General features: G+C 37.7%; 8 protein-coding genes across 12 annotated transcripts in view; 5 read left to right on the plus strand and 3 right to left on the minus strand.

Moving 5' to 3' along the window:
• The first annotated feature begins 5,596 nt into the window (after positions 1-5,596).
• On the plus strand, positions 5,597-51,574 carry LOC117992078 (G-protein coupled receptor dmsr-1). The gene is made up of 7 exons (XM_034979734.2): positions 5,597-5,742; positions 35,480-35,934; positions 37,654-37,812; positions 38,256-38,392; positions 40,553-40,655; positions 45,081-45,459; positions 48,359-51,574. Exons 2-7 carry the CDS (start codon positions 35,659-35,661, stop codon positions 48,580-48,582), a joined length of 1,278 nt encoding a protein of 425 aa, XP_034835625.1. The 5' UTR covers positions 5,597-5,742; positions 35,480-35,658; the 3' UTR covers positions 48,583-51,574.
• Positions 51,575-74,069: 22,495 nt separating this feature from the next.
• Positions 74,070-128,023, plus strand: LOC117991773 (G-protein coupled receptor dmsr-1-like). Of its 2 annotated transcripts, XR_011237909.1 has the most exons (8): positions 74,070-74,174; positions 84,151-84,562; positions 90,344-90,502; positions 91,831-91,967; positions 93,542-93,644; positions 96,137-96,708; positions 98,008-100,233; positions 127,627-128,023. XR_011237909.1 is itself a non-coding variant. In XM_034979379.2 (7 exons), exons 2-7 carry the CDS (start codon positions 84,245-84,247, stop codon positions 98,027-98,029), a joined length of 1,311 nt encoding a protein of 436 aa, XP_034835270.1. In that variant the 5' UTR covers positions 74,070-74,174; positions 84,151-84,244; the 3' UTR covers positions 98,030-100,841. The 2 variants fall into 2 exon arrangements, 1 of the variants encoding a protein (XP_034835270.1); XM_034979379.2 differs by lacking the exon at positions 127,627-128,023 and having other exon boundaries at positions 98,008-100,841.
• A 6,620-nt stretch (positions 128,024-134,643) lies between these two features.
• Positions 134,644-136,107, plus strand: LOC117991807 (ejaculatory bulb-specific protein 3-like). Its single transcript, XM_034979418.1, has 3 exons — positions 134,644-134,658; positions 135,120-135,324; positions 135,791-136,107. The coding sequence occupies exons 2-3, from the start codon at positions 135,135-135,137 to the stop codon at positions 135,985-135,987; spliced, it is 387 nt and encodes a 128-aa protein (XP_034835309.1). The 5' UTR covers positions 134,644-134,658; positions 135,120-135,134; the 3' UTR covers positions 135,988-136,107.
• Positions 136,108-138,761: 2,654 nt separating this feature from the next.
• LOC117991977 (ejaculatory bulb-specific protein 3-like) lies at positions 138,762-140,187 on the plus strand. Its single transcript, XM_034979618.2, has 2 exons — positions 138,762-138,939; positions 139,988-140,187. The coding sequence occupies exons 1-2, from the start codon at positions 138,762-138,764 to the stop codon at positions 140,185-140,187; spliced, it is 378 nt and encodes a 125-aa protein (XP_034835509.1).
• A 19,241-nt stretch (positions 140,188-159,428) lies between these two features.
• On the minus strand, positions 159,429-228,741 carry LOC117991734 (G-protein coupled receptor dmsr-1-like). 2 transcript variants are annotated; one of them, XM_069505320.1, is made up of 8 exons: positions 228,572-228,741; positions 201,280-201,647; positions 173,878-174,036; positions 171,789-171,925; positions 169,607-169,709; positions 168,209-168,783; positions 167,040-167,111; positions 159,429-161,061 (listed from the first exon to the last, which is right to left on the minus strand). In XM_069505320.1, exons 2-7 carry the CDS (start codon positions 201,568-201,570, stop codon positions 167,087-167,089), a joined length of 1,290 nt encoding a protein of 429 aa, XP_069361421.1. In that variant the 5' UTR covers positions 201,571-201,647; positions 228,572-228,741; the 3' UTR covers positions 159,429-161,061; positions 167,040-167,086. The 2 variants fall into 2 exon arrangements, with proteins under 2 accessions (XP_069361421.1, XP_034835222.1); XM_034979331.2 differs by lacking the exon at positions 167,040-167,111.
• Positions 228,742-243,467: 14,726 nt separating this feature from the next.
• Positions 243,468-268,402, minus strand: hop (tyrosine-protein kinase hopscotch). The gene is made up of 22 exons (XM_034979756.2): positions 267,946-268,402; positions 266,303-266,454; positions 265,079-265,237; positions 263,986-264,163; positions 262,526-262,680; positions 261,411-261,503; positions 260,754-260,873; positions 259,947-260,095; positions 259,291-259,425; positions 258,806-258,933; positions 257,845-257,981; positions 257,427-257,624; positions 256,185-256,335; positions 254,943-255,081; positions 254,448-254,522; positions 254,253-254,365; positions 253,665-253,889; positions 252,985-253,137; positions 252,356-252,529; positions 251,613-251,785; positions 250,999-251,148; positions 243,468-250,834 (listed from the first exon to the last, which is right to left on the minus strand). Exons 1-22 carry the CDS (start codon positions 268,180-268,182, stop codon positions 250,696-250,698), a joined length of 3,333 nt encoding a protein of 1,110 aa, XP_034835647.1. The 5' UTR covers positions 268,183-268,402; the 3' UTR covers positions 243,468-250,695.
• Positions 268,403-269,995: 1,593 nt separating this feature from the next.
• Positions 269,996-284,468, plus strand: vas (ATP-dependent RNA helicase vasa). Of its 2 annotated transcripts, XM_069505296.1 has the most exons (12): positions 269,996-270,144; positions 272,193-272,228; positions 273,236-273,350; positions 274,365-274,502; positions 274,848-275,128; positions 275,573-276,157; positions 276,599-276,794; positions 278,041-278,238; positions 278,449-278,579; positions 279,579-279,704; positions 280,497-280,514; positions 281,298-284,468. In XM_069505296.1, the coding sequence occupies exons 2-12, from the start codon at positions 272,196-272,198 to the stop codon at positions 281,355-281,357; spliced, it is 1,881 nt and encodes a 626-aa protein (XP_069361397.1). In that variant the 5' UTR covers positions 269,996-270,144; positions 272,193-272,195; the 3' UTR covers positions 281,358-284,468. The 2 variants fall into 2 exon arrangements, with proteins under 2 accessions (XP_069361397.1, XP_034835650.1); XM_034979759.2 differs by lacking the exon at positions 280,497-280,514 and having other exon boundaries at positions 269,997-270,144.
• Positions 284,469-285,527: 1,059 nt separating this feature from the next.
• LOC117992108 (probable peptidoglycan muropeptide transporter SLC46) overlaps positions 285,528-288,358 on the minus strand; it is a 17,065-nt gene continuing 14,234 nt past the window's right edge. For both annotated transcript variants that reach the window (XM_034979768.2, XM_069505319.1), the window contains 3 exons: positions 287,683-287,923; positions 286,483-286,547; positions 285,528-285,812 (listed from right to left, as the gene is read on the minus strand). In XM_034979768.2, coding sequence (XP_034835659.1) covers positions 285,805-285,812; positions 286,483-286,547; positions 287,683-287,923 — 314 coding nt within the window. In that variant the 3' untranslated portion in view covers positions 285,528-285,804. The remainder of the gene's footprint in view (positions 285,813-286,482; positions 286,548-287,682; positions 287,924-288,358) is intronic.

Below are 288,358 nucleotides of genomic sequence, written 5' to 3' on the forward strand. Positions count from 1 at the left end.
CTAAAGAAACAAAAAAGTAGGTAGGTACCTATAGTCCAAGACAGGTCGAGATGGCAATCGGGGTATGAGGCGGGGAAATGCCCCGCACACCCGCACGTCACCGGCGCTCGTCCGCGCCGGGTTAGCGCGGAGGCTGTGCGGGTGTGCGGCGCGTTCCCTCCCCGATTGCCATCTCAACCTGACGCGTAATAGGTAAGGTAAGTAAGTATTATGAAAATTGACTATTATGTTATATTCTTAGTGTTTGCACAAAATGAAAAGATGAGTGTAGTAAATCGTAGAATTCCATTTTGTTTTAGAGTAGTTTTGTCAGTGTCATAGAAGACTGGTAAAAACAGCAGCGCCGGTACCACTTAGGCTACACGCGTAGCGCGTAGCGTTTCTACAAAATAAAGGTAAGTGTAGACCATGCAGTTTAGGATTTTTTAAGATTTTGTCTCCAATAATTTTGTGTGACTAGTTTTTAGGTGTGTTGAGTGGCTATCTAACTTCATTTACATCTGTACTTTCGTGATGACAGTACGTAGGCTCAAGACACACTGCGGGAGAAACGAATCGAGACTAAGTAGGTAGGTACTTAAATGTTGCAAGTCACGTAATGTGTCTATGTCATATTTTTGAGGAACCAAGTAGTATGGAATAGAGCAATTAGGTAAAAAAACCGCTCAAGTGTGATTCCGAGGGTTACGTACTTGGGTATTTTTTTCGACATTTTGCACGGTAAATCAAAAACTATTATGCGTACAAAAAAATAAACATCTGTTTTAGAAAGTACAGGTAAAACCCTTAGTTATCTTACTTTTAAAAATGAAAATATATACTAATTATTTTTTGATGAAAACATTTTCTTTGTGTGATGTAGCTACAAATTCAGGGTTTTCGGATTTTTTCCTTTACTTGTGCTGTCACCTACCTGCCAAATTTTATGATTCTATGTTAACGGGAAGTACCCTATAGGTTTTCTTGACAGACACGACAGACGGACTGACAGTGGGGGGACCTCTTAAATATTATAAGACCACTGTAAGGGAGGTCATCAAAGCCTAGTTCAGTTTAGTTACACTGTAACATTTAATAAACTACGCGTTGCTTCAGTCAGAGCTATCGATTCGAATAAGAAACGAGGAGGCAAATCGCTTCGTACGTGAAATTTGGACTACCTACGGGTGCAGACTTCGACAATGCCTTGCGGTACAATAGTAGAAAGGTGAAGGAGGAACCAGGTCAAAAAGTTTATCGTAGTTTAGTAGGTTGAAAGCCATTTGAAGTTTATTAGTTCTTAAAGCCTTAGTTGACTTGGTTGTAAGCTGCTATTATCTTGTCTCTTGACGACAGAACTTTAATTAAACACATTTGGCAAACAGGATATGAAGTTTAGATTGTACCTTGTGTGTTGTAAGATTGTAAGACACTTACTAAGTATTTCTACAAAATATGATGTCTGTTGAACGACAATGAGATTCAAAATATGATTAGATCTTAAAGCGATCTATTCTATTTTAGCATTTAAACTACCGTGAGTGATTTCCATTCTAAATAATATCTGATATCTATATCGATCTATTCTAGGCACGTACCACGGAATGTATGTAGGAAACTCATTTGTAAAAACTCTTAACAGTTTAAATAATTTTAGCCCATTATTTCTAAACATCTTAATCACATAAACGATCTGAAAAATGTTAGGAACAAGACAGGTAGATAATAGATACCTGGTATGCTGACTGTGGGCTGAATTTCTTACGTTGTTTAAGTAAGTACCTATAATCCAAAAATACGTAGAGACTATAGAAACCCTTCTCTACTGAAGAATTTCAATATTGTACCTAAACCAAGTTATGCTAAAGAGAAGTAGGTACTTACCTATATTATTTATTTAGAGTAGGTACTAAATATTAAGTGGACACCTACTTGTTTATTTTCGTTAACTTTGAACTAAAGCTAAATATAGCTTAAATTGCGACTATTAATTCAAATGTATTCTGGGTTAGAAATAACCCACAATATTAGATAGGCATATTCAGCTCAATTTCCACTTAGGATTAACAATTATCATAATATTATGACGTTAAATATAACAACGGATCGGACTGCTCTCCCAGTTATGGAGGATTGTGCCAAGAGAGTTCTACCACAGGTTCTACTTACGAATAGTAACAAAATATCAGCTATCTATTGGAATTAGAAATTGTTCCAATTATCAGAGTGCACACGAAATGTAGGTACTCGGTTTTACTGCATTGCAGAAAATTGTTTAATTTTATAGTCTCTACTTTACCTTTGCTTTTACCCAGGTGTTATATAAGTAACCGCTGAAAGGCGTCTTTTTTGTTACCTACCTGATTAGGTACCTATTGGAATTACGTTTATAAGCTTGGTTCTTGATTTCAATGCTATAGACACTAGTTACACATAAAGAAAGGTGATGAAAGAAAGAAAGGTATTACATTAATCACTTGTATAACACACGTTTAATATAAGTATAGTGCATAAAAACTAACAACACGTATGTCCCAAGTACTTATAGGCGTTAAAAATAGATCCATTTCAATACAATCGGATCTATCAATTTGCGGTAGCATGACTTAAATCAACATATGGATACAGTGGCGCATTCTATGTTAATAAAAACGTGATTAACTGTGGCGCCGGCTGTAGTGGTCACACGACGCACAGTGAATATTTATATTAATTACTAGCTTATGCCCGCGACTTAGTCCGCGTGGACTACCAAATTTCAAACCCCTATTTTGTCCCCTAGGTTCTTGAATTTTCACAAATTCTTTCTTAGCGGATAATATAGCTATCTGCATGCCAAATTTCAGTCCGATCCTGAGCTGTGCGTTGATAGATTAGTCAGTAAGTCACCTTTTCGTCAGTCTTTTGATATATTTAGAAGAAAAGGGTGAGGCGTGAGCTTATAGGTATTTACTTGTTTTACAGTGAATATTGTTGGGCACTGAACTTTATCTAAGTAGGATTGACAGCACTAACGTCCTGGGCAGACTCAAACCATAACGCTGTCGACATTTTATGTCTAGGAGCAATAACGCGTTGCCATCGCAAGTCGCGTTGTATAATTAACTAGTCTCTAATAAAATTGTTAATTGAGACATAGGCTTGCGCTTGGCGACAATCATGCTTGATAGCAGTGAGAGGTCTATCTAGATCGGAGCACGCTTGCTTGGAAGACGCCTATTCACTATTGCCTTGAAGTTTAGGTTATAGGTAAGTAGGTAGGCAGGAAACAGGGACGCGACTACGGAAGGGCATTCCACACCTTAGAGCGGTTCTATGTTTAAAGAATGTTTTTTTACTTCACCAGATGACCTAAGGAAAATAGCGTTCTCAAGGATGTCTTATCATTAGGGAAGAGATAAGTAGTTTTAAGATTATAGTCAAGTTGATGAAAAAATTAATATTTTAAGGATTTCTAATGAACTTTAAAGACAACAAGAAAAATGAAATAAAATAATAGCGACGTTAGGTAAGACGTTAATAAGTCACTTTTATTTATTCATTTGAAGAAAATGAAATTGACAGAGACAAGTGACCAAGCACTTTCATTAAAATGAAAAACTGCTCAACTGCGTAGTACAATATAGTGTAGAAACTGATTAGGGGTACCTCCCGTTTTTTCCTAAAAGGATCATCAAAATATGATCTTGACGTTTCAAAAGTAAAGTGACGATGCCAGAGTTTGTCTGTCTAGGTCTGTGTGCTAGCTTTCACGGCTCATTTGTTTACCGATTTTGACAAAAAAAAACCGATAAGTATAGCTTGCATTCCAGAGACAGATATAGGCTACTCTATATGAAAGAGACTGAGATGAGAGATTTTTAAATTACCTAATTCCATCTAGATATCCTAGTGGTTAAAACGTCCGCCTTCTTTTCAGGAGGTCGGGAGTTCAATCCTGGGCACGCGCCTCTAACTTTTCGGAGTTCTGTGCGTTTTTAAAACAATTAAATATCACTTGCTTTAACGGTGAAAGAAAACATTGTGAGGATGCCTCGACCTGCATGCCTGAGAGTTCTCCATGTTCGCAAAGTTGTGTGAAGTCTGCCAATCCGCATCGGGCCAGCGTGACTGTCAGGCATGCACTACAGGTTTCCTCGCGATTTTTTTTTCCTTACACAACGAATGAAATCTATTATGAAAGAATGAAACAAGTATTTATATTATGTGCTCTATTAATTTAAGCCTAAAAAATCTAGGCTTCGACTAAAACAATGTTTTTAATAATTGGTCAAAGCTTTTTTTAGTTCGAAAAGAGAATATTTTTGTGATGAATCTGCCGGAAATGAGTATTATGCGGATCATGGCGAATATCAAACTCGCAACTTCTAGCTATCATAGCAGTTTTATGGTCGATTCAGTCAGTGAAAATCAAGATTTTTAACGAAAATGTCGAGTTATAAGGTCATATAATTTTAATGCACATTTTTAACGAAGTATGATCTGCTATTTGCTGCTGAACCGCCGAGTTTCTTGCTGGTTCTTCTCGGTAGGAAAGGCATTCCGAACCAGTGGTAGATGCATCCGACTATTCGAAAGTACTTGTAAAAGTCTATTTAAATAAAAAAGATTTTTATTTATTTTATTTATTTATTATTAAGTATACATTATTACGATAGCTTAACACTAAAATATGAATGCTATGTACTACGATGAAAATCAGTTGTTAACCGTTTGAGGAGCAGGTACAATTGTTTTTTGTCGGTGTAGAGATATCAGTCGTTCAATAATTGATCTTCCATTTATCTTCTTCGATCCCGCCTACAATACAAAGCAATATAATGGTTAACTAAATATTGTACTAAGTAACTCCTGATAGACCAAGGCCTGAAATACCAGCACAAAAATACTGGAGTTCCCGTTACTTTAATTTTCCTGTTTGCGTTTGTCGCATCACCAAATCTGTCTGTCAGATTTTCAATGAGTTTCATATAAACAGTAATTTAGAACGACTGATAAAAAAGATGGCTGATAAAGACTTTTTTGACGCAGTTTTTCTGGGCCCCGGGTTCGATTCTTGGTTGAGTCAATTTGGGGACTCGTAACTTCTAAATTTTTATCGCAACATGTCAGAATACGCATAAGGTAAGTAGAGTCTTTCACTCTGTTAGAGTTCCATAACTATCCTATTTGCTAATAACTTGTGCGGTCATTATTTCTAGTTACTAACTTACTTATTAATGAATTTAAAATACCTATTTAACGAGGTATCACTCGAGGAGGTAAGACAGTTTTTTTTCGTTTTCGATTTTAACTTTCATGTTCATAAGAGTAATAAAGGTACCTACCATAAAACATATTTTTTAAATTTTAATATTAAGTATGCATATGTGTAGCGAATTGAAAATTAGCTTTTCAAATTTACAGCTCTTTTACTCTTATAGTTGATTTTTTAAATAGCTGTGATACATACAGATGGATAGACGGTTTGGACGAAACTATAAGGGTTCCTATATTTTACTACGGAACTCTAAAAAAGAAAATTAATTTATGTTTCCACTCATATTGAATGAAGCAACAGGCCGCAGACGACTCATGTAGTAAAGTAACACTAGTAACTAGTTGACTGTAGAGACGCCGTTCGGTTCGGACGCCCCGCTCTTCGATAAGACGAAATAAAAATATACTAGGCATTCGAATTTTCCGAACAATAATCGCATGAAGTAAACATTAAGTATTTAAGCTGCTATTAAATAGTGTACTTTTGTTCGAGGGAAACAATCTGTGAGTAAAACCTTTTTATCTCCGCTTGTTTGTTGTGTAAACATTTGAATTTTTGGCGGGTTAGTTTGTTGGTTATGATAATAGGATAAACATACGTGTGTAGTATTAAGTGATAAAATGTAATTGTATATGTTTAGTATCCGTGGAAATACAAGAGCGCTCACGAAGATTGCATTGTTTACATTACAAAAAATAATATTTGATGTTAAATCAAATAGAAAAGTTTATTTTATTTATTATTATTATAAGTCAATGATTTGCAAATATGAGATTTTATGATTAAGTCTAATGCAATTACGTTAAAACTAGTCAGTAGTATATAAGATATTTATTAAAGCATATAAGCAAATGTTAGAAAAACAAAGTTTGTTAGGTATCTAGGTACCTACTTACCTAGGTTAGGCCGATTTTCCAAATAATGTTTAACTGGAAGTGATTGAAAATTCGGTTCTTAATTTAAGTACCTACCTACTAGCTACTAGCTTACTGATGAGCTAAATCATAAAATAATTAAACTACAATATATTTACCTGTTTTTTATCATGAACCTTACTTTGATAACGTAAATTAAACATTATTTTATCGAGGGATTACAGCAAAGCACTGCAAATACTAAAATCGGGTTTGTCTACGTAGTTAATTATATAGTATGTATGTTGGTTCTATGCATAAACCTATCTATTTCTTAAAAGTCTAGGCATTAACTAGTTGAAACAAAGAAGTACAATAGAAGTTTCCGAAGCGCGCACCCCAGTGCCGCGCCGTTTGTATGCAGTTCTTGCATACAAACGTACCTATACTTAGTACGCCACAGGTCGAGATGGCAATCGGAGTGGGAACGCCCCGTGCCAGCCACGTACCTAGCCACGGCCGAAGCCTTCCATCAGACTAGACCAGAAATTTAGAAATTATAAAATTCCAAATCCCTGCCAGGCATCAAACCAGGGACTTCCCACTAATAAGACCACAGTGCTTACCACTGCGCCAGGGAGGTCGTGGTTAATAATAAGTATTATTCAAACGAAACCCCAGCTACGTTTGTTTGAAGCGCGCTACCAGTAAACTACTCTTAAACTTTTTCTGATTTCCTGTTCCTTACGTAAGTAATAATTAACATTTCTCTAACGCGCTGTACGAATTTAAATGTACCCGTGCAGTGTGCAATGGTAGAATAGAATGAGGCATTCCTACCATGCAAAATCAAATCGGCGAGGAATTTAGGGTAAACTGCAAAGGATTTCTCTTGACAATGAGCGAACGTTTGAATGCGTCGCGAGTCGCGACCGTTTTCTCTTGGGTTGAGAAATATAGAGCGCACTTTAACTTTGCTCAGACTTGAGGCACTGTTAAAAGAGACAGATTTATGCCAGCTATTTATAAAGCTGTCTCGTTTTAACAGTGTCCTATGGCTGAGCAAAGTCAAAGTGCGCTCTAGGTTTAGCCTTAGTTAACCCTGAATCGGTCACATGGTGTCAGAAAAAACAGCTAAGTGTACCTATATTTCTCTGTTTTTGACAAAAAAACTTTCTAAAACTAGCGTGAGTCAGACTCTCACACGAAGGGTTCCGTACCATCAGAAATAAAAATAGTAACACTTTTTTTAATGGCGGCTACTTTGTAATTGTAATTATTTGTTGTTATATCGCAAATAGAAATACACATTCTGTGGCAATTTTTGCTCTCTACCTTTTACCATTCACGAGATACAGCCCGCTGATAGACAGACGGACGGACGGGCGGACGGACAGTGCATGGAGGCATAGTAGTAGGGTCCCATTGGCACCCTTTGGGTACTGTAAGGGTGGTAAATTGGGCGGAATAGAAATATACCCGGATACGGAATAATCTACCACCTTACAAAGATTAGAGGAAAAAAATAATTTTACTTACTTGATCTATCTACCTAGTAAAGAATAGAAGCTAGCCGTCGACTCCCTTGTAATGTATATGAGGTGTTATAAATGAAATTTGCTAGATGTTAGGCAAAATTGTTTTTAATGTAACTTTTACCGGGGTCGCTTAATACATAATGATGGCTAATAATGCTTAGTTATTCTAGCTTAATGCCAAGACTTAATTTAGATACATTAGAATGCCTTAGGTAGATAGTACATAAAATCTATGTTTTAAATTTAAGATGCCATTGGCATGGAATAGACAATGACACAGTAAAATTCATAAAATTGTTTCAAAATAAAAGCTCAGTAGTAAAGACAGGGTTCTTACTGTACACATACACTAAGAAGGTTCACTAAACTGTTCCAGGATACAAACATTTGCTTACTTGTAGGTGCGAAGACTGCAAGGTAGCTGGACGGCATCGGCCAAGCTCCCAAAACTCGATTTAACTTGATTCTTCACAACCGAAATGTTTCATTACAAAGATTTTCACCAAGTCTTATCCATAGAATTAAGTTGCCAACGTGAATGTGCAAAAGAAATAAATACGGAAAACGAAAGCGAAAAACGGAAAACCGAAAACTAAAAACGGAAACGCAAACGGAAACTAAAACGGAAACCCTGCAACAAAGAAAAAACAAGATTATAATTTGTGCTGTGTGAAAATTTCGACACGTGGAATTTTCCCGATCAAACACAACTCACCTATTGAACTCCTGGCCACCAATGGTTTTCAGGAGTCCACCCACAACCCATTATCCTCATTTATTTGGGAAGGTAAAATAACTGGAACTGAAAGGGAAATCATGAAATTAGGATTTTCTCTAACCAAACCGCCATTTTGTCGAATCCACATTACTTGATTTTTCACTCACCATAATTGATGAAACATTGAAATACGTTAGGATGACTAAATTTATAACTATTGTATTTTCCCAGGCGAAGCCATGGGCGAAAAAGAATGAGATTTTCCTGGAACGAAAAAAATTCGTCTTCACATGTTGACTCCAGAAAAATTCTAAATCTCACCAATCGGTGTTGCCAGACGCAACCCGAGTGTGGCCGCTCTCAGTTAGTTTGATCATAAAGCCAATTCATTTTTGAATATCTGCGGAACCTAAGGATATATTATAAGAACCGTTTTGTTAATGACTTAACAATAAACAAATGATATTATGGTTTTATTTAATTATTTTTGTTTTATTTTTACGACAATTGACAACGAAGCAAACGCCATCTATTGTGGCTCGAATGAACTCTGAACATCGACCCACGCGTAGTTCTGCACCTTGATGCTAGGTGGCACCAACATACTTTGAACAAAATAGATTTTAATTAAAAGCGAAACGCTAATTAGTAGTTCAAAATTTACAACGTCACAATACTTCCCCTCCTACGAAAAGGTTCAACAGGTTGAACCACGCTGCCCTCAGCGTCATCCAACAACTACTAACAATTTGCCTGAAACAAACAAACAAAAAAAACACAGAAGTTACGCGTGAACGCACATCTACTACTAACAAGGAAAATTGTCTAACAAAATAAATATACTGAAAACAGTGTAAGGTTTTATACATTATACTTAACTACACAACCCTAACTTCTAAAAAGAATATATACAAAAAAACTTCATGGTGTCTAAGACACTTGAGTGGAAACATCTTGGCATCATTTTTCAGCTGACTGATAGAATGCGTCTAGGCCTACGGTGGTTCACTCTTTTAAACTACCATCGTAATATTTGTTACTCAACAAATACGGAAAATCTGGTTGTGAACGGGTCCATCTGATATGGCAACCGTTCTCTATCCCATTCGGAAAAATAAAACCGAATCAAAATCGGAATATGAGAAAAAAAAAACGAAATAACTCTCCTAGAAAATAGATCTCGGAACAGAATCGGAAAAATAACAGAAATGATCCGTTATCTAGAAGGAAAACGAAAACAAAACACAAAACCCCCCCTTTTCGTTATCCCCAAAGTACGATATTTGCATTTTTACTTTCTCAACCGGTTGGTCTACCACAAGCATTCCAATCATCACATATTCATCCCTACATACATCCACTACATTCCTCCTCAACTGAACCATGGTAATGTAACTGTTAACTCAGAACATCACTACACTCATTCAAATTCCTAATTGAATATTGATAACTTAAATATTCAAACAGTTTAGACCAAACTAAGTAATGGCAAATATCTACTTCTTAATATCCTTAATATGCCAAGTGCCTATTGGGTGGTTGTCAGCTACTCTAACTAGTTCGTAAACCAAAGGTGACAAAACCTTGACAACCCTGCACTTTTCATACTTAGGTGCCAGCTTAGCTGCGAAAAAATTTGTAGCGTCGCTTTGTGGATAGGTCTTTTTCCACACTATATCCCCAACAGAATAGCTTGCAGACCTACGCCTTAAGTTGTAATGCGTTGCATACTCTGCATGAGCCTGAAACAAATTTCTCCTAACCTGACCAAATATGTCCTCCAAAGTTCCAAACTTTCCTGCGTATTCCTCCCTTGGAATTCCGGCCTCGTACTCCTTATCCGTGTCCTTATAGAAGGAACCATTTAAAACCGGTTCTCTAGCGTGGACAAGGAAGAACGGGGAGAATCCAGTGGATTCATTAACCGCACTGTTTATGGCGAACTGGACCTTGTACAGGTTTTCGTCCCAGGACCTGTGGTTATCTTTCACAAAAGCGGCTACAGCAGTCATAACAACCTTATTGTACCTCTCAACAAGGTTAACTTGCGGAGTGTACAGTGGTGTGTAGTGTAATTTCGGAATATTATAACGCTTAATGAGATTACGGAATTCAGATCCTGTAAATTGGGACCCATTGTCCACAATCACAGTCTCTGGAACACTATGGTTCAAAAATACAAAATTCTCTAGCGCTTTAACAACAGCGGCACCTGTGGCACGCCGTAACGGAAACAACATTGTATATTTCGAAAAACAACACGTCACCACAAAAAGAAATGTAAATCCTGATTTAGACCTAGGCAAAGGTCCGACTAAATCAGCCGAAATGACCTGAAAAGGTCTCTCGCAGACTTTAGGCTTCCCTAGCAGACCTGGAGTGGCTGATGTCGTGTGTTTATACGCAGAGCAAGTATCACAATTCTTAACGTACTCAACCACGTCCTTATACATACCACGCCAAAAATATCTGAGGGATAATCTGCGATGAGTTTTGAACACACCAAAATGACCTGCAGTTGCATCTGCATGGTTTTGTTGCATAATTCTAAGGATGTCGTTCTTGTGGACTACCTCTTTCCAGTCGAACTCACTGAGAAGCTGGTATTTACATTTACTGTAACGATATAGTTTATCGTTCAAAATACAAAAATTCGGAAAATTTGCTGGATTGATTTTACAGCCATTAAATGTTTTGTCATACCAGTCATCTACCAAAACTTGTTGACTAGAGTTATCATTACGATCACCAACTACATCTACGTGTATGAGTCTCGACAAGGTATCCGGAACTACATTATCACAACCCTTCCTATGTTCGATAACAAAATTATACTGTGATAATCTACAACCCCATCTGGCGAGTCGTCCTGAGGGATTTTCTAAATTTAAGAACCACTTTAGGGATGCATGGTCTGTGATAATTGTGACTGGCTTGGAACCAAAATAAGCCTGAAATTTCTCCACTGCAAAAATCACAGCTAGAGCCTCGCGTTCCGTCGCGCTGTAATTCCTTTCGTTTTTATTTAGGCTCCTACTGACATACGCAATGGGATGATCGCAACCATCGGTTTCTTGCGTTAGCATACCGCCAACACCATATGCAGAAGCATCACAATGTATTTTGAATGGTTTTTCAAAATTCGGTACCGCAAGAACAGGTGCGGTTACCAACGCATTCTTCAATGTATTAAATGCTACCTCTGCCTGTTCGCTCCACTCAAATTTAGGTGCGTTCTTTCCTTTACTCGTTAGTCTATTGAGTGGTGCAGCGATGGTTGAAAAATTCCTAATAAAGCGCCTGTACCAAGAACAAGTGCCTAGGAAAATCTTTACCTCCTGTGCAGTTTTTGGGGTCGGAAAGTTCAAAACTGCGGCAACTTTTCCAGGATCTGTGCGTAAACCAAATTCATCCACTATATACCCTAAATATTTCAAAGAGTTTCTAAAAAAATTACATTTATCAAAATTTATGGATAGTTGAGCCATTTTTAGTTTATCCAGAACTCTGTTTAATAAAATTAAATGGGTTTCAAAATCAGCAGAACAAATAACAATATCATCTATATAACAAAATACTATTCCATTTTCAATATCACTACAAAAATTTTGATTAAATAACTGGTCCATTAACCTCTGCTGTCGTGCTGGTGCACCGCATAGGCCAAACGGCATGACTTTAAATTTGAATAACCCTCTACCAGGAACTGTAAAACTGGTTTTTTCCTGAGAGTCGTTAGCTAACGGAATTTGCCAGAAACTTGAACTTAAATCAATCGATGATAAAAACCTTGCCTCTTTCAAGCTATCTAGAATTTGTGGAATGTACGGTATTGAGTATGAATCCCCCTTTGTCACTGAATTTAATTTCCTGCAATCTAGGCAAAATCTCCAGTCTCCATTTGCCTTTTTCACTAAAATTGCTGGGTTATTCCAAGGGCTTTCACTCGGAGTAACTACGTCCATTTCCAGCATCCTATCTAACTCTTTACTTAAAGCTTCCTTCTTTTCGGGAGAAAGTGGATATTGTTTTATTTTTATTGGCAAGGCATCACCGGTGTCAATAACATGTTCAATTAATTTTGTTCTACCCAATCCAATTTTCTCTGAAGAAATATCTAAAAATTTATTTACTACAGACTGGGCTAATTCTTTCTGTTGAGATGATAAGTTTTCAAAAGAAGTGATGGTATGAATTTGTTTATTATCAATCGCACAAATATTGTAAAATTGAGAAGGTGCCTTAATTAATTCTAAATTATCAAAAATGCCAGGGGCTAACTGAAATGTTTTCCAAAAGTCACAACCAAAAATAACATCCGCTATTATAGAGGGTACTACAAAAAATTTTATTATGTGAGTTACGGAATTATAAGTAATCGGAATAAACATATAACCCATGCAATCAAGTTTGTCTCCATTTGCCACTGAAAATGTGGTATCAATACTGCTATGCAATTTATAACCGAATCTCAAAAAAACCTTGTGCGCCTGGTTACCCAAAATTGACGCGCAAGCACCGGAATCTAGTAAACCTGTAATCTCAAAACCGTCAACAAAAACCTTTAAATGTGGCCTAAAGTCTCGTTTATCCACTGAATACAGAACTGTGTCAGGTAAAAGGGATGTTTTGTTGTTAATGACCAAGTTCTTTACTTGTGTCTCTGCACAGTTCTTACTAATTAGTTTTTTGAATTTTTGTCCGGAGCGGGTTTACTAATCGCCTTTTTACTACAACTTGGACATGTCTTTACTGTAAAGTTCTGACGTCCACACGAAAAACATCTAATAAATTTCGGAACTGTCCTGCAAAATTTAAAGGAATGGTTACCCTTGCCGCACTTGTAACATAGTTGTTTATTTGTTTTCGTAAAATCAGTGCCTTTACTTGTATCAACCTTAGGTGCAGGTGTGACTGAAAGTGTGTTTATCTGTTTTGTCACTTGTTTGTAAGCAAACTCTGAACTTAAAGTTGCCTTACTGTTAGTAGGCTCAGAAAATAAGGCGGAACGCTGCCTCGCAGCCTCTAGTTTGCGACACTTTTCCTTCAACATTGCGACAGACTTAATGTCAACAAGAGCTAATTGTTCTGAGTAAAAAGGGCGAATATTATGTAATAAAATTTGTAACTTTTGTTCTTCGGAAAGTGGTGTTGACAACCTTGAAAACATGCCAAACATTACAGCGAAATAGATAGACACAGGTTCTTCAGAGCCTTGTGTTCTTGCTCGAATTTCACCTAGCAACCTGTAGTCATAATCTACTGCATCAAATTCCTCTAAAAATAAAGTTTTCAATTCTGACCAAGACGAAACTTGACATTTGTTGCCTCTGTACCATAACAATGCTCGGCCTGTAAAAAGATGAAATGCAGAAACAAATAATTTTCCATCTGAAACGCCATAAGATCTTTTATATTCCTCAACGCGTTCGATGAAACTGCGCGGATCACCCTGTCCGTTGAAATTTAACTTCCACTTGGCAACATTTTTATCACCAGTGCAGTCAACGGCGGTACTCTCGGAATCCAGTGATTCGTCGTGAGACGACTCATTGTCAGCATCTAATCTGGAAATCAAACTCTGCAACTTTGTATGTAATTCACTCTTCCTACTTATTAAGCTGAGTTCGGAACACTGTATTCTCAAAATTCTAAAGTACAAATGTGAAGCTAAAGCTTTAGACCTACAGAGGGCATGTCTATCTTTAGTGTCAGAACACTTTTTTAATAAATCTTCTAAGTCTTGAAGTTTTTTAGTAATAACCCCTAACTCACTTTCAGAAGAGAAATCTGTCTCTAAAATTGATTCAGAAGGAATTTCCTGAATTAATTGTTTTAACTGTTTCTTTAAACCTAGCACTGTAGGTGCTGGAGTTTCGGAACGAATGGATACCTCATAACACAATTCGTCCTTCAAAAGTGAATGAAACTGGGCAAAAGTCTGTTCCATTGTGTTAAGTCAAAACACATTTAACAAAATATCGAGCTTGTGTAACTGTCTATGTTTAGCCTTATACAAATTGGTTAAACACAAACACAAAAGAAGTTATTTAAACTATTAAATATACACAAGCAAAATTCTTTCTTTTTAGAAGTTAGGGTTGTGTAGTTAAGTATAATGTATAAAACCTTACACTGTTTTCAGTATATTTATTTTGTTAGACAATTTTCCTTGTTAGTAGTAGATGTGCGTTCACGCGTAACTTCTGTGTTTTTTTTGTTTGTTTGTTTCAGGCAAATTGTTAGTAGTTGTTGGATGACGCTGAGGGCAGCGTGGTTCAACCTGTTGAACCTTTTCGTAGGAGGGGAAGTATTGTGACGTTGTAAATTTTGAACTACTAATTAGCGTTTCGCTTTTAATTAAAATCTATTTTGTTCAAAGTATGTTGGTGCCACCTAGCATCAAGGTGCAGAACTACGCGTGGGTCGATGTTCAGAGTTCATTCGAGCCACAATAGATGGCGTTTGCTTCGTTGTCAATTGTCGTAAAAATAAAACAAAAATAATTAAATAAAACCATAATATCATTTGTTTATTGTTAAGTCATTAACAAAACGGTTCTTATAATATATCCTTAGGTTCCGCAGATATTCAAAAATGAATTGGCTTTATGATCAAACTAACTGAGAGCGGCCACACTCGGGTTGCGTCTGGCAACACCGATTGGTGAGATTTAGAATTTTTCTGGAGTCAACATGTGAAGACGAATTTTTTTCGTTCCAGGAAAATCTCATTCTTTTTCGCCCATGGCTTCGCCTGGGAAAATACAATAGTTATAAATTTAGTCATCCTAACGTATTTCAATGTTTCATCAATTATGGTGAGTGAAAAATCAAGTAATGTGGATTCGACAAAATGGCGGTTTGGTTAGAGAAAATCCTAATTTCATGATTTTCACTCACCATAATTGATGAAACATTGAAATACGTTAGGATGACTAAATTTATAACTATTGTATTTTCCCAGGCGAAGCCATGGGCGAAAAAGAATGAGATTTTCCTGGAACGAAAAAAATTCGTCTTCACATGTTGACTCCAGAAAAATTCTAAATCTCACCAATCGGTGTTGCCAGACGCAACCCGAGTGTGGCCGCTCTCAGTTAGTTTGATCATAAAGCCAATTCATTTTTGAATATCTGCGGAACCTAAGGATATATTATAAGAACCGTTTTGTTAATGACTTAACAATAAACAAATGATATTATGGTTTTATTTAATTATTTTTGTTTTATTTTTACGACAATTGACAACGAAGCAAACGCCATCTATTGTGGCTCGAATGAACTCTGAACATCGACCCACGCGTAGTTCTGCACCTTGATGCTAGGTGGCACCAACATACTTTGAACAAAATAGATTTTAATTAAAAGCGAAACGCTAATTAGTAGTTAGTACGGAATCCTAAAAGACCCTATGCGACCAATGATGTTACAAAAATAAGCGAGGCATTATGGCCAACGAGGGGTAGAATTTTTACAGCCTTTCCTAATTCGTTACGAGACGGACAGAAGGCGTCAAGGACATTAGAAAGTGTATCTATTTTATAACAAATTGTGTTAGTGTCATAAATAGGTTGTATTTTTATGGATAATCCGGCGTTTCCGAGTTCGAGTTACAATAAAACTTAAAGCTAGCATCTAATTACTTACCTACTGTATAAATCATGCCCGCGTGGAATGGTGCCAAGAATACTGGCTGCATTTCCGCGCTGGACAGCCAAGCTGATCCTTTGCGCAAAAAAATGAGCTAGTCCTTCTGTCACCAGATGAGGCCATTAACCGCGTTGAAATGTCTCGTATTTTTTTTAGCACTAAGGGCGTTTGTGCACTTTTCCGAATCGAATTACTTACGTATTTGTATGACGGCCACTTCGATGAATGACGGATACGTGCACGAACGCCCTTAGTCTCCACGGCAAACGGAACACACTTTTCTGGTACTTAATTTATTTTATTTTATTGAAAGTTATCCCTTCATACGATTTCACTTGGTGGTAAGTGACGACGCAGTCTAAGGGAGAGAGCTATAACTCTTCACTCAGACTTTAAAACTAAAACGAGACAAAGTGTCAGAGTCAGTGGTATCTTGGTTTAACTCTAAGTAGGTAGATGTAGAGTCATAGCAAAGTCAAGGAAGTTGAATTTTTTCTTATCTATAGGTTTTCTTAGTGACATTACTAGACCTCCGCTAAGAAAGGATCACAGACCACCACTTATAGACGCCTAATAGCCAGACACCCCCGATCGCCAAGGTTAGGCAGTTGCTGAGCATAACAGTCGGCCCACGCCCGTTCGGTACCCTCATTCCGCACATTGTCTTGATTACGTGACTTTTGAGTCCACCAATCACAACAAAGCATTCTTTCCTGTACCCTGCCAACATTTTACGATTTTGTTTTCATGCAAAACCTTGTATATTCGTATTTCGTAGGTACTCTAGAGGTTGAATTCTGTATGGAAAGGATTTTCATAAACACTCCCGAGCGACGCCAGTGTGGATCAGGTAGTTAATTTATTCAGCTAAAAACGTTATAGGAAATGATCAAGGATTAATAAGGAAATTAAACAAATTTTACCTCTGACTAGCGTTTTAGAAACCGCAAGCACTGAATACACGTACCTGGTACCTACTAACTATTTGCCGCAAGTTAGACTATGATTAAACTTTAAAGCACTTTAGCATTCTAAGTAACTAAGTAGGTAGGTATAGCGTAATGAATAATTTATTGTACACGATCCATTGAATTTTACTCTTCGGTTTCTAGCTTAGAATCGTGCACACAGTAGGTACATGATTTGAAAGGATATGCAAATGTAAAAAAACTATTTTTGTGTCGGTAGAGAAAATAAACTAGTCAAGTTTATATTTTGGAAAAATCTAGTCAAATAATAAAAAAATATAAATAAGTAGGTAAGTACAAACCATATTTTATCCATAGATACTCCATATAAAAGTGTGTCTGTCTGCTTGTCTAGCTTTTCACGGTCCAACAGTTGAAACGATTTTGATGAAATTTGGTACAGTGTTAGCTTACATGACATAGGCTACTTTTTTGTCACGGGAAATCAAAGAGTTCCGAAGTTTGATTTTCTCACCCTTCACGCACGCGGACGCAGTCTAGGCGGCGATCATCTAGTAGGTATATTATTTACGTAGTGATAGCAGAGACGATATAATATATATATATAGTGAAGTGATGATATTGAGCTAAGTTATCCAAATAAAGCGATCCGTCTCTGGTAACACCACTAATGATTTCCTATTTATGATCACTATTTTAAAAAAGAAAGCCGGTTACAAAAACATCGAAATACAATATCTATTCATTTATTTTTACACATAAACAAAAAAACAATAATTTTCTCTATTACCTATTTTATTGCAAATGCCAAGGTGTTGCAGCGCGTCGAATATATCTCGGATTTAATTTATTATCTGAGTTTAAGTTTGTATTAATAAAAAGACTTGGCTCTACTTCTCAAGCAGCATGTGGCCATCTATTTTGTTGCCGAGACAACATCGTCGAATTGTAATATTACGGTACGAAATTCTGCCGACGCTTCTTACTACATTTTAATATAATGTGCCTGAGGCCTTTTGATCGTCGCGCTTTTAATGTTAGTCTGGTGTAAATAAAGTTTTAAGAAGGTAAATATAAATCGTAAATGCGGTTAGTGTGACATTTTACGATGCATTTCCGATGCGTTGCGGCGCGCCGCATTGCTGTGGTTTTGAGTATTGAATGCCACACAGGTATTGCGTAGCCGCCCCGGCAGAAAGTATAGCGTTGCACCGCACTTCCGCTCGCCGCCTGTCTCAAGTCCGTTGCGAATGCGGTGCTGCGCCGCACGACGGCGTCGTAACGCATCTTGTGGCATGGTATAGCGATTTCTATGTAGGATGACGCAGCTCAATTGACCAGTGGTCACACCCCGCGACCTGCCTGTAGTTGCTGGCGGCATTGCTACCACTGAAGAGGGCCAACGCCCTGAGCAGTTCGCGTGGACGACCAGACGTGCAGACTGCAGAGGCATCGCTGAGGCGCCGCACCGCCAACGCAACGCATCGTGTGGCTTCACCCTTACGGGTCGTTTCCGCCTCGCTTTTAATCTAATCAGGACTTTAGTGTCACAATTCCTGATACAAGCTCTGCAACTAAAGTAGATTCCTTTCCTGTTTTTATATTCAATTTATTTTATTATTATTTTTATCGTATTATTTTAATCCTCTACTTGTCGGTGAAATTCCCACCTAAGTCGATTCAGCTGTTTCGAAGTTTATCCCGAACATACGGACATAGAAAGAAAAACCAATCAAGTGCTAGTTCGACTCGCATAAGAAGAATCACATGAATGTGGTTACATATCCATGTACTTAACCACAAAATCACAGTTTTCGTATTTTCCCCTTTACTTGTGACTACAGTGACAAATTTTATGATTTAGCTCAACGAAAAGTATTCATAAGTAAATAAGTAATTCGGCAAAGCTGATGTTGTTCAATTAATAACTGTTACCCACAGTTTCCTTTGTTTCATGTTTTGATTTTGCCATTTAAGATTGAGGCCTCAACAGTTAACAGCTCAACGAAAACTTTACCCTTCCGTTGTATTTCAATTATTGCGCTCATTTAGTAAATTTTCTTGAATAGCTTTTGTCCTTTGCTTCTTTCGCGTAGATATTATGTTTTTTATTTTGTTTTATCGAAATCACACATTTTTAGCAAGCGGTCATCATAGCCATAATAAATCTATAGGTAGGTACCCGCTATAGGATCTTTCTATAGCCATTTTAGATGACACAAGCTAAGAAAGAAATACTTTTAAATTCCTTCCTGCGTCGCTCCCTCAATTTTGAGGATCGTGGCTCCCTTTTGATATAATCATTGCTACGATGTTTTTCCATTTTCCTCTGTTTCGCGCCGCGTGGATTGCATTGCAGATAGGTGTGTCGACCGCCTCTTTTATTTGGTCTACCCAACGTCTCGGGCTACGTCCGCGGGGTCTCTTTCCTTCGATCTTCCCAGTGACCATGATTTTTTCAATATTGCTGGGGTCCTTTCTGGCGATGTGATCGAAGTACTCGAGGGTCCTCCGCAGACAGATGTTAGATAGCCTCATTTTTATTTTTAGCTTGTTGAGTATTGAGATGTTGGTTCTACGTTCAGTCCACGACATGTTGAGCATGTTTTTTTTTTTTTTTTAGATTTAAGTTTATTTAATAGAAGAATTGTTATAAAGAAAAATTAAAATTTACAATTTACAGTAAACGCTATTTAGAATCGGCTATGGAAACACTCCAGGAGTGATTGCAATTAGGCCATAACACAGTCTTCCACGTCAGACGATATTCTAGTTCAACGGGAAGTACCTTATAATTTGGGTACCTACCTTCAAGTCAAGAGTGAATAGGCATCTTCTAGGCAAGCGCGCTCCATCTTAGGCTGCATCATCACTTGCCACAAGGTCTGATTCCAGCCAAGCGCTAGTCTATAAATTAAAAAAAAAAAGTAATGGTCAGTAAGTGGGGCTTTTTGTATGAAAATACTTTAAGTTAACTTTAAGTATAATAATAAATAATAATTATATAGCTCGGAATAAACGCCCGGGCAGAGGAAAAAGCACAATTTCGAAGCAATTCAAAGAAATAATCTCTACTAAATATTATTAGATAATATAATTTTGCACCTCTTATATTTTATAAGATTTGAATATCACGCCCCGATTCTGAACAAAATTTATTACAATTGATTTAATCAAGAATTAAGTTCTTAATCTCCGACATCAATGCCGATAAGAAAATTGCAATTTAACTTTTCTGAAACGCTGGGCCAAAAATATTGGAAATCGCAATTTAACTTTTCTAAAGGGCTCAGCCAAAATATTTCATTGAATAATGGACGTTGTCAAAAACCAATAAGCCAAAAAGCCAAAAAGTCCTTTTGATACAAAAACATTTATATCAAAGGCTCGTGCTGATAGGTTTTTAGCTTTAAGTGACCATAGAGGGTGTATCTACGACTGGCAAAATGCCGGGACCCTGGACTCAAGAATACTCGTTCTGTGATAGTTTTCAACGTCAGATATTATTTAGAATGAAAATCACTCACGGTAGTTTAAACGCTAAAATAGTTTTCAACGTGTTTAAAACAAAAATTATTCACTTTATTTGTTTATAAAAGGCTGCTCTGCCAAACCACAACTTTGTGGTCCGACAATTTCATAGTCAAATTCGTGCCTATATTTTTATATGGCCTCAGGCCAACAAATTATTGTAGGTCTCGGAGCGAAATATGAAAATTTTTAGTCGGCGATTTCGTTTTCGATTTTTCATTTCCACTTTCTAGTACCGGCATACTCAGCAAGCTGTTTTTACACGCACACGTAAACGCGCTCCAGCCTCCACCTTAGGCTGCATCATCACCTACTGTTTGTTGTGATTGTAATCAAGCGCATGCCTATATAATTTCTGTGGTTAGGGCTATGTTACTGTACTGCTATAGCTTTTAAGGTTACGTAAGTTTATCTGTTTAAATAATCTCTTTCATCAATCCCAGAGCTCCTAGGGATTTACTGTGTTGTAGCAGTCAGCCGTAATTCATTAATCAGAGGTAGATAATAGAGTGGAAGCTAAAAACAGGTGAGAAAAACCAATCAATTTGTTACAATACTCACAACAAGAAATAATCCTACCTACTTACCTAATTTGAAGTTGGATTAATGAAAATTATTTCAATTCTATTTTATTTTATTTTATTTTTACATTTATTTTACAATTTTAAAAAATTACAATTTGAAGCTCCTTAGAAAATAAACATGTTACATGAACAAATGCTTTGAATGTCGTCACCGTCCTCCGAATAATTTTACAAACATATTATTATGAATCAATTACAATAACAATTTTCCAAGATTAATTCATAACTTAAACATAAAAATATTGTACGTAATATTTGTTTTCGAAATTCCCTACACTTAATAGTGTGTTTGTCATTTTGTGGTTTACGCTCACCTAAAATCGTATTTGTCCTTATTTTGCGTATTGGGGAAAACTAGTCATTGTCCATACTTCCATACTAATATTATAAATGCTAAAGTGTGTCTGTCTGTCTGCTAGCTTTTCACGGCCCATCTGTTGAACCGATTTTGACAAAATTTGGTACACAGATAGCTTGCATCCCGGGGAAAGTCATACTTTTTATCCCGGAAATCGAACAGTTCCCTTGGGATTTTAAAAACCTAAATCCACGCGGACCAAGTCCTATAGTATGTTCCTACCTGCAAGATCAATTTTTCAAATCACTGCTGTACAAAATGTATCTATTTATTCTATGGTTTTACTGGACATGTTTTCTAAAATAAAAAGTTCTGACTGACTGACTCATCAACGCCTACTTAGTCCAAACCCTTGGATCTAAAAAGCTGAAGTTTTGCACAGTCGAGTTTCTCTTTATAATCTAGATGATTAATGACCGGATTTATCGAAATTTCCACGAGATCAAAGCTGCGGGTGGTCGCTAGTTTACCTATAGGTACCTAAGTTAAAATTTGTGCAGAAATGAACATTTTTCTTTCTTTTTTACCTACCTGATGCTTAATTAATGCATAATATTATCTACTCCTGTTCATTACATCAATAATAACGCTAAAACCTAATTTACGGATACCTTGTTCTTAACTTCCTCATAAAAATATTACGTAGGTACGTATTCAAAGCAAGGGTTCAAAGGAAACATACCTACTTAATTTACGTAAACAACCTTAAAAGAAACATTTAATATTACTTTTGGATATATTATTATATCCCTAACATAATTACTTTTTTCGGGGAACATTTTGATTTTACCAATAATAAAGGCACTCCTCGAAACTCATATTTCTTTCGTTTATTATTATTTAGGAAAGCTTTCATATAAATAGGCTTTTTCAATCTCCTTTGAATTGTCGTATATTGAATATAATATCGATAATAGTTAATGAACGTAATATCGATTGGGAACGTAGATTTATCTCTCAAATATACGTAGAAGCCAGTGACTCTGTTAGTGTTTTTAATTATTTAAATACTGAAAACGTTACAATTTTTTTAAAAAAACCCTGACGAATTGTAATAGAGAAAAAGCCAACGCATGCCAGACCTTCGTTACTCCAAACTTCATAGTCGCGGATCGTTCCTCCCTGTGGGGACAATACGCAGAGAAACTTTCGGCTTGTATAAAACTAGCTATGCCCGCGACTTCGTCCGCGTGGACTATATAATTTTCGAACCCCTACTTTACCCTCTTAGGTATTGAATTTTCAAAAATCCTTTCTTAACGGATGTCTACGTCATAATAGCTATCTGCATGCCAAATTTCAGCCCGATCCGTCCAGTAGTTTGAGCTGTGCGTTGATAGATCAGTCAGTCAGTCAGTTGGTCAGTCAGTCAGTCACCTTTTCGTTTTATATATTTAGATAACCAAGGTCTGGACGCGCTGGCTCTTAGTTGCGATTTCGTCGTGCGTTGTGTTTTAACTTAACTTTCATCGTATTCGTTCCGTTACGTTAATTTCGGCCGTAAATAAATTTGTCTCGATTCAACTGTGTCTGTCTTTCTGAGAAAAGTCAAAGTACGGTCTTTAATTTCAGTCTAAGATACGTCTTCAGGTTAAAAAGTTAATAAACGAAATTGTTGGAGTAGGTGCCATATTGCTAAACATAGGTTTTTTTTAAATGTGTGAGCTTAGTTGTTATGAAGAAAGACATGCGTGAATCAATGCATGACAATAGAGTACCTACAACAAGTGTTTACTTTGCTGTTGACCGCATTAATCATAAGGTCAATCGTTATACGTTTTACATGAAAATGTAATTTAATGTGCTTTAACACGCACGTGTTACACTCGTATCAGACCAGTTTAAAAATTTAAATTGCACTTTGTAAATAATCCATACCAATCGTGACTGACTGACTGATCGATGCACAACCTGAACCGCTGGGGTTAGAACTTAGAAACTTGAAATTTTAATAGGTTATTTTTACAACTTGAGCATTTAGTAAGAAAAGATTTTTTGATAATTGTTCCCCACATGGAAATGAGATAAAATCATACAAAGAAAAAACACAGGAATTCACAGGATAAGTTAAAATGTACTTGTTTTTTGTTTGGATAAATTACCTTGATCTAAAAGCTAGTGTTAATAACAATGACATTGTTAAAACAGAATAAGTTAAAATTGACTTGGAACAATACACCTTGCTAGTTGAATATAAGCTAGAAATAATAACATTGTTAAAACAGAATAAATAAATTAAAATATCTTTGTTATTATGAATTATTCTTTACAATTTAGTTTGCATAAAGTCTGTGGCGAACGAATCAGAAAGTTGTGTATACCTACCAGCTATAAGCTACCTAACTTACAAGTATTAGATAGCAAAAAACGTGTCTCCCAGTAGAGATATAAATAAATGTAATATATTTTCGCTATAAGATAAAGGTTGACAGTTTACGTGATGCCTGAATGCAATATTACCTAATCCACAGATCCACATACTTTATTGACAGTAATTCCGACAGTAAACATAGCTTACATATTATCCAAGTGGTTAACTAGGTACCAGTATCTATCAGGCATTTTTCTTACGAGTCCTAGATATTCTCCCAAGTTAGTCTTTCATAATGACCGTGATCATCTTGTAGGTGCAATTTTTAATTATCTTTATAGCTATTAGGAATACCCATTACCAAATACCCTGCCTACCGAAATGATAATATTTTCTGCGATGGCTATTGGCATATTAAATTAACATCATTGGAAAGCACCTATATCATTACGTATTTAATTTAGTAATGTATCATAGTTACTACAGTAGGATTACAGATTTAACACAAATAATTAATTTTATCTAACTTAATAAATATTCAGTGGCCGTACTTGTCAGACAAACCCTAAATAGGTAGACCGTATCACATGAAATATCAAGTGACTCCTATATTATAGACTTAATTTGAAATTTTGACCTACATCCAAAGTTACCTAATTGGCTCTTATGACTGCACTCATAACGTCAAGCCAAGGCTTTCTTGGGCGGCTGTGAGATCTTCTTACGAGTACGAAATAACATACGGTTTAATCCATACTATAAATTTGATATTATAAATAAATACGAGTGTGTCTGTCTGTCTGTCTGCTACGGCCCATCTGTTTTACCGATTTTGACGATCCATTAAACCGATTTGTAACGGAGATAGCTTGTATCCTGAGGACGGATATAGGCTTCCTTTTTCCCGGAAAATCAAAGAGGTCTTACGGGATTTAAAAAAAACGTAAATTCACGCGTGAAGCCGCGGGCGGGCATCATTAAAAAAGTGTTTTCAAAGACTTTGCTTATTTTGATTTAAATATAAAATAACCCTTTTACAGAAAAGTAGTTTGTATCGAGACAGTTAGTTTTATTACGTCAGGCATCGTAGGATGGCCGGTGGAGCCAATAGACCTAGCGTGGAGACCGTCTAGTTCTAGTACTAAGTACAGTGATCGCAAAGCAGGTAGTCCAGTCTGAACACGAGGCAAATGACTGCGCAATGTACATCCCAACGAGGCTTCTGTCCTTGGTTGTACCTACCGGCGTAGATCGCCATGTTGCAACTTTAGATTGGACTCATTCACTGTAACTAAGTAAGTGTAGGGCGTCCTCCAGGACTGAGTATAAAATGAGGGTGGCGGGAAGGGACTGGATGTGAAAGATTGAGGACCGGGCTCATTAGGGAAGACCTATATTCCACATATTATAATGATGATGAAGAATGAGAGGAGAGAGATAATAATTTTCACCGCGATTAATAGCCTCATCTGGTGACAGAAGGGCTGGCTCATTTTTTGCGCAACGGATAAGCCTGGCTGTCCAGCGCGGAAATGCAGCCAGTATTCTTGGCACCATTCCACGCGGTCATGATGTATATAGTAATTAGATAAGGCTAGCTTTAAGTTTTATTGTAATAATTAAAAAAATAATTGACATAAAACCAATTAACGGACGGATATTAGATAACTTCTTGAATAAATCTATTCTAAATAGAAAATATTATTTCGACGAGGTATCTCTTATAAGATATCGATACCTACTGATATTAAGTATTCGTAATTAATTGGACTGAGAATTCATTTCAAATTTTTCACTTCAATTTGCTTTTGAAGACAGAGAAATTCGTTTAGAATATCGTATTATTTTTGTATGGAGGATCAAACCTAGCTTTGATATCGGAAAAGTTAATTTGCTAAAATTCGCTGGTTTTCGCATAGCGTTAATTAAATTCAAAACGCTAATCTGCGCCACTGTGAACTGTCAAGTGACAATTAGTTAATTAAAGTTTATTCAAACGTCTTGTTGGTGAGGTTTTTAACCGACTTCCAAAAAGGAGGTGGTTCTCAATTCGGCCCGTTTCTTTTTAACAGGTACCTAAAGTCTGGTAGAGTATAATTATGGGCTAATTCTTAAGCTAATTAGGTAGGTAGACTAAGTATCATCATCACCATGATCAACCCATCGCCAGCTAACTACTGAGCACCATGACCACGTGGACAAAGTCGCGAGCATCAGCTAGTCCTTTATAGATTTTGCAGCTTTTACTTCAGATATTTGCGATATGAAGACGCATTAGGCGCCAACTGGGCGCACCACACTCATAATAACAAAGTTCATTTGCATGATTTGCATACGTACAATTCATAGATCTCTAAAGTGACAAGGTTAGAATATTTTACGAAAACACTATAGATGTGTTTTAAAAGTAGTTTCGCTAATTTTTAGGGTCCCGTACACGTTTCACAGAGGAAAAAATGTAACCTCTATAGGATACGATCACTTTGTCATCAGTCTGTCTATGACGTCTGTTCATATAACGGCCTTGAGGTAGGTAACTAAAAATGCCTCACGCTGCCGTGAGATATCTAGTTTAACAAAATAAAAGAAAAGGCATATCATTCAAACCTATGGGGTACTTTTTGGTGATCAATAATCTTGACATTTGGAACAAAGATAGGTCTTGTAGCATAAGCAAAGGAAATAAATCATCAATTTCAAATTCTTGTTTACAATTGACGTACGATTTTCAAGCCCAAAACAGAGATAATGGTACGGAACCCTCTCAGGACGAGAGTCCTCCTCGCACTTAACCGTATTGTTTAGTTAAAGACGTCGGCCTCATTTGGTAAACAAGGCATTGTATTCGCGTCAAAGAATCGAATTCGGATTTCACACTTAATACCTAACTAATCCACCAAGAACATTGTCCAATTTAGTTGATTTCATGGCATGGCATACCTGAAGTCTCGATCTCAATGTATACTACGCACCCATTCCATACAAGATTTTTTGATGCGAGTTGTAACCTTTGCTATAAATAAGCTTTGCTTGGAGACAAGCAGTGCCATTAGCGCCAGCGCCATTATCGTTTCTCTGCAGTTTGACATGCTTTATAGATAGGTACATTAATTTCTAATACGAAATGTGCAAGCGCATTCGCGCGCGCGCGCGTTCGTTGTCACTGTGACGTCCGGGCATTTAATACTGTAGCTGTTCAAGCCTTAATCCTCCTCAAAACCTTTTGAGGCATACAGTAAAAACAGTCCTACCTATATCCACTAAACACTCAAAATTATCCACGGAAAATTGCTGCATTGAATCACTTAATAGTTTATTATTAGGTAGGTACTTTATTTTATCAAGAAAATAGATATATCTCAATCACATCTATAATCTACATATCATCATCATTATCTCGAGTCATCTCCTTCCTCCGCTGAGCACGGGTCTTCTCTCAGAATGAGAAGGGCAGATGGGTTAACGGCCATCGATGCATAGGGCATAGGTCACCACGCTGCCCAAAAGCGGATTTGCAGACTTCACACACCTTCGAGAACATTATGGAGAAGTCTCAAACATGTAGTTTTGTTTTCGATCGAGTTTTCTGATTGATTGGATGATTTATGCTAAACCGTGCCTCGTTCGAGGCGTGTCCGACCGTCGGACGTGCCTCAAACGTGTCACGGCACGGACTCCGACGCGCAGACGATCCACGGATTGCAATTTTGTATAAAGAAACGTAACACGGACGTGGCACGGCTCAGGCCCGGCGCGGTCTAGCATAATCATGCTTAAAGTTAAAACGCACACAACTCTGAAAATCGAATCTCGATCCTCGGATCTGTTTACCTTTACCCGATACACCGTTGACGTTAGCCGATACATTAAAGGTTTGTTAATGTATCGGTTAACGTCATGCATTTAACCGATACATCAATACTTATAATATTAACAATATTAATACTTTGAAAAATTGCCTTTGCATCGATTCGAATCGATTTGTCATCTTATTGAAGAGTTTGACGGACTTACTTGATTGGACGTAGGTAAATGAAACTGACCTACTTACCCGACTGAATTTGTACGATTTACCTACTTTGTGTTTACCTACTTCTTTTAGACTGGACGATATAATATCTATGAAGCAGCGACGCAAATGCTCGCATTGCAATTAAAAAGTCCCGATTCGCAAGTCTTTGTGAGTCTACACTCTACGATAAATATTACTATCAGCTGATCTTCTTACCATGAAACCCAGAAAGTTACCAAGCTACCAGTAAGTTTCATGCATTTTCAGGATTTTATACGTTATCGTTCTTTGTTTCGAATTTCGAATATTGTCAGAGTGTCAACGATATTAGTTCAACGCACAACGGGTGATTTGACACCAACCACAATTCAGTCACTGAAGTTTCAATATAGAGAGCTATTCTGAACATAAAGGTAAGAAGATCAAGTTCAGCGATAAGGAGCTATCTAATATCTCCCGAAGTTTTAGAGTTTGTAACTAATAAGTTACATTCTCCTTATCAATTGACCATGTTTAACACGTAATATTAACTATTAATTCTAATTATATCAACAATTCTAGTCTACGTAGGTACCTAATAATAAATTGGCGACCTTAGAGGTTAGACCTTATAAATCGTAGGTCCCGGGATCGATTCAGGGCTTGATCAATTATGAACTTATAATTTCTGAATTGGCTCAGTAGGTCCCTATGCTCATATAATTTCATCGCATGTTTCCCACATTTAGATTTGTTCCCGGATATTGCGGCTTACCTTACTATGCAAATTGTCATCAGGAGGTTAATCAGGTAAAGCACTCGCAATTACAATGGCTAAATGTAGGAATACTTTACGACCTTCTGTTGCGCTAATTGAAGTCATCAAGGGTTCACTGTAAATTGTGTCACGGACAGAAAACGTCATTTATTTAACTCCACAAATAGGTACAGCCATTCGGGTTACAGAAAAAACAATTCATCGAAATGTTTTCTCTGCCAAGTTTGTTACGAAAAAACAATATTGGTTGTATACCTAGGTACTCGTATCTCTAAAGTTTCTTATCCATTTGAAATGGTAAAAGCTAAGCAGCTTGATCTCATTTCTGTTGTCGTTTATTCATAAAGTAACTCGTGGGAGATACCTACTTAGTCGTATTTTAAAAGTTAATTAAACTAATTGAGAAGGTTTCGAATTAAATCTTGTTTTACTTAATCAAATCATTAACGTGAATTCTTTACCTTGTAGATAACAAGAAAGTCAATATCAAGCTCAGAAACGGATCTTACTAATTCTTAATCAAAGTTTTCTTTTAGAGAAAAATCTAAATCTTTCACAATGTATTTAATATTTTGGATGTGTGGAATTTTCAGTCAATAATTGCCATTTTTGATAACTGTTGAGAAGCTCTGGAATATCAAAGGTATACGTGCCAGCCTTGTGCGATACCCTGTGGGCTCCAATAAGGAAATAATCCTTACTTCATGTAACTTAGCCTGGAGGCAAAACAAATATTTGTTCGAGGCGGAAAACGGGCAGATCATAGGTTAAGTACACCATATTGAAAGCAATAACTACGCATCTTTTTACCATTTTCTTCGTTGATGCCTTGAAAAGGTCCACGTCTCTTGAAGGATATAAATATACTATGCTTGGTGATATTATGTCGCTGTTCTGTAGCGAATATGGTTCTGTTGTCCAGCAACGGCTCTATTCGATTCGTTTGATTTTGTCCGTCCACCTATTAGAGTGTCTACCTGTCTACTAAGTTTCAGCATTTTTCGAACAATACTTTAATCGCAACTGTTTGCCACTCTAACATAATCATTGTATACCACCCCGTAAAAGTTTTCAATCTTGTAAATAATTCAATACAACTTCTATATTCTTTATTAGAACTTGAATGCTACACTACAGACTTCCTATAGGACAAAAAGTCTATTGAATTTTAACATACAGGATGTAACCAGAAGTGACTGGACTGATTACTGATAATAAGGATACCTCAAAAAAAAAAAACGCGAAAAAAGTACAAAAAATCCTATAATTTTGTAAAAGTTTACGGTAGTTTAATGGTGGTTAAAAAGTTTACGCAAATTAAACATCTTACTGACACTAGAGGTCAACGAACGTTGCGTATGTAGGCCACTCGGAGTAATGCCGCGTCGTAGGCGGGGCATTGACTCGAGTTTTGCACGCTATACATTGCGGGTTTGAAAAATAACAAAATCAAAACAAAAACTACAAAATGAGGTAAATGGTTATTGGTATTGGATTGTGTTTTAGTTATAGGATTACAATAACGCTAAATTTTTGCTAGCGTTCTGGTTACAACCTGTATATTAGAACTTGAATCAGCTATACTACGAAGTACGGACTATCTATTGCTATAGGACAAAAAGTCTATTGGATTTGTAGGTGCAATCGTAGGTACAAAAGATAGTAATCGATTTAATCCCTTCATCATTTCGAACCGAGGTGGGCGTTGAGACCTATTCTAGACTCTCAATTCCGTTTATGCAAGCACAAAGATTCAAAGTAAACAACAGTCGATAGTGCTCTAAGTCGGCACCGATTTGCCCTCTATTCCGTCCTGTTTCCAATAACGGGCCGGTGTTAATTGCTATCCTTATCACGTTTATCTGTGGCATACAGCTAATAAGTATACTGATTTAAATGAAGCTTTCTCTTTATCTAGAGAAGGAAACTGTACGCTTATTGCATGCGTTTATTGTTAGTTCTAGGTTATACTGGTTTATTTTACTTGTTTCTGTCTGAACATGTTCTAAAATGTCCGTTTCCAAAGATTTGAAAAGTTTGGAAAAATGCGATTTTTTTTTTGTTTTCCATCGCAGAAAAATTTACTATCTAATATTTGAAATGCGAAAGAGTATTTGTTTGTCCTTCAATCATGCGGCAAGGATTCTGACCTGGCGGACCTGCCCCCCAATTGTGTAAGAATAACCATTTCATGGCTATCGCAATCGTCAAGAAATTCTGCCCTTTGATTGGTTGATTCGCTGTTTACATTTTTTCACAGCCAATCAAAGGGCAGAATTCTTGACGATTGCGATAGCCATGAAATGGTTATTCTTACACAATTGGGGGGCTGGAGACCAAAAAGTTCCCACCATAGAGTAAAGTAATATGACGTGGTTCCCACGGAATGCTCGTTATCGATCTCATTGACGTTCATCGAGACGGCACGTCTAGCAATTAAAAAATTTCGTAGAGCCATATTTTTCGTTCGTTTAAGGAAGACAGACGAGACGACTAATATCACATAATATCCATTTGAGCAGCCTTAGCTTGCCTCAAGTCGAGGCTGCTTGCCCTTGTACGGGAGCGGTGTGCAGGCTCGACCGTACCAAAGGGGAGATCTCCCACCGAGCGGTTGGTTGTGCTCGGTAGCGCCAGCTGGGCCGACGGTTATGTCTTGAAACTTCTATATATAGTCCAGATTGCAGAAAACTCCGTTAGTGCGATTGCTATCGGTGGTACATTTGTTCGGGACTACGTCATCGATTGAACAGCGCCATCTAGTTTCTATTGTGGTAACCGCCACATCACTCCCCTCCGAGACGAACGCGTAGTGTGAAGCAGTGAAGAGAGGTGGCGTTGTAGCGTGAAGGCGTGTGAAGGAAGGGCAATGGCTGCTAACCAACCAGAGAAGCGGTAGACCAGGACGCTTGTAGCTGGTGATGGAGTGCAGGGCCATTGTGCCCCGAAGCTGTGGCTACATCCGTCTTACAGGCCTCGATGTGCTTGCTGTTGCTGCTTGTAGACTTGGAGTTTGGAGGAGACGTCGGGCTTGCGGTGTGTGATCCAAAGGTGTTGCTGTGTATGCGATCACCCTTGATCACGTATGCGCCAGTGCGGAGTGCGGCGGTGTGCGGTTTATCTTCGATGACGTCGGCTGTTGTAGTGTGCGACCATTCTTGATTTCGTCGGTTGTTGAGGTGTGCGACCATTCTTGATCACGTCGGGGTCACCAATGTACGGGAGCGGTGTGCAGGCTCGACCGTACCAAAGGGGAGATCTCCCACCGAGCGGTTGGTTGTGCTCGGTAGCGCCAGCTGGGCCGACGGTTATGTCTTGAAACTTCTATATATAGTCCAGATTGCAGAAAACTCCGTTAGTGCGATTGCTATCGGTGGTACATTTGTTCGGGACTACGTCATCGATTGAACAGCGCCATCTAGTTTCTATTGTGGTAACCGCCACATCCTTAAACTGCTCAAAAGCAACCGATACTACATAATCTGGACATAGTATGGACTTCTGGACATAGGTCTATTGTAGTGAATTCTGTCTTCCATATGCCATGATTTTGCGCCGCCATCCAGCGGCTCCCTGCGACTCCTTTGATTTCGTCGGTCTACCTATCTTGCAACGCTGCGCTTTCCTGACGCAATTCCAGCACCTTGGGACCCCAACGGACACCTGTAGCAAACATAAAAGAAAAAATAGAGATAATATTAGGCTATGTTACATAAACATCATTATTTTTTGTTTTCGACATTTTTGGGGCTTTGACGAGTTAAAACGTGACATTCCGAAATAGGTTATTACGTTTCCTCACAAAAAGTCAAACACGTCCACACATATCGCCGGTGAAGTTAATAAATCAAAGCACTGACTTTTCCCCACACTCATAATTCTCTGACACTGTAAAAGAAATGGGAATTCTATTTATTGTTGGAAAAATAACCCTTGTTAGTGGGCGTTTATATTTCGTACTTCGTAGATATACCTAGCACGGCGAAAAAAATAACAAGCATTTTTCTAATATTTTGTTTTTATTTAATACTAGCTTATGCTCGCGACTTCGTCCGCGTGGACTACACAAATTTCAAACCCCTATTTCACCCCCTTAGGGGTTGAATTTTCAAAAATCCTTTCTTAGCGGATGCCTACGTCATAATAGCTATCTGCATGCCAAATTTCAGCCCGATCCGTCCAGTAGTTTAAGCTGTGCGTTGATAGATCAGTCAGTCAGTCAGTCAGTCAGCATTCAGTCAGTCAGTCAGTCAGTCACCTTTTCCTTTTATATATTTAGAAGTAAGGAATAATGCTCCCTACCAGGCCTTTCCACGAAATGTTTGCGCTCGCGAAACAAAATAACTAGCGTTTTTCTAATATTTTCATTTATAAAAGGAAGTGTCCATACGCGGCCACAAGCGGTAGTCTGATAATAATAAACATTCTGCCACAAGAGTTAACTTAATTTAAAAAAAAATTCTTTTGAAAGTTTTTAGTTTTTAGGGTTCTGTACCTCTTAAGAAAAAAGGAACCCTTATAGGATTACTTCGTTGTCTGTCTATCTGTCGAGTCGGGTTTCCAATGTGATAAGATTTTTTTTAAATTAAAAAACAAAATTACTGGCAAAGAGCGATTGCACCCAAATCCAACCTGGCCCGAAGGTTGGCCTGCGTGAGAAAGTTGTGCATGTTCTTTGTAGAGGGCATGACCTGTACCTACTGTCATCCGCATAGCAGTGGATGTTGTTGTCATGCAACATGTCATTGATATGCAGAATGAACAGTGTGGGTGATAACACCGAGCCCTGTGGGACGCCAGCATTGATAGGCTTGAGTTCCGAGCAAAAATCGTAGACAGCGACTTTGATGCTGCGACCATCAGGGAAGCTGGCGACCCAATTACACAGCTTCACTGGTAGTCCATAGGATGGTGATGGAGTATCTCTGCTTTAGGGCACACTTTACGGTGCCCAAAAATGCTCTCTAACGCTTTCTTATGAAACCTAAGAAAAAGGATTAGGTAGTAAGTAGGTAATCGTCCACAGTGTGCCCTGAGCCTTAGAAAACAACTAGTATGCTATAACATCTGTCCCGTCGTTTTTAAAACAAGGTAATTGTTATGTAAACTTGTCTTCTACTGCACATTGGATCGGATTCTCATATCAAAACACTTCGGCGTACATATTGAGAACGAAACGATGCGCTACGTATTTGATAGTACCTCGTAGGTCGTAGTACCTACCTGTCTACTACTCGTAGTTTTGTTTCATAGTAGTATTATTCCTTTGAAGCACGTTAGAAGTTATCACAGCGTTGCATTTTGACTTCATTGACCGAGCGAAGCGAGGTGTCTACACCCACAATTTAGAAGTGGGATCAAAGTAAATTATTTTACTCTCTGTCATAACTAGCTATCCCTTACGAAGTTATTTGCATAGGCATTCTCTGTGTTAGTGGCCTAATGGTGTGCCGTGTCTAAAGCTTTTAGAAGATTTAGGTGGTTAAGGCACCACTCTACGAGTTTCTACCTAAGCTGCTACGGATCAAGGCGCTGTCTCTCACTGCGGCTTTATCTAATGTACCTACTACCTATACAAAGCTCAAAGGTATCAATTTTTCTATTACGAGGCAAAGTTCGAACCTTAAGTAGTTGGTTTAATTTGGGAAGAGATCTTTTGTTAATTTGTTCAGATCTGGTTACGTTTTCTAATTGAAGGTATTCAGTCATCACAGGGGCTAGTCGTAGTCATCAACGCTAAAGCCATTAGGGTCTCAGAAATACAATACTTTTAAGCAATGCTCTCTACTATAAATCGACTAGGCATTTATAGTATCTTTCCTATGTAAGTGTATAGTATAGTGCGTTCAAACTAGACTAAGGCAGTTTCCGCCATGTTGAGATGTTTTACCAATAATAGTATTTACTACAACTTTACGTACCGATTTGCCCTAAACATACATTGAAAATATACATGTTTACCAAGTTTAAAAATGATTCTACATTCAAAATAATATATTGAACTAGCTTATTCTCTCGACTTCGTCCACGTGGACTAAGTACACAAATTTCAAAACCCCATTTAACCCCTTTAGAGTGAGGTTGAATTTTCAAAAATCCATTCTTAGCGGATGTCTACGTCATATTAATAGTTATCTGAATGCCAAATTTCAGCCCGATCCGTTCAGTAAGAGGTGTGCGTTGATAGAACAGTCAATCAGCAGCTTTTCCTTTTATGTAATAATATAGATTAACATGGCGAAAATTTTTCCTTTGTTAGTTCGGACGCATTATACAATCTACTGCAAGAATTGCAACAAATATTCTTTTTTTTTTTTTTTTTTAATAGATATGGCGAGCAAACGAGCAGGCGGGTCACCTGATGTTAAGTGATTACCGCCGCCCATGAACATTTGCAGCACCAAAGGAGCCGCCGATGCGTTGCCGGCCTTTTAGGAATTTGTTGGTCCGCCCCTTGAATAACCCCATGTTATATATAATCTAGTGGGAACACCGCCGATGGGAGTTGGTTCCACAGTTTGCACGTGCGTGGAAAGAAGGATCTGGCGCAGCGGACGGTCGAAGTGCACCAGACACCCAGATGGTGAGGGTGAAATTCCTTACGGTGGCGCGCGGTGCGGTTGTAGAAAAAAGAGGGTGGAATGAGGTCAAAAAGCTCCTCAGAGCACTCCCCATTATACAGGCGATAGAACACGCATAGGGAGCTAACGTCTCTGCGGTGCTCCAGGCTTTCCAACGAGCCGGTTAGTTTGGGATCGTCCACAAGTCGAACAGCCCGCCTTTGGATCCGATCAAATGGAAGGAGTTGGTACTGGGGTGCTCCAGCCCAAAGGTGGGAGCAGTACTCCATGTGAGGGCGGACTTGCGCCTTATAGAGTAGGAGCCTATGCTCGGGCGCGAAGTACCGCTTTGCTCTGTTGAGCACCCCAAGCTTTGTCATGTCATATTCTAAAGTAAAGCTAAATAAAACATTAAAATATTCTTTACTTTTTTGCAGATACAATGTCGGTTACCATGGCAGAAGTGTGCAAGTAATTTTCTATTCAAGAGGACCGATATACACCGACATAATAGATGTCACACAGGTTCACTATTATAGTACTAAGTGGTAATAGATGGGACGTGAGACTTGAGTTACGGTGTAAGTGATGAACAAAGGTGCACTTTCCGTTCACAATGCTCGCGGACGATGAAACACGATCCAGACATAACCTCAGTTACATTGGAACAAACGACACTTACTTCTTAGAAGACACGAGACTTATATCCTTGCTGCACAAAAGAGGTGGGAACCACACCCCTATAGAAGAATGGCTAAAGGCGCTCGAAGATTTAAGGAACAAATACAATATTTCCGTTATAAAGGAATGCGATCGCTTCGATTATTGCTCCGGGGAATCTCGGGACCTCATCCTCGCATACAATAGTATACATGGTTACATCAGTTTATTGGTAAGTGTTACTGGATACTTTTTTGGAATTGATTTTTTTTATTCAAGTTATTTACGTTATTGAATAGTTATATGAACTTGCCACTGGTAGGTACATGACGTCGTTTCTACTGCAAGTAAGTATATTACGCGACAGGTCGAGATCCTAATGGGGATAACAACTAGACGAACGAAATGACTACGCAAAAGGCACAGGCGTTAAAATTTAATAGTCATTCCATTCCATTTGTAGACCCATAGTATTTTAAGCAATTTTGATTAACAAATCGCGATCGTCCGGTGAGAATCTCTAGTATCTTCATTTTGATTTCGATCTCGATTAGTGTTTTACAATTGCACTTGGGTTCCTGGTGAGCCAGTATCCGTCCGATGAGATTTATAGTTAGGTATGTAGTGTGGTTGAGTGCAATGAATATCTAATGAAGTGAAAATACTTGGGTATACGGCAATCGGCTTTACTTTATCTACATCTAGCTATTGCCCGCGACGGCGTTCACGTGGATTTAGGTTAGCCTGATTCAAACATATCTACTTATTTTTAGGAAAACAGAACCCTTCTAGGATCACTTTAATGTCTGTTTGTCTGTCTGTCTGTCAAGAAACCTATAGATAGGGTACTTCCCGTTGACCTAGAATCATGAAATTTGACACAAAGGTAGGTCTAAGGTAGAGTTTACACGAAGCCAGTAATGCTGGCGCCAGTCTGCAGACAAGCCAGCGTTGGCCTGGCCCTTGTTGTTTAGGCGCGGCCAATCATTCACGGATTTTTTCTTCTGGTGTGCACACGTTTGGAAAAAATAATGAATACGTGGCAAAGGCTGTTGAAAAAGAAATGTTTAAGGAATATCTCTGCACTATTAAGAGAAGAGTTGATTGATATATTACAAAAAAAGGGAGCGAAACGACTTTGGATAAGAAAATGGTTAAGCGATAGACCTGTAACTGGAGCTTTTTTTTGATTTTTGATTTAACTTCATCGAGAGTCAGTTCTTCTATATTCATTCCTACACGAAGTTGTTCTAGTGCCGAATCGCGCATTTGTTTATTTTTGTATGCATTGCAACGCTTATCCCACAAGCATTCGTGCTCTCTATAAAGTTGTACGAATTTCAAAGTATCCTCTTCGTTGAATTTTCTCGGCATTTTGTCGCAGAAATTCCAAATAAAACAACAAAGAACACACACCGTACGGACGTTCGCCAGTGACTGGCGAGACTCGTCTACACGTGTCCGCAACGCTGGCGCGGGGGTCGAAGGGTATGCGGGCGGAGGTCACTGGCTAGAAAAATAGACGGTCGCTCTATTCTCGCCAGCGTTGGCAGCCAGCGCTGGCTTGGCTTGAAAAACTGTTTACACAAGGCCAATACCAAGCCAGCACTGGCTGCCAGTCTTATTGGCAGCCAGTGTTGGCTCCGTGTAAACTATGCTTTATAGCAGACATGAGGGGAAAAATCTAAAAACCGTGAATTTGTGGTTACATCACAAGAAAAAAATTACAATGTGTTCATGAACAAATATTGCTATTTTATCAAGTTTCATCTGCGTCATTTCGCTTATATCAAGATCCGGTCGAACTTTCTCAAAATCATCAAGTACCTATACCTAGAATAACAACAAAAGTAGTTACCCACATACTACCAGCCTATTCATGCAGTCTATCTATAGTCTACAGATGTACTTAAACTCTGTCTTTTGCACTAACTGTCTATGACCTCTACAGATCTGCCTCTTCGGTAGCCTAGCCAATGCGCTGAACGTGGCCGTCCTGACGCGGAGGGACCTAGCCACCGCCCCCATCAACCGTCTGCTCAAGTGGCTGGCCGTCGCCGACGTGTTTGTCATGCTGGAGTACGTGCCCTTTGCTATTTACAGATATCTCGTGAGTATGAACTATGAATAATTAGCGATGGTTTTACAGATTACTGACGTCATTTATCGTTGTGCACCACACAAGTCAAAATTACGATTTTTGACGACCTCCCTGGCGCAGTTGTAAGCACTGTGGTCTTATTAGTCGGAGGTCCCGGGCTCAATTCCTGGCAGGGGTTTGGAATTTTATAATTACTAAATTTCTGGTCTGGTCTGATGGGAGGCTTCGGCCGTGGCTAGTTACCACCCTACCAGCAAAGCCATGCCGCCAAGAGATTCAGCGTTCCGGTACGATGCCCTGTAGCCTCCCACCAGACCAGAGCAGAGACAATTTTAGAAATCATGAAATCCCAAATTGCCCATGCCGGGAATCGAACCCGGCACCTCCCACTTATAAGACCACAGCGCTCACCACTGCGCCAGGGAGGTCGTCAAAAGTGTATTTACTCGCAGCTGTTCCCGGGCCAAGTGGAGCGGCCGTACTCGTGGGCGGTGTACATGCTGTTCCACATGCACTTCACGCAGATCCTGCACACCGCGTCCATATTGCTCACTCTGTCACTGGCCATCTGGCGATACATTGCTATCAAGTGAGTAATGCATTCCATGACACCTACCGGCTACCTATACAGGGTGTAACGGGAACGCTAGCAAAAACTAAGCGTTATTGCTATAGTACCTAAACACAATAGAATACCAATAACCATTTGCCTCATTTTGTAGTTTTAGTGATTTAATATTTTTCAATCCCGCAATGTATAGCGTGCAAAACTGGGGTCAATGCCCTACCTACGACGCGGCATTGACTTCGAGTGGCCTACTTACGCAATGTTCGTTGACCTGTAGCTTCAGTCAGATGTTTTATTTGCAATATATATCGTAAACTTTTACAAAATTATAGGATTTTTATATATTTTTTCGCGTTTCTTTTATGTCATATCAGTAATCATCAGTACTATCATCTGTCTTCGTTTTTGTCAGCGTTTTGGTTACACCCTATATAATTGTAGAAAAGAAGTAGAATACGTTGTACTATTCTAAGGTAAAGATTACTACAACACTTAAATTCAAAAATCTCTGACAAAGCGGTGTATTACTCTATGTACACCAATTTCTTAGAAAAAAACAGGTCGATTTGAGAACCTCCCCGTTTTTGGAAGTCTGTTCAAAGGCCTCCTTAGAAAACTTAGATTGCAGTAAAAAGTTACTTGAGCACAAATGTGACTTTTTATATAGGTTAATACCTATATAAAAAGGCAATAATAATGAATTAATTAATAACCCAGGTGATAGCTCAAAATCAGAAGGAATGACTGAATGTCTCAGGTTTGAATGACATATTACTTAGTACCTTAGTATTTTATAATTTTTACAATCTTACATTAGGGCCGTTTGATTCATTTTATAAGTCTTTTTGATCATCCAAACAATTACTTATTGTAATTTCGGTTGTAAGTAGAGCAAGCACGCCAATTTATCGAAATACCTTTGGCATTTCAAGTTAGGTTTGCTTGTGACGGGCTTAATAATTAATTGGATTATTAATTAATATGCATTCTTTGACAGCAGTAGGTAGTATACGGTTTACTTATACATATTTATGTAAGTGTAAAGTTGCAAACACACTATACTATGTTGTGGACAGAGGTGTGGTACAGTCTATAGTACGCGACAGGTGGAAATGGCAATCGGGTGGGGATGTCCCGCACACCCGCATAGCCCCTACGCTAACCCGTGTGAGAATAAGTACTATATAAGGACATAATAAGTAGTCACAATTAAAGAGTTCAATTATGCTCTTTAATCTATGCTCGGCACCTAAAATATTATTTCATACTATCAACAGTTATTGAACCCCTATGGCTTTGGAATTGGATTTTTTTTCAAATTCGTACACAATTTTCGATAAATAACTTATTGCCAAGTTTACTCTGTCCGATCGCTTTTCGTCGCATTACGATTTACGACACATCCGTGTGTTTATACCTTTATGCAAGGGTCTTTGAGTACTTTGAGCTGACACTAAGCAAATGTTCAACTTTATTTAAACATCATGTAGTTAGTTAGCATTGAATAATTAATTTGAGAACTTAGTTTCGCCTTAATTGATCCGTTAATATTTGTACGATGCGCACTCAAGAAAACGAACTGATAAACCAGCTTATATTTTCCATACCTATCTGTTTAAATTGAAGTCTCAACCGTTAAATAGATCCTGACAACATCTGGCACACATCCTTTAGAGATGGATAAAGCATTCTTTTTATGGCAGGAAATCAGACAGTTTCCACGCGGTTAAAAAATCTGAATCCATGGGGATAAAGTCGCGAGTTTCAGCTAGAATTCATAGAAAATCATTTTTATGAACTACAAATCTCAGTAAGCAATTTATGTAAATATGGAGGACAGGTACCGACTACTGGGCAAGGCGCCAAGTGTACCAATCTTTCTCACACATATATCTTATTCGGAGAAAAATATGAGCTTGTATTTTACAAGGCAGAGTCTTCAATCACTCTAGTACGAGCTCGCTGATGTTCTAAATATTTAGATTATTTTCTCATATAAATAAGACAAACTGTTCGCAACATTGTCTTCTCCTTTTTCCAACAGTTGTCTGGGATAAATCGAGGTTAGAGGACCGCCTTTGCATTCTGTGTTTATTCCTAGGTTCCTATCTTTATAGGTAAGGTAAGGTGCTAGTAACTTAGTCATTGAAAATGCGTTATTAATTTTCTCTTCTTCTATAGGTACCCGTCCCACGGGCCTTCCTTATGTACAGAACGACGCTGCACCATCGCCATTATGAGCAGCTTCCTCTTGCCTCCTATACTCTGTATCCCGTCGTACTTCGTAAGTATTTCTTAAAATATAATTTTAGTAGGAGAGATTAGGGGAAACGCACACCTGCAGACAGTGGCGTGCACCGGAGTTCAAGCCAGGGTATTTAGGTATGAATTTATTTTACGGCAGGTTAAAATGAAAAATAAGCATTGATTAATTACAATGAGGGTAAGCAGTGCGTTTATGCATCTATGAGCTTCACGCCACTGCCTGCAGAGTGGTGTAGAGCCGAGATGGTACCTTTTTTGGTAACAACTAAAACTTAGCTTTACACGACTGTCCAAAAAAATAAATGTAATGTTTTCAGTGTTAATAAATTATAATGTATAATGTATGTAAACAAAGTATTATAATGTATGTAGGTTAACAAAGACGATTTTTTTTGTTTGGACACAATAGATTTTCCAGACACAGGGCACATCAAAGTTTTTTAAAAACAGAAATTTATTTTAGTACTTACCAACAGATTTGAGTACCTACATACTCGACGTACTTATCTCTTAATTTGAAATACTTTTATGTACTATTCATGATTTGTATTATATTTAATGTACTATTCAAGTAGACGCTTACTAAGCATGTCAGTGCTAAGTTTTCAAAGATCTCTTAGAAAAGCTTACTACTTTTAAATAAAACTTTTTTAGTTCAAAATAGAATATAGGTTTAATTATATTTCTATGAAATTAGGTGGAATTCTGATCGACGAAAAGGAAAATTCCAGATAACGTGTAGAATTCTGGTACAAGAAAATTTCCTAAGAACTTATCGTTTATCTAAGTTTTGACTTGCAAAACTTCGCACGTATGAAAGTTTTGTGCCCCCTATTAAGTACAGCGAAATATGTTTAACTTTCGCATTGAGGTGTATTTCAAAGGTGCTGTACCTACTAAGACGTATCTACTAGCAATAAAACTTGCAGATGTTAGCTCTGGCAGGTCACTTGCATTGTATCAAATATTTGCGCAAGAAATTGCGTTACATTTCAACGGAAAATGCTTGCACTTATTGATATTGACATAACAATCACAGAAACAGCAAAAACTTGCCAGTGGACATGACTTAATATTAGTCAGAACATTGACTCATATTTAATTTATTAATAATCTATATATTAATACTTTTGCCTTTTATTATGTTACATGGATATTTTCATTTTCAACGATGTCAAAATCCAATCACCTGTTTCTGAAATTCTATTGCCTAAAACTGATTCTGAAATTGCTATTATACTAACCCCTTCCAGATTAGCTTGCTTCCATTTTAAACTGATATATCACTAAACACCTTGTGCTTGTGAGCTTGTGTTTATTCCGGTGAATCTTCGACTCGATTAAACAGTTTTTGACGGCACATTCATAGGCAGGTGGACTTTGCGAGAAGTGATTTGGATTACACTTTAGTCGCACAAGCAAAGACAAATTCAATACAAATGAAATCGCGGAAATGTTCATAAAGCGTTAATTAGGTATTATTGTCCACCCTTTATAAATATTAGCCTAATATGGTAAATATAATTATGTAGTAGCAAGTAGTGCAAACCAGCAAATATTAATATTTTCGGTCAATCCTGAAGGTTAGTTGGTAGGAAACACTCTTGGATATTAGCCCAATAAAGTCAACCTCAGTTATTTCTGTTCTTTTTATTTTATTTTAATTCCTTTCTTGTTTGTAAATTTTCATTAGCGCGCCAATTAAAATTTTCCGTTCGAACCAATGGGACCACTAATTTTACTGTTAAGTTCGCCTTTTGAATTCTCCTTTAATTAGTGAAAAAAAACAAAAGAAACTGATGTAAATTACGACAATCTATGGGTATAAGAATTTTATTAATAAAAACACTACGCTCTCGATAAACACGTTTTCTCAGTAAAACCATTTTCTTTTGTTAGAATGGCCTGAAAAGAACATGCAATATAGAGTTGGGAATCCTTATGGTGGAAACGTTTTTACGTAACGTACAAGCACTTGTGATTTACCCTCGGGAAAGCTTTGCGGCTTTCTGAAACTCAAATAATATAATTGGTGGTCTAGGTAAAAGAAAATATTTTACATTTGGTAAATTGAATGTACCTATCGTTTATTGGTTAACCACGAATCAAAAAACCGGCCAAGTGCGTGGCGGGCCACGCGCAGTGTAGGGTTCTGTAGTCACAAATTAGCTAGTCATGATAGTTTTCTTTTAAAATTGATTATATATACTACTGCTGTGAATTTTTCACGTTCCTATATACTACCATTTGGCTGATAAAGGGGGGAGGGACGGGACACTTGACTCTAATAAAAATTAGCATTTTAAAACATATTTTACAAACGGATTTAGAAATCGAAAAATGATGTTCCCACACCCACAGTATTTTTAAAAGACCTATTCAACGATACCCCACACTATGGGGTAGACGAGAAAAAAAGAATTCATCCCCACTTTACATGTAGGGGAGCTACCCTAAAAAAATATCACAATTTTATTTCACCACTTTGTCGGCGTGATTAATATTTATACCCATGCCAAATTACAGATTTCTAGCACTAATAGTCTCTGAGATTAACCGAGGATGGACGGACGGACGGACAGACGGACGGACATGGCGAAACTATAAGGGTTCCTTGTTTACTACGGAGCCCTAAAAAGAGAAGCGTTAAAGTTTTACGATTTTTGTCGTTTGTAGCGTTTGGACGGATGCGGATGGACCGATTTGAATGACCATTTAGAATCGAAAAAATTATATTTTTAATCAAATAAACTTTTACAAGTGCTTTTGAATCGTCAAAATAATTTAGCAATGGTTTGGGATGTCGTTCCTACCGATAAGAACCAGCAAAAACAATAATCTTGGCGGTTGCTCTTTTCAAATGTTCAATTTACATTAATATTATGACCATTTTTGAATAATAAATAGCAACTATTTAGATATTTTTTTCTAAATTCGAGATTGCTAGCCAGATTTTAAAATCATCATTTTTAAACTATTGGTTTTCTTGCATGATGGTTATTGCGGAGATCAATATCTCTAGGCAAAGTCGAATGTCTCAGTTTATAGGAAGTTTAAATTTAATTGAACCGAAGTTAGTTGTAGCGAAATAATTATTGAATACAAATACATCCAAGTCAGTAGATTGATTGTGCAGGGAATGGTGTGGCATGATACAATTAATGGCGCTTCGTTTCACGGGCAAGGCCGACACTCACACCTTAAATTAATCGTTCCCGATTCTATTACAGTATCACGTTGTTTTGGACTGTATCTACTCGGCTGGAAAATAGTATCTAAATAAAAGGAAAATTTGTAGGTCAGCTCAGCCGGATGAGTTAAACAAAATGTACCTACTGACTAGTAATTGCAAATTACAGTACACAATATTATGCTCTCAGGCTTTTCTGTTTGTTTCTTTTATTCAATTTATCAGTACTTTGAAAAGAACTATAAGAAAAATGATCCTCATTGCGGCTATTATAAAATTTATTTATATCGATACCTAAACTTATAGGATAACGGCTTTTTGATTCAAAAGCTTGAAGAGAGTCTTGTTAAAGTTTTTTTGAATAAAAATTTATTCTATTCTGTTCTACTCTATTGGTTAACTTAGTACATATCTACTTTAAAAAAATTATATTTCTGATGTGGCTGCTCAGGTCTAAGGTAGTTGTATTTTTCCCATTGTTTTTCATAAGTAAATTTTATAATCCATTGTTTTAGAATTCAGGTAGTGTTTATTAAAATGATTCGACACAAAAATAGATCGAAGCCACTTGATTGATTTTGTAAAAGAACGGTGAGACAGGCAAGGAACAAATGGCACTTAGGTTGCCGGTCAAGGTTCTTGTCGGATCCCACCTTAAATTAATCAATTCCGACGGTCGCTATTTTCATTCTATTTTCAGACGATTGTTTGATGTTGGAGGAAAATAATTTGAAAGTAGATTCCACGTTCTCAATTTCCTAGTTCCCTTTGAGCGTGCAACAGTATAGAGATTGCTTTTTCAAAAATGCACCAGATGCTTAAAATATTTTAGAGAATTTTTATTTACTAGACAAGGTTTTTTGTCGACTCGTTTTAAACATGTTTGCTAACGGTTGAAATTAGTAATCAACCTATCCGTACGTTACTAAACGATGTTGTTAATTGTGAACGAACGCCATACAATTTTTCAAAAATGACAATAGATACATTATTCAGATTACTGATAATTTTATTATACGGATTAATAATAATTTTATTACTTTCGGGAGTAAAAGTTTTGTTACTTTTGGATATGAATAAACTTGTTAATAGAAGTAAATAATCATATGAGTGAAGTTAGAATGACTACTTATAGAGATGTCAGCCAGTCTAACAATCAAGCCATGTCGACTACATTTAACCAAGCAGAAATTACTTCGTTCTATTGTAAGTCACCTTGTTTGCCATTAACTTCAACTAATTATTGGTTTCCAGGTCTTCACAATACATCAAGACTACGCAATAGACAACGGCCCAACAAAAGTGTTCTATGTTGATTCCAACTACGATGGCAGACTATACCAGACCAACTTCTGGGTGCATGCGGTTGTTATAAAACTACTTCCCTGCGTGATTTTGACAGTGATCAGTGCTTGGTTGATCCGGGTGCTATACCGGGCGAACAGCAGGAAGAAAGCCTTGAAAGGATACAGTGCTTGTCCAGTCCCTGCAGTGGTAAATGGGAACGGGAATATATTTACAAGGAAGTCCACAAAGCGGTCTAAAGCTGAACGGAGAACGGACCGGACTACAAGAATGCTTGTCGCAGTTCTCTTGTTGTTCCTGCTAACGGAGTTTCCCCAAGGAATTCTAGGTTTGTACTGAGTTCGTCTAACTTGGGTAATTATGTAGTTTGAACTAAGAGCTCATGACAATTTTCGTAGTAACAACGCGAACATTTTAGCGTTCAAAGTTCCTGGTTGCTATTTGAGTAGCTTTGATAAATTAAAGTTTGAAAAAGTTGGAAGACCCCCACTAGGTGGATGGATGACATCATACGAGTCGCAGGGAGCCGCTGGGTTCAGGCAGCGCAAGACCGTGGCGTGTGGAAGTCCCTACAAGAGACCTATGTCCAGCAGTGGACGTCTATCTGTTAATGATAAATTAAAAGGTCTTTTAAAATAGCTTAGATTTAGTTCTACTAGTAAAAAAACTTATCTCCCGGGTCTAGTTAATTTCTTATCTTCATTTACAAGCAGATATTATAGTCTTTAAACAACTGTACATTTCCTAATAAGTTTTCTTTTTATTTGTGTGTACATTTTTGAGTGCAAGCAAATTTAATTATAGTTTGATTTTTAATTCCGTGGAATTCTGACGTTTCTTAATGTTACTTACCAGAGATAAAACAATTCCCACTAAGAAGAAAACTTTAAATATTGTACATAGGTAAATTTAAGTACATAAATCAATTGCCGCATGTATGTAAGATCATCACTTGAGAACAAATCAACCGATTTGGCCGATTTTTTGTTGTTTTCGTAAAGAACAAGGTTTTTGTGAAAGAATGTCTTACAAAATCCTGAATCAATATACTTATAATAAAATTGTAACAGGTCAAATTCTGTACATTGAAGATATTTTGAAAATTTTTTTTCGAGGGCACTCTATAATCGATACTGAACCCAAAACTGTAATTTTTTTCATTTTTGTCTGTCTGTCTGTCTGTCTGTCTGTCTGTCTGTCTGTCTGTCTGTATCACGGCCGCGCATCACGCTGGAACTACTGAATGGATTCCAATGAAACTTGGTACGATTTGAGGTCATACTATGAGGAAGAATATAGGATACTTTTTATCCCGAAATTCAGCATGGTTCCCGTAGGAGAGGGGACGAAAGTTAAAATGTATACTGAGTTGTAATTCATTAACGCGTAGTCCGATTTCATTCATTCTTTTTTTGTTAGAAAGGGGATATTTTAAAGATTGTTCCGTAAATATTTCAAGGTCATCGGTTTTTAACCGACTGTCAAAAAGGAGGTGGTTCTTTTTTCTACATCGATTTTTTCGAGGTTTCTGGACCGATTTGCAAAATTTTTTTTTAAATCAACAAAAAAGTTTACGTCGTGGTCACATAAAAAATTCTGGATTCAACTCCTTAATCCTGATGCTGCAGGGTTACTGCCCGCCTGGGTTATCAAGATTCAGGAAGTGTTCATAGTGAATTCATATTGTAGGTACCAAGCAACGACAACAATCCCGAAAAATCAAAGAGTTCCCGCGGGATTTTAAAAAACGTAAATCCACGCGGACGAAGTCGCAGGAATCAGCTAGTCATAATATAAGCGTGTACTTTTAGGCACATCAAGATGATTAAAATTAAAAGGAAATAAAAATAAACTTAGAAATGTTTAACATGTAAATTGTAAGTCAAGATTACATCCTCAAATCAACCGATCCCATTGCTGCCAGTTTTCACTTTCCACTGTTAAAGATTGCACCCTATTTTAGTGCGAAGTTATGTCTTAGGGCTTTTTATATTGATAGGGATTTAATGTAATTTGGGGTAAAATCGAACTTCAAGTTGTGGTCACACTGTTTTTCATACAAATAACTCCCCTGATGTATAAAAATGACAACGTCAGAATTCCACCGAATTCAAAATCAGAGTATAGGTACCTAGCTGGAGTTATTGCAGTTGCATTTGTAATAATATCAATGACTACGTTTCAGTACCTTTCACCATTTCCTTTGACTGTAGAGTTTTAACGTAGGTAGTCGTAACATAATTTTGTTTATAGGTACAAGAACAATTTTGTTTACAACGCAAATGAGTGACTGAGTGATTTATTATTTATTTATGAACCAAGAAATATTTTCTTATTCTGAACTTTACATGGACTCAACTCAGAATATATACGAGTGTCTAATATCAAAGCTTTGCAAACAATTTACTCGGAACCCAAAACATGATATTGATATAAATTTACACTGAAGTGAGAACAAGCTTTTGCTTCTATTGTGGCAATATCATAACAACTTCTGGGAGTGTTATAGCCGTTGGGAAAAGATTTGTATTATCAATAAAAGCGAGACGCATCTTTCTGAGAGTCTGTCTATTTACCTATCCCTAATTATATTATAGTTTATCTAATAGATGTTTTAAAATACACTCTACATTTATCTGCTCGTTAGAATCAAGGCTTCAACATTTTTCAAAGAAATAAATATTTACACTACTTCCATGTTTACTGTAATACAATAATAATCTAAGTTTACTGTAATCTGCACCTGCTGGGTGCCTGGTGCACTTTGACCTCCCGTTGAGCCAGATCCTTTTTTCCACGCTCATGGAAACTGTGGGACCAACACTCTTCGGCGGTGTTCCCACTAGATAACAATATGGGATAATTCAAGGGGCGGACCAACGAATTCCTGAAAGGTCGGCAACAGATTGGCGGTTGCTCTGGTGCTGTAAATGTTAATGGGCGGCGCTAATCACACAAAATTTTTATTGAAAACTAGCTTATGCTCGCGACTTCGTCCGCGTGGACTACAAAATTTCAAACCCCTATTTAACCCCCTTAGGAGTTGAATTTTCAAAAATCCTTTCTTAGCGGATGCCTACGTCACAATAGCTATCTGCATGCCATATTTCAGCCCGATCCGTCCAGTAGTTTGAGCTGTGCGTTGATAGATCAGTCAGTGAGTCAGTCAGTCAGTCAGTCAGTCACCTTCTCCTTTTATATATATAGATAAACCTTTTTTTATGCAGGTCTGATGAGTGGCATACTAGGCCGGTGTTTCTTCAAACTCTGCTACGATCTCTTCGGCGAGTTGATGGACGCACTCGCTTTGCTGAACGGGGCTATCAACTTCGTTCTATACTGTGCCATGTCCAAGCAGTTCAGGACAACGTTTCGCCAGATCATGTGGAACCGATGTGCGCCCGCCCAGCGCGCTAGCTCACATACCGAACTACAAACTACTTTTGTATGAAACTTACGTAAGCCCGAGGGGGTATTGGTTTAAAATTATGGACAGTAAAAAAAATACACAGTGGTTATGGTTCAGAAGCGGTGATAGCCTAATGGTTAAGACAGCCTTCTGTTTGGGGGGTCCGAGGTTCACTAATTATTTTGATCATCTACGACAAAACCGTAGTAATGTGAACTTCACTAAACAGCAAAAAAGTTCCTTCCAAAAAACTAACATCAAATGTTACTAGGTACAAAGTAGGTATAAAACAATGGTTTTTATTTATGTAAGTATCTACTTTGAAGTCAGGCGATAGTCATAGCTATATTTGAAGTAGTTTTTTTGAAAATAACTTTTTTATAAGCTTATAATGTTATCGTTGTCATCAACGTTTATCAACCGATCTACTGGGCGTATATGTCATCTTTTAAAACTAAATAATTAAAAACATGTATGGAAAACCTAGAATGTTGATGTCTTTTGTTAGAATCAGTCCACTTAATAGATCGATGCATTGACGGCAGTTTAGGTAAGTAGTGCTCAGCTAATTGAGTCATGTTCAATTACTTCTGAACAAGTATTGGACTGTTTCAAGTAATTGGCGGAAAACCTTTTCCAATAAATACAAGAAAATGAGCGTTTTTTTTCACTAGCTTATGCCCGCGCCTACGTTCGCGTGACTTTAATTTTTATAATCCTGAGAGAATTCTTTGTCTTACACTAGTCACTGTCACTTTGGCCTTTAGCTATTATTACCATGCAAAAAATAACCTCGATCCGTTCCGAAGTGATTGAAGGACAAACAAACGCACTTTCGTATTTAGGTATAATATGGGTAGTGATTTTAGTACCTACTGTGCAAATTCGTTAACTACTATATTTTAGCAGAAAAATATGAAAAATTACTTTTTGTTTTTTTTAAAGATTAGTAAGTAAGTACTCACAGTACATAGATGAGAAATTCAACGATACTTCCTCCTTTGACCTTGCTCAAACTAACACAGATTTATGACTCTGATATACACCTGTCCTGTTTTAATTCTAAGTAAAGCCTGAGCAAAGTAAGTTAGAGTTCGCTCAATAGATCAAGTCCTCTTCCACTAAACTTCACAGTATTAGTTACCACCAGTCACCGGGTGAGATCGCAGACAAAAAATTAGCACCAAGAAAATGTAAAACAAACACTAATAAATACTACAGGAGGAGATTGATGCCGCTGTCGAGTAACAATTTATTAGTTAGGAGCGTCCGAAAACTTTTAAGGCCTGGACAAACAAGACGTACGACGGCATCAATACGCGATGGCATAATAACGCCTCACTAAAAGCGTGTAGGTACAATTTGCAGTACAAGGACTTGTGAAAATCCTCAATAGCGACCATTGTGGTCAGCGAACTGAAATTAGAAAGATCCAACGATTCCAATCCGTTGTATTTTCATACCGACTCTTGACACGAGCTGTAGTTAAAGTTGGAGAAGAAAGGGTAAATAATATTACTCATTTTTAACATGGTTAACTTAACTAAAAAAATACGTCACACAGCCTTGCGCTACGCAGGGCTCGGGCACGACATGGTCTAGCATAAATCATCCCTAAATCGCGTGCTCCACAATGTGGATATCTTCATTATTTCATCTTATTTTAGAGGTTGAATTCTCAAATACTTTCTTTGCAGATGTTTACGTCATAATGGCTATCTGCATGCCTCAGGCCGAGCCATCCGGTAGTTGGACCTGTGTGTTGATAGATCAGTCAGTCACGTCTTCCTTTTGTATATTTAGATTCTTTCTTCTTTTCCTTCGCCCCATTATGTGCTATGTGCCCACGCCTTTATTTGTAGCCTCCAAAAACTTTATTTTGCTGTGATGTTAAACGCTAACAAATTACGGTAAAATTTATAAGCGCCGTGAGAGTGAAATTGATTTAAGTTTCATTCGTTTTTAGTATTTTAATTAATGAAAGTAATTTAATACAATAAAGGACTTTAGTTAAATTTTCTGACTGTAAAGTTGTATTCTTATTCTTATGAAGAGGGGAAGGAAGGTATAAATAGTATGCGACAGGTAGAGATGGCGATTAAAGGGTGTACGGGGCATTCCCCGGCCTCATACCCCGATTGCCATCTCGACCTGTCACGTACTATATGTGTCATAAACAAACTATCTTTATGTGCCTACTTAGTAACATACTTCCCTTTGTAAGAAAGTTTTTATAGTGCTCAACTTGTGTACTAAGTGGTACCTATACCGAATTACTGACTAACTAGTAACTGTCACATAATAATAACGTATGAGCAGACCGAATAGAACAGATCTATTTCTTATATTACTAGCTGATGCCCGCGACTACATTCGCGTGGAATTAGGTTTTTTTAAAATCCCGTCGAAACTCTTTGATTTTCTGGGATAAAAAGTAGCCTATGTCACTCTCCAGGTCTTTATCTATACCCAATACCCATGCAAAAAATCACGTCAATCCGTTGCACCGTTGCGACGAGATTGAAGGACAAACCAACAAACCAACAAACGAACACACTTTCGCATTTATAATAAAGGTACTGATATTCTCTCTATCTTATATTATTTATAGGGTATTGAAATAATTTAAAGAAAGGTCAACATGATCTTGATAAAAGCGAAATCTACGCAGACGAAGACGCGTAATACCCGAGAGCATAATATAATTTAATTGGTACTTACTTTTGTTGTTCTTCTTTACTTGATGATTTTGAGAAAGTTCAACAGGATTTCAACATCCTGTTGATCCTGTACATTTTGCTTTTATCAATAAAAGCAAAATCTACGCAGTCGAAGTTACGGGAATAGGTTAGTGGTTAGGACGTCCGCCTTCTATTCGGGAGGTTAGGGGTTCGATCCCGGGCACGCACCTTGAACCTTTCGGAGTTATGTGCGTTTTAAGAAATTAAATATCACTCGCTTAAACGGTGAAGGAAAACATCGTGAGGAGACCTGCATGCCTGAGAGTTCTCCATAATATTCTCAAAGGTGTGTGAAGTCTACCAATCCGTACTTGGCCAGCGTGGTAGACTATGGTCAAACCCTTCTCACTCTGAGAGGAGACCCGTGCTCTGCAGTCAGCCAGCGATGGGTTGATCATGATAATGACTTTTGTTGTTGTTTTATACTTGATGCGATTAAAGTGAAATAAATTAATTCAAAAAGAGCTTTCATTAAGGCCTTTCATGAAAGCCAATAAAACGTTTCATGAAAACTTCTGGAAGTTCGTAAAGCTTTCATTAATTCTTGCTTGTTTGTGAGCATTGTGTGAACCGTTCATGGAACTTTCATTAGGGGAGATGAATTTAAGAGGCGGGATGGTAAAATGGGATATAATATAAATACTTATCGTTGTACTAAACTTGCGAGCAAAGAATCTGGGTCGGTCACAACATTTTTCATTTTAATAACTGATCCGGATGCTATGATCGCAAGTTTATTTTGTATAGGTATAGTAAAAGCATCATTGCTATAAAGATTTTTAATACGTCACAAAAAATATGTAAATAGATAATGGAAGTATCAGTAGGTAAATATAGTGGGGCATATATTATGTTACTGTAAAAGCGTAAATCCTAGGTCGTGCTTTACAATAACATATAGTAGGTACAGCGTTTACGTCCTCTATAATTTATAATACTATTCTACACTATATCTTAGAGCTAATAGGCCTTGAGGGCCTAAACTGTTCTCATTCTGAGGGTGATTAAGTGCAAAAAAATAATTTATTTTTTGTTATAGTCACATACTCGTAAATTTTCAAATACTAATGTTTGTAAAAAAGAATGCTACGTAGGACCAGATGTAAAAACTAACTGAAAGCTGTGTATGTGATGTGAACTGTAATGCACGCTGCACGCTCCGCAGAACGCGCGTCACTCAGGCGGCCTCACCCCAAGAAGTATGTTGTGAAAATTAGCATAATTTTCGCGGACAATACAACGCTTTTTGATACATTTGTATGCATATAGGCCCATTGTCCCGGCATTATGATGTATGCTATTATGTTAATATATCCTAAGCCGTGTAAAAGGGTGGAAACATTGATGTCGGAACTAAGCTAAGCTAAGGGTGGCAACAGAGCAGAGACTAACCCGATGCAACAGAGATATAAGACATAATTTTCATAAGACGGAGGCCACACGATGCGTTTCTGGTGCGTAACGATGCCACACCACTGTAGGTTTGAGTATTAGGTGCCACACGGGCACTGTGTTGCCGCTTCGTCAGAAAGTATGGCGTTACACTGTATCACGCCTCCCCTCCACGTCTCTCTGGTCCCAAGTCAGTTGCGCGTGCGGTGCGGCTTCGGACGACGTTCTAACGCATCGTGTAGCATGGTACAGTTTCTATGGAGGATGACGAAGCGGCACCACTCAGGCACCGCGCCACGCCGCTAACGCAACGCATCGTGTGGCTTCACTCTGTCTCTAAGACCGTATCGAAGCACACCGTGTCACATTTAAAAACGCGCAGGCGAGCTACAATAGAAATCCATCTTACTAATATTATAATCTCGAAAGTGTCTATTTATTTGTATGCGAGCTAATTCATATAGTTTAACCAATTTTGACGAAGGGCCAGACGTTCTTGAGGACGGATGACAACAAAAACAAAATCCACGTGGATGAATCGTATTCATCATAATGTTATCGTGCGGGCATCATATTCTATTTGGTGCAATGATAATTATTTACATCCCGGAAATGGATATGGGCTAATTTTGTCCCAGAAAATCAAAGAGGGCTCGGAGCATCTAAATGCATCGGGTCGGGTCGCTTGTCTGTTTATACCCTAATATTTTAAATGTAACGTAAATTGTACTTTGCATTAATGTGATTCCGTGCATTGAATTTTATGTAAGATTTTGTATCATACCTTTAGGTTTATTTGATGCTTTTTATGCTCTTTATTATAATACTAACAGTTAACTTTTTAAATAAAATGTGTAAATGAAATGTCTAGTTATAAGAAACAACAAAAATAAAATAAGTGCTAAGAAGGGTGCGTCTATTTTCAGTAACACGTGCATCTGCCATGTGAACCCTAATGACGGCCTGATATTTATGTAGTTATGTGCGACAGGTTGTGACATAAATTATGCTGCAGTGTATTACTCGTCATCTTTGTGTTTTTTATGGTTCCGTACCTCAAAAGGAAAAACGGAACCCTTATAGGATCACTTTGTTGTCTGTCTGTCTGTCAAGAAACCTACAGGGTACTTCCCGTTGACCTAGGGACCAAATCATGAAATTTGGCAGGTAGGTAGATCTTATAGCTCAGCTGAGTTTGTTATGGGCTCTTCTCAGACCTGGGCGCGTTTGGAACCCTCTTAGCTTTAGTTTTAAGTTTGCGTAATAATTATCACCACTATATCTTAGAAATCCAACATCTGACCATCAAAAAGAGTTATTAATTACCTATTTGGAATAAATCATTTGACTTTGACTTTGACTTTGACTATAGCTGACATTTGGGGAAAAATCTGAAAACCGTTAATTTGTGGTTACATCACACAAAAAAAATTAAATTGTGGTCATGAATTAGTATTTTCAATTTTCAAAGTAAAGTGGGGTTTCATATGAAAGGTCTTCACCTGTGCATTCTAAAACAGATTTTTATTTATTTTTATGTATCATAGTTTTTAAATTATCCTGCAAAATGTCGGAAAAATACGACTGTACTACGGAATCCTCGTTGCGCGAGCCTGACTCGCGCTTGACCGGTTTTTTTTTAATTTATAGACCAGCGCTTAGCTGCAATCAGACCTGGTGGCAAGTGATGATGCAGACTAAGATGGAGCACGCTTGCCTAGAAGATGCCTATTCACTCTTGACTTAAAGGTATATTATACTTGGAGGGGAAAACTGATGCTGGAAGGGTGTTCGAAATCTCAGCGTTGATGCGTGTTTATTAATAAACACGCATCAACGTGAAGCCATTTGTTGCATTAGAAACATGATAAAAGAAAAACAAGATAAAGTTACAAAAATAAAATCCTCCATACTTTCGCATACTAATTACTATCAGACAAACATTACGTATTTAAATAGTTAAAAAAAAAATTATTTTTTCTAAGCAATGATTTATTTCAACTTTTTTTTCGTTTACTTTTATACTGACTTAGTTACCTACAGCTTAGTTAGTCTATCCCTATACTATCATAGTCCAGTAAAAATAATGTAGGTAAGTAATATTATTTAGGGGCTGTAGAAATTAGTATATGTATTGTTGTTGTACTATAGTCGTCTAGCTCACGGTGTATTTGGCTCATAAATGGAATATCTCGGAATATGTGCTTATAATCAAGATGGTGCTACACAAATACCTTGAATATATGGATTTATTCATGGGCATGTACGAAAGGGAATTATTGCAGACCATCGTTGAATAGCTCTGTCTTGGTGTGTTTGTAGGAGCGATTATCTCGCAGTGGTGAGTGCTATGGTCCTGAGAGGCCACTGGTTCGAATCCCGGTTACGGCATTTAGTAAATTTATAATTTGGTAATGGTCTGGTCTGGTCTAAGGAGAGGTTTATGCCGTGGCTGGCCGCCGCGTGACGAGCCGCCAAGCGATTGATGCCACGTGAAAACTAGAGTACCTAACCGACGTCGACGGGTTGCTAAGCTGAAGTGGCAATGGGCAGGGCATATACGTAGTTCAGAAAACCGATAGACGTCGGGGTTCCAAGATACTGGAATGGCGACCTCGCAGCGGAAGGCGCAGCGTTGGAAGACCCTCCACTAGGTGGACGGACGACTTCAGGCGAGTCGCAGGGAGGCGCTGGATTCAGGCGGCGCGATACCATGGCGTTTGGAAGTGCCTACAAGAGACTATATCCAGCAGTAGACGTCTATCGGTTGATGAGGATGATGATGATGATGATGATGATGATGATGATGATAGTATCCCGGTGCGGGCGAGTGCGGGTGACGGATCATGTGTGTGCAGGGCGTCCGTCCCCGCGTCTCATACTCTGATTTCCATCTCGATCTGTCGCGGAATACCGTCTAGGTTGAGAGAATTACAAAATTAGAAAATCTTTATTAGTGAGACTCAGTAAAATAGGCATTGGAATCCTGACCTCTAACTAGGAAAGCTCGTACCTTAGGGTCGCAGTGGCGTGCATAGGGTTTAAAGCCAGGGTTAGCAGTAGTTAGGTAAGCAAGTCAAAGAATAATGAGTATTGAGTAATTTCAACCGAGTTAACTATTTCTTGGGTAAGTAGCGCTTTTATGCCTCTATGAGTTGCACGCCACTGTAGGGTCGTACACATATCTTTATAAACGAGCCCTTAATCAAACAAATTCTAACCCGTAAAATATCCCTAGTCTATTCGTAAACGTAGCCATATCTATATTATTACCATTTACCACTTGTTTCTGTCAGTAATTATGAGCTTGTCGAGATTCCGACCGCAGTTTTTCTTCGTTAACTCTGAAAAATCCAATAAATTCTCTTCCTAATTGAAACGTAGTTTTTTTTGTTAAACATAAATATTCATTTTGTGTTAATTTTGAAGTTTATTTTTTGCTTGATAAATATTGTAGTGTTCAAACTTTTGATTGAATTTCGTCCACAGCCATCGATATAAATGACAAGATATGCCCAAGCGAACAAAATTTTTCACCGTTTTGGAACCAAATAAATCAGCGCCACCTCTTAGATACTAATGAACGACTCCTTTGAAATCCAGACGTCACTGAGGTTGTGAGAGTCGGTGCCATTTTGTTTGTTCAATGGCCCTGTCCATACTAAGTAAAATATAAGTCAATGTCTACTAAGAAGTAATATATAAGTCAATAACCACCTAAGCCAATGGGACATGGGACAAAGACAAGTATATGCGCAAACACAGGTTCAATCCATATTCACTCACTCTAATAGACCGATAGGATGGCAGTCTGAGAAGACCGGAAGAAATCAGGAACAGGACTAATAGATTTATATACCCTTCGAAACATGAGGGTGTAACTCCGCTTTCTAACTCAAAAGACATAAAGACCATTTTTGACTCAACCCGTGATTTAAATCCGGGAGAACATGAGTCTCAGCCAAAACAGCTGTCCACTACACTAGGAACTCAAAGCCACATAAATAAATAAATAATAACAATTTATTTTTTTTCAATTAAACTTTTACAAGTACCTACTTTTGAATCGTCAAATGCATCTACCACTGGTTCGGAATGCCTTTCCTACCGAGAAGAACCAGCAAGAAACTCGGCGGTTTTATATAGCATGTTACTTAATACCAACATCAATGACTAGTTTACTCCTTTGACTCCTATTTAAAAGTTAAGCTAAGTATATAATATGATTATATAGCAGATAATAATAATAGATGCGAGGGCGGTGTGATATCTCATGAAATGTCAACGTAGCTATTAATAGAGCTGCCAATCACTACCCTCGTCACCTGTGAAATGTAGGCTATTTTAGACCCCGAAGGCGATGCATTTGACGGCAAAAGGATTCAAAGCTCAAGCCGTATAATTTATGCTAAAAGGCGTTCATATTATAGAATAGCTTTTTCACCAGTAGAAAGTTACATTATAGTGACAAAGGCTATAAGTTTGAGATACATACGAAAATTGTAATAAACTACTCTTGCGAAGCTGGGGCGCGGTACCGTCTAAGTCTATCTTCTCTAGGTTTGATCGGTAAAATTTTCACTTCAAACCCTAGAATAAGAGGGGGATTCCAACATCAATGCTTCAATCAGATAAAAACCTATTTTATTTTAGTCATGCAAACAAACAATATTTTAATTTTTTTATTTTATTTATTTATTTATTCGGATCAATAAACAGTAGCACGCAGTGCTTAGATAAAAAACAGTAATAATATAATATAGTATAGTATAATATAGTTGACAATTAGACGGCGTCGGGATTTCCACGCACTCACCTTACTCTTCTCTATCCTCTATGCTCCCCACACCACACTCCTTCGTACCTTAAAGATCGCTTCATTTTTCTTGGTGCTGCCGATCGCGACATGAAGTTGCGCTCATCCACAGATAACAAACTCCAAACCCCACGTAACTGCACAAAATTCTACGGGAAATCTTTTACAGTATATGTTACAAACTGTAAAATGCTCTGCCCAAAAATATTCGGAATTCGAAATCCTTGCCCATATTTAAAAATCGTCTTAAAGAACTATACTTATCGATGCCATAATAGTTAATTTATTCGTTTTTATCATAGGTATAACATGTATGTATGGTCTACCATTAGTGTAATATAGTAATATTATTCCTAAGATAATCCATGACCAGCTTCTTGAAAGAGCCCACACTAGTGGAAAAAAAAGACAATATTTCCGAAGCATGCATTATATTATGACTGCGTCATTCTGCATAGTGGTGATCGCTTACCAGAATTTGTACGGCATTTATGGTAAAAGATACTTCTGGAAACTTATACTAGAGCTATTTTTCCTTTAGAGCTTTAGAAGCCAGTCATGAAAATAAATACCTAGCCATTTCTTCTTTATTTTACTATGCTTTGCATAGAAAGATGTTTATTTTCATCTGTTATACTAACTTCATTCTAGACACGACTTGTTTTGAAGGCTTATTCATTTACTTTATTCAAATTTAATCATCAACTTTAAAGCACTGTTCTAAAGTGTTAGACTTTCAATATTTCATTTCAAAGAACTTTCAATTCTGCAATTTTTTTGCTAAAATTTCAGTATTTCAATTCCCGTCTTTTTGAAATCATTAAAAAACGCCTTCGGCGGTCTGTTGAATAGTAAATCCGGGACTTAAAACTTTGAAGATTTTCTCATTGAATGTCTGAATAATTGCCTACCTATCTACTTATTTGTAGTGTCTATCTTCTATAAAACGGACACATAGGTTTAAATAGACAATTATATTCTGCTTTTAATGGTAAAGGAAATTAGGTATCGATTTTTATGAATTTCTTGACCATGAAATCCATCCATCCTTCCATACTATCTGTATATATAAAATTCAAAGTCCTGACTGACTGACTGACTGACATATATATCAACGCACAGCCTAAACCACTGGTCCTAAAGACATGAAATTTGGAGGGTCTATTCTTTGCAAAGAGTAGGTATCCACTAAGAAAGGATTTTTTGAAATTCCACCCCTAAGTGGGTTAAATGGGGGATGGAAGTTTGTATGAAAGTCATTTTGAGACTCATTTTTCAAGTTATTTGCACGAAAATTGATATTTGTTATATGTGTTATTCGGTGCTGGTGAGGGTGCGTGTTCTGATGTTATAATGTTTGTTTCTGAAAAATGCTATTTGTTTCCTGTAGGCCACGCGGGCGAAGCTGCGAGCAGAAGCTAGTAATATTAGAAATGCGAACGCGTGTCTGTCTATCTGTTTGTTTGCTAGCTTTTCACGGCCCATACACTTAACAGATTTTGGCGAAATTCGATACAAAGGTAAGCTTGCCTCCCGGGGAAGGACATAAGCTATTTTTAATACCCGAAAATCAAGGAGGTCCCACGAGATTTTTGAAAAACCTACATCCACGCATATGAAGTCGCGTCCTTCAGCTTGTTTGTAATATTAGTAGGTACATATACCTATGAAAATATGAAATCTAAGTATTTAATACATCATTGATTCCCCATGGACTCGAAATAACTTCTTACAATGTCATTTCGTAATTAAAAAAGGGAAACCATTTGGCGTCTCAAAAGAAAAGCACTTTGGGATATTAATAGCTTTGTATAAACATCACTCTGTTTTGGCGTCCATTACGAGTTATTAGGTGAAGTCGGTCGGTGGGCTATGTTACAGTCAAGAGCGAAACGCCATCGCACCTTAGTTTTAGTAGGTATATCACCCGCACAGCCCCCGCCCTAACCCGGTCCGGGCGAGTGCTAAGACTAAGGTAGAGCCTGCCTAGACGATGCCAATTCACTCTGTCCATAAGATTGAGTTTGAAAACAAAACTTATCTTTGTTTATGCCAGTGACTCTTGTAAGTACATCTTATTTGCATATAACATGCACCCATAATATAAGTCCAAGATGGAAAAATAAGATTTTACTTTTGCTGTTTCATTACCAAATTGCCATTCTAAAGGTCGATATAAGTACATTATACTTTCTGCCGCGTACTGTAGCCTGGTGAGTGTGACTCTACCACCGATTCAGAATGCAGATTCTACTGAGTCTTGCCGGCTAGAAACTCAGCAGTTGATCTTTCCAAATCACGAAAAGTTAAAATCTTCCTAATATATAAAAGGAAAAGGTGACTGACTGACTGACTGACTGACTGACTGACTGACTGACTGACTGACTGACTGACTGACTGACTGACTTACTGATTGACTGACTGACTGACTAAATGATCTATCAACGTATAGCTGAAACTACTGGACGGATCGGGCTGAAATTTGGCATGCTGTTATCTATTATGACGTTAGCATTAGCTAAGAAAGGATTTTTCAGAATTTAACCCCTGAGAAGGTAAAATAGGGGTTTTAAATTTGTGTCCACGCGGACGGAGTCGCGGGAGTAAGCTAGTATTATATAACAATACACAACACCATCACCAGGGCAACAGCTGAAAGCTCAGCCGGTCGCTTCCACGCAACTTTGTCATTGAGAAATTCATAAATAATATTATAATTGCCTCGACATGATAAGTGTGCAGAGTGGGCACTCCTAAGTTGAAAGAATACCCAAAATTGGGCATAGGTACTGTCATTTCAGCAATTGAGGATCGAAGTTTAAAAACAAGGGAAGTTTCTTTTCGCAGTAACTTATAGCTGACTGCAAAGAGAAAATATTTACGCCAGAACTGTTTACGGCGGGCAGATGAATATAAATTTTGTTCTTTTACGACCGTAAATTCAAGAACTGTTTATGCAGATTTAAAGGTATGCGGTGCTAAGGTTAGAATTTTTTACCATTTACACAGAATAATTGGATGTATGAATATACATCCAATCCAATCCAATACTGGGTACGTACATCGGTAGTCGGTACCCATCGGTACCTACCCATATAATAAATGCGAAAGTGTGTTTGTATGTTGGTTTGTCCTTCAATCACGTCGCAACGGAGCAACGGATTGACATGATTTTTTGCATGGATATCGTTAAAGATACGGAGAGTGACATGGTTTATCCCGGAAAATCAAAGAGTTCTGGGGTTTTTAAGAAGCCTAATTCCACGCGAACGAAGTCGTGGGCATCAGCTAGTAGTTTTATTTTATTGAACCACCAACAGACTCATACAAAAAAATTACATTATTCAAATACTAGGTGCTAAGTTATTATATAATTCAAATTATAGGCGGTTACAGCATGTAAATTTACAAACACAGATGGCTGTGCGTTGATAGATCAGTCAGTCAGTCAGTCAGCTTTTTATTTTATACTAGCTTACGCTCGCGACTTCGTCCGCGTGGACTACACAAATTTCAAACCCCTATTTCCCCTCCTTAGGGGTTTAATTTCCAAAAATCCTTTCTTAGCCTATGCCTATGTGATAATAGCTATTTTCATACCAAATTTCAGCCTGATCCATCAAGTAGTTTGAGCTGTGCGTTGATAGATCAGTCAGTCAGTCAGTCAGTCAGTCAGTCAGTCAGTCACCTTTTCCTTTTATATATTTAGATATTAAGATTTCATTTACCTACACTAAAGAATAATGCCACACTAACGCAAAACTCGAAGAACAACTACAAGATTAACTAGTCTTGAAATATGATAAGTATACTTGCGAGCAATTTAATCATCTTACATTCTAAGCACATACATACGCTTAGAATTTGAGTCTATCAAGTGTAGTGAAGTTCTATTGTTTTCTCGAAAATGTTAGTATTCCTTCATGTTCCTAAGGTAATGGATTGAATTTTCCTCATCTAGTAACACCATTATACTCCCTGTGCTCGTAGAGATATAATTTGTATTTGGTGAAAGTATTTTTCCTTTCTCTGCAGATTTTTCACGGAAAGTGAAATTTTTAAATTTTTGCACTTACAATCATTTTTGCTACATTAATTTAACTAGGAATTATGATCAATATCAATAGCAGGTGGGTTTTTACGGAAAGTAAATTTTCCCTCGTAGGTACAATCGTTTGCTACATTAATTTAACTACTTAGATGTTTTTCTCTTTCTATCACGAAGCGATGCGAGTGTTTTTGCTCTCACGCTCTTTAGGGTACTAGCTCGGGTCTAACTATGTCCGCACGAAAAAAAAAGCTTGATTGGATTGTAATAGTTTTCAAACTGTGAGATTTTGCTTCGTTATTTCCACAGGCCTACCTACTACAAATTATAAGTAAGGTAGCTATGCCTCCTGACCTCTCGAATTTTTTTTTTTTTTTTTTTTATTTGCAACACTTACATCTAGCTTTACAGGCTTATTCCTAATACGCTAGTGTAACATAATATGCACTTCTTAAAAAAATAAATTATATCTAATGTAACATTTTGAAAAATACCTATATACCTACTTATTATTAATTACTACCACAGCCTGAAGAAGACTGACCTAAAATTTAAAATAAATACATATAAACCTAAACTAACATTCAAAAGAATTACTTACGAACCTAATATAATTATTTCTTCGAGCCCTTGGGCTCACCCCCAGGCGAAGCTTCGCACTCGTCATCCTCCTCGGTGACGCTGTAGCCTACGTGGCCCAGTGGGCCTACGCAGCATAGTCAATCCGAAACCACACACACAAAGTTATATAGATTATAGCTGACCTGCCCCCTAATTGTGTAAGAATAACCATTTCATGGCTATCGCTATCGTCAAGAATTCTGCCCTTTGATTGGCTGTGAAAAAATGTAAACAGCGAATCAACCAATCAAAGGGCAGAATTTCTTGATGATTGCGATAGCCATGAAATGGTAATCCTTACACAATTGGGGGGCTGTACACTATAAATTAGTTTACTTAATGAAAAGGCTTGATATTTCGCGTCATACCCGTGAAATGGTCTATCTCTACTTAACTCGCATAAATATTTGCCGGAAAACGCAATTTTAGAACCTTTTTTCAAACCGTCAAGCTAAGATTGATTAGATTGTTAGCGTCTATCACTGACTTCAAAATATTTAAGTCGAGCATTTTTTTTACAACGAAAGCAATTTATAAAGTCAAGCACCCTATAAATTTCAAAAACCTACTCGTTACTTTTGAAATATAGCCTAAGTACTTACTTTATTAACTAGGAGGAAATTTTCATACATAACTGGAGATGCTAGGAAGGACGTCATTAATTTTGATATCATAGTCCTTATTATTTATTTTAAAGAAGTGGTCAACTACAGACCGCATCTAGCACTAGCTCCGTAATCATCAACCAACGATCAAGGGTTGACGTCTTGTCATAGAATAGAAAACGGCTCAAAAATTTTTACGACCCACTTATCGGCTATACGAGTAACTTGGCTGATCTGAATATGACACAATCTTGCTTCATGATCATCAATCAAAGATCGCAGTCAAGGGTTAACTTGTCATAGAATAGAAAAAGGCTAAAAAAACTCACGGCCCACTTATCGGATACCTAGCTGGTCTGAACATGACACATAATGCTAATACCTACATGATGAAATGCAATTAGGAAAATGATGACAGTTTTGTGTAAGTCGGTTACACACATTTTAGTTCGATTTACGGTTGAGCGCATTATCCCATTATCACTTGCAGATTAGGCCACTGACATACTGAATTACGTAAACCTGCATTTGGTTTTGACAATTTAGGCTTCGGCTAATTTAATGGTTTAATTTTAGGCTTGGAGGAACGTGTGGATTAGTACGTGTGACATGTGTACGTCACAGATGCAGATACCTATCCATGCCGTCGCGCTTCCCTTAAAAAATGTAGATAGATAAAATTACCCACTGCTCAGGTAAAAGTCAGAGTCCTTTGTACTTGACCACAAACAACAGCTTTTGCTTGGCGGTTGATTTATTAAGTAACGGATACAGAAAGACGCATTGTGATATTTTTTTAATAAAAGAATAATATTAGCCAGTTTATCATGACTATAATGTTCCCATTTTCCACTCAAACTAAGCGTAAAGTTTTAAGCTAGGCTTAGGTACAACAATAGTGCAACGGGTGGAGTTTGAACCGCTGACCTTTCGGATTTCAGTCCGCCCCCTTAAATTTGAGATTTTGAGGATTTGTGAGGAAGTTTTGAGCTCTGGAGACCTGACCACCGGTAGCTTTTGTCCTTCTTCGAAGCAAGGAGAACTGATTTTTAGAAACTTAACTAAAATTAATTTTTTTTCAATTTTTGAGTTTTCCGAATACAGTAGGTATTGTATGTAAATAAGGACAAAAATAACATGAGAAAATAATAATACGAGTATGTTATGTTTGTAACTCTTCAAAAGGTTGGACGATAGTAGGTTCGAGAAATGATCAAAGTACGTATTTTCTATACATTTAGATATTATAACTTCACGCTTGGTAACTTCAGGGCGTAAACAACCCAAATCACAGATCGCTTCAATGAAATTGATACATGCTTTGAAAATCGGGGAAAATAATGTATAATTCCGAGATTTTCTGCGGATAAAATATTATTGAAGAATCAAATTATACCTGCTCTGTAAAAAAATTCAATATTTCACATAGACATGACAGAATGTAATATTCAACTCTGAAAGGGGAAGGTGGGCGGATTTTAATTTTACCACCTACGCTACGTAAGGACTTAGTATTTCAATTACTTTTTCCGTTTATGATAACGTATACGTATATTTTAGTTATTGTGTAATTGTGCTCGGCCCGTTTATAATACGCATATGCGTAATAATAGAATGTGAAATGCCCTTCCGGCTTCCCTTTTCCCCGCCAGCTACAATATTTTCAAAGAAGAGTGAATTTATCCTAGGCAGGCGCGCTCCACCTAAGGTTGCATCATCTGCTATAATTTTGTGATTGCATTCTAGCTCATGCCTAGGTTTATAGTTAAAAAAATAAAAGGTTATTTTATTTAGGAATTTGGTTAGTGTATTACTGTGTAGCTGTGATAGCTTAGTGGTTAGAATGTCCGCCTTCTAATCGTAGATCAGTGGTTCGATCCCGGGCACGCACCTCTAACTTTTCGGAGTTATGTACGTTTTAATCAATTAAATATCACTTGCTTAACGGTGAAGGAAAACATCGTGAGGAAACCTGCATGTCTTGAAAGTTTTCCATAATGTTCTTAAAGTTGTGTGAAGTCTACCAATCCGCACATGGCCAGCGTGGTAGACTATGGCCAAAACCCTTCTCACTGTGAGAGGAGACCCGTGTTCTGCAGTGAGCCGGCGATGGGTTGATCATGATGATGATGATTACTGTGTAGGGCCCAATTGACCGCTATAGCGTCACCGGAGTTGGACAAGCGCAAAAGCTCTGCCAGATGGTCGGCTCTATAGGCTGAGATCTGTAGAGCGCACTTTGACTTTGCTCAGATTGCGTTAAAACGAGACAGTTATGAGAGAGATTTACGTCTGTCTCGTTTTCACTCTGTCTTAAGTCTAAGCAAAGTCAGAGTGCGCTCTATAGATCTCACCCTAAATATCGGAGGCAATGCCTTCCTAAAGTACCACTCACTACTGACGGTCCTTTGGTTGTTCACTATACCTTTGAAGGTACTGATATTAAAGCTATCAGGAAAAGCGGAAACCGGGAGGGCATTTGGTAATATTTTAACAGTGCGTATTAGAAACGAGGAAGCGAATCGCTTTGTACAAGTCCGTGGAATTTCGACTTTGCAGATAATAACATTAGATAATTTGTATCCTAAAGTAGATACTTAAGCTTCCTTCCGCAGATAAAAGTCAATTTTTAGGGTTCCGTACCTCAAAAGGAAAAACGGAACCCTTATAGGATCACTTTGTTGTCTGTCTGTCTGTCGGTCTGTCAAGAAACCTACAGGGTACTTCCTGTTGACCTAGAATCATGAAATTTGGCAGGTAGGTAGGTCTTATAGCAGACATTAGGGGAAAAAGCTGAAAACCGTGAAATTGTGGTCATGAATTAAAAATTAGTATTTTCAATTTTCGAAGTAAGATAACTATGTCAAGTGGGGTATCATATGAAAGGGCTTTACCTGTACATTCTAAAACAGATTTTTATTTAGTTTTATACATAATAATTTTTGAATTATTGTGCAAAATGTCGAAAAAATACGACTGTACTACGGAATCCTCGTTGCGCGAGCCTGACTAGCACTTGGCCGGTTTTTTTATACGATAAAACTCTTTACGGAAAGCGTCATGAATTGAGAAATAGAAATATATGGGTGAACGTGCTGTTGGGTTTATGGGCCATTAATATCAGTCGGCAATGTTGTACACGATTGTCCCAATGAATGATGGAGGCTTAACGTCTATGAGAAATGGTTGCTGTGAGTAAAAAGTTAGCAAATATTGTCTTCACTTTTCTCAATTCCAATCCAATCCAATCCATCAGCCTGTTTGCGTCCACTGCTAGGCCTTTCCAAGAGCGCGCCACCAAACACGGTCCTCCGCGTTCCTCATCCATCCTCTCCCCACCACCTTCTTCAGGTCAACGGTCCAGCGGGCTGGAGGTCGTCCCACACTCCGCTTACCGGTACGCGGTCTCCACTCCAGAACACATCTGCCCCATCGGCCGTCGGTTCTGCGACAGACATGACCTGCCCATTGCCACTTCAGCTTGCTAATCCTTTGAGCTATGTCGGTCACTTTTTCTCAATTCAATTCATTCAATTGAATTGAATTGAATTAAATAACTTTTCTCGAATGGAATAACTGAATATCCTTTTAATGAGGGTTCTGCTGGATTCAGGCGGCGCAAAACCTTAGCCCTACAAGTCCCTACAAGAGGCCTATGTCCATGGACATCTATCTGCATTATAGAGGGAGACTACACGCAAAATCAGAGGAATCGATTTGAAAGATATAGATTTGAACAGATTGAATACGTGATACGGGGATGTTTTGCAATTACTTACTGGTGCGTTTTTTCACTCGAAAAAAATATTTAAGACGAATATGAAATTGACTAAAAATATTGAAAACTAGATTATGGCCGCGACTTCGTCCGCGTGGATTTAGGTTTTTAAAAATCCCATGGGAGCTCTTTGATTTTCCGGGATAAAAACTAGTCTATGTCCTTCCCCGGGATGCAAGCTATCTCTGTACCGAATTTCGTCAAAATTGGTTGAACGGATTGGCCGTCAAATGCTAGCAGATAGACAGACAGACACACTTTCGCATTTATAATATTAGTATGGACTTAAAACTAAAAAATAATTAGTGGCATTGGTGAATTTCAACCACGATCAAATGGAAATCTTCCATAACACTAGATACATACTAAAATATTTTTATAATTTGAACAACATGACGTCTTGACGTCTACCTACTCAACATCAAACGTGGAAATTTCATCACTGTTGTAAGCCTACGTATTAGATGGAAACCTTGATTGAATTTGTATGAAAAGGTGAAGGAAATAGGAACTTCACAAAGATGAAATGAAAATTATGAACGGACCTATTTTCTTTTTAACATTAAGTATAAATCTTTTCACAATCTTTTGATAAGCAACTAGTTCTATTTTCATCTATTTGCTGACAACACAAATAATGTTCTTCTGTGAAACTATTTTCATTTTAAATATTTTATCTGTTATTACGGCTTAGGTACGGCATTTTGCCGAATACAGATTATTATTAACCTACTAATTTGCTTCTTTACAGTCGTGTCTTCATTGTTGTTTTTCAATTAATCGCAAAATGTTAGGAGATCTCTTGGGATAAAGAGAACAAGATTTCGACTCTTACAGTTTTACAGTTATTATCAACATTTTAATGATAACTAGCTTATGCTCGCGACTTCGTCCGCGTGGACTACACAAATTTCAAACCTCTATTTCACCCCCTTAGAAGTTGAATTTTCAAAAATCCTTTCTTAGCGGATGCCTACGTCATAATAGCTATCTGCATGCCAAATTTCAACCTGATCAGTCCAGTAGTTTGAGCAGTGCGTTGATAGATCAGTCAGTCAGTCAGTCAGTCAGTCAGTCACCTTTTCGTTTTATATATTTAGAAGATAACCTGCAGCGATGGCTTAATGTACTCTCCGAGGCACGGAGGAAATGAAAAGCCCAAATTCGGAATTTCTAAGTCGGTCACCCATGCAGATACAGACTTGAGTCAACGTCGCTTAACAATCATAATCGATTGGTAAGTATATACGCCCCTCAAAAGGCTAAACGTTCCACCAATATCTTACTAATATTATAAATGCGAAAATGTGTTTGTTTGTCCTTCAATCACGTCGCAACGGAGCAACATATATCAGATAAAGACCTAGATAGTGTCATACACGCTACTTTTTATCCCGCAAAATTAAAGGGTTCTCACGTGATTTAAAAAACAAACTAAATCCACGTGATCGCAGTCGTAGGCAACAACTAGTTGTAAATGTCTTGCAGACTACGCGTTCTGTGAAGAAATCCATACTAATATTATAAATGCGAAAGTGTGTCTGTCTATCTGTCTGTCTGTCTGTCTGCTAGCTTTTCACGGCTCAACCGTTCAACCGATTTTGATGAAATTTGGTACAGAGTTAGCTTATATCCCGATGAAATTTGGTACAGAGTTAGCTTATATCCCGGGGAAGGACATAGGCTACTTTTCATCCCTGAAAATTGATGAGTTCCCACGGGTTTTCTAAAAACCTAAATCCATTCGTACGAAGTCGCGGGCATCAGCTAGTTTAAAAAAATAAAAATTATTAACGGAAAAATCCCTACCTCAGTGTGAGTTTCAGTGTGACATAAAGCGGGTATCGATGCTATTGGAAACGTCCGAGTAGGTACCTACCCCACCTACCCACTCTTTGATAGACTTTCCAAAAAGCTGAAATTTCTGTTGAAAAATCATGACTTTTACGTTTGACGACCAGTGATGCATGAGGAACGAGTACATGTATAACTGGAGTTTGGAAAGCATTGAGTTGAAGACCATAGAATAGAGATTTAATTTATTAATATTACCTTTCTACTATTACCGCAAAGTATCGTCAAAGTCTGCACCCGTAGGTACGTAGTCACGTACGAAGCGATTTGCTTCCTAGTTTCTTTCGAGTCGCTGGGATATTGAACGAATTTTCAGCATCAGTTTCCCCTCTACTTTTAGTATAGGTAAGTCATAAATGAATATACAACGTCAAGGCAAGCACGCTACATCTTAGTCTGCATCACTAGCTAGCAGATACAAATCCATACTAATATTATAGGTAAATGCGAAAGTGTGTCTGTCTGTCTGTCTGCTAGCCTTTCACGGCCCATCCGTTCAACCGATTTTGATGAAATTTAGTACAACGATAGCTTGCATCACGGGGAAGAACATAGGCTACTTTTTATTAAAGAGTTCCCACGGGATTTTAAAAACCTAAATCTACGCGGACGAAGTCGCGGGCATCATCTAGTAAAAAATAAATAAAATATTAATAAGTGTTAATAAAGTGGCAAGAATATACGACTAGTTCTCTTTGTCATCTATCAGGAGTCAGGACTCAGGAGGTTAGGTAATGTCCCGAAAAACGGCCACTAGTAATGACACAGCACATGAAAGTTTCACGCCAAGATCGCAACTTCTAAAAGGAAAAAACTGTAGCCTCAATGTTAATATCAATCAACGTGTAGCGAGTCAATAATAGTTTAATAATATATTATTTTATCAATTGTTTCCATAAAAATCTTTTCCGAGATCATAATCAACATTGTTATGGACACTTACTCGAGGAAATGCGATTAAAAGGTGCTTCGTATAAAACATAAAAGCTCTATCTCAAGAAAATAAGTGCAACACTTATAGGTTTTCTTGCAATCATGACTTATGACCTTCACTTGTAAAAATGTTTCTTTATTTTATTTATTGCTTGTAAAGTACAAAATGCACTGAAAGTAAATTAAGTTACAGTTACTTTGGTAATATCAAATAAGGATCGAATCTGGTACTCGGGTTTGCGAGGCTCTAGAAATATTTTGTGTATGTTTGGTGCTACAGAAATATTTTTTACGATGTTTACTTATAATCGTACGCAAAGATAAATTTCGACATGATATATCGCACGTAAACAAAAATCAGCAATATTATGTCGAGCCTAAAAGCAAGCGTGTGTTTTGAGTCAATTTCACTTAGATAAAAATGATGAAACTGTGATACCTAATGGTTTTTGCCAGGATCTCAAATACGTGGTGGAGACTAATACAGCTGCGTAGGTAGCGATAATAGCATTGTCAAAGCTAAACGTGGTGTGGTATTGGTCCCAAATACATTTAAGCTATCAAGGAGTTAGCTTTTAAAGACGATTAAAATGTTTTGTATGTTACTGTACCTATGGCAAATATCAAATTTTCTGGTAAATAAGTTCATCTATTTATTATTTTACAAATACGATCTCTATGATGACGGCGAATTACGAAGGTACCTATGCCATAACTATGCAGCAAGAGCAAAAAGGCCGAGGAAGACTACGTAGTTACATGCTTAACAGTGATGACTTGCTGATTACGCCTGATGGGAAGTGATGATGTGGTCTAAGACGGGACGTTTTTGCCTAAAAGGTGCATTCACTCTTCTTTTAAGGATACCCGGATTATAATATTGATAGAAAACACTGATCTCGGAAAAGTATTCCAAACCGTAGCCATGCGCATAAGGAATGATGACGAAAAACATTTCGTGTGCGTTGAAGGAATATTGACGACTTCGAGCCCGGTGGGACGGGGAGGTTTTGGGAATTCGGAGTTGCAATTAATTAGCTTCTCCCGCCTCTGATTGAGAAGTTGCTTGAACAGGTCAAGGCCCACCCAGAGTTGTGAAACTACATATTTTTATTTAGATACAAGTTATTCCTTGCCTAAAATCTCACATGGTGAGTTCTTTTTCTTCTTTCTTTACCTTATTATCCTGGGTTACTTTTCTGCACTTAGACGTAGATATCCGTTGTACATGAGACCACTGGTACGGCTTCCCGCTGGTTCAGTCCAGCTAGCTGAACTCACTCCAGAAGCCAAGCAGCTCACCGAGGACTTCAGAGAGAGTCGCTGGGTTGTTGAGGAACCAATGTAGACTTTTCGTTGGGCAGATACACCGCTGCATTTAAGCAGAAAGAATACTACGTGTTCCGGAGTCTCATCACCGTTGGTGGTAACATGATACAGTCTAAGATGGAAGCAGGCTACTTTGGAAGGGATCGGCGTTTTATTTAATCCATACCCCTAATTCGTTTCTACGCGCCATGGTTCCGAAACGTTGTTCACTTGGCGGGTACGGCTCTGCTGGTAGAAAATAGTGATGATGATAATTATTAGGAGTATATACGAGTTAGTTAATTAACTTATGTTAAGAACGTAAAAATTACATAGATTATACTTACCTGGTTCAATGGCTCAACAGCTCACTAGCAGACTGATTACTAAAATGTTGCAGATTCCAATCCAATCCGTATAGATATGTCATGTTACCTTCCTCGAACTCGAGCAAAGAGTCCACTCCACTCCACTAAACTCCAATAGTCAACTGTGTAAGATCTGATCATAAGTACCTACGATTTTGATTTCAGTCGGCGGTCGGCCCCTTAATCAAGAAGCTTTGGAGGCTTTATGAACACGAGAGTTAAAAGGCAAGCGCAGATGACGGACGGGCGGACACGGAGGAATGCTAAAAGGATCCAACCCACAGAGTAGAGATAGAGTTTTTAGATATTCAACTTTAAGGTTCTAACTTTAATTTGAATACCTTTATCTAAAACTAACAAGTATGTGGTTTGAATTCCTTTCATCTTAACAATGTCTAATTTTATTATTATAGTTCGTCATCCGATAAGTAGGTACCTACTACTAAACTTAGTCTATCATTGGCCGTTATGTACCTAATGCAGTATTAAGTGTAATCTATTTTGACGGATAAAAAAGTACGCCGAGGACTGTGTTTATCTCTCGTCTGCACCTATCCTTAAAGTTTAAGGGTCTGCCCGTAGTCTGTCTGGATTCTAAGATGGAAACCAACCATTAACCAACTAATAGAACAATCTGTCAATGTAGGGAAGATTATTTCCTTCATCCTAACAGGAAATGTAGTAAGTAGTACTTACTTGTGACATTTTGGCAAGGTTCCACCATCTACGTACCCTGGCTCTAGGTATAATACTGTATGTCTATACTCCATAGATATACAGGGTGTATCAGAACGCTGGCAAAAACAAAGACAGGTGATAGTACTGATGATCAGTGATATGATACCACAAGAAAAACCCGAAAAAACATACAAAAAAATCCTATATTTTGTAAAATTTCACGATATATTGCAAATAAAAAATCTGACTGACGCTAGAGGGCAACGAATGTTCCATAAGTAGGGTACCTACTCGGAGTCAATACCGCGTAGTAGGCGGCATTGACCCGAGTTTTGCACGCTATACATTGCGGGTTTTAAAAATACTAAATCACTAAAACTACAAAATGAGGCAAATGGTTATTGGTATTGGATTGTGTTTAGATAGTATAACAATAACACAAATTTTTGCTAGCGTTCTGGTTACACCCTGTATGTATATTATATCGAAGTTATATAAGAGGACGCATCGAATTATCGGGACAAATGAAGGTAATTACGTAAAGAACTACCAAAATAGACATCGTTAAAATGAAATCCGATGGAGCCATTATACAACCCCATTACTAATGATTTCCAAGGCTGGCCGTCCACTGGCTATTGTGGCTTGACTATCGATACAAGTAAATAGATTATAGAAGATCGTCATTATATCTATAGGTAACCGCGCTCATAATATGAATCTATTTTTTATTGCAAGACAGGCTTGCGCTTAAGCAATGATGAAGTCTAGGTTGGATAAAGCTCATTTCACACTACGGGATATAATATATATTTTAGTCCAGTCACTATACTCAATTCGCATAGAGCTAAAAATTGGTATGAATGTTGGGAAACACCAATATTGACCGGACTATAATATAATTAATAACCCGTAGTGTACCCCTTTAGAGTTATAACAAAATATTATGTTAAGTGCCAAGATTTTGAGGTGTTATGAATTTAGATAAAGTAGTTTATGAAACTACATAATTAGGTAAGTACTATGCAGCCGTCTCATAAAACTATACCTAATGCTGTAAACCAACACAAAAATATGCTCGTAGCTCTATTAAGCATTGTGTAGATTCTGAGATCCTTATCAAAATAAATTAACATAATAATTTTAATAAAGGTTGTTGAATAATAAAAATATCATTACGAAAATGAAACACATGATGATGAATGATGAAAAATAACGCAATAAATATCAACTTTACATATTCTTTTATAAAATTAAATTTGGTAAAAACAGTCTAATATAAAATTAAATAACTTGTAAACTTTATCATCCCCTCCGGTTTTACCTATCGTGTATCAGTAATCTAAATATATATTTGAAAAGGTGACTGACTGACTGACTGACTGATTGACTTACTGACTGACTGACTGAAGTATCAACACACAGCTGAAACTACTGGACGGATCGGGCTGAAATTTGGCACGCAGATAGCTATTATGACGTAGGCATCCGCTAAGAAAGGATGTTTGGAAATTCAACCCCTAAGGGGGTGAAATTTGTGTAGTCCACGCGGACGAAGTCGCGAGCATAAGCTAGTTGAGATTATATATAACTTACGATTAGGCTCAAGTCTGATCTAATAAATTTAAATGTTGCATAAAGTAGGTTCTCTATTTAATTTTTACGAGTAGGTACCTATCTCCAGTGATTTTATATGATAGCTAGGTAGACTTGAATGTAGCCTGCATTTCCGCAGTAAGTCGCTTAGCCGATTTTGTTTACAAGTTCACCTTCCGTCGAACAAGATTTTGCATAATCTAAGCTCAAACTATTAGAATCTTCCTGAATTATTTCAATTAAATTCTGCGCTGATAATTAAAATAAACGTTTTAACTTGTAACCGTCGAGTCATACCTATTCCTGAATAAATGGGGAAGTGGTTAAATAGGGATGTCCGTAGGGCTTAAAAATAGAGAATAGAATTTAGGTACATATATATACGGGGGTTGTGTGGGTGTGCGGGGCGTCCCTACCCCGATCGCTATCTCGACCTGTCGCGTAATATAGGTACATAGTTTCTGAACTTGTAAATTTCATTTAGTTAAAATGTATAGGTAAGTACATAGGTTCCGAACTGTAAAAAGGTAAGTACATAGTTTCCGAATTGTAAATTTCATTTAGTTAACTCCCGAACTGAAAAAAATGTCGCAATGCATTATTTAAACCTTTTAATAAAATTTATGACCAAATTCCGAACTGTAAACGTTCAAACCAAGCTTAAATACAGGGTAGGCAGAGTAAACATCGTTAAAAAGAAATTCGATGTGCGTTTTCACAGGCTCAGTTGTTTCCCGCGATCTCGTACTATGTACACAATGTGAAGTGGCCGGGATGAGGGATCAGTTGATCACAGACACGCGACTCGCACGCTGGCTTCAGGCACTTACTAATTTACGGTGTGAAATATCTTGTTTCGTGACACGTGGAGACTGTGATGTGACGGAGAGAACTATGTGAGTATCTAGCATAAGTCAATTATGAAGAAAAGTTACTCAAATTAGGTAGGTACCTATACTTATTTAAGTTCTTAGAGCGTAGCGGTGGTAGCGGTGTACCTAGTTGTTTTGTTTTGGTTTTGCTTTGTCATACCTAGGTACGACTAACTTGCTTGACTTAAAATAAAAAACCGGCCAAGTGCGAGTCAGCCTCGAGCACCGAGGGTTCCGTACTCGGATTTTTTTTCGACATTTTGCACGATAGATCAAAAACTATTATGGATAAAAATAAATAAAAATATGTTTTAGAATATACAGGTAAAGCTCTTTCCTATGATACCCCACTTGGTATAGTTAAATTACTTTGAAAATTGAAAATAAGTACCTTAAGTAAATTATTTGTTCATTGACTTTTTTTTTGCGTGATATAACCACAAATCCACGGGTTCGGATTTATTCCTTTACTTGTGTTATAAGACCTACCTACCTGCCAAATTTCATGATTTTTAGGTCAACAGGAAGTAACAGGTTAACCGTTATTATTCCTAACAGGTTTTCTTGAGAGACACGACAGACAGACTGACAGACAGACAGACAGAGAACGAAGTGGTTCCTTTTTTCCTTTTGAGGTACAGTAGATACCCTAATTACTGAATTATAATTATATATATTAGCTTGCGGTGTACAGTGGGTTCGCATACCCGTTTTTATATTAGGTATGTTTACTTTGAAAGCCTACAATATTTATTAACTACAGACCGTAAACTTCATGTATTATCTAAGCTTGACTAATTAATCTACTCACATGCCTCAGTATGAGAGTAAATTAATTAGGCATGCCGCTAAACAATAAGGAATGCGGATTATTAAACAACGCAATGCAATATATTGTCAGGAATTTCATGGTTACGTGGTTGCTGGACTTGTTGATTGTATTGAACCAATGTACCTATATTATTTTTAACCGACTTCCAAAAAGGAGGTGGTTTCAATTCGGCCTGTTTTTTTTCGACTTTTTTTTTAATGTAATGTACATCGATTTTTTCCAGGTTTCTGGACCGATTTGCAAATATTTTTTTTAATCAGCAGAGGATGTTAAGGTTGTGGTCCCATTTAAATTTCTGGATCCAACTCCTCAATCCTGATGCTGTAGGGTTACTGCCCGCCTAAGTTATCAAGATTCAGGAAGTGTTCATACTGAATTAATGTTGTAGGTACTAAGCAACGACTTTCTTGAATTCCAAGTTCCAGGTTGACAACGGGACCCTATTGCTAAACCTCCGCTCCATTTCTCCATCCCTCCATCTGTCTGTCAGCAGGCTGTATCTCGTGAACCGTAATATTATGTAGAGGGTTGAAATTTTTACAAAATATTGTGTACTTTCCAAAAGCGCTGAATAATCACTCTCAGCTTTCGTTAGATAGATTCAATTAAAATACATAGAGCCTGAATAAAAAACATAAGCCTCAGGGTCTAAAATGGCACATGCTTAACCACGATCACACAGACAAACAGACAGATAGAGGGTTCCTTTTTTCTTTTTGAACTACGGAACCCTAAAAATCAAAAACCTCTTTAATGACCCATAAAACTTTAAAGAGTAATGAAAAAATCTTGTTACGCGTCACTCGTCCCTCGAGGACCTCTCTTTATTGTTTAATATTTCGCAAGGATTTCTTAAATATCGGATTATTCAATTAACTTGCCATTTTGAAAAGAAATTAATTTATTGATTTATCTGGTAAGGAACCATAGAATTCCAACCTAGAAAAAAACACCAGACATTGGCAGAAACATTCTCTTATTCATAAACTCTGGAGATGTTAACGTTGTTTATGATAAAAATAATATATCAGATAGTAAAATCTGAATCTTGCGATTTTAGTTTTACTATCTGTTAGATAGTAAAACTAAAATCGCAAACATGCAGAGTTAAAAATGAACATCTGCTGAATTATCTTGTATAATCAAAATTCAAAATATATTCAGCTATACTTAAAGGTAATCTACCTGAGCAATTGTAGTCTTTCTGTGTATTCGAAATAAACGCCCTTATTATAAATAGACTCATTAATTATTATATTATGGTTATTTACATATAGGTACATTATAATCAAAACACAATTTTTTTAATTTTCAAAAACGTGGTTAGTGTCTAAAATATAAAATTATTTTATAAATTTTAAATATTTATAAAAAAACTTCATGTTTAGTTGATTTGAACGAGGATTACAATATTTTAGTCATATTATGTAATACCTAATATTCATCATCGTCATCAACCCATCGCCGGTTTACTACTGTGCACGGGTCTTCTCTCAGAATGAGAAAGTTTTGGCCATAGTCATGCCACACCACGCTGGCCAAGTGCGGGTTGGCAGACTTCACACACCTTTGAGAACATTATGGAAAACTCTGTCTTGTAGGTTTCCTCACGATGTTTTCCTTCACCGTTGAAGCAAGTGATATTTTAAAATTGCTTTGAGGAATCGTACCCCTGACCCCCCCAAATAGGAAACCAACGTCTTAACCACTAGGCTATCGCGGTTTAAAAATACCTTATATTATTTTTAATATTAAAAAAATATTAGTGACTGAGTTCTAATATAACAGCTTTATTTGTATTTCGCTTCACTTGGTTAACTAGTTTATCTTTACACCTATAAAGAAGTGAAGCGATGCAAAAATAAAAATATATTCAGTACACTATCATAATAATATCTCTTGTTCGCTTCACTTGTACGATTTCGATAGTGAAACCATAAGGTACAATAGGTGTACAATTTACATACAATAGATAACAGAAACAATATACCTAACACACCAACAATAGGGTTGTACCTAAACTAAACTAACAAGCGCTATTATTCTCAGAATTCCATCCGTATTACCTCAAAATCACTTAATTAATACAAGACGTGTGAGTAGAAATTGAAATTACAGGTGTAATAATGTAATCAAGTATTAGTATAGCTTATCTCATAAAATATAATGACAGTGTAGGTATTCAGAAGCAGTTGTTACCATTGTTAGAATACGAGTACCTATACTTCATTTATGTAGAATGGGTAATCCATTAAGGGTAGATCGATATGACGAGATAATTAATGACATGGTATTAGCTTTAAGTATCAATATGGCGGCTGGAGGCGCCATAGTGAGTTTGGGACACAATTTTTTTTAATTTCTACGATAAGATTTCTTTTTTAGGGTTCCGTACCGTAGGGTAGGATCACTTGGTTGCCTGTCTGTCTGTCAACGGGACCCTATTACTAAGGCTCTGCTTTCCGTCCGTCCATCCGTCTGTCTGTCAGCGGGCTGTATCTTGTGAACCGTAATAGGTAGAGAATTATTTTTACAGAATGTGTATTTTTATTGCCGCTATAACAAGAAATAATAAAAATTTCAAAATATAAAAAAAATACAAAAAAAAAATTAAAGTGTTATTTCTTGTACGATGCAATGGTATGAAATCCCGAGGGCGTTTGTGCACTCATCCGTGAAATCGCGGATTCCGTAAAAATATGAATTGAATGAGTAGGTACGTATTTGTATGACGGCCACTTCGAAGAATCACGAATACGAACCGAATATTCTTTCGATTCGTATTTTTACAGAATCGTGAATTCACGGATGAGTGCACAAACACCCTTAGTGTGCGCGTTAGACTCGCATTTGGCCGCTTTTCTTTGAAGTGGTTGACCGTACTATATACCTATGTATATTTGGAGGTGGTGGATTTAGATTTCCTAGACAAAAAGTAGGTAGTTTATAAAAAATAGTTTATTACATATGTCCGTCACCGGGATGCAAGCTTATTATATTTCTGTACTTACCAAATTCCGTCAAAATCAAGTTTGCAATCAAAATATTTATAATCATTTTTTACTTTCCATTTTTATTAGCAACTAGCTGACACGCACCTGCTTCGCTCGGGTGGAGTTTAGAAAATTGAGGGGGAGTTTGAATTAAATTTTTCTCTCCGCAAGAACCATCCTCGTACTTCAAGGAATATTATAAAAAAAGAATTAGCGAAATCGGTTCAGCGGTTCTCGAGATTTGCGATGAGCAACACATTTAGTGATTCATTTTTATATTATACTAGCTTATGCTCGCGACTTCGTCCGCGTGGACTACACAAATTTCAAACCCCTATTTCACCCCCCGTAGGGGTTGAATTTTTAAAAGTCCCTTCTTAGCGGATGCCTACGTCATAATAGCTATCTGCATGCCAAATTTCAGCCTGATCCGTCCAGTAGTTTGAGCTGTGCGTTGATAGATCAGTCAGTCAGTCAGTCAGTTAGTCACCTTTTCCTTTTATATATTTAGATTAAGATTATATTATAATGTACCTACAAATAGTTGTAATACAGTATACTTTGGTATTATATTATGTGAAGACAATGTACCTACATCGTGGAGTTGTTCTGTATGGAAGATTAACTCATAATGACCAAAATACAAATAAAAAATAAATACAATCAAAAATCTGTGGATACCATACTATGTACGTGCGAACCGAACAAAGCCGTAGTGTGTCGCTTATACTAGACAGAAAGAAAGATTTGGTTAAACACTTAAAGATTGAGGATTCGTTTCTTGCAATAAGTTTGGCTTTAGTTTTACTTTGGCTGAGTGGTCTGGTAAGCATTTTAAGTTTTAATAAACTTTAGATGGTACCTAACATAATTATGTACCTACTTTATTAAGCCATTTTTATCGTAGTTAGAGCGCGGGCAGACTTGCGGACTTTTACAATTAATATTATTGCTATAGAAACACTTAACAGGCGGCACTTACTCCATACAATCTTAGTTTGATTCTCATTTGAATGTTAAGCTACCAAAGTCTATGAAATTTTGCAGATACATTCTAGAAACTAATGTCTGTGGCTGTGGTTTTCTAGATTTCTCAAAAAATATAGTAATATAAATAGTTTTAAAGTAACACGGGCTCAAAATCAATATGCACTTAGGTATGTTCTATTTTAATGGCTGGTACCCTGGCAGTTATAAATTAATGATTAAACAAACTTACCTGTACCTGAAGTTCTATCATAATTATACGAAGTGCTACGTCCGAAGAATTAGTTTATTGTCGTTAGCATACTTTTTTATATATCAGTATAGGTACCTATGAAAACTTTGTTTAACTATATCGTCAGATTACAGATAGATACATAGAATTATCAATTTCGGCTGTGAATGAACGCGAATTTTGTGAAAACACAATGACTACAATATGTTCATAATGATATATTGCCTTGTTTGGACGGGATTTTTTTGCAATCCCCGTAGAAAGTGAAAGCGGTTCTATAAGATCTTGCAGCAAATTAACTTCCATGAATTTTAAAAAGCGACTTGCAAAAGAAAATTTCCACTCAGTGGAAATGAAAACTGATCTAACATTGACTTCTATAATCGAAAGTAATGACTAGTGACAATTTCACTTTGGAAACTTATAATTTGCAGTATTTATAAGTAATTTTCGAAATAGTGATATACATAAAGCTATTACACTTAAAAGCGTTTTATCCTGGTTTTATCCATCATTTAACAGTATGAAGCAATCGTATTATTTCGCTCTCTTTGTATTTTAATATTGAATTAATTAATATAGTAGGTAGGTATAATATAATACGTTATTAAGTACGCTATCATTAAAATGTATTCAGCAAATTTAAAGCTCCAAATGTTTTTTGGGGATTCTATTAATGAAAATCGGTCGTTATTCGGGCTTTTTGCCTTTGTGTAGGTATTCGACATTAAATGAATTTACAGAATACTTTATTTACAGAATTAGAATTTTTAAATAGATTGTTACAGAAAATCTATCAAAAACATTCTCAACTAATGGTTGGGAACCCAAGAGGGGATTTTGGGATATATTCGAGCGCGTCACTAGTCATATTAGAAAAAAAACTTATTTTGAACTAAATGCTAGAATTACTTATACGAAACCGCTACAAAATTCACGGATCAGGCTGAGATGTGGTATACATATAGCTAAATATGACGTAGAAATCCGCTAAGAAAGAATTTTTGAAAATACAACCCCTAAGAGGGTAAAATAGGGGTTTGAAATTTGTGTAGTCCACGCGGACGAAGTTGCGGGAATAAGCTAGTAACCTAAAATACCTATTGTGAATTTTTATTCAACTTTTCACACAGTTCATACAAATAAATCGCAACATTTGTTTCCTCTGCAGCATTTTGTTCAGTTTTGGAGTTCACAGTTCACACATAGTTATTTGTTGACGTCCATTTAAAAGCTGGATCGAAAACACTTCATCATTCAATGTCATTTTTCAATTTTCCAAATTGTTTTTAATTTAAATACAATTTATTCCACACAGACGATTTTTCTAGCGCACTATTGAGCACTGCAGGTCTTAAAAGTCAGGGTTCAATTTCCGGCAGGAGCAAATAAGACATTTGTCAATTCAAAATTGCGTCAAGTCAAATCTGATTTAGCAGCTTCGGTCGTAGGTAGTAACCACCCTACTTACTAGCAAAGTTCATAAACTTTAAAAGATTAAAGAAAATTTAATAAATAACTTTTAAAAAAAAACTTCCAAAGATAATAGAATATGTTTCATAAAACTTTTCTACATTAGCCCGCTTCGATCTTAGACTGCATCATTCAGTCAGGAGCTAAGTTGTTATCGAACAAAAAAAATATAAAAGGTTCAGTTGCTCGTTAAAATAAGTCACGATCTTGATAAAATAGATGCCTAGATATTTGTATTAAATCATATCTCTTCTATAAGAAGTCTGTCTGTGATTCAAAATCACATATATTTCAGTTCAAATGGAAACTATCCGTTTAAATATTTTTCTGCCTGTTTTCAAGGTAGTTTCCCAATCGACTGAAAAGAAAATTTTATAGAAAAGACAACTTTGCATCAAGTTATCCAGATTTTAGTAAAGAATAGTACGTAATAGGAAGACGTGTATACAAAATAGCGAGCAAGCGCAAGTCTACAATATAGGTACACATTAACTCGTATTAACTTTAATTACATGCTTTTACCTTAATTGCATAGTATCTCATCAGAAGGAGAAGCTAAATAGAGGTAATTGGTAATGTCTCTAGCGGGAGTATTCTCCTGCCAGGTTCAAATTACTTACCTAGGTACATAGAATTGATTTGAATAAATATCGGCTCGGTTTAAAAATAATTTATCATCTACGAAGTTCACTTATAATTCATTAGTGTTCTTAATTTTAGGGTTCCCCTAGAAAGGGAACCCTTATAGGATCACTTGGTCTGTCTTTCTGTTTGTCTGTCTGTCTGTCTGTCTGTTTGTCTGCCTATCCTTAATAGTTTCCGTTGATCTAGAATCATGAAATTTGGCAAGTAGGTAGGTCTTATAGCACAAGTAGGTAAAGGAATAAATCCGAATGGCACACTTCATTTAAACCTTCGTGTTTTTTTTTGCTGTGTCTAAAGCGGACTAGTTAAACATTCTCATAAAAAATTCAAAATGTCGAAAAATACGACTGTAGTACGCCCTTGGTGCGCGAGTCTGACTCGCACTTGACCGTTTTTTTTATCGAGCATTTACAATACTTTCGAACTTATCTGATATAATGGACAATTTAAAACATCTAGGTGTAAAAAGTTCAGTTCAGTTTCAATTTTAGTTCAGTGAATAACGTAATTGGATCGATTTTAAATTTAATAAGATTTTTAAAATAGTAATTTAGTAAGTACAATGCTTATAATTATGTCGGGACATATTTTATCTGAATGAAGTTTCTGGGATCACTCAAAAAGTGAAACCAACGAACGCGGCGATGAAACACTCGTCTGGTGTCTGGGTCCTATTTAATAAACGTGACAAAGCGACAGTTTTGTCAATAAATGACAAAATGGTCGCATTGTCATTGTCACTACAGCTGTCCTTAACAAAATTGACAAAATCAAATCATAGGTATATCAAATTGTGACAGGTAAAATATTAACAGTCGCATTGTCGCATCACAATTCACAACCCATGTTTAGTTAAATTCGAAAATTGTACTAGTTGGCTTTCCGTGAGTCCGTGAAAATACGGATATAAAAAACTCGGACCGAACTCGGATATTGCTTACGCACTAATTCGTTCTCTGATTTAAATCTAAGCTAATCAGTGGATATCTTTGCCATACCTACGTCATACGTCCGATTTCAATCCGAGGCGCATCCGAGATAATCTCACGAATGATAGAACTCGGATGACGGAACTCGGATGTCGTGCGTAAGCTGCCATACAATTAATAGTTCTATGACTACTTCGGAACGTATTTTCACGGACTCGGATCGGATGAGTGCGTGATCGCTCTTGGCCGACAAGCCACGACTGATGACAATAAAAGTAAAAAGAAAGAAAAAATAGGAATAACTTATTCGACCGATATCAGGTAGGCAAAGGATTATTTTTGTTTCAAATATCTGTCTTCGTTATTTTGTGACATCAGAGACCGGCAAATATCTTTTTGAATAATGGCGAATACCTACCTTTGAAATATTATATCTACTAGTGAAAAACTACTTTACTGAGACTTTATTTTTTTATCATAAAAGCATAAAAGACGTTTCATATTCCTATTAGTCTGCTAGTTCTAAGTAAAATCTAAAATCTACTTCTGTTAAAAGTGAATATAGTAAAAGTGATTGTATAAGTTGTTACATAAATATAGTACAATATTATATCAAAACAGCTATGTATTGATCTGATCAAAATAGCCAGATTTTTTTTTACAAAAAGTCTATGCCAGAAGGAATGCTTTAGCTCTAATCATAGGAAAAGCTGTATCACAACAAAAAAATATGCCCATTTTCTAGTGAAAAAAATCTAACGAACCGCTAGCAAAGAGGTTCCAAAGTTCGATTTCCGGTTCGCTCAGTTTAAGGAAATGTTATTTTCCAAATGGGGTCGGGAAGTCGATTCCTATCTACTAAGCCCTGCAAGCGTTACGATCCTTTCGGCAAAGCCTTAATGGGAAACAATTTACTCGTAGCGTTATGCTACGATGCTGTATAAAAGCCTATATGCTAAACACGCTAAATCCCATCCAGATGACTTGCCACAGCTTTGCAATAGGTAAGCCCCACCGGCTTACCTATTTGAAAGTCCTAGAGAGGGGCATACACCTACTACTTTTTACTCTGAAAAATCAAAGAGTTCCGAAGTATTAACAACGTAAATTCACGGGGAAAAACTCGCGGGCCTCAGCTCTTGTACGTACCTACTTATATATTTTCCCCATAAAATGTTTTAAATTATAGTGAAAACTGCTTATTCAAGGCTGAATTTTAAATAATTAGCATAACCTAAGTAATAAAATATAACAGAATGTTATTTCTATGAAATTTATTTTCGTGGACTCAGCTCCTAGTTTTCCCACGATAAATTCCACAAATCTAAGTAGATTCTGTACATATTCCTTTGAATTATTCATCTTTCGTAACCGAATTTAATTCAAAGCTGCAAGTAATAAAAATTCAAGAATCTTCGCAGCGGAAGTCGTTAAGTAGGTAAGGTATATTGTATTGATCTTATTTGCCACATTTTTATCTCTAACTTGCCTCTATGCTATTCTTATAAATTCTACTAGGTTAGGTACGTTAAAAGTAAAAAGTTGTAATGCACTTGAAATACCTACTGCATGCGTTAAAGTTTTTAAATATGAATAATACAGATCCAGCTATTCAGATACAGCATATACGGCAAAATAGGGAAGTTAACATTCTGCGTACGGAATTTTGCGTTTTTGGCGTCTAAACGGTCTCCACTGCGCCAAGAAAGTTGTCAATTCCTAGTGATGTAGGTAGGCACCAATTCATATCAAATGTTACACGGGTCACTGACTTTACAAAACAAGGCCTTTTTTGCGCCTGAAATAGCAAAACAAGTATAAAATAAACAAGAAAAGAAAAAAGTATGTTTCAAAGGAAAGTTAGGCTGTTGACGGAAATAATTTATGAATATTTTCTGACTTGTTACAGGCATCCGAAAACTTTGATCACGGCCGCTGCGCGTACGAATAGTGATCATTCAGGTTCAACGATTTGGTAGAAAACTGTTTATCAGACGAAAACAATGGCGTACGAAGAACATAGTACCTCGAACATAACTCAGACTCTGTCGAACTTGTTTGAGGAAATGCTATTAGCTACAGAAGAGTCTAATGAGAACAAAACCGTTGATGTGTCGAAATTCTTAGTGGCTTTAAAAGGCAAATCCACAAAGAGTAACCATGAGTCCATAGATTTTGGGACGTTAGTGAAATTGGTTGATGGATGGCGGTCGAAGTTGAATTTGACTAAACCAACGGAGGCGCCGTGCAACTACTGCGATGGAGGGATCAGAGACGTGGTTCTTGCGTACAACAATGTGCATGGATATTTTAGCCTAATTGTAAGTAATTTAGTTACTTCGTCTATAAATATATAAAAGGAAAAGATGACTGACTGATTGACTGATCTATCAAAAGTAGATCGAGCTGAAATTTGGCATAGAGATAGTCGAACTCGAAGGAGGTAAAATAGAGCTTCGAAATTTTTGTAGTCCATGCGGATGAAGTCGTGGGCATAAGCTAGTATTTCATAAATAAGAGCGGTGTTAGCCTAGAGGCTAAGACGTCGGTCTAATTATTCGGACACCAGTAACTTTTCGCAGTTATGTGCCTTTTAAGCAATTAAATATCACTTGCTTGAACGGTGAAGGAAAATGTCGTGAGGAAACCTGCCTGCCTGAGAGTTCTCCATAATGTTCTCAAAGGTGTGTGAATTCTACCAATCCGCACTTGGCCAGCGTGGTAAACTATGGCCAAAACCCTTCTCACTCCGAGAGGAGACCCGTGCTCTGTAGTGAGCCGGCGATGGGTTGATCATGATGATGAATATAAAGTTGTAAAATACATCAAAACTTCGAAATGAATTTCTGCTCGTCAGTTCATAGAAAACCTCGTTACATGGTCTTGTCGGTACCTGGAGCCTTGTTAACAAGATACTTAGCAACAATGTGAAAGGAACCTAATAAAAATAATCATTATTACTTAAGTAGGTAACTAGAAACCGTATTGCTCAGCAGGGACGGCTATCGGTACCAAAATATTTTGCTATGTTACGTTAAAGAAATAATTATTAAGTAAAATTAATTAAGGTACGTAAAGGTAGTAGCGGTATACCAATTTGTCGTTTTCGAAATTTTGTTGGGCCTATGTAGGTGGATATATTATACAAAATTAAATAGGGTATTTTAAGACAAATCATTCGGTCTATATAATATACCTACCTACACAAAAAATAGAACACAAAAAGCCTTATTACACTAAAATTTTTTTTGTATGTATGATGATGCCTTGTATGTTGCATCCTATATAAACACCCGTCGGAAAAATGAAATTTCACCGAAAATTACTTTCTATTTCCATATAAAAGTCCAATGCCTAAAATTTGCGCTTCGTACAGTATTTTTTGTTGAACAAGGCAAACAGCGCATATCTTTATTGATGTGGATATGGCATAAGCGCCGTTGCATACAGACGATGTAGAATGGAGCTGAGTTTTTTGCTAACAAATTAAACTCAGCTTTATTCACTTTCAAATGTAGTTGCAAATTGGTAATTGGTATACTTACTGAAAATACACCTGGTCACGTCGCACGCTGCCGCTGCTATGCCAAAGTCATTATCATCATCATTATCAACCTAAAGACGTCCACTGCTGGACATAGATCTCTTGTACGGACTTCCACACGCCACGATGTTGCGCCGCTTAAATCCACCGGCTCCCTGCGAGTTGCGAGTCGTTTGAAATTTGAAGTCGTCTCGTCTGTCCGCCTAGTCAGCGCTGTGCTTTCCGGTGCGAGATGAGAGTCGAGAGATCGCCATTCTAGCATCTAAGGAACCCAACGTCTATAGTTTTTTCAAACTACGTGCCCTACCCATTACCACTTCAGCTTCGCAACTTGTTTAGCTATCATTTCTGATTTGATCACGTAGAGAACTCTCAGGGTGCAGGTTTCCTCACGTGTTTATCTTCACTTTTTGTGCATTAATTTTTGTTTATGTCGAGCTCAACTTGTGTTATAATGTGTACAAATTGAGTTCTCACGCGCCATTTTAACTTAATGTGTCAACTACCATGTCGAAAGTATGATTTAAGTCCTTATGGGTGAACCGTACTTTTGATATGCCAGTTGACACTATAGAGTTGAAATAAATGCATGTACCTAGCTATTATGACGTTCCGGTTCAGTAGGCATCCGCTAAGAAAGGGTTTTTCAAAATTCAACCCCTAAAGGGGTAAAACGGGGCTTTGAAATTTGTTTAGACCACGCGGACGAAGTTGCGAGCATAAGCTAGTATAATAATATTGCCATCTACGAGTATATCTCTGTGAAAATCTATCCATCTCACATTTTTGTTAAAAATCAATTTAGATGTAGTCCTTCAAAACAAAAGTTTTGTGAAACCACTTAGGTAACTGAGTTTAACTCCCTTCCGTTTACATTTAATCCCTCAGTCCACTTTAGATAAAGTTTGTTTAGGTGACGTAAGCCTGGCCATTACCAGCTCAGTAGGTAGGTGCAAGTATATAAACATCAAATCATTATTCACCCTAAGTAAGCTTTTCCTTTTACATATAAAGCGAGTACATTAAACTTGCATGTAATAATGATTACTTTTATCTCAACACGAGGCAGTTTGAATCGCTGCCCTCGTATTATGCTGGTCTTATACCTACTAGAGATGTAGCATGAACCGAAAGAGTCGACAAGTGCTGCTCTTGTCACACACATTAATTGTTATATGACGCAGCCGATGTGTTCAACTCATGCTGTTGATTTCATTCTCGTTTTCAATGTTTTCAGTATTAGAATAAGCCCGCCCGCGCCCGCCCGCAGCTTCAGTGCGGGCGGGCGTGCTCGACGTGGATAACAGTATTGTAGGGTTGGTAAAGCTTTCACAACTCATCAATGTTGATAGAATGTCGAACATCAAATATAAAGTCCTGAGTAACATTCCACATATTTCACTCTGACTCATATACCTATTGTTTCGATTCTAAAGATTGAGAGATGTTTAAACTCTAGATAAAAGATGCGTTGCGTTCCGCACATGACTGTTGAGTTATGTTTGTGTTTATGCTGCGCTTATATTGTTTCGATTCTAATGATGGAGAGTTGATTAAACTCTAGGTACTAAAAGATGCGTTGTGTTCCGCACAAGACTTTTGGGCGACTTGTTAATGTGCGAACGACATGATAGACACGTGTAGAGAGCAAATAATTACAGCGAACTTATTCTCATATAGAGTTGGTTGGTCCATAGAATAAGTTGATATCACAAAATTCCAAATAAGTTAATGGAAAAGGTATGTGTAGTCTTTCAGGACAGCTGTTGCAAATTTTAGTGATTTACTTTCACAAATATTTGAAAGCTCTAACTCTAATGTCCAAATCAACGAAAATTAAAATCTAATGCTTTGCTTATACACTGTTTCACAACACGTAATAAATCTACCTAACATTCTTTAAAAAATCAGTCAAGTGCGAGTTCATCCACTATCGTACAAGAAATAACACCTTTTTTAAATTTTCGTGGTGGCCATTTTGAAATTTCTATTATTTGTTGTTATAGCGGCAATAGAAATACAAATTACCTATGTGAAAATTTCAACTCCCTACCTATTGCAGTTGACGAGATACGGCCTGCTGACAGACAGACGGACGGAAAGACGTTCAGCGGAGGCTTAGTAATAGAGTCCCGTTAGCACCATTCGGGTACGGAACCCTAAAAAATAGATCTTATTTAATACGCTGGTTCAGTGACTCTAAGAGGATTTTGACCTCAGAAATGATTGTAGTGGAATATTATTTTAACCTAAACCACAGTCTAACAATACTTCATACAGTCGGTCGACGGAGAAATCTAGGCAGAGCAAATCTACAGGATCACAGGGTCAATGTCTTGCTCCGATCACATTATATCGATTATCGAAAGGTCGCCGGTTCAAATCCCAGCCGTTGCATTATTGTCGTACCTACGCCTAAATGGAGAGGAAAGGGGAATTAGTCAGCAATTAACTTGGCAAAATATTCTTTTATAAAAAAGTAGCGATCTGCAGAAGTCGGCACAACAACAACAACAACAACAGTTGGTGATTCGGCTACTATGTAGGTGCCACGACCGCAAAGCCTGCTCATCTGCAAACATCGCTTCGTGGGTCGTCTTACTGTATGTATTTATGCTATGCCTATATTAAGCATATTAGCTTTTCAAACCTAGCCCCAATATTCACCATGCGTAAATTAGTTAGATACAAACACGAACTAATATAACTTTATGTTATGCTTGTTTCAAACAAATATTATTACGAGTGGTTCGCCCCGAACTAGGATTTCGCATTCCGTAGATCTATGAAACTCTAAAAGCAAGGAAAAGGAGTATTACTTAATTTTACTTTTCTGACAGACAGATAGACAGACAGATGGACCAGTGCAAATTCATTGAATTCGGGTCAGAAACCTTTAAATCTGATCTGAAATCCTTTAAACTCTTACGAATTGTTTAATAATACTTAGGTAGGTATTCATCGATTTAACTGTCTTATTTTTAATTCTTCTTTTATGCCTTAAATTACGCGCAACAAAACGAGACGGAGGCGGCGGTGGTCGCATTTATAATATTAGTATGCAAGTGACACTACATACATAAATATCTACATTGCCACCCATGCGAAGCAGGGGCGGGTCGCTAGTAAAATATAAATAGACAGCAAAATATTAGTACAAAATGTGACATCCAGTACGGCGCTATTCCTTTTGTATTCAGTTTGCAACCTTGATAAAAATTCCAAAGGAGTTTCCAAGGAAAAATATTTCCCAGTTAACAGGTCTATTAGAAAATGTAAACGTTGTGCAAGCTTCATTATGTCACAGTAATGGAACTTAAACAAGGATGAATTAATGTTTATCTTACGTTACTACAAAGCTTTTCTCAGTTGAAAACTAAAAATTGGCGAAATACAGGTCGCAGTCGCCCACAAATGCCCACGCGGATGAAGTCGTGGGCTTCATCTAGCACATAATATTGACAAACAAACAATTTTTTTTTTTAAAAAAACCAAACCTACATATCATTAAAAATTTATAGGATTAAAAAAAAATACATATACCATATAAGTGATCATTAATAACTACCCAAGACTTAACTAACTTGACTGTGTTCAACCCACCTACCCTTTTGAGTGGTCAATGTTTTGGCATCTTTTTTTCATGATATATGAATGGACAACAGTCGCGAAGGGTGAAAATCTGATAAAGGGAAGCCGGAAACGTACTTACCTAAAAGAATATCAGCTGTTCGATTTTTGTTTTCAAAACTTAATTTAGAAAAATTACTATCGTTACGTAACAAGAAATCTGTTAAACAACAATCTATGTGAATTAAGGCCATTTCTGATTTTGGCTTACCAAACTGAATCAAAATTACCGTGAACTTACCACTTATAAGTTATTAATCACATCCCCAATTTATTATATCAAAATAAAACACCACTAACAACTTAAACAAACAAGCATGGCCGCTTCACAAAAACAAATGTATCAATATCAAATCACCCTTCAAAATACAAAATACTCAAAATAGTAGCATGTACCTGTTAAAACAATAGTATTAATATAATTTTTAATTTGGAGGTATTATAGGGTAACTCGGATCCAACCGAGTTATTTACGTCAAATTTGTCTGACCTGTCAGAGTTCCAAATTCGTATTCGCTACTGGGCCAGACTAAATTGGTGTGCTCTTTATTAGTCGACCGTAGAGCGAGACAGACCTAGTTCGTTCCTTTCGCTTTCGCTAGGGAAATGAAAGAGATAAATACTAAGCAAAAATCTAACTAGGGAATCCGATATTTTACGGCTTGTATGGTGTAGGACTGTAGGTGTATGTTACTTACATTAGCTGTTATGTTTTTAACTTAAATTAGTACTTAATAACAACAAAAAAAAAATAGCATTTGTGACGATCGAACCTTTGTATTTACGAATGTATTACGGAATTTATGTGAATAGTACCTACTTACGCTATATTATGCCAATTCTTAAAGGGAAGCCGATAGGAATCGTGTTATATTGACTCTTCGCCGCTGATGGACAATCAATTAAAACAGATGATTTCTTCACACAGGTATGTTTGTTCGGTAGTTTGGCCAATGCGCTAAACGTTGCAGTGCTAACAAGAAGAGACCTGGCAGCGGCGCCAATCAACCGGCTCCTCAAATGGCTGGCAGTCGCAGACGTATTTGTTATGATGGAATACGTACCTTTTGCCATATACAGATATCTAGTAAGTAACTTTTATATTTATTTTTGTTATTGTTGTTGAGTGTTTATTATTCTAATGATAAATTTAACATCATCATCATCATTATCAACCGATAGACGTTCACTGATGGACATAGGTCTCTTGTAGAGACTTCCACACGTCACGATCTTGCATCTTACTACTAGATTTATGGTTAGACACTTGTTAATTTACCTGAAAAGTTACACTGGTGCTCCCCTGAAGTGAAGTGATAAAAATAATTAAAATTTGCCTGAATTCTCCTACCAGACACAATCAAATTAAGAAATATAAATTTTCAATTCATCGGTCTCCGCCGAAAATCAAACCCGGAAGCTCCCACTTCGACAACCATACCAGAGAGCACACCAGAGAAGTTATCAACTTCTCCTTATGCTGCATTAAGTAGGTATTTAATGTTTTGCAGCTTCTAAAATAAATCTAGAGCAGTTAGGCATAAAACGGCTAGGTTTCGGCATTCTGCCAGTTGAGCAGTTCGTAAATTCTCACGACATATTGGAATGTTCTTACAATTACACTGCAGAATATCTGCATCTTTGAGTCACGTACCTAAAGACTTGGTGAGATCAAAGAAGTCGCTGCATCTTCTCTATCAATACTTATAATATATTATATAAAAATGAATCGCTGAATGTGTTGCTGATCGCAAATCTCGAGAACAGCTGAACCGACTTCGATAATTCTTTTTTTATAATATGCCTTGAAGTACGAGGATGGTTCTTACGGAGAGAATTTTTTCAAAAATTGCCTGACAAAGAATCGACTGTTAGGCGGTACAAAGTTCGCCGGAGCAGCTAGTTATAATATAAGTACCTAGTCTATTAAAACAGGAATAGAGATCAATATATACCAAGAATTAAATTTTAAGAACCTACTAAACATTATTATTATAACGTCTGTCTGTCTGTCTGTCCGTATGTCGTATCTGTCAAGAAAACCTATTGGGTATCTATTTTCCGTCGACCTAGAATCATGAAATTTGGTAGGTAGTTAGGTCTTATAGCACAAGTAAAGGAAAATATCCAAAAACCGTGAATTTGTGGTTAGATCACAAAAAAATGAAAATGTGTTCATGAACAAATAATTAGTATTTTCAATTTTCAAAGTAAGATAACTTATACCAATTGGGGTATCATATGAAAGGGTATATTCTAAAACAGACTTTTATTTATTTTTATGTATAATAGTTTTTGAATTATCGTGCAAAACGTCGAAAAAAATAACCGACTATGGAACCCTCGGTGCGCGAGTCTGACTCGCACTTGGCCGGTTTATTTTAATTGTATGTAACCATTCTATTCTCCCTGCAGATTTTGCCAGGTCAGCGTGAGATGCCATACAAATGGGCGGCGTACCTTCTCTTCCACATGCATTTCACTCAAATCTTCCACACTGCATCCATATGCCTCACACTTTCTCTTGCCGTCTGGAGATACGTGGCAATAAAGTAAGTGCATTTATTTGAGAGACAGATCAGTAAGCTTAACGTTAAGATTACCACACGACGTCTGCCTCCTAAGCCGTGATAGCCTAGTGGTTTGGTCGTCCACCTCCTATTCAGGAGGTCGGGGGTTCGATCCCGGATAACTTTTCGGAGCTATGTGCGTTTTAAGAAATTAAATATCACCGTGAGGAAACCTGCGTGCCTGAGAGTTTTCAATAATGTTCTCAAGGGTAGGTATGTAAAGTCTGTTAATCCGCACTTGGCTAGCGTGGTGGACTATGGCCAAACGCTTCTCATACTGAGAGGAGACCCGGGGGGGTGATTACGTATCTCGCGACAGGCTTGCGACAGGCGTAAATCTCGCGATCATTGCTGTCAAACGTCCGGCTAGAGAGAGACAGCAATAGCCACAAAGCAAAATATGAAGAAGAAGAAGAGAGACAGCAAATGAACTATCGGATTGCTACTGCTGTCGCGTTGCTGTCGCTACTGCAACGTGTTACGTAATCACCCCGCCGTGCTTTGCAGTGAACCGCTTTGGGTTGGTCATGATGAAACATTAGAGAAAGGAATTTCAAAAACTCTAATCAAGCGTAGCAAGATCGGCCCAGCTAGTTGAGATATACCTATACAGAAAATGAGGAGAAATATGTGACGTAATTTGTATTGGAGGCATTCCCATGTCACATAATTGCGTTTCCCTGTTGATGTGGTTTGGATTTAAATGATACATTATTGCAATCAATGTAATAATTACTACGTTCCCAAATGAATGCCGTGTATTGGATTAGCGGCTAGTCTCAACAGTCTCATGATTACGACATTCAATAATTATTATTTTCGGTTAAATAATAATAATTATTAGTCTTGCTCATTCCAATAATATAAAAAAAACTATCTCACTGACTGATTGCAAGAAGGTATATTTTGATTCTTTTTTATCTCCAAAACTTAAGAAATGGGTGGCCACTGGCCATCAAAGGACAGTTTGAGGACCTGTTTCACAACTGCCAGATAAACTTTATCTAATGAATGAATTTGACATTTTGATTCCCAGTACGAAAACTGATTATTCGTTTGATAAAGGTTATCTGGAGGTTGTGAAATAGGCCCTTAGACAATTTTTCTTACGAATTATCTCTACATTAACCTAACATATTTGATGTATTTAAATAATAACAAAAACAAAAACCGATTCGTAATGCAGTTACTAAACTATTGCCAAAGCTAAAAAAAAGTGAATTGGTTATCTTTACGGAACCCTAATAGAGCGTCACCCGACTCACCCTTGACCGGTGTTTAAATTATTATTATCACACTTGCTTCTAGTATATTTTAATAACACTTAATTTTGGGAAAGGAGAAATCAGAAAACACATTCTATAATCAACATTAATTTAAAAATGCGCTTTATTTTGTACCCACGCAGTATTTCACAGCAACAGCAATCACAGTTCGTTTTTCAAATTATAATGACAATTCCAGCCACAACAGCGTGTTCATTGGTACAATTAGTTGGCTGCAAATCGAACGTGACCTGTGTCCAGAGTCAGACTAACCAGTGTAATTGTCCACAGATATTCTGACCGCAGCCACGTTTTGTGCACGGAGAAGCGTTGCAGCACGGCCATCCTTTGCAGTTTTCTGATACCGCCTATACTTTGTATTCCCACTTTCATGGTAAGTCTCTTTTGAATTTTGAACAAATAAAGACGGAAGTTTTTTATCGATTGCAAGTTAGCCTATGATTGCCATCTCACCTGATGGTAAGTGATAATGCAGTGTACGATGGATACGGACTAGCTTAGAATGGGTACTATTATGAATGTTTTTTTTATTAAAGCTATACGCGCTCGCCGTTTCTACACGGCATCGTACCGGAACACTAAATCGCTTGGCCGCACACCTATAATTTTAATTTAATTGAATTCGTTATCGTCTTACTGATACGTATACCTACAGTTTGAACCTCAATCTTGATATATATCAACTCAATTCCCCGGGGAAATCCCAATCGAAACATAAAAAATTGAGCAGTAATAGGTATCTATCGCAGATATAGTACCTTTCTCGTATAAACGCGAAAAAATGTCTCCCTTGCCGTTCAGTAAAAAACATCTCTTGTTTATCTTTGAAATAGATACCCCCGTTTATAGGTGCCTTATTTATGTAATGGACACCGGCTGTAACACTGCCATCCCTCTATTAAACGACGAAAAAGGTAAACGTTCGCATAATGGCAACACTCCTACTGATTTCACTCGGTTTATTTTTATAACTCCCTATTGTATTTTATATTACACATAAAGTCCTATGGGATTAAAAACCACAATGGCATTCTATTGCAAGGGTATCCGTTCAATGGCCCATAAAGACGAAAGGAACCTATGTACATCGTGAAAAGGTTTAATTGGGGGCAAAAGGTTACTGTGTAGTAAAAAAATCTTCCTTGAAGATATATAAAGAGAAAGCCAGCGCGTGCCAGACCTTCGTTGTTTTATAAAAAACTGAAATATTCTCTGCGTATTGTCCCCAATACTGGGAGGAACGTTTGTTTGAATGTCTGTTTAGATCATGGTGGCTTTGGGAGATAACAGGTAATAAAGGTGTAAAAAACCTTACGTCAAAGTATAAAGTCAATTTTTTTATATTTTCTTCGAAATAGTATTAGAAATCGTCATACCAGGTGCCCTCAAAGTTTAATAAATTGTTATAGTTTAAGGGTGTTTGGCAGAGGTTTGCCACGATACTGTCTGGCAATTGATGACGTGATTTCTAATATTATTCGAAAGAAAATATTTTACAAAATACTTTATACTTTGACGCAAGATTTTTTAAACCTTTATTACCTGTTATCTTCCAAAGCCACCATGATCCAAATTTCATAGTCGCTAATCGTTCCTCCCTGTGCTGGGGACACTACGCAGAGAAACTTTTATAAAATAACGAAGGTTATTCGCGTGCTGGCTCTTAGTTCAATAACATTGTAAGACGATAACGAGCTTGTAATGTTGTAACCGTTTTATTTGGGCCACTAAAAGCGAACGAGGCGGGGACAAAATTGTAACAAGTTACGGCCTCGTTTCCCAAATTAATACTGCTAGTTAATTAAATTTACCGGGAATTTTGAGTTTAAATAAAGTCGAGGATGTCTAGTTGTCTAGCTCCTCAACAGCGATTGGAACTGGACTAGTTTTCATTTAAATCAAAGACATTTTTTGAATCATAAGTGAAAACGGGCTCGAAAAAGGGTAAAATTTACGCCAAAAATGTGTTTTCATAAAAAAACTGCATTAGTCAATTTGTTAAAATCTTAAAAATGCAATTGCAGGCTTAGTTTTTTCGTCCTTGTGTGAAATTTAATTTCGTGGATGAATCCGGTTCTATTTGCGAGCTCTTCAGTTTTTCTTTTTATAGCTATGTCAGCCTCGCTCCTCAGTTTATTTTTCTCAAATAAAACAAAAGCTCACTTACATGAAAAACAATCTAAATATAATTTTGTAGAGTAATTTAATTTAAGTAGGGACTATGATTTTATACAACTCAATGGTACCTACTTAAGTTACCAAAATTTATGTTTAACAGTGCTTCTTTAATTTTTTTTAAATATCTCTTTCGGCCAGCCATGTTATTGCCTAACAGTTAAATAATAATATGTGATATGTCCCATTTAATATCCCCAAGGGGGCGTCCAGAGATTGGGGGATGGGGGAGGGGGTTGAATAAAATCTCACCAGGGGGGAGGGAGGGACAGAAAATTCAAAAAAACACCTCACGTAATTTATGGACGGCCCCTAAGACACGGGCCCGCCCGCGAAATTCAAATTTAATTTGGTTTTTCACAATTTCTAAACTAATGCGACAAAGTAGACTTATGGCATTTAAATTTCGCCCCTAGCAATATCATCTGCACAGGCTTATATAAAAATATTTACTTGAAAGTGTCCAGTTTAAGAAATTAGTTAAAATAATGACTAATTTGTGAGTAGCTCACGTCAAACTCATTATTTTGATTAATTTCCTAAACTGGACACTTTCAAGAAGTGTGAAGATGATACTGCTAGGGGCTCAATTTTGTCGTATTAGTTTACAAATTGCGAAAAACCAAATTAAAGTTGATTTTCGCGGGCAGACCGTGTCTTCCACCTTGACAGTTTAATTTTAATCGGTAGGTTTTCGACGTGCACACAGCTGTCATTCTGGAGCCTAATGGACCGATGATACTGTATCACGTGGACTCGGACGAAGAAGGCCAACTATATCAGATCAACTTTTGGGTCCACGCAGTAGTGATCAAACTCTTACCCTGTTTCATACTGACAGTAATAAGTTTATGGCTGATAAGAGAAGTTTACAGCGCGAATGAGCACCAAAAGAAGATAAGGGTATACAACGCCTGTCCGATGAACGATAAGATAATAAAACGGCAATGCAAGGGAGACAAGAGGACGAATAGGACAACAAAAATGCTGGTTGCAGTGCTGCTTCTATTTCTGGTGACAGAGTTGCCTCAAGGGATATTGGGTCTTCTCAGTGGGGCGCTAGGTCGATGTTTCTTCAAACGCTGCTACGATTTGTTCGGGGAACTAATGGATGCGCTGGCATTACTGAACGGAGCTATCAATTTTGTGCTGTACTGTGCTATGTCGAGGCAGTTTCGGATGACGTTCAGACAGCTGATGTGGCGAGCGCATTTACACAGATGGCCTCCACCGCAGGCTTCCCATTCAGACGCTGTCAATTCGTAAGTAAATCATAATTTTTAAATTTCTTTTTTAGGTAGGTATAAGCTTACACAAAAACTAAGGCTCTTTTTTATCGAGACTTCCCGAGCCACCTATCTTATGTGATCATAATATTATTATGTATCCTTGTAATCGAAATCCGATACAGTCAATCTTGAAATAGTTGTGATGAATTTGATGATAAAAGGTATGAATGGTATTATTATAAAAGCCGTTTTAGACATGTTTCCATCATCACGCCGCGCAGGCTCGCGTTTTATCTGTTTCAACCTTTAAAGTATAGTCCGTGACAGTTTGAGATGGCAATCGGGGTATGAGGCGGGGGGATGCCCCGGAAACCCACACGTCACCCGGGCACGCCCGCACGGGATTAGCGTGGGGGTTGTGCGTGTGTGCGGGGCGTTCCGTCCCTGATTGCCATTTCAACCTGTCGCGTACTGTATTATAAATTATAATGTACTAAGTAAATGTTTAGTCCATTTTTTCTCGTAGATGGTATAGAAATATAAAAATTGTCTGTGGGTTACTAAGCAAATAGGTTTCCATGCTTTTCCTTTGTGTTTAATTTATATTGTTGCGTTTTTATTCATGGAATTTCAAAAGAACAAAAAATATGAACGAAATTATTTTACCTTTGTTCCATTATACCGCTTTGATTCTGAATTTTGTTTAATAATAAATATCGCCAAAAAATGTTTTGTTTTCATTATATTTGGTTTGTTTATGACTATGATCTTAGTTCTTACTTGATGGTAAAGGGCATTGGTCCATAATTTTAGTGGTCTTTAACGGTTGTTGGATCGAAATCAATATTAGTAATTGATCATAATGTGACTTTAAAAAATCGGCCAAGTGCGAGTCAGGCTGGCGCAACGCGGGTTCCGTACTACAGTCGTATTTTTTCGACTTTATATCGATGTCATTCTTATATCTTGTCATTTATATCGATGGCTAAACCCTTCTCATTCTAAGAGATCATGATTGATCATGATGATTACAGTGTAATTCTAAATTGGGTATTTGACTACATCAAAAATAAATTATTTCTCAGTGATGATTAGATAGAAGGTCTTTCAAAATACGTAAAATCCACGTCCTTTGTTAGTTTTAAGTGTTTAACCATTTTAAATTATCGATTAGGTAAACAAAAAAAGTACGTCATTATGATGTGACGTCACATTCTAGTACTTAATAGAATATCGCATACTAAGTGCGCGTTTTGACGTTTGATAAAAAGTTACTGATTGGACTAGTTGTCAAATACCGTATTCTAATATAACGCTATTTTCTATTTCCAGGGCTAAAACATCGATTCCTTGAAATAGGCTGGCAAGAGAGCGGCAAGAGTTTGTAATGCAACAATTCGTGTAATAAATACGGAAATCCCGATTCATCTACTGTTGTTTTTATAAGCGATGTACTATACGTATAATAACATGAGACCTCAGACCTAAGACTCTAAAAGCGTAAGTTTTCACGTAAAACATTACACCGGGGCCCGGAGGCTATAATGAAAATTATATAATAGTGTGCATATGCATGCATGCACCGGAGTATATATTGTGTTAGATATTATATAAGAACTACATTTATGGAAAATATTGATATTATTAAATCTAGTCATCTCTATATTTATGTACCTAACTGTCCGTACCTATAGTTAATAAAAGTTAATGTTTAAAATTTAGATAAAAAATTGGTAATTATATTTGTTGTTGACTTTATTCATGTTTTGTTTGGAACATAATTAGGTGGGTCAGGAAGGCAAATATATATATATTATATATAGCACAAGTTCGGTTTAAGTTATATTTAAATAAAATAAACCAAATATGTACTAACTATTTAGGTAAGTACCTACATCGATGAACAATCGGTATGAGCTGTTACAATAAAAGCAACAAGACATTCAAAAATTATTAATCAATCAAATAACGAAATGTACCTACGTAGTACACACACACATTACAATCAAAATATACTTATAACGCGTAAAAACCCTTTACGGGCCATTTTAACTTTTTGTGTATAAATTCATGTCAAAAGTACCATTTTCGTCCTTATTTTAAAGGTGAACCGTACTTTTGAGATGACAGTTGACCCATAGAGTTAAAATGGGGCGTTAGGAGTCATTTTGTGCGGACTACACATAAGTACTAACTTTTATAAATAAAATGAAATTGTTTGTAGGTGGTCATAATATTATATACGTTGGTCATATTATTATAGATGATTTTTGTAACTGTACTGCAAAGTACGGCATTATTTAATTCAATGAAAAATATGCCTGAATGATAAAATAAAGAATGCAAAGAATATAATAAGTATTATCAATAATCACGTTCAAGCACAAGCAAGCATGACACTGTTATCTCTTAAAAAGTCATGTAAGAACAGGTTTTATTTTAAATATTTTTATATAATATAGTTAAATATCCATAAAATAATATTCAGAGTACCTAAACTCTTTTATTCAAAGAAACCGATCCGATCAAAATAATTTATGTTGGTTTCATCCAACCGAAATCCAATCGAATCTACTCTAATACATTCGAATCAAGTCGAGATCGCTCGATAAGTATATAGGTAGTAGATATACCGTATATAGAGTACCGATCCAGATATAAAACAACATTTTTAAACTTAGTTACTTTGATTTGTAATAGATTTAGGTATGTATAAATTATAATAAATTGATGTGATTGAATTTAATGAATGATTTAATGTTAAATAAAATTGACAAAGATAGTCTAAGATTAGATATCTAATAAAGTCTGTGAAACGAAAGCTGAATTTTTTAAAGCCGCTTTTTCTCACTGTTAGCTTTCACTTGACAGACTATATTTTATATTCCTTATAAGTACCTAGGTATGTTATTTTTTATATTCCTATGTTAGGTTGACAAAACTTATACGAAGTTTGTTTTAACTAAATCATTACCTACCGCAAGCGTAACAGATAATATAACTGGGTATAGGTCCCTGCGGCATTATGGGAGCGTTGTGATGACGTGATGCGAGAAGGAGAGCTCAGTGTTTCGTCAACTTGTGACAACTGTCAACCCTCCTGCACCGCTTCACTAAATCGCAAATCGCAGGAGCCTACTTGGTTATGCGCTAAATTGTCTACCTATAGAGCAGCGCTGTCCCGCAAAATGTAGTCAACCTGCTGGTCGATTGCGGAAAATGGTTGTGATTGGCTGAATTAATGGTATTCTTCCTGCAACAATGAATTTTAGCCAATAATAATAGAGTATCTGCCAATCAGAGGTGATTGTGATCGTTACACTGTAGCTGCTATTTTACCACAATCGACCTACGGATGTATTTTATATATTTACTGGCTTATTCCCGCGACTTCGTCCGCGTGGACTACATAAATTTCAAACTCCTATTTAACCCCCTTAGGGGATGAGTTTTCAAAAATCCTTTCTTAGCGGACGCCTACGTCATAATAGCTATCTGCCTGCCAAATTTCACCCCGATCCGTCCAGTAGTTTGAACTGTACGTTGATAGATCAGTCAGTTAGTTAGTCAGTCAGTCAGTCAGTCAGTCAGTCACCTTTTAATTTTATAATATTTAGATACCTAACTAAAGAAAAAATGTAGTGAATTGGAATGTCAATGACCTCTACCTGTCCACTGTCGCTTATTATGCACATTATGGAGAACTCTAAGGCATGCAGTTTTCAGCAAGTGATGATTGCTCGAAACGCACATAGCTCTGGAAAGTTAAAGGCGCGTGCCCGGGATCGAGCCCCGGACCTCTAATTAGGAGGTTGACATCTTAACCACTAGGCTACAGAGTAAACAATTATCTCTTTAAACCTAGGGTGACTATAGGCTATCCACGCTTTTCGCACGGCCCATCCGTTTTTAACCGATTTCGACGGGGATTGAAAATTTAGTTTAAGCTTTGTGTACCATACCTACCACATAATTGATACATTCAATTTCTGACGTATGTAGGTATCTAGTTAATTAGTCTAAGATGTCTAGCAAATTGAATTATGTAAATTATGTCTCCAATGTCTCATGGGTAATCTACTCGAGATAAATTTTTATGTTCTTGGTTTAATTACACAATGAGTAAAGAATTATATTGAAATAAATATTAAAGCTACGAATTAAAACTACACAGTAGATTTTAATAAAGTAACGTACCTATTTGGTTTTATTTTCTTCATCCATTTTAACTCTAGCTAGAAATATATGGCATTTAGAATGTGCTGGTCTCAGAGACTAGATGTCTCCACAGGGTCTTCAACCTCTCGCTATAGATCCTCAATCGTACCAACGAAGTGTCTCTATTGAGCAGTAACAAGTTCCTAGATTCCACAACATTGTATAGCGATATTTAGTGACCCTTTGATAATCAAAGCATTTTTTTAAAATTCAGATACAAGTTAGCCCTTGACTGCAATCTCATCTGGTGGTAAGTGATGATGCAGTCTAAGATGGAAGCGGGCTAACCTGGAAGGGGTATGACAGTTTTTTTTTTAATTAAACCCATACCCCTTTGGTTGCTACACGGCATCGGACTGGAACGCTAAATCACTTGGCGACACGGTTTTGCCGGTAGGGTGGTAACTATATAGCCATGGCCAAAGCCCACCAGACCAGACTCTCAAATTTACAAATTATAAAATGCCAAACCCCTGCTAGGAACCGAACCCGGGCCCTCCCACTATTAAGATCACACTGCTTACCACTGCGCCACGGAGGTCGTCGATATTCGTTGTCGTATTGACCGTAGAAATCGTGAATAAGTCGCAACACATACCTACTACCTGCAGCAGAGTCGTGAACTGGCGTCCTAGATGAGGCGTGACGTCATTCTCAATAACAACTCAAACGACCCTTTATTTACTTGGGCATAAAGTTGGTAGCACGCGGCTCGCCTCGGGTGCCCCAGGTGTAGTACGCGACAGGCTGAGATGGCAAGCGTGGAGGAAACACCCCGCACAGCCCCCGCGCTAACCCGGTGCGAGCGTGGGTGACGTGCGGTTGTGCAGGGCGTCCCCCCGCTTCATACCTCAATTGCCTGTCGCGGATTACGTACGGAACCCTAAAAAGGAGAACTTTGCCTTATCCTTCTACTTACCTGTGTGGGAAAAGTGCAAAAACTCCTATCGAAATTGGGAAAGGAAAGTTCTCCCTTTTGAAGGGAAACTCTTATGGAAGGAGACTGAAGAGGACTGGAACCCCGGACCTCCCACTTATAAGACCACAAAGCTACCCATGCACAAACAGGTCGTTAAAACCTATAGGGTACTTCCCGTTGACCTAGAATCATGAGATTTGGCAGGTAGGTAGGTCTTATAGCACACGTAGAGGGAAAAATCCGAAAACCATGAATTTGTGGTTCATCACAAAAAAAAAAGTGCTCATGAAAAATAATTAGTATTTTCAACTTTCAAAGTACGATAACTATACCAAGTGGGGTATCCTTGTGGGGTAGTGGCTTAATCTGCAAATTTTAAAACAGATTTTTGTTTATTTTTAGTTTTTGATGTATCGTGTAAAATGTCGAAAAAAATATCCGAGTACGTAACCCTCGGTGCGCGGGTCTGACTCGCACTTGACTGGTTTTTCTTTTCTTAACTTTTCGCTTGTTTCATAGCCCTAATGTTTTCAACAAACACAGTAATGTATGTCTGAATATATTTATTATTAATGGATGAACGTCTCGTATTGAAACACAAACAAATAGGGAGACATATTAAATGGCATAATGCCGTCAAACTGAATGGCTCTTAGTAATAACCTTGGATCCCTGACAGGATTGATATGTTTATGTTTAATACCTACTCACTAAATAAAGCACTTTTTGTGAATTTGTTTTCTTTCTTTGTTTTGAGGGTTCCGTACCCAAATGGTGCCAGCAGGACCCTATTACTAAGCCTATGCTGTCCGTCCACAGATGAGTGAGTGTCCGTCCGTCCGTCTGTCTGTCAGCGCGCTGTATCTCATGAATCGTAATAGGAAGAGAGTTGAAATTTTCACAGAATGTGTAGGTATTTCTATTGCCGCTAACTACTAACTACTACTAAACTAACTACTAACTAAACTAAACTAAACTAAAACTAAGATGGCGAAATTCAAAAAGCTCTTCAGAGCACTCCCCATTATAAAGGCGATAGAACACGCATAGAGAGCCAACGTCTCTGCGGTGCTCCAGGCTTTCCAACGAGCCGGTTAGTTTGGGATCGTCCACAAGCCGAACAGCCCGCCTTTGAATCCGATCAAATGGAAGGAGTTGGTACTTGTTATGGTTTGTCAAGTTGTGTAATAATGTGGTAAGTAAATACAAAAATCAAAATGTATTCTACAAAAGAATATACCTAATAAGCCTTGGTAGCTCATAGGTTGAAAAATGAACTGAAAACTGAAAATTCCTAGGTTCAAACCCCAATCCAAGGTTGCATGGAAACGGTTGGCTTTGCATTCAGCAGCCCACAAGGTTATGACGTAAGTAATATTTACATTTCCGTAATTGTATATTGTAAGCTGTGATAGCCTAGTGGTTAGGACGTCCGCCTTCTAATCGGAGGTCAGGGGTTCGATCCCGGGCACGCACCTCTAACTTTTCGGAGTTATGTGCGTTTTAATTAATTAAAATATATCACTTGCTTTAACGGTGAAGGAAAACATCGTGAGGAAACCTGCATGCCTGAGAGTTCTGGGGGTGATTGTAGCATAAGCTAGTAAAATATAAAGGACTAGCTTATGCTCGCGACTTCGTCCGCGTGGACTACACAAATTTCAAACCCCTATTTCACCCCCTAAGGGGTTGAATTTTCAAAAATCCTTTCTTAGCGGATGCGTACGTCATAATAGCTATCTGCATGCCAAATTTCAGCCTGATCCGTTTAGTAGTTTAAGCTGTGCGTTGATAGATCAGTCAGTCAGTCAGTCAGTTAGTCAGTCAGTTAGTCAGTCAGTTAGTCAGTCAGTTAGTCAGTCACCTTTTCCTTTTATATATTTAGACTATAAGTCTAGACGATGCCTGCGACTTCGTCCGCGTGATTTAGGTTTTTAAAATTCCCGTGAGAAATCTTTAATTTTTCGGGATAAAGTAACCTATTTCAGTCACATAATATAATACCTATTACTCTCCAGCTCTTTAGCTAAGTAAGTCCATTTTTGCATCCATGCAAAAAACACGTCAATCCGTTCGCGTTGTGGCGTGATATAGATATAAAATAAAATTGTATGTATTTATAGACAATGGTTGTTTTAAGTTTATTGATCTGCGATCTAATCAGACCCGGTCTGGTTTGGTTGGCCTCCCACGGACGTCACAAGTTAGACAAAAAATTACTGTATCTGGGCGTTTTCCCACAGACCACTTCACGACACGACAAACGACTTTGGGCGACATAATAAAGGTACAGGTACAATCTATTTTTCAAAGTCAAATATTTTATTCAAAATAGGTAACATTGTACACTTTTTGATAGTTAGTTGTTGGATTTGTAAATAATAATGTAGTGGTGATTATTACTAAATTACGTAAACTTAAAACTAAAGCTACGAGATTTCCTAAGCTGACATAAAAGGTTATGTCAGAAATAGAGAATCGCGTCTACGCGTTTCGGCGGGAAGTGACTTTCACTTCTCGCAGGAAACGCGTAAGAGACTCGATAGGTATGCAGGCTAACGACGCAATGAAGTTCAATTCAATTCACACAGGACTGCTGTCTAAAAATTAATAGATAAGTGCTTCTCTTTCTATGGGGTAAACTCTTTTAAGGGTAATCTCTTATGTCACTCTCTCTCACATAAAATCCATCAATCCATCATCCACAAGAGCCGTCGAAGTGGACAAGTATATTCATTTGTATTTGACTGTACATAAACGCTTCAGTATTTTACTTTTGATCGAGTTAACCATCCAAAAAATTGCTAAAATTGAAAAGGGGCTACTGGGCAATTCGGAAACGGGTTTCTTTCGGTCAAGATGTCCCCCAAGTCTACGTCCACGGGTCACGTGATCAAGTAAGCAAGTCTGATATCGTAACCGCAAACCGTGTCGTGAGATGGTCCGTGGAAAAGCACCCTTAAAGCCACCGTGATTGCGTCAGTCTACTTAACTCATAACTAGTTACAGAAGTTATAGGTGCCTACTTATAGTACGCGACAGATTGAAATGGCAATCGGGGAGGGAATGCCCCGCACACTCGCACATCCACCGCGCTAATCCAGTGCGGGCAAGCGCGGGTGACGTGCGGGGGTGCGGGGCGTCCCCCCGTTTCATACCCCGATTACCATCTCAACCTGTCGCGGACTATAGTTACTGAAGTTATAGGTACCTAATTGTTACCGCACCTTAGGTAACCAATATCATGAAACGACCAATAAATGCGCCCAAATTGCGTATTTATTCGGCAAAAGTTATGGACCATGATAAAACACGGCAGTTTTATTGCTGAATCAATAACATCGGTAATCCAGGCTTTGAATTGTTTGAGGAATAACTCAATAACGACCACGGGCTTAGTAAGTGCTCATTGCATTTTAGTTTACGAGTTTATTTTTGGCAACGTTTTGAACAATTAATCTTTTGCCATAGCGATGTAATAAAATACATTACTTTTCGATTGGAAACGTTTGGTCATAAATGAAGAATTTTCAGCTGTTGCCTGTTATGCCATTTTTTAAAAATCTTTAATTTAAAGAACAAAAAGAAGTTTCAATTAAATTATAAAAATATTTACAAAAATGTAGGTAGGTTAAAGACGTCGGCTCTATTAGGGGCTCTGGGGTTTAATTTTTAGATAAGTTCGTTTTAAGCAATTAAATATCACTTGCTTTAACGGTGATGGAAAGAATCGTCAGGAAACTTTCATGTCTTAGAGTTCTCCACAATGTCCTCAAAGGTATGTGAAGTCCGCTAATCCGCACTTGGTCAGCGTGGTGAAAACTGTCAGCTTTAAACTGTTCTCATTCTGAGAGGAGACCCATGCTCAGTAAGTAGAGGGCTAATAATGGGTTGAGATGACAATGATGATGATGATGATGTTATAATAATAATATGTACACACATGATTGGAAAAATCTCGGAATAACCTGTTTCTGAATACCTGGTGTTATCTCAGTGTTTCCTAAACACCTCGCCATTATTCCCGATCAAGTGAAGCTATAAGAAATTCCAGCTGGAGTTAACTAAATTGGAGAAAATGTAAATTGGCCCGTGCCCTGGGTGCCGATATGCTCCGTGATAAGAATGTCACTCAGCCCTCTATGGCGTACTATTGGAACACGATTCGAGAAACTTTTGTTATTTTCCCTCGAATATTAGCGAGGTTCCCTCAAAAGCGGGTTCGAGAGCGAGTCGATCTTGCTCGGAGGCGTACACGCCGGGTATCTTTAGCATTTCATGATATGGCCAGCTAGTACTGGCCACATTGTTTAGACCACAATGTTTGTTCAATTGGTCACCACCGTTTGGCCATATCAAAAATATATGGTGCCCCTGAAATGTTTCTTAAGTAATGACAAGACTAGAGAAGTAGGTCAAATGTAGCTCAGAACGAAATTGGAGTAGGTACTCCCAACTCTACGCAACCTTGTCTGTCCTACGCCTAGAGTGTTTTGTAAAGCTCACAAAGGAGATCCTGAATCATGCTAGCCTACGAAGCTGAGTGGAGTGAAGGGGGGAGGTGGCGAGCGATGCGAGCTGCCGGTATCGACATCGAAAAGAATAAAATGAGTCGTAAAATAAAAAATAGAGCTTTTAATATTTACATGTGCTGGCCTCCAAACAGCTGTTCTGTTTAGCGACTATTTTAAATACAGACGGAAGTACCTAACGTTCACGTTAAAAGCTCGAAAAAATATTTGAGTTACTCTCAAGTCGCGCCTAAAGAAGTTTTATTTCACAATATAATATGTTATTAAATATTGGATTTCTTAAAATGTAAGTATTTTTAAGGAATCACTTACTTTACCGGTGAAGGAAAACCCCGTGAGGAAACCTGCATGCCTGAGAGTTCTCCATAATGCTCTTAAAAGTATGTGAAGTCTGCCAATCCGAACTTGGCCAATCTATGGCTAAACCCCTTCTCACTGTGAGAGAAGACCGGTGCTCTTAGTGAGCCGGCGATGGGTTGATCATGATGTTGATTATGATCAGTAAATTCACAAAAACGAGTTCATTTTATAATTAAATTCCTTAGTAGTGGTATTCCTTAACAGGTATGTCTGGGATCTTTATTGTTAGGTAATTGTTATTGCAGCTATTGCGAATCCATTTGTTGGGACGGTGTCCCTAACATAATAATGATTTGGCATTACATGGCTCTGCTACCTATGATATGTAGGGTCGGCCTCAGAATTCGAGTAGCAATTCCGCAAAACCATTGCATCAAAAACCAATCGCACTTTTGACCTTTTTCTATAAACAACCATACAAACACTCAGATGTGCGCACAACTGTGCCGTGCAATGCAAGCGAATTCGACCATTAAGGTGCTAAACGAGTTTTGACCTTTGACTGTACCTACCATCATCGCTTCAGCCGATAGACGTTCCGTGCTGGAGAAAGTCTCTTGCAATGATTGGTAGGTACGTTGATATGCCAGTCAATCAGAAACCGTCTATCGAAATGCTTGAAGATGGCTCGGACATCCGAACGGAAGCATTTTAAGCATTTCATAGCTGCCATAGAAAAGCTTTAGCGTGATCTTTAGATGCTTTGGCTGCTAGAGACGCTAGACGCTAGTCAATATTTAATAGTCGTACGTGGTCAGGGGTTACAAAATAAGAACAGGTTTATTATTTTTCAACAATAACATAACATAATAAGACTTCTCTAGGGTTGAACGCCCGAGGAGAGATGTCACCGGCACGTGCCAACTGCCAGCTTCGTAAGTAGGACTTAAATTAAATATAAAGAACAATTTCAAGTCCACAAGTTTGTGAAAATACTGTCTCGAGTCTCATCGAATTGGTCTGATAGGTACCTACCAAGTACATATCCTATTTACTTATATTATAATTATTATCTTTATGTTCCCTAACAACTTACGTTCACCTTAAACCCAGTTTCACTAGCCCTTAAATCCTCTTCAACCTAGTTGCCTGGTAGAGATCGCTTCACAGCGATAAGGCCGCTGATTGTATGTTCTTCTTTTACATGTTTCTTTTTGTGTCTTTTCTTTTTGGTGTACAATAAAGAATATTAAAATAAAAATAAAAAAATATACTAAGAACATTCTTACCTATTGTGCATGTAGACAAAAAAAGAGAATTTAAAAAAAAGTAGAAAAAAGACAGAACTTTACTTTTACTTTGTGAAGTCTGCCAATCTTCTAATTAAGATTATGGCCTAAAACCCTTCTCAATCTGAGATGATACCCGTTCCTTTGACCATGATCTATGTCCAGCTGTGGACGTCTAACGCTTGAGGTGATGATGATGATGGTCTTTATTTTTACATTAGTTTAGTAGTAGTAGGTATTACTACCTATGTCTACCAAATAAGTGGCGGGCCGCACCCGCCACGTGTAGGTATAAATCATCCCTTATTTTGTTCCAACGTGAAGACGCTTCGTGATAATAGTGGAATAATCTGTTTCGTATTCAAAATTAGTAAACACCGCCCACGCTACTTGAGTGCACGTTATTTTTGGAACAATTAAGTTCTGACTCTGGCATGGAAATATCCTTGTTAACGAAATCCTTGTGAACAAATTGAATACGTCTACAACGTTATCACCAAATTTGCCAAAGCCCACGACCATAGGCTTCACCACCGCGTTAACGTTAAAGCAATCCAGCTGCTTGACGTAACGGGGACAGTGAGAAGACTAAAAAGGACTTTTGAGTTAGTGTATAGTGATAAGTGATAGTGTAAGTGCTGAAAGAACACCTGAACAAAGTGTATCTCAAATCAAGAAAGACTAAGATGCGTCAATGGACAATTTCTTAGTATTCATTAAGATAATTAATTATAAGTTTAGGTTAAATTAAGATAATTTATAACTTTAGGTTAAAATAAATTACTTATTAGTCATAAATTAGGCTAGATCGTAATACTATTGAGTAGCTAATTGGCACTCGACAATTTTTCCTTATGGAAAAAAAGTACCTAATTCAAACCATAGTAAGAGTCGAAGTCCATTAGAATGGTAAACAACAAACAATAAAAAATACCCAAACACGTTTTATAAAAAAAAATCATCGTCATGGTTGTAACTATTAACTGGAATGTACTTTTGTATCTCAGCTACAATCATTTTCGTATTGCTTACGATAAAAACAAAAGCCGTGAGGTGTCGTGGGAAACTCGATAGCAGGAAACTTCTTTCGCATTGTATACAAAATCTTGTAGTATTCACTCATAAGTCATAACATAAATGGGCAACAATACGCGCGTTCTAGCATTTCATCGTCGCGTTCGTTTGTTTTTATCGATGTAGGCAACGTACGTCGATGTTTGTTCCTTTCATTTTATGCGTGTTAGGTCCCATCCTAGCCAGTCAAGCTGCGAGTCAAGGCAAAGGAAGGGCTACTCGCAAAAAAATAGAACACGATTCTATTTACTTCACTACGCTGATTACTAATCACTCGCATTAATCAGCTGCAGTCCACACTTGTTTGTACTAATCATCTGCACTCGCACTAATCAAAGTGTAAACAAGGCTGCCTAGTGCCTGTCCACTTGTGCAGAGCTAGGTGCTACGCTTCCCCGCTCCGCCTCACTGCTATGTTTCTCACCTGCGCGGATGATTTTTTGACGAGTAAAAGGATACGAGCTAGGGACCCACGGTGATGTAGCTATGCGAAGTATGGAGCACTAAGCTTACTTTAACTCGCGTTGTGCTTCTCCCTCGCACAGCTACTCGCGTTACACATAATATTATCACATAATAATATTATACTTAGCAGGAATTAATAAAGGATTTTATTTATATGAAAATTTCGAGATCCACTTTTATTACACAAGAAATCAGCAGCAATAAGACTTCAACCAGAATCTACGATACGAACAGCCATTACCTTAAACTGATCCAGAATATTGCCAAGACCGTTTTACAATCATGGGATGTTAATACTGCCTTAACCAGAGAGATGTCACAAATTTACTTGCTAGAGAAGCAAACCTCGTACATCACGTCTCATACTTAAGCGCTCCCACCTAAATTAATTACATAAATCTTATCATAGCTTTAAAGAAATTATTGATATATTTCATCCAAAACGAACGAACGAATAGTAGGTATATTAAAGGATATTATTATCAGACAGAGTAAAAGTAAACCCAGCGCCAATTTACTGAATTACAAAAAGCGTAATGATATTAAAAGGCTGGTGGGAAGTGGTTGGATGAGGAAGACTGAGGACCGGGTGTGGTGGTGCTCTTTAGGGAAGGCCTGTGTCCAACAGTGGACGTTCACAGGCTGATGATGATAATGATGATTTTGATTGGGGTGGGAGGCTATTATGGTTGCCATTTGAACATGCACTCTCTAGTAATATTATGATAATTATCTCTCTGGCCTACTATGTATGAAATGAAACTCTTACGTGGTAACATAACTTTTGTGCATATTACAATATTAAGTACCAAAAATGTCTTTATATTCTTGGAATTTCATATGCTGAGCTGACTTTAAAGCCAATATGGAGGATAATAATAATACCGAACAAGGTTCTAAAGAGTGCACTTCATTGGTCGCTCTAAACCATAACCGAGCCTGAGCGCATATACTGTTCAGTATTGTAGCGCCACAAGCTACAAGTAATAATGATATTTTAATTTGAAAATATGTAAGTGCGACCTGTAGTTAGGGCTCTGTGACACTGTCGTGACGCTGTTTCCATAGAGTTATAATCCACATCACTGGCTGTTTCATCGTTCTCGGCCTTTACCACGAGATCAAAGACGTCGGAACTCGGACTACTGTGTCTCTCTTTAAATTGTGACATAGGACTGCAGTATAATTTTTCGCGGCCTCCTATCTTTGCCTTCTTTGATATGATTCCACGAAATACCAACTGTTTTCATATCGGCTTCTCTGGAAATAAAGTTCCAGGTAGATATTACTTGAATGACTTCTTTTGGCAGATTGGCATAGAATTATGCAGTATTTCTATCTTCTCTGCGTAGAACTGTGGAGCGAAGTGTCTCAGAGAGCTATTTCCTTATCAGCTGGAAGTTGGTGGTTTTATTCCATTCATATTCGAGATAGGTATGAAATGGAAACTGGATTCATTCCTACTCGTGTCAGCTAAGAAAATTCGGAGAATATAAATATACGAGTATAACAGGGAAAAAGTGATTGACTAACTGACTGACTTATTTATCAACACAGCTCAAACTACCTACTGAACGGATCGAGTCGGTTATTCAGATAGCTATTAATATGACGTAGACATCTACTAAGAAAGGATTTTTGAAACTTCAATCCTGGGAGTCAAATAGGGGTTTGAAACTTGTGTAGTGCATGCGGGTGAAGTCGCGGGCATAAGCTAGCTGTCTGTGTGTATGTATATATTCACAGAGTACAGTGTTGCTAACTTTGAAATTTCATTTCATGAGATTCTAGTCTACCTATACTCGTTTTATTAAGGTCCTACGCATACCTTCGAAGTGGAGTGGAACCAAGTGAACATACATAATCACAAATTTCGTCACTGGCAGCAAGGCGCAGCGCTTTTTTTGATACTCAGCTTTATTTACTTTGACATACGGGGAGGGGGGAAATGGTACCTAATGAAAACAAGACACATGGAAACAAAGAGCACGCGCGCTGGCGCGGTACTATGCAAAATTCTTCAATGGGCAAAATAAATAAAGCTTAAGGGCGAGCTATCGCTTGAACAAGAATAATCTATGATTTCAAGCTCCAAATTTACCATTATAGAAATGACTTTCACATAATTGAATACATGTTTAAAATAAATCAATCTTTCGTACCTACTGACATTTAATGTATCATATTTGCAAAATATATTTTGTTTATTTTGTAGTGACCAATCTCCCGCACCTAATTTTAATGAAATAAATACGAGACTCAACTTTGAAGCCCTAAATCTGTCCTTAAAAATCATCTGATTTACTGGAAAAAAATACTTAAATATCAGAAATATAGTCATTAATAAATACAGTACGTCGTCGTCTACGCTCCAATCTGTAGGTGTGCGCTGCGCATGTAAGTAGAGTCTTATATGTGTTCTATTTGTTATTATGTGTAAGTAGATGTATTACATACTATCAACATAAAACGAATTCGAAGGGTATTTTTATTTTAACGGAAGCTTAACCGCGAGAATCGTGATTGATTACCTGTCATGAGAATATGTTAAATTTTATTTATACCAACAAGGAAAATCGTTTATTCTGAGTTTGTTTGCGTGTTTTCTTTTATTATAACTTTACGATAATACGTCGTATTTTCTTTATAAATAATACCGTACCTATAATCTATTTATGTACATTGAGGGCCGTGTAGCCTACTCGTATTTACGGCAGCGCTAACCAGTGGATTTCCCTGGGTAATTAGCGTTAATCCAAGACGGTAACTGGACTCCGCGACTGGACTGGACATAGTGTATTGTCTATGGACTGGACTGCGGACTGGGCGACTATGAGCCTATTCGTTTTCTCCCCACCACTAAGACTGATCCTGTTATAAGATATCACGAACACCTGATAATAATCTTTAAACCTAATCAAGTCATCCCCGAGCATGAATTTTATTATATGAACGTAACATAGTATATGCTGTTATGTCATTGGATACGACACATGAATTCTACATGATTTTCTGGTTCGCAATTTCCCGCTAGATTTGTCCTGGGTCTTACGTACTTAGCGTGTTTAGATTACCCTAACTTTATTAATTAAAGTTCACAATACACCTATTAATTTGCAATTAAATATCACTTGCTATCATTAATAAAGGAAAACGTCGTGAGGAAACCACGCCAATCAGCACATGGCCAGCGTGGTGGAGACCTGTCTTTAGTAGTGGACCGGCGTGGCGTGGCGATGGGTTAGGTAATCATGATGATAATGACAATGAATCTCAACGAAGTTTTGCACAGAAATCTCAGGAAAACAAACAGTGAACAACAAATTCCTGAAAGGCCGGCAACGCATTGGTGGTTCCTCTGGTAGGTACTACAAATTTTCATGGGTGGGCGGTAATAACTTAACATCAGGTGACCCTCCTGCTCGTTTGCTCGCCATTTTTATTTTTAAAAAAAGTTTCCACGGTATTAAAAATCTGGGTTTTAATCTAAAGTTTTTAATATTTTAACAAGCGTAAAACCACATAAATTATAAAAATGCTACTTTTTTAAAAAAAAATTGGGATTAAACCGAGTAGCAAATGCAAATGTTGCCGCCTTGAAGCGTCAAACTCTCGGCTCTCGCCCAACAAAGAGGTTAAGTAGGATAAGTGTGGAGCCGTGGAACTTTTCGCTGAATCAACTCGACTTATCGTGATGCCCTTCATTAAGGAGTCCAACGAGTATCTGAATGACTCACACTAATTACTTTTTCTAAGGGAGCTTAAGGACACTGAATGTCATTAGGAAAGGTCTGTACCTACTAATCGTAAAATCGCATAGTTCACGCGATCTTGAGTCTGTTCTGTCTACCAAGTTTAGTTAGGAATTACAAGAATAGGGATGTTGCCTATGTCAAAATAAATTATTTCCCTTTATTTCGTTTTCGGCTCTGAAACGTGAGGGTTCTTATTGCTTCACCCCAGACCAGATGTCGCATAGTTATGCAAACAACACGCCATTTTGCCAACATGGCTCTCTATTTAATATTGTTAGTGACTACCTCGTTGGTATAGTGGCTAGCTTATTCAGCTGCGGATCAAAGGTCTCCGGTTTATATCCCGTGGTCGGATTTTGAGGGTTCCGTACCTCAAAAGGAAAAAAGGAACCCTTATAGGATCACTTCGTTGTCTTCTGTCTGTCTGTCGTCTGTCTGTCTGTCCGTCTGTCGTGTCTGTCAAGAAAACCTATTGGGTAAGTCCCTTACTTCCCATTAACTTGGAATCATGAAATTTGGCAGGTAGGTAGGTCTTATAGCACAAGTAAAGGAATAAATCTGAAACTGTAAATTTGTGTATATTTGTGTTGGTATTGTAAAATGCATTGCGTAAAGAAGTCGGTAAAAAATCTGATATTTTAATATTTCTGGAAACGGAACCTCAAACTCAAATAAAAATGAAAATAATGATTAACATTTTATTTAACTAAGTGTACTTAACCACAACTTGAGGAATCTTCATTAGCAGAAAATTTTATGCGTCGGCAAAAGATTAAGTATAGGTACATCCTGAAGAGAAATCAGATAAGATTTCTTGTATTTTGTAATTTTATTAAAGTGTTTTACCTACAGTTTGTTTTTTTTGTTTAAGTTTTTTGAGATGTATCTACTTATTATAAATTTTATTTCTTGTATATTTTGTTTGGTGGGAAGCCGATACAAAAAACTTAGAGTTAACGCAGACGACGAGAATAAATAAGGTAAACGATCCGATCAAAGTAGGCGAAAATAGAATAAAATTTTACTACTACGCATTACTTTCAGAACCATCAGCCAGGTATTTCGTAATTCTTTTAGGTATCAATTTTTTTTACCTCTTGCAACAATTTCGGTCACTCTGCACATGCCTCTCTTTCTATCACGTAAACTCTACGCGAGAGCCGTCAAAGGGGCGCACTGCCATATACCAACCAGATCAAAATAAGCCCGGTCTGATAGAACTAATATTCTATGCATTGAGTCAAACATAAAATCGCACACCCCTTTTCACCATCTAAAGTCAGCCGTTGATTATGTCAATCAGTCTAACAGCCGTACTCAGAGTCCCTAATCGTTACTTAAGATTGAGTTAAAATGAGACAGATTTACGTGAGAGATATAGCTCTGTCTCGTTTTAACTAAACTCAAGTAATGATTAAGCGACTCTGAGTACGGCTGTTAAACAAATTACAAAAAGCGGTCGTTTGCGTTATTTAGTAGTTTAGTATGACGTTTATTGTGTTCTTGAAGTTTCTGCTTAGGTACGTATGAATTGTTATTATCGAGCCACCTCAAACAGGCGACTTTATAGTGGTCTAAGAAGTTAAATATAGAATCTAAAATAGCAAACTTACCAAACTAAGTAAGGGATTTCAGCAGTTTGTGTGGTTATTTGTAAGCACATTCATATACTTAAGTAATATCGTGTTGAGACTCTAACTACCTACTTAGGAATTCTCTCAGTGTTCCACGGTGGTTCCAACTTCCACGTATCGGTATATAACTATAAAATAAAATAAAATAAAATAAAAATCTTTTTTATTCGTATAAACTTTGACAAGTACTTACGAATAGTCGGATGCATCTACCACTGGTAGACTAAACTAGGTATCAAGTAATCATTACGATTTCTTGACAAAATCAGCAAAAATGGGATGAGTTTGATACATTCACGTAAACAAAAATTATTGTGTCCCTTTATACACTAGTAGGTACCTACAATTATTGTAAGTACTAGTGTTTAGAGTCAACTTCAATTATATAATCAAGTAGATACGGTCGGCCTCAGAGTGCAAGTAGCGATTCCGCAAAACTATTGCATCATAAACCAGTCGCACTTATGACCTTTTTCTATTAACACGCCACAACACACAGATGTGCGCACAACCGTGGCGTGAAGTGCAAGCCAATTCGATCATTTAGGTGCTAAACGAGTTTTGGCCTCTGACTGTACATTGCCATAGAAGACAGGGGACGCTATGCTCACCTGTGGCTCACCTTCTCCCGCCTTAGGAAATAGGCGCAAACCACCTATGCCGGTTTAACGTCGGGACGTCTCATTCGCATCCGATACCCGGGACCCTGAGACGCCTCATTCCTGATGCGGACTCTGATCGGACAGATCTCGTTCTAAAGGTCGATGTACAATATTTCTTGCCGGCTACTGTATTCTATAGTACATAAAGAGATACTATTATCTCTTTATGCGTTAGTAAAGTAGACTTACCTACATATTGTCATGAAAGGTGTGCATGTTTGACAAATTTGAAAAGGTTTACAATTCAAATACAAGGTGTCAGTTGTTCGATGGTAGTTCTAGGATAAAATTTAGATTAGCTGATGGCTAAAGGCTTAAGATAAGTCACGGTTAAATTTATTTGGCTTTTGTATTTACATTTTTTTACTACCTCATAGCGACCCCTTAGTCATCAATCTTCCAAAGTTTCTTGGGATTGAACCCTTGTGACATATTTGAATCATTTATCATAATATTAACCGTCATCACACTTTCTTTGCCTTGGTCATCATGTTTAAATATTAAATTACTTTTCTATTATTATAGGGTAGGTACAATATTTACCTATGTAGCATTTTTACTATAATACCAAATTTAAACATAAAATTGCAACAATCGTCAGTGTGCGTTAGATATTATGACTTATGATACCTATGACGACGATTACTATGATATTATGATGATAGTAATCATCCTATTAAATGACTTACTCAGGCAAAATAACTATTGACGTTAGAAAATGCGAAACTTTCATAAATAAAATTTTAGTCCCACGGTTTAGTCATTCAGTCAGTCAGTCACCTTTTCCTTTTATATATATAGATTTATTATTTATTTATTTTATATCTTATTAGAACGGCAGTGCCACTTACACTAACTAGATGATTAATAATAAATTTAAATTTTATTACCTACTTACATAATAACTAGGTACATAATATACTTGATATATTAAAAGAAAAACAACCATATTATATCCATCTCTTACGTACTTCAGTTAATTCAGTGATAACGAATAATTTATGTCCTGGAAAATCAAAGAGTTACCACGGGATTCTTAAAAAACCTAAATCCACATAAATGAAAAAGCGGGCGTGACCTATTTTATACAGAAATAGCTGGCAATCCTGGGGATGAACAGAGGATACTTTTTATACCGAGATTCCCCATGCCATCTAGAAAAACCTAAGTCCAGACAAAGTCGCGGGCATCATCTACTATTGTCACAAAGGCCATAAGTTTTTCCTAAGTTTATGGTTTTTTTTACCAACGTTCTTATTACCTTATACCCTATACTGCATAATATCTACCAACCTAGAATGCTAGATCGTTTTCCCGTAGAATCAAATAAACTGCAAGGGAATGTAGAGACTCGTCGCTATTTCAATTTATGAAATATCCTGTCTGTACACATGTAGCACTAGTTTGCGTAGCAGAAAATATTATATTCATATCCATTTTCATGTTTTATGTTTTTTTATTCATGACAAGTTAGCTCTTGACTTTGTGGTAGGCAAGGGACGATGCAACTTGGCTAAGCTTTTAAAGCGTACATAAGTACTTAAATTTCGGTAAAATAAAGAGAGTTTATATGTGAGCGGCGCTGTACCGATCTAAGCAAAGTACCACTACCCACCTACGTTCTATAGATTGTGCCTTCTAGCCTGTGCTAGAAGATAAGAATTAGCATGCGGTACATACCTATTAATTAGAGACTATACCTATTATCTATACTTCTATACTAATAAATAAAATTTAAGTGTCTATATGTAATTTCGAAATAACTACCTCATATTAAATTAAGCTCATATTATGGTTATGTGAACTGTACCATAACAGCTGAATCACACGTTTTTAAAATTTTTGTCAGTCTGTCTGTGTGTCTGTTTGAACGGGCTAATCTTCGGAACGGCTTAACTTATTTTGACGGGACTTTCACAGAAAAGTAGAGGAGTAACATAGGCTATTTTATTCTAGGCATATTTTATTCTACACTTTTATGACTACCTGCTACCGAATTAAAATGCGTAACGTTTTAATTAGGCACAGACTAACATAGTTATCTACTGGCATTGTTATGACTAATTAACTTAAATATTTTTAAAATATTAGGTATTCTCTTCCAATAGTAAAAAGGTTGATTTTAACAACTATAAAAATTGAAGAGCGGTTTCGACCGTTTTGCCGCGGTTATAAGTCCCGCAAATTGCTATTGCGCTGGAACCATGTCTCACTAACATCGAAATTACGTCATTTTGACGTCAGTCTATTTTTGTGTAAAAATCTTAATGGGGTTCACAGAATAGGTACATCTACTTACCAAGTTTCTACCAGTATGCTCCTATAGTTTTGGAAAAAAGTGGCTGTGACATACAGACAGACAGACAGACAGACATGACGAATCTATAAGGGTTCCGTTTTTTGCCATTCGGCTACAGAACCCTAAAAACTAAGATAGCTACTTTTGAAAAAAATATCTTGTACGAAAACCTTTCGTGCACAAGTCTGACTCGCACTTGACTGGTTTTTTTGTAAATTTTAATAAATACTTCAATATATTTAAACTTTACTTATCGGATAAATTTGACATTTTGACAGATTCCCTATACACAGTGGCGTGCATAGAGTTCCAAGCTAGGGTAGGCATTAGTCAGTTAGGTTACCTATTTAGAAGCTGTCATGATGAAAAATGACCATTGAGCTATTTCAACTTGGGTAAGCAGTGCTTTTATGCCTCTATGACCTGCACGCCACTGCCTATACATATACATAATATTATACAAAACTGTCATAACATAACGTCAAATTTATTCGTTAAATAAAGCGGAGACGTGGTAAAACAATGAACGTCTCGCGAATGGATAGATAACGAACAAACAGACAGATTTTTATTTTTATTTTTTACAGGTAGAATATACCTTAACGCGCCTTAAGGCAGCTCAGTTCGGTGCTTTCTTCATACAAACGTAGGAGGGAAAATACAACAATATTCGATATTGTACGCACAAAACTAAGAATTATATCGATTTATCTCGTCATTATCTAGGTTCAATGATATCTAAAACATTGAAAAAAATATTGATTTAAAAGTTACGAGCCTCAAAAGATTCCTATTTTAACACTAAATTTATGTCAACTTTGGGCGTAAATAAATAAGATTAGGAATAGGAAAATTCTAAAAAAAATTATCATTAGACATAGTTTATTTATTCATTAGTTGAAATAACTTTACTTTGCAAACCTAAATTCAGTAGTTTTTTCTCAAAAATACTTTTCCCAAACTACTGTTCAACCCTTTTCAAGCGCTAGATTTCGGCTAAAATCATCATGCTTCTCACCCCAAAACATTAGACACCGCGCGGGTGGCGGAGGGAAGGGCCAGCCCAGCGGCGCGCGGCTGCGCGTGTAATATTGTGGTTTCTATGACGACAACTGTTGTTATTAATATGTTTTCAAAAACAAAAGTCGTAATGATTTTATAAAATTAATTTTTATTCAGTGGCTATGCAAATGTGTAGAAGATTGAGCAGAGCAGAGTCAATAAGTCCTTCAAATACTTATTGCATTTTGTACATTGACCTCTGGAATTTGAAATTTGGACACCAATTTTATTCATTGGTTTATTGACCTGACTTTGTTGTTGAGGTCCTAGTAGGGATATCTACTCGTGTGGTCCTAGTACAATAGGTAAGTAACTTTGTTTAGTTATTTATTTTATCTAATTTTAAAAAACCGGCCAAGTGCGAGTTGCTCGCGCACCAAGGGTTCCGTACTCAGGTATTTTTTTGACATTTTGCTCCATAAATCAAAAACTATTATGCATAAAAATAAATAAAAATGTGTTTTAGAATACACACAATACAGTAAAGCCATTTCATATAATACCCCACTTGGTATACTTATTATACATTGAAAATTGAAAATACTAATTATTTTTTCATTAACACACTTTAATTTTTTTTTGTAAGTTGTAATCACAAATCTATGGTTTTCGGATTTATTCCTTTACTTGTGCTCTAAGACCTACGTACCTACTAAATTTCATGATTCTGGGTCAACGGGAAGTATCCTATAGGTTTGTGTGACAGATACGACACAGACGGAGAGACGGACAGACAGACAGACAACGAAGTGATCCTAAGGGTCCCTTTTTTCCTTATAAAGTACGGAACCCTAAAAAGGTACCTGTATATGTATAATAATATAGGTAGGTAGGTACCTACCTGGTGGTATTTCTTTGTATTTTTAGGGTTCCGTACCTCAGAAGGAAAAAACGGAACCCTCTGTCTGTCTGTCTGTCAGTCCGTCTGTCCGTCCGTCCGTCTGTCCGTCCGTCCGTCCGTCCGTCCGTCCGTCCGTACGTCCGTCAGTCCGTCCGTCCGTCCATGCGTCTGTCGGTCCGTCCATCGGTCCGTCTGCCCGTCCGTCTGTCCGTCTGTTCGTCTGTCGGTCTGTCCGTCTGTCTGTCTGTCCGTCTATCTGTCTGTCTGTCTGTCTGTCCGTCTTACAAATAAAGTACGCAACGCTTCGTACAAATAGTACTTTTTTATTTATTTACTAGCTGACGCCCGCGACTTCGTCCGCGTGGATGTAGGTTTTCAAAAGCCCGTGGGAACTCTTTTATTTTCTGGGATAAAAGAAGGCAGGTCATGCCTGTCGTAGAGGTGATGGCCGTTGGAGCCGGAAAGTTCTTGAGTGGAGACCGCGTAGGTATAAGTAAGCGTAGTGTGGGACGCCTTCCAGCACGATGGACCGACGATATACCTACAGAGGCTGGCGGGAAGTGGCTAGGTGAGGAAGGCTGAGGACCGGGTGTGGTGGCGCTCTTTAGGGAAAGCTTATGTCCAACAGTGGACGACCGCAGGCTGATGATGATGGAAAAAATCACGTTGATCCGTTGCACCCCTCACACGTCCCTATCCGCCTTCTCCACTCCTGTCACGCTGGCGAATAAGTTTGGAATAGAACAGGATTTCGATGGAGTGCGTGGATTTTTGTGAACGGAGTTCAACCATGTAGTCGTGGTTTGGTACAATAGTAAATGGTACAATATTAATTCACCAACAACAGTTCCTAAAACCCATAGAATAGGAGTGCAGTACCCTGCAGCATCAGTATTGAAGAGTTGGAACTTAAAGTTCAATAATGGTATATATGTTTGGCATCTACAATATTATCTCACAATCAACAGTGGCTTAGGAGTGCAATACCCTGCATCATCAGGGTTGAAGAGTTGGGATATCGAGTTGAATTATGAAGTCGTTGCTTGGTACCTAAACCAGAGATAGTTTATTCTAAGCGTACCTTTAATATCAATTCAACATCAACTATTCCTAAAACAGCTGATTGAAATCCAAAAGTACAAAAGCTACCCGTGATTATTATGATGATGGTTGAGAAGTTGGCACTTGAAGTTTTAACATGTATGGTTTCTAACAAAAAAGAATGAATGAAATCGGACTACGCGTTAATGAATTACAGCTCAGTATACATTTTAACTTTCAACCCCTCTCCTAAGGGAACCATGCTGAATTTCGGGATAAAAAGTATCCTATATCCTATATATCCTCATAGTATGACGTCAAATCGTACCAAGTTTCATTGGAATCCATTCAGTAGTTTCAGCGTGATGCGCGGCCGTGATACAGACAGACAGACAGACAGACAGACAAAAATGAAAAAAATTCCAGTTTTGGGTTCAGTATCGATTATAGAGTGCCCTCGAAAAAAAAATTTCAAAATATCTTCAATGTACAGAATTTCACCTGTTACAGTTTTATTATAAGTAATAAAATAATAATAATAATATTGATTCAGATACAAGTTAGCCCTTGACTGCAATCTCACCTGGTGGTAGGTGACGATACAGTCTTGATTACGACTATTTCGGATCGGAAATTCTTGGATTCAGGTTAAATGCAGTGCAAAAAGAGAGATCATTAGGATTCCGTACCTCAAAAGGAAAAGGGAACCCTTATAGGATCAGTTTGTTGTCTGTCTGTCTGTCTATCTGTCAGTCTGTCAGTGTGTCTGTCAAGAAACCTGTAGGGTACTTCCCACTGACCTAGAATGATAAAATTTGGCAGGTAGGTAATAACAGTTATAACACACGTAAGGGGAAAAATCTGAAACAATGAATTTGTGGTTACATCACGAAAAATAAATAAAAATGTGTTCATTAACGAATAGTTAGTATTTTCAACTTTCAAGTAAGATTAGTAAACCAAGTGTGATATCATATAAAAGGACCTTACTTGTACATCAAAAACCGATTTTATTTATTTTTATCCATACTAATATTATAAATGCGAAAGTGTATCTGTCTATCTGTCCGTCTGTCTGTCTGCTAGCTTTTCACAGCTCATCCATTTAACCAATTTTGATGAAATTTGGTACAAAAATAGCTTGCATCCCGGGGAAGGACATAGGCTACTTTTATGATAAATAAGATTTAGTGGATACCGCTATTTTTCTGGAAATAACGTTAGATGCGAAACTTCAATGGGGCTCTCATATAAATAACTTATCGAACAGACAGTTCTGCTGCATATGCGGTAAAAAAGATTCGCCAGTTGACAGACATAGAAACGGCGAGACTAGTATATTTTAGTTACTTTCACAGCATTATGTCATATGGCATATTATTAGAAAAGAAAAAGAAAGAAAAGAAAAAACGTTTATTTTTTAAAGCTGTACCACACATTACCAGTTACCAACTGGTTAGGTTATCCCAGCGCCTCTTATACTTGAGTAATAAAGTCAAAAAACCTCAAGTAGAAGAAGCGCCGGAATAAAGTATGTCATGTGTGGCACAACCCAAAAAAAAAGGTCCCTACTCAGCATAAATGCATATTGTCTTGCACAAGTACAAAAACATACAGCGCTGGTTTTCAGTAGAAACCCTGATTCAGATGGCACCACGGAATTATTATGGGGTAATGCTGCTGATATAAATTCTATTTTTGTGCTGCAGAAAAGGGCTGTTCGAGCCATATATAGTATGGGACCACGAGAGTCGCTGAGAACTAAATTTAGAGAAGTTAAAATTATGACAGTGCATAATCAATATATTTTTGAAAATTTATTGTACGTATATAAAAACATAAATAAATTAACAAAAAAAGTGACTGTCATAAGTTCAAAGTGACTGTCATAAGTTCAAAGTTTTCATAAAACGTAAACTAATTAAAAAATCCTATTACATTGTAAAGGATTATTTAAATGATAAGCAAGCTTGGGAATGAGTTGCTCGGCTTTGTGATAGTTCTAATAAGTTTAATTTATGATTTTGTAAAGTGGTGATAATAAAAAGAATACCCGGCTGAGTTAGCTGTGGGCTCTTCTCAGTCTTGGGCACGTTTGGAACCCTCGTAGCGTTTGCGAAATAATTATCACCACTATATTTTACAAATCCAACAACTGACAATCGAAAAGACTAATTTATTACCTATTTTGAACAAATCATTTGACTTTGACTTTTGATCCCGGAAAATCAAAGTTCCCACGGGATTTTTAAAAAACCTAAATCCACGCGGACGAAGTTGCGGGCATCATCTAGTGCATAATAAATAGTTTTTGATTTATCATGCAAAATGTCAAAAAATACTATTTACCTATTTATTTATTTTTATTTTTCACTAGCTGCCCCGGCGAACTTCGTACCGCCTAACAGTCGATTCTTTTTCAGGAATTTTTTAAAAAATTTCTCTCCGTAAGAACCATATTCGTACTTCAAGGAATATTATAAAAAAAGAATTAGCGAAATCGGTTCAGCTGTTCTCGAGATTTGCGATCAGCAACACATTTAGCGATTCATTTTTATATGTACCGAAATTCTAGTTACATAGTAGTAATAAATTAAGTTACATTGTAAATGCTTATCTCTAAACGGAGATTTAGAGATAAACATTTTACTATTGTAGTACGGAAACCTCGGGGCGCGAGTCTGACTCGTACTTGGCCGGTCGGTCTGTCGGTCGGTCGGTCGATTTATTTTAGAATGCATCGTATCGACAGCTGGTGGTAGTAGTTTACATATATCCTACTAATATTATAAACTAGGTGAAGCTATGATAGCCTAGTGGTTAGGACGTCCGCCTTCTAAACGGAGGTCGGGGGGTTCGATCCCGGGCACGCACCTCTAACTTTTCGGAGTTATACGCGTTTTAATTAATTAAATATCACTTGCTTTAACGGTAAAGGAAAACATCGTGAGGAAACCTGCATGCCGAGTTCTCCATAATGTTCTCAAAGGTGTGTGAATTCTACCAATCCGCACATGGCCAGCGTGGTAGACTATGGCCAAAACCCTTCTCACTCTGAGAGGAGACCCCTGCTCTGTAGTGAGCCGGCGATGGGTTGATCATGATGATGATGATGAGGTGATGCCCACGACTTCGTACGCGTGGATTTAGATTTTTAAAAATCCTGTGGGAACTCTTTGATTTTCCGGGATAAAAAGTGGCCTATGTCACTCTCCAGGTCAACCATACCCATGCAAAAATCACGTCGATCCGTTGCTCTGTTGCGACGTGATTGAAGGACAAACCAACGAACCAACAAACAAACACACTATCACATTTATAATAGGTGTAGTGATGTGTGTGTGTGGATGTTTGGATGTTTGTTACTCAATCACACAAAAACGGCTGAACAGTTTTGGATGAAATTTGGAATGGAGATAGATAAAAGTGTTAATTTAGGGTATACCCTAAATTAACACATAGGCTACTTTTTATCCCGGAAAATCAAAGAGTTCCCACGGGATTTTTAAAAACCTAATTCCACGCGGACGAAGTTGCGGGCATCAACTAAACTAGCGGCACGCTATGATGGCCGGTTTGACGTTTGTCCGCTCATGAAGTTCCGTATTAATTGATAACGACTTTGAAGGAAATAATTGTATTACTTTATTGACGATAGTGATGTGCAGAGATTCATAAATTTTATCGAATGTAGTTTTAGGTTTAGGACTCAAAATTTATTTATTAAATTGATTTCTTAAATGTATACAAGTGTAGAAAAATCAGTTTGCACCATTTAAGGGGTGAATGTACTTGTGAATATGAACAATTTTCACTATGTGGACAAACCTCTGAAATCGCAAAAAAATATCAATAAATTTTTAAAAATGGAATCTAATACGATCGTCACATAGGATCGCTGGCTAGCACAACTACTACCTCCGGCAAACTCGCGTCAATGCTCAATGCAAAACAAAGCAGTTTCGAATTGACGTTGCTTCGAAAAGTATAAACTGTCAGTGCAATGCGATTGTGATATAGTTTTGACCTGGCTTTGGATTTCAAATATTGATACTGCATTACTGTTGACCCTTGCTCGTTAATTTGGACTCTGTTCAAGCCCTTTGTTGTGGATTTCGTCGATATGACCGAACGTACGCAGAGAACTGTTCTAAATAGTCAGACACGTGAGTTCCTAATACGCCTTCGTAACTATTTCGATCGTGAAGCTCAAAATGGAGGGCCAATTTTACCTATAACGTCAGTGGTTGAACGCGTAGCTGATGCGCTTAATATTGGACAACGAACTGTTAGACGGATAACTAAAAAAAAATATGGCGAGACTGGCACAGAAGAAAATAAACTTCACACACCAAAAAAGAGGAAAACGAGCAAAACCAGTCGTAGGCATCGATAGCTTTGATGCCGATGCTATCCGAAGACATGTTTACGGCTACTATTTACAGAAGGAGTATCCAACAAGAAAAAAGTTGGTGCATTCACTGAAGGAAGCTGGATTATTCTTCGGTGGGGAAAGTTCTTTAACGAAGATTTTGAAGACCATTGGATTTCGATACAAAAAATGTAACAAACGCAAAATATTGATGGAAAGATTTGATATAGCGATGGCAAGGTATACTTTTTTTACGGCAAGTGAAAGAAATCAAAAATTGGCAAAATGTTGTGTTCTTGGATGAAACATGGCTTAATGCTAACCATACTGTAGGCCGTTCTTGGAACGATGACACAGCAGCATCTACTTCCAAAGTTCCTGTAGGAAAAGGATCGCGACTTATAATTTGTCACGCCGGAACCATCAACGGGTTTGTCGAAGGTTCTCTCATGGCTTTTGCGTCAAAAACCACTGGAGACTATCATGAAGACATGAATGGAGAAAAGTTTACTGAATGGTTTACCTCAATGTTGTGTAGCCTCCCTGAACCATCTATTATAATTATGGACAACGCCCCATACCACTCGATGCAAATTGACAAGCCACCTGCCCAATCCCAAAAGAAAGCTGATATCGTCGCATGGCTTCGTAAAAATGGCGTAGATGCAAACATGAATATGTTAAAAGCGGAATTAGTACGTCTTTTAAAAGAAAACAAACCAACCAAGATCCGATACGTCATTGACGAAATAGCATTAGAACATGGGCACAGAGTTATACGGTTACCGCCTTACCATTGTGAGTATAATGCGATTGAGTTGGTGTGGGCTCAAATTAAGGGATATGCTGCAAGACACAATACAGAACCCCCATTTACCACAAAAAAAATGCTAAAATTATTAGAAGAAGCTTGTGAACATGTGACTAAAGGAGACTGGGAAAAGGTTGTGAATAGAACTGTTAAATTAATAAGGGAAGATTATGAAAGAGATGTGAAAATAGATAATATTATAGAAAACGAACATATAATTATTAATGTATGTGATGATAGCAGTGACGACAGTGAAAATAGTAGTATGGACGAATCTGATTAATTATGGCCTTTTGTGGCACCTTTTTCGGTATCTTTTGTATTCATATGTTTCTTGTGTGCATATAAAGTATGTATATTCATTTTCGTTCAAATATTCAGTTCGTTCAAATAAATTAAATAAACATATACATTTTTGTTTTATTAAACCTATTTAATCAGGTACAAAAACAAAACTTAATTGTTTTTTGTTCGAGAATAAATTGACATTCCACATCACTATTGTAATGTGTCAAACCGGCCATCATAGCGTGCCGCTAGTGTAGTAATAAAATATAATTTGGACTTATCCGAATTCCGAAAGTCAGGGTTGTCAAATCACACTTTACATTATAAAGGCGAAATTTTGTATCTGCGTGTGTGTGTGTATAGGTTTGTTACCCTTTCACGCAAAAAGTACAAGACGGATTTGGCTGAAATTTGAAATAGTGATCGCTTTTGAAAGAGTTCTCGCGGGATTAAAAAACCACTATATCCTCGCGGACGAAGTCGCGTATATCATCTAGTTACAAATATAAGTATGTAGGTCATATTGTGTGCTTAGACAATTTAATTATATACTTGAGTTTTCGTGTAACAGAAACAAAAATGGATTGGCGGAAGAGGAAAAAGAAACGGTTTAGACTCGCAAAAGCAAATCCCTTGCAAAGAGGAGATCTATTAAAATTCATCAGAATCTTTCCAAACCATAATATTATCTTGTGATGATAATGCCATTACTTTTTCGGGGTTATTCCTGTGAGTCACACCCGACGTGAGTAACAATGTGACTCGAGGGGAATTTTATTTGACTGAATATGTACTTTTCCGGGATGCTGAATTTGATAATGACATTTATTTTCAAATCCAAAATAGCAGACATGCACTTTTCACAAAAAATAGAAATGGGTGTCGTTTTCAGGGTTTCCAGGATGCTGGTTTTGATAATGACATTAATTTTTTAATCTAAGATGGCGGGCCAGCACTTTTTATAAAAAATAGACGCGAGTGTCGTTTTCAAGGTTCTCCAGGATGGTGAATTTGATGATGACATTTATTTATTTTTAATAAATACTTATATATAATACTTCTATTTTAGTGGATCACGGGATTTTCTTTGGCAAGGAAACGACAAAGCAAAAAATCGAATTGAATTAGATTATGATGCTATCACACCGTACCATTTAGAGCCAGCTTCTGAAAGTTTGACACTGTGTTTGTAAGTTGATATTATTTAGATACTAGCAAATGCCCACGACTTCGTCCGCGTGGGCTACACAAAATTTCGAACCCCTATTTCACCCCCTCCAGAGTTGAATTTTCAAAAATCTCTTCTTAGTGGATGCCTGCGTCATAATAGCTATCTGCATGCCAAATTTCAGCACGATCCGTCCAGTAGTTTGAGCTGTGCGTTGATAGATCAGTCAGTCAGTCAGTCAGTCAGTCAGTCAGTCAGTCAGTCACCTTTTTCTTTTATATATTTAGATTAGGAATTAGGATTAGGATAATATAATTATTATGTTACTAGCTGCCCCGACGAACTTCGCACCGCCTACAGTCGATTCTTTTTCAGGACATTTTTTAAATTTTTCTCTCCATAAGAACCATCCCCGTACTTCAAGGAATATTATCAAAAAGAATTAGCGAAATCGGTGCAGCTGTTCTCGAGATTTGCGATCAGCAACACATTCAACGATTCATTTTTATATAATAATATAGAGATTTACTATTTGTTGTCAGATTTGTCAATGCTGAATTATGTTGTATTTTAGTGACTCAAGACATTCCTTTTAGAAGAAAACAAGGAAAATAAAATGAATGTGCCCAATATACATACCACTGAAATCCAACATGATGCTGCAACATTCAATTCCGTACTAAATATTGAAAGGTCTACCCATACCATACTTGTAAGTTGTTATGCTATGTTTTTTGCATACATTCTATATAGATAATACTCACAATATATTTACGTTGATTGTATGTTTATTAATTCCAGAAATGAAATGGAGAGCTTCAATAGTTCTGCGTCGAATGATACATCTAATGTGACTGTTGAAACAGAAAATGATACATATTGTGTTTATGTGTGTAGTGGGCTTTTAGAGGGAAATTGAATTGTACCTACTTCCTACTTATAAAAATAAAATTTTCATTTTTGAGATCAAAGTGGAATTTATTTAGACTTTTTTATACACAAGTAGATGGTATATATAGTTTTTAGTCGCTACTAATAGATAAGTGTAGGCAACAAAATTTATTTTCACAGACAAACGAATGTGTAATCATGTGTTCCTAATAGGTAATCCGCCAGCACAGAGAATTCAACTCCTAGAGTACGCATATACAAGGATTTACATGAAAACAAAATCGTAAAATGTTGGCGGGGGACAGGGGAGAATGCTTTGTTGTGATTGGTGGACTGACTAATAAAAACAATGTGCGGAATGAGGGTACCGAACGGGCGTGGGCGATGATTCATTTAAAATTCCGTGGGATCACCACGATTTAGCAATGCAATTCCTTAGGTACAGCATCAGGGTCGAGAAGTGGGTCTTCGAGTTCAATGATAAAGTCTTTACTTGGTAGATATAGGTACCTACCTCTCAATATCAATTTATAACCGACAGTTTCAAAATCCCATAAGTTTTGGTGGTCATGTCCCCTGCAGCATCAGGATTGAGGAGTTGAAATCCACATTTTATATAAGACAATGTTGCAAAGTTTCTTTATCAATTAAAAAAATACGCAAATCGGTTCAGAAATCTCGGAGATTTCTGTGTACATAGGTAGAAAAACACAACTCCTTTTTTAAAAGTCGGTTAAAAAAGTATCCTTTGTTAATTCTCTACTTGTCTGTAAAAGTCCCGTCAAAATAGGTTCTGCCGTTCCGAAGATTAGCCCGTTCAAACTTCAAACAGACAGACAGACAGACAGTTTTTAAAAACATTTGATTCAGCTGTTATGGTACAGTTCAAATAACAATATTATGAGCTTGCGGTAGTTATTTCGAAATTACAGACAGACACTTCATAGAAGTATGGATTTCTATAATATAATATAAGTACGAGTTGTTTATTACACGCTGAGGTAGTAGTTACCTAATAGGTATGTATGTAAGTGAGATTTTATAGTATTCATCAAAAGATAAGTAGGTAATCATTATCATTCAAAAAAAATTTAAAAATATCTATTTCAGTAGGTAAAACAATTTCACATAGTGCGTAGTAATTGGGACCATCCCAGTAAGTGTTTTAGTATTGCTACGAGTACTCGTGGCAGGCGACCCCGCTCTTCCATAAAATCTTATACAATAATAATTGAAATAAGTAGTTCCTTCATAAATCATATATTTACAAAAATTCATCGGTGACATCTGTCCAACTATCTGTGTGCCATCATCAATATATCCGGACGCTAGTGTGAGCGCATGCACTCGCTACACTGCTCATCACTGAGTCTATTTCTTTCTATCACAATGTTAGGTGAAATAGCATACAGGTTACCCACGTGGGCCGAGCAGTTCGGACGTGCATCCAGCGTCACCTTAACACCACCATGCCGCGATGTTATCACGCGATGTGTTTGTCCACGTATTGACAACTAAGGAACCAGATCAAGGATCGTTCAACTTACCTATTTAAAAGGGCAATGGACTCTCAAAATTACCTTTTCGTATAAAAACAATTAGCCTAGCAACAACCGGTCTAAGGCAACTTTGTATTTTAATTTTAAACTAGCAGTTTCTAACGACTATATCCGCGCTGGATATTCATTATCCTGAGGGACTAAAATTCCGGGATAAAAAGTAGCGTAGGTAGGTAAGGTCAACAAGTGTTATTGGACAAACAATCCTCGCTGTCTCTTTACGTACGTACGAGTCATGCTCCTCACATACTATTAAGGGATAAATTTAAGGCATAAAACTGGGATAATAAATCCGCAGGCACCTAGAATCTTCGGCATTCGATTGAAAGTCAAGTATTTATACGAACTTCTACTTTTAGATTTATTAACAACTAGCTGATGCCCGAGACTTCCTACCCGTAGATATAGGTTTTTTAAATCCCGTGGAAACTCTTTGATTTTCCGGGATAAAAAGTAGCTTATGTATTCAGAGTTATAATCTATCTCCAGTCTCCAGCCAAATCCGTCCAGTAGTTTTTGCATGAAAAAGTAACAAACATACAAATATACACACAAACTTCCGCCTTTATAATATTAGTGTGATCAGATTAATGTTCGTAATAATAACCGAGATAAATGACTTAACGAAGAGACCAAAGTCAGTCACTCACCCTCACTTATACTAACTTGGGTCAACAATAATTACCTTACACATCGGGTCTCCCTCAAACACATAACCAGATATACAGAAATTTTCAAAGCGTGTGTTTGGTTTTGTAACAAACTTACAAAGAGCTCAGGAAGAGACAGTTATTTCAAAGTTACAGAAACACTTAATTTTGTTTGTATTATAATAATATTACGCAAATGATTCGGCGAAATACGTTCCTAATGAATAATTATGATTTTTTTGTCGTCCTACGAAAATAACAATAGCTGTTTATAAATCCATAAGTACCATCCAATTCAACCAATATTATAAATACGAAAGTGTCTGTCTGTTACCTTTTCACGGCCAATCCGTTTAATCGAATGGGGTCTTGGACAGTAGTAATAGAAATTAGAATGACGTGATTTTTTTTTATAGCGGTAGTTCATGGGGCTAGAATTATTCATTATGAAGGAGAATAATTATTTTAAAAATCATGATTCTTATTCAATTTTAAAATAATTATTTTATTAACGTCACGCGCTGTACGAAAAGCGATTAATGACGTCACAAGGCGTAAACGACAAATATTTTTCAATTTTTTCAACATAAACAATAGGTCAATGATTTTCCCGCATTACTCTATTTTTTATCTTAAAAAATTTAAAAAATGTCGTTTACGGATTGTGACGTCATTCCTTCCGTACAGTGCAGCGTGACGTTCATTTTTAAGATAAATAAAAATCATGATTTTGTAAAATTATTCTAGTCCCATAAACAGTCCAAGACCCCATTTGACTTTTGGTACAAACCAGGGTTGATGCGGATGCCAATATTTTGACATTCGCGGATGCGTATGTGAATTATTAGAAGTTCACATCCGCGGATGCGGATGTCTGAATTAATGTGAATGTTCCGTATTTGCAGATGCGGATGCGAATACCCGTAACACCCCTGTTGGGTACCATTGTACACTTTGAGTCAGTTAGCGAACGAAGATATTAACTAGCAATCACACGCGAAGCACGCGCCACTCTGGCCCCGCCCACTTTCTTTGCAGGTCGTTACTTGTTGCAAATATGAATCCTTAAAAGCTTCGCAAGCAAGTGTACCTACAGTCTACAGCGACAGCTTGCATCCCGGAGACGGACATAATATTGTAGGTTACTTTTTATTCCAGAAAATCACAGAGTTCTCACGGGATTTTTTAGATTTTTAAAGTTTAAACGCACATCTGCTTAACCGATTTTGACGAAATTGGGGTAAGTACAGACATAGTTTACATCCCGGAGACAGATGGCTACTTTTAGGCAGGAAAATTAAAGTATTCCTACAGGATTTTTAAATACCTAAATCCATGCGTAAGAAGTCGCGTACAACATGCTAGTATTATAATAAATCTAAAGCAATTTTTGTTACATCATCATCAAATAAAATCATTAACACTAAAGTAGAGGCGTCCTATTTTGTAACGCAAGGAGTTGCTATGGGGTCGGCCGGACCCAGTTAAAAACTATATGATGCACATTGCATACAAAACGTTAGTCTTTCTATTTACGTCATATTTTTCATTGATGATGGTCGTAACCCGTTCCATTTATCGGGATAAATGATAGGTTTCCTGGAATAAAAATGCAGTGCGGTAAAGAAATGCTATTTTGATTTTTTTACTGGGAAATTAAACTAAGTGTCATGTCTTATAGAATTCTTCTATCATATTATACATTTTGCAGGTCTTCTGTTCTTAGCACTCGTGGGCAACATTCTTACGTATATACGTATATCTCACTTTCACCCGCTGATACGTACACTTCTTCGGAGGTGCGCGGTTCTTTTCACGTTCAAAAAGACCGCTGATCTTGTACCTGCGCAATAGGCAATTTGTCAAATGTGTGTAGGCCGATTTTTTAATGTAGTTACGTCAAGTTAATTATAGTTCGTTCTAAGTACCTACACTTTGAACGCCAATATCAAAACTGACAACTTTAAAAGTTAGGTACCTATATTTATATAAAACTAGCTGCCCTGGCGAACTTCTTTCCCCTAACAGTCGATTCAAATTTTTTAAATTTTTCTCTTCGTAAGAACCATCCTCGTACTTCAAGGAATATTATAAAAAAAGAATTAGCGAAATCGGTTCAGCGGTTCTCGAGATTTGCGATGAGCAACACATTTAGTGATTGATTTTTATATTATAGAAGATACAGAGTATCCTTGAAACCAGAAGCATCTGTTATAGTGTTAACAAAAAACGACCAGGCATCAAACAAGCATCAAACCGATGCGGTGTGTCATGTATGTAAAAAATATTGACAAACAACCATTGAAGAGAAAAAAGTTAGGTATTGTAAGAAGTTGAATAAAAAAACTATTATTAGGAAGGTACGTTAATAAGATCTTGTTTTGTTCTATGAATTTGTTCTTATAACACTATGGAAAATTTTAATTACAACTAAGTACCTAGGCACGGTCTATAAATTAAAAATATTTAATTTATTTTAAGAACATATAGTTCGCATAATGTTTGCTACGGCAGTTACTACCTAGTGAAAAAAAATACTATTTACGATGTGATAAAATATTTTCGTAATATTATTACTAAATGAGGGAGGAAACTTAAATTTAATAGGAGGAAATATTATTACCGATATAGAGCCACTGAACGGATTCGAACGCAACCTGACATACTTTAGCAAAAGGTCCTACCTACTCCGGGTCAGGATAGTTTTTATCCAAAAACGATGGGTTCGCTCGGGATGGGGAATAATTTTTTATCGATGCTTCTACATAACTCTGTTAAATCTTAACCGTTTTATGTATATATTTTTACAAAGGTAGGTCTCACCTCATGTTAATTTTGTGAAGATCTGATACGAACCCATTCTCGACCGCTGTACCGATTTGGGAACACTTATTTATTAAAGTTAAATAAAAAAGTATTGACATCCGTTAATATATTTTTACATTTATAATTAGTTGAAAGTGCAGCGATTGAATAATATAAAACAATTTTGTTATCACCAGTCTTTTTTGGTAAAAATCCATCGAATTTCGTTATCGAGAGACGTGTATTATAATTATTATATTATGTATCATCAATAACGTTTACATTTTATCAAATTCAAAAATTACTTAATATTTACAAGCATTTTTTACTTTTAATAAGTTTAGTGTTCTTATAAAATTTTATAGCACTCGAAATGTTACTGTGCCAATTTGGGTACAGTGGCTACAAGTGTAGTACTAAAACACTAAGTATGTCTGTTTTTCTGATTATCAATATGAACTGAAAAGGCATTATAGTGCCAATAACAACTTTCGAGGATTAGAGGAAGCTATAAATGCGATCTTAGAAGATAGTGATGATGGTTTGAAGTAGGTATGATTTAGACATAAATCCACGAAAGGCCAACGTCGTTACTGATGAGGGGGGTTGGGACACCCCTGTAAAATCCTGAATAATATTGTAATATTTAATAGATTAAAAAATCTAAAGTTATCCTCCTAGTTTTTGTTTGGTCTCAAATGGATTAATATGACTGCAGCTGGAGGACGGAACTCTTCAACGGGTAACAGCTTATCAGTGGCGATCAGTGTAATAGCTTATTAAAAAGACTTTTAATTATTAATTAATACATTACATAAAATACACAGATTTTCATTCATTAAAGTTCACAGCCATCTCTACCTTTTGCGTACTATATACCTATTCGATTTCGGCAAGTTCCTACCTAAACTCAATGCAATTAATTATTAATTGCGGGTTTCATTATCACGAGAAAGGTTTTTGTGTATTGAAATATATCACATTTTTATTCGTGGATAGGCCCACCCGGACAAGCCGGGGCAAGTTGTCCGCTATAATGGAAAATCTGTAAAATTCTAGAAATAACATTTAGACGTGATAGCATAAAGCTGTATGCTACAAACAACAAACAAGACTATTTGTTATACCGCATCCATGACTAAGAGATATGAATAAAAACTCCCCAAGTGATTTAGGAAAAAACCTGTATGAATTCGGTCTCCAAAATTGATTTAGAGGTTTTTTGTACCCTCTACGTCATTCTAGCTCTACGTAGCCTAGCAGTCAAGGACCCCAACCTCCTATTAGTATAAAAAGAAGCCGAAATAAAATTACGCATCATATTGAACTAAGTCGTAAAACACTGAAGGTGCGTATCATAAAAATAGCTAATATTATTTAATAAAATATTTTAGTGATTAGCTCACTTTTTAGAGACTATTTGCTCGAGAGATTTCAGTAGATTTGTAAACTCGATTAACCGGACTAATTGTTGTCGTTAGGGATTCGGATAATCGAAAATCCGGATAATCGAATTGAAGAAAAGCGGGTTTTGTGCATATTATGTAGTTCACTCTTGTTAAAGTTCTCAGTCGGCTTCTTGAACTACTTATCGTTATTTTTCAACATATTAACACAAAACAAAATTAAATTATACATATAAACCTTCCTCTTGAATCACTCTATTTATTGATGCAAAACCGCATTAACATCCATTGTGTAATTTAAAAGATCTACGCGTACATAGGGACAGATGGTAGGAAGCGACTTTGTTGTATTCTATGCATAACACCGAAAAAAATAAATATACTTATTGTTTTTATATTTCAGCTAACACCTATAGTCATGAAGTTCCTAGTAATTCTCGCCTTGGTAGCCTTCGTGGCCGCGCGTCCAGAGGAGGATAAGCCTGACTACAGCCGCTACGAAAACTTCAATGTGGACGAGGTCGTGGGCAACGACCGCTTCCTGTCCGGCTACTCGAAGTGTTTCCAGGGTATCGGCAAATGTACCCCTGAAGCTAGTGACTTCAAGAGTAAGTACCTTCTCATCTCTACCTATCACAATGCTGTTCGGTAGAAATTCACATTCAATATTATTATCAAAATTTATATTTTACTAGCTGTTGCCCACGACTTCGTCCGCGTCCTGCAGGAACTGTCTTTTCCTTAAAATTTCTTTCATACAAACATTGCTTTCGGTTACAAGTGTTGATGCAGTCTTAGATGGCTCGGAAGGGATATTAAATCCATACCCCCTATCGATTTCTAAAAGGCATAACGCTGGATCGCTTGGCGGCCCGGCTTTGCCGGTAGGTTAAGACCAGGCCAGAGACATTTTAGAAATTATAAATTCCCAAATTGCTGCATCCGGGAATTGAACCAGGGACCTCCCACTTAAGACCACAGCGCTCACCACTACGCCACTCAGGTTGTAGCTTCGGTCGAGTGCCCCACGGAACCTCATGGCTTTTATTAATTTTTCACGCTTGTTCTTCACAGAATGGATTCCTGACGCAGTACAATCTAACTGCAGCCAATGTTCAGAGCATCAGAAGACGCTCGTCGCCCGCGTCATCAAAGCGATCATGGACAAACTTCCCGAAGACTGGGTGAAGCTAAACAAGATCTACAACCCTGATGGCAAATACACCGAAGGCTTCAAACTATTCGTTGACAAATACGCAGTCAAGCAATAAGTACTTTTAGGACACCTGGATAGGTCTATGCCAAAAAGTGTGCAAAGTAATATAAATGAGTTTTAATCAAATGGAAACTTGTGATACATAGAGTAATAATTAAAAATTTCGAATAACTTTTTATTCTGTCTTTATTTATATTAATCACATACCCTGAAACTTTACTATTTACTATTTGAAGCTGTACCTACTTATATAATAATAATATGTGAAACATATATTATTTACGTGAAAGATGGAATTGACGATATATGTTTTGCGTTCCATCTTCCTGAGGAGTCCTTCAAGAGTCAAACACAATTGTTTCCAGTTTATTTTAATATATTTTGTTCATTATTTTTTAAATCATGAAAATAGTACCTAGTATAAGTCCCGCAAATTGCTAATGCGGGTGGCCGCCACTAAAAGCTTCACTATTCCACAAGATTATAACCTAGTGAAAGCAAAAAACAAGGAAAAGTTTCAAAGTAGGCTTGCTCACGAGATTACTGTCATGTGGAGTGTTGACTCAGCAATTATTATAGTAGGGGAGCCCAAGAGGTTAAATAGGGATTTACTCGAGCATCGTGGGGACCTATTGGATTGTAAAGATTAGATGCTGAAAAGAAAAAAGGTCATAGTAATATTATGATGTGGTGTGGAGAGCATGCTGTATGCATGCTCTCCACACCACATCATAATTTTTCAAACACATCACAGTTTTCAAAAATGTAAAAAAATACTCGAGCGCTTCAGATATTAACACCGCCCCACGTGTTTCTGATAACAGAAAAATATTAATAAAGGATGTTATAAGTCCCGCTAATTGCTAATGCGCGTGCCTGCCATTTTAGTGACGTCAGCACTAGACTGAAGTTTCGAGCTGGTGGTATATTTTGACTAAAATATACGTCAAAAGACGTCGAAATTTGGCAGGTAAGTAGGTAGGTTTTATAACACAAGCAAAGGAATAAATTCGAAAACCGTAGATTTGTGGTTACATCACAGAAAAAAATTAAAATGCGTAGGTAAATGATTTTATTATTTTTAATTTCCGAAGTAAGATAGCTATACCAAGTGAGATATCATATCAAAGAGCTCTGCCTGTATATTCTAAAACAGATTTTAATTTATTTTTATCCATCATAGTTTTTAAATTATCGTGCAAAATGTCGAAAAAAATACAATGTAAAACGAGTACGAAACCCTCGGTGTGCGAGTCTGATTCGCACTTGGCCCCTTTTTTAGAGCGATCACGCACTCATCCGATCCAAATCCTTAAAAAATACGGATATAAAAAATATCTACGTCATAATATGTCATAAGCTACCATACAAATAGTTCTATGACTCCTTCTGAACGTATTTTCACGGACCAGGATCGGATGAGTGCCTAACCGCTCTTAGGGTAGTAGCACACGCCGCCGGGTATCCGCTAGTACTTATTTTATAATATTATATACATTACTAGCTTCTGCCCGAGGCTTCGCCCGCGTGGCCTACAGGAAACAAATGGCATTTTTTTTTCAGAAACAAACATTATAACATCAGAACGCGCACTCTGAACAGCACCGAATAACACATATATAACCTTTCAACCCCCATTTCACTTTCTAAATTTCAAGTTCATTATAATATCCATAATTAAAACTTTCCCACACAAACTTTCATCCCTTATTTTACCACCCTTATGGGCTAATTTTCCAAAAATCCTGAAACACGTATTTCTTCATTTGTGACCAATTACCCAAATACCGTGCAAATAACTTGAAAAATGACGTACTTTCATACAAACTTCCATCCCCCATTTAAACCACTTACTCCAAATTTCATGTCTTTAGGACCAGCGGTTTAGGCTGTGCTTTGATATATATGTCAGTCAGTCAGTCAGTCAGTCAGTCAGAACTTTGAATTTTATGTATATAGATCAGCATTGTACATATTTAATTTATTACATTGGCATTGTACATATTTAAGGGGACTGGTGTGCATTGAAGTAAGTCTTAAACTTTTTAATATGCATTAAACTTGTATGCCTTGTTATTATGACGTCAATTCCAAGGATGAAATTTATTTCGTACCTATTCTTAGATTTGTATAAAAAGACGTAGGAAGAAAATTACTCATCATTATTAAATCAAGTTTTATTAAATTAACGTACTTACTGTGTTATTTTGTTAAAAGTTACTTTTGTAAAAATTTATCCTTTTTAAAAAAATATAATTATATTTTGTCGACTAAATTAAGAAAAAAGTAAGTGAAAAGTAAATAGTTCTCTACATAGTACCTACCTATATTACTATATATAAAATAAAGTCGCTTCCCGATATAAGTATGTATGTATGTATGAACGCTTAGATCTATTAAACTATGCAAAAAAAAATTAATGCAGTTTTCAATAATATAGAGTGATTCAATCCAGTCAATTTAGCTCAAAAAATAAGGGGTAAGGTTACATTAATTCGTATAGAGCTGAATGTTTGAAACACCATTACAAATGAAAGGTGATAGTACCCATCGATTTGAAATTTGCAAAAAAAGATATTCAAGTACAAAGTTCACAAATGTTGGTTTTTAGGCGTTTAATTTTCAAAAATCCTTTCTTAGCGGATGTCTACGTCATAATAGCTAAGTATATGCATGCAAAATTTCAGATCGATCCGTCCAGTAGTTTGAACTGTGCGTTGATAGATCAGTTAGTCAGTCAATTCAGTCAGTCAACTTTTACTTTTATATATTTAGATTTGGTATTAGATATTCATTCACCTATTCATTTTTCAGCCACTACTTTTGATCATGAAAATCTTGGTGCTCCTCATCATGGTGGCCTTCGTGAGCGCAAGCGCTTTCGACTACAGCCGCTACGATAACTTCAATATAGATGAAATAATCAGTAATGAGCGACTCATGACTGCCCAAGTGAAGTGCTATCTAGGCACCGGCCGGTGTACGCCAGAAATCGCAGACATTAAAAGTAAGTACTTAAGTGTTTTAAGTGTTTTAGGGTTTCGTACCACTAAAGGAAAAAAAGGAACCCTTGCCTCTTTCACACGGCAGTCCAGTTTTTTGCAGGATCCCGTTTTCTGCAGGATCCCGTTTGATGGCGAATGTGTTTATATGCTAGCGTTCACACGAGCATCCCGCATGCGGGATTCTGAAAAAAAAACCGATTTGGTCGAATTGAGCCATTCGGTTTTGTCACTAGAAACTGGATCCGTAGTCCAGTAAAAAGCGGGATCCCGTTTAATTACACATATATTTCAATAGCAGTATTCACACGGCTTCCTGCGTGCAGTTTTTTTGCTGGACACTGTTTTTTGCGGGATAGTGCAGTGGTGGCAGGCCCGCCCCGCCCCGCGCCCGCTACGGTGCAACAGGATCACAACAGGATGTAACCGTGTTCACACGGCAGTCCAGTTTTGCGGGACCAGCTTTTTATTGGCAAGACTGAACTGTGTGAACACAGCGTCCAGTTTTGCAGGGTAGTAAAAAGCCGGTTTGCAGGACCGGCTTTTAAGAAAGAACTTTATCTGTACATTCTAAAACAGATTTTTATTTATTTTTATGCATACACTTAATAGTTTTTAATTTATCGTACAAAATGTTGTAAAGAATACCCGAGTACGAAACCCTCGGTGCGCGAGCCCGACTCGCACTCGGTCAGTTTTTTCTGTACTAGTTCTGTGGTGTTGAATAAAAGTATATCTACCTATTCATCTGCAAAATACATAACTTGGTCAGCGTGGTGGACTATTGCCACACCGTTCTCATACGGAGAGGACACGCTCTAGGCTCCATGCTCAAGTAGCTTGCTTGTACCTACTCCTAGCACAAGTAAAGCCCAGTATCCACCAAAGCGGTGAAAGACATGCAGAGTAATCAAATTATCGATAGTCATTGGTCACATCCTTGGTCCAGCTCCGCTTTGGTGGGTACCGAGTCTTACGCTTAGTTGGAGGGGAAAGGAGTGTATTAGTAATGTTTAAGTAGGTACCTACGTACATGCATCCACCTTTTCACAGAAACCATTCCTGGTGCTTTACAAAACAGCTGTGGTGAATGCACAGAGAAGCAGAAGATTCTCGTCGCGCGCTCGATCAGTGCTGTGATAGAGAAGTTTCCAGAAGAATGGAAGAAGTTGAACAAGCTTCACAACCCCGATGGCAAATACGATGAAGCAATCAAAGAGTTCATTAATAAATACGCCAATACAGCTAGCTAACCCCAAAAATATAATAATATGTTATATTGAATGTGAAAAATTAGTAGAATTTTTATTTATTTATTTATTCTGATACAAGTAAGCCCTTTTCTGCAATCTCACCTGGTGGTAAGTGATGATTGCGCAAGTTTAGTAAGAAAACCACACGACAGTAAAATACCATAACGACACAGAACAATATAAGTACCTCTAAGAGTCCCTTTTAATCGTTACTAGATTGAGTTAAACGAGACAGAGCTTTATCTCTCAAATAAATCTGTCTGGTTTTAACAACGATTAGTGACTCTGTAAATGTATATTATTTTGAGAACGATCATTGAGGTGAAAACTCCAATTACTAGCACAGAATATAATGTAATAGCACTGGTGTACGGAAAAACTTATTTAAAGTTTATGAATGCACCAGTTTACAACAATAAACTGTAAATATTCTTCTTTAATAAATAAATAAATACAAATACAAAAATAGTATAGGTATAAGGTGCAATAGTCCCACACTAAACTAGAAAGCTCCGGGAAGAGCTTATATTTTTATTAAGTACTTTACTACAAATAGAACGAGGACAAATCACGTTTCCCTTCAACGCTCAAAGTAGGCAGATACCTACTCATCCAGAAAAATGATGGGAAAAAGCAGCAACAAGATAATTTTCTTATTAGACCCTTGAGTGACCAATAATAAAAATAGTTGTTCTTTGAAAGGGTTAAAATGGAGCTGGGATTTTCCCTAGGGAAAATCACGTTGAAATTGCTAGAGGTTTTTAAGTAGGAGTCTGTACCTACTAGAACATCTTTTTTTATTCGTTGATAAGCTCTAGGTACCTTGATCTTGACTGGTGATAGTTAGTGATAATACTGTCAGGTTGAAGCGAGATCACCTGGAAGGGATATGGCAGTTTTATTTATCATAACTACCTCAATCAGTTCCTACGCAGCATTTACGGCATGCATAGAATTTGCGGCATGGTTTTGCCAGTAACGGCTGAGGTCTCCCACCAGATCTGAGCCACTTTATAAATTACTAGACTAGATGATGCCAGCGACTTCGTCCGCGTGGATTTAGGTTTTTTAAAAATCCCGGGCGAACTCTTTAATTTTCCGGGATAAAAAGAAGCCTATATCCTTCCCCGGGATGTCAGCTAACTCTGTACCAAATTTCATCAAAATCGGTTGAACGGTTGGGCCGTGAAAGGCTAGCAGACAGACAGACAGACACACTTTCGCATTTATAATATAAGTATGGATTAGGCTATGGTGACGTAAAATCAAAGGAAAACTGGTTTACTTTAGGGCTACCTGCGTCAAATGTACTAACATTTGACGCCTGCCAGTGACGGCGAATCCTCGACGTTTTGTTAGAAGTTCCCCAACTGTCGTGAACTGTGATTTATTATTAGGCTATTACCGTTCTACAAATACCATAAAATCCAATCACTTTTTTTATAATCAGTACCCTTATTATCAGTACCCTTGTTATAAATGCGAAAGTGTGTGTGTTTGTTGGTTTGTTGGTTTATTGGTTTGTTGGTTTGTCCTTCAATCACGTTGCAACGGTGCAACGGATTGACTTGATTTTTCGCATGGGTAAAGATAGAGACCTGGAGAGTGACATAGGCTGCTTTTTATCCCGGAAAATCATAGAGTCCCCACGGGATTTTTACAAACCTTATTCCACGCGGACGAAGTTGCGGACATCAGCTAGTAAATTATAAGTAACTCAAATAATAATATTATGACTTCCCATGCGAAAATAAATGCAAAAGTGTGTTTGTTTATTGACTTTTTGGTATGTCCTTCAATCACGCCGCAAAAAAGCAACGGATGAGCGTGATTTTTTGTATGGATATAGTTAAAGACCTGGAGAGTAACATATTATGCTAAGTACTTTTATCCCGGAAAATCAAAGAGCTCCCACGGTATTTTAAAAACCCAAGTCCACGCGGATAAAATCACGGGCATCATCTAATAGGTACTAACTCGTAAGTACTAGGTAAGGTAATACTTCAACAATTGATTTCGCAGTTAATAGGTCTAGGCACAGGTAGGTACTAACTAGCTGATCCATCCCGCTTCGCTCAAGTGAAATATCTGAAAATCCCTACGTAATGGAGAAAACTTTTCAAAACTTCATGTTTCTAGACCCAGCGAGTTGTGCATTGGTAATAATGTCAGTTAGTCAGGTTCTAGATACAAACATAGATATAAATGAAATATGTGTAGGTAGAAAGTACAGACCTTGATACTTATAAACAGATTGTCGCAAGTTATTTATAGCTTAGGTTATTTTAGATTCTCTTTGAATTTGGGATAAACAGAATCCCTATAAAGCCATTTTGATTATCTTTGGAAACCGCGAAAGTTAAATTCTTTTGTAAGTACATCTGAGTATACTTTTTATTTTTAGAGTAAAAAAAAACCAAAATATTTGTATTTAGTAGTTATATAAGTGTAATTTATTTAGACTGATTTACTTTGTACTTTGCGCAACGCCTACATAGAAACTAGTAACACAATATACAAACTTTATCTAAGATTCATTTGCTGTGATAGCCTAGTGGTTAAGAAGTCGGTCTTCTATCCGGAGGGTCTGAGGTTCGATCCCAGGCACGCACCTCTAACTTTTCGGCGTTATGTGTGTTTTAAGCAATTAAATATCACTTGGTTTAACGGTGAAGGAAAATGTCTTGAGGAAACCTACATGTCCTGTTCTCCAAAGGTGTGTGCAGTCTGTTCTCGTTCTGAAAGTAGGTATACCATTCTCAGTAGTGGGCCGCTGAGTGTAATGTAGGTACGAGAAATAAAATTAAACGTCGAGATGATGGATCCTTTAAAAATATATTACTTTATACAACATTTCCTTATATTAAAATTTCCTTTCTAATATTTTTAATGAATATTCACATTTCATTTTCACAGTGCATCTACGCCGTACATTCAAAGGAAATGATTAAAATATCTCCTTAGTACTCCAAACATTGCGTCATGTGGTGGATAGGAGGTGCCGCATATACATACATACATAGCTAGCTCAATAAGTACTTACTTACATCACAAACCATGTTTATATCTTAGCGTTTGATTTATTATGCTTAGAGTCCTTTCAGATGCACCACACTACAACCACACGACAGGAGTAAAGTATCGCCGGACACAAAACTTGAAAACGCATAATTCCATTTACCAAGTAATGTTAAACGGAACTTATGAAAGTTGCAGTCGCATTCAACATATTCTGTTGCGAACGCGTGGTCAATATCTTCCAACGACATCATGGGCACAAATGCAATCAACCACACGCGATACTCACATGACCACATCGCGACCACCGTATCATTCTTAGTATTTTGTGGCTATGAGTTACGTTAAAACGTCATCTGAAGTCAGCAGGTAAGTATTCGTATACGTTTTTCCGCTATGGTGTGATTGAGATGTGGTCCGTTTGAATATACACTTATTTGGCAATAAAAACACCTTTTACGAATCCATATATCACCTGAACCTGAACACATTATATTATAGCCCAGCTAGTGCACACAGCAACGGGACCGGGAATTTTGTAGCCTTTAGTGCTAGTAGATAGATAGATAGATAGATAGAAATACTTTATTGCACACAAAAAATATAACATAACATGACAAAAACAAATAAACTAAAACTAAAAAATAATTAACTAAACTAAAACTATTTAGTTTACAGTAGATAGGTATTGTGCCGTAGTAGGTATACCGCCGCGGGACCCAGGTATTCTGTATGTCATGGTTCGATAAGCCGCGGTCGCCCTAGCGCACTCCCCATACAAACATAACTTTAGTTCTAATTTGAATATACTAACCAATCAAACTCAATGAAATTTTATAGACACGCCCTAGAAACAAATAAGTAAGTAACTTTTTCAGTGTTGTTTCCAAATTTCTGTAAAAAATGTGTAATTTAAAATTACACGGGCTCAAACATCATTAGAACCAAACTACGTTTGTATGCAAAGCGTACTTCTCCTTATCAGCGCGGCCTGGTCTGACCTGTAAATCCGAAGAGTAGTAAGTATATAAGATAATTTATAAGTTTAGGTTAAAATAAAATTACTCATTAGTCATACATTAGGCTAGATCGTAAAATAATTGAGTAGCTAAAATGGCACTCAACAATAAGAAAAAAAAAACTATGCGTAAATCAGCCAAAAAGTTTATAAGTACTAAAGTATGATGAAACTTTAATGTAACTATAACGCGTAAAATTATTTAACTCCTCAAGCACCATTTTAACGTTTTGTGTCAAATTTCATGTCAAAAGTACGATTTTAGTAATTATTTTAAAGGTGAACCATACTTTTGACATAACAGTTGACCCATACAGTGAAAATGGCGCGTGAGGAGTCATTTTTTACAGACTATAACTAGAGTCTCTATAAAAGAACTAAGTACCCTTGTTACTTTACAATAGAAAGACATGCTTAAGTACATGACCTACGCTACCATTTCGCAGCATTACCGAAACAATCAAGCAAGATTTGCGAGTTCAGTTCGCTTACAAAAAGCCGTATTGATCGCCAGGGTGTGTACCTTCATCCATGAAATTATTAATTTACGGCCGGCAAATGTACCAACTGTGCTTGCGTCATAATAATTATGCAGATTTTATGACGCTACACTTTATTATAATTTTTAACCCTATAAACCATTTTAAGCGAAGCATTCATAAATATTCATCTACAAAATCCAGGGGCTGCTTATTTTTCTATACCTCCCGGATTTGAAAGGACGGGCGATCCGTTTTTATGCGGAGTGTCTGAGCGTCTACCTTTTGAGTTTTGACCTCTATTATATGACAACCCCCTGCTTCATCACTTACCATCAGGTGAGTCGGCAGTTAAGGTCTAACTTGTATTGTAATTAAAAAAAACATAAAATGGAGGGCTATTAACTTTTAGTAAGTATGTAAACCTTATTTCGACTCTATCTTATTTAGAGGCCAAAGCAAAAAATAAACTAAGAATAACTCAAATGGAATCTATTTAGTTATTTAATTAACGTATCTATTTTTTATAATGGCCTTTACGAATGTTAGTTTTAAAAAGCGTACATACCTGTAGATTGTAGCAATACTACCTATAGGTACCTACAATTTGTATGTACTAATAAAAACGTAATAATTATCATGGAAGACTCGTTTTATCACAGTTTTTATGAAAGATGATTTAACTTTTTTCTTGAATGTTTTTACGATTATTTTTTTACGATACAAACAGAACTCATTAATTCTGACAAAAAATATTTACCTATTTTTAAGTTATAATGAATATGCTGTGATAGCAATGTTTAAAATTAATTGTTTTAAATTTATTTAGATATTCATTTGCCTTCTTTTTTTCTTTTTTTTTCAAAGAATATTAGCCATGTTAAATGACTAATATTCCCCTTTCCTCTCCAACTAAGCGTTAAGCTTGTGCTAGGAGTAGGTACGACAATAGTGCAACGGGCGGGGTTTGAACCGTCGACCTTTCGGTTTTCAGTCCACTCCTTTACCCATTGAGCGATTGAGTCTCCTAATATTATATTTAAATGTTTAAAAACACTTCCACAAATAATCCTATTTTTAAAAACGTACTTGAATATTGTGTTGTACCTAGTATGTAATACCGGCGACTTGGTACAACCAGCTACCTATTTACTTTACAACCATAAACATCTAAGAATTTATTTTACGAATATCTAATTAAAGTGGAGCCACAAGATATTATAGAGCTGTCGATATTAACACCTAATATGAACAAAATAAGACATTCCTAAATATTAATTCGAGAGGATCTAAGGGAGTATTAATTTAGGTAAGTATTTGAGATGTTAATTAATATGTAAATTGCGTTAATGAGCATCTCATAGTCTAACGTGTAGGTAATATCACACCGATCTCACATAAAGTTACAAAGGCTTCAAAGCTCAACAATATAGTAACAAGCTAAAATCAGAAACGTCAACGAACCTATCTCCTACATGAATACGAAAGGATGTTTATAACCTTTTGTGTAAAAATCTTGTGTTAGGTATTTATGTTGTAATTCCAAGTTTAAAGAATATAAAGATACTTCTTGTTTTACAAACAAACTGTTTTAGACACTTTTCGTTAGTAATCTGACACTGCTTTGGATCCTCCGTTTGAATGTTAAAAAGCTCATAGAAACACTCATAAGATTTTATTACCTCTTGTTCTCAATACGGAGTTTAGAGATTCCCGTTTCCTCGATACATTTCGAATCCTTACTATACCTACCTGCTATATTTATCTTAACAGCTCAATCGCTATAAAAGCAGCTTTAACGGTTCTTTGCTTCGCATTTTAAACAATTGCTACAATAAAGTAAGCCAAGTTCAGACTTGGAATGTGCTAATGCTATGTCAATTCTAACAAGTTCTAGTATACAAAACTTTCAAAAATTCAATTTAGACAGTCAAGTAGCTTGCCAGAGCTGACTTCTCGTGGTTATAGAAATAATTTATGGAACTAATAAATACTTTCTATTAAGCTTAGATCCCTATATCTGAGTTTTCATCCGCGTGGAATCAAGCTTTTAAAATCCCTTAGGAACTAAATATTCCGGAACAAAAGTAGCCTATATCACTCTCTAGGTCTTTAACTGTACCTATGCAAAAACCATGCAAGTAGATACCTACAGCTAAATTAATTAGGTATAAGTCCCGCAAATTGCTATTGCGCTGGAACCATGTCTCATTAACATTGACGTCAGCCGAATAAAAAATATACCATCAGCTCAAAACTGCAGTCAAGTGCTGACGTCACCAAAATGACGGCCACGCGCGTTAGCAATTTGCGGGACATATACGCAAATATTTTTCTCTCCAAGAATGCTTACTTTCTATTCCCTATAAATTCATTTTACTAGTGGGGGTAAAAAATGATAAAGTAAAGTGTTGTGCCATAAAATTTACATATTGTCATGATGAAAACACATTTTCCTGTGTCATGCAGTAAATTAATAATTTCACGGTTGACAGTCCATATTTTCAGGCAGGTTGAGTTTGATTTTGTTACGAAAATCCTACTACCATACACAATGTGATTAAGCGCATCAAAAAATGAACGTGCATCTAAATATATCAAGTAATCAATCAATTCGTATCAATTAGTATCAATCGTAAGAGAACTAGAGTAACCGACATAGCTCAACGGGTTGCGAAGCTGAATGGCAATGGGCAGGGCACATAATTCGTATAACCGATAGACGTTGGGGTCCCAAGGTGCTGGAATGGCGACCTCGCACCGGAAGACGCAGCGTTGGAAGACCCCCCACTAGGTGGACGGCCGACATCAGACGAGTCGCAGGGAGCCGCTGGATCCAGGCGGCGCAAGACCGTGGCGCGTGGAAGTTCCTACAAGAGACCTATGTCCAGCAGTGGACGTCTATTGGTTGATGATGATGATGATGAATCAATCAATTACACTACTTTAACATCAACTGACTGACTGACTGATCTATCACAGCTCAAACTACTGGACGGATCTGGCTGAGGCATACAGATAAGCTGATATGACAGACATCCGCTAAGAAAGGATTTTTGTAATTTCAACCCCTAAGAGGTTAAAATAGGGATTTTGAATTTGTGTAGTCTACGTGGGCGATAAGCTAGTTAGTACCTACCTACATTCCATGTTCCGAATCAGGTACCTATAATTTGAAAAAATAAATAGAATATTATATTGTTCTTTTGCGGTCAATAATTGCCTGGATAAAGGTTGTTTTGTTTTCCACTGTGGCCCTATTAGATTATCTAACAAGTAACAACCCAATTTTCCATCCACGAATGCCCTTTAAACTAGTTTCATCTCGGCTACCGATCGATGATAACCACTTTAATTTGGCTAACTATTACGTTGAGACGTATGTACTTTAAATTCGTGACTGGAATCATGATTAAATGCAGACTCTTCTCTAAAATACTATATCACTATTTAAACCCGCAACTTCATCCGTGTGGATTAAGATTTTTTAAAACCCCGTGGGAAATTTTTTGATTTTCCGGCAAATAAAAGTAAGATGTTATGCAAAAAACACGACTATCCGTTGCTCTGTTGCGGCGTGATTAAAGGACCAACCAATAAAAGTGTATTAAATAAATGAATTCGTAATCACCCAAAAATTTCGTTGAAATAACATTACAATAAATCACAAATATTTTCTTCAGTTGATTCAAAGCATACACGGGCGCTCAGTAGACAATTTCCATCTGATTGAGTTAAATACTCACTAAGGAACCTCTCTACTCTAAAAAAAAATACAAACAACGCAACGGCTACTTACTCACTTTTACCACAGACTCACGGTCAATAATGGTCAATAATGGTCAGACAATCTGTTCCTTATATAAATACATAATTACAGTTTATAGCGTTATGATTTCCGAAAAATACGTCTCTCAGTATCATCGAAGTAACCCCATTACATATTTTAGCGTCATCAACTTGAGCTCCCATTCACAAGGAAATCCTGAGTGCCCTTGTAAAAACTCCGCTTTGTATAGCTCAAATTATTAAATATTAGCTCATGCCCGCGACTTTAACTATGTTTATGTTAAAGATAAAGACAGACACACTTTCGCATTTATGACCGATTCTCTTGTACACAATCTCTAAACTAAACTAAATTAACAGATCTAAATCCTTTTCCGCAAGCAACATTATGAAAGGGATAGCAATAGATTTAGACGTGCTATTTTAGTTTGGTTTAGAGATCATGTACAACGGAATTAGCCACAATTAGTACAAAATATAAAATATATGAAGTGAACTGGCGAACTTCGTTCCGCCTAACAGTTGATTCAATTTTTTTAATTTTTTCTCTGCGTAAGAACCATCCTCGTACCAACTTCAAGGAATAGGTATTATAAAAAAAGAATTAGCGAAATCGGTTCAGCTGTTCTCGAGATTTGCGATGAGCAACACATTTAGTGATTCATTTTTATATTATAGATAAAATATTTAAAAACACGAGCTTGTAAAAAAGCTTGTAAAAATAGGTCACCATAAGAGGAAATTGTTTTCCTCGTACAATTTGTATGTTAAAAGATAACAAGCGATATCAAAGCTGAAGTGGAGGCGTGTTCCATAAGCACAGGGTAAAGCGTAGATAATAACTACGCTTATCACGATATCGAGTAAGTGATAAATAATTGCTATATTTTCTTTGACCGCGATTTCGTTCGCGTGATTTTACCGCAACACCATCACAGCCACTCATGTGCCCATATGTAGTCGATATTCCACGGACACGTACGAAGCGATTTGCCTCCTCGTTTCTAATTTGAACCGCTTGGATCCCAAAACATTTTACACTAATACCAAGTGAGTTTATTTAGTGTTTCGACTTTATTAAAATTCTAACTAAACGGCTAAACCCAATGCTGAAACCGAATTTGATCGACAGCAATTTAATTGCTATGCAAATTATTTTGCTCCTTATTATTCTTTGTAACGACTTTTAGAAGTACAAGAGCAATCTCATAAGCAAAATTTAATGTAACAAAAAAAATTACAAGGGCTTGCCTCTCTCATTTGCTTTGGCTTTTCTTTTGAACTTTTCACTAAGCACGTTCCGTTCTTGTTCAACTTAAGTATTCTGTTGACGTGAGAAAGAGACAAACAATCTAGTAATTGACGCGAAGATCAGTCTGACTTCATAGTACAGTGGAGGGTGAAGTGGAGGTTTTGAGCGTGACTCGAGAGGGTCGGTCATCAACGTCTTAGAGGGTGCTTAGCTGTGGTCGCCTTGAGCATTATTGGAGATCAGGTATATACGGAGAAATATAATAGACATAAGTATTCTTATTTTCTAGCACATAAAGTATATTATTAATACTTGCCCATGATTTTGCCAGAGTTGAATTTTATCAATTTTTAGGGTTACATACCTCCAAAGTAAAAAAGGAACGCGAGTATCAGCTTTTAAGACACTTCGTTTATAAAAATTTCGTGTCCGATGGGCCCAGAATTTGTACTTTGCTTTTTATTGGTACATAGTCAAAGTTTAATGTTATTTTAACTGCAATCGTATACCTACAAAGAAATATTTTTATAGTATCTAAATTAAAAGTTAAAAAAAGGACTACAATAAATTAAATTAAATCTAAAACCTCATCGAGACCGCCGCAGCGAGGCATTGTACCCAAGATGCTGGCAGCATTACCCTTTTGGATGGCCAAACTAATTCTTTAACCTAGGTAGCTGCCAGCTCTCGGGTCCCCGGTTGACTCGATTATAATTTTAAAATTTCCTCAAAAAGAGCTCGAGCCTCCGAACCCCACGGGCCCAAGGTCTCCATACCAAAAGGCACGAACATGAAACTCATTTTTCATCAACTGCAACTGCAGATTGCAGTACCTAGGTAAGTAAGTATGATTTGTAAAATAAAAGAATACAACGGTCGGGATTCATTTTGCTTAGACCTTATTAATCAGTCAAAAAAGGAAAAAATAATTAAGCATACGAGAACAGAAAAAATAATGAACACCGTATGAGACGAGTAGATTGTGTGTACGTTGCAACCACTCCATTAAATTCGCATCAATAAATTCGCCGGGCACGCGACATTGCCACAGCAATCAAATCGGCTCGCCATCCACGTCCTTGAATTTTCCTCAGTTCCTACTTATATTTGTTTTATACCCACATACCCATTGAGCTTAATATACCTGACAGAGAAAACCTCATACTTATACTTAACTAGCTTGTGCTTGCGACTTTTTCCGCGTGGACTACATAAATTTCAAACACCTATTTTACCACTTTAGAGGTTGAATTTTCAAAAATCCTTTCTTAGACGAATGAGCAGCTCAGTTTGCCTTAAGCCGAGGCATGCTCAAATGGATACGAAGCTTACTATAAGGTCCAGTTACAACACGTTGTGTTTTCATTTTATATTCATATTCATCTAAACCCATCGCTGGCCCACCACTGAGCATGGTTCTCCTCTCAGAATGAGAAGGATTTAGGTCAAAATCTATCACGCTGGCCAAGTGCGGAGTGGTAGTCTTCGCATACCTTTGAGAACATTTTGGAGAGCTCTCAGACCGACGACTTTAAGGTTTTATTACTATTGGAGCAGTATAATAAGATTATTTTCGTGGAACGCACTCGGGAAGGTCTATGTTCAGCAGTGGACGGAAACGGGCGGATTAATTGACTAGCTTTACGTTATTTTCGTAAATTTTCAATGTTTCTAAAAATTAAACTAATTCCAATTAGCACCAAATTGAGGTCGTCAAATATCTCTATTTTAATATAACTAACCAAGGCCTCATAATAGGCTAATTTTTCGTTATTATTCTATCCGCAAACCACCCTTTTAGAACTTGCAAAACTTCGCCGGGATAATTTAACCTTTTGTAAAATACTGAATGAATAAGGGATAAAAGGAATCGTCTGTTTGCACATTCCCTTTGCGTAATTTATCACCTAAAAAATCTTCCTTCAATTCAAATATCAGGCTCTTCAAAATTAGCAAATTACTGTTTTACATTTTATCATGCTGATGAGCCTGATATTTGAATTGTAAGAAGATTTTATAGCTGATAAATTGATACTTTCTTGCTGCTACTTATTGATTTTATTGATTCTTTATCATTTCATTAACTAGCTAAACATGAGTAGGCACTTAGTTTTCATTACGTTTTCGATTGAAATAAAAAAACTGTTAAATACCAAAAGTTTTAGTTTATTTATTAATCAATTACTTGATGAAAAAAATGTACAAGTGCAAATCAATGTTCACAATATTTTTTTACTTTTTTCATGACCAAAAGGTACCCACCCTGATTGATGACGTGTCCCGTCTGTAGTAATAAAAGTTCAAAATGTGAAAATATTACAATAAAACCTAAAGTTAGGCCTTATCTAATTACTATATACATATAAATGATGCCTGCGTTCTGCATGCTGCATTTCCGCGCTGGACAGCCAGACATAACACAAACTCTATTGTATAAGTTTCAGATGAAAATGTTGTTCATTTTTTTATCTTTTTTAAGAAGGTCGGATTAAGGACGCGCATAATTTTCCGAAGAGGGACAGACCGTAAACAGACTTGCATGCTTACCCATGGGTATTTTGTAAATTTTGGGACGACCCGACACAACTAAAGCCACATAAAATTCCTTTTTTATTATACTAAACAGATGGTATGGGGAACTGAATGAACTATTAAATACTGAAACAAAAATGTACTGGGTCCAAATTGTTATATACGACGTAAGTAAAAAAGTAAACTTAGTACTTACTACCAGGCCCGGGCTCACTTGGTCACATTACCCGCGAAATATAGGTACCTATGGTGGTGACACGACGTGACGCACCCCTTGGACGGCTCTCCCGTAACTCTACCTATCTCAGAGAGGGAGAGATAAAAATTTACAGGATAGAAAAAGAGGCTATTATTAAATTTTAGGCTACAGCGCCGAGCGAGCTGATTTGCACTTAATTGTGTCATCAGTTGCTATGAAGCCCATACACGCTAATTATCCGATTATTAAAATTGCCATAGATCTTCCAAGTAACTCGGTTTTGAATGTATTTCGTCTAAGATTGTATCATAGCTTACTACTAGTAATTTATGCATGTAGTTTTGATAAACGAATTTTTGTAAAAATGCACTATAATTTACAAGAGAAAACGCTTGTTATTTAAGACTTATAACGTTTGATAGACAGAGCAGGGCACAGGTCTGTACGGAGTCCAGCGCTTCGTTTCCTTGCGTAATAAGTAGTTTTTTTAAGCAAAGAAAAAACATGCTTATCTAATACCTTCATCATCATCATCAACCGATAGACGTCCACAGCTGGACATAGGTCTCTTGTAGGGACTTCCACACGCCACGGTCTTGCGCCGCCTGAATCCAGCGGCTCCCTGCGACTCGTCTGATGTCGTCCGCCCACCTTTACCGTTTACCGCTCTTATGGCTCTTCTACCTTTTAGCGGGACTCATGGCTCTTCTACCTTTTAACATGGTGCAATAAACTCCGTGCTATAAGCCTGCCTCCATCTTGACGTGTTGAATCATCAATTACTACCAGGTGAAGTTGCAGCCAAAATCTAACAAATACCTATTATGTAAATTATCAGGCCTACTCGCCTTGAAATTGCTGAATTTTGGATTCCTTTTTTGAACTAAAAAAATTAGGATAACAGATTTTCATTTCATTTACGCCGCGCCAAAAACGCTCCCTGGGACTTGGTCAAACGCATTTCGGCGTTGGACTATTATTATTATAGAAGTATATTATTACTTAAGTGATATATTATATGGTATAACATAGATAAAACTACTGAACATTATATTTCAAATAGCCTTTATTCAGTAAACATCTTTTAAGAATTACAGAACAAATAGATTAAAATAGCTTAAGACTAGAATACAGACCAGAATAAACATTCAAATAAATAAGTGAGTAGATAAGTACTAGATACGTAGCTACTAAAAAAAAATTTGGATCGGATTAATTAAATTTTTTCTTAATAATAAAATAATAATGTTTATCACTATCTAAAAAATAATTAATTTCACAATTTTTTTCATAAAAATTCAACAGTTTAAAATATTTTTAATTTATTTGTGAAATATTAATAAACAGGTTTATTAGCCACAATGTTGCGTTTGCAATACAAAATTAGCTATCTTACTAAGTTAACATTCACTGTAATCTTAATTTGAAATTCATTTGTGACCCAATTCTTAATATTTACACTAGAAGTGCTAGAACCTACTCATCAAATTGTCACTGTGAACTTTGTCTCCTCATTGTACCTGATGAAAGAATGAAATGAAATGAATGAATAAAAATCTGTTTTGTAGAATTTATTTGTCTTAATTAATAGGTGTAATACAGTACGCGGCAGAAAATAATGTACATCGGCCTTTAGAATGACATTTCGGCTTTGTAGAGTGTTGCCTCTGTCATTCATACCTATATGACGATTTGTCGGTTTCAACGACGGAGACAATGTTGTACAAATCTGCTATCTCCTTCTAAAGGTCGATGTACATTATTTTCTGCCGGGTACTTAGATAGTTAATTATAGAGATAAAATTCAGTTTACAACAAGTCAATTTTGAAGAGATGTATCGCGTCATTTAGACTTTCCCACACTGTGACTTGAGCCTTATTCTAAGATTAATTTTAGAGCAAATACAGTCAACGAGCAATAAGCAAGTCTACGAAATGTAACCAAAAACCTAGATTACCACAAACAAACTAGGTACGGTACGCCTTGGAATGAGGCTAAAATACAATTGAGAGCATATTTACAAAAAAACGGGCCGAATTGAGAACCACCTATTTTTTGGAAGTCGGTTAAAAATATGGGTCATAATGTTACTGAAAAACGATTGTCTTTCTTTCTTGGTATTTTCATTACGCATTTATACAGAGAAAAATATTATTACAAAATCATTGTTGTTAGGTACCTAGTTAAAAAGCAAAAGCACCTCAGTACTTAAATAAAATAAATGTCGTTGAGTTACTGTACAGGTTACTATGTCGTAATACAAGCTGAACAATACAATGAAATTTGAAACAGAATATTTTGGCCGAGTAACCGTAAAATTAACTCTTGATTGCGTATGTTAAATTACATAGATTTAAATATGAGTGCTTAACCCACAGTGATTGAAAACACGAGATTACTTCCCTAATCCTCGACTTCATTAAACTTACTCTAATCTATGATATATCGCCTATCTACACTCAGTTTATCGAGCTTTGCAATATACAGAGGTTGTACAGAGGGTGTAATATTATGATGTAAGTACTTTAAACTTTATCGTAATCAGTATGCTATATAGGTATTACTTACCTGTACCTATCGCATATCGTCGAAAATCTTTTGACATGAAAAAAATCGGAAAATATAAAAAGACCAACAATGTAAGTAGGTAGGTACCTACTAAGTACATACCATGAGCAACCGGTCAAGTACGAGTCGGACATCGTATCTACAGGATATTACACTATTAATATTATATACTTTTTTATTTATTTTAATTTGCGTGGTGGCCTTTTTGAAATTCGCCATCTTGGTTTTTATTTTTCGGCAATAGGAATACACACACTGTGTGAAAATTTAAACTCTCTAGTTGCTATTACGGTTCTTGAGATACATCCCGCTGACAGACAGACGGACGGCCGGACAGACGAACGAACAGCGGAGGCTTAGTAACAGAGCACTGAAAATTCAGAAGAGAAATATTTATTTACTAGAGAAAATATTATGTATATTCTGTAGATTAAATCAACTGAGCTTAACTCAACGTCCGCCTCCACAAATTAATTGAAATTCTTAGGGAACTGAACGAAATTGAACTTTTTTATTTTCTTTCTTGTTGACATATTTCACACGGTCATACCTTAGAGAATTACTCTTCCAATCTTGTGGCCGAAAGGTAAGTTTCCGTATAAAATGGTTAACCCTAGTAGTCTAGGCTTTCGTAGTCCCTTGGTGCTACTATTTTAGAAATTCGGTTCCTGCCACTCCCAAGAGGGAAATAACAAAGGGTCATATTATAGAAAACGCAACCTCTTCAGAAGATTCCTGACCAACAGCTTCATACTATCACTAAATACTTTTTATATAAAGTCCCCCGTTGCGCCAAGTTGTTCGGGTTAATCTCAGATTACGAATTTTCATAAGGTTTTCACCAATAGAAAGACAAAACCTTTTTGCGAAAACAAGCTCACGGTGCCTTCACCGGGAGCAACGGCGTCTATTTCAAAAACAGAACTAGTTAGAAATAGGAAAATGAACCATATACTTGTATTTAAACAACAAAATACTAAACACAACGATTCACAAAGTATTCTGTAAGATATAACCAAAACATCGCATCCCTAAAATTAAATAGCAAGGCCCTACTCGTATAAGTCAGCCGGTTTTTAACATATATTGAAAACCGGGTTTTAATTTAACCGGTTTTTAACAATAGGCATGTCCTAAAATGTTAGGTAGGTATATGTACTGCCTTGCCATTTTGAAATGAAAAAATCGGTTGAAACTGTAGTCTAGGAATAACCTATTTATTTTCATCAATATCGAGAAAGTTTCAGATTTCTTTATAAAAAACTCAAAAATTATTGTCTTGTCCTACCTTTTATTTCATTGGAATTCGTTAGAACTGGGTATCTATTCCCTTTTATCCTGCTAAGTTTAAAGTTTTCAGGTCCAATAAATCTAGATTCGTGAATCAAATTCATGGAAGCATAATACAAAAAATAATAAGTAGGAAGGTATACCTTTTTTTTGTTGTAATTAATTTTTTCGATTGGTGGTAGAAAATTAGGCATTTCAGATCAAATTATTTCTAGAACAAAGCCTTCTACTACCTACTCTAAATAATTAAAATTCCCTTTTGTTCAGTGGCCAAGATCTTTAATTAATGAAAATAGTACGAACAAGATAATATGAAACCTGCAGATATCCTTTGCTGGCAGATATCCAAACGATGAGATAACTGTTGCAGCATCCAAGGAGTTTCGACAGAAAAGCTATAAAATACTTTACCAGTATTAGCAAGTGTTGAAGCGCCTACAACATCTTCGCAGCAAATGCGTACCAATTCGTCGACTCATAATTTTGTCGTTCACTTAATTATTTAATTGTTTCTTTATAGTATTTTTGTTATTGTATATATATAAATTAGTCACTTTTATAACTCATGTTAATATTTTGGAATCAAACATTATTAATTTAAAATCACACATTTATTATCTTTTCCAAATGTCAGTTCACGCAACATAATATTTTTATAACCACCTGCAATTTACTATATATATTTTTGTATCAATTGACGTTTTCATAAATTCCTTTGTTCTTCTTGTTAAAAACTAACCAACGGTCTGCGCTCAATAAATCATTTTACAACTGCAAGAAAAATTCTTTAAATTGTCATCCACGCATCTACAGCAAGTACCTCCTAAATATATTATACGTGAAAATAAAGTAGGTATAGGTACAGGTAACATTGGCAACCATCGATTTAGAATTAGTACTAGATTTGCGATAAGCGCTTCAAAAGTTATTATATTACGATCTTATTTCAAATTGGCATGGTTCATTCATGGGCGTTGTCCTAACTCCTAATACAACTTGAGTACCTACGCGATCATCGCGCGACAAGCGATGCGATCAATGCGTGCTTGCGTCAAATAGAACGCGAGAACACGCGACCATCGCGTAAATGTCAATTGGGACACCTATTCGAGTATGTTTGATCGCGCGTTCGTACAAGTATAATTCGCGCGAACTTGCGATGACCGCGTAATCGCGTTGTACCTATTAGGACAACTCCTGACTTTAAAAATTCAAAATTACCCGTAAAACCAAGATTTCGGACGGACTATCTTTTCAAGTGGACTATCGATTTATTTATATGGGTTGTAATGCAATTAAATAAGAAAAAAATATTGTAAGTAACTACTCTTGTTATTGATTGTTTCACATCATTGATCTACAAGACTTGCAGACCAAGGAAAAACTATTAATTTTCAATCTCAGAATTAGCTTTATTTATTTACTGCATAAAATTCTTGCTTCTTTCAAAGCTAGATAAATGTTTAACAAAGAATACTTACTTATTCAAAAACTTTTAAGTTAAACAGTTTCATTTTATTGTACCTATACCTACAATATTAGTTATACATTTTTTAAAAGACTATTAGCCATGTTAAATGACTAATATTCCCCTTTCCTCTCCAATTAAGCGTCAGGCTTGTGCTAGGAGTAGGGACGACAATAGTGCAACGGGCGGGGTTTGAACCGTCGACTTTTCGGTTTTCAGTCCACTCCTATACCGGTTGAGCTATTGAGGCTCATAAACATACATAATCGTTAGTCGCTATAGCGGATTTCATGGACGTTACAATTGCACTGTTAGGGTATGATTCCGAACCACGCTGCACGCAGCAGCGCTGCCGCAACAGTGCTGACACCAGCTGTCACAGTCCAGTCGCGGCACTACTGGTCCCCATACAATCTCTATAAGCTTATATGACATTACATTCCGAGCTAGGCAGCAATGTTCCGCTACATTGCATCCGCGAATCATACCTTTATTAACCTTGGAGTTGGAACCTAAAGTTCACAATGTTCACAATGTTGCATGAAATAATTAGGAACCCATTTTCAAGATTTGAAACAAATCAAGAACAATACAAGAGTGAAACAAAGCTAAATTAAATTATTTAACATATTAAATTAATGTAATCACATAAAATAAGTTCAAAACAAACTTGAAATGTAAATTCTTTTTTAACTGTCGATTACCCGGGCACATGTCACCCGGGCTCGCCCGCACCGGGATAACGCGGAAGCTGTGCGGGTGTGCGGGGCGTTCCTCCCCGATTGATATTTCAATCTGTCGCGTACTATAGAGATACTTAAAGGAATTTGGTCTGAGGAACTAGATATGTCGTCGATTTGAACGAAAATAAAACTGCAGAGATTTACAGAAAAATTTAGGACCGCACTTTTTATAAAAATCAAAAGTGAGAGCTGGGAGTTGTGACTATGAAATTTATTGATGTTTCCATGGTGAGCAAAAAGCTTCTGGTAACTCGAGAAGCGGTCGTTATACGCTTGTTTCATGGTAACAAAGGTGTTAATGGAAGTGTACCGTATACGATATCGTTGTATTGTATGTGTTGACTATTCAAATAACGACAGAATAGAATACTGTGATGGAGGTTCGATTTAATTAAAGGGACATTGGGGCCGATTCTCTGGTACACAATCTCTAAACTAAACTAAATTAACAGGTCTAAATCTAGTGCTCTCCTTTTCCGCAAGCAACATTATGAAAGGGATAGCAATAGATTTAGACGTGCCATTTAAGTTTAGTTTAGAAATTGTGTACAACGGAATTAGCCACATTAGATGATAATGGTTGTTTGCTCGGTTTACACGTGCTTACTGAAATTAGCTTCAAATGGAGAGGCCTTATAGGTACGTATAAATATTATTGTACTCAATTTGTTTATTAAATAAGTAGATGTGACAAAGTGATAGATCTTTTTATTATTGAAAGTATTTAAGTACTTAAGTACTTACTCGGGTTTTTCTTAGTTTTTTGTTCTGACATTCTGGGACTTTTAATAGAAACCTTTTAAAGAGATAAGTTTTGTCCTTGTCCTTGCTTATGTTTAATGTTTGGGTATGTCTTAGTTTTAAGTTTTGGTACAAAATAAATATTATGTAACATTCTAGATGTTTTATTTTAAACATATATTTTTGAAAATCCAACTACACACTACTACAGGTTATATCTGCCGGTATTATTTATTATTGGCAAAAACTGCTGAAAGCAGCCAAGTGGAAGTCTGTTAGATGATCCTGTATTACTTAACTGTTATCTAAGTATTATCGTAATAACTATTATTAAAATAAATAAAGCCAGTATTAGACAAATTGGCTATTATATTAGGTTTGTTGGATATTGCCACCTCATTTGTGTCACAGCAAGGCATGCATTTTAGTATGATTTTGTATTTTATTTATATAAGTAAATGTAAATTTATTATTATTATTATTTACATAAAATATAGATTTATTATTATTATGGACATGGATTTAATACTTCTGGCTCTATGTAATAGTTAAACTTTTATAGCCTTACGTGTTATACACACAATAGGATATGGTGGTAAATATACAAAAAAATACATACTCGCTAACGTCATTCGTATAGCAATTGTTATAATTTATTGGACTTGCATCATATTGAAAAGCTTGGAAAACCCATTCACGTATCTAATATTCGTATGTAAAAACCTTAAGGCCAAGAATTCGGGATGAATTCGAAACTAGATAGATGGGCTTCCCGAATTTTATTTACTGTGCTACACTGACTCACTTGCACAAGGACACTTTTTGACTACCGCAGATATGCCAAAAAGTGACGGCAATATAAAATGTAACTAAACCAGTTTAACTGCCCTTGTGCAAGGGGGTCTTACTACGTTTACACTTAGTATTGACATTTTTAAGTTTCTGATACTTACCTAAGTAATTTGGAAACGATATAATTTATAAGCAAATAAAACGTACCTATCGTATATTATGTTAAGCAAAGTTTTTCGAAAACAGATACCATAAAAACAATCTCACAATACTTTATATTTGGTGCTATTTTAGTCTTTTGTTGTATAGTTTAATTTTTAAAAAACTTTTTGTGCTTTAAGTATCCATAGCTAAAATATATGTCTTAATTTCTCTTACAATGGTGTCTATCGCGTAAATCTGTCGCAGGTACCTACGAATATTTTAAATTTTGTGCTATTCACTGCGCTGTCGTAGACCGTAATACGAAAAGTACGCCCGTTCCCAACTGTCATTTGTCGTTTATCGCTCGATGTTCCAGTGGCAGTACATTTTGACACAAAATCGGTTTGCAACAAGTGGGAATAGCTTTATATAAAATGTTCTGCCACTGGAACATCGGATTTAAAACCGAACCCGACAAACGACAAGTGGGAACGGGGTATATGACGCTGACGAAGCTGACAGTGTCTCCATATGAATATAGATTAACTCATACGTAACTAACATCAGCGTAGGAGGAACTCAAGCCTTAGGAGTTAAGTCTGATCATAAGTATACTCTAGTTACCATTGACAAAATAATAAGTAATTTAATATCCTACACGCAAACGTAGGTAAGATATTACGTCCAAAATTGACAATGGACCCTATTTACTACTATATTAGCGTACAAAAACATATAGTTAACACTGATCACTTCAATTATCATGATTGTCACAGAAACTGTTCACATACTGGAGGGGCCCCCTTCACAATCCGGCCTCACGGCACTGAAGTTTTTGCTCTGAAACAAATTATTCATTTTAATAGTGAAAGTCAAATATTTCATCTAAAGTTTCTTACTTAAGTACAGATTTTGTTATCATAATACGCGCAGGCATGTATCAGACGCACAAGCGTACAAAGTCTTAACTTTTTTAAATATATCTGTATTCCCTTTGCCTACCCGGAGTCTTATAACATCTTTGTTGTACAAGAATACAAATATTAATTTTAATGTTGTACATTTCAAAATTGAGGTTTTTAACGTGCCTGTTGTAATTAAAGGCACATTAAAATCCGTTCAGCGACCTGTCAACTCTAATAAGAGAAATTCCTGTCCCATTCACAAAAGACCAAGTAGATAATTAATTATTCTATTACTTACTACGTCATACTAGCTTAACTATCAAGGCGCTAAAATGATCTTGTGACTTTAACTTCACAGTTTCGCCAACGATAGGGGAACAAATGAAGGAAATCATAAAGAGAAGCATTTTATGAGGGTATTTAGGAACCGCATTTAACGGAGCCTAACTACCAGAATATATATAATCTTAACATATAACATTCATTATGAAAGGAATTTTCTATGTATATTAACAAAAGCGAGTCAAGAAAAAGATGGGTAGGTAAATTTAGTAAGAAAAGAATCTGCGCTTCATTCAGCTAGATTATGATGGATGAACTTATGCGAGAGAGAGCAATCGCGGTTATTGTATATTCTGTGAAAACCATTTAGTCAAATTTAAGTTAAGTATAGCTTTTAAAAAAATGGCGAATGATAGATGGCGTTTAGAGATAACATACAGTGCCTACCTTCAAAATCTGTAGTGGGTTATTACAAAAACATTTTTAATTTATTGAATATCAATATTAAAATTGTCATTAAATAATATATTCACCACTGTAAAACTGTGATATGAGTACGGAAGCAAATATCAGACTTTATTAATGCCGTTCCAATTTTGATTAAAATCGATCTACTAGAGCCCCGAAATAGAACTAGGTAGGTACACCTGAATACCACGCAAATAAAACGGAAGGTAAAAGCAAAACCTATTAGTATTACCTATTAGTATTACCTATTAGTAATACCTATTAGTATTAGAAACACTGACGTAGACTACCTACTCGTAAGAAATAGATAGCTAATTCCTAGTACGCGACTACACGTCGAGATGGCAATAGGGATGATGACTAGTAGTCAAATCAGCTACTTTTTATCAACCGTCAAAATGCTCTCTTAGTAAGGGAGCTTGTATAAAATACACAGATGTGACGTCATACGTATGACGTAATTTGACGTACTTTTTTTTTATTAAACCGATATTTTTTTTAAAGAATATTAGCCATGTTAAATGACTAATATTCCCCTTTCCTCTCCAACTAAGCGTCAGGCTTGTGCTAGGAGTAGGTACGGCAATAGTGCAACGGGCGGGGTTTGAACCGTCGACCTTTCGGTTTTCAGTCCACTATTGGTGCTATACTATGCAAAATGGTTTGCAAATTTAAAACTAGCAGCGTATATGGATTTTTCGAATTTTGGAAGACCCTTTGTTTAATAGTTACTAAGAAATCATTTATTTTTGTCATAGTCATCATCCCCATTGGGGTGGGGACGTCCCACACACCCGCACAGCCCACAATATGTCAGATTTCCAATACGGAAATTATCATAATGTTAAGTTAATATCCCTCAGTTTTAAACATAATATTTTTGCATTAGAAAAAACAGCCCTCTCGTTAGATAGCCAAGATCTCGTTAGATAAGTCTTGGTTGTAGGAATGTACCACGCATGTGGTTTTTTTTTCTTGGAGATACACGCGCCCTAAAATATTACCATCCTTCTGCTACAGTCGGGTATAAACCTTTCATGGCATACTTTAGCCTTAAATAAATAAGTACAGATATTTTCCGTGTAGTTTGGAGAGAGATTTCATAAAAGTAAAAATGTATTGTGCCTCTAAAATTCTCATTAGAGCAAAAACGGTACAGGCACACTGGAAGACAGCGATATTTTCATTTTTGAAGTTTTCATTTCTTAGCGTTCCGTACCCGAAGGGTACCGGGACCCTATTACTAAACCTCCGCTGTCCGTCCGTCTGTCTGTCAGCGGGCTGTATCTCAAGAACCGTTATAATTACGTCGTCCAGTCCGTCAATCTGTTAAGTATGTCACAACTCTTTTAAAAATAAATTGTTACGAGTAGAGCTGTAAAGTTGGTCAGCACAGTTATAATAACCTGTAATCACTACAGTTTTTTTTTTTAAATCTGTATACATGAAAACTGAGAGCTGAAAACTCAAGTGACTACCTAGAGTTACGAAACTACGAAATTTTTCACAACTTAATTACCCATTAATTTGTTGATTGAGAATTATAGGGAGGTATAATAAGTTATTATGAGAAAATTTTGCTTTTAAAGAAGGAGGAGGTTCTCAATTCAGTGGTTTTTAGGGTTCCGTACCTCAAAAGGAAAAACGAACCCTTATAGGGTCTGTCGGTCTGTCAAGAAACCTACAGGGTACTTCCCGTTGACCTAGAATATTATAGCTGGCATTAGGGGAAAAATCTAAAAACCGTGAATTTGTGGTTACATCACACAAAAAAAATTAAATTGTGGTCATGAACTAATAATTAGTATTTTCAACTTTCGAAGTGAGATAACTATATCAAGTGGGGTATCATAATATGAAAGGTATTCACCAGTGCATTCTAAAACAGATTTTTATTTATTTTTATGCATCATAGTTTTTAAATTATCGTACAAAATATCGATAAAATACGATTGTAGTACGGAACCCTCAGTGGGCGAGTCTGACTCGCACTTGGCCGGTTTTCTTCTTCTTCTTCTTCAGACTTCTGAACCGCTTTGCATTTTTTTACTCAATAAAGGAAATTAGCGGGATGGTCCCATTAAAGTTTTTTTTTTTTCTCAAAAAAGATACCATTTAATTATTAAAATATTAAGTATTACTTTTTGTCGCAACTCGAATAATCCGCATCCGTAAAAGCTCCGCATTAATTGACGCAGATGCCGATGCGGATGCGGATGCAAATATCCGTAACACCCCTGGTCTGTACCGTTATACGCGTTTCCACAGGAAAGGCATTCCGAACCAATGGTAGATGCATCCGACTATTCGTAAGCACTTGTAAAAGTTTATACGAATAAAAAAAGATTTTCATTTTCATTTTCATTTTCATATTTACACCAAGTATTGATCTGCAAGAAAAGTGTGCGGGAGCAGAGTGGTTCGTGCCTCACGCGAGTTTGCTAGCCGATATTATCTTCGTTCGCTAACTAACCAATCAAAAAGTGCGCAATGGTACCCATGAGGGGTGCTACGGACATTCACATTAATTGAGACATGAAGGTGTTGTCGATATCTTTTATATCTTTTGATAATAAACTAAAAGTTGTTATCGCTAACTCATCTGTCTTCCATTAGAATTGTCACCAAGGCTTGATTATTGCTAATAGGACCATTACTCATAAAACAAATTAAGGCCACGATATTTTCAATTCAAAGCAAAACTTTATTAAAACAATAAAAACAAAATGATCCGGAACATCAAACTGCGGAGCTGAGAATTTCTAAAATAACATAGATAAGTACTTTGTTTCGCGACAAAGTGTCGACAACGAGCGAAATTTACGATTTCTCAAACAAGCCAAGTTTGTATAAATCGGCACACTGGTGCCGCCTCTGTTTTGAACTCTTTTCGACGATATTTAAAGTTATTTCAGTTTCTTAGCGGGTGGTAGGTAGGTACTTAAAATATTTCGTGGGAAACGAAAACGTCTGAAAAACGTTAATTTTCTTTCTTTGAAATTTTTAATTTAAAGAACGAATAAACTTTGAACAACTATCAGTGTGGTTTCCCTCGATATAATTTTTATATTAATTTTGATTATTAATATAAGAAAAGTAATGACTTTTCTACTCAAAGTAACTGAGGTTTTATCTAGAATATAGAAAATTTTTAATGAGCAAAAACGCAAAAGTATTGTTTAAACAATAATAATATGTTTCATGTAAAATAAAATAGAGCCATATAGTAACGCAAACAAACGTACGAATTTGTTTTCACTTTTTAAATTACAATTTTTGAGCTTTGCCTATCTAGAGTTTCATGTTACCTACCTATCTTTGATTTTTAGTTGCAAAAGTCTACAAAGGTGAATTAAGTACTTACAATCGCTACATCCGCTCTTTGCACGTTTTATTACTTAGGTAAAAAAATTTGAGTAACATCTCTTATATTTGAGCTTAAATTATTTTCATTTTTTTTACTTGAAATAAAACACTCATAGATTGAGATATTGGTCTCGCTCCGCAAAACCTTTCTTTCTTGGCTCAATTAATCAATTTTGCTTTAGAGTGTCAAAAGCACCAGAACGTGGACAAAGAAGTTTTTTAGACAAACCAACTTTTAGATATTATTAGAAATTATTATTGATGGCTCTATCTCGTTTTTGCTAAGATCATAATTATTTATTAAGTTCGGCTTAAAAAATATACTTATTTGATTCCCACTTCTTGCCTCGATTCTTTTACACTAGTCAAATATATAAATCTTTTATATTTCCTATTTCTTTTCTACTTCATCGAAGTAAAGATTTTCTGGTAGCTGACATCGAGTGTTACACTTTGCTTTATTTAATTTGTCGTTTATTTTCTCAAGAAACAAAACTTCCACATAATGGTGGGGACTATTACGTAATTAATGGAAGGGGTTATGATCCATAGAAATGAGGACCACGCAGAGAGGTACTCGTTAACATTAGGTCTGGTTGGAGGCTACGGCTATTTTAGCGTTTGAACTACCGTGAGTGATTTCCATTATCTATTATTGCTAGTTAACACACTACTGGCAAAGCCGTGCCACCAAACAAATTAGCATTCCGGTACGATGCAGATGTCGTGTAGAAACCGATAAGGGGGTATGGGTTTAATAAAACTGCCATACCCTCAGTCAGCTTCCATTTTAGACTGCATCATCACTTACCACTGAGTGAGATCGCAGTCAAATGGCTCACTTGTATTGGTATAAAAAAAGCTGTTCGAAAATGATCTGCAGGTCAAGTCCGGAAAAAGTGCATCAATATCAATTGTTTTAGGCTACAACATTGCATTTTAGCCAACAGCGAGAAAGTGTTGGCCAATCAGAAGTGATTGCGATCGTCACACTCTCATTTTACCGTAATCAAGCCCCTGTTTAAGTATGTATATGTTACGGGTAAAGTTGGAAGTTTGAATAAACTTAGGTTTACCCGGGTTTACTTCAACCCAAGGTTCTTGGGTAATGTTCAAATAATAATTAAAAATAATTTTTAATTTGGAGTTTACCCACTCACTTACTAACTCACCTAGGTGTATCCAATGCTTACCGCGTATTGTTAGATTAATTAATTAGAGACCTCCCAATATAGTGAGTGGTCTCTTCCGTCGGCCCGGTCGACGGAGCCCCGCTTCGTGGGGCCCCTTTTTTCTGGGTGGTTTAAAAAGAAATAAGCACGAAGGGTTCCCCTGCTAACCTAACCCATCCGAGTCGGAGTGCCCTAAGTCCTGAGCTCGCCTCGCTCGCTCTTGATAGTGGAAGCGGGGGGAGGAAAGAGTACCCCACTACGTAATTGAGCCATGCATTTTTTCCAACCCGAAAAGGACACAATAGCTTTAAGAGCATAAACTTTGTCCAACCTAACATTATCCAGTCAGAGTTGAGTAGACCTAGGTGAGTATGGGTCAATTCCGAATTGAAATTTATTTTTTAATAATTTATTTAATTTATTTTATTCGAACTTTACCCAAAACGTTTGGGTAATACTAAGTAAACCCGTGTAAACCTAGGTTTACTACATCATCTAGTATTAGCTGTATTACCCGTAACATATATACGGAACTCGACACAAATTACAAATAGTTTGAGCCTCAGTACTAAACTTCCGCTAACATAGTTTCAGTATCGTAATGTCAAAACAATTTTCAACTTACTCTCGTAACACGCTAGCAATTCACACTTTAGTGTCGCTCTGCAGTGGTTATCTTTTTATCTTTTCTGTCCACCTGTAGGGAGAAAATAATTTCACACCTGTCTTTTTTGTCTTGCTTTATTAACGTCTGTCGATTGACTAGTAAATTTTTTAGTTATTTTCACTTATTTTAACTACCTACCTACTCATTTCTATCCTTCAAAAATGTAAACAAAAGATGATAAAGCATTAGTTTATTTAAACCTATAAATTTTACTCACGTACATAAGCCTACGTAAGCTTACATGATTAACTTTAAAAAAAATACTAATACACTCAGATTATAAGTACATTTATCTTAATTACGTAAGCTACTTACGAGTACGTGAATAAAACTTATAGTTGTAATTGCGGCCTCATGTTAATAATATAAATTGACCGCTCTAAAAAATAATAGACACATATCTACACTATCGGTTGGTTCACACAAAATTATTGTTATCCATTCATTAAAGCGAATATTCATAACCTTGGGTAAAATCGTCTGAAAAAAGTTTGGGTATTTTTGCTACAAAAATATCGTTATTTCGTTTTTCACACAGACGAAAGTATTATTTTTGTTTAATCTAAAGTACCTAAAGTTCTCTTTAATTTTTTTTCAGTGAATAAATTAACTTCGGGCGTAACATACACGCTGGATAAAGGCGAGGATATCAATAAATTGGACGTCATTCATTGGTTCTGTAAGCTCAAATAGTGAACCCATCAACACATTTAACATGATAAGTGTTTAATGGTATACCCGAGCTAAAGCTTTGTAAATTCAAATTTATTTCGAAGTTTATACACATTTTTAATCCCTGATGCAAAAAGGTATCATAAGTATACCCGCGTTGTCGGTCTATGCGTGTCTGTCTATCTATGGATCTATCTATTAAACGGACGGCCAGATTTTTTAGCATTATTTGCTAATTTTAACCGTGAACAATGGCCTTATGGAAAAGAACAAGAATACAAATAAGGTGTTAGATAATGTCCAACACATTCCGACAAGATGAGGTTAGGACGGATGTGAAGATGTACCACAAAAAATAATGAGCCTCGTAGCGTAGATAATACCCGTGTTGGGACTAAAAAAATTGTTTAAAACACGCTGTATACAAATATAATTATTTAAAGGAGCGTACATACGTGTTCTGGTTATGAGAATCCGAGTGAGAAGCAGTAGGAGGCAGGAACCGAGCAAGATGCCTTTGGAGAAGCAGCGCCCTGAACGTCTGTCTGAACTGCCTGGACATCGAACAGTACAGTATGAAGTTAATAGCACCATTCAACAGCGCCAGAAAGTCCATCAACTCTCCGAACAAATTGTAGCATTTATCGAAAAAGCATTTCCCCAATAATCCGCTCATCAGCCCGAGAATTCCCTGCGGCAATTCCGTGACTAAAAACAATAGTAACACAGCGAGTAACATTTTTGTTGTCCTATCCGTTCTTTTGTCGGCTTTGTGCTGTCGTTTCACCATTTTCTCAGCAGCTGGACAAGCGCTGTAATTCCTTAGATTCTTCTGGTGCTGATTTGCGCTGTATAGCGCTCGTATTAGCCATAAGATTATCACCGTCAGGATTGAGCAAGGCAACAGTTTTATGGCAACTGCGTGTACCCAGAAATTGACTTGGTAAAGTCTTCCCTGGTTGTCCGAGTCCACGTGATACGCGACATCGCCCGGTACATCGCTGACGTTCTTTGTGTGAATATCAAACACCTAAAATAGAAAAGGAGTTTGAACGCATTCGATGATAATTTACATTGTATGGAAAACGAGTGCAACGAACACTATCAGTCATGCAGAGAATAATCAAAAGTACGGAGTACCTACATTAGAATAAATGCAAGTATTTCACAGATAACTTTGAAGATGGGAGGAATGTGTGTTCAAATAGAACTTTACCGCTTCTTTTGAAATATTAAGTGGGGATGTGTCATTATCATCATCATGATCAACCCATCACCGACTCACTACAGAGCGCGGGTCTCCTCTTAGAGTGAGAAGGGTTTTTGGCCATAGTCTACCACGCTGGCCATGTGCGGATTGGTAGACTTCACACACCTTTGAGAACATTATGGAGAACTTTCAGGCATGCAGGTTTCCTTACAATGTTTTCCTTCACCGTTAAAGCAAATGATATTTAATTAATTAAAACGCACATAACTCCGAAAAGTTAGAGGTGCGTGCCCGGAATCGAACCCCCGACCTTCGATTAGAAGGCGGACGTCCTAACCACTAGGCTATCACAGCTAGGGTATGTGTGGTGGATTTGAAATAAATTACTATACGTTCTACACATAATATACCTAACAACATAATTTACATAAATGATGTATAGGATGCTTGAATGGTGAATGTTTTTTAATATTGTAACATAAGGCAATTAATTAAGGCAACTATGTTCAGCAGTGCATGTCAACAGGCTTATATCATGATGATTATAGTTATATTATTATTATAATTTGAGTATAATATGACGCATATTGTAATTTTTAATACAATAAAATTTAAAAAATATAACACAATTAATTCCACTTACCATAAATGTAGGAATACATAATATAGGTGGTAGAACAAAACTTGACAATATGGCTACACTACATCGCCTTTCAGTACATAAAATATGGCTTTTGTCCGAATACCTAAAAATACAGAAAAGATCATTTTAATTAAATGAGATGAAAACATAGTATAGTTCCTGCAATTCACGAAGGCGAGTGGACTTTACTTGTGGTTACGTCGGATACACGGGCATTGCGTAAGTGTGCGTGCATGTCGGACCAATCAGTCTCGAGCAAGCGCTCGCAAACGCACACATTCAGTGTACGTTACTTATACCGATACGACTTAAACACAAGCATGAGTCACTCGCCTTCGTGAATTGCAAGAATTGTAACAACTAACGACTAATCAATGACTTAAGTAAATAACAGGCAATATTATATTACGTACAACGTTTAGGACCTATCTTAGAAAATAATTCGAGAACAAAATAAAAGCATTATTGAAGAAGAACAAATATAAATTACAAGTTTCAAAAATCTCCCAAGACTGATCATTCAAATGTAATTAAATTATCTAAACCAACACAACTATTTCATTACAGAAAATTTAATGCTTCGAAGGAAATTTTTTATCAGTTCAAATACATTTTTGCTAGTGAGAAAGTGAAAAATATACTCAAGATATTTGATGATTTTTGTACTAGTAACATAAACAAACAAGTAGCCTAACAACTAGTTTGTTGTAAAATCAGCCTAGGTAAATTCCACAATTAAGTATGCGGAACCAGCATTTTTTGGCGTTGTTTCTACATAAACTTAATTCAAGAGGTTGATTGATTTATGGTAGTTTCTTTGGTGCTACAAAATGTTCCTGACGGGAATCTCTTATCATCGGGTGACCCTTCTGCCGAGTTGCTCGTTTATATACAGGATGTAACCAGAACGCTAACAAAACTTAGCGTTATTATTACACCTACTACCTAAATACAATCCAATGCCAATAACCATTTGCCTTCTTGTAGTTTTAGTGATTTAGTATTTTTCAAACCCGCAATGTATAGCGTGCGAAACTCGGGGGGTCAATACCTACAACGCATTGGCATACGATGCATTGACCCCGAGTGGCCTATCTACGCAACGTTCGTTTACCTCTAGCGCCAATCAGATGTTTTATTTGCAATTTATTGAAAACTTTTAAGAATACAGGATATTTTTAAATTCTTTTTTTTCTGGTATCTTAGCAACTTAATCATCAGTACCTACTATTACCTATCTTTCGTTTTGCTAGCGTTCTGGTATACATATATATATACTAATGGGGTGCTTGGGTGCGCGGACCACTGAAGTGGTCCGCGAGCATGCAGCGTTGCTTTTTCAAAATGTGGACTTTATTTGCCATACATTTTCTATGGAAAAATAAATTCCGCCATCTTGAATTTTTTCTATTCATCGAGTAGACCTTTAGATCCTGATCATCTTTTGCAAAGAAAGTACTCTTCTATCTTTTATACTCTCCGAGATAGACACCGACGAAGTTTGTATGGCGGCCATCTTTTTTTCGCCATTTTGATTTTTTTTTCAGCTTATTGGCAATTGGATGACGTTTCGAATGACATTTGCTCGAGCACCTCCCACCTATCTTCAATACCTTAAGCGTGCTCTTCACCCGTCTCCGAAATCCTCAATCATCAGCTCTCTCCGTATTTTTTCTCAGAATGAATTTTTGTCTTCTACACGAAACCATCAGTGAAAAAAAAGTTTTCATACAAAAATGTTCAGGAGAGGTGACGAATGAGTGAGTCAGTCAGTCAATCAGTGAATCAGCACGAACAGCTATGTATATATTAATATATAATGTCATGATGATGGTCATCAAATTCTATAATATCTGCAATTTTGATAACGTCGTCCGTCGTTTGAATCGCTTATCTAATTAAATAGAATTTTGGATCGTAACACTTTAGTTACGAGGGTTCTTACATCGTCCGCAAATTTTACTTCCTTTTTACACCCTTTTTATGTCCTATCAAGATGGTATAATATGTAAAAATTCAATAAAAATATAGTGCATCCATTATAAGATCTCATTGGCCATTTTAGCTCTGTGTCAACTCTCTTTAAATTAAGGACTAAAATCATACTTTTGATATGACAGTTATCACTAAGAGTTAAAATGGCGAGTGAGATCTCAAAATGTATGCATTATATCCAACTCACTTAATGGCCATGTATCTCCATATCGCCAGGGAGAGAGTGAGACAAATCGATGCGGTGTGCAGTATTTGAGCAAAATGCATGTGGAAAAGTAGGTATATAGCCCAGGAGTACCGGAAATCCAACGTCTCTGGTAGAACCTAAAAACAAAACTGAATACTATCATATTGATAAAAATATTGTTTACTTATACTCATGTACAATATATATTATGTTTAACCGACTACAAAAAAGAAAGAGGTTCTCAATTATTCTGCGCGCATTGTTTGGCGTTGTTACTTTATCTACTCTGTCAAATTTAAACTGATTTCAAGAACTGTTTTAATTTAGAATAGATTTTAAATAGGAAGTATAATACACAGTTAAAATAAAACTGGAGATCTGTTGTGTACCTACTGACGATTGGACGTGAAGGATAGTGTGTTAAATATTATTATATATAGGTACTCGATTGAGAGCTCTCGTCCGTCCACGAGACCTTCCAAAGAACTAGCGGGATTTCAAATTGGTTCCTAATTCGACTATTGTGTCCGACCCGAGTGACGCAATCAATAGAGATCGTAATATATCGTCTCTACAATATCACCTAGGAGATCAAAATTGGAATACCGTTATTAAATAGTTTACAAGTCTAACACGGCTTATTTACCTTCCTTCTCCAGCCAAACATAAAACCGTAAAGCAAAGGTATGTATAGTGTATACCTATGTACGAAAATAGCCCAATGCGTAGGAGTAGAACCCACTTCCATTCGGATTTTGTAAACTCCCCCGCTTCATTGTTGAGACGAACCTAAACATTATTGGAAACAATTTTTATGACAGATTTCAGTAACTGTTAAAATATTAGTTTTATTTTTTCAATCAGAAACGGAAATTAATTTTCATGTTTTTCTATTTTTTCGTTATTTTCAGAAAGAATTTGGTGCCCGAAAGAATTTCGAGAAAACGCCTAGTATTAAGTTATTAATAGAAGGTCTTTCAGGAATGAGAAAGTCGGCGCAACGAGAGAACATTCTTACTATTCCACACTACCATAAAAGCGAGGGATATCTGCCTATTTATTACCTTTTCATGGCTCAATCACTGAAACAATTTAGATGTTTAGATTTAGACCAAATTTCATCTAAGTCATCCGTCCGTCTCTAGGGTGCAAGCTGTGTCTGTAAACAGATTGTATTCTAGAGACGAATGGGATAACGGGACGGCAAAGACTCTCCACAATATTTTTATGTGGGGTAACTCACGGGTAAGCAAGTTCTTTGTGATAAAAAGAAACTTGTAGGTGTCGTGGGAAGCCCGATAGAAGCGTAACTTCGTCTATAAATGCGCAGCCCGTTGCATTTTTTTATTTTCACCCAACTGCGGCGAAGCCCAGAAGGAGGGTTATTTGTTTAACCTGTACGTATGTATGTCCGTTCCTATGTCCGCTCGTAACTATTCAATGGCTCAACATGTTGATAAAAGTTACGTCATTAAAATCATCATCATTCTGTGGCATCAAGGAACAAAATACATTAATTCTTAAAAATCAAAATGGCTGATTTTATGCGCTTTGATACGCGGACTGAAGAAGATGCAGTGCAAACCGCAGTCGGTGTTTTTTGAAAACTTTTTAATGCAATCTGTTTCGATCAACCCACCACCACCCATGGCCCCACCAACCTCGCGGTTATATGGGCCGAAACGCGGGAGGCCGCCCGTTCGGTACTTGCTCGATGGCTCTTTCCCGGGGCGCCTTCTTGACTCCCTACAAGTTCTTTCCTTTCTGCTTCCTTGTCCCCATCATGTCACTCTCCCCATTCTGGGGCAGACGTCACAGATACGGGAGATTCCCGTTGCCGTTCGTGGTGTCTCCTGTTTCCCACATCCTCTCCTGTCATTGCGTATCTGGATACCTAGCTCTCGCTTCCCTCCTCTGAGCTCGTCGCGTCCTCGTCATCCTCCTCGCTTCCTTCCTCCTCCTCTTCCTGCTATCCGCGTCCTCTTCTCCGTCGTCGCTGCCGCACTTCGGAGCAGCTCCTTCTCCTGTGCCACACGTGCGAGAACAAAATCTGTTTCGATCAGTGATATGACTATAACTCAGTACTCACCAAGTACTTGTAAATGGCGAAGGGAACGTACTCCAGCATGACGAACACGTCTGCGACCGCCAGCCATTTTAGCAGCCGGTTGATGGGTGCCGCAGCCATGTCGCGCCGGGTCAGCACGGCCACGTTCATTGCGTTTGCCAGAACGCCTATTGTACATACCTGTGCAAAAAAATCATTGACTATTTATATATTCAAGTCAAAAGTTTTTTAAGTGAAAACTTCTTTAAGTGCGTTGGGCGACTTTGGGACGGGTAATAACTTCAAGGTTGCACCACCCCACAAGTTAAAAGTGCTAGGATGCTTAATCCTATCTAAGCCTCGGAGGGCCGATAGATGTCAAAACCATTCATGTCGAAACCACCCCTTGTATAAACTAAACTATATTTTTAATGGTTTTCATTTACAAATTTTGAGATTTTAATTTTTGAATTAACTCTCCAAATCATAAAACACTGTTATATTTTCATAGTTTTCTCTACGCAGTCTCCGCTGACTGCCAAGTCAGCTGGTCATTTGATTCGGATTTTTTTAGACACCTGTACTAACCTACTTTTACAACTTTATTAACATAACAATAATGCTCGAGCTGCATTGGAAAAACCGCCAGGCTTATTCAAGCTTCGTTCGGCTTTTAGCGTTTAACATATTTTTGTCGGGACATCTGTTTCTTGACCGGCTGTACCGTTTAAAGCCGAACCGAGTATGTTTATTGTATGTGTATGTGCGGGCAGACCGAGCGGCCTTTTTGTCAAACATTCATCTACATAAATCAACATAAATCCAATTCTACTGCCTGTCGAGCCGATTGCGAGTATAGCAACACTTATAGATTGCCGGATAGGTATTACTTAATAAAAATCTCCTGCTCATTCCAACCGCGATAGCCAATCTTAATGGAGACCAATTACGCAGGAAACATTATAGTGCATAAATATGTGCACAAATAAAGATGCACTGTCTATTCCCTCATTCCTATAATCCGTTTCCGGGCGTTTCATAAACGACAGTCAAGCACGTCACAAGAGAGATCAGGCCCAAAAACAAAACATCCAACAACTTTCACATGTTCTGTCTCTTTTGTTAAGTACTTACGTCACAGAATTGCGAATTAGTATATAGAAGTGCGTGTTGCCTGTGATAACATATGAATCCGAGACATGGTCGCTAACTACGGGCCTCATAAGAAAGTTCAGATGGGCGGGCGATGGAGAGAGCTATGCTTGGAGTTTCTTTACGGGATCAAATCACAAATGAGGAGGTCCGTAGGCGAACTAGAGTAACTGACATAGCTCAACGGGTTGCGAAGCTGAAGTGGCAATGGGCAGGGCACATAATTCGTAAACCCGATGGACGTTGGGGTTCCAAGGTGCTGGAATGGCGTTGGAAGACCCCCCACTAGGTGGACGGATGACATCAGACGAGTCGCAGGGAGCCGCTGGATTCAGGCGGCGCATAACTGTGGCGTGTGAAAGTCCCTACAAGAGACCTATGTCCAGCTGTGGACGCCTATCGGTTGATGATGATGATGAATATTATATAGAAGTCGATTGTCACCGCGAAGACAGTAGTGAAACCTCAGTGCGTCTTAGAACTCGTAGCGCGTGCTACGCCGCCAAGTCGTAGCAACACGCTATGACTATTTATATTATTCTGAACTAGCTTATTCCCTAGTACGCGACAGTTCAAGATGGCGATCGTGGTATGAAGGGGGGGGACGCCTCGCACACCCGTACGTTAGCGCGGGGGCTGTGCGTGCAAGTGTGCGGGGCGTCCCTTGCCATCTCAACCTGTCGTGTACTATAGTTCCCTTTTAATGGAATAAACACAAATCAAAAACAAACGTTTAACAGTAACATGTTCATTATCACGGGATAATATGTCCTAACTACTCTTACGTTTGAACTACAAAACACAGCTTTCTAACTTTATCCCGACTCGCCTGCAAACAATATGTCACAGTGCAAAGTGGAGAGTCACTCAAAAGTATGTTTAGTACCAACAATGTACTCAGCTCGGCGCGTTTAATTATGCTGCCTTGTGTTCCACGTAACATTGATTTTTGAAACAATTTAATTTAGCTCTGCCTAGCTCTATCATTTTTAGATATTTGTTAGCCCTTGACTGCAATCTCACCTGGTGATACGAGTAAGCGATGCAGTCTTTAGATAAAAAGGAGTTAATCTGGAATGGCTTTGGCAGTTTTTATTAAACCCATAGCTCTTATTGATTCCAACTTTATTCCGACTCGACTACAAACAATATGTCACAGTGCAAAGTGGTGCGTCACTCAAAAGTCTGTTTATTGCCAACAACGTACCTACTCAGCTCGGCGCGTTTAATTGTGCTGCCGTGTGTTCCACGTAACATTGATCTTTCAGTTCTATTTTGCTCTGCCTAGCTCTATATAGCATATTTGCTAGCATATCCAAAAATGAGAGCGATCTGACTCAACATGACTGCAATCTGACCTAGTGGAAAGTGATAATGCATTCTAGATGGAAGTGAGTTAATCTAGAATGGGTATATGGCCGTTTAGTCTTATAGTATAGTTTTATACCATTATATAGACAAAGTCTATATCAATCAATCAATCAATCAGCCTATTTGCGTCCACTGCTGGACATAGGCCTTCCCAAGAGCACTCCACCACACACGATCCTCCGCCTTCCTCATCCACCCACTTCCCGCTATCTTCTTAAGGTCGTCAGTCCAGTGGGTTGGAGGTCGTCCCACACTGCGCTTGCTGATACGTGGAGTCTATATAATGGTATAAAACTTAATTATTATCAGTCACGAACAAAATATCAAGGACACCTTTTTTTATTCCAATACTAGCGGATACCCAGAGTGTATTACTACGCTAAAAAAAGTGCCTAATGTTTTTTTTGTCTTAAGCCATCTTCGCTTTATTGCCTTACTAATGATTTATTTTATTTTTATTTTATTCGTTTATTTGCAATCAACTGTGCATCATTCAATAGTACAGTCATTTGTAAATTTATATACATACAATATAATTTTACATAATAACAGACTGAAAATAAGGCCAAATAGGAGTACAATTTTGGTATACAATGATACTGGTTTGAGGCACATCGGTTGGATAGTTTCAAAGTCTATACCAAAAACGATATATAAAACACAAACAATACCACAAACAATATATAAAAGATTATTTTGTTCGAGATATCAGCAACACTGCGATACCTAGCCTTGTCACCTTGTTCACCCTTTGCCTATCAATCTCATCGACTAGCTAATCTAGTAATCTATACTAAAATTACCTCCAACACCCGATCTACTAATGATAGGAAAATTTTCTCGGTCGACGAATAATAAATTACCTACGTCGATTTTATCATTTTATCAATATTTATCTTTGAAATAGAATTTTATTGGTATGTTATAAAACTGTCAGGATTATGTTAGTTTATGGCAAACGATATATTATTCGAAATTGCGGTTCCAAGCCAGTCCCAAGTAAATAAGTGTACGACCAAAAACATAAACATTGGCACTTGGAGCCTGTATATTAAACTTTATGCACATTCATAGTTTAATAGTTGAACCGCGCCCTGGCTTTGCTAACGTGGAATTTCTGAAAATATTTTCTTATTGCATGGTGGATTATATATGACGCAATATTCTCTGCTCAGTGGGGTCTACCTACTACACAACCAGGGTACTTATTTTAAAAAAAAGTTACTTGCAACAGTCAAGTTAAGAAACTTAGTTAGTAATTTGAGTTGTATGTTTATGTTTTATATAGGTCCAAGTTAGTCGTTGACTGCAATCTCACCTGGTGGTAAGTGATGATGCCGTCTAAGGTGGAAGCGGGCTAATCTGGAAGGGGTATCGCAGTTTGTATTAAACCCATACCTTTGGTTTCTATACGGTATCGTACCGGAACGCTAAATCACTTGGAGGCACTGCTTTGTCAGTGTAGGGTGGTAACTAGTCACGGCCCACGGCCAATGCCACCCACCAGACCAGACCAGAAATTTAGAAATTTTCAAATTCCATACCCCTGCCGGGGCTACGCCAGGGAGGTCGTCAAAATGCACTGAACTTGATATGCACTGAAAATAGTTGGTTAGATGGGTTGATCATGATCAATGTTAAGGACGGTCGGTTCGCGCGATTTGCATTCACGCAACTTCCTCCGTGTCTAGTAAATATAGCTCCCATATAAAGATCATTCCAGTTGGGAAAGAGCATGCAGCGCTTGACTCATTAATTCAGCTTGAACGCCAATCCTGCTTTTCGCAAAACTAAATTGAATTTATAGTGCTGAAAGTTCGCGTCCGTTTTAACAATATACGTACTCTGGGAGAAAAGGTTGTTGGAGCTAATGTAGCCTACGTTCTAAAACAGAAGTTAAGGCTTTATGAGAACCGTCTATTTCATTTTGTACCTATAGGCGTGTCCTAAAACTATCTAGAAGTTCAGGATTTTATGTTCCGCGTTTACTTATCTTCGTTTATTTTTTGACTGCCTGAGTTGACTGCTTAATTTAAAAAGTAAGTTTAGTTAAAAAACATTAAGCCACACACAATAATATTATTACGTCAAAAAGCTCCCGTGGCGTGTTAAATATTCTATCTATATAAATAGGACGAGTTGCGAATGGGACAAGTTGCGAATGTGACGAGCTGCGAAAAGGTCGAAATGTGAATGGGACGAGCTGCGAATGGGACGAGCTACGAATGGGACGAGTTGCGAACGTGGGATGAGTTGCGAATGGGACGACTTGCTAACAAACCGTTTAAGCGTGACCAGGGACCTATAGGTTTAATCTATCCAAGTTCGCCCGCTTCCTTCTTAGACTGCATCATCACTTATCATCAGGTGAGATAGGAGCAGATACAACAATAATTATGCAATGAGTAGATTCTATCCTAAAGCTATAATAATAATAATAAAATGGAATGGGTTGATCCCAGTCAGCCTCGCTCAACATCTGAGGCGACTGGGTTTCCGTGGCAGTTCGCTCGCAGCCAGGATGCAAAAAGCGGTCTTGCTGGACTCGGCTAGGATAGTCCGCCGATTTCTTCACCTGTCGCCCTGACCCCCGGCCGTTTGGTCTCCCCTGCCGGGGTGTAATCCTCCGCCCGTTACAAATATGTATGTATGTAATGTTTATGTAGGTTTATTTATTTTTATGTATGTAAGTATATTATAACTCTTTTGGCTTTTATATGTATCTATTTTGTACGCGGGCGCGAGAGTAGATGTATATCCAAAATAATAATAATAATAATAATAAAATCCCAAAATCGTCTGTGATGAGGTTGTATATCCCCCGGAAGTGTGGTGGTCGAGGCGTATTGAGCGTCAAGACCATGCATAACCGGGAGATAGCCAACCTCAGAACCTACTTTGAGACGATGAGGGGGTCCCCCATGCATAGAGAGGTCATAGAATGTGATAAAGGACACTGTCCTTAGCCCAAACCGAGTGGCAGAAACCGGTGGTACTTAGCACCTCTGACCGGGAGGCCGTATGGAGGGAGAAGGAGCTGCACGGACGCTTTTTTAAAGCTCTTAATGAGCCACACGTAGATAAAAAAGCGTCCGTGCAGTGGCTGCGCTTTGGTGACCTCTTCGGGGAAACCGAGGGTTTTGTCTGTGCGATACAAGATCAGGTGGTCAAGACGCGGAACTACCGAAAGTACATTCTGAAGGATGGCACTCACGACATCTGTCGAGCTTGTCGCCATCCCGGCGAGTCACTCAGACATGTGCTTTCGGGATGCTCAGCGCTTGCCAATACTGAGTATCTGCACAGACACAACCAAGCAGCCAAGATCCTTCACCAAGAGCTTGCTCTGAAGTACGGTCTCCTGGATGAGAGGCTGCCGTATTACAAGTACACACCGGTGCCGGTACTCGAGCGCGACGGAGTCCGGCTCTATTGGGACCGGTCCATCATCACGGACAGGACTATTCTAGCGAATAAGCCTGACATCGTGGTGGTGGACCGGGCACAGTCGAGGGTGTTTTTGGTGGACATCACCATTCCGTATGACGAAAACCTCGTGAGAGCTGAGACGGAGAAAAAGCGCAAGTATCACTTCGGCTTCGGTACACGTAAAGTTCGAGTAGCTCTGTGTATTTTAAATTAATAAAATTAAAATTGTAACGTTAGTAGAAGAAAAGTGTTATCAAATGGTTAAAAAAGTGCTAAATTTCAAGTATAAACGTTATCTCAGTGTAAATTACATGAGAAATAGAATAACAGAGTGATCCAAAATCTGTGTATTTCAGTGACTCAAATATGTTCATTACATCACATCAAAACTTTGCTTGTTGTGCTAATTAGAAGTTGTAAAATATCAATATACTTAGACAATTATCATTTAACTATAAAATTATCCTTAAAATATCAAAAGAAACTATTAAATAAAGAAACAAATTGTGATTCATCAAATTAATTTTAAACATACCTTCCCTGCGAAAATATTTACACCCAAATTGCATAAATATGATGCGCCTGCTGATTTTTTAGGGCAACACGCATAATCACATTTTTGCCCACGGAATCATATCAGGTCTTAAAGATGAGCCCTAAAAATAAAACGGCCAAGAATAAAAAGTGTGCTGCATGCTCTAACGACCTTTCCACGCATGAGCAACTCAAATGCGTCACATGCGGCCTGCGATACCACTTCGACTGTATCTACACATCGAGTACAAAATCGAAGGAGTTTTCCGTAGACTGCAAATCAAATTGGATATGCCCATCCTGTCGCTCTAAGCAACCAAAAGGTGACAATACCAATACGCCCGTGCGTGGCCCTGCTGGTGCATCCTCCGAGACGAGCCCGTCATCCAACATCACTTTTAGACGCATGCAACCCTCATCCATGTCACAGACCCAGGAGGACATCACACTTGATAACGTTAAACAGCTAATGAAGGAAGAGATGAACATCCTGTTGTCCAAAATGGAAAATAATCTGACCAAAATATTAGATACTAAAACTAAAGAAATGTTCAAAGAAATAAATGAGATAAAGGAAGCCATGAGTTTTATCAACAATCAATACGAGGACCTAAAAAAAGAGTTGCAAGGAAGACTAATACAGTTAGAAGAGCTCAAAGGAGAAAATAATAACCTTAAATCTATTGTCAAAGACCTCAATAGCCGACTGAGCACCATGGAGCAACACTCGAGAATGAGCAACTTGGAGATACAGTGCCTACCTGAATACAAAGCTGAAAATTTACCAAATGTCATCTTACAAATTGGAAAGGTTACCGGTAGTGGTATTACAGACGCAGATATCCATAAATGTACCAGGGTCGCTAAGATAATCCCGGGAAATCCACGTCCACGTTCTGTAATTGTAAAGTTCTCAAGTCCACGCATCCGAGATACATATTTAGCTAGTGTGATCAATTTTAATAAGAAAAATAAAGAAGATAAACTAAACACGAATCATATTGGTATAGGAGGCGAAAAAAAAACCAATTTATGTAGTAGATCACTTGACCTCGGAACTGAAGAAAATACACGCGTCTGCCAGGCAAACAGCTAAGAAGTTAAACTATAAATTTGTATGGGTCAAGAATGGACGAGTATTTCTGAGAAAATCCGAGGGCTCTGAACATATTGTCGTGCGGAATATTGAACAGCTAGAACAGTTAAATTCTTAATCTCGTTGTTGTTTAGTGTCTAGTCTCTTTTTGTAATTCTGTTAACATACGATAATTTAAATATTCACTACCGAAATGTCAAATTCGCAGCTGTTAATGATGTATTATATAACCTGGACAATGTCTCATTTTGTGACGCTTTGCTATGTAGCCCTGACGAGTGCTCTGACTTACTACCGACATCAAAGTCGTGCCTAAAAATTTTAACTCAAAATATTCGTAGCCTAAATGCCAACTTTAGTGGACTACTGACTTTACTGGAAAGAATTCACACCTCCTGTGATATTATTGTTTTGTCTGAATGCTGGCTTTCTTGTAATCCCGTTGTTCCCACTCTAGAAGGCTATAGCTTTTACCAAACATCATGCAATTATAACCAGAACGATGGAGTAGTTATATACATAAAAAATAACTTATCTAATGCTAAAACTATTGAACCAGAAGTTTCCGAAGCAAATTGTCTAATAACTACTGTTGGCTCTGATCTTGCTATTGTTTCTATTTACAGACCTTATGCATTTAATGATCCATCAATCTTTATACAGTCTATAGATCGAGCCCTCTCATTTTATAAATCATACAAAAATATTATTTTTGTTGGAGATATTAATATTGACATTGCAAATAATCATTTATCCAATCAATCACTAGACTATCTTGATTTCCTTGCTAACAATGGTCTGTTCCTGGGGCATACAATACCAACTCATGGGTTCACATGTCTTGACCATGCAAACCTAAAAACCATAGCTTCACCTAAAATTTTGGTATTAGAATCCACGGTTACTGACCATTATGCTGTATTGGTATCTTTATCTAAGATTAAAAATAATCGTCATCTCCGACCCCTTGTTACAAAGACGGATGAAGCTAAGCTCAGTAGTGACATGCTCAACATCAATTTTGACTCCGTATACTTAACACCCGACCCAAATTCAGCAGCCAAGAATTTAATTGAGCCCATCCTATATGCCTTATCAACTAATACTAAAGTAATTTCCTTATCTCGTAGATACAGACCTATCAAGCCGTGGATAACTCCAGGTTTACTGAAATGCATACGCCATAGAGATAAGTTACATAATAAGCTCAAAAAGGATCCTTTAAATGAAGTGTTAAAAGTTTCCTATAAAAGGTACCGTAATTATTGCTCTAATTTGCTTCATAAAGTTAAAAGAGACTACGAAAGAAATGAATTTATCAAAGCTGGTAAAAACCCAAAATTATTGTGGAAGGTGATTCAGTCCGTAACGAATTTATCTAAATCTCAGTCCTCCGCACGAGAACTTTTGCTTTCTAATATTAATAAACAAGACTGCATTAACGAAGCCAATTCCTACTTTGCCAATATAGGAAGACAACTTGCTGATAAAATAGACAAAAATGGTCGAATACCTCCTTTGCCTACATCTCACAGGGAATCCTTTGTTTTACTTGAGACTGATGAGTCCGAAGTTGAACGCATGATCAACTCTCTAAAAAATAATTGCGCAGCCGGTTGGGATGGCATCTCATCAGAATTCTTAAAAAAGTATAAAACCGTAATAATTGTTCCACCGCTCACATATATTTGTAATCTTAGTATCAAAACAGGTATCTTCCCTGACCTATTTAAAAAAGCGCTTCTGCATCCCATCTTTAAATCAGGCGACAGAGATCGTGTTGAAAACTATAGGCCCATCTCAATCTTGCCAGCCATGTCTAAAATTCTTGAGAAAATCATAAATTCTAGACTGGTTTCTTACTTGGAGTCTTGTAAACTGTTGTCTAAAAATCAGTTTGGATTTCGTAAAAATTTGTCAACTGCTGATGCCGTTCATAGTCTTATAGACCATTTAGTGGGCAAGCTAGATAAAGGAGAAAAGTGTGTAGCATTATTCCTAGACCTGGCCAAGGCCTTCGACACAGTTTCTACGCCTATTCTAATTTCCAAGCTCCAGTCTCTTGGAATTCGAGGTAACCAACTATCACTCTTTCAGAGTTACTTGACAGGAAGAACCCAATTCGTCAAAATAGATTCCTACATAAGCTCTGAATTACCAATTACACATGGTGTGCCACAGGGCAGTATTCTTGGCCCGAGCTTATTTTTAGTCTATATGAACGACTTATGTAACCTTCACCTAGATCAAGGTATGATATTTTCCTATGCCGACGATACAGCTCTCGTCTTTTCTGCTAATACCTGGTCGGAGGCTTATCGGCTGGCCCAAAAAGGTTTTGACACCGTAAGAAACTGGCTTAACGACAATTTGTTAACCTTAAATATCACTAAAACTAAATGTCTTAATTTGTCCATTCGAAACTCTACAATTCCTTCAGGTAACTCTCTACCAAAGTTGATTGCCTCATCAATTCAGGGTAGCTGCGCATCTGATAGTAATCTCCAACAAACTATTGATAATGTCACTTCCATAGGATATCTTGGCATAGTAATTGATTGCAACCTAACCTTTAAAAAGTATATTGAACACCTATCAAACAGAGTACGTAAGCTTATCTATATATTCAAGAAACTGCGTCACTCAGCCGAACCTGAAATCTTGAAAATGGTCTATCAAGCACTATGTCAGTCTATCCTTAGCTATTGCATAACCTCTTGGGGTGGTGCAGCTAAAACCCACCTTATTCAAATCGAACGCGCACAAAGAGCTGTACTGAAAGTGTGCTGCTTCTTGCCGCGTTGGCATCCTACGCATTTGTTGTACGAGTATTGTAGGGTGCTAACAGTACGTCAATTGTTTGTTCTCGCGACTGCTCTGAAGCAGCACTCGTGTATGAATTACAACCAAGAATGCACCCGTCGTAGGCCCCAACTAGCAACATATAGTAAACGAAATACTGCATTTAGCCGTAGGTTTTTTGTCTTCCTTGGACCTTATCTTTATAACCAGTTGCATAAGATTCTTTCTCTCCACTCTTTGAATAGGTATAAATATAAATCTTCTCTTAAGGAATGGCTTCTGAAACAAACTTACTCGGATACTGAAAGACTTCTGGATATTCTAGTGTAACCCCAATTGTACACAAACATAATATAGCAAAGATACTCACATATGCACACTTATACATGCTCACTCACTTTCACCCCCACACACACGCACTCACGCCCACACAAACACAGATAACATGGACTTCCACACACATATTATTTTCTTTAGCTCTTTAGTTTAGTTAGTATGTTAGTTAGTATGTAGTTAGCTTTGTATTCACCGAGCTGGAGGCCCTGTTTTCCGAGACACAGTTTCTACTAGTTCGGAATACAGGTGCACAGTATTGTTTTGGTAAGAATTTTATAATAACTAGTTTTAAGGTCTCAATACTAACAAAAATATGAATTGTATTTGGTGGAAATAAATGATTTTATTTTTTTTTTTATTATTATTATTATCTCGATCTGGCTCACGAGGTTTCCGACATGTGGCATGTGGAGTCCACTGAAATCATCCCAATCGTCATATCTGCGAATGGGTTGATCCCAGTCAGCCTCGCTCACCATCTGAGGCGACTGGGGTTCCGTGGCAGTTCGCTCGCAGCCAGGATGCAAAAAGCGGTCTTGCTGGACTCGGCTAGGATAGTCCGCCGATTTCTTCACCTGTCGCCCTGACCCCCGGCCGTTTGGTCTCCCCTGCCGGGGTGTAATCCTCCGCCCGGTACAAATATGTATGTATGTAATGTTTATGTAGGTTTATTTATTTTTATGTATGTAAGTATATTATATTTCTTTTGGCTGTTATATATATTTATCTTGTACACGGGCGTGAGAGTAGATATATCGATAATAATAATAATTCTGTGTCTCCATGGCGAGCGGCTGGCGGATGCCGATGACCGGATAAGGATAGGAAGGGGTATCTTCCAGGGTGATTGTCTGAGCCCGCTTTGGTTCTGTCTGTCTCTGAACCCACTCAGCACTTTGCTGGAGGGTTCGGGGACAGGCTTTCAGTTTCGGAGAGGAGGGACAAAAGTGCCTCACCTTCTCTACATGGATGACCTCAAACTGCTGGCACCCAATGCCACCCGCCTGCAGGAGCTGCTGAATGTCACCACTGACTTCAGCAATTCCATCAGGATGGAGCTTGGGCTGGACAAGTGTGCGGTCATGCATGTGGAAAGGGGACAGGTAACTCATTCGGCTGAGATGAGTCTCGAGCCGTCCACCATCAGAACCCTCTCTGAAGCTGAGTCATACCGGTATCTGGGCATGTCACAGTCGCTAGGGGTAAAAGAGACGGACGTGAAACAGTCTGTTTGCGAGGCCTTTTTTGGCCGTCTGACAAAAATCTGTAAAAGTTATTTGTCAGGCGCCAATAAAATCCGAGCTTATAACGGCTGGGTCATGCCCGTTCTCATGTACACCTTTGGCGTGCTCAGATGGACTCAGACTGAACTTGACGCCCTGGACAGAAAAGTCCGCACAACTATGACTCTTTATCGCATGCACCACCCAAAATCGTCTGTGATGAGGTTGTATATCCCCCGGAAGTGTGGTGGTCGAGGCGTATTGAGCGTCAAGACCATGCATAACCGGGAGATAGCCAACCTCAGAACCTACTTTGAGACGATGAGGGGGTCCCCCATGCATAGAGAGGTCATAGAATGTGATAAAGGACTCACCCCACTATCCTTAGCCCAAACCGAGTGGCAGAAACCGGTGGTACTTAGCACCTCTGACCGGGAGGCCGTATGGAGGGAGAAGGAGCTGCACGGACGCTTTTTTAAAGCTCTTAATGAGCCACACGTAGATAAAAAAGCGTCCGTGCAGTGGCTGCGCTTTGGTGACCTCTTCGGGGAAACCGAGGGTTTTGTCTGTGCGATACAAGATCAGGTGGTCAAGACGCGGAACTACCGAAAGTACATTCTGAAGGATGGCACTCACGACATCTGTAGAGCTTGTCGCCATCCCGGCGAGTCACTCAGACATGTGCTTTCGGGATGCTCAGCGCTTGCCAACACTGAGTATCTGCACAGACACAACCAAGCAGCCAAAATCCTTCACCAAGAGCTTGCTCTGAAGTACGGTCTCCTGGATGAGAGGCTGCCGTATTACAAGTACACACCGGTGCCGGTACTCGAGCGCGACGGAGTCCGGCTCTATTGGGACCGGTCCATCATCACGGACAGGACTATTCTAGCGAATAAGCCTGACATTGTGGTGGTGGACCGGGCACAGTCGAGGGTGTTTTTGGTGGACATCACCATTCCGTATGACGAGAACCTCGTGAGAGCTGAGACGGAGAAAAAGCGCAAGTATCTCGATCTGGCTCACGAGGTTTCCGACATGTGGCATGTGGAGTCCACTGAAATCATCCCAATCGTCATATCTGCGAATGGGTTGATCCCAGTCAGCCTCGCTCAACATCTGAGGCGACTGGGTTTCCGTGGCAGTTCGCTCGCAGCCAGGATGCAAAAAGCGGTCTTGCTGGACTCGGCTAGGATAGTCCGCCGATTTCTACACCTGTCGCCCTGACCCCCGGCCGTTTGGTCTCCCCTGCCGGGGTGTAATCCTCCGCCCGATACAAATATGTATGTATGTAATGTTTATGTAGGTTTATTTATTTTTATGTATGTAAGTATATTATAACTCCTTTGGCTTTTATATGTATCTATTTTGTACACGGGCGTGAGAGTAGATGTATATCATAATAATAATAATATATTGCATAACCGGGAGATAGCCAACCTCAGAACCTACTTTGAGACGATGAGGGGGCCCCCCATGCATAGAGAGGTCATAGAATGTGATAAAGGACTCACTCCACTATCCTTAGCCCAAACCGAGTGGCAGAAACCGGTGGTACTTAGCACCTCTGACCGGGAGGCCGTATGGAGGGAGAAGGAGCTGCACGGACGCTTTTTTAAAGCTCTTAATGAGCCACACGTAGATAAAAAAGCGTCCGTGCAGTGGTTGCGCTTTGGTGACCTCTTCGGGGAAACCGAGGGTTTTGTCTGTGCGATACAAGATCAGGTGGTCAAGACGCGGAACTACCGAAAGTACATTCTGAAGGATGGCACTCACGACATCTGCCGAGCTTGTCGCCATCCCGGCGAGTCACTCAGACATGTGCTCTCGGGATGCTCAGCGCTTGCCAACACTGAGTATCTGCACAGACACAACCAAGCAGCCAAAATCCTTCACCAAGAGCTTGCTCTGAAGTACGGTCTCCTGGATGAGAGGCTGCCGTATTACAAGTACACACCGGTGCCGGTACTCGAGCGCGACGGAGTCCGGCTCTATTGGGACCGGTCCATCATCACAGACAGGACTATTCTAGCGAATAAGCCTGACATCGTGGTGGTGGACCGGGCACAGTCGAGGGTGTTTTTGGTGGACATCACCATTCCGTATGACGAGAACCTCGTGAGAGCTGAGACGGAGAAAAAGCGCAAGTATCTCGATCTGGCTCACGAGGTTTCCGACATGTGGCATGTGGAGTCCACTGAAATCATCCCAATCGTCATATCTGCGAATGGGTTGATCCCAGTCAGCCTCGCTCACCATCTGAGGCGACTGGGGTTCCGTGGCAGTTCGCTCGCAGCCAAGATGCAAAAAGCGGTCTTGCTGGACTCGGCTAGGATAGTCCGCCGATTTCTTCACCTGTCGCCCTGACCGCCGGCCGTTTGGTCTCCCCTGCCGGGGTGTGATCCTCCGCCCGGTACAAATATGTATGTATGTAATGTTTATGTAGGTTTATTTATTTTTATGTATGTAAGTATATTATATTTCTATTGGCTGTTATATATATTTATCTTGTACACGGGCGTGAGAGTAGATATATCGAGATAATAATAATAATAAAAGCTTTATTTAATTCCATACAAAGCTTTTGACAATAAAAGTTACAGTTAGTAAATACTTAAAATGAATATGATTAGTAGTTAGTTAATATTATAAAATAAAATTATGGTTAGTATGTTAGTATTACAAATTATTTATATAGATAGGTCTATTATAATGTAAAATTGCTATTTTGTATGGACCCCCTTCGGGTAAAAGCCTCCTCCAAGGATTTCCACTTGGCTCTATCTGTAGCTGAGGCAAGCCACCTTCGGCCCGCTAACGCCACTATTTCGTCTACCCATCTGGCATAATTCAATCCACTGCTTGACCGTCGTGATTAATTGCTTTTGTAAATTCAATCACTAATAGATAGAGAAGTAGCCTTTAGGACCAGAGCCAGTCTGAACGCCTATAGTACTTCTTCTTCTTCTTCTTCTTCGCTCTGGGCTGGTTTCCGCACTTAAACGTTTCCGTCTGTTGTGCGTGCATTGCCCCTCCCCGCTGAAGTCTTCACTCCAGCCATCCAAGCTCACTCCAGAAGCCGAGTAGACCGCCCAGGTTGCCGAGGGCTTCATGGAATGAGGTCGGGGAACCCAAATGGCGTTCGCGTTGTTCTGCTACGCCCGTGCACTCTAGGACCACGTGCGTCGTTGTTTCGTCGACCTCCATGCAAGCCCTGCACAAAGGACTGTCGGTGACACCTATAACGAAAAGGTGTTTGTTTAGTGGGCTATGCCCTGTTATGAGTCCCACCACCTTTCTAAGTTTACCTCTGTCCAGGCGGAGTAGTTTGTTAGTTTGCCGTTTGTCTATGTTGGGGAAAGCCTCTTTGGCTTGCCTGCAGTCTGTTGTGTTCGCCCATAGTTGGGAATGCTCTTTTAGTGTTAGTTCATGCAACCAGGTTTTATACTCACTGAAGGGTATGGGAACAATAGGTTCTGGCCCGATCACCTTCAATGTCGTAGCCTTTCGTGCTAGTGCGTCGGCCGCCTCGTTTCCCTGGTCTCCATCATGTCCTTTGACCCACCTTAGGGTGATGTCGTTTGACATGGCGAGTGTTTCCAGAGTCTTGTGGCAGTCTTGTATAAGTTGTGAGGTCGTCGAGAATCTGAGCAGCTTGGCTATCAGAGTTAATGTTAATTTTAAAGTTTGTTACCTGTCGATTGGCCACGGCTATAGCCGCGGTCATAATGCCCACACACTCTGCTTGGAAGACAGAGTTGTCCTTACCGAGTGCGTGACTTATTCTCATGTTTAGTTCTTGGCAGTAGGCTCCAGCTCCTGTGCCCGTTTTCGTTTTGGATCCGTCGGTGTACACTTCTATTGTGTCTTGTGCTGGCTTCGGATCTAAGTTCTTCTCTGAGTTTATCTTGTAGTTTTTGTCTAGTATGTGTTGTTTTTCGGTTCTGTCGCATTTCCACTGCAAACGTGGTTCTTTGTTTATGCTTTGCCCTAGAATTTTAGTGTGCATTGTGTTTTGTTCTTTCCAATGCCCTGAGGTTTTCAGTCTCAGGGCTGCGAGTGTTGCTTCTTCTTTGATGTGTATGTGTAGGGGCGGAATGCCCAATATGACTTCTAACGCTGCTGTTGGTGTGGTACTCATGCAGCCGGTAATGGCGAGGCATGCTTGTCGTTGAAATTTCTGTAGTTCTTGCTGGGCGGTAGTAAGGAGAGTTCTTGGCCACCATACAAGTGCAGCATATGTTAGTGAACATCTTACTACCGATAGGTATAACCATTTCATTATCTTTGGTTTTAGCCCCCATTTTTTCCCTAGCATGCGTTTGCATTGGTTTAGTATTGCTAGTGATTTTTTGGTTTTATCTTCTGTATGCCTTTTCCAGCTGAGTTTGCTGTCCAGTGTCACACCGAGATATTTTACCTCTGCGGACAGTTCAAGGCTTGTGTTAAACAAAGTTGGTGGTTTGGTTAGTTCAATTTTCCTTTTCTTGGTAAACAGTATCATCTCTGTTTTCTTCGGATTTACTGTAAGTTCGTTTTCATTGCACCATCTTTCTATTAAGCGCAAAGCTCGTTGCATGACTTCGTATAATGTGTTTTCTAGCTTGCCACTGATTAGGATGGTGAGATCATCTGCATAACCAATGGTATAGAACCCACTTTTGTTTAGTTTGGTTATCAGGTCGTCAACTACAAGGTTCCATAGTATTGGTGACAGGACACCTCCTTGAGGACAGCCTCTCGCCACTATGCCTTTTGTGACTCCGTTGATGTCTAGTTGTATGATTCTCTGTTCTAGTAAAGCTCTTATCCAGCTGCGTATGGTTTTTGACGCCTTGTATCTTCCCAAGGCTTTGTCTATGCTATCGAAAGTTGTTTTATCAAAGGCTCCTTCAATGTCTATGAACACGCCTAGTGTCGATAATTTGTTTTCGAGGTCATGTTCGATTTTGGTAACAACAGAATGAAGTGCGGTTTCTGTTGATTTGCCCGTACTGTAAGCGTGCTGATGTGAGTGTAAAGGTAGATGTTTTAAGGTTCTGTCCCTGAGGGACCTGTCGACAAGTCTTTCGAGCGTTTTTAGTAGGAAAGATGTAAGGCTGATTGGTCTGAAGGACTTCGGCAATGTGTAGTCACTCCTTCCAGGTTTTGGTAGGAAGACCACTTTCACTTCTCTCCAGGCCATTGGTATGTATTTGTATGCTATGCAGGCCTTGTATATTATTTCCAGCCATGGTGTCAGTTGAAGTTTTCCCCATTGTAAAAGTGCTGGGAAAATGGTGTCGGTCCCTCCTGTTTTGAAAGGGTGGAAGGTGTCAATAGCCCAGCTGATTCTATCTCGCGTGACTATGTTGTTGGCAAAGTCCCAATCCTCTTCTATTGGATGGTGACCAAGGGTGCTTCCCCAGTCTGTTGAATCTACTATTCTACAGCCAGGGAAGTGTGTTTCGATGAGCGTTTCGCTTATCTCTTTGTCGTCCTTGGTGTATGTTCCGTCCGCTTTCCTCAGTGAGCCGAGTGTGCGGGTGTTGTCGTTTGCTAGAATCTTGCGTATGCCTATAGTACTTAATCTTTAATCCCTTTGATATTCTTGACTAAAAAAGCTAAGATTTTAAGGAAGTGGTAGTGCTTAAAACATTTTTTTTTAATTATGTAAGAAATAGATGATGCCCGCGACTTCGTCCGCGTGGATTTAGGTTTTTAAAACTCAAGTGGGAACTTTTTGATTTTCCGGGATAAAAGGTAGCCTATGTCACTCTCCAGGCCTTTATCTAAACCCATGCAAATAATATGCATGGGTATAGATAATTTACCCTTATTTACCCTTGCCTTTACCCTTATTATAAATGCGAAAGTGTGTTTGTTTGTCCTCAATCACGTCGCATCGGTGCAACGGATTGACGTGATTTTTTGCATGGGTATAGATAAAGACCTGGAGAGTGACATAGACTTTTTATCCCGGAAAATCAAAGAGTTCCCACGGGATTTTTGAAAAACCTAATTCCACGCGGACGAAGTGGCGGGCATCAGCTAGTATAAAATAAAGTCATCATCGTAATTTAATCTGTTTAGATTTAATTAAAAATAAAAAGAGGAACCGCCGAGTTTCTTGCTGGTTCGTCTCAGTAGGAACGGCATTCCGAACCAGTGGTAAATTAAAACTACCTGACTATTCGAAAGCGCTTGTAAAAAGTCTACTTGAATAAAAACATATTCTATTCTATTCTATTCTAATTTATTACAGCTTTAATTAATTAATTAATTTTTAATTTTAATTTAAGTTTATTTTATAGAATTGTCTGTTATTATTATTCCTTCCATTAGTTAGACCCTATAAATTAATAAATATATTTGTTTATTCGCTTGTAGTTTCCAAATTTGTTAATGGATTTCACTGCAGTTTTCACATCCATAAAAACATTTCACGTGAAAGTGTCCTACCTATCTATATAATACATTCACATATCGAGATCGCGGATAACGACTGGTTAAAACATTTTCATTTCAAAAGCTCCATGTGGAAAATACCTATTATTATGACTAAATAGAGTGTTCATCTCCATACAAATCCAGAATAAATATTTATTTTAATCATAGTCGTACATATACATAAGCTTGTTTACGTGCGTATAGTGCTGCCATGTTTAGCATATTTATTTGGAAGGGGAGCTATGTTTTGGAAGGAGGTATTTTTAATCATTCGCGTGAATTTCAGTTTTTTAAAGATCTCATTGGAATTTATCTACGTTATTGAGAAAACCCACACTCAAAAAATTTAAAATTTAAGTTTCTAGACTCTAGGATACACTTAGTAACATTAGAAATACATACAAACTCATCAATCACTTTTTGTTTGAATAAAAAGTGAAACCATAATATTATAGTCAAAACCTAAAGTAAAATATAATATATGTAGAACAGATTTATTACCATAGGTACTTAGGTAAAAAAGCGGTGATAGCCCAGTGGTTATGACATCAGCCTTCTGTTAGGGAGGTCGGGAGTTCGACCCCGGGCACGCAACTCTAACCCTTCGGAGCTATGTGCGTTTTAAGCAATAATTAAAAGGTGCTTTAACGGTGAAGGAAAACATTGTAAAGAAACTTGCATATCCTGTTCAATACGATTTTTATCGTCAAGTTTTACACAATCGCACCTCTGATTCTCAAAGGTGTGTGAAGTCTGCCAATATATGGATAAACTATGGCCAAACCTTTCTTATTCTGAGAGGGGACCCATTCTCAATAGTGAGCTGGCGATAGAGGATAATGACAACAATAAGTATACCTATTTCACGATAACAGCAAAGAGTAAAACCATAATTTAGAACGCCCACAGTTCATTAAAAGCGTGAAGGAGTAATCAATCAGAAATTTAGATTGGATACATTTCAACATTGATTATTCCTCGCAAGATTGATTCGCTAGAGTCTACATCTGTTAACACTCAATCGTTCAGGAGCCATTTCGTAAAACATATTGCTCGACCAACATAAACTTAATATCACTTATTTATATTACAAAATAAACTACATATGTGTATTGCATCTATACTATATAAATAACATATATACATCACAAATAGTATAAGAAAATAATAAAGTACAGTTGGCGTCACATAAAAGGACCATGAACCTGCGCAGTGGGTGATTTATCTATCTATCTGATGGTACGAAGACAGACACGACGACGAGGGTGTATTCCGCAACGCATGGACCGGCTCGCCAGTCAACCTAAAAAGTAGTACAACCAGTTATTAACCAGTACTACTACGGTTTTACTAATTAGGTAGGTTAAGGTCGGGGGTTCGATTCCGGCCTTTTTAGTTATGAGCGTTTCTAAGCAATTAAATATCACTTGTTTTAACGTGAAAACATCGTGAGGAAACCTGCATGCCTGGCAGTTCGTCTCCATAAGTTCTCAAAGGTATGTGAAGTCTGCCAATCCACACTTGGCCTGCATGTTATAGACCAGATTGAGAAGGGTCAAATCCTTCTCATTCTGGGAGGAGACCCATCCTCAGTAGTGAGCCGAGCCGAAAATTGGTTGATCATGATAATGATGATATTTTAAGCGACACGTGACATTTGCAAACCGACACTTGCACACTGCGCACTTATAGAAAGACTTCGTGGACTACACATATTTTAAACCCCTATTTTACCCCCTTAGGGATTGAATTTTCAAATATCCTTTCTTAGCGGATATCTACGTCGCGATAGCTATCTGCATGCCAAATTTCAGTCCGATCCTTCCAGTCCGATCCTTCAAGTAGTTTGAGCTATGCATTGATGATCAGTCAAGTCAGTCAGTCAGTCAGTCACCTTTTCCTTTTATACATAATATACGGCAAACATTTGAAGTGAACAATAATCCGCTCCAGCACCGACAATAAGCTTATGACTCCACACAGCTGCACGGTATACTATGGTAACTCTTTCACCAGTAACAGTGTCAAACTCTGGAATTCACTCCCAGCTGAAATACGTCAGGCGAAATCCTTAAACTCCTTTAAAAATCGTTTGAAGAACTATTATTTATCTATGTAAACAGAATTATGTAGTATATTATAGAGATATGTATATAGGTATATATATTTATATATATTTGTGTATTATTAGAATGTACTGTGTATGTAGTCTAATTTATAATAATATAATATACCTAGGGCCATTTTCGGCTGCCGCACCAACCCGTGCTTTCGTGATTCCTTTCGTCAAAGGTTGTCTGGAAGAGATCGCTTTAGCGATAAGGCCGCCTTTGCATGCTACAGCTATTAGATTAAGATCCTGTATTGTGTTTTTTCAATGTTTACTTTGTGTTGTGTGCAATAAAGTGTAAAATAAATAAATAAATAAATAAATAATTAAAGCGATCAAGACATGCGATTAGTCATAGTCGCTACACACGAGTAGATTCGTGTGGTCATAGTAAATATTTTGCCTGACACGACCGTACAAAGCCTGGACATGTTTGGTAACCCTAGTCGCGTATCGCTGCCGACGCACTTTGTGTATCCGAGACTTATAAAAGAAGGAAGTGCTTTTTACTAATTTGCCAACATAGCTGTAAGAAAAGCTGTTTCCGCCACTTAAAACTTTTTAATTAAGATCTTAACTTTTACTTTTTTAAAACATTATATTATATCAAAGGTAAATAATTAGATAAGCTTTACTTACACCTTGAGTATTTCGCTGCTTTTACAAAGCTTTCATTTTTTACTTTTTAAGTAAGGTCTAAAGAACTCTTCATAATTTATTTACACAGTTAATTTTAAGAAAACCGTTTGTAAAATAAGTATAAGTAACCTCTTTTATGAAAATAAAAGTACCTCAGTGTAGATGTTATTTTCCACTTTCTTTGTAAACTAAATTTCCAATGCCCACCCAGTAAATCAACTCGTTTCTTTGTCTCTATCAATAAGAGCTGAAAATATCTGTGAAGTTATGAAGTGATTTTTCCGTACCTACTCTAGAAAGATACGGCCTTACCATCAATCTCTGTCAATAGAGAACCATATAAAAGATAAATAGGAAATAAATCGGACGATCTGACACGTAGGAAGAAACACAATAAAGTAATTAATGAAAGCTTGAGTTACTACGCGGAATAGGGATGGTGACTACTAGTCAAATCAGCGACTTTTTATCTAACCTCAAAACGCTCGCTTAGTAGGGGAGCTTACTAGGTATATGAAAATACATAGATGTGACGTTAAAAATATTTGACGTAATCGGACGTACTTTTTAGTTAAATTGATAATTTAAAATGATAAGCAAACTTAAAAGTAACAGCGGACGTGGATTTTACGAATTTTGGAAGACCTCTATTTAATCATTTGTAAGAAATAATTTTTATTTTTGACATTGGCATCACTCCAATTCTATGATAATACCTACAAGGAAGCACAGTCGCTAACGAGTTACTATGGGTCTCATAAGAAAACTCAGTCACTTCGCGAGCGATAGAGAGATATTATCTTCAGGGCTTAGATTAAGGATTAGCGTAGCGGAGACCAATCCTTAATCTAAGGTTCAGGGCTTCTCTCCTTGAGAAATAAGGACATCTATAGAAGTACCTACATAACTCATTAAACAATAGACCATCGAATTGTGAAGAAATCTGTTGTAAAATAAATGCTCGCTTCAAACCAGCTCTAATCGAATTAATATAAGGATTACTACCTATTGAACGAAATCCCAATATTCCAATCGTGTGCTTAATGATAGGCAGTAAATCTCGGTTCCCTTCAACTATATTAATAATTTTATTGAAAAATCGACCGCGCGTGAAATGGACGCGCCGTCCGTCAACTCCATAATTTCACAGTTGTTGCTTCTTATAACGTAGGTAATTGATTCCTCTTCCCGGTGATATTTTGCTAAATAAATCATGTAACCCGAAAACATCGATTTTTTGTTCCCCTGTCCCGTAGTTTGTCCCCTAATAGGCTTATGCTAGTAAAACATAATAATTGTGTTGTAATCCCGCGTTATGTTAGTATAAATGAAAAATTTAACGTAAAAACCTTTCTCGTGAAAACTATGAAAATTTTTCATGTTATGTGAGCACTTGTACGTAACGTTTCTGGTCATCGTGGGTAGAAAAAAACAAAAAAATCGGTCAAGTGCGAGTCGGACTCGTACATGAAGGGTTCCCAATCATCGTACAAGAAATAATATTTTTTTATTTTTTATGGCGGCTATTATTATTATTTGTTGTTATAGCGGTAATAGAAATACACATTCTATGAAAATTTCAACTTTCTACCTATTACAATTCACGAGATACAGCCCGCTGACAGACAGACGAACGGACGGATGGACGGCGGTGGAGGGTTAGTAACAGAGTCCCGTTGGCACCCTATTACTTAGCCTCGTTCTAAAGTGGTTCACAAACATTAGCTGTATCAGAATAACATTAAAATTTCTGTCTAAGGCTTCTTGCCAAACATGGAATTGCTAGAAACAATACTTTTAAAGTGTACATTTAGCAATTTAGGTATATGTATTTTTTCCACCTACACTTTTATATTTTTCATTTTGTCTGACACAACCACTGAATCTTTTTATCTTTACCTTGTACCCTAGGATTTTTAAAACCCCTAAATCCTCGTAAATGAAGTCGCGGGCACAGTGGCGTAGCTAGGTAACGAAAGGCCCTGGGGCAGATCAAAAATGGGGCTCCCCTGCTATCTAAACTGGTTAGGTTTTATCAAGTAAAAATATTAAATATACAAATAGGTACATTCACAGAAAGAATTGAGGGGAATTCCCTTGTAACTACCGAATTTCTCTCAACTGAGTTGCTATGATTAAAGTCAGGTTGCAACCTGTCATATTTATTTCGAAAATGGGAGAAATTTTCAAAAGTTTAGTTCGATCGAGATTTTCTGGTAAGGATTCGAGGGCCCCCTGAGCTTTAAGGCCCCGGAGCACTGCCCCACCTTGCCCCTAGGTAGCTACGCCACTGCGCGGGCATCATCTTTTTGTTACAGAGATAGCTTGCATCCTGGAGAATCCTAAAAATCATAATCATATCCGGAAAATCATAGTTCGGGCTATTCGATTTACTTTGGCAAAATAAAAAATATACGTCGCCATTACCATTAGATGTGATCGATACAGTGAAATGAACGTCATTTGTCATCATTTCATCGACATACATCACTCGTCGATCATCAATCTACTATCTACCTATCGGACGGAAAATTTGCCATTCGCTAATTACACAGCTCTCGGTTAATGAACGTCCTACTACGTTTCAGGGGTTTAAAATTTCGGTTATAGAGTTCCGTGCTCAAAGGGTGCCAACGGGAACCCCATTACTAAGCGTCCACTGTCCGTCCATCTGTCTGTCAGTCCGCAGTGTCTCATGGATCGTAACAGGTAGAGAGTTTAAATTTTCACTGGTTTGTTGGTCTATTGGTTTGTTGGTTTGTCCTTCAATCCCGTCGCAACGGAAAAACGGATCGACATGATTTTTGCATGGGTAAGTATAGTTTCAGACCTGGAGAGTACTTACCTATTCAATCCCGGAAAATCAAAGAGTTCCTACGGGTATTTAAAAAAACCGAAACGCGGTCGTACGAAGTCGCGGGCATCAGCTAGTTAGGTTAGAAAATTATTAGGTAAATTAGATTTCAGAAACCACCGTAATATATTCAATATTTGTTTGATCAAGCTTTAACGGATATTGAAATCCAGGCCAATGTTCTACAATTACTCCAGTCCAGACCAACGGAGAAAACTTCTAATCCCAGAAACCAGATCCCGAGCACGACATTGCATATTAAAAAATCTACTCGTATAGAACTAAAACTCTACGGAGAATAATACTGACATACTTAGCTCTATTTTCAGTAGGTAGGTAGTAAAACAAATAATGCTACGCAGCATGTATTGAATCTTTTTTCCTAAGCCCTTTTAGAAAAAAAACTTCTGACTACCTTACCTTACCTACTAATTATAATTATTATCTTACTCACCATATGTACATCTAAACTAATCCTAAACAGATGCTATTAGGTATAACACTAGATGATGCGCGTGACGTCACCCGAGTGGATTTAGGTTTTACAAAAATCCCACAGGAACTCTATGATTTTCCAGAATAAAATAGCCCAAATTTCGTCAAAATCTGATAAAACAATGGTCCGTGAAAAGGTAAGGTAATATAAATTTAGGTTTTTTGAAATCCCATGGGAACTCTTTAATTTTCCGGGATAAAAAGTACGCGAACGAAGTCGCGAGCATCAGCTAGTTTTCTATAATAATAATACGTGTAGTAAATAATAATATAAATCTTAACGGACAAAAATCTAACTTGAAAGTGTTAAAATTCTGAGTTATAGATATAACTTGAACACAGCAGAGTAGAGGTAACGTCCTGTGATAATTAATGATGGCCACTAATTTCGATTGTCCGCACAGTGATTAATTTGCTACGCTTGTCTTCCAGTTTTAGGCCGTCCGCATATTAATTATTTATCAGAAACTAACTGATGCCCATGACTTCGTCCGCGTGGATTTAGTTAGATTGTTAAAAATCACGTGGGGACTCATTGATTTTCCGGGATGAAAGTAAACTAAAGTAAAGTATAGACTCTCCAGGGCATACCTACCCATGAAAAAATCACGCCAATCTGTTGCTCCGTTGCGACGTGATTGAATGACAAACCAACAAACCACACTTTTACATTTATAAAATTAAGTAGGTACATTGTCTGTCGAAAGACAACTTATGAATATAACCAAATATAACATACGAGTAGGTATGAATTTCGTAATGCGTAAACATAAAATGTAAAAAAAAATTTAATTGCAGGTGTTTCTAATCAAAACCAATTTAATTAAGAATGCCTAAAAAGTTGTTTACTTTTTACGCTAGGTATTGAAAACGGAAAATTTAAACACAATCAACAACCGATTATTTTAAATGGTTTATGCAACACATTTAAGGCTCCAAATTGGACCATTCTAATTATGTTTAAGCTGCTTTGGCCAAAATGGCTAAAATCGTGGCGAACCGCGGGCGGAAGAGGCTTAACTATTTCTCAGTTGAATACCTGCTTTCTGCCCACGAATTAATTACAAAGCTCACATTAAAACCATTGTCCCTATTAACAAAGATTTATGTTCTACCAAATAAAATCAAAATTGTACCTTCAGTTCATATACTTCCTCGTTTGTTTAGATTCTCTTGCAGATTACTCTACCGTACCTACCTATATCCTTCACAAATTACCTTCTTAAGGCCTACGAATTACCAAAGCTATCTTAACATGATTCATGTTCTATTAAATAAATCTTTATGTACATTACATAATATCTAAGTCGTACCTTGAAATAAATGGCGAGACCGGTATTCTCATATACGTCTTAGATCCTCTTTACCCGATTATATTAGGTATGTATTTTAGGTATGTATTATTACCCTTTTACCTGGTTGCCGCGCCCTAAATAATTTATTTAACAAAGCTTTCAACAACGATTTATCACTACCCATATCACTTCATAATTATTGTAAACTAGATGATGCCAGCGACTTCGTCCGCGTAGATTTAGGTTTTTTAAAAATCCCGTGGTAACTCTTTAATTTTCCGGGATAAACAGTAGCCTATGTCACTCTCTATATCTTTATCTATACCCATACAGAAAATCACGTCAATCCGTTACACCGTTGCGACGTGATTGAAGAACAAACCAACAAACCAACAAACAAACACACTTTCGCGTTTATAATAAGGGTACCTACTGATAGCAGGCTACGTTGCCCGCGACTTCGTCCGCTTGAATTTAGATTTTTATAAATCGCGTGGGAACATTTTGATTTTCTGGAATAAAAAGTTCTAAAATTCAACCGATTTTGACAAAATTTGGTACAGCGTTAGCTTATATCCCGGGGAAGGACATAGGCTACTTTTTATCCCGAAAAATTAAAGAGTTCCCACGGGATTTAAAAAACCTAAATCCACGCGGACGAAGTCGCGGGCATCAGCTAGTAAAAAATAAAAAATAAAAATAATTCAAAATTTCATATCGATAGCTTTAATAGTCACAGAATTAATAATAAACCGTAACAGACAGATGAACGGACGGAAAAAGTAGCACCGCACCATAAAGGTTCCATTTTTACCATTTTGGTACGGAACCCTAAAAAGAGCTACTGATAGGTGAAGTAGGTAGGTAATTAAAATAGAGCTTCTCCTAAAAATACCACTACAGACGAACAATTTGTAAGTTCATATAAAAATATCTTATTTTTCAGAATCAACGCAATTTTCACTACCTACCTCACAGATACCAAATTCGATAAATAAAATGTGTCGTAATTTTTTGACATATTTTTGCTGTCCCGCTATATTGGATTATAGTCATACTTCATATTAGACAAGGGTACCTAATACAGAGAAAGTCGACGAAACCTTATTTATTAAAATCTGTGGATCATCAATACAGTGGGTTATCTATACATCAAAACATTCATACATAGACAGAGGAATATATTATTTGGAGCCCCCTTCATAAAAACGAAGTTAAAAACGACTGTCTAAAAAAAGAAATGTAATGTTTTCAGGGTTCATTTGTGGTTCATGAACCTATGTATGTCAGTTTCTTAATTTTATCATAACTTCTAAATGCCTGAACAGATTTGGATATATGCATGGGGTTGTAATCGTTACAATCTTACATCATCCCGAGTGATACTAGTTACTTATAATTTTTTAAATGGCACCATTTTATGTTTTACGTTTTTCACTTTTTAGTTCGTTTTTCGACAGTGCAGTCGTATTTTTAATTTTTTTTTATCATACAACTTTTATACAAAATTCAAATTGGATTCAAACGTCGTTTGTGTGGAGAATGCTCCGAATATACTTGTCACAACACAAGCACAACGACAATAACGACAACGACACTAATCATAGAATTAGAAAAAATATTATCTATGATTCACCGTTGTCTCAGTAAGATGTGACACAAATACTTAAGGCACTTACCATAAGGCTAACATATCCGTGAATACCGTTGTAGGCTTCAACCACTTCTCTAAAACTGCCTTCGCAGTAAGTGCAGGCCTCCGGTTTGATAGTAAGATTCAGCTTGCTTTGAGCATCGCTCACCACTTTTACAAGAACTGAGGCAATGTTCTCTTTCCTTTCTTTAAACGCCTGTTCCTTGAGAACTGTTAAGATTCTCGTCTCATTTATGGCCTTGATGTCAGAGGAATTGCCAGACGCTGCTAGGATTTCCTGGAATATATCCATTAAAGTTTGTGATTTGTTCGACATCTTGCGAAGTTGTCTCCAGTTCGACTATATCATGTATGAGATCGATTCGCCCATAGATGCGGTGGTACCAAGGAAACCTGGAAACAAAATAATATATCGTTAGAGTTTATTTGAATTGTTAGTTTTTGTCCCGCCACCGACTAAAAAGCGACTACTCTCGCTATCGACTATTTTCTCGCTCAAGAAACGTACAATTGACGTATGATCGTGTGTCAATAAAAGAGATAAATATATTAATAGTTAATCGCTAACTGTACACACTGTCGGCGAAAACTCTCTGCCACTAGCAGAGTTGTATCGTAAAAATCTCGCTGCGATGCTCTCTTGGCAGTCTCTCTCTCTCTCCGTACGTATAGTACCTACGCGACAGGTCGAGATGGCCAAGTATGCAGGGCGTCCCATCTCATACCCCGATTGCCATCTCAACCTGTCGCGGACTATAGTTGAAATTCCATTTACGACGCGATTTACTTCCTCGTTCCTTATACGAACTCCCTTCCGGCACACGAGTAGATATCCCTACTTCCGGCCTCAGTTTTCCCCTCCACTTTTAATATGGGTATGAATAGGCATCTTCTAGGCAAGCGCGCTCCATCTTAGGGTGCATCATCACTGCCACCAGGTCTGATTGCAGCTAGCGCTAGCGACTTATCGCCCGTCAAATGGCTTAAGAGCCAGCGCGTGCCAGACCTTCCTTATTTTATAAAAGCTGAAAGTTTCACTGCGTGTTGTCCCCAACACTGGGAGGAACTTTGTTTGGATCATGGTGGCTTTGGGAGATAACAGTAATAAAGATGTAAAAAATCTGACGTCAAAGTATAAAGTAAATTTTTTAAATGTTTTCTTCGGAGTAGTATTAGAAATCACGTCATGCATTGCCAGACAGTGTCGTGGAAACCCCCGCCAGAAACCCTTAAACGTTAATAATTTTATTAAACTTGCCCGCCCCGTTTAAGCATAAATCATCCCTTAAATTATGCTACTTACGAATTTATGACTTCACATTGAATGTCTCTTGATAGTACCGAATGGCGATCTATAAAAACTATAAAAACAAACGCAATATGATTGCCCTGGCCATATGCCAATTTGTCTACTGCAAAGCAAATAAAGGAGTCAAAAAAAATATTCCACTCGTTTATCATCAAAGGACTGTGAAATAGTTTCATTTAGATTTTTTATGTGAAGCTCATACATAATATAACCCAGTTTAGGTGGCTAAAGGTCTTTAAAAGCGCAGGTTCAGAAAATAGTGTTAAGTACATTTTTTACAATTTCTAGGGTTCCGTACCAAAATGGTAAAAATGGAACCCTTATGGTGCGACATTATCCGTCCGTCTGTCTGTCCGTCTGTCACAGTCGATTATTTCAGTAACTATTGAAGTTATCGACATGAAATTTGGAGTGGTTGTATATAATATAGTGGCCTAACATCATTGAAATAAAATAGTGTAATTAAATAAGGGAATAATTGGGGATTTGAAATTTCAAAGTAAGAGAACTATACCCTGTTTTTTCTGTTCCGTGGTTTAACCTGTATATTCTAAAACAGATAATTATTTATTTTTACGCATATTTTTGATTTATCGTGCAAAATGTCAAAAAAATACCGTTCCTCCCGAAATAATTATGGTCAAGATATACCTAACTTAAAAATGGTGGACTTTCATACCTACAAGCTTACATCCCTTATTTGACCCCCTTAGGGTAAGAATTTCCAAAAATCCTAGTGCGCGCCTACATTCTTAGGGCGTCAAAATTACAGACTGAAAATAAAGCTGGATCGATGAGTAAGTATTTTCACGCCTTTGCATCGAATCTGTTTAGCTTCTCAAGTATTTAATTAGTCATTAGTGACTGTAAGTGCTCTGAGTATCTATCGAGTGTGAGAAACTTTCGCACAAGCAGCAAATACGATTTGTCAACACGTCGACTGTCAGTTGCGACTTGCGAGGGGTCTTAATTTATTAATTCCACACTAATAAATAGAATAGTTAAGGCTGTAACTACTGCCTTTGTTAATCACGGGATAGAAAAGTATACTCAACTAGCTTATGCTTGCAAAATCGTCCGCGTGACTACACAAATTTTAAACCCCTATTTCAACAACTTAGGGGTTGAATTTTCAAAAATCCTTTCTTAGCGGATGCTACGTCATAATAGCTGTCTGCATGCCAAATTTCAGCCCGATGCGTTCAGTAGTTTGAGCTGTGCGTTGATAGATCAGTCAGTCAGTTAATCAGTCAGTCAGTTGATCAGTCAGTTGATCAGTCAGTCAGTCAGTCAGTCACCTTTTCCTTTTATATATTTAGATAAACTTTCTTGTGAGTAACAAACACGATTATTGTGTTGAGAAATAAATGTCAGATTTATTTCTCTATCAAAGCTAAGTTAGTTTTGTCTTCTCAACAAGAAGTACATAAGTATGATACTTAGTTAATTATATATGACGATAAGTGCTCCCCATCGAAATATTATACTTCAATAGTGCTCCCCAATGTTTGCGGAATGTTACAAACTTCCCGTGTATACAAGCTGTTAATAAAATTAATCAAGTGTAGCGTAAATTGCCGAAACTACTACCAACACTAATTGCACTTAAAGGACAGAGCTGAGGTACAAGTTATATTGGCTTCAAGTTTCTATCAATGTTAAATTAGATACTAGTGATGAGAATTGGTTCAGAGTTAGAAAACTTCGTCAAGTAGCTAAAAGTACCTAATATTTTACAAACAAACTAATGTGTCAAGTATGATTAACTAAGTAACTTAGGCGCAGCACATACTAGTAGAGTGGAGTGGAGATCTTTCTCGATACCACTTAAACTAAGCTTTATTTACTTTGACATAACGGTGGCGACGGGGGCCCTCCCAAGTTTCCGCGCTGCATTCCCGTTTTCACTTTAGACGGCATCGCTGTCAAAGGACTCGCCCTATAAACACCAATGTAAGTGGCAGGCACCGCAGGTTAGCCAATATTTCTAAATAATTTCAATACATATCAAAAGTTAGCAATAAGCGAACCGCAGCTTAGTAGTCTGCAGAGAGAGTCAGGCGCTATCCCAGGAGACGCGGGTTTGATTGCTGCCGATCCTGCAATTTTTGATATGTACCTACCTATTTAAATTATTTACAAATTTCCTTGAAGTGTAGGTACTCTAAAACTAAAACAATATAAAAATTATAAAAATTTAGCCGATATTAGTTACTACTAGCGTCTATTCAGATAGTCTATACCATCAAATATCTCTACAATATAAAGGATCAGCCCCCCGATTGTGTAAGAATTACCATTTCATCCACGGATTTCATCACTATCGCAATCGTCAAGAAATTCTGCCCTTTGATTGGCTGTGAAAAAATGTAAACAGTGCATCAACACAATTGGGGAGCGCGTCCACCAGGCGGGCAGGGTCGGGCCGCATTACTATCTACGCAATAATCCGCCTGCTACATTATAGATGAAACTGCGTTGACTAGAGGCGCGGCGGGACGCACGTGTTTTATTCAGACGAATAAATAAATAAAATATCAAAATTCATTGGACGGCACCCACGTAATTTATATAAATAAACAAAATGTTTTGAAAGGAAACATTGGACTGCAGAGGTTCTGTTGTTTCAAACGCTGGATAACAATATTATATCCAAACCAAAACAAACGTCGCTTCCCGAACCAAAAACAAAACCTAAGTATACAATTTCTAACATGGACCCATAAAATACAATAACTTTCACCCTTTTTGTAATAAAAATAATAAAAAGTGACACGAATGACGCGTAGCGTTGTGACTTCTGACCTCCAAATCTAGCAAGCTAAAGGTCACGAAGTAAAACATTGTTAAAAAAATTTAAAACAGAATTTTTTAACAATTCACACTAGTTCAATTTCGACATTTAACTTTCAGTATGCCTATGAGAGGTTTTTAAGCAATTACCTACTTAAATAGATATAACTTGCTTTAACAGTGTAGGAAAACATCGTGGGGAAGCCTGCATTGCCTGAGAGGGTCTCCATAATGTTGTCAAAGGTGTGTGAAGTCTGCCAATTCACACTACTTACATATTATGGCCTAAACTCTTCTTATTCTGAGAGCAGATGCGTGCTCAGCAATGGGCCGGGGATGGGGTGAGAATATGATGATTAGAGGTAGACAGTTCCTACTAAGTAGTACTGCAGTAGTACCTAATAATAATGTCTGTAGCCAACTATTCTATACGACCAACATAACAAAACTTTTATTACTATAACACTATCAAACGATTTTAATAAATGACAAGAAAATTAACTGAGATGACGATCGTGTTAAGTTTTGCTGTAGGTACCTACCTGCCTTTTTCTATTCTAGATTTAATTTACTCAAATCGTTATTACAAAAGACGAGAGCAAAAGAAATAAATCAAGTTGTAGAATTGTATAAAATCTCTAACCATTCTCGAGCTTGCATCATGTGGTTATTTTCATCCAGCTTGTTTATGTAAGTAGCGTGTCATGTTCAAGCTACGTTCAAAGATTTATTACCCAACAGCTTAGTTCGTGCTTGTGACATCATTTAGTTTGGATTTGCTCAGTTTTCGGTTTTTTTTATTTGACTTGTGCAATAAGACACTACCTTCCAAACTAGGTTAATGGGAAGTACTCTATAGGCTTTCTTGACAGACATGGCAGACAACAAAGTGATCTTATAAGGGTTTCTTTAAAATTCCCATTGGTCATCGTTATCATCATATCAACCGATAGATGTCCACACATGTCTCTTGTAGGGACCTCCATATGCCAGGTACTTACGCGAACTAAATCCAGTGGCTTCTATAATATGATATAGAACTATGTGATAATATTATGTCTGTTGACGACGATTGTGTTGCGATTATCTGCAATTTTAATTATTTTCAAGCAAATCATCAACTTCAGAGCTATGCTGATAGTGAATACATTACGCATATTCAATTCCCTGAGCTATTATTAAAAGGCGCACTCGGTATTCCTAGAATTCTAACGCCCTAGATATAACTTTGAAAGTAATTCGTGGTGAAAAGCCAACGGGAATCGACAGAAAACATTTCAAGTTCTTTTTCTAGTCGACCGATTCCATTTAATTTCAACAAATAAAGTTTTGATTAAAAAGTTATTAAGTAAATCCCTTATCCCTTTTTAAACAAATTACATTAAAGTTAAAGCGTATAGGTACATTTATAGGATTTAAAAAAAATTACTTTAAAAAGTTGTTTAATTTATCAGTAAATGAATACCTAAACCTCTCAGATTTTCTCCGATCATTGTAATATTCTATGAAAGAAGCACCCTGTACATAAAACCGTAAGAGCTAGAGCGCGCACCACGGAGCGGTGGATCGCAGAGTGTTTTATTAAAACCCGCAAAGTTGACTTTTGATCTATCAAAATCCGGTGCGGAAATGATTCCGCAGTGCGCACTTCTAGGTAGTTCCATAGTTCACAGATTTTGCGGGAAAAAACGTACGGACCGTGGTGCACGCTAGCTCGAGTTATTATAATTAGGGCGCATTTATTTGACACGAATTTCTTCACGCGTTTGCATAGACATTTCTACGTGTCTGTCTAACGTCTATGGACCACGCTATTCACAAAATAAAGTTTATTTTTAAAAAAATACGCTTGAAAATATTAAATGAGCACAATATTTAAGTTCAAAACCAAAACCCGTCAATTCCTCTTAATACTTAAATACTAAATTATAGTTACGTCATAGGTATATAACTACAGCCTTATGCTGACACGTCTATTCACATTGAAAGTCTTATAAACTCGTAATATTGGTTTTGTATCAAAGGAGCTATAGGATATTTTCATCAAATAGGTAAAGACATTTTACGAGAAAAAATTCTAAAGGAAGTCTTCAGTGTCTGAGAATTCGCAAAAGAAAGAGCGAATACAGAAGAAATCATTAAATTCTTGGATTCTTACGGTCTACCTACTACTAAAAATAAAAATATATATATTCTATGTAAAGTAATGTGTATTAAACATATTTTTGTCTCAAAAATTAGAGGTGTTTAAGCCATAAAAGTACCTACATTATAGCTTAAGCCTTCTGATTATTATTATCATTATTAAAAGTAGCAGAGTAATTTTTAGGGTTCCGTAGCCAAATGGCAAACAACGGAATAACTACAAAATATTTACATAAAATAGCTAAAAATAATTCCCTTTTAAGAGCAAATTGAGTTACCTACACTTGTTTTCATGATAATGTCTATTCTCTTACAAAAAGTACAAAAATACCCTAAGTAGGTGTATTTATTCTTAATAATATTTTTCGGCAAATACGTGTATTGTATGTGCGGAAAATATTTTAGACATCCAGCCAGAGAGTTCATATTTCTAGAGGCAGCCCAACAACATGGCCTCAGTCTTACTTTTTGTCAATCTGTAAATAATTGACTTGACGGTGCTGGTCCTTATTACTCTATCTACACTAATATTATAAAGAGGAAAACTTTGTTTGTTTGTTTGTTTGTTTGTTTGTTTGTTTGTACTGAATAGGCTCAAAAACTACTGGACCGATTTTAAAAATTCTTTCACCATTCGAAAGCTACATTATCCACGAGTAACATAGGCTATATTTTATTTTGGAAAAAAATAGGGTTCCGTAAGATATTTGGGTTTTTCGGACACAAGGTGTAAAAAATCAACCAGAAAAGTTACTTATTTTGCGTACGCTGCCTAAACTATAAAAGATAGAACCATAAAATGTTCTAATTAATTGTAGATCTTATAAATATCTACAAAAAAGTCCGCGACACACTATACCCATCTATGTCGAGTGAGGCACAGCAACCATTTTTTTATTTAAAAATCTTGAATTTTTTTTGGACTACATTTAAACGCGTTTATTTTACTCATGCTATTAATCCTTATCAAAATAAATGATTTCATCAATAAGAACAGTTTATGGAGATAATATTTGGTCTTTGAATGATTAAAATTGGACGTTTGGTTTTGAAGTTATGGCGAAATTAAAATATTACGATTTCTGCTGCACGGCCCGTTGTATTATATAAAGAGGTAATGTCGTTAAGTTTGTTTGTAGGGGGTAATCTTTAGAACTACTGAACCGATTTTAAAAATTCTTTCACCAGTAGAAAGCTACATTATTCCTGAGTGACATAGGCTGTACGGGATCTTTAAAAACCTAAATCTACGCGGGCGAAGCCGCGGGGATCAGCTATATTATATAAAGAGGTAATGTCGTTAAGTTTGTTTGTAGGGGGTAATCTTTAGAACTACTGAACCGATTTTAAAAATTCTTTCACCAGTAGAAAGCTACATTATTCCTGAGTGACATAGGCTATACGGGATCTTTAAAAACCTAAATCTACGCGGGCGAAGCCGCGGGGATCAGCTAGTCTATGATATATCTGCTGCATTTCTTACTATAGTGTAAAGTAATAGTGAAGAGATATCATAGGTTTGATTTAAAAATGTTTACTATTTCCAAAGTTACGTCAAGGTTACGTCTCTACAATTAGGAGGAGCAGGAGGAGGCGGCGTCTGGGAGACTATTGTCCGTTTACTATAACTTGAGGCCACACTTGACGCCTAACTTTATGTTGGCACCATTGCAAATCACACAATAATAAACCCTAAGTTCTAAGGTATAAAACTAACAAAGCACTGGTGCCAACATAAAGTTAGGCGTCCAGTTATAGTGAATGAACAATAGCATGGAATTTAGGATTGTCATATTTCGACAATCGCATTTATGATTGGCTCCATTTCTATTCACAATTTTATGCTAACTGATTCCTACGACTTCGTCCGCGAGGAAACACGTTTTTTTTTTTTTTTAATTATTTTTAAAGATAAAAAGTAGCCTATGTCACTCTCCAACTTTTAAACCATGTACATATGCATATCCATGCAAAAAATCACGTCGATCCATTGCTCCGTTGCGACGTGATTGAAGGTCAAACCAATAAACCAATAAATCAACAAACAAACACATTTTCGCAATGATAATATGGCTATGGGTACTGATAGCTGATTGTGAAAGAATTTGAACCAGTCAGAATCAGACCAAGACCTTGTTACTGTCAAACTTTTGTGCTACGTCATTATACTGTATGTATGAGCAGGCTGGGCCCACTTGGTCACGTAACCCGAGAAAATATATACCTACGGCAGTGCGATTAGAAATCGGTGTTTAAACGATAGAAAGAGAAGCTTTTATTAAATTTTAGGCCGCAGTGCTGTGGCTGAATATTGCGGAGTGATCCTTCTGTACCTTACCTTCTGTTGTGGAAAGTAGATACTAAGTATTCTTTGATGCTGGATCAGCAGATATACGAGGCGTGCTCCTCGATAGATATGGCTCAATGCCAAAACATTCCATATATACACGTCGTATTAATTAAGGAATAACACGGTGTATGACATAATGGAAGGCGATATTTCCACTTGAGCGTCCCGTGTGGGCGTGATTTTTGCTCCCGTGGCGCGGCGGCGGTGTTAGTTGACATTTTTGTTCCTTGTAACTTGAGACCTTGTGATCGTTAGTGTGCACAAACCAGTTACTAACCTATTACCTGGGGGACTATTTCTATGTATACCTGATAACCTGAAACAGGTAAGCGTCGCGTCGCCACCTTTATATCAAATTCAAGGTTAAACTCAAACATAAGGCATATTTCAAAATAGGCACAAGTAGTGCAAGTGCATTGTACACTTTTTGATTGTCAATTATTGAATTTGTATAATGATAAATTAATTAGCTAATCTTAGGTAAAATTGAGTTACGATTGTTCCAAACGCGCTCGGTTGGTTTCAGTTGTTATCAATAAAGACTTCGAGGCTCGGCTCAGCTGGCATGCGTTGCGGCTAAAGGCTTGGGTTAAAGGCTCATTTACATTAGTCATTAGAAAATACATTCGGAGTGCAAGAGATTTCTGAATCAGAGTTTGGATGTAAATAATTCTTGCTTATACACAGAATAGGTTAGTTTAGAGTTATACCTGTATAAAAGTAACACATTTGAAAACCTTACAGGGATTCTTAAACTTCAAGGTCATGAGGATGCAGTCCTGTGTGCAGTTTATAGGCCACCGTGTACAAACAAAATTATCTTTGTAAAGGAATTAAGTAAGTATGTCTCACATTTCGATCACAAAAGCAATATTCTTCTTATCGGCGACACCAATTTCGACCTAAAAAACATATCATCATACACAGATTCATATCTGGACACACTGAGCGAGGCCGGTTTAATGTGCGGAATCACGACATACACTAGAATAGAACCGAGACTTAATCGAGTAACAAAATCATGTATAGATCACATTTTTGCGCGATTCCCCACATTACAACCGTACTCCGCTGCGCTGGACGTCGTACTGGCAGACCATCGCGCTATTGTGTTCGCGTGCGCAAGCGACGCGACGCCGTGCCTACTCCTAGCAATGTACAGGTTGTTACGAAAACGTACGTTGACCACGAGGTTTTATTTAATGAACTAAATAAAGTTGACTGGGCGCAAACTAATACAATGAATTGTCCTAATCAAATTCTTAAATTAATTACTGATTCTCATGCGAAAGCTTGCGTCATGGCTAGTAAAAATTGCACCCATAAACAACTTAAACAACAATTTAGGGCTCCGTGGATCGACTGTAACGTAATAAATCTTTGCGATAGAAGGGATAAACTATTCAGCTTGTGGAAAAAGAATCCTAATGATGACAAACTAAGGTTAGACTATATAAAATCGCGTAATAAAGCTAATAAAGTACTAGATAACCGGCGAAATTCATATTACCTTAAACGTATAAATACCAGCTTTAACAACTCTAAAAATATCTATAAAATAATAAATGAAATGATGGGTCGTGTATCGTTATCTATAGATGACTCAATTTTAAACGCCTTCGAAGCACAAGGGTTGTCCTGTAAGGCCATTGCTGACGGCTTTGCAAACGAATTCGACATGGCTGTTAAGTCTATAATTCCAACCTGCACTAACAAGCTTCTGGATTCTTATTTATATACAAAGTCCCTAAACTCCTCCATTTTGTTTCAGAAAGCGACAAGCTCTAAAATTTCTAAGATTATTAAAAACTTAAATGTAAACAAAGCACCAGGGGCGGACGGTATCAAGGTTAGCCATATGAAAACGGCTAGTGACAAGATTTCTTTGGCCATAGCAAATCTTATTAACAGCAGTGTCAAAAGCGGCTTTTACCCAGACAGTCTAAAAAAAGGATGTGTGCGACCAGTTTTTAAAAAAGGGAAACGCAATGACTTTTCTAATTATCGACCGATCACGCTTTTGTCGTCGGTAGATAAAATTGTGGAAAAATTTATCTGCGAACAAATTCACGCGTTTTATAAGAATAATGAAGTCATTTACTACAATCAATATGGGTTTCAGCAGGGAAAGGGAACAATAGATCTTCTTTCAAAATTCAGTGACCAAGTAAATGAACACCTTAACCAAAAAAAGCACGTCCTTGCACTGTTTATTGATTTTTCACGCGCTTTCGACACTCTGAACCATAATCTTCTGCAAAGTAAATTAGAAACATGCGGCGTTCGAGGTCCATTGCTCGCTTGGTGCGCAGACTATCTCCGTAATCGTACATTCAATGTACGGATTGGTAACGCCTACAGCGACACCCGTGTGGCTAGTGAAGGCACGGCTCAGGGCTGTGATGCACTGCAGACGGACTTCAACACCCTGACCATGTGGTGTCACGATGCGGGTTTAGTTCTTAATGTCAAAAAACCAAATTGATTCACATCAGATCAGCCTATCTAAAATATCTCCCCTTTAAAAAAATTATAGCTCACGATCATGTCTGTCTACACAGTGGTAATCTGAACTGTTGTAATTGCCCTTCGATTGAGCTAGTCGACCGATATACTTATCTCGGTCTCACCATTGACTGTAAATTCAACTGGGGTTTGCACATAGATTATGTATGTAATAAACTAAGGCAATTTCTCGCTAATATAATTATCTTGAATCGACGGATTCCATTTAAAACCAAATTAATGTTATATAACTCGTTTGCTCTAACTTACGTACAATATGGTCTCAGTAGCTACGGTCGAACTTATAAAACTTACCTCAATAATATATATAAGTTACAGTTAAGAATTTTAAAAACTATTGTCTCCAGTTCCATTAAATCGAAATACGACGGCAATGAACTAGGGCTATTTAAACATTGTAAAACATTACCCGTTCAGGAACAGTTTAAATGCTCATTGCTAAAGGAGGAGTTCTTCAACGAGAAGATACTCCGGAAAATAGAACATCCTGTACAGACGCGAGTGATGACGGCTAACCGCCTGCACACTACGCGCGCTAACAATACTTACGGCGAGCGAACCACCGCGTACTTGGTTCCGCGATTCATAAATGAACTACCTCCAACGCTGACTAAAAAAATAGATATTAAAAACATTAAGTATAAATTAAAAGAATATTTTTTAGCAAAGTTAGATGGCTGAGTCTTTTGTGTCTATGTAGTTTATATAATTATTTATATTAGTGCTAATCCTATTCACCTAATAAACCTTAAATTTAATAAACCTACTCACGATTATAATATGTTACATACTTACTTGATTCTTCGCGTTATATACCTACTGTAGATTATTTCTTTAAGTAATTAGTTAATAGGTACCTTCGTTGCAGCTAGGCACCGAGGACAAACCTCTGTGGTTTTTTCGGTGTTTTTAGTTTAAGCTTTATTGTATGTATTTTGATTAGATAATAAATAAAAAAAAAAAAAAAAAAAAGTTGGTTATAAGCTTTGGTATAAATCCAACAATAGGTAGGTACACGTGCCTTTCGCTGGTGAAATGTGATATCTTCTATATTATTAAAATAGTTTTCGAAGTTTGACGAAATCTTGTGGAACTTGGTAAAGTTTGATGTTACTAAAGAATAGGTACCTACCGCATTGGACATTATACAAGTACGCTGGAAGAGGTGTGCCATACAAAATGACAGTTACTTCGAATGCCGATTCAAAGCGGCCCACCGAGCAAAATTTTACACTTTGTGTCAAAATGTTAACAAAATGTCTCATCACTAATATTTATAGTTCCGAGTGCGATCACATAGACGCTCACTGCTGCTATGAGCACCAAAATTATGAAAAGCAAGTTGCTTCAAATCATTTCTGCAATCGCTGGACCAGCGTACTTTTATTAGTAGAGATCAGTGATCTACTTACTGTATAAAGCTAAGTAGGTGCTAGGTTGGTACATATTGGGGATTTCGTAAGCGAAGCTTTGCTCGGAAAAGTTTGATGTCCATGTCACTAAAGAATAATGTGTACAGCTCAGTTTATTGTTCAAGTTACACACTTCAGCTAGGTACTTAAGCAAAATTTTGGAATATTTTTCATAAGTCCCTAGATAGAGCGTTCCTGAAAACGAACAAAGTTTTCGTATGAAGCTGCGAGCTTACCAATAAAAACTTGGTTTAAGGCTGAGATCTATAGAACGCACTTTGACTTTGCTCAGCCTTAAGTCACTGTTAAAACAAGACAGCGTTATACCGCTGGCATAAATCTGTCTCGTTTTAACTGAAACTTAAGCCTAAGCAAAGTCAAAGTGCACTCTGTAGTCGTGTTTGGTGAAAAAGAATTGAATCGTAGCACAAATTTATATAGCCAAGTAAAAAGCTGTGATAGCCTAGTTGTTAAAGCGTGTCGGCCTCCTAGTCGAGGGTTCGGGGTTCGATCCCGGGCACGCACCTCTATTTTTTTGGAATACCCAAGGTATATGTGCGTTCTAAATAACGGTGAAGGAAAACATCGTAAAGAAATGTGCATGCCTGAAAGTTCTCCATAATGATCTATCTCAAAGGTCTGTGAGGTCTGTTAATCTGCACTTGGTCAGCGTGGTAGACTATGGCCGAACCATTCTCATTCTGAGAGGAGGCCCGTGTTGGGAGTAGCCGAAAATTAAATACCTACAGTACGCGGCCGAAAGTGATGAACATCGGCCTTTAGAATGGCATTTCAGGTTTGTAGAGCGTTGTCTCTGTCACTCATACCCATATGACGTTTTGTCGGTCTCAACGACCGAGACAGTGCTCTACAAATCTGCTATCTACTTCTAAAGATTGATGTTCATCACGTTTGGCCGCATACTGTACCAATTCCGATGGAAGTCAACCAAAATAAAAAGTCTTTAATAATAAAAACAGCAACAAGACCTGGCAATAATTTATTCTGGCGAGACAACATTTTATCTTGTTTAGTGCTTAAGCTAACGCGCTTATGTAAAAGGAGACTTATTACATTCTTTATTAATGTCATAAAAGCACTCTCCTATATTATGTATCTATACGAGTAGATATAATACCTATAGCCCCTCTGTGTACAAGTTGAAGAAGTTTGTAAAATACTTGAACTTGTATATTATGTATATACTTACCTACACAGCTTATTGACTTACGTCCCACGACGTTTCTATTGTTTGCTGTGAAAGACTGAAACAAATAGAGCGCGCAAAAGCAACGTGGCGCGAGGGCGACGGGTCCAACGTGACTCGGCCGAGATCTATAGGGCGCTATGACTATGCTGACGAGCTACAACGAGACAGATCTCACATAATCTTGGACTAAGAGCCAGCGCGTGCCAGAGCTTCGTTATTTTATAAAAGCTGAAAGTTTATCTGCGTATTGTCCCCAACACCCCTGTGTTAGATAATAGGTAAAAGGTGTAAAAAAACTTACACCAAAGTACAAAATCAAAGGAGTATGCCCATGGACACTGGACAATACTCTCACAAGTAGCGTTGTACCCTAATTTTTTTATTTATTTAGTAAAGCTAAAATAAAAACATTATTTCTCAATAAGTTTTTTTATATTTTCATCAGAGTAGTATTACAAATCACGTCATGCATTGCCAGACACTTAGTATCGAGGCAACCCCCTGCCAAACACCAAACTTTAAGGGCGTCTGGCAGGGGGTTGCCACGACACCGTGTCTGGCAATTCATGACGTAATTTCTAATATTATTTCAAAGAAAACATAAAAAAATTAGACTTTATACATTGACGTAAGATTTTTTACATGATCCAAATTTCATAGTCACTGATTGTTCCTCCCTGTGTTGGGTACAATACGCAGATAAACTTTCAGCTTTTATAAAATAACGAAGGTCTGGCACGCGCTGGCTCTCTCTATCTATCTCGTAGTCAAAGCACGCTATATAGATCTCAATTATTCTAGAGTCGTAGCAGGTAGCACATGCGTTCGCGTGTAACCCAGCCCTATACAGTCGCCGCGCCTGCTGTAATTTAACGAAGGTACGAGTAAGTATAATACAGCTCCTTGTATCACAAATCGTACACGCTTAAGGCCGTTTTATGCTACAGCAACACAGTGTCATCTTGAAGCATGCCACAGGACTGCATCATCCTTAATAATTTTGTTATAGACTTCCGCATATTTTCATTTGTAGTACGCCGCATAGTCGCATATTATTCATCCCCATCATCGCGTGCCTTCTTCGAAATGAAGTTTGGCGATCATCACCCTTCTATCTAAAGCCGCCTCATGTAACTTTAGGTAACTCTGAGCTCTGTCCACCCCCTTACATCTTCCAACCAACCTATTATTATTGCTCGACGTAAAACAGCCTTTATGCACACATGCATGATATTATATTGTGATGTCCTGCGGTACAGCTTCCGTCACGCGTATGTTTCAAGGTTAACTAAATCTATTTAAAAACATTCTGATCAAATATTTAGATTTTACTTAATTAATCATTTAATTTATTACTTAATTTTACTTAATCCGAATAAAATGTGTAAGGCGTATAAGTTCTGATTAGCAACCTTCCATTCATTTCTTGGGCGACCATGTTCCGAGTAATCCAACTACTTACTATTTTTGTTTAACAAAAATCCTTTTCTGTAAATGCTATGAAGGAAATACGGAGGACTTACTCACTTTTCCGGGTCTAATCATAAAATGGCGAATCATAGCAACATACTCGTAAAAATAGCGTATTGTTAGAACTCCCCTTTTCGTTTACTTCATTGTACCTATCTAAATAAATATCTTCTTAATTCTTAAAGATAATAAAAATACTAAATAAGTATATTACATAAGTAATATACTTACTTTATATTTTATATTTACTTATTTTATGTTAATTATATACTTTAATAATATAGTTATTTTATATTACAGAAGTAATATACTTATTTAGTATTTTTATAAGATACATGAACATTTTTCCGTGAAAAAATATGAGATAAGTAGGTACTCTTTTATAAAGAATTTGTTTATCAATACCTATGCCTACTTTTCGTGCCCTGGGCACAGAGTAGACACTCTAAATGTGTCCTCGGCACTTTTTCTCTCTACTTACTGTGGCTTTTTAGCGCTGCGTTTTCTGGTAAGGACGTTGTCGCCAAAGCACCTTAGGACCACAACATTTTACACTCTCCTCGAATAACATTAACTCAATATCAAAGGTGTTTTTGAAAGTTTATTTTTGTTATGCTTCCTTGTGATGGAAAGTTTGATACCAGAATAACTCGTCAGTGCATTGTTAAAGTTGTACGCAAAGGCTTCTTTAGAAGTTACTTCCGTTTATAAAAGCAAAAAAAATCTTAGAACTTCAGAGTCGCATACTTGATTTTTAATTTGTTACGAAAAATATGTAGGTTTTCACAATGGATTAGGAAATATTAAATGCGTATATTTTTGAAATCAAAGGTTGATGACAACGATTTGTCCCTATTTTTTTACTTTAATACTCAACTGCTCAACCTAATAGCTTAAGGTTAAGGAGCGGACTGAATTCCGAAATATCGTGGGTGGTTCAAACCCCACCCGTTGCACTATTTCCGTACCTATTTCCTACTAAAGTTTTACGCTCATTTGGATGGCAAAGGGTTAAAACTATATTAGCCATGATTAAATAAATAAATAAAAATATTTTTATTCAAACGAATAGTCGGATGCATCTACCACTGGTTCGGAATGCCGAGAAGAACCAGCAAGAAACTCGGCGGTTATTAACATGGCTAATATAGTTTTAAAAAAAAACTTGGCGGTTGCTCTTTTCAAAAATTCAAATGACTATAAATTATGTACCTTAACAATCTCACATAGAAACGGATGCAAGTTAAATTCTCTATTTACTCGTAGCTATTGCCCAGGCGAACTTCGTACCGCCTACAAGTCGATTAAAATTTTTTAAATTTCTCTCTCCGTAAGAACCATCCTCGTACTTCAAGGAATATTATAAAAAAAGAATAAGCGAAATCGGTTCAGCTGTTCTCGAGATTTGCGATCAGCAACACATTTAGCGGTTCATTTTTATATATAGAGAGAAAATATACCAATATTCCCAATCCAAAATTTCTCTTTTAAGCGACATTTCCTGGAATTTCCGCCTGAAACAATGACCGCAACGTGTGGTCGCCTTTAACTCGGGCCACTTTGAAACTTTTATTAATTATTTAATAGGTTGGAAACATTGCAGCTCCAGTTTAGATCAGCTAACACTGTTGAGATATTTTCATTTTATTTTTTATTTTTATTTATTTTGTTAAATATTTGTCCTTGTCGTTCCGTTCTCGGTTATGGATTAAGAGCCCGCGCGTGCCAAACCTTCGTTACTTTGTAAAAGCTGAAAGTTTCTCTGCGTTTTGTCCAATGATATTAGAAGAAAAATTGTCCCCAACACAGGGAGGAACGATCAGTGACTTTGAAGTTAGGGTCATGTTGGCTTTGGGAACTCCCTGTGTTGGGAACAATACGCAGAGAAACTCAGCTTTTATAAAATAACGAAGGTCTGGCACGGAAGTAGTTTGAGCTGTGCGTTGATAGATCAGTCAGTTAGTCAGTCAGCTTTTTCTTTTATATGACGTATACATTCAGATACAAGTTAGCCTTTGACTGCCATCTCACCTGGTGGTAAGTGATGATGCAGTCTAAGATGGAAGCGGGCTAACCTGAAAGGGGTATGACAGTTTTTATTAAACCCATACCCCTTTGGTTTCGGTTTCTACAGTCTACACGGCATGTACCGGAGCGCTAAATCGCTTGGCGCTGCTTGGCGGTACGGTTTTGTCGGTAGGGTGTTAACTAGCCACGGCCGCAGCCTCCCACCAGACCAGACCAGAGATTTAGATGTTATAAAATTCCAAACCTCTGCCGGGACCTGCCAGTAATATGACTACAGTGCTTGCCACTGCGCCAGGGGGGTCGTCAAGGATAAATGAGTGTGATTTAACTTAGTTACTCTTGGATTTAGGTTTATCTAGCTCTCGTCGAATAACTTTAATTACTTTAGTCTACATATTGTAGAGGTGCAACCTCTACCGTTACTTGGCTGGCAGCTATTAGGAAAACTTCGCAGCTGCCACAACAATATTCAAATTTGGAACGCAGTGGGGAATCCTCCTGGTCACGCACGTTACAAGATTCCACATTCCCTATCATCCGCTCGTCACGTCAACATCTTCTACCATTGTATTATATAAAGCTCGCGAGCCCGTCTGTATTGTACATAACATATCAATTGTAAAGTGTAAAATAAACATCACTATATGTAGCTGGTTCTTCATTACATCAACCCTTCAGCTACATAATTGGTGACTCCCGAGCTCAAGAACACATCAGCCACATTGGGTACCTACGTCTACGGTCGAGCCTGCACACTGCTCCCGTACATCTCCGGCGTGCAAGCAACTCAACACAACAAGCAACGACGTGCGGCCACATTAGCTGCACCCTCTGAACGCGAAAGCTACGAGTTACGACTGCGACTCGACATGGACGCCACAGATGGTGTCCCTCGTGGACGCAATCCAGTTAACTCGACGCGGCACGCTACGCAACCTACCCTGTCCTACATCGCTGACCACAACACAACCTCCTGAACCCGACGCGAGGTTCATACGTGCATGCCTTGTGAGTACATATCCAAGGCGCCCTGAGGAGGGATCCAGGTTTTATAAGGACATTATTTCTTCTGTGCTGAAAAACAATTTCTAACAATAATATTTGTGACATTGCATTTTGTTTTGTGAAAATTATTTTTGAGTGACGTATTTTTGTAATTTTCAAATTCAGTGAAAAAGAACATTAACATTCCATGAACAATATAGACACTAAGTGACGTCTCATCATCTCATTTTAAAAAGGGAATTTTTTATAGACGTTTTACTTTTTTTTATAAAATATATACCTCACAAATAAGTAAAAAGCATGTTTATTATGATTTTATTATAAGGAAAATATTATAAATACCTACTACTTATAATGACGGAAATAGGATTAAAAAATTAACTAGATTATAAGCAAAATGTTGTTAGAGTAGTGTCGTAGAATTAAGAATTAATGTAAGGAATCTAAATAAAGCTTTTATTATTATTATTATTATTATTATTTACTTTTTTTAGAACAATTTTATTTAGTTATATTGTCATGTCATAATTGCCATTGTATTTTGTAAAATTTTCCTGTCATAACAATTTAAATTTTAGCAATTTATAAAGAAACAGTATTACACGTATGAAGAGGACTAATCTCTCCGTTCCATAAGGTTCCATGGTTCCATTCACAACAAACTCCTACGGACCATGCCACAATTCGTAAGGTTTTCAGCAAAGCTTCTTCCGTGCATTGCGGATCATCTTTTATTTCAAAGTGAAGCAGCTTTTGTGGAGTGCTGTATAGCCTCCGCACACATGTTCCTGTAGTACACTGGGCAGCCTAAGACACGATGTCACTCGTTCGTAAGTCCTTCGACCTTTTCACTTTTCCAGGTTCACTGAGTTTATCGCGCTCAGAACCTCTCTTCAGGTCTGTGTGGACGCGAGTTTGCCAAGGTTCGACGTGAAGAAGATTTGCTCATCATGCGTCTCCTCCGTCATCAACCTTTTTGCACTCCGAACGCTTCATTTATTGTAATTATTTTTTTCCGTGTCACATAGGCATACAGGTCCGCTGCTTATTTCTCTGGTCTTAAGTACTGCCTCCCAGTCATTGTGTACACAATGACCTGAGGTATTACACCATTACCAGATACTGCTACAGAAGACTCAACATTGAGGCAACTTTCAATCCTTTTTGCCTTCTCATTTTTATCAATACATGTTCTAGTTTTAGGGTTCTTTTCCTTCATTCTTATGTATATAATACTTGCTTACTTATTTTTTTTTTTTTTCTGTTTCTCACTCCGTAGGGGGGTGATGTAGAGGTGCAACCTCTACCGTTACTTGGCTGGCAGCTATTAGGAAAACTTCGCAGCTGCCACAACAATATTCAAATTTGGAACGCAGTGGGGAATCCTCCTGGTCACGCACGTTACAAGATTCCACATTCCCTATCATCCGCTCGTCACGTCAACATCTTCTACCATTGTATTATATAAAGCTCGCGAGCCCGTCTGTATTGTACATAACATATCAATTGTAAAGTGTAAAATAAACATCACTATATGTAGCTGGTTCTTCATTACATCAACCCTTCAGCTACAATATCTACTAAGTTCACCGTGTGGTAACTTGTGTTCTTGGTAAGTACGTACTTGTAAAAGCACTAAACTTTCATTCAGGGTGCTTCACTAACTCTACTATAAGTTTTCCTCAGCTGAAACTCCTCATATGGAATGAAATGGGACACTGGGACACGTATAATACGCGACAGGCCTATACCTACCAAATTTCATGATTCTTGTCTTGACAGACAGACAGACGGATAGACAGACAGACAGCGAAGTGATCCTATAAAATTTCCTTTTTTCCTTTTGAGGTAGGGAACCCTAAAAATTAAAGTTACGTAATTAAATAAGTACAATTATTTTATTGTTCTAATAGGTTCCATATAACTCGATTTACGGGCGGTACTATAGATAAAGAAAATGAATGAAAAGTCTGAAGTTTGTAGACCCAGCGATCTATAGGTTTTTTTTTTAAATAGATATAGCGAGCAAACGAGCAGGCGGGTCACCTGATGTTAAGTGATTACCGCCGCCCATGAACATTTGCAGCACCAGAGGAGCCGCCGATGCGTTGCCGGCCTTTTAGGAATTGGTTGGTCCGCCCCTTGAATAACCCCATGTTATAATCTAGTGGGAACACCGCCGATGAGAGTTGGTTCCACAGTTTACACGTGCGTGGAAAGAAGGATCTGGCGCAGCGGACGGTCGAAGTGCACCAGACACCCAGACGGTGAGGGTGAAATTCCTTACGGTGGCGCGCGGTGCGGTTGTAGAAAAAAGTATATATAGTAGGTATAGTCAGTCAATTTCTCCCAAAGGTATTACTGCTTTAGGTAATCTCTATTCTATTTCCTAACGAAAGCATCTCGTATAGTTATTATTCATTTCCATAGCAACGCTACTGTGGCTAGTTGATTGAGCGTAGAATTTACCAAGCGAACCTAACATTTAGAACTCGGACTGCCACATTCACGTGGAAAGCCTCATGAATACAGCTATTATTAGAACTATCAGATACATGATATAAGGTTTCACAGGGTTATAAACAGGTTAAGTAAGGTATCTAATGGAAATAATATCTACTGTCTTAAATATTGGGGATACTGAGATTTTTAAACGACAGCCTAAAAACAGGCCAAGTGCGAGACAGGCTCGCGCACCGAGGGTTCCATACTACTACAGTCGTATTATTTCGACATTTTCCACGATAAATTAAAATATTATGCATAAAAATAAATAAAAATCTGTTTTAGAATGTACAGGTAAAGCCCTTTCATATAATATGATGATACCCCACTTGGTATAGTCATCTTACTTTCGCAAACTAATTATTTGCTCATGAACACATTTTGATATTTTTTTGTGATGTAGCCACAAATTCACGGTTTTCGGATTTTATCCTTTACTTGTGCTATAAGACCTATCTACTTACCAAATTTCATGATTCTAGGTCAACGGGAAGTACCTACCCTATAGGTTTTCTTGACTTACACAACGGACAGACGGACATACGGACATACGGACAGACAGACAACAAAGTGATCCTATAAGGGTTCCTTTTTTCCCTTTGAGGTACGGAACCCTAAAAAGGAGTGCAATGCTATCAAGGTTCTGTTATATCTATACTTCTATACTATAACATTATAAAGAGATAAAGTTTGTAAGTTTGTTTGTACAGGGTAATCTCTAGAACTATTGAACCGATTTTGAAAATTCACCAGTAGAAAGCTCCATTATTCCTGAGTGACATGGGCTATATTTTATTAAAAAAAAAATAGAGATCCCTACGAAAATATTGTAATAAGCTACCCGTGCGAAGATTTTACCCCTCATGTCTACTATAAGACCTACCTACCTGCCAAATTTCATGATTCTAGGTCAACGGGAAGAAAAAAAAAGAACCCTTATAGAATCACTTTGTTGTCCGTCTGTCTGTCGGTCTGTCTGTCAAGAAACCTATAAGCAAAGATAATATGTTTAATATATTATCTTTGCTATAAGGTACTTCCCGTTGACCTAAGAATCATGAAATTTGGCAGGAAGGTAGGTCTTCTAGTAGACATGAGGGGTAAAATCTGAAAACCGAAATAAGGAAGCGGGTAGTAGAGCTAACCCGATACAATAATTCCAGAGCATCCTTACTGCTGTCTCATTTCTCCGCAGTAATTGCGTTGCAATCCTATTATCACTACTGAGTGGATTTCAGACTTAATCATTGTGACTTCGGAGCTTAACTTTGTTAAGCATCGAAATCTGTTTGTGGGAATGAGTAGAACCTTTTTCAACCACAATCAATTTTGGACTCGCTGTTACGTAAGTTAAATCTATATATACATGTTACCGGAAATGTATACAACTCAGGGAATCTATAGAATACCTAGTCATTTCATGAAATTCCGGGCTTGTTTTGGCAAAGTAATAATTATGTAATCTATCGTTGACCATTTCATACATTTCCTAGGCATTGTAGGAAATCTAGGAAATCATCTCCTAGGAAATGTATAAAATGTAACAGTATACCGTACAATCTATATATATATAAAAGGAAAAGCTGACTGACTGACTAATTAACTGACTGACGGATCTATCAACACACATCTCAAACTACTGGACGGATCGGGCTGAAATTTGGCATGCAGATAGCTATTATGACGTAGATATCCGCTAAGAAAGGATTTTTAAAAATTCAACCCCAAAGGGGTAAAATAGGAGTTTGAAATTTGTGTAGTACACGCGGACGACGTCACGGGAATAAGCTAGTCTATTTTAAGTATCTAGGTATATACTACATGTATATATTATGGTCAAACAGCAGCAGCAAAAGCATACTTATAATAAAATCGAAGATAACTATATAAAAATCATAAGAACTTAACTCGCTTCAGCAATGCGCGAGACTAAAATAACTTATTTAAAACACTCATTGATTAGGTTATGTATATAAGTAGGTAACTAAGTTTAGGGAGAATTTGTTAAGGAGACGGACGCCTTAACGGCTCTCACGGCTTTTGCGTAGGTATATACCTATCGATTATTTCTGACGACAATCGTTTCAGTAGGTATATATATCCTACCTTCCATTACACCCTTGAAAAGGTTAAAGCCACCTGAAAGAGGTCAGTATACAATCTATCGGTATTTTATGACAAATCCTTATCGGGCCTCGTTACCACTCGTAAGGGTAAGTGTTGAAAATGTATATAAACCATTTGAAAGAAATTGTTAGACCAAACAATAATGGCGTGCCGGAACGACAAATAAGTAGGTACCTTCCACGATACACATAAGAATACTACACGTAGGAATACTCTTCCACGATATGTGTTTCCTACCAATTACAACCCGTTACCCGGGTGACGGGTATCGTTAAAACAAGAGTGAATAGACAAGGAATAGACATCTTCTAGGTAAACGCGTCCCATCTTAGGCCACATCATCACTTTCGTGGTAAAGCGTTTACCTATAATGAATAAATAAATAAAACCTGTAAATCAACGATACCCAACCCTATAGAATTAGAAATGGAAACAATTTAAGACGTAACGTAGCACTAAACTAAAATACATACCTACATACATACATACATACAGGTCAAACACATAACCCTCCTTTGGGCTTCGCTGCAGTCGGGTGGCAAGGATTTGGTTCTCATTTTCATCAAAGTCAAAATCATGCTCAGAATTATTTATTTTTTAGTTTATTTGAATTTAATTTTTTTAAGATTTGTAAGTATGTAAATCCTTGAGTCTATGTTAAATTTATGTAAAACTAAGTATACATTTTTACACAAATCTGACAAACCACACACACAGTTATTTGTGTTTCTAAGTAAAAAAACATTGAGTTAGTTGGTATGAAAACCAAACTATGTTTATAATGAAAGCGCTGCATGGAGAGTGCTAGGGAAACTTTTCTTAAAATCAAAATTCCTTATTTCGATTTTCGTAAGTTGTCTCCACCGAGGATTGAATCCCAAATCGCTTGAATGCACCACCGATCTATAAATTTACTTAGTATTTCCTCTCTTTTTAGCTTTTCTTTCAGCGTTGTATCTATTCATGCAGTGTGCAAACATCAGCTAGGTATTTTTGGCATAAAAATCGGAAACTCCTGGTATACATCACTTCGGCTCTACTATTACCATTATAATAAAATTCTAATTTCAGTTTTTCTGTTTGTTTATACACGCATTTCAAAGAACCAGGATAAGCTTTTGTAGTTTAAACTTATTGAACCGGTGCAGCTTACATGTCAAACTAATATCAGCGAAGCCGTATGCAGTACGCTGAGTACGAGATTTTATGTCCCACCAACGTTGATAGTATTCGAGTGTCGAAAACCTTCCGCATTATAGTAAACTGGATCTTAAGTGCCTTGTTTTAAAGCTCAAGTTTGTCTCCACATCTACAGCCAGCGCTCCAAGCGGAAACGTTGCGAAATTAAAATCAGTGGGATTGAATTTTTTACTTCAATTCAAGGCTCTTTAGGTCCATTTTATTTTGACGGTATTGTGTTTCGACTCTCGAATTCTAGCAACGTTTGGTGAGTAGTAAAGTCTTATACTAAGCGTACTGAGCAAAAGCTAGTGGGTAATATTAGGTTAGCGTATTTGCGCTAATAGGTACATACTACATATTCCTAAAAGCAATAAAACGTGACGGTGAATAATTATTATTATATTCCGAAATGTTTATATTAGCTCAATTTATTAGTAGGTACTAGGTACTACCAGTATTAATGTAGGGTAGGGCGGGGCTTAAAGGGCCGCAGGTATAAAGGACCACTATAAGTATCTAATAAAAAACGAGTGACGTATCATTTTTAGGGGTCCGTACCTCAAAGGAAAAAAGGAACACTTATAATAGAAGTCTGTCGTATCTGTCAAGAAAACCTATAGGGTACTTCCTGTTGACTTAGAATCATGAAATTTGGCAAATAGGTAGGTATAATAATAAATAATAATAAATAATTTATTTGTTTAGGAAGAATATGTACATTTTACAACAAGTTTAGGTGTAATCATAAACTTTAAATCATAAGTTTACCTATCCTACCTATGTCTTTTATCCGTGAAATATTAACGTTTGTCATCAGCACAGATAATTAGTTGATCAGTTAATAAATTGAGACAAAAAAGTAAAAAAAATTGTTTCTGAAAATATCACATAATATGGTAGGTAGGTAGGTAACTATTCTCTATAGTCTAAGGTAGGCAATAGCCATGAGTATAGGACATAATGAAAACTTACCATGCTCGCTACTAGGTACATATTTGAATAGATTACTTACCTACGCCAGGGATTGTAAATCGTTGGCACGACAAGTAAAACAACAAGTACCACTATACTCATCTAAATCCAATGGAAAATCAGTCCCTAAGATTTTCAAAAATTTTAATTTACATGGAAGAAGTTATGGGCGTCATCCAACAAATCATAAGAAGAGGTCATCATCGTCATGATCAACCCATACCCGGCTCACTACAGAGCACGGGTCACCTCTCAGTATAAGAAAGGTATGCACCACGCTGGCCAATTGCGGATTGGCAGACTTCACACACCTTTAAGATTATAATGGAGAACTCTCGGGCATGCAGGTTTCATTCACCGTTAAAGCAAGTGATATTTAATTTCTTAAAACGCACATAACTCCGAAAAGTCAGAGATGCGTGCCCGGGATCGAATCCCCGACTTTCCGAATACGAGGCGGACGTCGTCACCACTAGGCTATCACGGCTATAAGAAGATGTACACCTCAGCGATAATGTAAACGACATACAAATTAATTTGGTTCGAAAACCCCAGGTAAATATTAACATTTTTACTTATCGTCATTACGCCTACCAACCGAAAGTTTTACAGACTACCTGATGCCCACGACTTCGTTAGCGTGGAATTAGGTATTTTTTAAATCCCTATGTAGTCAAGTAGATAGATCAAATTAGCCTATGTCACTCTCCAGGTCTTTATCTATACCAATGCAAAAATCACGTCAATCTGTTGCACCGTTGCGACATGATTAAAGGACAAACCAACAAACAAACACACTTTCGCATTTGTAATAAGGGTACTGATGGAACGTAGCCATTTTTAGACATTCATAACAAATTCATCATCTTCATCATGATAAACCTATCGCTGGTCCACTACTGAGCACCTCATACTAGTCTCCTCTCAGGATGAGAAGGGTTTAGGCTATAGTCTGTCACGCTGGCCCGGTACGGATTGGCAGACTTCACATTATAAAGAACTCTCAGGTATGCAGGTTTCGTCACGATGTTTTCCTTCACCGTTAAAACAAGTGATATTTAATTGCTCAAAACGCACATAGCTCCAAAAAGTTAGAGGTGCATGCCTGAGATTGAATCCTCGGCCTCTCGAATAGAAACCCGACCTCATAACCACTAGTTCATCACCGCTTGGTAAATTATGTTATGCTTATGTCCGTCCTTTTTAAAACTGTTTAAATGTTTAAAGCAGCAAAGTGATCCCTTCTTGAAAAACATTAGTTTTCATTTTCAACCAAACCCTCTACTTATCGATTCAGTCTGCCTGAGATCGCACTGAATTAGATTTATGTATTAACTTTCATGTAGAATTAGATTGTTGTCATTTTTAGGATTCCATACCTCAAAAGGAAAAAAGGAACCCTTATTGGATCACTGTGTTGTCTGTCTGTCTTCACAAATTCACAGTTTTCAGATTTCCCCCTTATGTCTGCTATAAGACCAACCTACCTGCCAAATTTCATGATTCTAGGTCAACGGGAAGTACCCTATAGGTTTTCTTGACAGACACGACAGACAGGCAACAAAGTGATCCTATAACGGTTCCGTTATTCCTGTTGAGGTACGAAACCCTAAAAATTGTTAAAAATGAAAAGTTTCGTAATTTATGTCCTTGAATACAAACTTTTCAATTACAATCGGCTGTTTCCGAAATCATAGTAAAACGTTGGATGAACGTTGTTCGTGTGAGAAGAAATCCAAGATATTTTTTTTGGAAATATTATAAAACTTAAACCTTATTCTAATTACTACAAATCATGCCCGCGTAGAATAGTGCCAAGAATACTGGCTGCATTTCCGCGCTGGACAGCCAGGCTGATCCGTTGCGAAAAAAATGAGCCAGCCCTTCTGTATTCATTTCTAATAATATATATTTTTCATAATTTATTATTATTGGGAACTTTTATTTCTAGTAAAATTTTGCAGAATAAGTTTAATATTTAACTATGCCTACTTTCGTCAAAGGTAGCCTGGAGTGGTCGCTTTAGCGATAAGGCCGCCTTTGCATGCTACAGCTATTAGATTAAGATCCTTGTGTGTGTTTTTTTTATAATATGTTAACTTTGTGTTATGTGCAATAAAGAATAAAATAAATAAATACTTTGTTAGTAATTCTCTCCAATAGTTATACTTTTTAGTTAAAATAGTCAAAGTTATTTTTAACGCTTAATGAGGCTAGATATAGGTCACCAATTAATAAAGGTCCCATAAAAAACTTTCAGAAATTCAAATTTTCAGGACTTACCTGAACTTTATTTCGCTCAAACTTCTAAAAGTCCGTAAACACCAGAGTCGCAGGAAACTTGATAATTGCACTCAAAACAAAACACATTAGGAAAGTTTATCATTCGTTATCATGCTAGATAAGCGGGATTCGCGTGAATGCCAGGCGTCCCGCTCTATTCAAACTACGTGAGCGACTGAATTGTGTCTGGTAGAGCCAGGCATCTGCTCCCTTTCGCGTCTTGATACGAATAAAAATTGCCATCTGATGACTACTCAGCCTTTTCGTACAAGCACAGAATTCAAAAATAGAAGTGTTAAAGCTAAAGGAGCGTAAGATTGTCAACTCGCAGATGTTCATTACCCATTAGCACTAAATAGTGTAACTATACCTAAGTCCGGCAAGTTTCTAATGCGCGTGGCCGCCATTTTAGTGACATCTGCACTAGACTGAAGTTTCGAGCTGATGGTATATTTTTACTTAAATATACGTCAAATGACGTCAAAATGACGTCATTTGACTATATCGATGTTAATGAGACATGGTTCCAGCGCAATAACAATTTGCGGGACTTATTTATACCTTATTGTTACATCGATTGTTAAATTAATTAGCAGTGATAGCCTAATGGTTAAGACGTGTCCACCTCCTATTCCGGACTTCCGGAGGTCCGGGGTTCAATCCCAGGCACGCCTCTACTTTCGGAGGTACGTGCGTTTTAAGCATTTGCTTTAACGGTAAAAGAAAACATCGTGAGGAAACTTACCTATGAGTTCTCTATAATGTTCTCAAAGGTGCGTCTGCCAATCTGCAGCGTGGTGAATCACAAAAGTTTGAAACTTATGGTTTATTATTGTGCTCAGTAGAGGGACGGCGACGGGTTGAAATTATGATATTACGTTGATAGGTATTAGCTATAATACATAATATTGTATTATTATCTAATTTAAAAAAATGGGTTTGAAAAGAATAAGTACCTGCTGAGTTTTTAACCCACTCTTCTCAGTAGAAGCTGTGTTCCGAAGGCGGTCGTACAGACTTAGAGCAGAGCCACTATTTGGCCTAACTACTTACATGAAAAAAATATTTGAATTTTGCTAAAAACAGATAATAAATTTGAATAAGGTTACAATTTCATTTGCATTGCTTTGGGTACTAGAGATATAGTCATAATAAACCTAGTAGAGACAGTAAAATTATCTTTAATTTTTTTTTAACAAGATTTGCAATACGCTGTCCCGATAAGACGACGCAGATACTATTTCTATTACCCTATTTAAAATTCTGCGGGTATAAGAGTATATTGTTTGAGTACTTAATGGTAGGTACAGCCTATATTAATATTACCCGTGACATTGGCCCTGCCGCCAAATAAGCTGTGAATATTAACGACATTATACTTTTGCCCGCCAGCTATTTGAATTTCTTTTGTACTCATTGTTTCAATATCTGGATCACCTTAAATGGCTGGGTGATTTCGATATTTTCATTTCGTTTGCAATCCAATTTTAACAGCAACATTAACATTAGCAAGTAACATTAAGTTATTTAGTAATGTATGTACGAATTACTATAGTTATGTACGTATTAGTATATATTAGTATTATTATGAAATAGTTAGGTATTTATTCATTTACTAATACATATTTTACTACACGATAAGTTTCTCTGTTGTAAGTAGGTACTATCCAACACACCTAGTTTCTCCTTTCACCAAAGGTTGCCTGGTAGAGATTGCTCTGAGCAATAAGGCCGTCTTTGCATACAATTGTTTTTTAGTTTTTAGTTACCTTGTTTTTTTTTGTCATGTTTATCTAATATGTTGTGTGCAATAAAGTATTTCTATCTATCTATCTATTAAAACTTATAGAGCTAACAAACAAAATGGGTTTTAAACATAAACTGAAAATGTTAATAGGTATTCTAGGGAGGCTAATATTATGTAAAGCACGCGGCTGAAAGTAATGTACATCGACCTTTAGAAGATGATAGCATATTTGTAGAGCACTGTCTCTGTCGTTGAAACCGACAAAACGTCATATAGGTGTGAGTGACAAAGACAAAGCTCTACAAAGGCGAAATATCATTCTAAAGGCCGATGTACATTACTTTCGGCCCCGTGCTTTACATAATATTCGTATACTACCTACTTGTGTAATATCCGGAGATCGTGGGTAGAGATTAGTTCCGATCAGTGTTCCCGATACAGGCAAAATAGGCTTTAATGAAAAACAGCTCAGGCATTGATGCAACTCTTGTGAAAAAAGGAAGTACAAAAGTATAAAAATAAAGATGTCAAATACATATCAAAAGTTTCGTCACTGGCAGTAAGCGGGCTGTAGCTCAGTGGTCAGTGCGTCGGGCGCGATCCCAGGAGACGCGGGTTCGATTCCTGCCGGTTCGCAATTTTTGATATGTATTTAAAATTATTTAGAAATATCCTTGAAGTGTAGGTAAAACACTATAAAAATTATAAAATATAAAGATGTGACTTGACTAATGACTACATACATATAAGTATATAATAGCTTCTGTCCATTACTTCGTCTTCATTAAATAATTTATTAGAACCAACTCCTATGTAAGTATTGGGTATAAGGCATTTTCAGAATCGGATCATTAGTTCTGGTACAAACTAACTTTTACCATTTTATGATATTAAGTAGGTATAGATACATACATACATGTAGGTAAACAAAGTACCTAGACAAAACCTCAAGTCAAGAAAGAAGAAACATATCGCGCGCTTTTGAAATTACCTACCTAGCTCTTTTTCACCCTATTCCATTATTTCCACTTTATGAAGACGCCGCGTCTGTCTCTGTAGGTATGTTATTGTGTTAAACATACGAGAATTGAGTTTGAAATACGAAACAGGTGATAATGTGTATATTGTGAGTTTTGTGACGGAACGTTCTAATTCAATTTATTCTTGGACAATAACACAGCAGCTTTATTGATAGCACGCGGTGGAAATTTTAACATCTTACTTATATTTTTCTTGCTAAGGCTAGGGACAAATCTTGCTAAAAAACGCGCGCGGTATTCCATTCAAATGTGTCTCATGGGAATATCAAGGTATAGAGGGCGACTGGTTGAGATGGCAATCAGGGTATGAGGCGCACAACTACACGTCACCCGCGCTCGCCCGCACCGGGTTAGTGCGGGACTGCGCGGATGTGCGGAGCGTTCCCTCCCCGACTGCCATCTCGACCTATCGCTTACTATATAATATAGAGTAGACTTCTATGCGGAAGCTATTGGCGCGAACTACAAAATGTTGACATGGCCAAGTGAGCTGATGTCGCGCCGCTCCCGCTGCTGCACCGACTAATCAGAAAATCAGTCTTATGCATAGAGTAGAAGGAGGTGGAAAGGAGGATTGCAGACAAAACGCCGCACCGCAAAATAATTTCCACCTGCGATTTTCTACTGAAATCAGTGCCATACAAAACATAGCCTTCCAAAAACATAGCCATGTTTCCAACTCAAAATTACTCAGTCTACTATCAGTGTAGCTACTGTATAATTTTGAGGTTTGAAACATGAAATTTTAAAGCTTATTTTGATATTTCAAAATCAAAGTCAAAGTCAAATGATTTATTGAAAATAGGTAATAAATTACTCTTTTTGATGGTCAGATGTTGGATTTGTAAGATATAGCGGTGATAATTATTACGCAAACTTAAAACTAAAGCTACGAGGCTTTAGTTTTAAGTTTGCGTAATAATTTCAAACAATAAGCTTTCAAGGTGTCAATTAGTCCTAGAGGTTTGGAAAGTCCTAAGTAAACAGAATTGCTATGTCCTAAGTAAGCTGAACTATAATCTCTTTATCCGGTTTATTTATATTATAGTGAAACATGACTGACTAACAAACGTGCAGATCAAATGGCTAGATCTAGTTAATTTCTCGTATAACCTACACAAGAAATTACCTACTAATTAGACCATAATAATATAGACCTCCACTAAAAACACAAACTTCAAACCCTTGAGTTGAATTTTTAATATTTTTTTCTTAGCACTAGCATGTCTACGTAATATGTAATACCTATCTGCATGCCAAATTTCAACCATCCGTCCGTTTGAGCTGTGCGTTGATAGATCAATCAATCAGTCAGTCAGTCAGTCAGCTTTTCCTTTTATAAAATATATATAGAAGAGTAGGTAATGACTTATGACCAGCATAATATATCTAACACTTTGTAGAACGTAATCCAAGTGAGACGTGACGAATCCTATTTTGCAACGGATGCTGTCTACCAAACTTCTTAGTGTAATTTGTTGCTTAGAATCCCTTGTATCAGATGTTGGAGAATTAGTTTGTGTCTTATAAGTTGGCACTTTGTATGATTTTCATATGATAATTTGCTAAATAAATAAAATAAAATTAATAAATAAACTAAATTAAATTAAATGAAATTATCAATGCTGTTCAGTTCGATACATCTCTCTGGCGGCATAGCTCAACGGGTTGCGAAGCTGAAGCTGAAGTGGCAATGGGCAGAGCACATAGTTCGAAATATTGATAGGTCCCAAGGTGCTAGAATCGCGACTTCGCAGCGGAAAGCACAGTGTTGGAAGACCCGCCACTGGGTGGACAGACGACATCAAACGAGTCGCATGGGGCAGCTGGATTCAAGCGGCGCAAGACCGTGGTGTGTGGAAGTCCCTACAAGAGACCTATGTCTAGCCGTGAACGTCTACGGTTGATATAAAACTATTAAATGTATAAATACTTAATCCCTATACTATAGGTAATTTGAATTCCTGAACCAATAATATTTTTTCGCCTACATAGGTACCCACGTACATATTATGTAAGTAGTATATAAGGTGCGTAGCGTTATCTGTGGTGCGTACTGCGTAGGGTGTAAAATTGATTTCTACTTAGATGTTTGATATCTAATTACTTAAATTAAAGTTTAATGAACAAACCACCCTTAATTCCTGCGCGCACCTGCCTAAGTACCTACGTATCGAAACTTGCAAAACAAATTACCGAAATCCTATGACCTCGTCAAAGCTTGTACAGCTAAGTTCAGAAGACTCATCATAAATCTCTAAATGATGAGGTACCTATGTAATTTGTTTTGTGGCCTTCCAACATCAATTATTATTGTTTTTGCAATCTGTGAACAGTGATCCGATGGTGTTTTAATGACCACTTGTTCGGTGTACCTACTACCTACCTATACCTAATAGAGAGAGAGCCAGCGCGTGCCAGACCTTCGTTATTTTAGAAAAACTGAAAATTTCACTGCGTATTGTTCCCAACACTGGGACTTTGTTTAGATCATGATGGCTTTGGGAGATCACAGGTAATAAAGATATAAAAAATGTTACGTCAATGTAAAAAGTCTATTTTTTTATATTTTCTTCAGAATAGTAGGTATTAGAAATCACGTCATACATTGCCAGACACTAAGTATTATGGCAACCCCCAGCCAGACACCCTGTTTATAAATGTTGAGAAATTAGTGTAAATCTAAATATATAAAAGGAAAGGTGACTGACTGACTGACTGACTGACTGACTGAATGACTGACTGACTGACTGATCTATCAACGCACAGCTCATACTACTGGACGGATCGGGCTGAAATTTGGCATGCAGATAGCTATTATGACGTAGGGATCTGCTAAGAAAGGATTTTTGAAAATTCAACCCCTAAAGGGGTGAAACAGGGGTTTGAAATTTGTGTAGTCCACGTGGATGAAGTCGCGAGCATTAGCTAGTTCATCATAATTTGAATCTGCCAATTCAATAAATAAACATCAAGTTACGAGGCTGTTGTTTATGTTTCGATTTGTGTTTGATCCAAACAATCTGGTCAACAATACGGTACAAAGCGTTTGTACCGTAAATTAATAAAAAACTTAATGAAATAGCATTGCTACGAAGTTTCCTTTACTCTCAAAACAACTTATACACAACAAAGTTTTATGAAGGAAAATTTTTATTTGCGCATTCCAAATTTTATCATTCTCAAATCTCACTGATTTGTTATTTCTCGTGGAAAACATTCTTTTCATTTCTATAATACTATATATTTACTAGAGCGTAATATTATACCTATTTAGTTATTTACATTTTATTCTATAGGTAGGTAGGTAGGTAGGTACTAGCTTATGCCCGCGACTTCGTCCGCGTGGACTACTTACATAAATTTCAAACCCCTATTTTACCCCCTTAGGGATGGTTAATGCTAACACGTGCCTCGTACGAGGCATTGATTCAAAACATCACTAACATTTTTATATGAAGCAGTTTATGATGCGCCCGTGTCTCATCAACACGGACGCCACACGGTGAAGCATAAAGATCTTCCAGTCATATCGGTCTTCGAAATAGTATTAGAAATCACATCATGCATTGCCAGACAGTTAGTGTCGTGGTAACCCACTGCCAGTGTCTGGCAGTGGGTCAAAAGTCTGGTCCAGCAAAACCGAGAATGCCAGAGGGCGTCTAATCATGGAGATGCTTGCGAGCAAGGACATGGTTATAGTGAATGAAGGACTTGCCCCAACGTTTCAAAGAGGTACAAAAAACTCCACCCCAGACATTACATTTACCAATGCAAGTCTGTCACAGAGAGTTTCTGAGTGGCAAGTCCTAGAGGAAGATAGCTTGAGTGGGCACCGATATATAAAGTTTAATATACTTCAACATGAGAGGAAGTCACCAATTGAGACACAGGCAGGATGGAAAATAGAGAAACTTGAGCAGAAGGTCCTAGAAGATGTCCTTAAAGAAAGTGAGATTGGCTCTCCAGAAGAATTGGTAATGGAGACCACAAAAGCCTGCAATAGGGCGATGCCCAAAAAAGGGGTCTACAGGAGAGCACCAGTGTACTGGTGGAACAAATTAATTGGGGCAAAAAGAGCTCATTGCACAAGATGTCGCAGAGACTACACACGTGAGAGAAAGAAAAGGGGTAGGGAAAACTCAATCAGCAAAGAAGAAGAAATACAGGAGCTAAGAGAGAAATACAGGGCAGCGAAACTGGAACTGCAAATAGCCATCACAAAGTCAAAAGCAGGAAAATGGAAAGAGCTCTGTGATGAAGTGGATAAGGATACATGGGGACTGGGATATAGGATTGTCACCAAAAAATTAAGGCAAAGTCCTCCCAGCTTGGAAATGGACCTAATCCAAACCGTGGTCAAAGCATTGTTCCCGGTCCATGAAGATTTCGGTCGGATCATGGGAGATGCCTCTCAGATGCCAGAAATTACAGAAGAAGAGCTAGGGGTGGCGGTTGAAGGCCTTAAACTAAAAAAAGCGCCAGGACCTGACCTTATTGGACCAGAGGTGGTCAAAATGGCAGTGCAGGCTATACCGGAGAAAATTACAACAGTTTTAAACGATGCCTTTGCATCTGGGACGTTTCCTGCAGCCTGGAAAAAAGCAAGCCTGGTATTACTCAGAAAAGTAAATAAGCCAGCGGGAGACCCGGCCGGATATAGACCAGTCTGCTTGCTTGATAGTTATGGCAAACTTATGGAGAGACTCCTTCTTAACAGAATAGAGAAGCTTTTGCCAGACCACGGCGGTCTCTCTGACAATCAGTTTGGTTTTAGGCAGGGCCGGTCCACACTGATGGCTATAAAAAAAGTAGTCCAGACTGCCATGGTGGCAAGACAGGGAACGCTTAAAACGAGAAAGCTCTGTGCCCTGATCTGTCTAGATGTGAGGAATGCTTTTAATTCTGCGTCCTGGCGAGAGATCCTCTTGGAAATGCGGAAGAGAGGCTTCCCAGGCTACATCCAAAACCTGATAAGTAGCTACCTAGAAGACAGATCTATAATAGTTAGAGACTGTAATGGAGTTGAAGACCTGATCAAAGTCAGCAGTGGAGTACCACAGGGATCAATACTTGGCCCAACTCTGTGGAACATTTTGTACGATGGCGTCTTCGAGCTAAAACAAGAGGAGGGCATCCAGCTGGTGGGCTTTGCTGATGATTTGGCTCTCGTAGTGGTGGCTAAAACTGAGGCTTCCCTCATGATCCGGGCAAATAGGGCGCTCGAGCGAATAAGTAGCTGGATGCAAAGAAAGCAGTTGGCGCTTGCACCAGAAAAAACGGAGGCGACTGTATTCAGCGGAAAGCGGAGACTAGACCCTATAGAATTCAAAATTCAAGGAGCGACAGTAACACCGAAGGAACACGTGAAGTATCTGGGAGTATGGCTCGACAAAAGCCTCAACTTCAAGAAACACATAGAGGAGGTAGCTAACAAAACACAGAAGCTCACGGAAGCCCTGTACAGATTAATGCCAACAAAAGGAGGTCCTAGAGCCAGCAAGAGGAGGGTGCTGGCATCAGTGGCACACTCCGTCATTCTATACGGGGCACCAATCTTCGAAGGGGCTATGAAAGTGGAACTTTACCGCAAAAAGCTGGAAGCTGTTCAAAGGCGATTGGCAATAGGCATCTGCGGAGCATATAGAACAGTTTCCACTGAAGCCGTTTTGGTAATAGCAGGGCTGGTCCCTATAGCCAAGCTGGCCAAGGAGCGGGCGAAGCTATTTGAAAGCAGGGAACAGACACCTGCAGAAGTTCGGGAGAATACCCTGACGGAGTGGGAAAACGAATGGACAGGATTAGGTAAGGGCACCTGGACAAGGGAACTGGTTACAGACCTAAAAAAGTGGCACAAGAGGAAGTACGGAGAGGTAGACCGGTGGCTAACGCAGGCCCTCAGCGGTCACGGGGTGTTTAACACCTACCTTTTCGCAATTGGCAAAGCACCGAGCGAAGACTGCTACTTCTGCGGAGAGGAAGATACCCCGAGACACGCAATTTTTGAATGTCCTGGTTGTGCCGATCTAAGGTCAAAAGCGCTACGATCGACAGACGCGGAGGGTGTGAATGCCCACAACCTTGTAGCGCGCATGCTGTCGAGCGAGGACGCCTGGCAACGATACAGCCAAATGTTGCGGGCTATAATGATAAGAAGAGAAGAGCGGGAAAAAGAAGAAAAGAAGAAGTTAGAAATTTAGGAGGTCAGCACGAAGTAATGCTTACGCAGTTCCGTGCTCACCTTGGTAGACATGGGGAGGTTATTTTAGTCCGTGCGAGTCGGACACACCCTGCCAGCAGGCAGAAGTCCGTAGGGATTTTTTCCTCCCCCGAAGAAAAAAAAAAAAAAAAAAAAAAGTGTCTGGCAGAGGATTGCTGGGGACAATACGCAGATAAACTTTCAGCTTTTATAAAATAACGAAGGTCTGGCACGTGCTGACTCTAAGTCCATTAGCTACATTAAGATGCAAGCACATCTCTGCTTTGTTTTACAGATTTTCTAATAAGGTTCCATATTACCGTAAACGAAAGGAACTAGCAAATCGTTCTAGTAGGTACCGTTTATATCCTTTGTAACGAATTCTACCAGTGGATCCTTAATTTAATTCCGTTGTGGAATCTTACGGCTTAAGCCAATGGCTTCCTGTTGGTCCTGCGGCTTTAGTCTTTACGATTTGGTTTATTTTCGGCAAAATTGCGGGTAGACGAAATGGAATCAAATGAGCTTTTATTATCCTTTTATAGTTCAACAAGCGACACTACGTCCTAAATCTATAAAATCGGCTCTGGACTTCTTTAATTGTCACGGTCAATAGGCCAACAGACTTTGTTTTGTATAAAATCGGGTGCTAAGTAGTTGGTCTATTTGCGACGGGGTCTATCAGCACAGCGGAATCTTTCTGCGAGGAGAGTATGTTGCAGAAGGAGCCGGTGTAGAGATAGTCTTGGTTGTGCCTAGGTCGTGACTCGGTTATGTCTTGTCCTGGTAGTGTCTTGGTTTTGTATTTGTGGTGAATTAGTCATGTCTTGATTTTGTCTTGGTCGGTCATTTCTTGGTCTTGGTCGTGTCGTTTTGTTAAAATAATTTCTTTGCAGAAGATTTATTTTCTTATAATTTTATTGTTATTAAATTAATTTAATGAAATTATTCAATTAATGAAAAACTCCTGAACTTTTTCGTGGGACATGACATAAAATTGGTTAAGATCCAACGCTCTCAAGTCTAAACTCAAAGAAACACTTATAAGTATTTTCATCAATTAAACAACTCTTTATCGAACCTAGCTTAGTCTTGTCTATGCTTAATCCAATAATGTAGACGAACATCGGTTCATCCAATAAGGTTTGATGGAGATGAGCTTAGCCGCGCCGGTACGGACGTGTTACGCAATGGCCCAAACATATCAAGAGGACTATATCTACCTAACGGCTACAGGCTAACACCACGGAATAGATAGCTAACACCCAGGATTAACCCTTACATAATAAGACCATACAGTACAATTGTACGAAAAATAAATAAAACAGCTTTTACGGCGTGATCTTTACAGAAATTGTAGGTATAGGAATACCTAATCCATACCGTTACCAACGTTCTATCATAGTTTTTTGATATCCATATCTAAATATATAGAAGGAAAAGGTGACTGACCGACTGACTGATCTATCAACGCACAGCTCAAACTACTGGACGGATCAGGCTGAAATTTGTCGTGCAGATAGCTATTATGATTTATTATGACGAGGGCGGATGCTAAGAAAGGATTTTTGAAAATTCAACCCCTAAGGGGGTCAAATAGGGTGAAATTTGTGTAGTCCACGCGGACGGAGTTGCGAGCATAAGCTAGTTCCATACCAATATTATAAATGCGAAAGTGTGTCTGTCTGTCTATTAGCTTTTCACGGCCCAGCAGTACAACAGATTTTGATGAAATTTGGTAGATACAGAGTTAGCCTGCATCCCGGGGAAGGAAATAAATAGGTTACTTTTATCCCGGAAAATCAAAGTTTCCAAGCGATTTACAAAAACCTAAATCCACGCAGACAAAGTCGCGGGCATCATCTAGTTAACAATAAACCCCTACAAACAAAGTTAGTTTTGCGGTTCGTTAACGTTACCGTATTACTTTTTCTGTAGTACCTACAAAATCCTCGGTGCGCTAGTCTGGCTCGCACTTGGCTGTTTTTTAAACCATAAGATCAAAGAGATCCCACGGGATGCTTAGAAAACCTAAATCCACGCCGACGAAATCACGGAACATCAAGAGTTAGTTATAAGACAACATTTTTTCTTTCAATAAACGAAGCTTTCAACAAATTGAGTAGGTATCTGCCTACTTTGATATTTTCATCATTTTTAGAGTTCCGAACCTCAAAAGTAAAATGAAACCCTTATAGCATCACTTCGTTGTCTATCTGTCTGTCTGTCGTGTCTGTCAAGAAACCTACAGGGTACTTCCCGTTGACCTAGAATGATGAAATTTGGTAGGTGGGTAGGTAGTTAGGCACAAGTTTAGTAAAGGAATAAATCCGAAAACCGTGAATTTGTGGTTACATCAAAAATGTGTTCATGAACAAATATTAGTATTTTCAATATAAATTGTTAGATAACTATACCAAGTGGGGTATCATATGAAAGGGCTTTCTTTACCTGAACATTCTAAAAAAGATTTTATTTTTATTTTTTATGCATAATGTTTTTTGATTTATCGTGCAAAACGTCGAAAAAATGCGACTGTAGTACGGAACCCTCAGTGCGCGAGTCTGACTCGCACTTGGCCGGGTTTTTTTCGACTTCTGCTAATTACTTATTGAACACAGTAAAAGTCCCGCAAATTGCTATTGCGCTCGAACCATGTCTCATTAACATTCATATGACATCATTTTGACGTCAGCCGAAATAAAAATATAGGTACCATCAGCTCGAAACGTCAGTCTAGTGCTGACGTCACTAAAATGGCGGCCAAGCGTATTAGCAATTTGCGGGGCTCATATCTACTTACTTCTTATTAGCCTGTCTAGAAATATAGCAAACTTGCTCTGGGGGAGTCACTAGTGGAATATAATCTATGGTCAGTATGTTTAAGGCATCGATATAGAAAGTAATAATTCTTATACTAAGAATTAGTACTTAAAATTTCTTTGGTTTAAGGTCTTGGATACATTAGTTCCACTGGTTTCCCGCAATATGGCGAGGTGTTTTATTTTTATGGTCTGGCTTTACATATCTAGGCACCAGACAGACAACTCCTGAAAGTCGAAATCTTAGCTATACCTACTCGTCTGAGGTAGGTGGATGGAAGGATCAGGGTGGATCAGGGAGGAGTGTGGCTACTGCAATACTATTTACAACTACGAAAACTCCTAACATCCTACCATCATGTAGCTAATAGAAACAGATATAAAATGTACCTATATATAGTCATACACATGTTAGGCCATGATAGGCTGTCTTGTTCAATTAGACATGTACTAATCCTGGCAATTTAACCGCAAACAGTTAATCTCTGGGAGTCTGGACACGCTCAGTTGATTTACTGGCTTTGTAGATATTTTTTAGCAATTTAGAGACAATTTACCCGTGAACATTACACAGACAGGATACGAAACATCATCATCATGATTAACCTATCGCCAGCTCACTACTGAGCACGGGTAGGAGACCCATGAGAATTCCCCTGAACCTGAATGAACCCCTGAGAAGAAGAAGAGAATAAGAGAAGAGAAGAAGATATCATAATGAGAAGGGTTTGGCCATAGTTCAACACGCTGGCCAAGTGCAGATTGGCAGACTTCACACAGCTTTGAGAACATTATGGAGAACTCTCAGGCGTGCAGGATACCTTACAATGTTTTACTTCACCGTTAAATGTAAGTGATACTTATTGCTTAAAACGCACATAACTCCGAAAAAATAGAGATGCGTGCCCAGAATCGAACCCTCTACCTCCTGAATAATAGGGTAGGTATCATGGCTTTTATGAACCTAACATAGCATAGAATCCTTTAAACGTAAAATATACTTATTATACTTAGGTAACTAATTTAGACACATAAAAAAACTAACATCTGATATACAAGCAAGTGCCTTGAAAACTACGTAATAAAACCACAGGCAATAAAGTATAAGCTTTTATCACAAACTTTCATCCAACCGCTGAAGCAGCGGTAAAATTAAGCAATATTTTTGTAGAGAAAAACAGCTGACTCTATTTTCAAGCACCATTTTGCTGTACTTACCTATTTTGTTTAAGATTAAGTAGGTACTTAAGTACACAAGTGCAATAACCCCCTATGGAGTATTTAACCTATACATAATTACGGCAATATAGGTTGAGGCTTAGTAATAGGGTCCCGTTGCCGTTAATTTTTAGGGTACGGAACCCTAAAAATTAACGTGCCGCGCCGTTTTAAATGAACACCCACTTTATCATTATAAAAACTGGCAAAGTGCGAGTCAGACTCGCGCACCAACGATGGTTCCGTATTACAGTTTTTTTTTTCGTCATTTTGCACGACAAATCAAAAACCATTAGGTATGCATTAAAATGAATAAAAATCTGTTTACTTTATCAATATAAAAACTGGCCAAGTGCGAGTCAGACTCGCGCACCCACGATGGTTGCGTATTACAGTCGTATTTTTTCGACATTTTGCACGACAAATCAAAAATTATAAAATTTATAAAATTAAAATTAATAGAAACCTGTTTTAGAATGTACAAGTAAAGGCCTTTCATGTGATACCACCACTTGGTATAGGTATCAAACTTTGAATATTGCAAATACTAATATTTTTATTTGTGCTATACCAACCAAATTTCATGATTCTAGGTCAACGGGAAGTACCCTATAGGTTTTCTTGAGAGACACGACGGACAGACAAACAGACAGATAGATAGACAGACAGACAACAAAGTGATACTATAAGGGTTCAGTTTTCCTTTTGAGGTACGGAACCCTAAAAAATGGTAAGTATAGTACGCGACAGGTTGAAGTGTCAATCGGAGAGGGAACGGCCCACACACCCGCACATCTCCCGCGCTAAGGTGCGAGCGTGCGCAGGTGACGTGCGGGTTCTCCCGCCTCTAACCATGATTACCATCTCAATCTGTCGCGGACTACAGGTTGTTAGGTATTTACCTGGTAATTATTATTCCTTTTTCATAATTAATGACGTCAGCAGGGCGATTGTCTAAAACCTGCATCAATCATTATTACAATCTCAATTGTTCTGATTGGCTGAATTTGTGAGATTCTTGTTGCAACAATGCATTGTGGCCAATAGTGAGGGAGCATTAACCAATCAGAGATGATTGCGATCGTGACATTGTAGCTGTCAAACAACCGCGGTAGGGCCACTTGTCTTGTCGTAACTATAGTACGCGACAGGTCGAGATGGTAATCGGGGTATGAGGCCTGGGGACGCCACACACATCCGCACGTCACCCGCGCTATCCCGCACCGGGTTATGTGCGGGGGTGCCGGGCGTCCTCGCCCCGATTGCCATCACGACCTGCCGCGTGCTATATACATCAGGGAACAAGGTACTATTTGACGATCACTCGCAGTCGTAATAGACTTACTCCATTAAAACCGCTACTTTGAAATCTAAACAAGGCTTGTGTTTCTTGTCAGTCTTCCATTGTTATTATTCCACTCAAGATATTGTTTTGCCTTGAACTGTATTGCGGAATTGTTCCGCAATACAGTTCAACGCAAAACAGTTCCAGAATAAATCTAATTTGCAGACTATCTTGAAAATGTTCCATGCACACCTGAGAGGAAAATTCATAAAGATTTTCTTCAATATTATTGACAGCTCGCCCCACATAAATCATTCAATGTTCTCAGCGTACATTTAACGTCCTTGAATGTTTTATCGTTTTGTATTTTATGTATTTTTGTGTTTGTATTTAAAATCATTGAGTTTGGATCTGCCTTTGCTCCGACTTTTGATATGACAGAATTTTTGTGAAACGTTACTTTAAAGTTAACTGAACTAAGCTACAGAATTACCTGTGCTCTATTTTCACTTTATACCTACTTATTATTTAGGTATCGGCTATAACAAACGAATGGTTAAGAGGTAAGAAAATAAAGTCGTCATATGTACTGACTTCTTAAATGTTTTCTTTATTTTTATTACATATATAAATTGAGGCAAACTTCAAGTTTTCACTGCTTACGTCGTTTATATAATACATTTACAACTAAGAAGTAAGAGCGATCACTTACAAATAACAATAATTCGAATAACGTTACTCAGGTATAGTACGCGACAGGTAGAGATGACTATCGAGGTATGAGATAGGGGAACGCCCCGCACACCCGCACGTCACCCGTGCTCGCCCGCACCGTGTTAGCGCGGGGGCTGTGCGGGTGTGCAGGGCGTTCCCTCCCCGATTGCCAACTCGACCTGTCGCGTACTATAGGTACTTTTAATATTTTTACATAAACTCTTTCCATAGAAGCTCCCAAATCGCAATAACTATAACATTATTTCCGAGTGGTGATTTTTTCCAACAGATTTAGTATAATGAAATAGGAATAAAACCTACGTGTTTCGTTTTTTTGTTTGTTTTTTTAAGTTAAAAGAAAATCTTTTTAGCCAAGAGACTTTTACTAGAACTTCTATCAAAACAGAATTTTCCTTTGTGTTACATTTATTTAAATATAGTAAGTATATTTTTGTGTGCATTATTTTTTATACTTAGCAAGCATTAATTGCACATAAGGTATTGCCATTTGTCGTACATGAATAAATGTTCATAAAATGTGTTTAAACTTTAAATATAAAAGACCAACATATAAGCAAATAAAATTGGCAAGTTTTACAGGCAAGGCTACATACAATTTAATGAATAAAAACGAACATACATAAATAACATTCGAAATCGAAAGGTTACTATACAAAAAAACAAAATATAATATAAGGACAGTACTCTTCAAGACTTCAGTCCGTGTCGATATTAAAATTCTAGTGAATCAAATAAACAAAAATTAAATTTTTAAATATTTAGTAAGAGAGTACAAAACATTCTGAGGGTTGCCAACGGGACCTTATTAATAAGCCTACGCTGTCCATCCGTCTGTCTGTCTATCAGCGGATTGTATCTCATGAACCGTAATAGGTAGAGATTTGAAATTTTCAGAGTGTGTAATTCTACTGTCGATATAACAACAAATAATAATAAGATTTCAAAATGCGCGCCATGTAAATTTAAAAAAAAGTACATAATTTTATACGTTGGTACGGAACCCTTCGTTTGCGAGTCCAACTCGGCCTTGACCGATTTTTGATATCATGCAAAAAATTTAACTGTCACAGTTATTAGCTGGAACGGTAATTTTGTAGCCCAAACTTGCCAATCTCCTTTATTATCAGTAGGTATAGTAAAAAATACAGGTACCAATTAGATGTAGATGTTTAACAATTCAAGCCTTATTCCAAGAGGAGTGTGGATTTGTTCTTTATTCAATTCCGTATAAAACAAACAATAAAAATCATTAGTAAAATTCAAATTTTTCCAAGCTCATCGAAATTGAGCCTTTAACAGACTTGCAAAAGCGAATCATTCCTATAGTCCGCGACAGGTAGAGATGGCCTGTCGCGTATTATAGATTATGCAATTTTTTATTGATGCCTTACATTGTCATACTCATTATTAATGGTTGAATTTGAGGTGAGTGTGTTAAAACTGTGAATAAAGCAATAGCATCAACCAATAATTGCGACGATCACAATCACTAAGTTACATAATCTGACCACCGATTTTACGTCAATTTAAGGCATAGCACCGATTTAATCAAACATCAGTCTCTCTTTAAAATCACATTACCGACATATTCGTTTTACTTTTCACAAATATTTTATTGCTAAATATATATAAACAAACAAAATTCAATTACGTACAGCTTCAACAACTTGCCAAATTATACAGCACGTCACTTGGGCATGCAGACAATATGTCTGTGTCACACGCAAATTGCAGGGCCAATCGACAATACGTACAGCTTCAACAACTTGAAAATTATACAGCACGTCGCTTGGGCATACAGACAATATGTCTGTGTCACACGCAAATTGCAGGGCCAATCGACAATACGTACAGCTTCAACAACTTGAAAATTATACAGCACGTCACTTGGGCATACAGACAATATGTCTGTGTTACACGCAAATTGCAGGGCCAATCGACAATACGTACAGCTTCAACAACTTGAAAATTATACAGCACGTCACTTGGGCATACAGACAATATGTCTGTGTCACACGCAAATTGCAGGGCCAATCGACAATACGTACAGCTTCAACAACTTGAAAATTATACAGCACGTCACTTGGGCATACAGACAATATGTCTGTGTCACACGCAAATTGCAGGGCCAATCGACAATACGTACAGCTTCAACAACTTGAAAATTATACAGCACGTTACTTGGGCATACAGACAATATGTCTGTGTCACACGCAAATTTCAGGGCCAATCGACAATACGTACAGCTTCAACAACTTGAAAATTATACAGCACGTCACTTGGGCATACAGACAATATGTCTGTGTCACACGCAAATTGCAGGGCCAATCGACAATACGTACAGCTTCAACAACTTGAAAATTATACAGCACGTCACTTGGGCATACAGACAATATGTCTGTGTCACACGCAAATTGCAGGGCCAATCAACAATACGTACAGCTTCAACAACTTGAAAATTATACAGCACGTCACTTGGGCATACAGACAATATGTCTGTGTCACACGCTAATTGCAGGGCCAATCGACATGTTTAAAATATAAAGGTGCTATATTTGAAATTCAATTATATGAAAAATATCAGAATGGATAGCAATAGGTACCGGTATCTAATAGTGAAATTGCAACCCACCCATGAGATTAGAAGCCCTAATTTTGGACGGTATCGCGGGCTCAAGATAACAGTACGTAGTTTGGCCCTACAAATTGAGTGTAAGGCTTAAGGCACATTGTTGGAGAGACGTTAAACGCGTCGCGTCTTTCCAAAAAATGTTGCGAAGTTGATTGAACTTTCTCTCCACTAATTAACGTAGGCTTTGATGAACAACAAATTCATCGAAACAAAAATCAACTGACAATGATCCAAGTGTCTTTTACAATTCCATTTACAAACATATTTTCTCAACAATCTTTAAATAACAGGTACGAGTTCACAAAACGGGTAATTCGAAACGACCATTTTTGTGGGCCGCAAATGGTTTCTACAGGAAATAGTTTAGTTCAATGACGCTTATACATTATAGTATCTCCTGATCATTAAATTCAGTTCACTTTGAAACATTTTAGAAAGACGAGTCGTTTCGCTTTCATTCTGCCGCAATGTGTCTTGGGCCTTACATAAACACATCTATACACACCTTTAAAAAAATATCCAACACATCTAATATTCATACAACTACCTGCTTAAATAGCAGATTGCAACTTACCGTAGACTTAAAACTTAAATCTTAACATAATAGTTAATAATAACATAATTAATTACGCCTATAAGTAATAAAATTGTATTTCCATATAACAATATTAAAAGATAATTTAATATCATCTTTGGTAAAATCGAAAATTATGCCCGTGACCATTCTTAAAGTTATAAAATATAGCTATCAAAATAAACCAATGGTATAGTCGCTATGAACTATTATACTTTTCGTTGTATTCTCATAAGATACCGTTTGTATAATTTGTTCTTAAAACCATTAAAACTACTGTCATGAATTCATACCTTCTCCAATGAAAGCACCTATACTAAAGTGATGTCAGACGGTTCATTTCTGTTTTTTATTCGGCGTCAATCACTCAAAATGAAACGTCTGCTGAACACAAAATGAATCAAAAGGAACCTTGGTAAATATATCGCCATATACAGCCATATTGTAAATCTCTAAACTAATCCAAATAAAGTTCTATCCTTTTTTACAACGAGCGTTCCGAAAGGCATGGCACTACATTTAGATCCGTCGTTTTAGTTAAGATTAGAGATTATGTAACCACATTGGTGCATATTCGGTTGAAAACTTTCTAAAGTAAACAGACTAAAAACAGTTTCACAATGTTTTATGCAGCGAATTATAACACTACTTTAAAAGGTTGAGATGGCAATCGGGGTATGGGAGGAGGGGGGCCGCAAACCCGCACATCACCCGCGCTTGCCGCACGTGGGTAACGTGGGGCTGTGCGCGTGTGCGGAGCGTTCCCTCCTCGATTGCCATTTTAATTTCAACCTATCGCGTACTATATCTTATAATCAAGATTTGTGTACAATCGAATAAGCATAATTATAATTTTTACTGACTTCATTTTGTATAAAAACAAGTATAACTTTAAGAATGGTGTCGGACAAAACTCGTAATTTTTTTATATCTCACATTAAAATAACTATATTCTAAAATTTATATAACACAGTCACAATAAAATAACAATTCTACGGGGCAAGTATAATTATATCTGTTGTCATAAAAATAAAAGATTTGCTTGCATAATTTGTTTTGCGTCTATTGAATGAATTAATGAATTAATAATAATATACAATAATTATTATTATTAATTCATTAATTCATTGTGGTGGCCCGAGAGCTCGTGGGAATTTGTGAAGAGGTGCTTGGTAAAAAGATAAAAGTTTGTACATTACCCAGCAAAAAATATTGTACCTTTCGACCTTTAGAAAGAGATTGCGGTTTCGTAGAGCATTGTCTCTGGCTTTAAGACCGACAAAACATCATATAAGTATGAGTGACAGAGACAACGCTCTACGAAGCCAAAACCTCTTTCTAAAGGTCGATGTACAATATTTCCAGCCGGCTACTGTATGGTGATTCTTAATTCATATAAACTAGTTTGCCACACATAGGCATCGCGTAAAAACGCCCAAACCAACTTTCTGCTTTTATCAAGCACCTGTTCAAAATTGCCTACAGACTCTCGACTTACGAAGTGTGTATAAAATAACTGCTTAAAAGATAGATAAATCTAATGCGATCTTATTATTATTGCATTACTAATTTACTTCAAAAGAAGTAAACATAAATCTGTTGTTTCATTTGATTGCACTTACGTATTAAAAACAAATATATTTAATATTTACAAATATGTAAAGAAAAGTAAGGCAAATGCGTGAAGGAACCACATAAACGCGTAAAAACACTATTATATTACATCTTGGTTTAATTGTAGTGTGCATTTGTGCAACAAGTGATATGTGTAAGAAAAATTATTCATTGTCTAGTATTGCAAACGCAAAATAATAATTTTAGGCTGTTCTATTCTGTTGATTTTCAAGTTAACAAACGTGATAATGGCATTGTGAATAGGGTATTTGACAGGTTTTTAATAACTGTTCTACTGATGAATTACTGATGTCTAAGTATTCTATAGAAAATGTATATTTTACGTTCCACTATACATATAATGCAAGAAAAACGAAAACAAAAAATATTAAAGTATCCCGCGACGCTTTTCTGACAATATGACGCCTCATTTTGACGTCACCTGTCCGTAACCTTTGGTTGTTAACTATACTACACACGCAACTGTTTACGAACAGTTGACGTCATCGACCACTCGGCCAATCACAGCCGTTTACGATCATGTGACTAAAATCATTTTCTTTGTCGATTTTCTGTTAAAGTATATCGTGTTTTTCTTAACTGGCTAAATAGTTGATTTCCAAAATTCATATTCAATACGGATGCCATCAATAGATCCTATATTTTACATGCTATCAAATACCCTATTCTGATTTTAACATTTCATACAGAAAAAAAGAGTTTATTCGTCGCGTGCTCCAAGCAAACGGAGTTTAGTTCTCATTTGAATACTAACCAATCAAATGCAATGAACTTTTGTAGACACATGATGCAAACCTATTTGCATATATATTTTATAACGTAGAAGCCGCTTCGGGCCTGTAAGTCCTTTTGTACTGAAGCATTTAAGCTTAGGTCAAACTGAGGCGAATTCCGCGCAGGATGTGGGAATCGCAAAATGTATGTGTACCCACGACAATAGGGCTCCATTAAAAAAATATTTTTCAGTGATCTTTTTAAATAGAGGGTCTTCCTATATAATTATTATATATAATCCACGCCCTCTATTAGCTTTAAAGAGTACCATTTTAAATTATCCATTAAACTACGAAAAGAAGATCAACTGTACCTGGCGTCACATTTCACTATTATATAATAATATAAGCCCCCTTAATAAGTCTCCTCTTCGATTTTTACTAAAGAGTTGCTGATTTGATTAGCTAGCAACATCTTTAGCTGAATACGAGTTCGTTGAGTCAATCGCTTCCCTCATCCTGCGAGAAATACGCCTCAATTTGACCCAACCTTTACTGCAAATTCGCTGTCGTATAGTTCACTTAAGCTTAACTAATATATCATAAAGAGCCTGTCTGTCCGTCTATTTCTGAAGGCTCGGCTAACGAACCTATCCTGACGGAGATCTTGCATCATTGAGACGGACATTTATTCCGGAAAAACAAAGGGCTTTACGGAATTTTTGAAAACTAGAACTCAGATGAAGTCACGAACAAAAGCTAAATTCAATAATTGTCAAAAATACTGTCCATTTTGTAAAACAGAAGTTATCACCCATAATTATATTTACAAACTAAAAACTCGAAGATCAATGGCATCTGAATAGTCGAGAAATCAATCTCTTTCTTAGCGTTTGTTCAGACGGACCACACCAGAACCACGTCACATTGGCCAAAATATTGCCCGCTCCACTAACCCGTGTGAAACGTCGCACGCTGCTGCTGCCACAAATTGCTAAAATTGTATAATATAAAGGATGATCCACAACTGCGTAAGCGCATAACCGCGAAACCATGCAGTGTGCAACCAAGCGCAACATAAAAACAAGATGTGGATGTGTTCTCGAGCGTTTTGCGAGCGGATCGCGTACATGTAGTACGAGTCACGGCGTTTACATGTTCGTAAGTTCTTGGGAATGAGTACAAACATGACACGCTTTCGCGGCATCTACGTGCTCACAGAGATAGCGACGCATCTATAGACGTTCGATGCGCGTCGAGTGCACGGTTCGTGCGCGTGCGCAGGTGTGGATCCACCTGTACGGTACGGTGGATACATGTACGGTAATCGCCATGTTACGGTGACAGCCGTTGATCACAACTGCGCGGTAGGTGTGTAAATGGAATTATGCGTTTTCGTACAATTTTGTGTCTACGTTTTTCCACTTTGGTATGTTTGAGGTGGCATGTCTGAAAGGACCCTAAGTAGCAGGTCATATCAAAGTACATCCAGTCTTATTGCAATGCAATAAAGTGTAAACTAGCTCACTTGTATTCGTCCATGAATCTTTTACACATATGCACGAGATCGATGAACTTCGGCCGCATGTTTGGATCGAGGGCCCAGCAGTCTTTCATTAGATGCCTGAATATTTCTGAAGGGCAGCCTTCTGGTATTTGAAAACTGAAACAACACAAAAACAAGGTCAATGTTGAGGATCACCGGTTTGTACTTAATCAATCCTATACTAATTGACGGAGCGAAGCGAAGGTCTCTGAGTCTACTTGAGTGAAATTGCACTTGTCCTAATATAGAGTACCTAATCAATGAGAGATAAAGCGAGTTACCAGGACGCCCTCTCGCGCGGCCGATCCACGTCGAACTTGGGCACCTCGTGTCTCGCGCGAGTAAATATCTCCCACGCCGTCACGCCGAACGACCACACGTCGCTCATCGTCGAGAAGTGGTACGGCTTCACGGCTGACTCGGGGGCGTACCTAAACAACAGATTTTATACCATCAAATTATAGTGGAAAATATCAACCACTTGTTACATGACTGAACAAGTGGTTGATTTTGTCAAAATGACAAAATGATTAACTCACACAGAACAAAGTTCAGACTCGGTTTAATATGTACCTATAAAACGGTCACGGTACCATCATATGCCCGGCAAACAACTTCGACCTGAAGCAGCGTAGTGGGAGAAAGTTGGCGAATCCTGGAAGCGAAAGTCGGCCTATCAACCAATCGCCTGTACTCGCACCGACTGATCAACCAATCGCGTGCACCCGCCATTCACCAGCCAATCGCATCAATGCTCAAGTTGTTTGCCGGGCATTGTACTAGATATATCACTATGTACTTTTCTTGTTCTATGTAATTTGCATGGCGGCCAATTTCGTCAACAATTCCAGGTTTTAGACTATTCCGACTTGTTAATATGACAATTAATACTCACCAGTTAATAGGCAATAGTCTCTCAGTCTTAATACGGTACGCGTTCTCCTCTTTCGGAATAATCCTCGCGAGACCAAAGTCGGATATCTTCACGTGATATTTGTTCACTACTAGGATATTTCTTGTAGCCAAGTCACGATGTACAACGTTTTTAGCTGATACGTGGTCCATACCCTAAAATAAACATTTATTGGGGATAATTCGGTTGTAAAAGAAAGAAAGACAAACGTTTATTTGTAAAATTGTGCCAGACATCACATGTTATACCTAAGAGTTGGTTATCCCGGCGCTACCTCCACTTGAGCATTAAAGCCAAAATGCCTCAAGCAGAAGAAGCGCCGGAATTAACTGTCATATGTGGCACAGCCCGTAAAAAGATTTCAGCGTAGCATGATTGCTGTATGCCTTGACACACAAGATTATGCTCTTGTTACGCTTTAAGAAAGGGAAATATTAGTAATCATGATAAAGTTGGCTAAATATTCTTTTAAAAACCTGAAGTTTTGAGTTCAAAAATAAATTGCGCAATAAAATAGGTTTAAAAAAGTCCTCTTTTTGAAGAAAATATGTTACTTAGGCTGAGATCTGCAGAGCGCACTTTGACTTTGCTCAGATTTAAGACACGGTTAAAACGAGACATCGTTATATAGCTGGCATAAATCTGTCCCGTTTTAACTAAAACTTTAGTCAAAAGAGTAAAGTCAAGTACACTCAAGTAGATTTCAGACTTAGATGTAAACTCACCGTAGCGATGTCTTTGGCGTATTTGATCAAGTGCGATATCCGAAGCTTGTCGCCTTGGAACTTGAGGTAGTAGTTGAGAGAGCCTTCCTCCAAATACTCCATCACTATCAGCACGTCAGACCCGTGGTCCCAGGAGTAACCGAGGATCTCCACTATGTTTATGTGTTGCAGCGACTAAAAGGTATAGTAAGTAGAAGATAAAGTAGAAGTAAAGATATCTATATAAATATAAAAGCAAAAGCTAACCGACTGACTGACTGGACAACGCACAGCTTAAACTAGTGGACCGATTGAGCTGAAATTTGGCAGGCAGACAGCTTAGACATCCACTAACAAAGCATGTTTGAAAATTCCATCCCTAAGGGGTTAAAATAGGGGTTTGAAATTTATGTAGTCAACGCGAAAGAAGTCGCGGGCATAAGCTAATAGAAGATAAGTATTTATAATTCTTGCATTGGGAGTGCGCGTGGTTCATGCTCGTGTTTAAGTCGTTTCGGTATAGTTACTTATACCGAAACGACGTGTGATGTGTGCGTTTGCGAGGGGAGGAAAAATTAAGAGACTAAATAAGTGTTAAATAGAATACATAATTTTCACCTTTTTCTAGTCTTGTATTCAAAGAAGATTACCTTCATAATTTCGAGTTCGTTTTTGAAGTCTTCATATAAACTGCCGTTTCGCTCGGACTCTTGTCGCGTCAACTTCTTAATAGCTACTTCTTTCCTCTGAGATTCTTGGTTGTCACGCTCCATCCAGCCCTTGAAGACATGCCCATAATTACCCTACAACAAAATACACGATTTAACCCCCGTTCCCACTTGTCGTTTGTCAAATGTCATGTCAAAAGTACGATTTTAGTCCTTATTTTAAAGGTGAACCGTACTTTGGACATGACAGTTGACCCATAGAGTTAAAATGGCGTGTGAGGTGTCATTTTTTACGGACTATACACTCTTACAAGAGCGTCCAAGTTTTGCTGTCCGCACTAATTCTGAGTCCACCCTCGTAACTTTAGTTTTTAAGTTTACGCAATTAATTATCACCATTACATCAATTATCTGATAAATTCAACAATTGACAAACAAAAAGTGAAAATGGTACCGAATTGGAATAAAGGTTTTGAATAATGTAAATCTCATACAAAGCATGCGAACCGCTGAGACGCGCATGTCGGGAAATGTGCGTTTCGCATACAAGTGATGCGTTTGCCGGAACGCACACTTACGATAGAGAGTTATGTTTTTCGATGACTTGGAGTTTTAGTTGTCCGTAATTTCTGGAATAGAGTATTACAGATTACGTCACTCACGCTGCCGATCTTCTTCGTGATGGTGACGAGGTAGGTCTTGCCCTGCGACACGATGGACTCCATGAGGCGCGGCGCGGCCAACGCGGCGAAGTCATCAGGCGTGTCTGCGCCGCCCGCGCCGCACGCGCTACTCCGACTGCTGCGACTCGCGAGCATCTCGTTGCGTAACGCGTACGTTAGTGCGTTCATACTCTCGAGGGAATTGGAACTTTTGTTATCCGCGAACTGGAAGGATAATTTTGGATTATAGCACGCGTATACCTCGGTCCCAATATGATCGGCCGAACGAACCAAACATAGGTATGTAAAATAAAAGGAGAACGCGTATTACTACAACCGATATATTGCAAACGGCAGCCTGCTTTACAATGTTCCAAAAGGCCGCCGGCTTCACGATTTTGCAAAAATTAAATGACAGCAATTTTACAGACATTCTGAGCGAAAATGACAATACACTTGACAATACACAATGAAAACACTTCCCCATGTTTTACAGGGTTTAAAAACACTCAATGGTCCAGGACTATTGCAGTTTCCGATCTTTTTTCGAATGAGAAATCTAAGAATGCGTAAATTTCAACAACTTACCGGATTATCATACTGATCGGACATAGTGCCATTCATTGAAGCCGCACTACTATCCATAGAGATGAGGGATTTGTTACTTCCCGCATCACTTTCACTCGGAATAAACCTATCACCTAAAACAATACAATCAAAATGAGCATGATCACACAATTTTCTGTGATTGATATTGTTGAAAATGGAATTGTAAAAACTTACTTGAAACCGTTTCTGCGTGTTCCATGTGGTCTAGAGATATCTTTGGTTCTTCGTATTCGTGCACTGGCATATATTCTGGAAAATAAATTTAACACTATACACTAAACACATAGGACTAGGATGTATAGTTGGTACCTAAATTAACATTAAAACTTAAAGCTAGCCTTAAGTGCCAAGAATACTGGCTGAATTTCCGCGCTGGACAGCCAGGCTGATCCGTTGCGCAAAAAATTAGCCCGCCCTTCTGTCACCAGATGAGGCTATTAAATTGCAATTTTCATGGATATAACATGAAAAACGGCGGGCTTCTACGCAAACTTCCATCTCCTATTTAATCCTGTTAGAGGTGGAATTTCCAAAACTCGGTTCTTAGTGAGTGCTTACGTAATAAAAGGAACCTACTGTCAAAATTCCTCAGTCGTTTGGGCTGTGAAAGTTGGTCAGTCAGTCAGTCAGGACAAGTCTTTTTATATAATATAGATCACAGGAACATACCTCTATGCAGCATGTGGTTCATATCTCGCATGATCTCCTGCGGCCGCAGCGGGTCAGGCTGCCAACACTGCCGCATGAGAGCCCACACTTCGCTCGGGCATCGCGCGGGCCGGAGCAGACGATCGCCCATTTCGTAACTCTACAATACCAATGTATTCATCATATATAGGCACCTAGGCAAGCGCCTAGAAGGTGCTTAAATATGACTAGCTGATGCCCGCGACTTCGTCCGCGTGGAATTAAGTTTTTTAAAAATCCCGTAGGAACTCATTGATTTTCCGCGATAAAAAGTAGCCTATGTCACTCTCCAGATCTTTATCTATACCCATGCAAATCACAAAAATCACGTTCCACCGTTACACCGTTGCGACGTGATTGAAGGACAAACCAACAAACAAACACACTTTCCCATTTATAATAAGGGTACTGATGAATCCTTAAAGTAATAGTATTCTGATTACGGCAGTCGCGACCCGGCAGCCGCGACCGACTGCCGCAGCTGTGCGGCGCCGCCACGACCTTACGAGACTGCCACGTGCAGTGGAAGCAGGAGTCAGTGTGAAGAGTTATACTTTCCATCGTAGTTTGAGTATCAAAACTGAACTAAGTATGTTTGATAACTTAAATAAACGAAAACATGAACTCCTAAAGCGTCTGACAGATCATAGAAGAGGATAGTGAAATAATGTTGATCTAGGCTTCATCATCGCCTGCTACTGGGTGTGATTGCAGACAAGCGCATGCCTATTTAGTTACTAAAACCCATCACCGGCCCATTAGCACGGGTCTCCTCTCAGAATGATCAAAGTATAACCATAGACCACCAAGATGGCCGACCACCAAGACTTCATGTGTGAAGTCTGTCAACCTGCATCAAATGATGTTCTCATAGGCACATGCAGGTTTCCTCACGATGTTTTCCTTCACCGTTAAAATTTCATATCTATAAATTTAAGAGAATTCTGGATCGAATTCCGGACCTTCCGAACAGGAAGCCGACGTCTTAACCACTAGGCTATCACCGTTCTAATAAAACTTCTTTACGTGCGATTTGAGAGTAATTCACTCTTTCTTTGAACGGAAGTAACGTTCGAACGTCACTTCCACCGAAAACGGCCACCAAACATAACAGCTGTTTTGAGGCCGCCATCTTTAACACACATACTTCGCTTCAAATCTTCACCCAAAGCCAAATTCCTGCTTAAAAGATAGTCTTAAAGCCTAAAGTAAATTATTTCTTACCCTAGCAGTGAGCACAGGATTCGTGTCGCAAGGAGATTGTCCATAGGAGAACACTTCCCATAGGGTCGTGGCGAACGCCCAGATGTCACCCACGACCGATCTCTTGGCAAGACTCATGTCCGGAAAGAATTCTACCGGCATCCAATGTACACTGTAACAAATGCCTAATTTAAAGGAGGTCGCCCGTCAACGGGCCCTCTTTTGTGGCGTCGTGTCAAAACTTAAATTAAATTTAACAAAATGTGTTATTTTATTACGATTATATTATGTTTTATTACGACTTTTCTTTCACTCTATTATTGAAAATATCCACAGTTACAGTTACAATCGTAAACATCCATTTATTTTATATAACCTCAATATCAGCAGATTTATTTATAACCAGGGTGAATATATGGAAATCGTTTGCAGAATATGAAAAGGTAATTATTTGTCTACAAAACAAAATTAAAACCATGGGTCACCATGGTTTTAATAATTACATAACATTAAATTAAATTAGGGGGGGGGGGGGGGCAAAGCTCCTAAGAAAATTGGCAATCTCCTTTAATCTTTTTGAATATCAGGTAATTTTTCAAAGGCAGAGATTTTTTGGCAATAAAATAATTATTAGTCCTATTTCTTAACTTATTAGTGTGAATTCGTAAGCAACCGTCCACAGAACAGGAGTGTCCCAGAACATATAATTACTCAAGTCTCACTACTATATTATACTGTAGCAAAGACTTTTGTTGTGAAGCAAACAACAAAAGAAGTTGTTTTGCCCCACGGGTAGCGAGATTTTGCGACGACTATATTATAGTCTAGTATTCTGTGATAGTAACTCTACTACAGCACTTGTAGTACTTTTCCCTCCTCCCCACTCTCCCTCCTCTTGGAATCTTATACATTCTGCCATGAGTGGTGTATGAATATTACAAAATGTGTCAAGTATTATTAACTTGCAGTTGCCTGCGACTTCGTCCGTGTAACATTTCTGGTTTCTCATGAGATCAGAAATTTTCCAGCTGCAAAAGGCCTCACTTGCCTACTGACTCAGTCTCACCTAAGGCACGGAACCCAGAATACCTAAATGCCAATTTTCATATCTCTAACTTCAAAAACATAGGATTTTCATATAACATTTCAATCCCCATTTCACCCCCTTAGGGGGAGAATTTAGTTAGATCCTTTCTTATCTGATACCAAGTTCGCCGCTACTTTTTACCTGTATAGACGCGGGATTGCTCAATGGATACTTACTCTTGAGGCGTATACTGCCTCAGGGTGGGGCCAGACAGTTTAACAATGATCCGGTCGGCCTCAAGTGTTGACAGGAGTAGTCGCCTGCAGCGGATGGTGCCGTGGACTACCCCGGCTTCGGACAGGTCCCATAAAGCTCTAGCCAAGTTCGCCGCTACTTTTTTCAGATGTATAGGTTTTATGCGTTCCTCGTTTTTCCTGAAAGTGCAAATAAGTTAATTTTTAGGGTTCCGCTTATAGGATCACTTTTTTATCTCTGCATGTCTGTCGTGTCTGTCAAGACCTATCAAGGGAATCATAACCTTCCCTTTGACCTATAATCATGAAATGTGGCAGGTAGCAATGTCATAAAGCACAAGTAAAGGGAAAAGGAAGTAGTTGTTACGGTAAATACATACAGTAATGAATAATGATATACCTGAGATAAACATCGAAAGGTCCATACGGCAGAAATTCGAGTACCATAGCAGTGGGCGAACTGAGAGTCACGCCGTATAGTCGCACTATCGAACTCGACTGAACGCAGGCCCATTTGCTCGCTAGTTCAATAAAATCCTGTGAAAATATACAAAAATTTAATATAATAATAGTTATTTATTTGTGTTACAAGGGGCCAAAGTGATATTTTGTTCTTTGAGGGCGTTATTTAGAATCCTGAGCGTAGCGAGGAATTCAATGTACGCCCGAGAATAAAATATTTTGGCCCCGAGTGACATGACATTATTTTTCATCACTACCTATGAGAAAAAACAAAACACATACTAAAGCACGACCGCGGAACAATCAGGAGAGAGAAAGTACAAACTCCCATGAGAGCAAAATGGAATTTTATTCCCGCTGTCCCCTACTTCAAATTTTCGTTTTTCGAATAGGTATGATAAAAAATATATATGTCAGAGTAGGCACGGTTCAAATCAGAATTGAGAAGATCAGTAGGAGAACAAGAGTAACCGACATAGTTGAACGGGTTGCGAACCTAAAGTGGCAATGGGCAGAGCACATAGTTCGGAAAACCGAAAGCCGAAGACGTTGGGGTCCCAAGGTGCTAGAAGTGCAACCTCGCACCGGAAAGCGCAGCGTTGGAACAGCCCCAACTAGGTGACGACATCAAACGAATCGCAGGGAGCCGCTGGATTCAGGGGGCGCATTATCGTGGCGTGTGTGTGTTGACCGCTTCAATCATTAAAGCACTTGAATGATTGATGATGTGGTCTTTCATTATTTCAATAATATCAATATTCCCCACAGTAAATATCTGGCCAAGGCCTTGGTACAGTCAGCAACAAAGCTAGGTATGCACCCGTACATAACCGCTTGTACTGGCGGGTGTAAACCATTAGCAAAGCTTTGTTGTTGACCCTACTGCCCCATGTACTTACTTTCAAAAAGTCGTTAGCTCGATCCCTTTGAAGAGTCTTAAATGCGACTAGCAACTTTTTAGTCTCATCAAGCCTCCACAGCGCTTTGTACGTCGCTGTTATATTCTCAGAGCCAACCTTTTCTGAACCTAAAAATCCAATGATCAAAGTTTAGCTAACTAAAATGGCATATCCATACTAATATTATAAATGCGAAAGTGTTTTTGTCTATCTGTCTGTCTGTCTTTTTACGGCTCAACAGTTGAACCGATTTTTCTGACATTTGGTACAGAGTTAGCTTACATCTCGGGGAAGGACATCGGCTACTTTTTATCCCGGAAAATTAAAGAGTTCCCACGGGATTTTTAAAAAACCTAAATCCACGCGGACGAAGTCGCGGGCATCATGTAGTTCAAAATATACTCTTTCCATGGAAAGAAAGAAATTCCATACAAATGATAGAGCCAAAAATCTATATCAATAGTATTATTGAAATCTAAACTAACCTGTATAGAGTAGGATATCTTTGTTCGGAAGACATCTAGGACTTTTGTTGTCCTTTAATATCTCTTGTAATTCTGCCTGATCGATCCGGACGCCTTTCTTTAGCGGCTCACCACACAATAGCAGCTGTGATTTGTCTGCAACAATAGGGATGATGAATTGATGACTATCGTAGAGCCAACGAGAGATTGCGTTTTGGCGTTTGGCGAAAAAGGCGCCTGTGGGATATTTTATCAGCACATCAGGTGGTTCCGTATATCAGCGGCGTTCCTGGAGTTTCTCTTAGGGTTCCGTGCCCGAAGGGTGCTAACTGGATCTTATTACTAAGACTCCGCTGTCCGTCTGTTTGTCTGTCAGCGGGCTGTATCTCGTGAACCGTAATAGGTAGAGAGTTTACGCACAACAGACGGAAACGTTTAAGTGCGGGAACTAGCCCAGAGCGAAGAAGGTAGAGAGTTAAAATTTTCACAGAATATGTATTTCTATTGCCGCTATAACAACGAATAATAATAATTTCAAAATGTTCGCCATGGAACCCTTGGTGTGCTAGTCCGACTCGCCGATAAATTAAAAAAAAAATCGGTAAATTTTTTTTAGACCAGCGCTGGTAAGTGACTACATTTAAGAACCTGACCTTCCATCACTCACATTTACTTACCATATTCTGAAGGAGGTATGCATTCGTTTAGAAATATTCTACCCTCGGGGTTCTGGTGACAACTGACTAGCCTCTCGATGCTGAAGTACTCCTCTTTGTTGAATATGTAACAATGGCCTTTGAACTCCAGTCTATATGTTTCTGTGGTACTGCAATTAGGAATATCATTTTTAGGGTTACATATGTCCGAATGAAAGAATGGTACCCTTATAGGATCACTTGTGTGTCAGTCTGTCTGTCTGTCTACTGCCTGTCTATCTCGGTCGGTCTGTCTGTCTGTGTGTGTGTCTGTCTCTAACAGCTAATTTGCTCGGAATCTACGACCGGACTATTAAGTTGAATTATTGCATTGAAGCATGCAGACAGGTTTTTTAAATACTGTTTTGAGCTCTACCAGTAATAAAGCTTTCTCTGAGTAAAGTTCCAAAATATATTTTTAATGTCCAGTTCAAGTCATAAGTATAGCTGTCATAATAATTTTATGAAGCCATCTTTCAATACTGCTGGTGGACAGACACTTTGACACTAAGAGCTCACGGAGCGGTTTTCACCCGCACCCGCCGGGGTTGCGGGACAGCTGTTATGTTATTTCTAAATTCACGAAACCAGTTGTTTGTGCGGGAACAACTGGTTTCGGTGGGATATTTTACTGGTGCTCAGTCAGTCCCAGTCTGTCCCAGACAGCCATGGACACACGTAACTACAAACGAGTTGGTGAGTTATACTTCGTAAACCGCTCTGTGAGTTCTCTCTCACCCTTATAGGCATCAAAATCGAATCACTGACAAAAAAATGATGCTAACTTACCTGTTCTTTGTACAAACGTCCAAGTAATATACATTGTAGTCATCTTGGCACTGTCTCAGAATGTAGCAGCCATGTTTCTTTCCACGTTTCTCTTCCAACTTTCGGTAGGAAAACGCACCGCTGACACGAGAAACAATTCAATTACTACAGTAAAGATCTTTAAACAAATCTGTATATATAAAATTCAGTCCTGACTGACTGACTTATGTATCAACACACAGCCTAAACCACTGGTCCTAGATATATGAAATTTGGAGGGTGTGTTCTAAGAAATGTTTCGAAGTTCCATCTCTAAGGGGTGAAATAGGAGTTTGAAAGTTGTGCATTCCACGCGGACGAAGTCGCGAGCATCAGCTAGTATGCTATAAAGTAATTTACGCCAACGAAGTCACAGGAAAAAGCTAGTCCAAATCCATACTAATATTATAAATGCGAAAGTGTGTCTCTCTGTCTGTCTGTCCGTCTGCTAGCTTTTCACAGCGCAACCGTTCAACGGATTTTGATGAAATTTGGTACAGAGTGAGCTTATATCCCGGGGAAGGACATAGGCTACTTTTTATCCCGGAAAAGAAGAGATTTCCCAAGGGATTTAAAAAAACTTAAACCCACGCGGAAGAAGTCGCGGCATCAGCTAGTTGATAATATTTTGCAGCTTACCCAACTGGACCATGGCATTTTATCCTCTGCAATTCCTTCAACGATGGAGTTTCGTCATCTTTAGAGAGATTAAACGTCCATTTTACCATTAACCTGAAACAAAATTAGTTTCATAGATATGAAAATTAAAAAATTAACCCAAATCAATGTAATTCGGGATGTCTGTTCAAACACTTTAAGACATCCCGAGAATCAATGATTGATTAATGGTAGGGGTCTCGACTCTTAACCATGAGGATTACGACACAAAGGGAATCATTGTTTAGCGCAGAAGCAGATTATGCATACATAATGGGACTGATTCTGATGGCAACTAAATTTTACAGTATTCACATTTTTTTCTTACCAATGTAATAAGAAAAGGACTGACGAACTTTCTTAATTTAAAACTGTCAAACTCAGTCAGTATTTAAATTTGTTCAGTAATGATAAAATTTTCGGTTTTTTAAGCAGATTCATCATCATCATCACCAACTCGCCCCCAGCTGGTGATAGATTAGTGATAAAGATAAAGAGAACCATCGTGAGGAAACAAGAGAACATTATGGAGAACTCTCAGGCATGCAGTTTGAATGGTCTCCATAATATTCTCAAAGGTGTGAAATCTGCCGATCCGCACTTGACTTTTTTTTAATTCAGATACAAGTTAGCCCTTGAGTGCAATTTCACCTGGTGGTAAGAGATGACGCAGTCTAAGATGGAAGCGGGCTAACCTGGAAGGGGTATGGCAATTTTTATTAAACCTACAGCCCTTTGGTTTCTACACGGTACCGGAACGCTAAATAGCTTAACTATGCCTAAACCGTTCTCATTCAGAGAGGAGACCCGCGGTCAGTAATTTAACGGTGATGGGTTGATAACGATGACTCCTAATGGTCGGTTTCACACATTCTTGGCTGCGCATCTCCACTCGGACAACCCGACAAGAAAGGCGACATCACTATAGAGATGGCAATCGGAGTACGAGGCAAGGGGACACCCCGCACACCCGCACGTCACCCACGATCAACCACACCGGGTTAGCGCGGGAGCTGTGCGGGTGTGCGGGGCGTTCCCTCCCCGATTACCACCTCGACCCGTCGCGTACTATATTATGTGGTACGAATAATACTTACCTATAATATCCATCGCACAGAGATATAAATGAAGAGAGTTGCTCCTCAGATTTGAATGTGAAAAACAATGGTGTCCCTCGTCTCGATACTTCCAAACAGTTATCTGCATTTCTTGTCAAGTATATCAACTCTTCTACTGCACACACGTGAAACCACTGGAAGATTGAAGAGCTGCGTCAAATTGGGATTAACTCTATCACACCGCTAACGTCAAATAGGTATGTTACCTATTGACTGTAAATGCCCAAACGCATTTGCGCTGCGCTGCGCGGCGCGGCAAGTCTATATATATAGAAGGAAAAAGTGACTGAATGACTGACTGATCTATCAACGCACTACTGGATGTATCGGGATGAAATTTAGCATGCAGCTATCTGCATGCTATGGTGACGTAGACATCCGCTAAGAAAGGATCCAATAAGAAAGGATTTTTGAAAAGTCAAGGAGTAAAATAGGGGTTTGAAATTTGTGTAGTCCACGCGGAAGAAGTCGCGGGCATAAGCTAGTATTTTATATGAGTTTGTAAGGAGCAGGGCGCACTTGAGCGACGCGACTGGCAACTACGCGACGCGGCGGCGTGGCAAATATAGTTTATAAGAGTTTGAATGGAGCAAGGCGCAAGGCCGCGGCGAGAAACCACGAGCCGCGTCGCGTCGCGCAGCGCAGCGCAATAGGCTACTTGACAATTTTTTTAAGTTGGTCTTAAATGGTTAATATTTGTCCTATTATATCAAAAAAATTAACACTATATTTTTTTGCGCCCTAAAAACCGTAAAACTTTAATTTAAAAAAATATTTTTCTTAGACAGGTGAAAACACTGTCGGCCATGTTTGGCCGATAGATTATCTGTGCTCTGACGTCATGCATTTGTAAACAACAGTATAACCATGGCCGACAGTGTTTTCACCTGTCTAAGAAAAATATTTTTTTTAAATTAAAGTTTTACGGTTTTTAGGGCGCAAAAAAATATAGTGTTAATTTTTTTGATATAATAGGACAAATATTAACCATTTAAGACCAACTTAAAAAAATTGTCAAGTAGCCTATTGGGTTTGGACCTTTAACTGGCAACTGGCCCCTCGATTGCGATAAAATGACAGCTACAGTGTGACGATCACAATCACCTCTGATTGGCCGACACTCGCTCACTATTGGCTACAATGCATTGTTGCAACAAGAATATCATAAATTCAGTCAATCACAACTATTGCGATTGTAATAATGATTGATGGAGGTTTATCGGAAACGACCTACTGTGCTATCTAAATTTTAACAACTTTACAGGATGAAGAATCTGGGGGCACGGTAGAGATGTCCTAAGGGAACATATAGGATTGCTCCTTTTCGGAAACATGCTCTCAAAAATTGGGACATTATAATTTATAATGGTGCCACATTCATGGTTTCTCGCTGTTCTATGGTAGAGTGAAAAGGAAAACAAGATTATAAGCATATTCACCTCTCGTTTGACACTATTATAGAGCCGTATCCCGGGCTGATGTGGGTGGAATGGCGCCACAATAACCTTCACGGGAACTACGTCACTGCCGTTCTGCCACAGAACATTGTCGAATTCTTCTGCCAAGTAATTAGGTGCTAGTCCATATAATTGTTGCAGGTACAGATTTTTTATATAGCTGAAATAAAAAAGATATTCATAATTTAGAATTGCAGAAATAAGTGCGTTATGAAATAAGTGAATATTCTTGCCCTTCCAAGGTTCTGTAATAATATAAAATAATATAGTTATAAAATAGCTTATTAATAATAGATAATAAGAAAATAAATTTTGCATGCCCACTGTATGGCGGATTGTAGCTGTAAATAAACCACTGTAACACCACCATTGTACCTGCAATCGTGCAAATAAATGATTTGATTTGATTTGGTTTGATTTGAACATTATTCTTATATTGTGGTCTCTACACAATTTTGCACAATTCATACATCTAAGATGGGAAATTATAATCCCACTTCTGATTTAAGAAATCAGACAGTGTGATTTGCTGGGCACACCAGTAACATGCCTTTCTTCCCCACACTCCGTCACGCATGGGTAATTAAATCAAATAGAAACTCCTAAAGCCCGCGATAAAAGATCGCGTCTGATGTTCATAGCGTTTTTCAGGTCATATTAAAACAAATTGATTATATTGATGAATTCCTTATTCAAGGTTGTGTAGAAGCAACCGGCTGAACTTTCAGTTGCCCACAACATAGTGTAGTAAATTTTTATTTTTTTTATTTTTATGAAAAGGTACAGAGTTACATTACATCCCTGCCCTGGGCTCTACATGTAGTAGGTACATAGGCTACTTTTTATCCTAGAAAATAGAAGAGTTCCCACAGGATTCTTAAAGGCCCATCCATTGAACCAATTTATATGAAAGGTGCAGAGGCAGCTCGCGTGCCGGACTTTGACATAGGCGACTTTTTATCCTGGACAATCAAAGAGTTCCTGCAGATTTTTTGAAAACCCAAAACCACACGAACGAAGTCGCGGGCATCATCTAGTAATGTAATAATAAATTCTGAAGTTCATAAATACTTACTTGACTTTGTGTCCAACAGAACACAGCTGTGGCAAATAGTCATGAGCATATTTCTTAGGAAAGGGGCCGTGTCGTCTTACGACAACTTTTGGAATATATTTTTTGTAGTTGCGAACCACATCATTTAATGGCAATTTCTCTTCTGATATAGCTCTTGTCCTGCAACAAGCGAAAACTGTTATAGAGCTGTAATACAAATGATGCCAAATAAATAAAGATAAAGTGCAACACTATGATGATCTCACTACACATAACTTGCATACATGTTAGACTTAAAACTATAGTACACGACAGGTCGAGATGGCAATCGGGAATGGAACGCCGCGCACACCCACACAGCCCCCGCACCGGTGCGGGCGAGCGCGGGTGACGTGCAGGTATGCGGGTATGCGTCCCCCTTAATCATACCTCGACTGCCATGTCGACCTGTCGCGGACTATACTAACCTACTTTCCAGAAATAGTTGGCTAGTGGAAGTGCCAGGCTAACTCATAAAGTAAAGTGCTGTGCGGCGCAAATCACAATACACAATGGCACAATGATTTAAATCATTTATTTTTCTTTCAAATATGTATAATAATAAATATTGGATATTGGTTCATATTAACATTCATTATTGATTGCTTCATCAAATATAGAATACTGATTACTTAATATAATTTACAATCATAAATAAAATGCTTATCATGAATAAATATGGGAAAGATTTGAGACAATAGGTATATGTTATGATTGTCCACATGGCATATTGTTTTTGCTTTGGAGACAACTATCACAGAGCGCCCATTGTCTCATGACAGGTGGTTAATTATGTTTTATGGACAATTGTTTGTCTTGGAACATAATGCTACTAAATAATATTTAATGACTACTTAGCTAACATGTTTATTACAAACCCAATACTTTCTTTGCAAAGTAATAGTTTGAACCTTAAAATATTAACCTGATAAAGTAGACTTACCAAATTGATTCAACACATCACAGGTTTTTCTCGTCATAATTTGGAATGTTCTGAGTAGGTATTAAAAAGTTTTTTAGGTTTTCTAAAGCAAAAACTCCCTATGATATTAAGGTTACTTGAGTTTGGATGGTTTACTTTTAAATTCATGCACTGGTATAGTTCACGCAAAACCACTTAGTCCAATCTGAAGTTGCAACATGGCGGGTTGCACAGGTCATAGTAACAAAAAAAGGATACTGTGAAAAAATGCATTATATACTCACATATCTGCAATGCCAAGACCAAGCAGCTCTTGCTTATGTTCTGGATACTTGATTTCTGGTATTTTGTTTTCATTTACATCATTTCTTGCTTGTTGAAAATAATAGTCATATGTGGTTTCATCCAGTGTAATCAAAAGATTGAGTCGAGGTACCTGTGGATAGAATAATAGGAATAGATTTTTTTATACTAATGAACCTTAATCTACTAGCTAACAGTCTCATGGTCGAGGATTACCCAAGACACCTAAGAAGAAAACATTCATCCTGGTATTGGTAGCAATAGCAGAACTTTTATAAACATAATATTTTTAGAATAACTTAAAAGTTACGATATCCATCATCATCATGATCAGTCCATTACTAGTCCGGTCAATTTAGACCAAAAAATGAGAGTGAAGTTACATAAAGTCCCAACAAGCTGAATTTCTGTGAAATTGTTCAAAACATAATTATAAACAATGTCTAGAAGTTCCCCATCATTCCCCTGTAAGGAAAAAATTTTATTCAAGGTCAAAGGTTCAAAAAATGAGTTTTTGCGATTTTCAGCAAAACGGTAAGTTTTATCATAAAAGTACCTAAGACAAAAATTGTAGATCATAAAATTATCTATAAAAAATGTATCAATACTTTTTTTCTTACGAGCCACCGTTTCTGAGATATAACGATTCAAAAAGTTAAAAAAACGCGCTAAGTACACTACCTCATAGGTGGCGTGGAAACGTGTGACGTGGATATTATGACGATAACAACTTTTATAACTTTTTGAATCGTCTGCTGGCCATGTGCGGATTGGCAGACTTCACACACCTTTGAGAACATAATGAAGAACTCTCAGGCATGCAGGCTCTCTCACGATGTTTCCCTTCACCGCTAAGCAAGTGATATTTAATTAAAAGTAAAACACACATAACTGTTAATTACATACATTACATTTTATTAAATTATTTCACAAAATCTTCATTGAAAATGATATTATGATATTTGTTACATCTCTACCCCGGATCGCGGCCCGGATAGATAGAATTAATGTGTAATGGTGCAAAAAGCCATGTAATGGTGCGTGCCCAGGATCGAACCCCCGACCTCCAATTAGAAGGCAGACGTCCTAACTGCTAGGCTATTAATATCTATACTCTATACTAATATTACAATAATGTGAAAGTATTTTTGTCTGTCTATGTGCTAGCTTTTATGGCCCACCCATTCAATCAATCTTGACAAAATCATCCATCCTAGTAATGGCCATAAACTACTTTTTCCCATAGAAAATCAGAGTTCTCACAGGATTTTTGACCAAAGCTTATGCAGATAAAATCTCTAGCATCATCTAATATTTAATACTCAAATTGATTAATCTATATATTTTATTAGGTTAGCTATAAATGCTAAAGTTGTTCATACGTTTATCCTTCAAGCACACCACCAAGTAGCAGAGGACTGATGTGATTTTTTGCATAACATAGTTGAAGACGTGGAGTCAAGATACTTTTATCATAGAAAATTTAAGTTTCTATGGAAATGTATAAAACCATAAGACGGAGTCGCGGGCACCATCTAGTAGCTAATAATATAATAATTAATTCAGTTTAAAAGTTGATAATAAAGGCTCGTGTTAATAAAATAGATAATTTCAGGGGTCTCACCTTGAACCGTATTCTCAGTTCGTAATCTCGTGAACTCGAAAGAACTTTGCTGTTATCTTTGAGGAAATAGTCCGTGCCTTTGATCCTCAGTGCAAACAGCGTACGCGTTAGTGGAGGAATCTTGTACTTTTTACACAAAACAATACACAACTCCTCAGCAGTAAACGTACTCGAACACGAGATTATGTTGGGCATAGGATCGATCACCACCAATACTTTTACTGTATCCCCTGCCATGGTTTATTTTGTAAGCTCGATCGCAAAAAACAAGACGGCGACGATCGACGATCGACAGTGATAACGCTTTAAACTACTCCATTCCTTTTAAAATTACACCAAAACGCTATTGAAATATTTCGCCCATCTTTTCTCACAATAGAGATAAATAATGCACATATTAAATCAATGAAATAATTAAAATGTTTATTTATAAACCGACTAAGGTCATCAGTAGCCACCACTGTAAACCAAAGAGTATCGTATCAAGTAACTATACTATAAAAATATATAACTAACTATCACAGACCAATAACATATAGGATAATCACTACGATTTAAGAGAAGGGAGTAGGGACTTTCATACTAAACCGAAAATGTATAGAATGAATGCTTCAATACCAACATTATAACACTAACACTGGCAGAAAGACAGTACAGTACATAACCAAAAAGGCAGCAGTTTTGATATCAGTCAATGAATATGACTTTTAATGGCTCTTTTCAATATGCTTTGATGGTCCTATCTTTTGATTGCGTTAAACTAGGTAGAAACCGGAACTTTTTGCAGGAACCACACGGTATAAACTTAAGTACTTTATGTTAAAGAAGGTTTTGTATTAATTTATGTGTCACACTGGCTGTCTATTTTATTCTAATTCTTTTTAAAATTTGGAATGTCACTCTAACATGTCTTTTAATAAAAATATGTTTTCTCAAAGTATATTATTTATTTAATTGAATTTTATCGATCCTAAAACGGACTCTAATACTTTATTCATAAACACTTAATACCTCAAGGCGTTCCAAAACAGGTCCTGACACGCGAATAAACATCAAAGTTACCTTTTAAGGATTCTTTTTTTCAAGTTTGAGGTTCAGAAGCCTAAACATGCAGAACTTTACTTTCAGAAAGTTTTCCTATAAATATACTTTTCTTGGCACCTGATTTGCTTGATATTCTAGAAAATTTCGGAATGAGGAAGTTTCTAGGCTACGTTCGATAAAATTTTCAGAGATGGCGCTGAATACTACCACCATGTAGTTAGGTATTATTTTTTATTTTTAGTGGTGGTAGATTTCAGTGACATCTAGGATTTAATTTCTGACTGACTTTTTATGACCACAGAGTAAATATTTATAACCGAGTCAAAAAGAATTGCCTAATTTATGAGTTATTATTCTGTGATTGCTGCCGTGTCCATGTCAGTCATCCATTTCATACAAACATTTTGCTTTACGATAGCTTCACCTACCCGTTGTACAAACGTAGTGATAAAACCTGATAAAGCCATACTCTTTGACCCCTATTGACTACTGTTAAAACCACAGGTAAAAACAAAGAGTATTCACGTAGATAGAGTAATAAAGGTAGATTGAAGTACTGTGTAACTGTGTATGAGATAGCGATAGCACGACATAACGATGAATAACATGACAATTATTACCATTGTTTAGTAGTCAATATTTGTATTAACCGACCAACAATATTTGTATTAAACGTTTTTTATGTGAAAACAAGTAAATAACTAATGAGAAATACAATTACGCCACGAATTCTCAAAGTTTGTTTTGCAACTTCTTGTGTGTAAGTTGTATGTATTCTTGAAAAAACCAGTTACACGATAAGGGACAAAAAATAGGTTAGCTGCGTCTCTGTTTATCACATTAGTAACTTTATCTGTGCTCTCTTTTTAGCGTGAATGAGAAAGCAAACGTTCCTGTATCTATCTTTATTACTCTATCTACGGAATAAAGCAAACAACGATGAACGGACAATATAACTCGGACTATAATGTAGGTATTCGTTTTATGACAGGGTTTTATGTCTGTGCGTTTCTTCGGTTTCTTCACGATTTCTTGGTCTGTGATTTTGACTTTGACTGGACTTTTCGCTTTCTTTCTTCATCTTTTTTCAGTCGCCGCCATCACAAGGCTCGTCTTTGTCTTTATACTAAACAAAAAGCAACTATTCTAACAGTGGTAAGTTAAATTGATTTTGTAAGAAATTGCACGATTAAGGTATAACAATATCGTATTTTCACCGTAACTATCTAGTTTTCTGATAACAGCACGTGCGATCCGGAAATGCCGGTTGAAGCTTTGTCAGCTTATTTTTGTAACCGACTAAATTAAAACTTTAGGAATTCATTCAAAATATCTTTCGTGTATAATGAAAGTTGAACAATGCAATGAATAACAAACCAACCAAGTAAGGCATCCCTAGTTTTGTTCTCAGCTTACAATTTAAAATGCAGGGTAGAAACAGAAAAGAAGCTAAGAGTAGGTAGGTATATTAGGGTCTAACCATCCCTGGGATGGCTGTTTTAGGATAGTTAACGGTTCAAGCAAGTTATTTGTTTGGTCATCAAATTTGAAAGGTGCAACGTGTACTATGATTTTAGGTTGCATTGGTGTATTACAATACATTTTGGTTTCTTCATAAACATTCATCGTACATAATCATTCCTTAGCAACATTATATGTTAGGCACTCAAAATCACTTGTACTTATTGCATCTTATATCCGTGACTAGGGTTCATATCTGTGACTAGGGTTAGGACTCGGTATCTGGGGGGGGGCTAGCACATAAAAAAAAATATAATTGTGATTATTGACATTGCCTGAATTTATGGTGTTTCCACTTACAATTTTGGTTTTACCCTAGTTTCTGTACGAATTTGCACTAAATTATCTTTAAAAATTAAAAACTCCCTGATTTGGGACTCATTTATTATTATAAAGAACAGTGGCACCGATTCTAAGCACAACCTAATTTTAGAGTATTCACACCCTCTTCTTACTATTGTAATATGAAAAGGACAGAAGCAGTTTGACATTTCTAAATTTAATTTTTAGATGGTAAAACCTGTGATTTTAGCACGCAGTCACGAGTACTGTTTAAATTTGTATTGTGCACTAAAATTTAGAGTATTTAAATGTGAAAGTCATGTTCCGTTCCTTATTTAGCATTGTTAAAAAGAAAAGGATGCAGATACTCTAAATTTAGTTTAGAGTAAGACAAACGAATCGGTGCCAATATCATTTCATGATTATAAATCTTTTCCACTGCTGCTTTTCTAGCAGAGACGTGCTATGTCGCTATACTGGGAGGAGATAAAAGCTAAGCTATGAAACTATGTCACTGTTTCCACTACTACTGTGCAGTGTAGTGGAGCAGATACGATGTGCTATGAAGGTGCACCACTGGGAGTGCATGCACCTCTTAACTTTTCAGAGTTACATGTGTTTTACAATTAAATATCACTTGCTTAGCGGTGAAGGAAAACATTGTGAGGAAACCTGCATGCCTGAGTGCTGAGAGTTCTCCATAGTGTTCTCTAAGTCTAAGGTGTGTGAAGTCTGCAAATCTGCACTTGGTCACCAAACCCTTCTCATTCTCAGAAGAGACCTGTACTCAGTAATGACCCAACAATAGATTGATGATGATGTGTAGCTGCCAAACTACAGTGCTTAGGTCAGTCTGAATAAAACCTGTGTACCTTTCATGAATTATGACTGGCAGCAAGCGTGCCGTAGCTTAGTGGTCAGAGGGTCGGTTGCGAGATGCGGGTTTTGATTCCTGCCGGTCCGCAATTTTAGATATGTATTTAAAATTATCTACTGTTTGTAAGTAGGTACATATCTCTACATAGTATAAAATAAAGTCGCTTCTCGCTCTGTCTGTATGTATGAACGCGTAGATCTTTTAAACTACGCAACGGATTTTAATGTGGTTTTCACCAATAGATAGAGTGATTCAAGAGGAAGGTTTATAGGTATAGTTTAATATTGTTTTGTGCTAATTTGTTGAAAAATGACGATAATTGTTCAAGATTTCGGAAGAAATCAAGCTGACTGAGAGCTTTTATCGAAAATGCTCTCTTATTGTTTTAAAATACATATAACAAAATAACCACAGTGACAACATTAGTATCTACATTGCACCCCGTGCAAAGCCGAGGCGGGTCGCTAGTTTTAATATAAATTACATTTCCACATTTGAAACAATTGTATTTATTTGTTTACAGATAATGGATGACGAATGGGACGACTCTTGTGATGTTGTAAGTACAATCTTATTACTATTAAACATTGTTAGGTACCTAGTTTTTCCATTTATGTTTGTGTGTTTGTGCAAAAACCAGATAATTAAAATGTTTTGACGACCTCCTTGGCGCAGTGCTGAGTACTGTGGTATTATTAGTGGAGGCCCCTAGCTCGATTCCCAGCAGGGAAAATTTGAAGTTTTATAATTCCTAAATATTCTCTGGTCTGGTCTAGTGGGCGGCTTCGGCCGTGGCTAGTTACCACCCTACCTGCTAAGGCGAGAGCAATTAAGCGTTATAGTATGATGCCGTGTTGAAACCAACGGGGTATGGGTTTAATAAAAACTGCCAAAACCCTTCCAGGTTAGCCCACTGCCATATTAGACTGCATCATCACTTACCACCAGGTGAGATTGCAGTCAAGGGCTAACTTGTACATATATAAAAAAATTAAAAAGTGTTAAAGTCACCTAGTTAGATTTACGTACCTACTGCTTTAATATTGATCAAAATTAGAATCTGTATTCTAGTGGACTAATTATTTTGAGCAGTACCTACTTTGAGAACAGCTTGATCTAAACTTCACATGGGCTTGGAAGGCAAACACTTGAGATAACAGGCATGATGTGAGTGGTTAGCACTTCACTGACTGTTGAACACTTGGCTTTGTGATTTATCACTCAATTTATTTATATAATAAACTAGCTGACCCGGCGTACTTCGTAATGTCGCCATGTGCGGATTGGTAGACTTCACACACCTTTAAGAACATTATGGAGAACTTTCAGGCATGCAGGTTTCCTCACGATGTTTTCCCTCACCGTTAAAGCAAGTGATATTTAATTACTTAAAACGCACAAACTCCGAAAAGTTAGCGGTGCGTGCCGGGGATCGAACCCCCGACCTCCGATTGAAAGGCGGACTAACCCCTGGGCTATCACAGCTTTTTATAATATTAAATAGGTAATAAATTACTCTTTTTGATAGTCAGATGTTGGATTAATGAAATCAATGTGTTACTTAAGGTGGCGCAGCCTCCCCCTCCTCGTACAAACAACAACTACGGCAATGATGTAGATGGCGGCCACAGTCTATCCATGGGTCGAGGGTTTTCATCTTTCATTGAAGACAACAATGATGGTATGATTTATAACTTAATAGATGATGCCTGCGAATTCGACCGCGTGGATTTAGATTTTTTGAGAAATCCCGTGGGAACTCTTTGATTTTCCGGGATAAAAAGTAGCCTATGTCACTCTCCAGGTCTTTAACTATACCCATGCAAAAAATCACGTCAATCCGTTGCTCCGATGCGACGTGATTGAAGGACAAACCAACCAACAAACAAACACACTTTTGCATTTATAATAAGGGTACTGACTAGATGATGTGTCTGTGGGAACTCTGATTTTCTGGGATCAAAAGTAGCCTATGTCCTTCCCCGGGATGCAAGCTATCTCTGTTCCAAATTTCATCAAAATCGGTTAAACGGATGGGGCCGTGAATGGCTAGCAGACAGACAGACACACTTTCACATTTATAATATTAGTATGGATTAGTATGGTTTAAGTTTTACCTTAAAGTTTTTCTATTTTATCATCTCAGCATTGGTGGCTGTATAGGGTTCTTTTTTAGGGATCCCATTCTGTCTGTCTGTCAGCTGCCTGTATCTCATGAACCGTAGCAGGTAGAGAGGTGAGATTTTCGCAGAGTATAATATCTATTGCCACTATAACAACAATAATAAAAATTTCGAAATGGTCACCATGTAAATAGTGTTTTATAACACTTCATGGGCAAGTCCATCTCACACTTGACCGGTGTGTAATTTTTATTAATCTATTATTGTTACATTAGTACATTTCTTATGGTGCTGTCATATTTGCACCCATTGTTTTATTTTAGAACTTAGGGTTTATTATTGTGTGATTTGCAATGGTGCCAACATAACGTCTGGGGACAAGTTACAGTAAACAGTGTTGCTCACTGTAGTTGCCTACGAGAGAATATTTTGACGCGAAGCGACGTCTCGCTCAGTGCCGCTGTAATGCGGTCTGACCTTCAATACCTACCTAAATGTCTTTTGCTAAGAAAACCCCACAGATACTTACAAATTTTTGTACCCACAAAAAACTCAAAAAAAAATGTTTGCAGATTTTGATAAGGGTGGTAGCAATGGATACGGAGACAGGCGTGGGGGTCGCGGTGGCGGACGGGGTGGTGGACGAGGCCGAGGGGGCCGCGGAGGACGGGGCGGCGGGGGCCGAGACAGAGGCGACTACGAGAATGGAGGTAAGGGTCCTTCTTTATTCAGCAGAACAGGTGGATCTCCACTGTATCACAGCCAAACCCATTCCAGAAATCAAGCAGGTCATCCAGGTCGTTATACTGTACGAGGCTAGGTTTGTTGTGAGCTAATTCTCAAACACGCTGGTCGATTCCAGCAAATCTGCATCAATCATTATTACAATCGCAATTGTGATTGGCTGAATTTATGATATTCTTGTTGCAACAATGCATTGTAGGCAATGAGCGAGCGTCAAACAATCAGAAGTGATTACGATCTTGACATTTCTTAGTTCAATTTGTATTGCAAAGTGGGAAGTGGTATCTTCACAATATTTCATTTGTTTACAGGAGACAATTATGGCAACGGCGATAGGGAAGACAGGGGAGATAGGGGTGAAAGGGGAGAGCGCGGCATGGGGAGGGGCCGTGGCAGAGGAGGCCGGGGCGGCTCGCGGCCCGCCGGCGGCAGCGACGACGGCGGCGAGAGGCCCGAGGGCGGCGAGGAGGGCGAGAAGAAGCCACCAGTCACATACGTGCCCCCGGAGCCCACTGAGAATGAAAGCGAGATCTTCAGCAGCACTATCAGTTCTGGAATCAACTTTGATAAGTTTGATTGTATTGCTGTGAAGGTGAGTTTTCTAGTAATCTAAATCTGGCGTATGTGACATGTCCTAAATTAAATGGTCTACTAATTAGGAAACCCTTTTAGGATCACTTCATTGTCTGTCCTGACCGTTTATCTAGAATCATGAACTATGGAAAAAGGAAAAAAATTCGAAACCGTTTTGTGGTTACATCGCAAAAATATGGCGCTGCCATAAATATGTGCTATATCTTGTACAATGGTGTGGAACCCTTCATGTGCGATTCCGACTCGCACTTAATCGTTTTTTTTTTTTGAAATTTTATACTACACTGATACATTCGCACACAGTATGCAGTATTCCTTTACGCAAAATGGAGTTAATAGTTACCGTGTGTGCGATTGCGTCGATGTGCTAAAGGCGTAAATTCGTTAAATTTGTGATATGATGTTTTTTTATTAGGTACTTAACGTCAAAAATGTTTCATAGGTAACTGGCGAAAATCCACCTCGTGCCATCGATAGTTTTGAAACTGCAAACTTGCGAAAGTATGTAGTGGACAATATTCTCAAGTCCGGCTACAAAAAGCCTACGCCCATACAGAAGCACGCGATTCCGATCGTCATGGGTGGCAGAGACTTAATGGGATGTGCCCAAACGGGGTCGGGAAAAACTGCCGCCTTCCTTCTGCCTATAATCAACGTGCTCTTACAAGATTCACGGGAACTGGTGGTTGGGGGCAACGGAGCACAACCTCAGGTTGTCATCGTATCTCCTACGAGGGAGTTGACGCTGCAAATATTCAATGAAGCTAGGAAGTTTTCATTTGGATCAGTTCTGAAGATAGCAGTGGCGTATGGAGGTACAGCTGTGCGTCACCAAGGGGACAGCATTGCTAGAGGCTGTCATATATTGGTGGCGACTCCGGGACGCTTGCACGATTTTGTGGATCGCGGTCGAGTGTCGTTTGAGAGTATCCGATTTGTGGTGCTGGATGAAGCTGACCGTATGCTGGACATGGGCTTCATGCCCAGCGTAGAGAAGATGATGCAACATCCTACTATGGTTCCTTCTGTGAGTAAAAAATGTTATATTTTGTAGCTGTTGCTCGCTACTTCGTTTGCGTGGATTAAGGTTTTTAAAAATCCTGTGAGAACTCTTTGATTTTCTGTGATAAAAGGTAGCCTATGTCTCTCTCCAGGTCCTTAACTTTACCTATGGGAAAAATCACGTCAATCCATTGCTCCATTGCGACGTGATTGAAGGGCAAACCAAGAAACAAACACACTTTCGCATTTATAATATTGTTATTAATTATGGTAGTGATATTTATAACTTGATTTACTAAAACATATTCGTACTGAATTTCGAATGTTTATTTAAAACATGTTTGTGATTACTTGGGGACACAAAATGGTTAACACCCTCTGATATCATGGGGTATAGCATTGATATCAATCTTTACTTTTCCATTTCACTTATGGATATATACAACCATTTTGTATATATCAACAGTCGGAGCGCCAGACGTTGATGTTCTCAGCAACATTCCCAGAAGATATCCAGCACTTGGCCGGCCGGTTCCTCAACAACTACCTATTCGTGGCAGTGGGCGTGGTGGGCGGTGCCAGCACTGACGTGGAGCAGATCTTCCACCAAGTCACCAAGTATGAGAAACAGAAAACGCTGCAGAGCCTCGTCGAGGAGTATGGTAAGTCAAGCCAGAAGACATCCAGCACTTGGCTGGGAACTCCCACCTATCAGCAGCAGCAGATCTGAGCAGAGAGCAGATCTTCCAGTTCTTCTAAAAACGACAAAAAAGCAATAGATTTTTGTACCATTTGTATAAGCATTTGCAAATAGATAGATTCAGTTAGTTCATTCTAAAGCAGGGTATTGTGGAAATAATTGAATCACTATTATTGATTATATACTGAAACTAGCTTACTTCCGCGACTTCGTCCGCGTGGACTACACAAATTTCGAACCCTATTTTACCCTCTTAAGGTGACGCAGGACGCTCGACCGAAATTGGCAGCGCACGTGGGTAACGTGTTTGCTTTTCACTTGACATTGTATGAGAAAGTTGAGAGGCACGATGATTATCACTGAAATCAAACGCGCGAAAAAGGTTTAGGAAAAGTATTTTTGAGAAAAAACTACTGAATTTATGTTTGCAAAGTAAAGTTATTTCAACTAATGAATAAATAAACTACGTCTAATGATAAATTGTTTTACAATTTTCATATCCCTAATCTTATTTATTTACGCCCAAAGTTGTCATAAATTTAGTGTTAAAATAGGAATCTTTTGAGGCTCGTAACTTTTAAATCAATATTTTTTTCAATGTTTTAGATATCATTGAACCTAGATAACGACGAGATAAATCAATATAATTCTTAGTTTTGTGCGTACAATATCGAATATTGTTGTATTTTCCCTCCTACGTTTGTATGGAGAAAGCACCGAACTGAGTCCCCTTAAGGGTTGAATTTTCAAAAATCCTTTCTTAGTGGATGCCTACATCATAGTAGCTATCTGCATGCCAAATTTCAGCCCGATCCATCCAGTAGTAGATCAGTCAGTCAAGTCACCTTTTCCTTTTATATAATACTAGCTTATGCTCGCGACTTCGTCCGCGTGGACTACAAAATTTCAAAACCCTATTTCACCCCCTTAGGAGTTGAATTTTCAAAAATCCTTTCTTAGTGGATGCCTACGTCATAATAGCTATCTGCATGCCAAATTTCAGCCCGATCCGTCCAGTAGTTTGAGCTGTGCGTTGATAGATCAGTCAGTCAGTCAGTCAGTCAGTCATTCAGTCAGTCAGTCAGTCAGTCACGTTTTCCTTTTATATATATAGATTTAGATTATCTTGAATTTGGGTACCTTAACTTTTCCAGTTATTGGAATCAAGTAATATCTCACAACAAGAACAAATCTATCCTTTTTTCCAGATGGAAAGCGTATCCTCGTGTTTGTGGAAACGAAGCGCAACGCGGACTTTATAGCGGCCATGCTGTCGCAGAAGCAATTGCTGACGTCGTCCATCCACGGCGACCGCCAGCAGAAGGAACGCGAGGAAGCTATGGACAACTTCAAGAGTGGCAAGCACTTCATACTGGTGGCTACCGCTGTGGCCGCTAGGGGATTGGGTAATGTCATGCTCAGCAACAATTGCTGTACCACATATTTTTAAGCCTATGCGTAAAGTCAGGGTATAAGTTGTCTCCATTCCAAATTTCAGCCAAATCGTCCAGTAGTTTTTGCGTAAAAGAGCACACGCACACACAAAATATCTTTAGTGAATTAAAATTTTATTTAACATGGCCACTTTTCACTGAAATGTTTTCTTTTTTTTGCAGATATTAAGAATGTGGATGTCGTTGTGAACTACGACTTGCCAAAAAGCATTGATGAATACGTACACAGAATCGGCAGGACGGGTCGCGTCGGCAACAGAGGCATAGCTGTGTCGTTCTTTGACACTGATCAAGTATGTTGCATTTATTTTTTGCAGTTTAAAATGTATTTGAAAATCCTGGGGATTTTCGAAAATGCTTTTTTGGGATAAATGTCAATCTCCAGGTTGCAAGATACCTCCGATATCGGTTAAACGGCTTCACCTTTTAAGAACCCTTGGGAATTTTTTGATTTTCCGGGAAACATTTAGACTATGCTGTGGATTATAAGGTAAATCTGTACAAAATTTCGTCAAAATCGGTTGAATAGATGGGCCTTGAAAAGCTGCCAAACAGACAAACGCACTTTCGTATGTATAATGTTAGTATCATCATGACATAGACTTTCCCTAAAACGCGCCTCCACACCCAGTCCTCAGCCTTCCTCATCTAGCCACTTGCCGCCAACCTCCTTATATCTTGACCTTGATTCTCCTGCAGATCTCCTCATTTCGGATCTTATCTCTCAGGGAAACTGTCAAAGTCAGATATGATGGCTGGTTTTTGGATTTGTAAGATGATATAGTGGTGATAATTTTTACGCGAATTTAAAACTAAATCTACGAGGGTTTCAAACGCGCCCATCAGGTCTGAGAAGAGCCCACAACAAACTCAGCCAGGTATTTTTTTTTATTATCACCACTTTACAAAATCACTTAAACTTATTAGAACTATCATAAAGCTGTTAAGCAACTCATTCCCAAGCTTTCTTATCATTTAAGTAATCTTTTACATTGTAATAGGATTTTTCAATGATATGGGTAAGGATATATTCATGGACTAGCTTATGCTCGCGACTTCGTCCGCGTGGACTACAGAAATTTCAAACCCCTATTTCACCCCCTTAGGGTCTGAATTTTCAAAAATCCTTTCTTAGCGGATGTCTACGTCATAATAGCTATCTGCATGTCAAATTTCAGCCCGATCCGTCCAGTAGTTTGAGCTGTGCGTTGATAGATCAGTCAGTCAGTCACCTTGTCCTTTTATATATTTAGATAAGGATATTTCAAGTTATATGTTTTGGTGTTTGGCAGGATGTCGCGCTAACGGCGGACCTGGCCAAGATCCTGCGGCAGGCGGAGCAGCCGGTGCCCGACTTCCTGCAGGGCGGCGGCACTGCCACGTACAAGGGCAACAAGTACGGCGGCAGCGACATTAGGGTGAGTCTGCACTCTAGTTACACTGTATACTGTATTTATACATAACTAGCTCATGCCCGCGATTTAGGTATTTAACCCGGCGCGGGAGTGTGGTGACAAAATATTTCATGTATGTGTGTAGTATGTGGCGGGGTATGATATGCCCGTAAATTAAACTGCCTGTATATGATTAATAATATAATCAAATTTAATTGAAATTTTAATTTTATTTATTAAAACACAATCCCTATACTTATATTTAAATGAAAAACTCAATCATATTTATATATTTCAATAGTTTTCATTACCAAAGGTAAGGCACTAATTTTTGGTTACAAATCAAAACAGTCTTTAAAAGTCTTTAGTCTCTTCTTAAAAAGAATTGGTGGGGTATGCTACACCCCACCACACTCCCGCCGTGTTAAAAATCCCGTAGGAAATAATTTTCCGGGTAATAAGCGGCCTATAGTACGCGACAGTTCGAGATGCAATCGGAGGGACGCTCCGCACACCCGCACGTCACCCGCGGTCGTCTGGGGGGTCACTGTCCAGTACCCGGGTGGAAATATTGTACATCAACCTTTTGAAAGAGAAAGCGGTTTCGTAGAGCATTGTCTCTGTCGTTGAGACCGACAAAATGTCACATAGGTATAAGTGACAGAGACAACGCTCTACAAAGCCGAAATCTCATTGTAAACTTGCCGGCTCTACTGTACGTCTAAACGTGCAAATACACTATTCCATTAGTGCTTTCATGCTATTACTATACACAATTTTAATCCTCTTTTCATTTGTTCCCTGCCTTCATTGTAGAGGACAGTAGAAAATGAGGTATGTACAAAGTTGTAGTAGTAATCGTATTAGGCTAATGGTGACCAATCAATATTGAGTTATGCTGCGCTGTGCGCTGATAACTTTCTGGTGCTGATTTTGCTATAAACATTCAGTGGCGCGACATGCATGCCCACAAGTGCAAGCGAGATAGATGGAAGACTGAGCGGCGGGATGATTACGTATCTCGCTACAGGCTTGCGACAGACGGAAATTTTGTGATCATTGCTGTCAAAACAGCGGCTAGAGAGAGACAGCAATAGCCACAAAGCAAAATTAGAAGAGAGACAGCAAATGAGCCGTCGCATTGCTACTGCTGTCGCTAGTGCAAAGTTTTACGTAATCACCTCGCGAGTTGGACAGTTCGATGCAGAAGTGTTGAAGTCCGGCGTGATCTGTTGTATCTGTTACATACAAGGCGCAAACGCGTGACCTCGTCCTACGTAAAACGTTGTAAAGGTCGATGTGATGTTTTACGTCGTCGTCGTTTGATAAATACAACATTATACGTCTCATAAGTACTTTAAAAAATAGCATTTTTATCATTTTTAAAATTTGAATGTGTAAAATAGATAAAATTAGGCATTGTTATGTAAAAAACGCAAAATGCTAATTTTGTGGCTTACTACAACTTACGTGGGAGGTGTCGACATTTTCGCAGTATAGCAGCATAGCACATCTCTGGTGGAAAGGCACCCTTACTGTCATGAACTGTATCGGTGGTGATATTTTAAAAGAAGTTTAGTCGGGTTTTAGTTTTTGAACTACATCTTGTTGTTTCAGGATTTCAACAATGCCACCGCAGCAGCGGCACAAGGCCAAGAGGCTGACGAAGAGTGGTAGATGTACGGACCTCTTGATATTACTCCCAGTGACCTTAACATGTCCCCAGTGAATGTTTGATTAATGATTATTGTGCAACTAGTGGTGCGTGGATATCATTGGTGCTTGACTTACCCGCGAGTGGAAAACTTGAAAAACACTGAATATGTGAGACTCAACCCCCCTCCCTGTGTGACTAGAGGTAGAGACATATTGTTGATATGCCAACAGCACTTAATAAATATAAGTGATGTCTGCCATTTTTTGTGCAGCTAAAATCTAAATTAATCTAGTCCTCGGTAACTTTTAGATCATTGAAGTAAATACTTAACACAAATTATTACAAATTAAATTGATTTGTTGAAAACAACACCTTTTTGTATTGATGAAGGCTCTTAAGATCATAGTCATTAGAGCCTTCCGGCATGAAACCAACCTGCAGTGCCTCGCCTCGTATGGTTAGCTCCGTAGGTGAATCCGCTAAGGTAGGTAAGGTAAGCTTCAGCGAATCGCCTCGCTTGTTGACGCTGCGGAGTTGATGGGCGAGGCGGTGCCGGTCTGGTGCCGGCTGGCTCTAATGACCTATGACCTTTAGGGATGATTTATGCCAAAACCTGACCGTGCCACGGACAAGGCGCGGACACGAGGCACGGATTCAAGACATCACGAATATTTTATATGAAGTAGTTTATGCTTCACCGTGCCGTGTCCGTGTCTCGGACGTGGCTCGGCCGTGCACGTTTGTATTATACTCGGTGTGTACGATGAACGTGAAGCAAGTACGGGGCTCGGAAAACTCGTACACGGCTCGGGCCCGGGACGGTTAAGCATAAATCTTTAGTCAGTTTTGTTTTGCAAAACTTTGATTGCAAATTGCAATCAAAGTTTTACAAAACAATCAGATTGACCGTAAAAGCCTTATGAGATAACAATCGAGACTCAGCTTTATTAAGTTTATAATATGGTTGAAATTGGTTTCAATGAAAACAAAACACGGATGGCATTGTCCCCTTGGGTTGGTTTAATTCAATCTAATTTCCAATTATTTCAGCAAATAAACTTGAATTTCGGTTGTTTATCCAAAAGACTGATTCTACTCAAATCTGTAAACGTGCCCTGACCGTTAAGAGTTAGCTTTTAAAGTAAATATAAACAAAAAGTATATAATTGGAATATTATTGGTGCTAAATTGGTTGTGCATTAACTCTTGAACTAAAAGTACTGCAATCCCTTTATCCTTGAATTTCCGCACATTAAAAATATGTTTCTACCTTAGAATCGATGTTATATCCCTAAGCGTTATAGAAGACTGTTTCACTGTGACAAGTATTGTAGAGTTAAGAACTAATCAAATAATTGTTAGGTTTTAATTTGCAAACTATCTTTTGCACAACACCTTTGATTTGAACAAACCATTTGGTTGTACTTATTACAAAAAAATAAATGAAGATATTGTTTTTATTTTCTTTTAAGTGTGTTGATTTAAGTTTTCTATTTTTTTTTCTATAAACTATTTCATCCAAATTCGAAACAGTAAGTCTCCAGTGTGCGACATCTTACAAGAATCTGTGATGTTAAATGTTAAAAGTTGCTCAGTTTAAATTTTAACATAGTTACACATAATGTTAAGTCTATTTCTACTGATTTTGTTAGCAATTTACATGTTGAAATTGCTTAATCTTTTTATGTAGAAATTAAATCGCCTATTAGTTGATAAAGAATCTCATATTGTACTTTACTTTTATCCTTAGTGTTGTCAGGTGTTGTGTTTGTGTGATTCTTTAGAAGTGAATATCTTTTAACGAATTATGTGGAGTGGTTGAGCATTGTCATTTTACCAGTGGGAAGTTATAGGTCCGATTCCCGGGGTCAATTTAGGATCTTACTGTCAAGTTGGAAAGTAAAATTCCACTGACCAGGTACCGTCAAGTCAAGCAATAAGCATCTCATGTTTTTTCTCATGAGAGGATCCGGTTAAGGCCTGATAAAACACCAGCACATTCCCGATACACTCGGTGGGGCTCGAAGCACGAAAAAGAACTATCCATATTTAGTGTACTATGTTAATTCATAATTAAAATATTTTATTTGGAAGGTATAACAAGAACAGACAATTCTATTAAATAAACTTATTTAAAAAACTAAAATAAATTAAATTAAATCTAATACTTCATCGAGACCACCCGCAGCGAGGCATCGTACCCAAGATGCTGGCAGCATTACCCCTTTGGATGGCCAAACTAATTCTTTGTCCAAGGTAGCTGCCAGCTCTCGGGTCCCCGGTTGACTCGATTTTCGAAATTTCCTTAAAAAGTATTAAATATATTGATAATAGATATAATAATAATAAAATAGTATTATTTGTTTATTATATCTACAAGTGAAGGAAGGGCACTTCATCGAATGAAAACACTCAAAATGTTTTATTTCGCTTCTGTTATTAAAACACCTGACAACGCTACTGGTAACTATCATTTAAATAAGTTTTATACATAAAGTCAAAAGTCTTCGGAATATTATATAAATAATAAATATATGACATAAAATCAATTTATTTTATATAGTAATGTACAAAATAACCAGAAAACCATATTATGTCTATTGAAAAACTGTGATTATTATTACTAAGTAGAATAGTTTTGCTTAAATATATTATTGCCATAGGCGCACCTTAAATTGTTTAGTTAACTTTAAAAATGGCGGACTTTTCCATATTAAAAGTGATATCCAAATCTGAACGAATGCAGGGTATATTATGTAAATCAGTACAACTTAGGGTTGCCACCCGCCACTTTTTGATTTAAGGGCTACCAGCAAAATACTGGTTAGTAAAAGCGTTCGGTTTCGCCAGCCAGCTCCGGCTGAGTTAGTAAAAAATAAGAGAGCGTTACGTGCCCCGTATTTTATTTTCGCAATTACAACAAGTTTCTGTATTATCATGGCCTGAAAAGCGGAGCATCTGGCAATCCTAATACAACATGATAAACAAATATAAATCCTGAAGGAATCCAATAAGTACAAAAGGATGTGTAACTATGTATTAATGACTAAGGACACGTTTTAGTTTGTAAGACGCTTGTTTTCGTTTGCGACAAAAATTACTTTACGAATAAACATAACTTTTAAATTGTATTTAATTTTTTTATTGCTATGTTATGTCTGCTTTTTCTGCTGCTTCGTTAGACGAAACGAAATTGGCAGGTCATTTTACCAGTGTGGAAAGAATAACACTACTTTTGGACCTGTTAATTCAATATTTGAGACTCGAATCAACCTTTACTCTTGTAACCATAGAATAACATTGAATTAAAAACGTTTTTATCCAAATGTGGGAGCAAACGGCCGAAATTAGTAAACAATCCTATTAGTTTAATTAGTAGGTTTGTTATTTGTCAAAAACTGTATGGTCTTTTTTGACCACAACATTACTATAGTACGCGACAGGTTAAGATGGCAATTGCGGTATGAGGCGGGGGGAACGCCCCGCACACCCGCGCTATCCCGGACCGCGTTTTAACGCTGGGGCTGTGTGACTATGTGGGGCGTCCCCAGTCCGATTGCTATCTGAACTTGTCGCGTACTATGAGTAAACTTATCGAAAATTACGGATAGATGGTTTATTATTAACTAGATGGTGCCCGCGACTTTGTCCGCGTGGATTTAGGTAAAAAGTAACCTATGTCCAATGTGCTTCCCCGGGATATAAGCAACTCTGTACCTATTAAAATCGGTTGAACGGATGGGCCGTGAAAGTCTAGCAGGCAGACAGACACACTTTCGCATTTATAATATTAGTATGGAAGAGAAGTACGTTTCGAACGTGTTACGAATTGCCCGCAAGCAGCGATATTTGCCCGCAAGTCGAATCACTCGCAATTCACCAATCGAACTATCAGCTTATCTGCTAAATGACGTGATAATTAGTCATATTTTTTAGATCGAAAATACGTCTTCGCTCCACTTGCTTCAGTGGAAACGTACCCTTAGCTAACCATCTTCTCGCGCATGCTCGGTGAAAAGATTAAATGTTATCTTTTATGGAGGTAATGACCTCGGATTCCTTAAAAAAAACTACGTTTCTCTCTTTTTGCAATCGTATCTTTGACATGGATTTTTGATTTAAACTGGTTTGACTGGAACTTACGAAATTTTGAATGGTCTCAATAGAGGGTGATAAAATGAAAAATATAATTATAAATATTATTGTCTCAAAAACATTTAATGCTAGGTATCACAGAAATTATTTTAATACAACATGTGTAAAAATGTGATTAAGTACTTGAACCATTTTTGTTGTAATTTTTTTATCTTATTGTTCATGTGTCGATACTCGATTTGTGTAATATTTTCGATTACGTGTATTTATCACGTAAGGTACGCATGTTACGTGAAATTCGTTATTGTTCCTTTATTAATTCTCGCCAAAAATGCCCAACCTGCCGTACGTATCTTCTCTTATCATAAATTATTAAGTATCTGTAAATAAAACAGCCAGTTTTAAATACCTAAGTTATCTTATCGGGCAAACGGAAATTAATCTGCTTGCCCTAAAGGCCTTATCACACTAGCGTTTTGCCGCGCCTTTCACACGCAGTGTAAACGCTGCGCATTCGTTGTATACACGTTAGCAGTATGTACAAATTACACCCGTCAGACGCTTTGTTTAAAAGTTTAAGGGTATCTGGCATGGGGTGGCCACATACTAAGTGTCTGGCTATGCATGCCGTGATTTCTAAAGCTATTCTAAAGATAATAAAAAAAAATTAGACTTTGACGTAAGATTTTTTACAGCTCTTTTACCTGCTATCTCCCAAAGCCACGCATGATCCAAACTTCATAGTCGCTGATCGTTCCTCCCTGTGTTGGGTACAATACCTACACAGAGAAGCTTTTAGCTTTTATAAAATAACGAAGGTCTGGAACGCGCTGGCTCTTAGTCCATAAACTTTATGTTCAAGTGTTAAGGTTTATAATAAACTGAAATTGTTGTTATTATAAAACTTTTTCTACATTTCTTAATAGAAACATAGATGTGTAAATGTGTGCAAACCGGGCCACTTTAGCGAAGTCAATTTGTTTGTGAGCCCTCGTCTATAGTCTATACCTACTATTATAAGTCAATAGAAATAATGCTATAATTACCTACCAAAATCATTATTAATAGTCTGATAGATTGCTGACGATCCTCTCCATGAATATATCAGCACAAATCTGTAAGAAAACAGAATGTGATAGATCTTCATCTATAATATAAAAATGAATCACTAAATGCGTTGGTCATCGCAAATCTCGAGAACAGCTGAACCGATTTCGCTAATTCTTTTTTTATAATATTCCTTGAAGTACGAGGATGGTTCTTACGGAGAGAAAAATTAAAAAATTTGAGTCGACTGTTAGGCGGAACGAAGTTCGCCAGGGCAGCTAGTTTATCTAAATATATAAAACGAAAAGGTGACTGACTGACTGACTGATCTATCAACGTACAGTTCAAACTACTGGACGGATACTAGGCATGCAGATTGCAGATAGCTATTATGACGTGGGCATCCGCTAAGAAAGGATTTTTGAAAATTCAACCCCTAAGGGGCGAAATAGGGGTTTAAAATTTGTGTGGTCCACGCGGATGAAGTCGCAAGCATAAGCTAGTTAAGTATAAAAACAACAATGCCTTTACAGTAGTACTCGGCCAAAAGTGTTTCATAGTATGACTAATATAATATAATATTACTCATGTAAGTACCTACTCATAAAACAAATAGATATCTCCTTAGTAACTGTAAAACAGATGTAGTATGGGACTTGTTAGCTGCGTCCGCGTCATACAATTCATAGACCGGGCTATTGGGCATAATGTAAGGATCAGTGAAAGAATTTTCAGAATCGGTTAGTTCTGGAGATTACCGTCTACATCCAAATTTAAAAGTATTGCCTGTATAAGATAAGTGTAAAATGTAGATTTTAGTATGTTCGCTAGTACGTTTAATATATACGAATTATGAGGGATGTGTGGCCTAGTTGTGACAACGCACATATCAATCGACTAGCTTATGCCCGCAACTTCGTCCGCGTGGACTACACAAATAAATCCTTATTTCACCCCCTTAGGAGTCGAATTTTCAAAAATCCTTTCTTAGCGGATGCCTACGTCATAATAGCTATTTGCATGCCAAATTTCAGCCCGATCCGTCCAGTGGTTTGAGCTGTGCGTTGATAGATCAGTCAGTCTGTCAGTCACCTTTTCCTTTTATATAATATATAGATTTAGATTGTGATTGTTAAGCAACGTTGACCCAAGTCGGTTACTGGTTACATCCTGTATATAAACCAGACATGACGCATTACTCACCCTAACATAACTAAACAGGAGGTGTTCATCACGCTGCTAAGAACATAAATTGCCCCAGGGAAGGTCGCCAGCGTAACACTGTACAGCGAGTTGAAGATAACCGGTGCCAGCATTGGGCCAATGCTCTCGATTGCGCACAGGAATGCGAAAATTTTGGCGATGTCCTCAATTGGGAAGTTTTTGGTGATAAAAGATCGCAATAACGGTCCTGATAACCCTTTAAACAACGATATCGCAGAACCTGAAACATTATTATTTAATATTTAATAAACATTATTAATTTATATATATATATCGCCGAAACTGACTATCCGAAACCTCGATTCTTCAGGATGGTCATTTATACGATAAAGTATGAAATGACACTATAGGTTATCAAAAAATCGGTCGCGTATGTAATCTCATACAAATTGTAGAGACAAAAATCTGAGTGGGCGCTAATCATTTTGTGTCACCAACCAATCACAATCGAAGCTATGTTTTCTAATTTAATTTAGAATGTTTTTTTAAACATGTTTTCGATTGGTTGGTGTCTCAAAATGGTTAGCGCACACTTTTCTCTATACCTAATTTGTATGGGATAATGTAACAGAGAGAGCACTGCTGTACTAACTTCTTACCGTGGATAGAGTATAGCGTATAGCAGACAGACAGACACATTTTCACAATTACAATA

Source organism: Maniola hyperantus, chromosome 20, assembly GCF_902806685.2.
Source record: "Maniola hyperantus chromosome 20, iAphHyp1.2, whole genome shotgun sequence".
NCBI classification, from domain to species: Eukaryota; Metazoa; Arthropoda; class Insecta; order Lepidoptera; family Nymphalidae; genus Maniola; species Maniola hyperantus.

Excerpts from the sequence above, each read along its gene's own strand:
- hop (XM_034979756.2), bottom strand. The coding sequence starts at position 268,182 with ATGGCAGGGGATACAGTAAAAGTATTGGTGGTGATCGATCCTATGCCC. Across the intron at positions 252,530-252,984 it reads ACGAACTCGAAATTATGAAG|TCGCTGCAACACATAAACAT; the intron begins GTAATCTTCTTT and ends TATACCTTTTAG. Across the intron at positions 251,786-252,355 it reads ACGCCAAAGACATCGCTACG|GGTATGGACCACGTATCAGC; the intron begins GTGAGTTTACAT and ends TGTTTATTTTAG.
- LOC117991734 (XM_069505320.1), bottom strand. The coding sequence starts at position 201,570 with ATGTCGAACAAATCACAAACTTTAATGGATATATTCCAGGAAATCCTA. Across the intron at positions 174,037-201,279 it reads ACGGATATGTTAGCCTTATG|GTATGTACAATAGGCGTTCT; the intron begins GTAAGTGCCTTA and ends TTTTTTGCACAG. Across the intron at positions 167,112-168,208 it reads GATTCTCATAACCAGAACAC|GTGGACAGAAAAGATAAAAA; the intron begins GTATGTACGCTC and ends TTCTCCCTACAG.
- LOC117992078 (XM_034979734.2), top strand. The coding sequence starts at position 35,659 with ATGCTCGCGGACGATGAAACACGATCCAGACATAACCTCAGTTACATT. Across the intron at positions 35,935-37,653 it reads ATGGTTACATCAGTTTATTG|ATCTGCCTCTTCGGTAGCCT; the intron begins GTAAGTGTTACT and ends TGACCTCTACAG. Across the intron at positions 38,393-40,552 it reads TGGCGATACATTGCTATCAA|GTACCCGTCCCACGGGCCTT; the intron begins GTGAGTAATGCA and ends CTTCTTCTATAG.
- LOC117991977 (XM_034979618.2), top strand. The coding sequence starts at position 138,762 with ATGAAAATCTTGGTGCTCCTCATCATGGTGGCCTTCGTGAGCGCAAGC. Across the intron at positions 138,940-139,987 it reads AGAAATCGCAGACATTAAAA|AAACCATTCCTGGTGCTTTA; the intron begins GTAAGTACTTAA and ends ACCTTTTCACAG.
- LOC117991807 (XM_034979418.1), top strand. The coding sequence starts at position 135,135 with ATGAAGTTCCTAGTAATTCTCGCCTTGGTAGCCTTCGTGGCCGCGCGT. Across the intron at positions 135,325-135,790 it reads TGAAGCTAGTGACTTCAAGA|AATGGATTCCTGACGCAGTA; the intron begins GTAAGTACCTTC and ends TGTTCTTCACAG.
- vas (XM_069505296.1), top strand. The coding sequence starts at position 272,196 with ATGGATGACGAATGGGACGACTCTTGTGATGTT. Across the intron at positions 274,503-274,847 it reads AGGCGACTACGAGAATGGAG|GAGACAATTATGGCAACGGC; the intron begins GTAAGGGTCCTT and ends ATTTGTTTACAG. Across the intron at positions 276,158-276,598 it reads ATCCTACTATGGTTCCTTCT|TCGGAGCGCCAGACGTTGAT; the intron begins GTGAGTAAAAAA and ends ATATATCAACAG.
- LOC117991773 (XM_034979379.2), top strand. The coding sequence starts at position 84,245 with ATGGCGTACGAAGAACATAGTACCTCGAACATAACTCAGACTCTGTCG. Across the intron at positions 90,503-91,830 it reads TTGCCATATACAGATATCTA|ATTTTGCCAGGTCAGCGTGA; the intron begins GTAAGTAACTTT and ends TTCTCCCTGCAG. Across the intron at positions 93,645-96,136 it reads TTTGTATTCCCACTTTCATG|GTTTTCGACGTGCACACAGC; the intron begins GTAAGTCTCTTT and ends TTTAATCGGTAG.